General features: G+C 42.3%; 4 protein-coding genes, 1 long non-coding RNA gene and 1 pseudogene across 10 annotated transcripts; 3 read left to right on the top strand and 3 right to left on the bottom strand.

Annotated features, from left to right (window-relative positions):
- The first annotated feature begins 48,018 nt into the window (after positions 1–48,018).
- ppl (periplakin) lies at positions 48,019–117,908 on the top strand. The gene is made up of 23 exons (XM_070901020.1): positions 48,019–48,219; positions 69,402–69,501; positions 71,644–71,798; positions 72,721–72,841; positions 74,753–74,878; positions 75,365–75,406; positions 75,701–75,862; positions 76,886–76,993; positions 78,144–78,239; positions 80,964–81,086; positions 82,685–82,831; positions 84,619–84,773; positions 85,749–85,846; positions 88,756–88,785; positions 95,841–95,998; positions 97,161–97,339; positions 98,089–98,227; positions 98,972–99,165; positions 104,584–104,734; positions 106,919–107,002; positions 108,364–108,474; positions 111,170–111,262; positions 112,920–117,908. The coding sequence occupies exons 1-23, from the start codon at positions 48,182–48,184 to the stop codon at positions 116,283–116,285; spliced, it is 5,976 nt and encodes a 1,991-aa protein (XP_070757121.1). The 5' UTR covers positions 48,019–48,181; the 3' UTR covers positions 116,286–117,908.
- Positions 70,309–70,547, bottom strand: LOC139226014 (U2 spliceosomal RNA; annotated as a pseudogene).
- On the bottom strand, positions 95,462–195,026 carry LOC139281088 (ubinuclein-1-like). 3 transcript variants are annotated; one of them, XM_070901023.1, is made up of 18 exons: positions 194,618–195,026; positions 185,886–185,978; positions 184,355–184,450; positions 179,079–179,222; positions 176,692–176,798; positions 172,307–172,778; positions 167,753–167,823; positions 163,034–163,163; positions 154,488–154,532; positions 153,951–154,069; positions 151,721–151,843; positions 144,987–145,130; positions 142,647–142,697; positions 141,848–141,890; positions 139,330–140,562; positions 131,185–131,455; positions 127,798–127,887; positions 95,462–95,581 (listed from the first exon to the last, which is right to left on the bottom strand). In XM_070901023.1, the coding sequence occupies exons 1-18, from the start codon at positions 194,858–194,860 to the stop codon at positions 95,571–95,573; spliced, it is 3,486 nt and encodes a 1,161-aa protein (XP_070757124.1). In that variant the 5' UTR covers positions 194,861–195,026; the 3' UTR covers positions 95,462–95,570. The 3 variants fall into 3 exon arrangements, with proteins under 3 accessions (XP_070757124.1, XP_070757122.1, XP_070757123.1); XM_070901021.1 differs by lacking the exon at positions 95,462–95,581 and adding an exon at positions 123,027–124,993; XM_070901022.1 differs by lacking the exon at positions 95,462–95,581 and adding an exon at positions 123,027–124,993 and having other exon boundaries at positions 172,307–172,775.
- On the bottom strand, positions 100,528–111,531 carry LOC139281089 (uncharacterized). The gene is made up of 3 exons (XR_011596819.1): positions 111,492–111,531; positions 104,426–104,456; positions 100,528–100,611 (listed from the first exon to the last, which is right to left on the bottom strand). It is a non-coding gene; the product is annotated as an uncharacterized lncRNA (long non-coding RNA).
- A 222-nt stretch (positions 195,027–195,248) lies between the features above and the next one.
- glyr1 (glyoxylate reductase 1 homolog (Arabidopsis)) lies at positions 195,249–253,845 on the top strand. 3 transcript variants are annotated; one of them, XM_070901017.1, is made up of 16 exons: positions 195,249–195,319; positions 195,438–195,474; positions 197,837–197,916; positions 208,428–208,551; positions 219,137–219,268; positions 219,667–219,735; positions 223,027–223,080; positions 226,232–226,282; positions 229,187–229,260; positions 240,929–241,028; positions 242,540–242,650; positions 242,850–242,951; positions 244,405–244,567; positions 245,324–245,503; positions 246,739–246,863; positions 250,576–253,845. In XM_070901017.1, exons 1-16 carry the CDS (start codon positions 195,282–195,284, stop codon positions 250,648–250,650), a joined length of 1,515 nt encoding a protein of 504 aa, XP_070757118.1. In that variant the 5' UTR covers positions 195,249–195,281; the 3' UTR covers positions 250,651–253,845. The 3 variants fall into 3 exon arrangements, with proteins under 3 accessions (XP_070757118.1, XP_070757120.1, XP_070757119.1); XM_070901019.1 differs by lacking the exon at positions 219,137–219,268; XM_070901018.1 differs by lacking the exon at positions 223,027–223,080.
- A 3,977-nt stretch (positions 253,846–257,822) lies between these two features.
- rogdi (rogdi atypical leucine zipper) lies at positions 257,823–287,318 on the top strand. Of its 2 annotated transcripts, XM_070901015.1 has the most exons (11): positions 257,823–257,879; positions 263,064–263,135; positions 264,992–265,071; positions 267,459–267,513; positions 268,977–269,057; positions 271,420–271,515; positions 272,876–272,974; positions 273,569–273,682; positions 279,999–280,048; positions 281,713–281,839; positions 284,524–287,318. In XM_070901015.1, exons 1-11 carry the CDS (start codon positions 257,844–257,846, stop codon positions 284,563–284,565), a joined length of 852 nt encoding a protein of 283 aa, XP_070757116.1. In that variant the 5' UTR covers positions 257,823–257,843; the 3' UTR covers positions 284,566–287,318. The 2 variants fall into 2 exon arrangements, with proteins under 2 accessions (XP_070757116.1, XP_070757117.1); XM_070901016.1 differs by lacking the exon at positions 272,876–272,974.
- The last annotated feature ends 1,040 nt before the right edge of the window (positions 287,319–288,358 follow it).

Raw genomic sequence — 288,358 nt, 5'->3', positions numbered from 1 at the left:
CTCTTTAGTGCTCAAAAAACAGCCACATTTCTAGGCCAACATGTTTACTATTTAACTACTCCATAGCAACCAGAGCAATTCTTCCCGCACTTAAACACAAACTTCAGATAAGCACCCGGGCCATATTCGCATTTCTCACATCTTCTGTGCTTCCTGCTCAAGTGCCAAATTCTGGGTTGAGTTTGATGCAGCTAAAGGGAATGGGATCAAGCGTCTAAAATGTCGCAATAATTATCAGAAAAAGGAGACTTTTCATCCCTCTCTGGACTGGATTCAAAGCCAAAGGTCACCGCCATTTTCCCATTTATCTTTGTTTATCTTTAACAGTACAATTAGCACGTCGCCATGTTTAGTACAAGATTCCTGCAAAACATACTTGTTTACTGTGATGATATAAGGTATAATTTAGTGTGTAGACATATTTATTCATTTAATCCTGTGGTTTTGCAATTTAATTCTGCACAATACACTTATGAAAGAAAGTCTCACAGCTCCTTTATGATGCGCTGTGATCCCACAATCTGGGTGCAGTATTTGAATGTACATGAGTGAATTTAAGTACCTTTGCATTTGTACTGGGAGACCACTTGAAGAGAGTGCTCTGTGTGGGGATAGGAAGACTTATTGGCAGGAGGAGATGCATCTTGGGTTTTCTACTGGCATGGATTTGCATCTGCAAACTAACACTCGATGAGACTTGCCTGGGAGGTGGATCTTGTTCATAGTTGTGTCAATTCAAAACTCGTGGTTTAATTAAATAACTTGGCAAGTAGAGGCCAGATTTCAAGACAAATAATTGGGCTGTTAGATACTATGGACTGCGCCAACACCAACAATACCTTGATATGTGGGTGAGCAGTCAGCTGGATAAGATGAAAGGACAAGCATAATGGACCTGAAGTTCCACAGGGGGTCCACTTGTCTCCTGCCTTGATAGCGGAACCCCCAGAGTACCTTCATGTTGGGTCTATGCCATTTCCAAGAGTTTGCTCGATGTCTAATCATGGACGGAACTTGCGTCCATCCTTTACAAGGTATCGGATGGGCAGGTGGCGGGACTACAGGTAGGTGTTCCCTTGAGCCAGAAGCTATCACTCCCGCTGCTCAGTCAGGATCTGGAAAGTGGCCCGAGGATACTGATCGCACCGTGCCTGCCGCTTGCTGCGATCAATCATTAACGAATATTGTAAAAGGTGCCTCAAATGGTGTTAGGCCCCCTATTTGCATGTACAAAGGGCCTGACGCTTGTTTCAGTAGATTTACCAATATGGCGTGTGGCACACTTCCTGTGCGGAATGAGCACGTGCGCACCGCCCTCCATATAGGATGCTTAAGCATCCCTTTTGCATCCAGAGGTTGGGCTCGGAGCCATCAAATTTCTAGGCCTGGATTCCTATTACCACAAATGAGGTAATTACCATGAATTGTGTCCTATATAAGTGCTGACCTATGGAACTATCTGAGAACAACTTGTCAACTTCCTGCTCCACATCCACACATCCCAACTTCTAGCACACCAACGAAATTACAGCATGAGATTCACCAGCGATATGATGTGCAAGTATACACCTTTAATGATTCTTGATTTATACAATTTTTTTAATAACATTTTATCTACTAGCTTAAGTCGCTGTCAGTAATGTTTATAGTGCCTCATAGCCATACAGAAAATGGCAGTAAGTAAAACAGCACAGAAAATAAAATCTCCAGGATCCTGAAACCCAAGTTTTATATGTGCTTTTGAGGTAGTTCTGCGTTACTCACTCATTTCTTTCAAGTAACTACTAGATATCACCTCTGTACTCCCAAAATCTAGCCTTCATTATTGGTTGCAATCTTCCTTCACTTTAATATTAGGTATTTAAACTATGTATATTAATCCATTATGACCCACACTAATTATAAAATGCCATATTAAATAACACTGGCAAAATTCCACGTTGCACTAATTTTAAAATCATCCACCTTACAACCACATTACTTGAATGCCACAGTAAGAACATATAAAACCCTTCCCAGTCTGTACATGACTGCTTATTGTCTTGTTGGTTTGTCAGTATATTGGATTCATAAGGGTTTCTGCAGGGTAGGGTTTGAACAAAACTATTGTTGGTACAATGCTTGTTTACGTTTGCGGTTATGGACAAGACTCCTGAGGAATAAAGTTAACTTTTAGCGGTGGCTGAAAATGGGCAGTAGTGGATCAGCTGCCCATTATACACCCCGTCTTCTTTCATTGCAAAGAAAAGTCGGACAGGGTGAATAATGATTGGCTAATTCCCTACCGCCCGTTATTCCCCACCACCTAAGGACACAACCGGCCATCTTGATTTCTTTTCCCACCAATCATATCTCCTCTTCTGAAGATATTGAACTCCTGGTTACATAGACCCAGGGAATGTCCAACAGCCATTATTCATGTCTGTCACTCAACAGTGAGGTTTGTGGGGGCCAATCGTGTTCTGAGATCCTTTGTTGTGATCTGGTGTGATAATCAGCAGGCGACACATCAGACTCGGCAGATATCAGTAGCTACAATGCAACTGCAGCCTCAATGAATGACTCAAATCTATATTTAGAGACTATAAGGATGATTATCAGCTCTAGCCCTTACTGGGGCAGGCGGTGGGAAGAGGGATCACATTGCCTGCCCAGCCATTTTGAAATTCTGGCTTCATTTGCATTGTGTCGCCAAGCTTAAACAAATCGGGCGCCAGTTGCAAATCTTCCCCCGTACTGTCTCTAACGAGCACTTGGTGATTCAAGTTTCCGTACGTGCAGAGAGCGGCCTGCTCAGGCAAGCCTGATTATATGCAATGTTGATGTTGCTACCAGTACAATGTATCGGATTGATTCCGTATGGCGTGTGGGCTGGGCTGAGTTGCCTTTGTTTTTTATCTAATTGTGTCTTTCAATCAATTCAATTTGGGCAACAAAAAGTTGAATCAAGAGTATATTGTAACCCACTCTGCTAGCCACTTCCTTGGTCTTTGTCTTTTGAGTAGAATCTGCATGTGTTCATATCAAAACTCAACAAGGGACACCACTAAAATGATAGGGAGGTGCCCTGTTGGCTTTTACTAAGCACCAACTATGTAGAAACAATGTAAAGATTGCTCCATCATAGAGCAGGAGGAATTACATTATAACGCCAAGAAAGTACACTGAGGTGTAAGAGATAGATTTCCCTTTGACTCCTGATTTCTTGTATTGCTGTACAGCCCAGGCAATGCTAGGCCCATTTGAGCTCTCCACACCTCACTCTCAGGGTGTTTATACACGCCTAAGAAGCACTGAAGTAGTAATAAGCACTGGCTAAACTATTATTTACTGTAGAACGATGGGCGTGTAATTTGATTAATTGGAATTGTCGGTTGCATTTATCAGAAGTATTCATCTAGAAGTATCCTTAAAATGAGTCATGAACTGCACCTAGCCGTGTTACCACTGCAAAAGGCACCTTGTTCTGCCCTATGAATAATGCAAAATGAATGGCTTGGAATTTGCAAATGGGGGCCTAACGCCTGTTTCAGGTACAGCCCTGAAGCCTCTATTTCTGCCTTTATCAATATAGCAGGTGGAGCACATCTGGAGTGTAATGAGCACATTCCCTGTCTGCCATATTGGATGATAAGGCAGCAATTCCACGCCTAAAAAATGAGTGCTGTCGAATTTCTATGCCATATTGCTTTGAGTAACAAAATGCACAGTTCCTTTTGTGAAAATTCCGAAGCCTTCTTGCAATGGTGCTTTGATTGTGCTATCTTCCGACACAATACTCTACGGTAACAAAGATTCAGAACAGATTCTGCACAATGTATTGCAGTAGTTCGGCAAGCATCGCCTGTCAAAGTAGAAGATTTGTCTTTTTTTTAAATACATGGCATTCCATATGTGGGCTGAATTTTCGGCTCTTTTGTGCCTCTGTTTGTGCCCCAGCGGGGCGGTAAATGCTGTTTTTGGGCATTACGCCAGGTGTCCAGCTTATAGCGCCCGATCGGTAAATTCGGCTCATGGTTTGTGACGGCGCAAGAACTTCCTGCCCCGCCCTCTAGTTTCACTGAGGTCATGACGTCAACCATCGTGCAATGCTCCGCTAGCACTCCGGATGAAAAATTCGGGCCTAACACCTCATTTAACACCCTCCCCAGGAAACATCTGAAAAACCAGGCATTCCCAGGGTGAATCAGGTGGAATTGGCAGCATTTTTAAATGGAGGGATGAGGATCCTACATCGCAGGTTACATTGACTGCAACGCTGCGTGAAGCTCCGACTTGCAAACGACACTTTTATCTGCAATTACAGTGCCCTTACAAGGTCAGTGAGAGAATTTAATGGGGGCATTGCTAGTTCACCAACATATCATGCCCAATGCTATTACCAGGAGGTGTCAAGCTAGAAGAAGGGCTCTTGGCCATGTCAGCCCACGGCTGATGAGAGGCCGAAGACATCCGGGGAGGAGGGCTTAACCCCTACGGGTTTACAGGCACCAATCCTCATACCTCCAACTCTCTGAGAAGCAATGTGTGAGACGGTTGTGCTTCTGAAAGGAAGTGCTGACAGAGATATGCCATCTCCTACAGGCAGACCAATGCCTGGACCGCTCTGAAGGCAGCCTTCATTACTCCCATCAACAGATATCCAAATTAATTGTGGGTTGTGCTGCATGTTGCACAGCTTGGCCATCATGAGGGGCCAGACATTGCCAGTGGGGATTGCATGCCCACTTCAGGAGGAGAAGGATGATGAAGAGGAGCCTGGCGAGGCCCCCATTGGATAGCCACACCATCCACGGGGGAGGCAGCATGGAGATGCTGTTGGACCAAGAGTCGCACGTCGCCAGCTCATAATGGACCGGTTCTCCGAAATGGAGGAAACCGAGGGATGGAGCTAATACTGGACACTCTATGTGCCCCCATAAAGGCACATCTCCGGTGAACCTTGGAATGAAGCACAAGCCACATTCATAAATTTGACTGCAACATAGTCACAATCGCCCCCCTCCACCAAAATAAAACCATGCAATAACGTTATGTTGCAGGGCACTAAACTTTTTGAATGCCGCGATTTTCAGCTCCGGTGCACAATGTCCGTTGTGTAATCCCTGATTTAACGCCCCTGATCCTGGATCTTCATTTTTTTCCAAATTTCCCAGTCGAGGACGCAAACTTTTTTCAGGCGCTATCATTACTGCCTCGTCGCGATTAACGCCCCGAAATTGGGAAAGTGGAAAATACAGTCCTAAGTCTTTGCATATTGCCACAGCTAAGAACAGGATAGTAAATTCCAGTTATTTAAACACACAGGTAAAACATCTCTTCAGGAGACTGTCTCCATATTGGCAATTAATTAGTTTTGGAAGAACCAATCATTATTCCCATCATTGTGCATTGTGTTGGACTCTCATGGAATAGAATAACAGCTTCATGATGCAAATGATCTCAGTGTTGGGGATAATGTCTTTGCATTGTTTGGGTCGGGATTCAGATTTTGAACACTTTAACTTCCCACATGACCCCCAACCCACCCGTTTTGTTTAGGTTAAAATTCCTCTCATTGACTTCAATGGAACTGACCCAAGCGGGACGTATAACAGGCGGCTGATGCAATACCGCCCATTTGGTGCAAGCACCCAAAGACAATTTCTACTCTGTAGTTTTCCAGCATTGCATGGGGCACATTTACATCGTCATCATTCATCTCCTTGTGCAAAACTCATACATGAAACGGAGTCATTGTCCACAATGTTCTGTAGATGGATTTCTGACTGTGGAAAGATTTGATAGGCTAGACGTTGAGAAAATGTTTCTTTGTAGGGAGTCCAAAACTAGAGTTCATAACCACAAGGAATAGTTGAGGTGAATAGCATTGATGCATTTTAAGGGAAGCTAGATAAGCACATGAGGGAGAAAGGAATAGAGGATATGCTGATAGGGTTAGATGAAGAGGGGTGGGAGGAGGCTCATGAAGAGCATAAATGCCAGCATAGACCAGTTGGAATGAATGGCCTGTTTCTGTGCTATAGACTCTATGTAACTATTTGTATATAACTTTACAGCTGATAGTGGCACAAAATCTGGATGCCAAGGAAAATGGCGATCAAAAATGAAACTGTGTACAAATAACAAACAGCCATTTTGGTGCTCAGGTAATGGCTATCAACTGCCTGAGTTTCAATCTCTCTGCCTCATCAGAACACCTCCAACAACCTTGGAATAACTCCTAGGAACAGGAGTAGGCCTTTCAGCCCCTCACGCCTCTTCCGCCATTCAATTAGATCATGGCTGATCTGTATCTTAACTCCGTTTACCCGCCTTGGTTCCATACCCTTGTATAATAAAAAGCTATCAATCTCAGTTTTGAAATTCTCAATTGACCGCCCCCAACCTAGCCTCAGCAGCTTTTTGGGGAAGGGAGATGCAGATTCCCACTACCCTTGTGTGAAGAAGTGCTTCCTGACATCACCCCTGAACGGCATACTTCTAACTTTAAGAATTTGCCCCCTTGTTCTGGACTCCCTCACCAGAAGAAATAGTTTGTCTCTAATTACCCTTTCAAATCTTTTGACTATCTTAAACACCTCATGAAACAACTCCCAATTAGCCATTCCCTTACATTTAATAATGTTGAACATTTACAGACAGGTTAAGGAAACTTGTGCTACCTTTTCTAAAATGCACTGACTGCTCCCTATTAATCATAACCCAAGCAGCTTTAGCCTGCTCTACTAGTTCTTTTTACAACCTGATACACATACAGCATTAAGGACCGTAGAAAGTGTGGAACTGAATGGGGAAACGCCCAGACTTGATTGTAGCATTGCCGATACTTTGCTTCCAAGTTATCTGGGCCATCTCCACCCACCCAATCCCTTGTACTGCCTATACTAAGATCATAAGATTCAAAAGTTAGGTATGAAAAGAAGGAATTTGCACTTATATAATGTAAGGAGACATGACAATCAATTTGTACACAGCAAAGTTCCACAAAGAATAATGAGCAACGGGTTTAATCTGTTCTCAACTCTCATTCACTATGTTTAGTAGCTTGTTGTCCCTGGACTTATCCAAAAGGACCTAACCAAGTTGAAAAGATTAAATTCAAAAGAGAACAATATTCTGAATGTGGGGCTGACAGCATTTTCCATCTGTTGCTGCCAACATACTCACATTCTATGATAAATTGCTGGACTGTCGTTCTTATGATTCACAGCAATTTCGAACAGAATGAAAAGGGTTCTAATGTCAAAATATTTGAAAGGAGGATGGAGCTTATCAAATACAACTAGCGATAGCCTATTCATTTCTTAGTGATTCGTTTTCTAACTATTTTACCAGCGCTGCATGGACATATTTTCCATCCATCACAAACACACCCAGAGATGTGATTGGATGATGGATGCATTAGTTTTTAACCAAGACAAATCTGTGGCAGTAAACAGGTTTTGTGACACCACCCAAAAACTGCTGTGCGAGTTCTCTCTCCCTTCCTCGCCCACTTTTGGAATGCTGGGACTGGGTGTGCATGTGGTGTACCGATTGCCATATATGGGATTTGAACTTTGTTTCAGTCACATACCTTTGATCAGTAGGACTATTAAGACCTTCACAGCACAGGCTTTACGCCTTCATGTTTAAAGGAAAATTTCTGCTAGAATTTTAAACCTCACTAAATAGCTGTTTACCAGTTGGGCTGCCAACTACTATTAAGGCCTGGATTTTCCTTTAATAAACGCCTTTTCTTTTGGGTAGTCGACAGGCAGCCTGGCAAGTAACTCCGCTTCTACAAATGGCTGCCACGATTTCCCTCCCATGATCCAGCTGTGAATCCCATCTGTCTGCTGCAACACAGCTGCATTTAAGTAGCAATCAGGAGTGGGTTTCTCATTGAAACACAACAACAACAACAACAACAAATACTGCCCTTCATATTAAAAATAAGGCTTCCCCTGTAAGGTGGCAGAACGATCACATGGGTGGGCAGAAGTCCTGCCACCCACACCAGTGCCAATTTACTGATGTGTCAAGAAAATCCAGACCTTTGAGGTCTATTCAGGCAGTTACAGCTCCACTTGCCTGAAGATGGCTCCACTCAGCTAAGGGTACCTTTGGGTTGCCGCTTTCGCAAAGGACCAGGGGTACAGCTCAGGGAAGAATTTTTTTTAATGTAAAAAAAAGAAAGGTAGATTTGCATTTATATAGCGCTTTCGCGACCGCCAGATGACTCAAAGCACTTTACAGCCAATGAAGTACTTTTTGAAGCGTTGTAATGTGAGAAATGCGGCAGCCAATTTACGCACAGCAAGCTCCCACAAACAGCAATGTGATAATGACCAGATCATCTGTTTTTGTTACGTTGATTGAGAGATAAATATTGGCCAGGACACCGGCGATAACTCCCCTGCTCTTCTTCGAAATAGTGGCATGGGATCTTTTACATCTACCTGACAGAGAAGATGGGGCCTCGGTTTAACATCTCATCCAAAAGATGGCACCTCCGACAGTGCAGCAGTCCCTCAGCACTGCATTGGAATGTCAGCCTAGATCTATGTGCTCAAATCCCTAGAGTGGGACTTGTACCCATAACCTTCTGACTCGGCGATGAGGCTGCTACCCACTGAGCCACAGCTGACACTTATGGCAAATTATTTGTCTTCTCCCTGTGGCTGAGGAGCTCCTCCCGGAGTCACAGTGCGGATTCTGCCCACTACAGGGTACAACAGACATGATCTTTACGGCACGACAACTACAAGAGAAGTGCAGGGAACAGAACCAACCCTTGGACATGGCCTTCTTTGACCTTACAAAGGCCTTTGATACTGTTAACTGCGAGGGACAATGGAGGGTTCTCCTCCCTTTCGGCTGCCCACCAAAAGTTTGTCGCCATCATTCGCCTGCTCCACGATGACATGCAAGCCATGATCCTGACCAATGGAACCACCACAGACCCAATCCACGTCTGGACCAGGGCCAAGCAGGACTGTGTCATCGCGCCAACCCTCTTCTCGAACTTCCTCGCTGCAATGCTCCACCTCAACTCAACAAGCTCCCTACTGGAGTGAACTAAACTACAGAACCAATGGGGATCTGTTCAACCTTCGTCACTGTTGTGTATCTGTAAAGCATGCACTCCCATGTTCCGCCACCAGGGAGTGCTTCCCCTGAAGTCCCAAGGGATCCCAGCTTCCCTTGGGAGCACTGTATATTAGCTGGCCCCTAAGGCCTGTTCCTCATTCTGGAGTGTCTTAATAAAGACTGAGGTCACTGTTGCTTTACCCTCCCTGTGTGCACACTCATCTGTGCTAGGAACACAAGAACTGGCGACGAGGACACGAATCCAACGCAAAGATGCAGCAAACTGTGGGCATCCTGGAGATGTTCTCTGAGGGTGAGGACTAGGAAGCCTATGCCGAACGGCTAGACCAGTACTTTGTAGCCAACGAGCTGGACGGAGAAGGAAGCGCTGCAAAAAGGAGAGCGGTCCTCCTCACGATCTGCGGGGCACCGACCTACAGCCTCATGAAGAATCTTCTGGCTCCAGTGAAACCCACAGATACGTCGTATGAGGAGCTGTGTACACTGGTTCGGGAGCATCTTAACCCGAGGGAGAGCGTGCTATGGCGAGGTGTCGGTTCTACATGTACCAGCGATCTGAAGGTCAGGAAGTGGCGAGCTACGTTACCAAGCTAAGGCGACTTGCAGGACAATGTGAGTTTGATGGCTACCTGGAGCAGATGCTCAGAGACTTTTTTGTACTGGGCATTGGCTACAAGACCATCCTACGAAAACGTTTGACTGTAGAGACACCGACCCTCAGTAACGCCATTGCGATAGCACAGGCGTTTATGTCCACCAGTGATAACACCAAACAAATCTCTCGGCACACAAGTGCTAGCAATGTTCATAAATTAACTGGAACTGTGTTTGCGAGCAGAAATGTACAGGGCAGAAACCACGAGTCTGCAAATGCCAGCAGGCCTCAGGTGACCCGGATGACTCTGAGTCCGCAACAAAGGATGAATGCAAGGCAATTCACACCTTGTTGGCATTGTGGAGGCTTCCATTCAGCCTAGTCATGCCGCTTCAAAGGGTATGTTTGCAAGAGCTGTGGAACAATGGGGCACCTCAACGAGCTTGCAGACGAGCTGCAAGCTCTGCAAAACCTGCTAACCACCACATGGCAGAGGAAGATCGGTCCATGGCGGACCAAAGCAATTTCGAGCCTCAGAGAGAGGAGGCAGATGCTGAAGTACACGGGGTGCAGACATTTTCGACGAAATGTCCAACTATAATGCTAAACATAAAAGTGAATAGCTTACCCGTAGCCATGGAACTGGACACTGGCGCTAGCCAATCCATCATGAGTAAAAAGATGTTTGAGAGACTGTGGTGCAACAAGGCGCTCAGACCAGCCCTGAGCCCCATCCACACGAAACTGAGAAGATGTACCAAAGAGCTTATCACTGTCCTGGGCAGCGCCATGGTCAAGGTCACCTACGAGGGCACAGTGCACGAACTGCCACTCTGGATTGACCCGGGCGATGGCCCCACACTGTTTGGAAGGAGCTGGCTGGGCAAAATCTGCTGGAACTGGGATGACATCCGAGCGCTATCACATGTCAATGAGGCCTCATGTACCCAGGTTGTTAACAAATTCCTTCCCTTTTTGAGCCAGGCATTGGAAACTTTTCCGGGGCGAAGGTGCGGATCCACTTGGTCCCAGAGGCACGACCCATTCACCACAAGGCGCGGCGGTACCTCACATGATGAGGGAGAGAGTGGAAATCAAGCTGGACAGGCTGCAATGCAGGGGCATCATCTCCCCAGTGGAATGCAGCAAGTGGGCCAGCCCGGTTGTTCCTGTACTTAAAAGTGATGGCACGGTCAGGATTTACGGCGATTATAAAGTAACTATTAATCGTTTCTCGCTACAGGACCAATACCCGCTACCTAAGGCCTATTTGTGACGCTGGCAGGAGGCAAGACGTTCACCAAGCTCGACCTGACTTCGGCCTACATGACGCAGGAGCTGGAGGAGTCTTCGAAGGGCCTCACCTGCATCAACACGCACATGGGACTGTTCATCTACAGCAGATGCCCGTTTGGAATTCGGTCAGCTGCAGCGATCTTCCAGAGAAACATGGAGAGCCTACTCATGTCATTACCATGCACGGTGGTTTTTCAGGACAACATATTGGTCATGGGTCGGGACACCGTCGAGCACCTACAAAACCCGGAGAAGGTCCTCCAGTGACTGGATCGCATAGGGCTGTGGCTGAAGAGGTCGAAATGCGTCTTCATGGCAACAGAAGTGGAGTTTTTGGCGAGAAAGATCGCGGCGGATGGCATTCGGCCCACAGACGCCAAGACAGAGGCTATCAGGAACGCGCCGAGGCCAGAGAACGTCACGGAGCTGCGGTCATTCCTGGGACTCCTCAACTATTTTGGTAACTTCCTACCGGGGTTAAGCACCCTCTTAGAGCCCCTACATATGTTATTGCATAAAGGTGAGAACTGGGTATGGGGAAAAAAACAAGTAATTGCTTTTGAGAAATCCAGAAACATTTTATTCTCCAACAAGCTGCTTGTATTGTATAACCTGTGTAAAAGACTTGTGCTAGCATGTGATGCGTCGTCATACGGAGTCGGGTATGTATTACAACAAGCTAACGTTGCGGGGAAGTTGCAACCTATAGCTTATGCTTCCAGGAGCTTGTCTAAGGCCGAGAGGGCCTACAGCATGATTGAGAAAGAGACATTAGCGTATGTGTTCGGGGTAAAGAAAATGCATCAGTAACTGTTTGGCCACAAATTTGAGCTGGAAACCAATCACAAGCCCCTCATATCCCTGTTCGCTGAAAACAAGGGGATAAATACTAATGCCTCAGCCCACATACAATGGTGGGCACTCGCATAACTATCAGCGTATAATTATACCATCCGCCACAGGCCAGGCATCGAGAACTGTGCGGATGCTCTCAGTCGGCTACCATTGCCCACCACGGGGGTGGAACTTGTTGATGGTGGTGCAGCCCGCAGACTTGTTGATGGTCATGGAAGCATTCGAAAATGATAAATCACCTGTCACGGCCCGCCAGATTAGGATTTGTTTCAAGGACACCCTCAAAGCCTGCTTGATAAAATGCAACTTCCCTGCCGGCACCTGGGAGTCCCTGGCCAAAGACTGCCCTAAGTGGAGGAAGAGCATCTGGGATGGTGCTGAGCACCTCGAGTCTCGTCGTTGAGTGCATGTAGAAAACAAGCGCAGGCAGCGGAAGGAGCACGCGGCAAACCAGACTCCCTACCCACCCTATAGTGTATGTAGGTACCTTCTGTAATGACTCCACAAGGCAGGGTATGATACTTAAACTGTGTAGACCTGTATCCCTTTATTTGCAGCTCCTGAGTGACGACAACAAGCTGTGAGTTCCCTTTTATACTGGGTTACCTGCCGTGTGCAGGCAACCCCTAGGTCTCCAGCAGCAGCACCCTCTGGTGTACCGGTAAGGAGTGTACAGTATAAGAGTACGTTCAATGTGGCATAACAGTGTTACAGACATCACACAGTAAACAGGCATGCATACACAACAATACTCCCCCCTGAGCATTTTTCATATCCTTATTGCCATGACCAGGGGAGGTGATCAGTGGTGGGCTATGGGAGGTTGTGGTGAGGGTTGTGTGGTTGCCAGGTGTGACCCCTGTGCTTGAGGCTGGCCTCGTACGTTTCCCCTCCCTCACACACAGACCATGTGGGTGTCACTGTTGTGGGATCCCTCGGGGAGGTAGCCACAGCAGCAGTGGGTGGTGTGTATACACTGTGATGTGGGTAGTTGTGGGGTGGTGGGCAGGGCCACAAGACTGGGTGGGCTCCTTGTCCACCAATTGGGATGAGGGTCAGGTCATCCCAGGGTTTGCCAGGGAAGCTGGAGTGTATTGGCCTCATGCTCCTGGTGTTGGCCCTGGTGGCCAGGGGCTGTAGGGCTGGTCTGGTGCAGGTTGCCATTGGTGGTGGCTGAGCTGCTCATTGACCACTGTCCCTGTAGTGGGTCTTCTACCACTGCCTGTGTGTGAGTCCTGCAAGGGGCATCACATTCATTCCAAAGGTCCAGGCCACATGGTCAGGTAGCCTGCTGGACCTGGGGGTCTCCCACAGGGGGATTCCATTGGCATCAGCATGGTCCCTGTAGGACCCAATGTCCTTTGGCAGTGTCCTACCAGTATACATGACACCTTGGCTCTGATCACACATAGTCGAGCCTGCATTATACATTCTAGCATTTGCATGACTTTTGGGTGTCCTGGTTTCAACAGACATGGTTACATTCGGCATTTCACAATCTCTATCATTACTGTTAAGCATAATAAACTTGTTCTTAACCTTACTGACACTGCATTCATATCATTAGTCACATTAGTTAAACCAGCATCACAATTCATTGTTACATTGCATACATTTTCATACTTGCATCCTTTAATCGCATCTTTAGCTTTAAAGTCCGTGTACTCAAATAGTTGAAACTTCCCCTTTAAATTTCTTTGGTTACCGGTCTCCTTTAAGGGAGCCTTCAAATCCGATTGGCCGCTCGGTGTCATGTGATGCTCCTCCATGCTCACTGGTGGCATGGTGGTGGCCATTTTGATTACAAGTGTTTCTCCTTGTGCTGCAGCAATTTTCTGGCTTTCCTGCAGGAGGGCTGTGGTGGTCTTTTCTTCCACAGGGCCACTTCGCCTGATGTGGACCCGGTTCATCCAATTCCTGCCCAGTAGCGTGGGACTGTCGCCGGCTACAATCGTGGGGGGAGTTTGTTCAACACGCCGCCCTGGGAGACCTGGATGTCTACAATGCCAACGATTTGGATTTTACCTTTGGTATAGGTGAGGAGCTTTGCCTGGACAGGAGACAGTTTTGGTCGAGTGGCAGGATTAATCGAAATTTTTTCAAAGGTCATTTGGCTCATCACAGACTGGCTCGCCCCTGTGTCGATCTCCATGGAGACTGGGACCCCATCGATGTCCACTTCCATCATCCACGGAGAACTTTCGGTGGAGCAGGTAAAGATTCCATACTCCTCTCCCAGGGTTTGATCAGCTTCATCTTCATCTGTGTCGGAGTCCTGGTGATCAGCCAACTCATCAGAGACACAGTGAGTACAGCCTTTTCTGCACATTCTCTGAAGGTGCCCTTTCTGTTTGCAGCCTTTGCATGCATAGTCTTTGTAGCGGCACTGGTGGGCCCTGTGGTTTCCTCCACAGCGCCAGCACGGGGCCTTACAGTTTGCCCCATGTGGCAGACTCAGGGTTGCGGGACTCGGGGCAGCATTTCTGCCTTTAGAAGTATCCATGCGGTGCACTGCGCTTGCCGGTTTAGAGTCCTGGGTCAGTATTTACCTGGAGTCGCCGGCCGAAACCATGTAGGCTTGGCTCACTTGAATTGCTTTCTGTAGGGTGATCGTGATGTCAGCCGAGAGCAATTTGTATAGGAGGCCTTTGTGGCTGATTCCGATGACAAATATGTCCCTTCGTGCTTCATTAAGGTGGTAGCCAAACTCACACGGTGCAGCTAGTCTTCTTAAGTGTGCAGCATACTTAGCAATTTCTTGGCCCTCAGGTCGCCGGTAAGTGTAGAACCGGTGCCTGGCTGTGAGGATGCTTTCTTTCGGTTTTAGTTATTCCTGTATGATTGTTACAAGTTGCTCGTAGCTCTTGGTGGTTGCCTTCTCCGGGACTAGTAAGTCCCTGACGAGACCGTAGATGGTGGGCCCACAACTGCTAAGCAGGAGTGTAGTGTAGCCGGTGTGTCCCCGTCCAGGTCGTTGGCTACAAAGAAGTGTTCCAATCTTTCCACAAAAGCATCCCAATCTTCCCCCTCTGTAAATTGCTGAAAGTTGCTGAGGTTAGACATGTTGAGCGTGTAGTTCGTGACCTTGTATTCCCGTCGCTAGTTATAGCGTATATAGGCACCTTCAGTAATGACTCTATGAGACAGGGTATGATACTTAAACTGTGTAGACCTGTAGTCCTTTATTTGCAGCTCCTGAGTGATAACAACAAGCTGTGAGTTCCCTTTTATACTGGGTTACCTGCCGTGTGCAGGCAACCCCTAGGTCTCCAGCAGCAGCACCCTCTGGTGTACCGGTAAGGTGTGTACAGTATAAGGGTACATTCAATGTGGCATAACAGTGTTACAGACATCACACAGTAAACAGGCATGCATACACAATACACCCTTTCCTTCAACGACTGTCTGGAGGGAAATCCTTATTAGTCGGGAAATTGTGTTGGGGAAATTGATGGGATTGAAGGCCGATAAACCCCAGGGCCTGATGGTCTGCATCCCAGAATACTTAAGGAGGTGGCCTTGGAAATAGCGGATGCATTGACAGTCATTTTCCAACATTCCATAGACTCTGGATCAGTTCCTATGGAATGGAGGGTAGCCAATGTAACCCCACTTTTTAAAAAAGGAGGGAGAGAGAAAATAGGGAATTATAGACCGGTCAGCCTGACAACGTTAGTGGGTAAAATGATGGAATCAATTATTAAGGATGTCATAGCAGCGCATTTGGAAAGAGGTGACATGATAGGTCCAAGTCAGCATGGATTTGTGAAAGGGAAATCATGCTCGACAAATTTTCTGGAATTTTTTGAGGATGTTTCCAGTAGAGTGGACAAGCGAGAACCAGTTGATGTGGTGTATTTGGACTTTCAGAAGGCTTTCGACAAGGTCCCACACAAGAGATTAATGTGCAAAGTTAAAGCACAAGGGATTGGGGGTAGTGTGCTGACGTGGATTGAGAAACATAGAAACATAGAAACATAGAAAATAGGTGCAGGAGCAGGCCATTCAGCCCTTCTAGCCTGCACCGCCATTCAATGAGTTCATGGCTGAACATGAAACTTCAGTACCCCCTTCCTGCTTTCTCGCCATAACCCTTGATCCCCCGAGTAGTAAGAACTTCATCTAACTCCCTTTTGAATATATTTAGTGAATTGGCCTCAACTACTTTCTGTGGTAGAGAATTCCACAGGTTCACCACTCTCTGGGTGAAGAAGTTTCTCCTCATCTCGGTCCTAAATGGCTTACCCCTTATCCTCAGACTGTGACCCCTGGTTCTGGACTTCCCCAACATTGGGAACATTCTTTCTGCATCTAACCTGTCTAAACCCGTCAGAATTTTAAACGTTTCTATGAGGTCCCCTCTCATTCTTCTGAACTCCAGTGAATACAAGCCCAGTTGATCCAATCTTTCTTGATAGGTCAGTCCCGCCATCCCGGGAATCAGTCTGGTGAACCTTCGCTGCACTCCCTCAATAGCAAGAATGTCCTTCCTCAAGTTAGGAGACCAAAACTGTACACAATACTCCAGGTGTGGCCTCACCAAGGCCCTGTACAACTGTAGCAACATTGGCAGACAGGAAGCAAAGAGTAGGAGTAAATGGGTACTTTTCAGAATGGCAGGCAGTGACCAGTGGGGTACTGCAAGGTTCTGTGCTGGGGCCCCAGCTGTTTACATTGTACATTAATGATTTAGACGAGGGGATTAAATGTAGTATCTCCAAATTTGCGGATGACACTAAGTCGGGTGGCAGTGTGAGCTGCGAGAAAGATGCTATGAGGCTGCAGAGTGACTTGGATAGGTTAGGTGAGTGGGCAAATGCATGGCAGATGAAGTATAATGTGGATAAATGTGAGGTTATTCACTTTGGTGGTAAAAACAGAGAGAGAGACTATTATCTGAATGGTGACAGATTAGGAAAAGGGGAGGTGCAACAAGATCTGGGTGTCATCGTATATCAGTCATTGAAGGTTGGCATGCAGGTACAGCAGGCGGTTAAGAAAGCAAATGACATGTTGGCCTTCATAGCGAGGGGATTTGAGTACAGGGGCAGGGAGGTGTTACTACAGTTGTACAGGGCCTTGGTGAGGCCACACCTGGAGTATTGTGTACAGTTTTGGTCTCCTAACTTGAGGAAGGACATTCTTGCTATTGAGGGAGTGCAGCGAAGGTTCATCAGACTGATTCCCGGAATGGCGGGACTGATATATGAAGAAAGACTGGATCAACTGTGCTTGTATTCACTGGAGTTCAGAAGAATGAGAGGGGATCTCATAGAAACGTTTACAATTCTGACGGGTTTAGACAGGTTAGATGCAGGAAGAATGTTCCCAATGTTGGGGAAGTCCAGAACCAGGGGTCAAAGTTTAAGGATAAGGGGTAAGCCCTTCTGAACTCCAGTGAATACAAGCCCAGTTGATCCAGTCTTTCTTGATATGTCAGTCCCGCCATCCCGGGAATCAGTCTGATGAACCTTCGCTGCACTCCCTCTATAGCAAGAATGTCCTTCCTCAAGTTAGGAGACCAAATCTGTACACAATACTCCAGGTGTGGCCTCACCAAGGCCCTGTACAACTGTAGTAACACCTCCCTGCCCTGTACTCAAATCCCCTCGCTATCCATTGAGCCACAGCTGACAATTACGGCAAATTATTTGTGTGGTTTCAACATTCAACTGCTTTTCGGAGGTATATTTATTTCAAGGCAGTCTTTTAAGCCCAGATTTTGCTTTGGGTCGCAATTGTCAGCAAAGTGTGGTGTAGTAGGATGCCTGATTGTCCAAGGGCTCAGGCACTGACCCTACTGAAGTTTCAGGGATGAGTTTAATTTAAATATTGTGGCAAACTCTGGGCATTGCCGATGCCTCTGATTTGAAGCTCACCCGTTTGAGGACAGGAAATGTAACGTTGCTGCAGCATTAAAATTCCTGCAGCAGCTTAAAGGGCTCAAGCAGCATCACAAAAGCAGAAGTGAAAATCCCTTTAGCTTGTCGCAGAGATCTGCTGTTGGGCACTCACGTTTTCGGAGACTGCAGTAGAAGTGTTGCTGGCACAAAGAAGAATGATGCCTTGTTTGGGACTGACTACCTCCTTCCTCTGTACCTGGGTGTTAGTCAGGACAGTCAGTGCCCACTATATGGTCCCAAGAATGACAGCTCAGTACTACGATAAATTTAATGACCTTACCACCATGGTCCTTGAGGCCCTCATCAGACTATATTGTAGTGTGCCCCAAACACTTATCCAACCATTTAAAGCAGACCTTCCAAATTCTAATTGTATCCTCTGGTGAAAGAATTATACATGTCAACATACAAAACTCAGTGAGGCTGAGGAACAGCTTCAAAAATATGGCACAACACTCCAAAAAACTGAAAAACTAAAAAAAAATGTATAACTATAAAATAGCCCTAAAAAAAAACCTTATAATCAAGGCCGCTGCTTCAAGGCAACCGAATTAGTTAAAGTACATTTGATTACATTGGATTTGGGGATTTATTTTTAGTGTTTTGGGACCACATTACACAATTCCACTTTTTATTCTGTGAAAACCAAAATTGCCTGACATACCAGTAGAATTAGTTACAATGGGAGCGCAGTGGGTTATGAACCTGTTGTGACTTAAGCTGCAGTTTTATCCAATATTTATTCAACTGATTTATCAGAAAAACATTGAAGTATTCAAAGGTGTAAATTTTGCAGTAGATTTTTGATGGGGAAGATACACTGATACTGAAAAATGTATTCTCAAGGGGGGATCTGGGGCATGCAATCCCAGGACATTTTGATTTTTTGAGGTCACTTTTGGTATATTTTCCAAGTGCACTATGGATCTTTGCAACCTTCCGCACACGTGTGCTTCTCGAGTCCCGTTCTTTCAACCCACGGGTTGTCAGGCTACTTGAAATAGTCCAATTAGAAAATTCAAATCCAAACCAAAATGGGTGTGCCTGAGGTGAAGCAAATTAACACGCAAAATAAGATGTGTTACATTGTGTCAAGAGAATGCTACTACTGGGCAATCTATATTCTGTAATCATTAAGTTAACCATTAACCAAATATGGTTTCCACTATCAAAACAGCTTGAACTCTCCCAGAAAGTAGAGACTTTAGCACAATGAGTATACCTTTGCTGGCACTATTGACCGTGGCAGCTGCTCTCTCCATCTGTGCTTCTGGCACATTTCAAGTCCCTGTAGCTCTTCCTGCAAACCTTAGCCAGTCATCCATATTTGTGTCAGCTGGGTGACAATTGTTTTGATGAGAGTGGTGGGCCACAGTGTCTATTTTCCCCATATACGGGAGCAGAAAGAGTAAACATACAGCGAATATTACATGTAAACAACAGTGAAATCTTTTGAGTCAGACCAGAAACATCAGGACCATCCAACTGCAAAGGACTTCCTTCACTGCTGTTTCTTTGGCAGGTTTTTGGTGGAATTATAGTTTGTTTCCCAACTCCTCAGTATACAGCCCGACTCGAGACTGAAAAGGTGGAGATCTGTGAGTGACCAGGTTTTCTGGAATGCATGCTGCATCCATCACTATGTGTTCTCTAGGATCTGGTGAAAAAGTGTTTATTTTGACCTAGATGTCTTGCACAACAGTCCCATGGCTTCAAAGTAATGCACTGTAATTGGAGCACTTGAGACACTTCCCAACTGTGATAAGGTGCTTAGATAAATGGAAGTCCGTCGTTTGTCAGGCTGCTTGAGACAGGTGACAGCCCGCATGCCTGGCTACTTGTAATTGGCCATCCTCTGGGATGTGAGACAGCTTCCTTGAAAGGAAAACTAAAATATTGCGAATGCTGGAAATCGGAAATAAAAACAGAAAATGCTGGAAATACTCAACAGGTCAGGCAACATCTGTGGAGAGAAAAACAGAGTTAATGTTTCAGGTCGATGACCTTGCGTCCGTTCTGAGGGGTTTTGTCAATGTTTCGTCAACAAAGAAAAACTGCAGTGAGACATAGCAGGCACCAAGCACAGCAAGGCTGATCCTAATTACATACTTGAGCTGTGATTGTCAGAAGCATGTTACAACCTTTAAACGCACATCATACACGGTACAAACCCGCGTTCCCTTTTCTGAGGAGGATCTATGTTCAGTTTATATGTGAAGCTCATTCGTTGAATTGTTCTCTCTTCCTTTATTGCATCAACCTTTATTGCATCAACCTTAATTAGGTACGTCACAGGGTGTGCGGGTGGAGCAGTTCCCACTGTATAAGGCACCTCCCTGGGTGTCTCAGGATTTCCCCTCGCTTGCTCTCTAGTCAGGATATTAAAGGTCATGGATCAAGCGAGACTGTAGTTATTTTCTAACTCTAATTAATTTTATTTGACTTTCAGACACAAATGTTTTTTACCAGAAAGAAAGTAGAGCTTCTTTTTAGCGAGCTTGACTCAAGAAATAAGGGGTTATCAAGTCCTTTTTCTTGGGAGATAAGAAGGTTCCTATCCAATGTCATCTTCTATAAACACCGCACATTGTTTTCCTAAAAATCACTGTGAGCCAGTGTTTTGATATCTGTTGTAGGGTAATCGCAATTGCTGTTGGAGGTCTGATCTGACCATAGTATGGCCACTGCTGAAGACTTCTCCATTTGTGAGCGATTAAAAACTCTCTGGCCCAGGAATGTCTGGGAGTACATCCAATGAGGTGCTACGGTTATGTGGCTGCACCATCTTAGCCAAATAAATGGGACCCTGTTTGAACCCATCTACCAATCTATAAACGTGCAGGGTCCATGGAGAGCAGTTATTCTTAGAAAAGCTCATCATACAAATATTCAAGCATCTCCAATTCATTTGAGTGAGCTTTGACGAGGATCAAAAAAAATTATGTTAATATTAGATTTGTACTAGAAGTTTGCACTAGTGAGATTTGTACTAGCGTGCACAGAGATGCATAAAGTGACTAATTAGGAAGCTTCAGTGTCAACTAATTAGCGTGAGCCTAACCATGTACTGCAGCAATATTTTTATCTATTATATAAGTTGCTATGCATGGTACTCTGCGAATGCCTTCTTAGTCCCTGCCACTCCCTTTCCCCCAAATAGTATTCAAAGCTCCTTTGTTGCTCATCAAGAATGCAACCACTCCAGTTTAAGAGGCTGAAACTATTAAGTCTATCACAATTTATGGTTGTAGGAATCTACAGTCCATAGGGCCGAAGACATAGAATTTTAGAATCGTTGCAGCACAGAAGGAGGCCATTCGGCCTGTCGAGCCCATGCCGACTCTCTGCAGGAGCACTTCAGCGTGTCCCAATCTCCCACCCTTTCTCGGTAGCCCTGCAATTTTTTTTAACATAAGAACATAAGAAATAGGAACAGGAGTAGGCCATACGGCCCCTCGAGCCTGCTCCACCATTCAATAAGATCATGGCTGATCTGATCATGGACTCGGCTCCACTTCCCCGTCCGCTCCCCATAACCTCTTATCCCCTTTTCGTTTAAGAAACTGTCTATTTCTGTCTTAAATTTATTCAATGTCCCAGCTGGAGCTCTCTGAGGCAGCGAATTCCACAGAGTTACAACCCTCTGAGAAAAGAAATTTCTCCTCATCTCTGTTTTAAATGGGCGGCCTCTTATTCTAAGCTCATGCCCTCTAGTTCTAATCTCCCCCATCAGTGGAAACATCCTCTCTGCATCGAAGCCCCCTCATAATCTTATAAGTTTCGATAAGATCACCTCTCATTCTTCTGAATTTGAATGAGTAGAGGCCCAACCTACTCAACCTTTCCTCTTAAGTCAACCCCCTCATCCCCGGAATTAATCTAGTGAACCTTCTCTGAACTGCCTCCAAAGCAAGCATATCCTTTTGTAACTATAGAAACCAAAACTGATCGCAATATTCCAGGTGTGGCCTCACCAATACATTATATAGCTGTAGCAAGACTTTCCTGCTTTTATACTCCATCCCCTTTGCAATAAAGGCCAAGATACCATTGGCCTTCCTGATACTTGCTGTATCTGCATACTATCCTTTTGTGTTTCATGCACAAGTACCCCCAGGTCCCACTGTACTGCGGCACTTTGCAATCTTTCTCCATTTAAATAATAACTTGCTCTTTGAGTTTTTCTGCCAAAGTGCATGACCTCACACTTACCGACATTATACTCCATCTGTCAAATTTTTGCCCACTCACTTAGCCTGTCTATGTCCTTTTGCAGATTTTGTGTGCCCTCCTCACACATTGCTTTTCCTCCCATCTTTGTATTGTCAGCAAACTTGGCTACATTACACTCAGTCCCTTCTTCCAAGTCGTTAATATAGATTGTAAATAACTGGGGTCCCAGCACTGATCCGTGCGGCACCTACTAGTTACTGGTTGCCAACCAGAGAATGAACCATTTATCTCGACTCTCTGTTCTATGTTAGTTAGCCAATCCTCTATCCATGCTAATATATTACCCCCAACCCCGTGAACTTTTATCTTGTGCAGTAACCTTTTATGTGGCACCTTGTCAAATGCCTTCTGGAAGTCCAAATACACCACATCCACTGGTTCCCCTTTATCCACCCTGTTCGTTACATCCTCAAAGAATTCCAGCAAATTTGTCAAACATGACTTCCCCTTTATAAATCCATGCTGACTCTGCCTGACCGAATTTTGCTTTTCCAAATGTTCTGCTACTGCTTCTTTAATAATGGACTCCAACATTTTCCCAACCACAGATGTTAGGCTAACTGGTCTATAGTTTCCTGCTTTTTGTCTGCCTCCTTTTTTAAATAGGGGCATTGCATTTGCAGTTTTCCAATCTGCTGGGACCTCCCCAGAATCCAGGGAATTCTGGTAAATTACAACCAATGCATCCACAATCCTTGCCGCTACTTCTCTTAAGACCCTAGGATGCAAGCCATCAGGTCCAGGGGATTTATCTGCCTTTAATCCCATTATCTTACTGAGTACCACCTCCTTAGTGATTGTGATTGTGTTAAGTTCCTCCCTTCCTATAGCCCCATGACTATCCACTGTCGGAATATTGTTAGTGTCCTCTACCGTAAAGATTGATACAAATTATTTGTTCAGAGTTTCTGCCATCTCCATGTTTCCCATTACTAATTCCCCAGTCTCGTCCTCTAAGGGACCAACATTTACTTTAGCCACTCTTTTCCTTTTTATATACCTATAGAAACTCTTGCTATCTGTTTTTATATTTTGTGCTAGTACTTTCAGGTACTTTTCTAATTCCTTTTTGAAAGCACAATTGAATCTGCATGGTGAGAAGAAGGCATAGAATTATAGAATGGTTACAGCACAGAAGGAGGCTATTCGGCCCGTCGAGTCCGTGCCGGTTCACTGCAAGAGCGCCTCAGCTAGTCCCAATCCCCCGCCCTTCCTCCGTAGCCCTACAATTAGTTTTCTTTCAGGTACTTACCTAATTCCCTTTTGAAAGTCTTGATTGAATCTGCATTGTGAGAATTCCCCCTTCGTTTTACAGAGGCCGGCATAAGATGTTCACAATTCTGACTAACTTGCACACAGGAGCTGAGCCATAACTTTTCCTCCAATCTAAGAGAAAATGATTCAGATTAGATTATCTTGAAGGGGCTGCACATTAGTGTCAATAGGTCCGGCTTCTGTTCATTGTCTGTGGTGTGGTAATGACCTTGAACATGTCCTGACTCCAGTTGCCCTGATGCCCAATATTCTATCATTTGTATTATTGATTAAAAAAATGAAGTACATAAAAATGAAATTTTTGCAGCAGTGGGTTTAGACATGTTTAAGGGGATGATGCAAAATCTGTTTCTGGGGTGGGACATCTGGGATATGCCCTCTGTGACTCAACATGTGGAGCTCAAAATAACGGTTGTGGAATGTATGTGTGCGTATAGATCAGAAAGTAGCTCTCCCAGATGTATGCAGGTGTCATACTGAGTGAGATAAGAATGTAAATAATAATGTTCTGTACATGTAGGTAAATTATTGAAATAGATATAAATAATATAATATTTGTAATGCAAAATGCTTTGAACATAACAACAATTTGTATTTCTCTGGTCCTCATCATAGACAGGAAGACAACTAGTTGCACTTGAAATTAAGGAGGAAACTGTTGATGGGGCCCTGGGTTATCATCCTATTTTCCTTCTTCTCCCCGGGGCAGTAGGTCCTAAATTTTCTAAATAGAAGGAGAGGGCCCACAGGAGGCTCTTGGGTGAGGCCTGAAAATAAATGTTCTCTATTTTCCTTTGGGACTTTTCTGCCCCAATAGTCTCTGGCCACTTCTGCTGATGCTACTGCAGCAATCTGATTGCAACATCGCTGAGACTTTGCGCCTTCTGCAGCCTTTTTGAGGCAGGGATCTTTTTAGGAGCCCGTCCTGCATGGTAAATGACCTCTGAACCATGGCAATAGGTTGAGGTTACGGTGGGGTCAGACGGGCAGGCAGAAATCCTGCCTCATTGCTGCTCCACCCCAAAGAGGCAAAATCACGCAATGTGCAGAACACCCTGTAAAGACTGACAGTCCAGGCCGGGACTTCTCTGTGTGTAATGACACTGAACAGCAGCATCTCTGAGCCTGTGCCCGGCACATGCCACTCATATTCGTTCAACTTTATCTTTGTTCCTTACAAAGGAAAAGGGTGGGACATAACCAACAACAGGGAAATGCAACCGGAGGAAGTACCACTTCAGTCACCTGCCGTTCAACCTCATCTCACTCAGGGAACAGCATTTTTAAGTTTCAGACTAGAATTGCGAAGTAAGTAAGGTAGCTGGCGCAAAAGGGTTATACAGTGTGAAGAAGTAGTTGCAAATAGGGTGAATGGATTATTGGGACTTTTTGGTGCTTGTGGTTTTGCAAAGTAAATATGGCCTGTCCACATAGAATTCTGAGTGTATTTCTGTGTATGCTTGCAACATCTTAGAGTTGGGCAATGGTAGGGGAAATGTAGACTTCTGTCTTACGAAAGAAATAGACTGAAGTCTTTGACAGTGAAGGGCTTTGTGAGGGTGTTGGGAGAACCGGCAGGTGTGAAGTGACTTTATTTGGTGAGTCAACTTTTATCCATTGAAAGGATTGGACTATCAGTTGTGCTCTCCTCCCTCTGGCTGCTGGCTGTGCTGTTCCATATCTTCTTCTTGATGTCCTGAGGTTATGAAAGGCGTTATATAAATGCAAGTCCTTTTTTTCCTTCCTGTGCACCCACCTCATGCTGTGGGGATAGAGGCCCTTCTTCCTCGCCTTTATCATCATGGCTTTCAGCTTATGGAAGCAGGAAGCCTTTCTTCATCGTGACATTATGTAGCACACAGTTGGGGCCTCAACTATTCACCGTATTTATTAATGACTTAGATGATGCAATAGGGAGCCACATATCCAAGTTTACCAATGACGCAAAGATAGGCTATATTGTAAGAAATTTAGATGAAAGCAGAAAATTGCAAAGAGTTATTAATAGATTAAGTGAATGGGCAAAACTGTGGCAAATGGATTTCAATGCAGGCAAATCTGAGGTTATCCATTTTGGGACTAAAAAGGATAGATCAGAATACTTTCTAAATGGCAAAAAGCTAGAAACAGTTGAGGTCCAAAAAAACTTAGGAGTTCATGTAGATAGATCATTAAAATGTCATGAACAGGTACAGAAAATAATCCAATAGGCTAATGGAATGCTTGCCTTTATATCTAGAGGATGAGAATACAAAGGGGTAGAAGTTATGCTGCAGTTATACAGAACCCTGGTTAGACCATAGCTGGAGCACTGTGTTCATCTCTGGGCACAACACCTTAGGAAGGATATATTGGCCTTGAAGGGACTGCAGCGTAGGTTTATCAGAATGATTCCTAGACTCTAAGGTACTTTTTGCATCGATACCGCCCACTTAACGTCCATTTTAACGCTATGAGGTATAACACCCAGATATTGCCCATTTAGCAACAAAATGGAAACTAACACCCATGTATCGTTCACTTATCACCCAGCGTTACTATCGGCATGTAGCTAATGGCAAGAAATAATAATACCACCCGCCCACTTTTTTTCGGTGTAAAGATCAGAATGGGCGAAACTAACGGCCATAATATCGCCGAGTGTTACTTTCAGCACCTCGCCCACATATTGCCGAAAATATCGCTCGCCGAAAAACCCACTGAGAAAACGTTGCTCTCACCTGAACTAAACCCAGTGGTACGGACGCCATTTTGTAAATCAGAGGTCGGTTCATATAAAAGGCTGCTTCAACTTCTGGGGAGTTTTGATGTACTCTGGAGGTCATTTAAGGTGATTTGAACATCTGAACAAACATCTCATCATACTGTGTATGATTTGAATTTATTTTAAGTGTTTTAGTAGGTAAATTTATTGTTTGTGAACAATAGATAAAATATTGATTGTGATTGTAATGGGGCCTGTAATTTCTCAGCCTGTCTTAATGACTATGCACGTGCTGCAGACTAGAGATGGCAGAAGGTATATTCAACAGCATTATGTGCCCAGTCAAAGAGGTGGCAGACTGCTGAGGAGGACGAGACCTTACACCCCTCGCACTTACAGGCAGAAGCGGTCTTATCTGAACTTGTTCAATAACATGTGCCTTAGGAGACTGCGCTTCTGGAAAGTGAGATATGCCAGCTCATCAAGGGAGATGTGCAGCCTGCCAGCACCATCAGGACCGCACTGTCCGTTGAGGTCAAGATCATTGCGGCACTATGCATCGGTTCCTTTCATGCGACATTTGCGCTATATCTCAGCATGCCACACATTGCTGCATTCGACAGGTCAATGAAGCCCTTTACGCACGCAGGATGGACTTTATCAGCTTCCCTATGACCAGTGAGGCATAGACTGAGAGGGCTCTAGGATTCTCCAGAATTGCAAACTTCCCCAAATGCAGGGATCAATAGATTGTACGCACCTTTTCAGGATGCAGAGGTTTTTCGGAACCGAAAGGGATTCCACTCCCTGAATGTGCGACTCATTGTCGACCACGAGCAAATTATAATGGTAGTAAATGCAAAATCTCCGAGCATCCATGATGCTCACATCCTGTGTGAGAGCGCTGTATCTGACATGTCAATGCTGGATGCTTGATGACAAAGCATATGGCCTCACCACCTGGCTGATGACCCCCCTGTGTAACACCCACACAGAAGCCGAGAAGCGATACAACGAGAGCCACAGAGCCAATCGCAATATCGTTGAGAATACCATTGGAATGCTTAAGCAGCGCTTTAGATGCCTGGACCACTCAGGAGGCGAGTTACAATACCACCCTGTGCAGGTAGCTCAATTCGTGATGGTGTGCTGCATGCTGCACAACTTGGCTATCAGGAAGGGACAAGAATTGCCAGAAGGGACTGCTGGTCCACCTCAGGAGAGAGAGGAAGAGGAGGATGAGGAGGTGGACGCTGACCTCGGGCCAGACAATCAGGCTGACGATGAAACCATGCCCCCTCCCACCTTAGACCGCAGGAAAGGGCCCGTGGTGGCTCATTTATGAGCTGCAAGACTCTTACGTCAACAGCTCATAAATGAGCGCTTTGCTTGAAATAACGTTGGTCGTATTTACAAAGCTGCAACACTGCTGTGTCTGCAGCTCATACATGAATGGTGTGCATTAGCTGGGGGACAGTGAAAGTTTAAGTTGATTCAAGTGATGTTGAATTATCCCCTTTATGTTAAAGAATCACCAGTGTGTAATGGTGCAGCTATCTGAGACAATGCGCAACAAGGTTATGATAAATAAAAAACATTTAAGAACATAAGAAATAGGAACAGGAGTAGGCCATATGGCCCCTCAAGCCTGCTCCGCCATTCAATAAGATCATGGTTGATCTGATCATGGACTCAGCTCCACTTCCCCGCCCGCTCTCCATAACCCCTTATCCCCATATCGTTTAAGAAACTGTCTATTTCTGTCTTAAATTTATTCAATGTCCCAGTTTCCACAGTTCTCTGAGGCAGTGAATTCCACAGATTTACAACCCTCTGAGAAAAGAAATTTCTCCTCATCTCTGTTTTAAATGGGCGGCCCCTTATTCGAAGATCATGCCCTCTAGTTCTAGACTCCCCCATCAGTGGAAACATCCTCTCTGCATCCACCTTGTCAAGCCCCCTCATAATCTTATACGTTTCAGTAAGATCACCTCTCATTCTTCTGAATTCCAGTGAGTAGAGGCCCAACCTACTTAACCTTTCCTCATAAGTCAACTCCCTCAACTCCAGAATCAACCTAGTGAACCTTCTCTGAACTGCCTCCAAAGCAGGTATATCCTTTCGTAAATATGGTAACCAAAACTGAGAACATTTGTATAGAATCATAATTATACCTGTAAAAAACACCCCACCCACAACAAATTTATAACATTTATATCATTCATTAAATGTTTAACATTTCCAACAACACTTCATAAACATAGAACACAAATGCAAAAGAACAAGGTACCCCCTCCCCCTTCCCCCAAACCTCCCAACAAAATAACAGCAACAACATAAAAATACTGTGAGCAAGACAACAGCTGTGACCATGTACCTCACTTTCCTTTCCCTCACTTTCCTTCCCCCCCGCCCACCCCCCCCCCACCCCCCGCTTCTCCTCCCCACCTCTACCCCTTCCCCTTCCACTCCTGACTCCAATCTGCCTGGCCGAGGAGCTCCTCAGGCACTGCTTCATTGGGGGGGATGAAGGCAGAACCGCTGGTTGGACAGATACGGGAGAGGATGGCCCCGAGGTGGGAACGTGCTCTAAACCAGAAGCAATATCTTCTTTCTGGCTCTCGTATGTCATTGTCAATGGGGTGCGGCACCTTGGGGTCCAGTACTGCACTCCGGGACCACTGGGAGGCCTCTGCCACCAGTGTTCCTGGCTATCACCTCCAGGGCCTCTGTCATCCATGGCACGTACTCCATCATAGTGGCAGACATGCTGGCCATCTGTTGAGATATGCCCCCCATTGTCTGCAGGTTCTGACCTATGTCAACACTTCTCCTGGACAAGTGTACCATGTCCCCGCTCAGATCTGCTGCTCGTGGAGCAGACCTGCTGCATCGAACCAACCTCCGCATGATTGGCGCCGTCCTGGAGACACCTGGGGTGCCCTGCGGTGAGGTGCTTGGGCCTGGTACCTCCACGGTGGAGGTGGGAAAGACCGCAGGAGCACTAGATTTCATGGGTGTCGACTGCATTATGGAGCTTGGCGATGCAGGCTCTTCGAAGTCCGCACTCTCATCCATGGAGAAGGCACCCTGCAGCTCCACGGGCGAGAATCGGGGCTCCTCAGCACCAAATGCGCGATCGGCTGCCAACTCCGGCCCCGCACCCCCACCTTCTGGGCTCGGTGGTGTTGTATGGGGCCGCGCTGCTGGCTGAGCTACAAAACATAAATGAGGTTATTAGAGGAGAAAGGGCTGCTAAGGTCACAATGTGATTCCAATGCTACACCCAGCATATGCACAACAAAAGCACCACCGCTATCAAAATCATCACAGACATCGCATTTCGTAACCATGACCAAATTCTGCATTGCAATGATTCTCATGACGCCATCATTATTTATAGTATACTTTTATCAATCATCTATCAAATATTAACGGTCGGATATGAGTGGGTGTGGCATCTATTGACTTTACATCATGCAATGGTGTATACTTTACTCACGTGGCATCACATCAGGTCCTGCAGCTGCATGCGTGGCTGACAGAGGGTGGCTCCCCACTAGTGCCAACACCCGCTCCTCGATGTCGGTGAGCTCGATGATGAATGGTGGCCCGCCACCCATTCGCCTCTGCTTGGCCCTACTCTTGGAAAGCTTCTTCTGTAAAAGATAACAACAGCACAATATGGCATGAAATCATTGCGTGATATCATTGCTAGGTACTGTCACAGAGACTGATACAACATATAACCAACAGATATAATCATGATTATTATGATAATTATCATTCTTTACCTAAAGACGTACACCGTAAACGCAGGCTTTAAGTAAAACATTCCCGGTATAAGTGCAAGACATCACATCTGATTTTAATCAATCATTATACTTACAATTCAAATTATATAAATATATAAGTACATGTAAATAAATGTAATACTTACTCTGGCAGATCCGACAAGGTCGTTCCAGCGCTTGCGGCACTGGTTGCCCTCACGCACCTTGGTGGTCACTGACGAGACCACCTTGACTACCTGGATTCTGGGGAGGTACCAGCGGATTGGAAAGCAGCTAACTAACGCCTCTGTTTAAAAAAGGGGCAGACAAAAGGCAGGTAACTATAGGCTGGTTAGTTTAACATCTGTAGTGGGGAAAATGCTTGAAGCTATCATTAAGGAAGAAATAGCGGGACATCTAGATAAGAATAGTGCAATCAAGCAGACACAACATGGATTCATGAAGGGGAAATCATGTTTAACTAATTTACTGGAATTCTTTGAGGATATAACGAGCATGGTGGATAGAGGTGTACCGATGGATGTGGTGTATTTAGATTTCCAAAAGGCATTCGATAAGGTGCCACACAAAAGGTTACTGCAGAAAATAAAGGCATGCGGAGTCAGAGGAAATGTATTAGCATGGATCGAGAATTGGCTGGCTAACAGAAAGCAGAGAGTCGGGATAAATGGGTCCTTTTCGGGTTGGAAACCGGTGGTTAGTGGTGTGCCACAGGGATCGGTGCTGGGACCACAACTGTTTACAATATACATAGATGACCTGGAAGAGGGGACAGAGTATAGTGTAACAAAATTTGCAGATGACACAAAGATTAGTGGGAAAGTGGGTTGTGTAGAGGACACAGAAAGGCTGGAAAGAGATTTAGATAGGTTAAGCGAATGGGCTAAGGTTTGGCAGATGGAATACAATGTCGGAAAGTGTGAGGTCATCCACCTTGGGAAAAAAAACAGTAAAAGGGAATATTATTTGAATGGGGAGAAATTACAACATGCTGCGGTGCAGAGGGACCTGGGAGTCCTTGTGCATGAATCCCACAAAGTTAGTTTGCAGGTGCAGCAGATAATCAGGAAGGCGAATGGAATGTTACATAGAAAATAGGTGCAGGAGCAGGCCATTCAGCCCTTCTAGCCTGCACCGCCATTCAATGAGTCCTTCATTGCGAGAGGGATGGAGTACAAAAGCAGGGAGGTCCTGCTGCAACTGTACAGGGTATTGGTGAGGCCGTACCTGGAGTACTGCGTGCAGTTTTGGTCACCTTACTTAAGGAAGGATATACTAGCTTTGGAGGAGGTACAGAGACGATTCACTAGGCTGATTCCGGAGATGAGGGTATGATGATAGATTGAGTAGACTGGGTCTTTACTCGTTGGAGTTCAGAAGGATGAGGGGTGATCTTATAGAAAAATTCAAAATAATGAAAGGGATAGACAAGATAGAGGCAGAGAGGTTGTTTCCACTGGTCGGGGAGACTAGAACTAGGGGCACAGCCTCAAAATACAGGGGAGCCAATTTAAAACCGAGTTGAGAAGGAATTTCTTCTCCCAGAGGGTTGTGAATCTGTGGAATTCTCTGCCCAAGGAAGCAGTTGAGGCTAGCTCATTGAATGTATTCAAATCACAGATAGATAGATTTTTAACCAATAAGGGAATTAAGGATTATGGGGAGCGGGCGGGTAAGTGGAGCTGAGTCCACGGCCAGATCAGCCATGATCTTTTTGAATGCAGAGCAGGCTTGAGGGGCTAGATGGCCTACTCCTGTTCCTAATTCTTATGTTCTTATGTTCTTTTGTTATGTCGGCCCATATCTTCTGATAGACCTTTGGGGTGGGCTTCCCACGCCCACCCGGGTCAATTGACCCCAGCATGACTCCACTTCCTGCAGGAGGGAGGCATTTGCCTCGTCGGAGAATCTCCTCGCTCGTTTGTGTCCTCCCAATTGTTCCCCTCCCACCTCATTGCTTTCGCCAGCGTCCTCAGTCTCCACAGCGTGCTGTGTCACCTCCTCCATCCCTTCCATTTAAAAAAACTTTTTCGACAAAAACTCGGTGGGAACAACGTTCTTTGTGCTTAACAGTCTTTTTGCTGCTGGTAAATCTCCCTCCTACCTCCCACAACAGCCAAACAAGCACACAACATACCCACAAACGCTTTCAGTTCCTCTCTGCTCCCCCTCTCTCTCTCTCTTCTTCTGCGCATGTATTGATTACCCCTGACCTTCTGAAACGCGGGAAATGACCGTTGCCATGCTGTTGCTATGGACGCCGACACTTTACGTCAGAAGGTCAAAAAGTTTAACTCTAACGGCCATTTCAGATTGCTCGCGGTAACCCCCATTTTATAAAATGGAAAGTTGGGGTTTTGAAAATGGGCGATAATCCGGCGATCTCAAAAGCCATATTTACTGCCAACGCTGGAAATAATGCCCATTTTTTGGCGATCTACACAAAAGTGGAAAGTCTAGCCCCATGGGTTAAATAAAGGAGAGATCATACAAACTAGGGTTGTATTCCCTGGAATTTAGAAGGTTAAGGTTGATTCAATCAATGTTTTCAAGATATTAAGGGGAATTGATAGGGTAGATAGAGAGAAACTATTCCCGCTGGTTGGACACTCTAGGACTAGGGGACAGAGCTAAAACATTAGAGCCAGGCCTTTCAGGAGTGATGTTAGGAAACACGCAAAGGTTGGTAGAAGTTTGGAACTCTTCTGCAAATGGCAGTTAATATTAGGTCAATTGTCAATCTTAAATCTGAGATTGATAGATTTTTGTTAGCCAAAGGTATTAAAAGATATGGGGCAAAGGCCAGTATATTGAGCTAGGTTACAGATCAGCCATGAGCTCCTTGAATGGTGGAACAGGCTCGAGGGGCAAAATGGCCTACTCCAATTCCTATATTCCTACAGCAAGCTACAATGATTCTTCAGATAATTGCTGGACTACATTGCAGGGCTCCATGAGATTTATCCAGGCATCTAAAGCAAGACTTCAGAATGCCTATAGTCTGGTCATTATATCTGCTTTCACCCTCTGTCTGGGAAAGCCTTACTGGAACCAAAGCCATACCTGCAGGGGATAGACCTGATCACCCATCAACCCTCCTGATATATGGCTCCGAGCCATCATGGCTGGTATGGTAGATTGTCAAATGATGAAAGCACCATCGCAGCTTTCCAGCTGCTGGGCATTCACATGCAGGATAAGGTGACTGGCATTGCACACTAGCAGCAGATTAAATGAATGAAAACCTTCCCTGTTCACGAAATTAAGAAGATTGTTATATGGGATTTTGCATGCTATGTGCATTCTGCTAATTGTGTCTTGCACCTGTGGGAACTCAAGCCGGCTGTAGAACTGGACTCCCCCTATTTATTGGGGACTTAGCCTGGAGGGTGGTACACGGAGCAGTCCCGTACAACAAATTTTTAAGCCGGTTCACGTGCTCCCAGGCCGCCTGCAATTTCTGCGGTCTGGAAGAGTCCGTGTTTCACGTTTTTGTTGAATGTACGAGGTTGCAGCCCCTGTTCCATTATTTAAAGGGGTTGCTCCTCAATTTCTGGTTGCACTTCAGTCCCACACTCCTGATCTGTGTGAAGGGGAGCGGGTAGGTCCGAGGGCCTCCTCGTAGGACTGCTCCTGGGCACGGCCAAGGGTGCCATCAGCCGGTCCAGGCAGTGGGCGGTCGAGGGGGTCATTCAGCCTGACTGCCTGCCTCTCTTCCACGCCTACATCCGGGCCAGGGTGTCCTTAGAGATGGAGCACGCGGTGTCCACCGGTACGCTCGCGGCCTTCCGCGAGAGGTGGGCGCCGGAGGGACTGGAGTGCATCATCACCCCCGCCAACCAAATTTTAATTTGATTTTATGTTTTAAAGTTTAATTTGTTTTAATTGTCGGTGTTTTTAGTGTCCCCCTCCCCTTTTATAGGGGGCACTTGTAAAATATGGAATTTTAATGCCCTAAAAAAAAAAACACAAAAAAAAACCTACAACAAATACAAAAAAAACAAACAAAAAACAAAAAGGGCCTTGGGAAATGTTTGGAGTGTCCCCCAGATCGGGGGGCACGTGATTTAATGTTTATGTTTGCCCCAAAAGAGTTGTAGAACTGGACTCCCCCTATTTATCGGGGACTTGGCCTGAAGGGTGGTACACGGAGCAGTCCCGTGCAACAAATTTTTAAGCCGGTTCACGGGCTCCCAGGCCGCCTGCAATTTCTGCGGTCTGGAAGAGTCCGTGTTCCACGTTTTTGTTGAATGTGCGAGGTTGCAGCCCCTGTTCCATTATTTAAAGGGGCTGCTCCTCAATTTCTGGTTGCACTTCAGTCCCACACTCCTGATCTTTGGGCATCCTGTGCGGAGGGGAGCGGGTAGGTCCGAGGGCCTCCTCATAGGACTGCTCCTGGGCACAGCTGGTCCAGGCAGCGGGCGGTCGAGGTAGTCGTTCAGCCTGACTGCCTGCCTCTCTTCCGTGCTTATATCCGGGCCAGGGTGTCCCTGGAGATGGAGCACGCAGTGTCCACCGGTACGCTCGCGGCCTTCCACGAGAGGTGGGCGCCGGAGGGACTGGAGTGCATCGTTACCACCGGCAACCAAATTTTAATTTGATTTTATACGTTTTAAAGTTTAATTTGTTTTAATTGCCGGTTTTAGTGTCACCCTTCCTTTTATAGGGGGCACTTGTAAAATATATGATTTTAATGCCCAGAAAACCCACAAAAAACCCCACAAAAAAAACCCCAAAAAACCCCAAAAATAAAAAAAAGGGCAGTTGAAAAGTGCCTGGAGTGTCGCCCAGATCAGGGGGGCACTTGATTTAATGGTTATTTTTGTCCCCCAAAAGAGTTGTAGAACTGGACTCCCCCTATTTATCGGGGACTTGGCCTGGAGGGTGGTGCACGGAGCAGTCCCGTGCAACAAATTTTTAAGCCGGTTCACGGGCTCCCAGGCCGCCTGCAATTTCTTCGGTCTGGAAGAGTCCGTGTTCCATGTTTTTACTGAATGTGTGAGGTTGCAGCCCCTGTTCCATTATTTAAAGGGGTTGCTCCTCAATTTCTGGCTGCACTTCAGTCCCACACTCCTGATCTTTGGGCACCCTGTGCGGAGGGGAGCGGGTAGGTCCGAGGGCCTCCTTGTAGGACTGCTCCTGGGCACAGCCAAGGGGGCCATCAGCCGGTCCAGGCAGCGGGCGGTCGAGGGGGTCGTTTAGCCTGACTGCCTGCCTCTCTTCCGCGGTTACATCCGAGCCCCAGGGTGTCCCTGGAGATGGAGCACGCGGTGTCCACCGGTACACTCGCGGCCTTCTGCGTGAGGTGGGCGCCGGAGGGACTGGAGTGCATCATCACCCCCGGCAACCAAATTTTAATTTGATTTTATATGTTTTAAAGTTTAATTGGTTTATTATGCCTGGTTTTAGTGTCCCCTCCCTTTCAGCCAGGTGGCACTTGTATAATTTGAGCTTTTCGTGCCCCCCCACCCAAAAAAAAACACGGGGGCACTTGTTTGAAAGTTTTTGGAGTGTCCCCCCCTTTAATCAGGGGGCACTCGATTTAATTGTTTAATTTCTTCAACCCAAAAGAGTTGTACAACTGGACTCCCCTTATTAATTGGGGACTTGGCCTGGAGGGTGGTGCATGGAGCAGTCCCGTGCAATAAGTTTTTAAGTCGGTTCACGGGCTCCCAGGCCGCCTGCAATTTCTGCAGTCTGGAGGAGTCCATGTTCCATGTTTTTATTGAATGTACGAGGTTGCAGCCCCTGTTCCAATATTTGAAGGGGCTGCTCCTCAAATTCTGGTTGCACTTCAGTCCCACACTCCTGACCTTTGGGCACCCTGTGCGGAGGGGAGTGGGCAGGTCGGAAGGCCTCCTCGTAGGACTACTCCTGGGCATGGCCAAGGGGCCATCAGCTGGTCCAGGCAGCGGGCGGTCGAGGGGGTTGTTCAGCCCGACTGCCTGCCTCTCTTCCGCGGTTACATCCGAGCCAGGGTGTCCCTGGAGATGGAGCACACGGTGTCTACCGGTACGCTCGCGGCCTTCCGCGAGAGATGGGCGCCGGAGGGACTGGAGTGCATCATCACCCCCGGCAACCACATTTTAATTTGATGCTTGTCTAAAGTTTAATTTGTTTGTGGTGCCGGTTTTAGTAGCCCCCCCCACCCCCCGCCTTTTAGCCAAGGGGCACTTGAATAATTTGTGTTTCAGTGCCTTAAAAAAAAACAAGGGGGCACTTGTTTGAAAATGTTTGGTGTGTCCCCCCCCTTTAATCAGGGCGCACTTGATTTAATTGATTACAACTAAAATAGTTGTAGAACTGGACTGGATAGCTTGCTTTCTTTGTTCCTCGGGTTCCATTAATGGTGCAGGTGACTCACTGGAGTTATGGAGGTTCTTGGCAATGCTGTGATTCATCGCCCCTCCGCTCCCACCCCTCCCTCAATGGGGATATACCTCAACTCCATCCACTCTCTGTACTAAGTGACTTGGTTGAGATAGAAACTCAACCAACAAACCAACCCATGACCTAAACCAATATATCAATGTACTGCCCTCACTTTAAAAAAAATATGGTGCATGGATAAGATTACATTCCATATCTAGAATGGAATGTTGCTCAATGAGATAAAGTTCCAGAAATTCCATAATCCCATTCCGCCATAACGACAGTGGAGCAGGACTTCCCGTGTGCTGGCCAGTGGTACCCTTGAGCCTGTCGGACTTCCTGGGGTCAGGGCTATTTCTATAGGCCCCACTTCCATCACTTTGAAAGTATTGTATAGCTGGGCCGTACATTACCGTCAAGGCAGTTAAAGTAGAGTTCACCAAATTCGGAAAGGCCAGATCTGCTACCATTCTTCCCCAGTGGCTGGAGAACACTGCAGTTTACAACTCCCCAAGTTAGTGGATGTCCCAGCTATAGCACTACATTGAGGGCACCAGAGACAGGACTGATGCAAATTCTGGCAGGTCCTGCCTCTTTTTCTGACATCATGTTGAAAAGGGATGGATGCAAACAAAATCATTAGAATTAAAACCACGCCGATCTAGAAAGGGCGGGTGACCTGCTCCACCAGATTCATCATAGGCGGTCCCTCGTATCGAGGATGACTTGCTTCCACGCCTAAAGGGGATGAGTTCACAGGTGTTTCAATGAAGGACCTAATATTCCAGGTCCTGAACTACTGCCCAGGCAGTGAGCATGGAAATCTACTTCACTGTTACCCTGAAGGTCTGACAGGTGCAATATAACTTCAAATTCTTTATGCCTAGAAAAAGGGGATGGTTTCCTAAGGCTGGTGAACATCTTAGGCAATGCTAGCACCTTTAGAAAAACTGGCCAAACCTTTAATAATTAATAGAAAACCAGTATCACATTGATAGTGAGCTGTTGGAAGTGAATGTGGCAGAACCAGTTTAGAAACTGCAACAGGAACTTCAGCAAGCTGACACCAGCTTGAGGCTGTTTTATTCCAAGCCCAGGCATTGACCTGCTTCCAAAATTGCTGCTCCGTTTCCCTTTTGTTCTCTACCTCAGTTTCAGCAACATGCAAATACTGCTCTAGCAATGCAAACAATTTCACACAGCTGATTATTGTCTTTGAACAAAATATGTTTCACTGGTAGTGCTGCACTTGTAAGCAAGATTCAACAACACTTTGAATTTATATAGCACCTTTAACGTAGGAAAAAACATCCCAAAAGTGGAGCTGCGGAGGTATTGCGGTGAATGGAAAGCCGAAGGCGAGGCAATTGAAAGTCTGAAAGTGCGAGTTTGGGGCGAATGTTTTCAGAGATGGACCTAAAAGCAAGTGGAGCTCTCCTAGCCAGAATGTATCCCTCAACCAATACCAACATAACAGATTAATTGATCATTTACCTCATTTGCTGCTTGTGGGACCTTGTTGTGAAGAAAATGGCTGCCTCATTTGCCTTGCAAAACAACAGTGACTGCACATTAAAAATATTTAACTGCTGTGAAGCACTTTAGGACATCCTGAGGATATGAAAGGTACTAACTCTATAGAAATGCAAAGCGTTCCTTTTCTCGATACCTTATTAAAACCCCCTCGTCATTTTTGAACACTGCTATCAGATTACCTCTTGACCATCTCTGCTCTGATGAAAAGAAACCCAGTTTCTCGAGTCATAATTAAAATCACACATCCCTGGTATAATTTTAGTGAATCTCCTCTGTGTCCCCTCCATGATCATTCCTAAAATAGGACATCCAAAACTAATACTACATTCTAATCAAGTCCTTCAAATGAATAACAACTTGCATTTATACAGCACCTTTAACGTAGGAAAGTGTTCCAAGGCTTCACAGAAGCATAATCAGACAAACATTGACTGAGCCAAAGAGGAGATATTAGGAGGGGTAGTCAAAGCAATGGGATTTAAGGAGACTTTAAAAGGAGAGAGATGGAGAGGAAGAAAGGGTTAGGGAGGAAATTGTGGAGCTGAGGGCTGGATGCTGAAGGCACGGCTGACAATAATGAGGTGGATGGAGTGGGAATACATAACGTAGGTCAGCTTGTACAGGGATGAGGGGTGAGGGGACTTGTTGTGGGCAGCAGAGTTTTGGGTGAGCTCAAGTTTACGAAGATTGGAAGCTGGGAGATTGGCCACGAGAGCATTGGAATAGTCAAGTCTGGAGGTAACATGAGTCTGGATGAGGTTTCAACAGTAGATGGGCTAAAGCAGGGGTGGAGATGGGCAATCTTACAGCGATGAAAATAGGAGGTCTTTGTGAATGGAAAGAATGTGGGATTGGAAGCTCAGGTTGGGGTGAAATGAGATGTTAAATTGAGATCCATATGCCTGTTCAAGTGGATGTCATGGTACTGTTTGAAGCAGTTAAAAGGCATACGGGATCCTGGCCCTCATAAACAGAGGCAGAGAGTACAAAAGCAAGGAAGTTATAATGAAACTTTATAAAGCACTGGTCCGACCTCAACTGGAATATTGTTTCCAATTCCGGGCACCGCACTTTAGGAAGGTTGTAAAGACCTTAGAGAGGGTGCAGAAAAGATTTACAAGAATGGTTCCAGGGATAAGAACATAAGAAGATAAGAAATAGGGGCAGGAGTAGGCCACCTGGCCCCTCGAGCCTGCTCTGCCATTTAATAAGATCATGGCTGATTTGATCATGGACTCAGCTCCACTTCCCTGCCTGCTTCCCATAACCCTTTATTCCCCTATCGCTCAAAAATCTGTCTATTTCCGCCTTAAATATGTTCAATGACCCAGCCTCCACAGCAATCTGGGACAGAGAATTCCATCGATTTACAACCCTCTGAGAGAAGAAATTGTTCCTCGTCTCAGTTTTAAATGGGCGGCCCCTTATTCTGAGACTATGTCTCCTAGTTTTATTTTCCCTGCATCCACCTTATCGAGCCCGCTCATTATCTTATATGTTTCGATAAGATCACCTCTCATTCTTCTGAACTCTAATGAGCATAGGCCCAACCTACTCAACCTATCTTCATAAATCAATCCCCTCATCTCCGGAATCAACCTAGTGAACCTTCTCTGAATAGCCTCCAATGCAAGTATATCCTTCCTTAAATACGGAGACCAAAACTGTACACAGTACTCTAGGTATGATCTCAGCAATATCCTGTACAGTTGTAGCAGGACTTCTCTGCTTTTATACTCTATCCCCCTTGCAATAAAGGCCAACATTCCATTTGTCTTCCTGATTACTTGCTGTACCTGCATACTAACTTTTTGTGTTTCGTGCACAAGGACCCCCAGGTCCCTCTGTACTGCAGCACTTTGCAATTTTTCTCCATTTAAATTATAATTTGCTTTTCTATTTTTTCTGCCAAAGTGGATAACCTCACATTTTCCCACATTATACTCCATCTGCCAAATGTTTGCCCACTCACTTAGCCTGTCTATATCCCTTTACATATTTTTTGTGTCCTCCTCACAATTTGCTTTCTCACCCATCTTTGTATCATCAGCAAACTTGGCTACATTACACTCGACCCCTTCATCCAAATCATTAATATAGATTGTAAATAGTTGAGGACCCAGCACCGATCCCTGCGGCACCCACTAGGCACTGTTTGCCAACCGGAAAATTACCCATTTATCCCGACGCTCTGTTTTCTGTTAGTTAGCCAATCCTCTATCTATGATAATGTATTACCCCGACCCCGTGAACTTTTACCTTGTGCAGTAACTTTTTATGTGGCACCTTATCGAATGCCTTCTGGAAATCCAAATACACCACATCCACTGGTTCCTCCTTATCCACCCTGCTCATTACATCCTCAAAGAACTCCAACAAATTTGTCAAACATGATTTCCCTTTCATAAAACCATGCTGACTCTGCTTGATTGAATTATGCTTTTCCAAATGTCCCGCTACTGCTTCCTTAATAATGGACTCTAGCATTTTCCCAATGACAGATGTTAGGCTAACTGGTCTATAGTTTCCTGCTTTTTATCTGCTTCCTTTTTCAAATAGGTGTGTTACATTTGTGTTTTTCCAATCCGCTGGGACCGCCCCAGAATCCAGAAAATTTTGGTAGATTACAACCAATGCATCCACTATCTCTGCAGTTACTACTTCTAAGGATGTAAGCCATCAGGTCCAGGGGACTTGTCTGTCTTTAGTCCCATTATTTTACCGAGTACTACTTCATTAGTGATAGTGATTGTATTACGTTCCTCCCTCCCTATAGCCCCTTGATTATCCACTATTGGGATGTTTTTAGTGTCTTCGACCGTGAAGACCGATACAAAATATTTATTCAACGTCTCTGCCATTTCCCTGTTCTCCATTATTAATTCCCCAGTCTCATCCTCTCGGGGACCAACATTTAATTTAGCCACTCTTTTCCTTTTTATGTACCTGTAGAAACTCTTACTATCTGATGCACTTATAATAAAGGATGAAACTGAGTACTGTGAACAATGAGCAAGTGTGACCTTGGCTCCTTTAATAAGACTCCAGAATGCAGGTACCTCATGGGTGGCCTGCTTATATACCATGCTCCCAAGGGATGCTGGGATCCCTTGGAACTCCAACAGGTACGCCCTCTGGTGGTGATGTAATACAGGGTGCAAGGGGTTAAATACATAACATCACTCCCTCATAAAGTTAATAGTACACTTATTTACAGGGTGAGACGATCTGGAGCTTTGCGCTCCCTTGTCGATTGTCTCGGTACAAATGCGGGTGTGGTGAGTTGGTTAGTTCTTCACTGGGCTGCTGGGCAGCCAGCCTTGCTGGGCTGCTGGTGATGGTGAGTTCGGCTTCGTGGTCAACCATGATGTCGATTGCCACTTGTGTGTGTTGTGGAGGGTCAAAGTTGGTGGTGTCTTCTTCGGGTTGTTTGTAGCTGTTGGTGAACCGTAATTTGTTTTGGTCCAAGTGTTTTCTGCATGTTAATCCATTGGCCAATTTGACCTGAAACACCCTACACCCTAATCTTTGGCTATGACTATGCTAGCAAGCCATTTGAGACCATGTCCATAATTGAGTACAAACACAGGGTCATTGACCTCAATATCGTGTGACAAATTTGCGCGGTCATGGTACACACTTTGTTGATGCCACCTGCCCACCACGTGATCATGGAGATCAGGGTGGACAAGAGAGAGCCTTGGTTTTAGCTCCCTTTTCATGAGCAGCTCAGCTGAAGGAACCCCAGTGAGTGAATGGGATCTGGTGCGGTAGCTGAACAGCATTCGGGATAGTCGGGACTGCAGGGAGCCTTCTGACATGCGTTTCAAGCTTTGCTTGATGGTCTGAACTGCCCGTTCTGCCTGGCCATTGGATGCGGGCTTGAATGAGGCAGATGTGATGTGCTTGATCCCATTGCGGGTCATGAATTCCTTGAATTCAGCACTGGTGAAACACAGCCCATTGTCGCTGACTAGGACATCAGGCAGGCTGTGCGTTTCAAACATGGCTCAAAGGCTTTCAATGGTGACCGTGGATGTGCTTGCAGACATTATTGCACATTCAATCCATTTTGCGTAAGCATCCATGATAACCAAGAATATTTTGCCCAGAAATGGGCCCGCATAGTCCACGTGGATCCTCGACCACAGTTTGAAGGGCCATGACCACAAACTTAGCGGTGCCTCTCTGGGTGCATTGCTCAGCTGAGAGCAAGTTTTGCACTGGCGCACGCATGACTCTAAATCTGAATCGATGCCGGGCCACCACACGTGGGATCTGGCTATGGCTTTCATCATTACAATGCCTGGGTGGGTATTGTGCAGTTCACAGATGAACGTATCTCTGCTTTTCTTGGGCAAGACCATGCGATTACCCCACAACAGACAGTCGCCTGCAGGGACATTTTGCCTTTGCGCCTGTGGAACGGCTTGATCGCCTCCTGCATCTCCGCTGGGACGCTGGACTAGCTCCCATGGAGGACACAGTTTTTTTTACCAAGACTGTAAAGGATCCTGGCTGGTCCAGGTCCTGATCTGGCAGGCCATAACGGGTGACTTTTCATTTTCAAATGCATCCATTACCATGAGCAAATCCGCAGGCTGTGCCATTTTCACCCCAGTGGTGGGCAATGGTAGCCGACTGAGAGCATCAGCGCAGTTCTCTGTGCCCAGTCTGTGGCGGATTACATAGTTGCATGCCGACAGCATGAGCGCCCATCTTTGGTTGCAGGCAGAGGCATTGGTGTTAATCCCTTTGCTCTCAGAGAACAGCGATATGAGCAGCTTGTGGTCAGTTTCAAGCTCAAAATTGAGACCAAATAAGTACTGGTGCATTTTTTTAACCCTGTAAGCGCATGCCAGAGCCTCTTTTTCAATCATGCTGTAGGCCCTTTCGGCCTTGGACAAACTCCTGGATGCATAAGCGACCGGTTGCAAAATTCCCGATTGTAATACACACCCAACCCCATACGACGACGCATCGTAAGCTAGCACTAATCGTTTACAAGGGTTATACAGGACAAGCAGTTTGTTTGAACACAACAGATTTCTGGCTTTCTAAAAGGCTGCCTCTTGTGAATTCCCCCATACCCAGTCGTCTCCCTTGCACGAAAACCATGGTGCGAGGAACCGAATTTAGCAGGCTCTCCATGTTCCGTTGGAAGATTGCCACGGCTGACCGAATCCCGAATGGGTATCTGTTGTAGATGAACAGACCTTTGTGCGTGTTGATGCAGGTGAGACTTTCGAAGACTCCTCCAGCTCCTGCGTCATGTAGGCCGAGGTCAGGTCCAGCTTGGTGAACGTCTTCCTTCCAGCCAGGGTCGCAAATAGGTTGTCTGCCTTGGGTAGCGGTGGTGGTCCTGTAGCGAAAAACGGTTAATCGTTACTTTATAGTCCTCACAAATTCTGACGTGCTGTCCTCTTTAAGTACCGGGACAATCAGACTGGCCCACTCGTTGAATTCCACCGGCGCGATGATGCCTTCTTGCTGCAGCCTCTCCAGCTCAATTTCCACTTTCTCATGCATCAAATATGGTACCGCCCATGCCTTGTGGTGGTTGAGTCGAGTACCGGGAAGCAAATGGATCTGCACTTTCACCCCCGAGAAGCTTCCAATGCCTGGCTCGTACAATGATGGAAATCTGCTCAGAACCTGGGCACATGAGGCGTCGTCGACGTACGAAAGTGCTCGGATGTCGTCCCAGTTCCCGTGGATTTTTCCCAGCCAACTTCTGCCAAACAGTGTGGGGCCATCCCCTGGCACAATCCACAGTGGGAGTTCGTGTACTGCTCCATCGTAGGAGACTTTGACTTCTGCACTGCCAATTACAGGGATTAATTCCTTGGTATAAGTCCTTAGTTTGGTGTGAATGGGGCTGAGCTTGGGCCTGTGTGCCTTCTGGCACCACAGCCTGTCGAAGGCCTTTTTGCTCATTATGGACTGACTCGCACCCGTGTCCAGCTCCATAGATACTGGAATTCCATTCAGTTCAACTTTCAACATTATTGGTGGACATTTTGTGGTGAATGTGTGTACCCCGTACACTTCTGCCTCCTCGGTCCGAGTCTCCAATTCAGCCTGATCCACAGTGGATCGATCTTCCTCTGAAACGTGGTGGTTTGCAGGGTTTGCAGCTCACCTGCACATTCGCTGGAGGTGTCCCATTGTTCTGCAACCGTTGCACGCATAGTGCTTGAAGTGGCATTGATGGGGCCGATGATCACCTCCACAACGCCAACAAAGTGTTAACTGCCTCGCATTAACGATTGATGGTGGACTCTGGGTCATCTGAGGTCGTGCAGCAGCAGCCAGTGTGTACATTCTGCCATGTATATTCCTGCTTGAAAACGATGTTACTTTGTGCACAGTACTGGCCAAAACCTCTTTACTCTGCAAAATCTGTTTGGTGTTGTTGCTAGTGGACATAAATGCCTAGGGTATCATTATGGCCTTGCTTAAATTCAGAGTTTCAACAGTCAACAGTTTGCAAAGGATTACCTCATGGCCAATGCCCAATACAAAAAAAGTCTCAAATTCGCAATGTTCTGCGAGGCGCCATAGTTTGCCGAAATAGCTTGCCATTTCCTGGCCCTCCGATTGTTGACACGTGTAGAACCGATATCTTGCCATCAAAACGCTTTCCTTAGGAGTTAAGTGCTCCTGGACCAGCAATTCTTCATAGGATTTAGATGTTGGTTTCACCGGAGCCAGAAGGTTCTTCATGAGACCATAGGTTGTTGCCTCACAGACAGTAAGGAGGATCAGCCTTCGTTTGGCAGCATTCTCATCCCCTTCCACCTCGTTGGCCACAAAGTATTGGTCGAGTCTCTCCACGAAGGCCTCCCAATCGTCCCCTTCTGAGAACTTCTCCAGGATACCAATTGTTCTTTGCATTTTCGCGCGGTTGTTCGTTACCTCGTTGCCAATTGATACATTCATAATAAAGTACTGTAAACAATGAGCAAGTGTGACCTTGGCTCCTTTAATGAGACCCCAGAGTGCAGGAACCTCGTGGCTGGCCTGCTTATATAACATGCTCCCAAGGGATGCTGGGATCCCTTGGGACTCCAACAGGTAGGCCCTCTGGTGGTGATGTAATACAGGGTGCAAGGGGTTAAATACATAACATTATCTGTTTATATATTTCGTGCCAGTTTACTTTCAGAATCTATCTTCCCTCTCCTTATCAATTTTTTAGTCGTTCTTTGCTGGCTTTTAAAAGTTTCTCAATCCTCTGGCCTCCCACTAGTCTCGGCCACATTGAATGCACTTGTTTTCAATTTGATACCATTCCTTATTTCCTTAGTTAGCCACAGATGGTTATCCCTTCTCTTACAGTCTTTCCTTCTCATTGGGATATATTTTTGTTGCGAGTAATGAAATATCTCCTAAATGTCTGCCACTGCTCATCAACCGTCTACTTTAATCTATTTTCCCAGTCCACTTTAGCCAATTCTGCCCTCATACCTTTGTAGTCTCCTTTATTTAAGCTTAGGACACTGGTTTGAGAACCAACTTTCTCACCCTTCAACTGAATTTGAAATTCAACCATGGTCACTCATTCCTAGAGGATCCTTTACCAAGAGATCATTTATTAATCCTGTCTCATTACACAGTACCAGATCTAAGATAGCTTGCTCCCTGGTTGGTTCCGCAATGTACTATTCAAGGAAACTATCCCGGATACACTCTATGAACTCTTCCTCAAGGCTACCCTGGCCAATTTGCTTTGTCCAATCAATATGAAGGTTCAAATTGCCCATGATTATTGCCATTCCTTTATTACAAGCCTCCATTATTTCTTGATTTATACTCCATCCAACAGTGTAGCTGCTGTTAGAGGGCCTATAGATTATGCCCACTAACGACTTTTTCCCATTTATTATTCCTTATCTCCACCCAAACTGATTAAATATCTTGATCTTCTAAGCCAATATCGTTTCTCACTAACACACTGATCTCATCCTTTATTAACAGTGCTACCCCACCTCCTTTTTCTTTCTGTCTGTTCTTCTGAATTGTCAAATATCCATGAATATTTAGTTCCCAGTACTGATCACCTTGCAACCACGTCTCTGTAATGGCTATCAGATCATACCCATTTGTATCTATTTGTGTCGTGGGATGAGGAACTTCAGTTACATGGATAGACTGGTGAAGCTTGGATTGTTCTCCTTCGATCAGAGAAGGTTGAGAGGAGATTTGAGAGAGGTGTTCAAAATCATAAGGCTTCTAGACAGAGTAGAGAGAGAGAAACTGTTCCCATTGGTGGAAGGGTCGAGAACCAGACAACACAAATTTAAGGTGATTGGCAGAAGAACCAAAGATGACATGAGGAAAAATGTTTTTACGCAGCGAGTGGTTAGAATCTGGAATGCACTGCCTGAGAGGGTGGTGGAGGCAGATTCAATCATGGTTTTCAAAAGGGAATTGGATAAGTCAAACAGGGCAGTGTCATTGCCCCAACTCTCTTCTCAATCTTCCTCGCTGCCATGCTCCATCTCACAGTCAACAAGCTCCCCGCTGGAATGGAACTAAACTACAGAACCAGTGGGAACCTGTTCAACCTTTGTCATCTCCAGGCCAGGTCCAAGACCATCCCAACCTCTGTCATCGAGCTACAGTACGCAGACGATGCCTGTGTCTGCGCACATATTGAGACTGAACTCCAGGACATAGTCGACGTATTTACTGAGGTGTACGAAAGCATGGGCCTTACGCTAAACATCCGTAAGACAAAGGTCCTCCACCTGTCTGTCCTTGCTGCACAGCACTGCCCCCCCAGTCATCAAGATCCACGGCGCAGCCCTGGACAACGTGGACCATTTCCCATACCTCGGGAGCCTCTTATCATTAAGAGCAGACATCGACGACGAAATTCAACATCGCCTCCAGTGCGCCAGTGCAGCCTTCGACCGCCTGTGTTTGAAGACCAGGCCCTCAAATCTGCCACCAAGCTCATGGTCTACAGGGCTGTAGTAATATCCGCCCTCCTGTATGGCTCAGAGACATGGATCATGTACAGTAGACACCTCAAGTCGCTGGAGAAATACCACCAATGATGCCTCCACAAGATCCTACAAATCCCCTGGGGGGACAGATGCACCAACATTAGTGTCCTCGACCAGGCCAACATCCCCAGCATTGAAGCACTGATCACACTTGATCAGCTCCGCTGGGCAGGGCACATCGTCCACATACCAAACACGAGACTCCCAAAGCAAGCGCTCTACTCAGAACTCCTTCATGGCAAACGAGCCAAAGGTGGGCAGAGGAAATGTTACAGGGACACCCTCAAAGCCTCCCTGAAAAAGTGCAACATCCCCACTGACACCTGGGAGTCCCTGGCCAAAGATCGCCCTAAGTAGAAGAAGTGGATCCGGGAGGGCTCTGACCTCCTCGAGTCTCATCGCCAAGAGCATGCAGAAATCAAGCGCAGGCAGCAGAAAGAGTGTGCGGCAAACTAGTCCCACCCACCTTTTCCCTCAACGACTGTCTGTCCCACCTGTGACAGGGACTGTGGCTCTCATATTGAACTGTTCAGCCACCTAAGGACTCACTTTATGAGTGGAAGCAAGTCTTCCTCGATTCCGAGGGACTGCCTATGATGATGGGATAAGTACCTGAAGGAAAAAGATTTGCAGGACTACGGGGAGAGGGCGGGGAAGTGGGACTAGCTGAAGTGCTCTTGTAGAGAGCCGGCACGGGCTCGACGGGCCCAATGGCCTCCTTCTGTGCTGTAACCATTCTATGATTCTATGAATAGGGAGTTCTACTAGTGTTGTAGTCATTTATTTCTGCTAATTCAACTCAGTTGTTTGTGAAATATTGCTATTTCAAAATGGCTTCAGCCTTTGTCTACATAACTGAAGTCATTGCACTGGGGAAATAAACTCATTGTGTGAAAGGTTTTGAGAAGTTTTGATTACTAAGCGTGAGATTAAAGTCTTCAGTTTATTGGAATCATACGTGTCATAGGGTGCCAGGACATATTGCAATACGTCAAATATTTGGAGTGAGAATTCCTATTGTCCCAATGAGTCTACACTTTAAAGGGCTGGATCGATGTTGCCTGTGGGATGAGGAACTACTCTCTTGAACACAAGCTGATAGCTGGGATGGGCAGGGCTGCTCCGCCCCGGTCAGTGTGACCAGCCGCGATTGGGAGCGCTCGTCGCACCAATAGAACAAGAGCCGGAATATCGCGGAGCGTCAATCAAGGCAGGTTGCTGCGCAACAATGGAAGCAGACAGAGGGGCGACCAATCGGACGGAGAGGCGGGTCCTGGGCAGCAGCTCCTGTCAATCACTGCGGGCACTGGCCGAGGGGCGGAGGACAAGACAACAGGTGAGATCGCAATTCGCTCACTTGACATACTGTCTGCTGCGCTCCAAACAGGAAAGGGCAGAGAGCTCTCTTTATCAACCCAGGCTAGCCTTCCAAAACACCATCACAGCCACTGTGGAGGATAAGGATTTATATCATCCCCCCCTCAAACCAACGTTCAGGGACAGCCAAGATGTTTAAAAAGAAATCCAAGAACTTAACTCCCACCAAGTAAGTGCTGCACTATTTATTTGTACGTGTGCATTTTAAAGCGCATTTTAGTGATTGATAAGTGTGCATTTAATATTTTATGTATCTTTTTTGAAAAGGTGGCGTTAGATAATAAACTTTCACCAAGTTGGCATTAATTATAGCTTTAAAGGACGATCAATGTGTACAATAGATTGTGATTGTAAATGTGATCGAACTAGCTGCAGTAATGATGCAGCACCTCGCCGATCGCTCCCTGTCCTGTTTGATCGAGGTTACTGATCGGGCCACCCGCCGGCTGATAGGTCCCCCTCTGCTGACATACTCCAAATCGCGTGTCTCCGCCTCTCCCCAATCTGCCTGGTTAAACATTCAGTAAGAGTCTCCTTTTCTCTCCAAGTTTTGAAAATATCTTTGATCTGCAGGTAACGTTCCTAATTAAAAATGTGCTTTCAAAACACCCTTCAAAAAAAAATCAGGAATGAGCAACATGAAAGGCTGCGATCCTCAGAGTTAAAGTGGATGAACATTGCCTAAACTTGCTTTAACCTCGAATATTCATGGTTATAGTACATTCCAAAGTATCCATTTAGAAAGAAGGAGCACTTAGTCTGTCAACCCACTGCCCAGTCGGTGAATATGGAATCCATTTCCGAGGATATGTAGCTTGTTCCCAGATTGCTTATTTTGACCTTTATTAGTAATCATGTTATTACACAAAACATCTCTTACATATCCTAATCAGTATTGCGGAATCCCAGTGCCTTGCTGCACTGACTGTGTCTTCTGGACACCCCGTAGCAGGTGATTCATTCTCAACAAATGGACTGTCAGCGTTTGATTGTAGATTGAAGCCTTCCAGTGCCACAATCACACCTCTATCTCCGTGGCCAGTTCAGTGATCAGATTCCAAATCCCACTTCCACACTCACATTTCACACTGCAGATACTGGAATCAGCGACACTGGTTTGCTCAGTGCCAACACCCTGTGAATTCAGATTCTGATGATAATGAGCCGACCGAGACCTCCCCTCCGCCAATCCCTATTGGTCCGCTGCCGTGTTGTTAAACAAACCACCTTGCAGCCACGGTCCGGATAGATGACCTGCAAACAAGACCTAATATTTAAAATAAAATGTACTCCGCGGGCAAGCAGTCATAGTGCACCTGTTCAATTACCTCATCTTTTAACAAACAATTGTGTTTACAGAAAAAAGGGAAAAATACAAGTGCTGGATATCTGAAATGTAAAACCAAATGCTGCAAATGCATACTTGGTCTATCAGTATCCGAAATAGATATCTCGCTTAATGCTTTGGGCGGGGCCTTTCAGCAGAACCCGAGTGAAGGATCCCATCTAAATGCTGGCAAAAACACTGCACTATTTTCTGTTTTTATTTTGGTCTTTCAATATGAATTCGGCAGCTTTGTGGTTGAAACTATGCAACCTTTTACTGTTCAAAGCAGAAATATTAGTTAATTTGTGATCAAAAACAGTTTTTCTGTGGTACACATTCTTAAATGTGAAATACTGATGGTGTTACTATCCCATTTAGGAGTTAAATTATTATAAATGTGGGAGATGTTATACCCTTGTACAAGAGGTTGGAAGTACAAATATAAATTTGCTAAGTTAATATAATAGGAGACTATATCAAATGCTATGAATCTGCTAATGTCTTGAGAAATGGTATTAGTTTTTGAATTTTAGCACTTTGGGATACTTTACTACATTAAAAGCGTTCTATAAATGCAAGTTGTTGCTGTTCAATGGAGGAAAATGGAAGCACAGTCAGCCTGGGGACATAAGGGGATTGGTTGTATCTAAACATTGTACTGGATTTCCTTGAAGAGGTCAATGGGTAGAAAGCAGCAGATTGAATTCAACACAGATACGTGTAAAGTGATGAAGTTTGGTGTAAAACGTTAAAATGTGATGCAAACATTATATGGTAACTTTCTTGAAGTAATAAAGCAGGAAAGAAGATCTGGGAATTTTGGTGGATTGATAATTGTTAGTGGGAGGTAATTGTTAGAGCTTTCTTTAAGATTTTCAGGGGTATGGAGAAATTAGATCTTTGGTTGGGCTCAGGATCTGAGGACTAAAAGTCACCGTTTTAAAGTCATATTTGTCAAAGGTAAATAGGAATTTTAGGTAACATTTACTTTAGAAAGAAGGTGATAGAATTGTGGAACAGATTACCAGTATGAAGTGGACATATGTTGCCATAGGGCCAAAATCCTGGCACTCCCTGTCTCAGAACTGTGGGAGCACCTTCACCATATTAAAAGCAGCAGTTCAAGAAGGAGGCCCACCACCAGCTTCTCGAGGGCGACTACAGATGGGCAATAAGTGCTCGCCTTATTAGCGACGCCCATATCCCAAGAATGAACTTTTTAAAAAAAGAGTAGGGGTGGAACAGGAAATCATAACCCAATTTATAAAGCGTCTGTATGAATTCCTAATCGAAGAGGAGATGCAGTGGTAGTAATTCTAGATCATAGTAAGAAATCTGATGGGAGATTTGAAAGGGTAATCTAGATGGTCCAATGGCGTTCCCCAGCCCAAAACATCATGTTACTATGTAACTTATTGCAAAAAATTCTCACTAATTGAAATGTTATACGACACCTCAATATGACTTAGCATGCAAACATCTATTAACATGTTTTGTAAACAGTCAATCTGTAAATGTATAGGTTCATAGCAGTTTTAATAACCTTATGGTAGGACCAGTGTGACTGGAAATAATTCTGTTATGATTTCATTGGCTATTTAACTGGTGTTTTGAAGATTGAATTCTATGATTCTTCTGTCAAAACCAAAATCTAGGGACCTTACCCATTTCATAGAAATGGAGTAAGTGCATGGAATATAAAGGCTGCATGCATTGAATATAGGGAATGTTACCAGGCGTTTCCACCTTTGCTCTTCAAGTTGGACAACATTCTAGCTCAACGCCTGAAGCACTGAAACTGATACAAAACCTTTCTCCTTAAACCAAAGCCAATTCCAATTAAGGAAAATAAGGTCACCATGCAAACTCCTGATCTGGTCTTTCCACTCCTGTTGTAGTATACATTGCAGCAGTAAACCACACCCATTATTTGCATAGGCAAGGTGCACCTTGCATGGGATTTCTTCAAAGTTTTAATGGTTGTGTTGAGATTTAATATTTTAACACCAGGTAAAAGTCTTCAAAAGAAACGGAACAGAAAAAAGTTTTCTTTATAAAGAAAATCAACATTGCAACAGTTTTTCAAGCACATTAGTTAGAATATAGTAGTGAGTGATTAGCTTTATTCTATCAGTCTTTAAAGAATTTAGTGTTATCATTAACTGGAATTCCTGCCAGGCAAATTCCATTGAAATGACTGCCTGTTTATGATTAATGGCACAGTAAATGGGATCTTTAGCTGCTTAACAATAAACTTTGGTCAGCTGGGCAGTTGCTTAGGAAAGTGGAACTGATAAACAAGTGGTACGGGTGTGCTGCCCCTGAACCCAACATTCATTGTGAAGGAAAACCTTTCAGATTCCATGTTGTTTTAGGGATTTCTAAAAATCTGTGTCAGAAAATTGGTGAAAGCAATTCATGTCCTAGTACTTGGAAGCACAGTAAGGTCAGATAGGACCTATTAATCAAGTGAAAAGGAATCCAAGCCAGAATCCTTAACATACCTAGTGATGAAGGAATAACGTCACCACACAGATCATCTTTTCCAGCCTGAAAGCTCCACTGAGGAGTTTTGTTCCCCATGAGTAGTGTAGTTTTGGGCAGGATCCACTCTGTAAAATTTGAACTATGGTCGATTATGGGCCCCACAAAGGCACATAGCCATTGAAATTTACATATGAGATTCACAAAATTCTCCCATCTAAATTATACATACTTCTCAGTTGTCTCTTCTTCTGTCACTTTAACTGCATCGATGGATTAAAAGTGTTTCGGATTTTATGAATGGCCTTGCATCCCAATCAATTGTACACTCTGTTTGGAATCACATTTCCTGAAGAGATGCCAAGCTGTGGTTGCACAGCACCGTTAAATTCAAAATGGCATCTTAATCAATGTATTTAAGTATTAGCATACAATGAACATTGACTGCAAGTGTACCTATTGTGAGAGTGTATCCTATTTTCCTGATTTGATTGCTTCTCAACCGTTAAACTGGCTAGTTTTGTGTGATCATTTTGTGTGAAGCCAGAAACTAGGAGCCAGTGTGATCATTGATAAAGATTCAATATAATGCAACTAAACTCCTAAACCTCCATCAGCAAGTCTCGTAGAAATAATCATTTTTCATAAGTAGAACACACCGATTGCATGTGTATTGTTTTTATAGATCACAAATTAGTTGGGTTACCTTGAGCTTTATCTGCATAATGTTCAATTTTAAAATAAAAAGTCTTCTTAGCCACTGGACACAGCTACATAAAGGCATCTTTTTTTCAAAAAAAGTTAGTCTGTTTTTTTTATAGAGATGAGCTGTCCAGAATTTAGACAACATTATGATGGCACCACTATGTGACTAGGAATCTGCACTGCTTGGTTTGACACTCCTGTTGTTTGAACGATATGGTCTCCAGGATTTTATGTCTAAATCATTGGGCTCAATTTTCCCCAAAGCTTTTTTTTGGCGTACTTATAGAGTTAAGCCCATTTTTTGGAGCCCAAGTATGCCAAAAAAAAATGTTCCAAGTTTTCCCGTTTAATTTCTTCATTTTGGCGTAGCCTAGCCTGTCCTTTAGTTTTGGGGGTGGAGCCTTGATTTGCGCCAAAAAGATCGGGTTGCCAAGGTAACCAGGGACACAATGCAGGCTGAGGCTAGAAAGAGAAACATACAACCAGCTTGTAACCTGCACAAGCACCTTAAAATACATTGCAGCAACTTCACAAGCACAAATACATTGCAGCAACTTTCCTCCATTAAATTATTAAAGAAACCCCCCCATGGCGAATCCAACTCCTATCCCAGGCCGAATGGCCTCCAGGTCCGCTCCCCCGCCCCTATCCCAGGCCGAATGGCCTCTTCCCTCCCGGTCCCCGCACCTAACTATTACCCGAAAGGCTTCCCCCACCCTCTCTCTCCCTCTCTCTTACCTTTCCTGTTGCTGCTGTCCGGGCATCTGCTGCACTTACCTGCGCCGATTTCCCTACCTGCACCGATTTCCTTAACTCACCAGAAGGTTTTTCTACAGAGGCCACATACGCTGGCCTAAGAAGTACTGGAGTAATTCTGAGCTGGCCAAACTTGCCTAAATAGCCAAAATTGGCGCTGATGGCAGGTTACGCCCCCTTTGGCTGAAAAAAAAACTTGCCTAAAAAAAATCATAACTAACTGAGTTGCGCTGGTGCAAATTGATCGGGAAAACTTGGGTTTTTTAACTTAGGCCAAAAAAAGCGGCCTGCGCCAAAAAAACGGCGCATTCACTGGGGAAAATTGAGCCCATTGATTGTTGAGGGAGCTGAGGTGTGGCCATCACAGAGTAAATACATCGAACTGGAAAACCTAAAAGCTACTGTAACTGTAATGATTCAGCTGGAACATGCAAAAGGAAGCCTACTATGCATAAATATTGCCTGAACTTAGTTACAAATGTGTTGCTGTGGACCAGATTTGTTGGCCCGATGCCTTTCTGTCTACTTTGACCCCCTCAATCTTAGTAGTGGAATCACTGAACCCATTTAAACATGTGTTTTGTAGTTTTTATCCAATTGCCATACTGGCAACTTCAAGCTTTGCTGTGTACAAGTTATATAATGTGCTTTCATAGCGTCCAAGCTTTATATGAACTGGTTTTTCTTCACCTTGTCATTCTTGTGCTAGATATAAAAATCTTGCACCAACCTAACTCACTAACTTTCTAAAGATTTTGGAGGACGGTCATAGAATACTGAAGTTATTTATGCAGTTTACTATCAGCAAATGCTGGTATTTAACAGTAATGATAATCCCCTGGAAAACTTGAGAAAATAAGCCAATTCTCTGGGTTTATTTTGCTAATAGTCCTTACGGCTGCATCTGGTTTTATATAGTTGCAAGATTGCGGTTTGTCAGGCTAGACTAAGGTGCAAGAACCACAGAATAATTGGTGTAACCCCTACATTGGCTCCCGGTCTAGCAACGCCTCGATTTAAAAATTCTCATCCTTGTTTTCAAATATCTCGCTCCTCATTATCTCCCTAATGTCCTCCATTCCTACAACCCTCCGAAATCTCTGCACTCCTCCAATTCTGGCCTCTTGTGCATCGATGATTTTCATCGCTCCACTATGGAGGCACTCAGCTCTGGAATTCCTTCCCTAAACCTCTCTGCCTCTCTAGCTCGCTCCTTGAAGACGTTCCTTTAAAACCTACATCACCTGTCCTAATATCTCCTTATGTAGCACGGTGTCAAATTTTGATTGATAATTGCTCCTGTGAAGTGCCTTGGGACGTTTTGCCACATTAAAGTTGTTGTTTTTGTTGTTGTCTATTCATGCCAGTGACCATGCTGAACAGAAGGTTGTTGGGCGTGCTCGGTATTTCAGTAATGAACTGCTGCAAGCAACCCGGAGAATAATCATAGGGCTGTAGAGTTTGCAGTTCTCATTCATGGATCGGGCCTGTGTACTTCCTTCTCCTGCTCATAGTAGTATCCCAGTTCTTGGAGCTTCCCGTGGAACAACCTCTAGCACCAAACCCTACTTCCTGCCTCCCCAGCACTCAACCTCAGAGTACAAACACCAGTAAGTTACAGACTGCTGCCAGGGATTGCTGCTGGATAGGAAAGGCTAGGCCAGTAAAGGTACTATTTGCTTATGATTAGCAGGAAAATAAAGGCATTAATCCTAGTTTGTCTATCCGGCTATTAACTCCTGCCTTCTTGGCCTCCTGGTAGTAATGACATGTCGACTGTCATGGATTTTCATGAAATCTCAGAGATTTGAAGGCCCCCAAAGGCCAGCAATGTTTGGAAAGGTTATCTCATTGATTTCCACACTCAAAGATTGAGATTCTATGCAGTAGCTTTGTCGCAGGGACAGACATCAGTTTATGCCAGAGATATTTGTAAAACCACAGCATGCTGGAGGCAGATTTATAATTACTTCTTTTGCACTAGGTTTCTGGGGAAGATTCAATCTCCTACACTTGTTCTCTGTCAACTCTGAAGTTTGACAAAAGAATACATCTTTATCCTTAAGTCTTTTAATAAATTCTCTGGAGGTTTATAGCATAGTTATAATGATGTAATCAGTCCCAAAATGACAGTGCATGAGAGAAAATAAAAGGTCATTTAAAACAATGCCCTTTTTTGAACTTGGATTTAGTCAGAACAATTGCGCAATTAATTTGTTTTGTGCCTTGACAACCAGATTCCAATTTAACAATATTTTTTTAAAAACCTTCAATTTTTGCTGGTTGAGGAGGACGTGACATATCCCTTGCTTCTATGTGACATCCTATAGTGAACTCTAACCTGATGATTCCACGTACTTTAAGGTTCAAATGGAAAAGATAATAATGGCCCTTTTTACGGGAGGAGTCGGGCCTATCAACTATGCAAGGAATGCACTAGGTGTGCCCTCCACAACATACTAAAATGGAGTGTTGAAACCAGTCTAACTTCAGTAAATTGCTTCGCTCTTTGATAACTGGAATTTCAAGAATGCCACTGAAAGGGTCCATTAATAGCGGGGGAAAAAACACCAATGGCTAACTTGGTTATTTGACCAAAAATATTACCACCTGTTAGAATGAAATGACTGCATGCCTGTAGTGAAAGCTGAGTGCAGCTAGTCTTCTATTGTTTTAACAATGAAGGGAGTGGAATGAGCGTCATCAATCAATACAATCACCCCATGCCTCCAGTCATAAAGCATTAAATCACTGCCTATGTGTTGACTGAATCTTTGACCCATATCCGCATATTTAATAAATGTGGCCATTTAAAAGTTATTAATTAATAACACTCAGCTGGTTCCTGACCAACTCCGAATCTCGATTGTAGTTTCAATGGTTTCCTTTATATTTGGAAGTCCAGGCGTAACTAGGTGATCAAAATGGTAACCACCCTGTCCAGTATTGTAAATTTGTTTCACTGTCCATCATCATGAATGTTGATCTGGTTTCACTGATGTCTGCGCAGAGTCCTGGAGTGAAAGTGTAATGTTTAACAGGAAGCAAAATATTTATTTGATTGGCGCTACTTTCAGGTCAGGTTTATTATTAAAGGCGCTTTTGAATGTTTAAATAGGGAACCTGGGAAAGCTATGCGTGAATGTAGACCCTCAAAACCTGTGATCCACTTTCCTTTATCCGTGTTCTCGTCACCACTCCCTAACCAAGACCCAAGCATTTGCAGATAATCCAAGTCCATTGGCAGCTCCTATGACCCACAAAGATGTGCATCTCAAATGCTGTTGGGTCCATCGAGGTCCCAGGCTTCATACAGAGGCAGGAAAATCGTGCATCATGGATGTCAGTTCTAGTTGCCTCGAACCTGTTTCCTAGTTTTGAGCCTGTACAGATTACATGACAGTATAGAAAATTCACATTGATTCCAGATCTCTACTGAATTGGCTGATCTTCGAGAGGGAGCAGTTGGTGAAAAAGTTGAGCCACGATAACTGTGGGCTGGACTCTGGAAGAATAGTAAATGTCTTAGTTCCCTCACCCACTGACAATCCAGTGACCCCAACTGCAAAGTCCTGATGAGTGTTCACATTGAGTAAGACTAGGACTGGGTTTGGGTATGATGGTCTCTACGATCATCAACACTCATTGATCAGGCTGATATAAGAAGAATGGAAACTTGGGCAAGGTCCCGATCATCTACTGGCACCGTATCCTAGCAACAGTTAGTGCATTCAGGAGAAAGGGAGGGACAGGGGTGGGGGAGAAAATTTGGCAACAATAAAATCTACAGTGTGAGTGTGTACATACTGGATTAAAGAAGCATATTAACTACACACTGACTAAAGGCTGATTCAGTCTCATGGTTTGTGTATTGGAGATTTTATGTTCCAGTTATGGTGGAAGTTTTATGTTCCTTAAAGGGCAGAAAGAGTAGTTCATGAGCATTTCAAATATGTTTATATGTACCAATATCTGACCTTGTGTGCTGGAAGCTGTATAGCAATGCACAGACAGCTTTTAGATTGTTCAGAGCAATTAAACCCAGAGTTGGGGAAAGTTTTAAAAAGTTGCTCACTTTAAATAAAAATTCTCTTCTCCATTTCTTCTCCTAATCAGGCCATCTAGTTAAGTTTTCTGGAGAGTTAATCTAATATACTCATTGATCATCACCATCATCATCATAGACAGTCCCTCAAAGCGAGGATGATTTGCTTCCACGCCAAAAAGGGATGAATTCACAGGTGTTTCAATGAAGGACCTAATATTCCAGATCCCAAACTACATCTTGGAGGGTGGAAGATGCCTGTGCGTGGATTTTTTAAATGTGTGGTGGCCGTTGCTCACCAGCCACCACATGGGCTTGACAGAGCTAGGTCTTGGTCCAGTGGCAAGGATTAACCAAGACGACTGGAGACCAGCTCTGCTGCATGGACCGAGCGCGCACACATATCGCAGTGTGGGCTGGCCCGTGCTGCCCCTGGACCCTCACCTCTTCTGGGTGCCAGACTCATGCCTCTCCTGGGCCCCGGTCACTTCCTTCGAGAAACTATTGTCGCTCCTTCGCCCCTTCTGCTGTGCATGCCCGCACTGCAATCAGCGACCGGACTTCATAGCCGTCGCTCTCCTGCAGTGGTATACCGCCGCACGCTACTCCCTCTGATGGCCCCGGCCTGCTGATATGAGCCAATTGACTGGGTAGGAAAAATTGGAGTGGCCACAGAATCAAATGCAATGAGTTGTTTAAAAAAAGCTCAGGGGTGGGGCATTGGTACGAATGGGAAAATTTTAACCTAACCCACCCCTCAGAGAACTGATGAAATTGAGTGCAACGCCTGTTTTGCACCCTACCCGATTTTACCCTCCATTGGAGTCCAAGGAAAGTAATATTGAGCCAGGTATTAAACCGGCGTTCCACCCGATCCCATGGGTTTCTCACCCGGCAAGTTGAGATAAAATTGCTCCCCTCAAGTGTTTGCGAGAACTCGCCTTTTTACCCTCCTGAATGACATCAGTCGGCTTAGTGTTGTGGACTCTCATCCTGAGGAACTTGTGTAAAGTGGGACTCTTACAGTCTGCAGAATGAGGGAAGATGACAGTACATTATAAATTGGGGAGCACTTGGTGGAATTGATGAGGGATATAAACTTCAGGCACATAAGTTAGTAAAAGTTAGCTGACTGGGCTGGCATAGAAAAGTATTACTGCAATTGGGTTTGTAAAGATAGTAAGGGATATGGAGTAAACATTAGGATTAAAACAATGGAGCTGCCATGGCTCACAAGACGGCAGGGTAGGCTTAATGCCTATTCCTGCACCTATATTAATGTAGTTTCACTATGTAATGTACTCACCTGTGAGGATGCTCACAGGTTTGTAGAGCTGCTGGGCGCCGGAGGGACTGAAGTGCACCATTACCCCTGGCAACCAAATTTTAATTTGATTTTATATGTTTTAAAGTTTAATTTGTTTTATTGCTGGGTTTTAGTGTCTCCTTCCCCTTTTAGCCAGGGGGCACTTGTATAATTTGTGGTTTTAGTGCCCAAAAACCCCCCCCCCCAAAAAAAAGAGCACTTGAAAAGTGTTTGGAGTGTTCCCCCCCCCCCCGCCCCGCTTGTAATCAGGGGGCACTTGACTTAATTGATTTTTTGTTTTGCAACAATAGAGTTGTAAAGCTGCTGAGGTGGGCGCCGGAGGGACTGGAATGCATTATCACCCCCGGCAACCAAATTTTAATTTTATAATTTTTGTCTAAAGTTTAATTTGTTTATTGTGCTGGATTTAGTGCCCCCTCCCCCCATAAAGTCCTGTCCCCTCAGTACAGATTCACACGAGGCATGTAGTGAAGTCAAGGTCACTCTGGACCTGCACCTTTATTTCACAGCTCTGGAATACTGCACTTGCCTGAGACCTGTCCTTATATACCTGTCTCTTGCAAGTGCACCCCTGGTGGTAAGGTATGCTGGTGGTTACAGGTCATATCTTATTACAGTCATGTATAGCATGTTAGGATACAGTTATATATAATAATGTAAGATACATGACATCATCCTCCCCCAAGGTCTTATTTTCTTTATAGGTTCAATCTCTCAGGTGGTCTACGCTCTCGCGTGGAGCGTCTGAGTTGTGGTTCAGTTGTTTGCCTTGGTGTCTGTTTTTCTTTGGGTGTGGTTGCTGGTATCTCGCCTGGACTGTCTGTTTCGATTGGTGTGATTGTTGTTGACTCGCCTGGGCTGTCTGTTGGGATTGCCCTTTCCTCAGGTTGTTACCTCTGTCTGTCCACCAGGTGTGGTGTGAGTTCCACATTGTAGTCTGCCTCTGGTTCCGCAGTGTTGTTGGTAAATCTGCTTTTGACATGCCTCCGGCAGGTTTTGCCATTGTCCATTTGTACTACCAGTAGCCTGTTTCCTTCCTTGCCCGTTACTGTCCTTGCAAGCCATTTGGGACCCCTGCCATAGTTTAGTACAAATACTTTGTCCCCTATCTCATTCCATCTCCCCCTCGAATTTCTGTCATGGTACTCAGTCAGCTTACGGCGCTTAGCCTCAACAATTTCGTGCATGTCTGGGAGGATTAATGAGAGCCTTGTTTTTAAAGTCCTTTTCATCAACAGTTGCGCGGGGGGTATCCCAATCAGTGAGTGCGGACGAGATCTGTATGCCAGCAGCAGTCGCGACAGGCGACCCTGCAGCGTGGGACCTTGGATTTTAAGCATGCCTTGTTTAATGACTTGCACTGCTCTCTCCGCCTGGCCGTTGAAGGCCGGTTTGAACGGTGCCGTCTTGACGTGATTTATGCCGTGGTCAATTATAAATTCTTAGAATTCTGCGCTGGTGAAGCACGGACCATTGTCACTGACCAATATGTCAGGGATTCCGTACGTTGCAAACATGATACATGACACCCCCTTTTTAGCCAGGGGGCACTTGTATAATTTGTGTTTCTAGTGCCCTCAAAAAAAAAAACAAGCAAGGAGGCACTTGAAAAGTTTTTGGAGTGTGCCTCCCCCTTTAATCAGGGGCCACTTGATTACTGATTGCAACTTAAAATAGTTGTAGAGCTGCTGCCTTGTGAGTGGTTTAGCCAGCCATGTGATCTACACACGACTCAATAAAACCCCAGTCAGTTGGGTCTGGGCCATGCACATGAGGTATGCAGTTGTGAGCCTAGTGGATGAACTGGTAACGTGTAGTGTGATTGTTAAACCTTTGTTAATAAACCAACTAGTTCTTAATAACAATATGTTGCTATGAATTCTTAAGCAAAAGCCCCATGATGCAAATACATTATATAATAGTCAGCTAAAACAGAATATTTTATTAGATCCGATAAAAGGAAGCACACCACCAGGTCATTTTCATTTCCAAAACACTGGGTGGAAAAATTGTCTAATTGCGTTTAGCTCTAACGATTGTGAGTCACATATTCAAACGTTTGGTTGTCATGGTGATTACCAATTATGCACTGCAGCAAAGTCTGGGATTGACTTCATGAGACTGGCGTCTTCACGACCGATATACTGTTAAGATTACATTGAATAGTCTGTAACCTGATAGGTTTAATGATATTTAAAACTTTGTCAAGCTGGAGTTGTTTTCCTTTAGACTTGTTTTGAACAATAAATTGATTTAGCTACTTTTGCAAAGCAGATAGGATCTGTGAATGCAAATTTGGCTGGTACAGGTTTGTGGCCTAACAGTAGTTTAACCGGAATGTCAGGCCCCTTCGGCAAAAGCAAACTATGCAATACCTCTTCACCATTCCATGGCACCACCTACTACTGGAATCCTCAGATTAGCACAAAGGCAACTTGTTTGTTCACAGAACCCTAAAGTGATTTAATTTGATTTTATTTTAAATGCTGTAAATCTGTCTGAGTGTAGCAGGCATGTGCCAGAACATGTATTCCCAAGGTAGAGGGAGCCTCACTCAAACCTCCCTTCATTGCCAGCACAAAAGGCATTGTATTAAAAGCAGTGGAAAAACCTCTATGCCTTGCTCATTTGCTCCATCATGTAGGATTGGCAACTCTGGTTGGACGTCTTCCTGGAGGTTTAATCACATGACCACCCAGCGCGTTCCCCCACGCCCCCGCCATTGGTCGCCTGACGTCTATCCTTGCGGAGCCCCACCTTCCACTCTGATAATCAATAGACTCGTCAATACCCAATTGGATGATTCCTGACTATCAGCCGGACAGCCTTTTTTCTCTAAACCCAATATTTTTATAATGAAAATGTTAAAAGAAAATCTTAAAAAATACACCATTTTTTTTTTTGAATGGCTCTTTGATTTTTCTCCTGGGTATTGCCCACGGCAGTGTCCAGGAGATTAGTCTTCAATTGCTGGAGACTCCAGGACAATCATTGAGGGTTGGCAACCCTACAGTCAGGTGAAGCGGCGAACGTGGGGACCTATGAGAGGGCAAGAGATAGGTGAGCATTTAGTTTGTGAAATCAACAAATTTGCCATTACCGGACTGCGATCTGATTAGTCAATACGTGTTCTAGACCCCATCACTTGTATTTCTTTATTAAATATTGTGAAATATTGTTACCCAAGATTTGCTCTGAGTTATCTAGAATATAGTTATGAAGAAATTACTTTCACATTTACGCCAGTTTCTGCGCCGATCTTGCTGATGGAAACCTACTCCAAAATTTCCTGTGGAGCTCATTTGCCTCTGCTGAGGTGCAAAAACCGGTATAAAACTAGCAGGAATGCAGTGCAACCAACAGCAAGTGAGCTGCTGTCTTCTGCCATGGCACCTCACTCGCCAATCCTTTGCTGCTCCTCTTCCTCTTCGTATTATTATCCAAAACAGAGGTCTGCCCATTGGGAAGGCCATTCCTCCTGAACTCATGGGGCCAGGGGGGCGGGAGGGAGGGAGTAGGGGAAAGGAGGGTGATAAAAATTTCAGGTGCACTTAGACTCACAGCACTTTGGTTAATTATAGTGCAGTTCTCAATAAGAAAAAATGTTTATAGTAAAGAAACTCTAGAAATTTGTTACTATCAGGTAACTTTGGGCATTGCTGCACATGAATTTTTGGCCTTAAATCTACACCAGTAGATTATTTGCATAAATTCAGGAAATTGGCGTCAGCTGATCGTTTGAGTGGGGCGGAGCTATGTAAACGAGCGGCAGAAGATCGAGGAAATTTGTGCGTAGCAATAGTTCAGTTATACACAAATTTCCTCATAAAAATGGTGCAATACCACTCTTACACTGTAGTTACAAGAACAACTTGTGTTTGTATAGTGCCTTTAAAGTGGTAAAATGTCCCACGGCGTTTCACAGGAATGTTATAAAACAACATTTGACACCGAGGCACATAAGGAGATATTGGGGCAGATGACCAAAAGCTTCCTCTCCACAGATGCTGCCTGGCCCGCTGAGATTTCCGGCATTTTCTGTTTTTACACCCAACGGTTTGTTTGGAATGTGTAATATGATCTTGCCTGCTGTAGCACACTCTGCAAAGTGTAATTTGATCCAGTCTTGTCAGGCAGCCTACAGGATTGGAGCCGTAGTTAGCTTTGTGAAGATCCTCCATTACCTAGTGTTACACAATTGTAATTATGGTTGTCCTTGGCTGGTAAACTAATTAATGGGTTAGTTACTTCTATGGACTTTTATGGATTTTTTTCCCCTTCTGGAAATGATAAATATCCTATAATTCTGAAGAACGGACCAAGGTCAAGGCCCAAACTTTAAGGTAGAAACATCTCATTAAAATAGGAAATTGAAAGCAAGAAGTGCAAATACTCAAAAACCTCCAGATCTCTATCAGGATTTTCCAGTCAATAAACATATGAGGTGGGGTGCAGATGTGTGTGCATGTGTGGGACGCATGTGTGTGTCTGTGGGGGACGTGTGTGTATGTGTGTGGGCGCTTGTTTGTGTGTGTTGTGTGTATGGGGCGCGTGCGTGTTTGTGTGTGTGGGGGGGGGAACGTGTGTATATGTGTGTGGGCGCTTGTTTGTGTGTATGTGTGTGTGTGTGTGTTGTGTGTATGGGGCGCATGTGTGTTTGTGTGTGTGTGTGGGGGGGGACGTGTGTGTATGTGTGTAGGCGCTTGTTTGTGTGTGTGTGTGTGGGGCGCGTGTGTGTTTGTGTGTGTGTGTGGGGGGGGACGTGTGTGTATGTGTGTAGGCGCTTGTTTGTGTGTGTGTGTGTGGGGCGCGTGTGTGTATGTGTGTGTGTGTGGGAGGGACGTGTGTGGGTCGCTTGTTTGTGTGTGAGAGTATGTGGGGTAGGTGTGTGTATGTGGTGGGGGGGGGGGGTGGGGGAGGTGAGTGTATGTGCTGTTTGGGTATGGGTTGTTAAGGGACTTGAGGGAGAGTTTTTTCCAGAGGCGGATATGGGTTCGGAAGGGGAATATGGATAGAGAGTGATATAAGGAAATGGTCGAAGATTGCCTTATCCGTGATGGTTACAGAGGGGATAGCGAGGCCATGTGAGATGATAAAATCGAGGGGTGACCCTGTATGTGGGTGGGGGAGTTTACACGAAGAGAGAGATTGTGGAAGGAAAGGAGGGCTGTGAACTCAGAGGAGAGGGAGCAAGGAGAGTTGAGGTGGAGGTTGAAATCACTGAGGATGAGAAGTTGCTCGGTGCAGAGGTCGAGGGAGGAAAGCAGAGAAGATATCTCGGTGAGGAAATTGGTGTGGTATTTGGTGAGTGGAATAGAACAAGGATTTAAAAGAGAGACATGAGGGATGGAACAAGGTCAGATGCTCGAAGGAGGAGAAGTTGCCGGAGGTGTAGGGAGACAGACCAAGGTGTGGTTTAGATATAAGGGCTGCACCATCATCATGGCAATTTGGGCGTGGAATATGAGGGAAAGTATAGCCAGATGGGGAAGTTTTATCAAGGGGAATGGAGTCATCATCCCGCAACCATGTCTCCGTCGTTGCCATGATGTCAATTTGATCGTCCACAATAGCAAGATCCTATTTACAAGTGAAGGGAAATGCGGAGAGGGGCGATGCCATCTAATAACAGCAGGCAACAAGGCAGCAGCTTGGAATCCCGAATTTACTCACATTTTACAGCGGGTTTGGGGCCGGAGTAAAATGCACCAGCACTTTTTGCAATGTATTTTGGGGTGGGACTTATTTCTGCTGGGTTTCTGTCCTGTAATGGCTGCACTGCTGCCTCTGTTTGGGTCTGGATTCTTTCAGTTTTGTGCTTCCCGCTGCTGTGGGGAGGTCATTGCGGCTCCAGGCTCGGCATCGTGCTTCGGCAGGCCCCACTTTCCATTTCTTCATACCTTGTACTGTGCATGCTCGGACGATCGAGTGTGCATGCGCAGCACCAAAACAGTCTTCAGGCTCCCCAGACGGTCTTCAGGCTCCCCAGGCGGTGGGTGGGGGGGGGGGGTATTCGCAGAAGGACGGATAGACCTCGCAAATAATCACTCCGGATAGATTTTCATTAGGAGTTGACCTTTGTTTATATTACAGATAACAAAGGAGGGTTTAAATGAATTCCCTGTGTGCACTATCCAATTCAAATATTAACTATACAAACATTGTTGATGTTGACATGATAAGGTTGACATGATATTGTCCACAAAGAAGAAACCAAATGGCTAATTGATTTCTGTAGCACCTTACAATGATGAGTGAAACATCAAGAACTCATATAATGACCTTTTAATACTGTACTTAAAGCTAGCTTTTTTAGAGCATCTATCCAGTCTAGAGTTAATAAAACCACCTCACTCAATGGCACTATGGTATGAATTACCATCCTAGAAATAAATTATATAGGAAAGTGGCCTTTTATTCCTTTCCTCCCCTCTAAATTATCACCATCCAATCCATTGCAGTCATGTAGGATAGCTTGGAGCTGCAAGTAGCACAGATTTGGTTTCTCTAAGTTTTTTTTCCTGATACAGAGGTTTCTCCGGCAACCCAAGGGATCTCATCCCACTAACCATGATGTGTTCTGAAGCTTAGACCACTCTCTCATGCTTCAGCTTTCATTTAATTAAAATCAATCTCCACAATAATACAATTATGGCATTATTACTCCCTTTACATTGGTATTTTAATATTTTAACTGACAGAACATTGTCTGAGTTTTGGTGTGTGTGTATGGAGCTCCAATCTTGCCAGACATTTGTATTTAATTTGGACTATCCAGATTTTCTGAATGTACCTAGAATTTTGGGGAGCTGGGGTTTCCAAAAATGTTTAAAAACTGTCGGAACAAGTTTGTTCAAAGGAAGCTCCAGATGAAGGGCCAACGGCAATAGTGCAGGATATCACCAAGGTTATAACAAAATAAATAGAAGGCAAGATAAATCAGAAAGTAGTGATTAGGTGATGCCGAGCATTGGTCTTAAAAGCTTGAAGATTGTTGGAGGAAGACTGAGGGGAATGAGAAGTTCTATAGTTCTGAGGTCACGAGAAAGAATGAATTGGAGTAAAAGATTGTGAGGAGTCTTGATTTCAACACAGTGGGGTTATGGGAAGAAACAAGTCTTTGTAGGATGACATATTGGAACTTAGCAGGACTGAACGAGGAAAGTGCAGAAGACCATAATGGTATCAAAGAGAGAGAGGGGTTAAATGGAAGGGGATATCCCATATCACATAGAATCCTAGCACGAGTTAATGAGCCTCCCAGATAGGAAATGAATATATAAGACTTGGCCAGACTTGTGCTTTATAGAGAGCTCACAAAGATGAGAGTGGCCACCTAGCCCATCTAACTCATCCTTCGACAGAAACCCCCATCATAGCATCTAACTGTCTTTTGAACAACTCTTGGGTTTTTGCCTCCACTATTCTAGGCTATAGCAGATATTAATCATTCTGAAATACTGCTTCCTGATAGCAATCCTTTCACCAATTTATACAACAACAACAACTTGTATTTATATAGCGCCTTTAATGTAGTAAAACATCTTAAAGCTGTTTCACCGAGCCACATAAGGCGATATTAGGGCCGAAGAGAGGTATGTTTTAAGGAGTATCTTAAAGGAAAAAAGAGAGTTAAAAAGGCAGAGAGGTTTAGGGAGGGAATTCCAGAGCATAGGCATCTGAAGACACGGCCACCAATGGTAGAGCAATTAAAATTGGGAATACTCAACAGGCCAGAATTGGAGCAACGCAGATATCTCAGAGGATTGTAGGGGGAGGCTATGAAGGGATTTGAAAACAAAGATGGGAATTTTTTAATCGAGGCGTTACTTAACTGGGAGCCAATATAGGTCAGCGAGCACAGGAATGATAAATGAACGGGACTTGGCACGAGTTAGGACATGGGCAGCAGAGTTTTAGATGGCCTCAAGTTTACGGAAGGTAGAAAGTGGGAGGCCACCCAGGAGTGCATTGGAATAGTCAAGTCTAGAGGTAACAAAGGCATGGATGAGGATTTCAGCAGTAGATGAGCTGAGGCAGGAGCGGAGTCAGGCGGTGTTACAGAGGTGGAAATAGATGGTCTTGTGATGACCTCTGTTCCTATGTACTGCAGTTTAGAGTGTTCAGGATTAACCTTTTCTGTTTCATTTAGTAACTTGTATAAGTCGATAAGGTCTCCTCTCATTTGCTTCCTTTCAAAACTGAAGAGTTAAAGTTCTCTGACACCAGAGATTAGCCTCATTTCTCTGCATTGGTTCCGAGGCTTAGATGTTGCCTTTATGCCTCTGTGAATACAACGTACAAGGTGTGGCTTCACCAGAGCGCTTAATGACAGACTCAGACTTGACAATCAATGTACATTCTGTTTGCTTTAATTGCTGCTCTGCCAGGTTTGGGCAAGGTCAGCGTTGAATCCATCAGCACTGCCAGATCTCTTTCAGCCGTTTAGTTCAACATTATTGATTAAGTACGTCTCCTACTTTTTTTGTTCTAATGTGTAAGATCCCCCCCGCACATTTACTCGTATCATCTGAAACCACTGCCAGGTAAGAACTGTTGTGGGGACATGTAATATTTGGCACAATGGAGTAAACCAAGCTTGTTAGAGGCAGCTTTAAAAATGGAGGAATTTTGGGAGTTCTAGTTAAGGTCAGAGGACATAGTGATGTCAAGAATTTTGATAGATGAGAAAGGACTAAGGCTAGGGGCATCAAAGGTAAGAGGTGATGGCTGTTGATTAGCTTGTGAGAAGCTTGAAGAAACTTTCAAGTATTGAAAGAAATAAAAGGAGCTACTAATAAAATTCAAACAACTGTTTGGTGGTGGAGGGAAGGGTGCAGTCCTCTCAACTCTCCTGAATCAGGAGAGCTGAACACCACGTAGCTTCCCCATTGAAGAACCCTCGACTCTGATTTACTGCCCAGATTTTCGTTCGAATGTTGCCAAGTCTGCGGCTGTAGTTTCCATTTGAGACTGTGCCGTTGATTAGCCATTGCAAAATTTCCAAACCCTCTCTGCAGTTCAGATCCAGTAAACAGACGACTTTGATTTACAGTTTGAACTTCCCCTATCCGGAACACTCGGGACCTGGCCTGTTCTGGATAAGGGATTTTTCCAGACGAGGGGTGGTCACGTTAAATTGAATGGTACAAGTACTGAGCAAGGGGATATCTGGGCTGGCTGGCTTGGGATTGGGAGTGCGGCAGAGAGATCATGGGGGGGGGGGGGCGGTGGCGGGGGGCGATGGATCGCGGGGTCAGGCCAGCGATTGCGGGAGTCAGCAGCAAGGAAGGACTTCAATTTGTTCATGTTCCACCTGGTGGCCGGGAATGGTTCTGAACAAGGGGTGGTTCTGGATAAGGGAGTTCTGGATAAGAGAGGTTCAACCTGTACTGCCAATTTAGTCAGGTATCCTGGACCACTGCTCTGCAGTTGTGCTTCAAAACCAAGAAGCTTGCTGATTCTATCTTTTAAACACCTACAACACTTGCTGCAAGAACTTTCAATGTTGAAAATGTGTGTTTCTATTTCCAGACATATTGGCTGAATTGAGAAGTAATCAGTCAGGGAACCATACATTTGATGCTAAATCAGTCAGGATTTTGATTCCAGGGACTCAGTACATTATGCAGTCCAGTGGCCTATTTCTAGGATTCTAGATGAGCTTGGTAATTTCTGGGGAACACATAGAGGAAGCCACTGTGTTAGTGTCAACCATCAGTACTACTGGGAGTTGGTCACAGAATATACAAGCACATGTGCGCAGTTTAGCGACACAGTGGTTAGGAAGTCTGCTATGTTGGTGTCAACTAATTACTAGTTCAGTACAATTAATTCCCAGTAAGTGCCTACACAAGGTTAATAACTTTTGTGAAGCTGAGAAAATGCAGGAATGGGTTAGAACTTCCAGGTCAGGGTGCCATAGATTGTATAATATTTGTGATCTCCACGTTACTTCCTGTTTGTAGAATATATTTTCCATTTTATTTCCACATACCTTCATTAAAAGAAGTTGCCAGAAATGTCTTTGTTTCCAAGTGTTTTTACTGGAGAATGGGTTTTGATTTTTGAATTTCTTTTTGTGGTGCTTAGGGTCGAGGGGTGGGAATGAGAAAACTCTGCCAATGCCATTCTGAATCTCGCCATCAACAGATTCACAGGAGTAATGGAGTGACTTGCTTCTCTCACTTGTTCCCCCAACCCTCCCACCCCCACGGATAACCATCAATTGAGGATAGTTAGCACAGCGAACTGGGGTAGCAAGATATCACTTTAGTTTGAATTCTATTTTTCGCAGAAAACAACAACAGCTTGCATTAGGTCAAATCTGCTGAGGTTCTTCAGAGGAGCAATTATCAAACAAAATTTGACACTGTGGCACAAACGGAGAAATTAGGACAGATGGGCAAAAGCTCGGTCAAGGAGGTAGGTTTTAAGGAGTGTCTTAAAGGTGGAGACAGAGCCGGAGAGGTTTATTGAGGGAAAGCTACTTGGTGAAACTTTGGAGGAGTGGGTGTGAGAGAAAGAGAACAAAACAGAAGGAATTGGTGCTCTTGTACCTGTATTGGAAGACAATTGGAAAGTGACAATAATACAAATGCACTGTGTGCAAGCGACCTGGAAAGCGACCATATGCCTGGAAAGTAATTGAATGTGTTCAAATTTCTGTTTCCAGTATAATGGAATAGTTCCCTCCTTCTGTTACAGAAAGGTGCCTTCAAAGCTCTCACAGCTGATTGAACGACTGCAACAGAATGCAGATATTGTGGAGAAGAACATCTACAAGACTGAAGAAAGCCTGCTTCAAGTAAGTTTGAATTGGCTGCAAATAGCAGCTGCTTGAATGACTATCTGGCTTCCTTCTTAAATCAAATTCTCCCTGTCTCCAGTTTTTACAGGTTACACCCAGCTTTAAAGGCTCATGTTGGTGTGGGCGTGTCTGTGTTTTCTTTTCTCTCTCATTATCTCGTAAATATTTCCAGGTGAAACTCCACCCTGTATTGTATTGTTTCTAAAAGTGTGAGGTGCTTGGAGAGCACTGGATATATTGATTTAAAGCTTTAGCTTTTTTCCACCCACTTGCTTGTCACTGTCAGGTCAGTTTCATAATTTAAAAATAAGTCAACCAATACTCTGTAAATGGTGCATGTGCTGATTTAAAGTTAGCTCTAATATAATTTCACTAATTCTTTTTCGAGTAGCTGAAGTACAAATTCCAACTATTTCACAATAATGTGATTCTTCAGAATCTGCAAGGGCTTGTTGGTTAATTTTCTTTGGGAGTGCATTTGGGTAAACTTCCTTTGTTGCTATTTTAAAAGCAGTTGTTCGTTCACTTGTTTTAAGCAAGTTGATAAAGGTGTTTAAAAGCAGCGCACAAAGGAATTTAAGGAAATGGCTTAATGTGTGGGCCAAAGAATATTAAACCCATAAAAAAACAAGAATGCTGCAAACACTCAGCAGGTCAGGCAGCATCTGTGGAGAGAACAGATTTTTTTTTTTTTTTTAATTCGTAGCCAATCGTTCCAATTCTTTGTCAAATCACAAACGCCAGAGGTCACCTTGCACACGCCAAGGATCACTCTGCGCCAATGCTCTTAGCCAAAAGGCCTAGAGCCACTGCACCGTTCCTGGAAGTACTGCAATACCAGGTTCGTGCCATGGAGGTGGATGGGTCAGGTCCCCCACACACCTCCGTGGAGGTGGATGGGTCAAGCCACCCCACCCACCTCCTGTTTCCAAAAAAGCAAGCATATACCTTCCTGATCCAGGGAGAACCACCCGGAGATCATGGTGGCTACTCCCCTGTCAGGTCAGTTACGCATGATCTTAGCCAAAAGGCCGAGAAGCGATGAGCTAATAGATCAAGTGTGGATGGACCCTTTGTTAAAACCAGTCAATGAGATTACATCAAATCTACAGCACAGAAACAGGCCACTTGGTCTAACTGGCCTATGCCGGTGTTTATACTCCATACAAGCCTCTTCCCATTCCAATTACTTCTTCAGACCCGACCCTCCATATCCCTCTATTCTCTTCTCTCCCATGTGTGCATCAAGCCTTCCCTTAAATGCATCAATGCTATCTGCTTCAGTGAGTTCCACATTGTCACCACTCTATGTAAAGAAATTCCTCCTAAATACTTTATTCGATCTGTTAGTGGCTATCTGATATTTAAGCTTCCTTGTTCTGGAGCTCACCCGCTCGTAGAACCAGTTTCTCTGCAGCCACCCTATCAAATCCCTTCATAATTTTAATGACCTTTATCCTCTCTCTTCTTGGATTTTTCTTTTCCAAAGAAAAGAACACTAGCCTGCTCAGCCTTTCCTGGTAGTTACATCCTCTCAATTTTGGTAGCATCCTTGTAAATATTTCTCTAGTACTTTAAATCCTTTTTGTAATTTGAAGGCCAGAACTGCACACAAGTACTTTCAATAAATCAAATTTTCAGTAATTGAACTGTATTATTAATTCTAGCAGCTAACCAACAACTGAAGTAAGACGAACTGGTGTATAATTTCCTGGTTTATCCCTGTGGCCTTTTTTGAAGTGGGGCATCACATTTGCCAGCTTCAGTCCTCTAGCACAATTTTCTTTGGTACAGAATATTAGATAATTATAGTCCGAGCTATCACTATTTCTTCCCTAGTTTCCTGCAGGATCCTTGGATGAAACTAGCCTTTACTTGATTGAAGACTGGAATGAGAAATTCCAATAAGGATCACAAAAGAAAAAGTTGATCGCACAAACTGATTTTCTTTGAAGGTTTTTGTTAAAACCTGCCATTTGCTCATTGAAGGAGATTGCAGACTCAAGTATCCTTGTCAAAGGATATTCCGAAAAGTGATTCACTTCTTCCTTGTTGAAGAATTGATGGAAGGGATTTTCAAGGATTTAAAGTCATGTCTTGAATAGATTTATTTTCATGCTCTTTTATTTCTCCTTCTAGGATGTCAAGCGGATAGAGGAAGGGAAAAAATTCATGCACCGTGAGGACACTACCAAGTTGATGGATGATTCAGATAATATACTGTCAGGCCTTACGGATGACGCACAGGTGGCGCTCTCTGAGAAGCATCCGCAGTCAGACATGATTGTAGAAGAGTAAGTGGATTCATTTTTGTAATTGTCATTTCACAAAGATCAGTCATACAAATTCAAGACAAATTGATGTAAGCCATTGTTCCTCGCATTTGTTTCTTCCTCCACCCCAATTATATAGGATTACTGGATTATATAGGATTTTATAGGATTACATAAAATTTACAGCACAGAAGCAGGCCATTCTGCCCAACAGGTCTATGCCGGTGCCACACAAGCCTCCTCTCACCCAGCTTCATCTCGCCCCATCAGCTTATCCTTCTATTCCTTTCTCCCTCATGTACTTATCTAGCTTCCCCTTAAATGTATCTATGCTATTTGCCCCAACCACTCTATGTAATAGCAAATTCCACATTCTAATCACTCTCTGGGTAAAGAAGTTGCTCCTGAATTCCTTATTGGATATACTTTCCTGAGGGGGTCAATTCTTGCTGGGGCATGGATCCACAAATCAGTCTTTCATGACACATAAGCCTAAACAGCAAATGGCAGAACTGGCTGGAGGAACGGGACTCCTCGCTGATGTTCACCTCTTTAGCCTAGCTGCATTGTAGCATCCAACAGGGATACAATCCAGGGACTTCTACATAACCTGGTACTGTACTAAGCCATTAGGCCATTGGGGGAGCTACAACAAACCTTGCTAAAGTAGTTTTAATCGTTGAGGAATGCTGAATTCCATTTGAGTAATAAGGGATTTTTGAGAGATGAGGGAGTCGAGGGTTATGGGGAGAGGGCAGGGAAGTGGAGTTGAGGCCAAGATCAGATCAGCCATGATATTGAATGGCGGAGCAGGCTCGAGGGGCCAAATGGCTCCTATTTCTTATGTTTTTATGTTCTTAATAAAGGTGGGGTACAGAGGGCAATGTATCTCTAGGCTGTTGTTGCCATCATACTTTTAGTAAAAAAGACAGTTTCTTTTCAGTATCAAGCAGTTGAAGGAAAGAATACGTAAGCTGCGAATAGAACACAAGAAAGTCTACAATCTTACCCGAACAGATGGAATTCCTAGTATTGATTGGTCCAAAATGATCGATGAAAAACAAGTAAGCACAAAAGCCATCTTTCTAGACTTCCTTCTGTTAAGACTTCATCATAACAGTTTGTTTAAGAAGTGCTGTGAGCGACATCTGTCATTGTGCCGAACAGGGTAAACATAAGCCCAGAAATTGCGGTTGGAGCTTCCTGATCTGAAAAATTTCTATGAATCTACTTGGCGGTCAGAGAGGTTCGGAGACTTGTGGTCCTGGGCCTCTATGCGAAGACCTGTGTAGAGGCCCACGTATTCCAGGGACATAGGCATTTCGCACACTTGGTCCAACCAATCCAAGTAGGGGTATTCCCATCCATACTTGTGGTGATCTCTGTATGTACGAAATCACCATAAGTATGAATGGAAATACCCCCAAAAACATACAAACACTTAAAATAACTTTTTTTTAAAGATCACATATTTAAAATTAATCAAAATGGAATTGAATAAATTTACATATTTTAAAGGGTCTAAAAATAAACTTACTTTATTTTAGGATTTTAAATGTTTAAATTTTTGAAAAAAATGTATTTTTCTGTTCTTTTATCAGTCATAAAAATTTCAAGGGCATTTGCTGGGCACTCGTTGGGCAAATAGTCCAACTCTCCGCCCGCGGAGGCCCTTTACTTCCGGATGCAAGCGATCTGTGAAGAGGATTACGGGTTTGGGTGCATGCGCTTTGCATGCCTATACCCGGAACATGCAAGGCCCTTACGGGCGCGTGTGCACCTCGTACACGCCTGTAGAGGCCGCGAATTCAGGGCCATAGTTTCCAGAATCTCCATGAATCTAAACTGGTCTATTTTAGAAAGTAGCACCGTGGATCTGACCTGTCATTATCGGGCATTAGATGGGTCATGGATTTCCTAAAGTTAAAGATGAACTTTAATCTCCTCATTCCTCCATTGTGGACCTGTGTACATTTTTTCTGGAAACAATGGAAAATTTTAGCCTAACTTTGTCAGGTCAAGACACATGGGATCAGGTGGAATGCTGATTTTACACTCGTTCTCCACCGAGAGCGGGGTGTAAATCAGCACTGCACTTGACTCCTTCAATTTCCCCATGGGCAGGATAGGTTAAAATTGCTACTAATATCTCACGTCCTACCCATTGTGCGGAACGTAATGGCTACAAGGTAGTAGGGGATATAAAAGTCGATAGTCTCTCATTCTGAAACCACTGGTGTACTGCCACAATATAAACTGAAAGTGTACCTTGTACATACAATGGGTGTTGGAAGTTGTGTCTCTGATGCTGGTCCAGGAGGTTTCCTATGTATGGCAGCATGGAGCAGAGAACATGTGTTGATATTGAAGTCTACTCAATGGAGATAGATTTCATTGGACCTTCTCCTGCTCTGCCGCCGTATCTTCTGTAAAGATGGCGGTGGGGGGTTTACGCCAAAGCCCAGAGGAAATTCATCCATTTGGATCACAGTTGAGCTCTCTCTCTGTCAGAGTTCTGTTGATCACTGTGCTGGTGTCAGTCCACTACAGCAAAGTTAATTTAAGCACAACCCCACATTGTATGTGTCTGCGAGTCAGTGCATTGCTCCTTGAATGGGATGGACCACTTTGTCACTCAGCTGTTTCACAAATGGATTTAATGAACTGAATTTAGTTTTTGAAACACTCAGACTTGACACATCTGGGCATTTAGTTTTAGTGCCTGTTTCTGTGAATAAATACAAATGATAGTGAGAAGGGGAAAAACTCAATTAAATAAAGATACAACATTCATACATCCAGATTGTTAAGCTTTCCAATTCTCTATTGTTAGGACAGGAAAATTCTGCCTTTTAAGAACATAAGAAATAGAAGCAGGAGTAGACCATTTGGCCCCTCGAGCCTGCTCCACCATTCAAGTTCTGCAAGTTCAGATTCCTCCTATGCATCTTATCAATGTCCATTTACTCCTTCAGGCAGAACTGAACAACCAAGGCTTTGGCAATGAGCTACCGTTTGTCGATCAGCAATTGGAACACCACCATCTCTTTGTTAAAGAGGTTGAAACAATTGGGGATCACATCCAGAAGAATGAAGACCAGGTAAAGCTAGCAGTCAGCAGGTGAAGGGCTTCTTTACTGCAGTGGGGGGGACATTCTTACAGGACATCAGGCATGCTATACAATCCTTAATGTCTAACTCCTGCATTATAGAGTAAATATTTATACAGATATTTGTTCCTGGTGCCCTGAAACAGACTAAATCCTTGTAAACACACAGCAGGTCAGGTAGCATCTGTGGAGTGAGAAACAGAGTTAAGGTTTCAGGTCAATTGTTAGGACTCATTTCAATGAAAGTAATCTCACCTCAGTGTTCAGCTGGTGATATATCATGTGAGCTTTACCCCTGCAGTGTCAAACACCCAGATAGGTTCTCCTCCCTTAGATTGTGTAATCACTCGCAATAGAATGTCTCCCCATTTAAAGCTTTTATTGGGGGAGGGGGAAGGGCATATTTTCAAGTGAAATCATCTCCTGCAAAGTACAATTTTTAATCACTTAAAGTGCTCGCCTCTCTTCTTTCAACAGACTTACATCAGTGGCATCCAGGTGAAGTACAACAAACTGTTGGTGAGTATGAGAATAGCAAACTTGTTCTAAGCTGTATGGTCTCTCATACCCCATATGACTTACAATGGCATGATCTTCCAAATCACCAGCATTATCTAAAAGTAAGATGATGATATCTGAGCTGTGATTTTAACAACATTTGAAGACTGGCTCATTCTTCTAATCCTTTCCTAATAATGTAACGAGCCTGTTCTTACAAAATAAAATTGACAGCATATAAAATCACTATAATGCCCATTATTATTAGATACCAGTTGGGAAGAAATTCTGTGCCATTTTGTTTTTATTCTACAGAAAGGGTCGCAGCAGCGGCAGAAAGACTTGGGAAGCCTCCGTGAGTACATGCAGAACTGCACCAACGAGCTATACTGGATGGACACCCAGGAGGAAGACCGCTTGCGTTATGACTGGAGTGACCAGAACCTAGACTACAAAAATCGCCATCGCCAGTATGAGGTAACCACGACTACAGAGCTAGGCTTGTAATCCTGGGATTTGGGCATCGCTGGCAAGGCCAGCATTTGTTGCCCATCCCTAATTGCCCTTGAGAAGAAATAGGAGGTGGGTGGGGTGGCTTGACCCATCCACCTCCACGGAGGCGGGTGGGGGGCATACACCCACCTCCATGGCACGAACCTGGTATTGCAGTACTTCCAGGAACGGTGCAGTGGCTCTAGGCCTTTTGGCTAAGAGCATTGGCGCAGAGTGATCCTTGACAGGTGCAGGGTGACCTCTGGCGTTTGTGATTTGACAAAGAATTGGAAAGATTGGCAACGAATAAAAAAAAAAAAAAAAATTGCCCTTGAGAAGATGGTAGTGAGCCGCCTTCTTGAACCGCGGCAGTCCGTGTAGTGAAGATATCTCAGGCTACTCTCACTCCCACAGTGTTGTTAGAGTGAGAGTGGCCTGAGATATTCCGTTTTAAAATTTTCCTCCCACCATGTGGAAACCACTGACCATAGGTTTGTGCCTCTGCACAGTAAGGCAGGTAACTCACTGCATGAATTGTGGTACAATTGCTAATAATTGTGATTTAACCACCACTTGAAGAGGAGAACATAAAAATACAAAACTGGCAGCAAGAAATTTCTAATCCAGATAAACATTTGGCCTCAGGATCCCTGGGCTGGGAGAAAGTTGGCCAAAGTTTTCACTTCTGATCTATCAGTATGTGTTCATGTGAAAATAGGCTCAGCTCTCTGCTGTAATGTTCTTCACTGTTAGCCTGATAACACTCGCAGTCTAAGGTAACACGTGAAGAATGGGCAATTGGAAGGAGGTAGCAGAGCACTTCTGGCACACATGGAACTGTACCTTCGCTAGAGTGGAATTATACCACCGCAAGTCTGGAATTGTATCTGTAAGAGACAAACTGTATCTTTTGGAAGAGTGGAACTGCAAGAGTCAGCGCTGTAAGGAGGATTAGGAGAACATTTGCATAAAAGATAATCTGCCTGAGACCTTGCTTGTGTGTTACAGAGCTTTGTGAACCGACATCTGGAGGCTAAGGAAGCTTCCGTTACAAAACTTCATGATGACGGTAACAAACTGTTACAAGCGAACCACCCAGGAAAGAACGCTATTGAGGTAATTGGGAGAACTTCAGTGATACTCTTAAAACCAGGCTAGTGACTGCATCAGCAGCCCAGTTTTGTAAAGTCAATAGAGCAGCCCTAATATTATCTTGTATAACAGATCAGAAACGTGTGCCTCCTTTCACACCCAACCCAAGACCAGTTTAGTTGGTCAAGTTTTCTTTCTAACTCAGCTGACTTTTCACTTGCATGAATACTAATAAGTAGAATATAAATTCCCTGATAAGTAGAAAACAAATTATATCCCAAGCGCTTGCTGAAATTTATTGTTACACATTCTCAGAATGTTTTCAGTTTGTGGCTTTGTATTTTAGTTTGAACATTTTTTTCTGGCAAAGTTCATTATCAAAGAAAGAACTTGACTTTATGAAGCACCTTCCACGTCCCCGGGATGTCCCAAAGTGCACTACAACCAATAAATAACTTTCTAAGTACTGTCACTGTTATTTTACAGGTAAATGCAGCAGCCAAGGCCTGCCCTGCTCATCGGTCACTAATTTATGAGAAGTGTCTCTAACAGGCGTTAGGTCCCTAGCTTACATATTGAAGCGGCCTTGCACTTGTTTTAGGGCTCGCCAGATAAGGCTAAAAAGTGGGCCTCATGAATTTGGCCATGGACCAACGCTTGTGCAGATTGGATGCAGGCCATCCCACTGCTAAATTGCCATGCTTTGCACCCATTTACAACCAAAAGACAATTATAAACATATCAATTTCTAGTGCATTTAAAATTCTCCTGCCCTCTTCTCACTCATTTCTCTAATGAGAGGACTGCATTAAGTTTGTTGTGCGGATGATTTGAAGTGTTTTTAAATGAACCAGTATCATAGTTTCTGAAATAATTACACTCTTAAGATATGATTGCTACACAGTGAGTCGTTTAATGTCACTGAGAACAAACTTTTACAATCTTTAGCATCAAATTATTTTTTTCCGATGGGTTCAATGAAACAATGTTTTTATTATAGTGATGCATTTTATTCCTTTATTTTAAAAATTGTTATGTTAAAATTTCTTGTGAACTTGTGTTGCCTCTGATGTAAATAATTCCACAAATGTATCACAAAAATAGGACTGAACGTTGAGGTCTTGCTCATCAATAATACAAGTGCTGATTACATTATTGTAACTCTCTCCCTCAGGCTCACATGGAAGCTGTACATGCTGACTGGAAAGAATATCTCAACCTGCTGATCTGTGAGGAGAATCATCTCAAAAATATGGATGACTACCACAAGGTAAAGGGGATCTGCAGTTGCGGGGGAGGGGGCGGGGGAGGGGCGGGGGGGGACACCCCACAAAAGCTAAACCCAATAAGCTTTATCCCAATTGGGAAGTAAATAAATTGATTTTGAATTTTTCATTTGCTAAGGTCTGTGATAATTGGAGTGCAGCTTTTTGAGCATTGCAAGCACCTGTTGTGCTATTAGTTAACTTTGCACGATAATACATATGTCTGTTCCTTTCAACAATATCAAAGTGCTCCCAGAACAGTGCACCCCTTTGTGCTGTATCTGGTACCAGCAATTCTTAATGGGCTGGTAGCTGCATTTAATGATTATATCAATTAAATTGTTAGTTTGACTTTTTTTTCATGGTTGTTTTTCAGCAACTTGCACACTTTCTGAAAAATTAGTAAGATTAAATTTTTTTTTAAATGCATTCTGTGTCTATGCCCATCACCCTTCTTCTGTTGGCCGCCCCATTGAAGTCCTCACCTGAGTTCTCTGCAGCAGAACTTGTGAACGACCTCGCCCTCTGGGGAGCTGGCACCTGCACTACCCTTTCCCCCTGCCCTGCCTGCAGTCCACTCATACCCGGTGACTCACCATGTGCAGATCCTGCCTCTATACTACCCTCTAACGTACGTGCAGTGCCAATTTCTGAGCTGGTGCATGTGAGTGTGAGATCGAGTGATGGTGTATCTTCTTCTCCATCAGTCTCCTCTTACTCTTCCTGCACTATGTGTAGCTTGAAGTTCTTCCTTATCTGAAAGGAGAAAGGCATAAGGGTCAGGTTGTGGTGAGGTGAGGTGAGGTGCTTACTCCAGCTGCAGTTTATAAGTGAGAAGAAATTGTTGGATGAGGAGGAAGTGGGATGTGAGAAGGAAGGTTAGGTATGAGCATACTGTCATCATCAATGGTTCCAACCTCGACAATCACCATGGTCTCAGTGACAGCCCCTCCAATGATGTCGAGCCCTGTCTCCTCCAGCTGGGTCAGGATATGCAGGCTTGCCCGACCCATGCCTGTTAGGTGCTGCTGCCTGTAGTTATGAGCCACCTTGTCCTGCAAAAGGGAAGGAAGTGTGTCATTGAATGTGGTGCAATGTGTTTGGGTGATGTGCCTGATTGAATAGTTGAATAGCTGACAGTGTGTGCAAGGTGTGAGATGTGGGTGTGACGCTTGAAGCAGTGACAAATGTGTGAGGGTGAGATGAAGCTATGAATGTGAGGTATGAGTTGTTGGTAGGTGAGTGATGGGGGTGTGGTGCATTGAGCAATGTCTGAGGCCAATGGTGCAGTTGGTGGGAGACAGCTTTTGAAGATGCATTCAATGACCTTGACCACTCATGTGATGTCATTGAACTTCTTTTGACAATGGATCCAGGTCCTCAGGGTAAGACTGCTGCCTCCTGGCCCTCTACAGGTAGAGGACCTGTCTTCTCATTTCTACCCCCTGCACTAAGGCCTCTAGTCCTGCATCAGAGCTTGTGCACTTTCTCTGCCCTGTTGAGCCATTACTCACTCACAGTTGCCTTGACAACCAATTGCAGCCGCTGCTGAATGCAGAATGCACCTCACCTTTACGAGGTGCAGGCTGCCTTTAAAAGTGGAGGCGAGCTTTAAATAGAGCAAGCCTTGTACAAACATTGGCCGCCTGCTGAGCGCTCAGCCACTCAGCACTGGGCTGCACGCATCAATCATGGTAATTAGCAGGCAGCATGAAGATCGCGTACTGCCTGCATTACTTTCAACGGGCGTGGGCCGTTCGTGCATCCAGATCATCGCACTCGTTTTCAGGCCAAATTGAATTTTAGCCCATAGTACTGTATTCAGTGAGCAAGTTGTACGTGAGGTTGTGTGGCTTTGTACCTTGAACCCGTACCCATTAGGGTTTAAACAATGTGCAAACTTATTTTAAATTAGAAGTGTTCTACCTATCAAAGAGAAGAGTCTTAGTGTGATTTGCCTGGGCTGGATTCCAGCTCGGGTCCCAGAGGTAAAAACCACTACACTAACCAGACTCCACCCACTATCTGATTAAGTAACTAGGCATAAACAGGGAATGCAAAGAATCCTGAGCCAGCAGTTAATACAATTATAAAACGCACAGCTCCCCCGTTGCCAGGATTGTGTCACAATCTATCAACTCTCCAATTGACATTGCTGTGGTGTCAAGTTAGAGAGATGACTGGAAAGCCAGACCAGGTATTGGCAATCAGAAAGTAATTGTTCTCCTTTGATCTTTCAGCACAGTTTTATACTTGCCAGTTTCACTTCTTTTGATTCCTTCTGAATAGTTTTATAGGATGGCACAATGGTTCAGCATCCTTGTGAAGGAACACTTGCAAAACAGCGTAATGCGATAGGTGCCCACACTGTGAAGAGCCCATGCTGATAGCCACAATCTGTTGGTGCTCCGACAATCGCCATTAAAGAATATAATACCTCTGGGGAAGTAGAGCCTAAAACCTCCTAGATATTCAGTAAAGTCAGTTCTAAAACTACCAATGCACATCTCGCTCCCTGTACTGTCCACAGATTAAGCTCCCACCTCTCCTTTTCTTTTTACCTTGAACATGTTCAGGGCTGACTATTTAATTCACTCTATATTATTAACTACCAAAATCTCTAGCTTCCTCGCCAACAAAATGGGGTAAAGCTAGTCCATTATCATAATCTAGCCAATTCAACTATGTGAACTAACATCTTTTATCCGTATTTATTTTTAATCCTTTAGTTTTACAAAGATGCGAAGGACATGCAGGATCTTCTCAAGAAAGTTGACACTGATCTGGATCAGAAGTACAATCCAGAATTCAAGGACGACATCCAGCTTCAATCTGTGCTCCGCGACCTCGATGTAAGTAGAACCGGCATCATTGCAGCAAAGTGTCTGGAGCTGAGAATGAGTGATCCACATTTTATCAACTACATGTCCAGCCAGTGTCGAATTGGAACCGTTAAACACTGGCTCGGAATTTGCGGTGGGTATTACCCCTTTGAAATTGACCGCAACTTCTTCAGGATTTAGCGCATGTGCATCCGAACGCGGAAATCCTGAAGTTGCGGTCAGTCATTCCCTGCTCTGACACTGGCTGCACTGTGTCACCCCCCCCCCCCCCCCCCCCCCCACAGCCGGCAATCCGTGTAATGTGTGAAATCAGAGAAACTGACAAAAACGTTGGTTCTGCTGTGGTAATACCAGTGTTAAATACCCCATTAAAAGTTAGACCCTTTTGGATTAGATGTAACTGGGGTTTTAACAGTCTATTGACTGCTATGCAAAGGTTATGGCCCTGAAAAACTAATTTTAATTTTGTGGAGTGTCAAATTTATCCATTGTAATAAAATAATTTTTTTTTTAAGAAACTTAAAAAAAATGATTTAAAAAAAAAGTTGGTTCAGCTTTATTTCAGGTTTGCCTTTTCCCCATGTGAAAGCCCCAATATTTGTTTTGCTCTCTCTTACTTTTTAAAAAGTTAAATTCAAAGGAGCTTACTCACTTCCTGGTTTGCCATCTGTGAGAATTCTGTATTTTGATTGGTTGCTTAGACGGCTTGTTGATATCACAGTAGCTCATGTTAGGGATTCCCCTTTAAGTGTTGATTTCAATTGCACATCGGAAAAGCCGAACTTCTCCCACAGAGTTTGCGAGATCGTTGTGGGAAGCTCCCTTTGGCGGCAGTGCCGAACACTTTTGCTTCACCGCTGACCGCAAATTACCCACGATTATGATTTTTACTCTGAGAAACACGAGGAATCTGCAACAGAACTTCAGTTGTTCTGCGGTGAGTCCTGCAGACTTGTTGTAGTGCCACAATATAGTCAGCCCTGTAGGCATCAGGAACGTAGGGTGACTTGTGCCGGTAACTGATTCAGGCAACAGTCAAAAGTGTGCACTTATTTTAGGTTTCAGCACTGCAGTAAAGGGTGTAAAGCCAATTTTTTCTGATTCCTTTGGTGGTGACATTGTGACATCATGATGCATGCACAACAAAAATTTCAGTTCATTTTATTTTGTTTAGAACTGTTACTTTATCCCCAGGAGGGCAAACAATCGGGTGGTTCTTTTTTGTTTTGGCAATTACATTTTTGTTTTCTTCTTGGGCCTGATAAAATGGACCATGTAGGACCTGAGCTACAGTAGACCATCTCCACACTGAGGTCCGTGACCTGCAATGTGAGTCTGGATCCAGCGGAGGGTCTGAGCATTAAAAAGGCCGGTCTGGCGATCAATTCCATTTTCCAGACACCCTGTTTACACAACATCCTTCACGTCAACATGAAGCGGAAGCCACTTCCCAGCGATGCTAAGGGCAGTGTGTGTGTGTGTGTGTGAGTGCGTGTGTGTGTGTGTGTGTGTGTGTGTGTGTGTGCGTGCACGCGTGTGTGTGTGCATGTGTGCGCGAACACCCAAAGTATTAATGTTAATGATGGTTTCTGCTTCCCCCTGTGAAGGACCAGGACCGAGCTCTGGACAAGTATGACGATGCGGTGAAAACCCTGAAGAAACGCAGCCAGCAAGTGCTGCCTCTCAAGTATCGCCGTGCCAATCCTCCCAAACCTGTCCCAGTGGAGGCACTTTGTGACTTCGAGTCAGAAGAGGTAAGAATTTCTCGGTTTAGTTTGTGTGGAGCTAACCTCCTTGCTCACTGTGTGTTTTTACTCTGACTCACTTGGTGAAGAAAAGAACATACAGCCATGCTAATTGATAGTTGAGCTCACACCTATTCAATCCGCAGTGTGTTTTTTCTTTTAAATCAGACATTTAATAATTTCCAACCAAACGTTATTTATTGCCATCTTGGTAAATAATTTGGCTTTGTTGCTTGATTTGCATATTTTGGACTAGAAATATATAAATTGATTTGGGTACAGCACAAATCCAGAAGGGAGTACCCAATGCTACAACTTATCAAAATAATGTAGAAAATATTGTAATATTCGCTCAACTACAGATGTGCAAAGTATGATTTGTGCACGTCTGTAAGTCAGTGTTGCTCTTGTATTCAAAACTTTATCTGACTGAGGATAATAGATTTACATAGCTATCATTTTGAATACACTCTCCCCAATGGTGCTTTTATCTTAATGTACAGTTAACAAATGGAAACGTTAACATTCTTTATAGATTTTCAAATATAAGCTTATCTATGTTCCGCTGAGAACTATAGACACTTGAATTAAGGTAGAAAAGTAACTGCATAAAAGTATACTTTTCCCTGTGATCAGCTAATGGGGAGTGTTTCTGTGTGGGTGCTTCTGTTGTGCATCCTGACAAAGAACGATTGCAATTTCACTCTCTGCCCACATTAAGAACTGAATACAAGTGGTAATCAAGACCAAGATTCAAGGCAATCCTCCTAAATGAACCTAATTGTAGAGTTCTCCATAGATGGCCTTTGCTATTCCCCAGTTTTGCTTCTAATGGGTGACAATTACTGCTTCTTTGATGTGACCTTCAACTGCCAGACTGGGAGCTGACAATGGTGTTCTCAACAAATGAGGTTACGTGACCATCTGTCGGGAAGTGTTACTGCAACCAGACAAGACTGTTTACATCTGCTCTCCTCGGCTGAGCTCATTACTATCAAAAGCTGCATCACGTAGTACAAATATAGTCACAAAATGCCATCCAGCTGCCATTATCCAAATTCTTTTACAGGCAGGAATTTGAATACCAAATTGTTCATTTTGTTTGTTAGGCTGAGTGAAGCGGAGTGTGGAATAATCCACTCAGTTGGCTATTGGGGTGAATTGTGTGGCCCTTTTATAGTACAAGAACATTTACATTGGAAACGGTTCCTAAAATTAAGTCGGTTTTCATCGGTGTCGAATCTGTCCCACTTAAACAGTGGCATGGATTTGGCAGTAATGGACAATCAGGAAATTTGCAAAATGCGAAAAGTGCACGGTGTGGGCAGGTTGAGAGATCAGTCTGTTCATGAGCCCAACCGAGTTGTAAAGGACGGCAATGCCACTGGAAAGAGCCACTTAGCTTTGCCATCAGAGGCATCCAGTGTGACTACCGTCTTGGAAGGAGGGTTTTAGGAACATAGGAAGGGGAGCAGACCATTCAGCCCCTCGAATCTGTTCTGCCATTCAATGAGATTATATCTGTACCTTAACTCCATCCACCTGCCTTGGTCTCATAGCCTTGTCTACCGACTTCGAGCAAAAATCTATCGATCTCAGATTTAAAGCTCTAAGGTTTGGTGACATATTTGCCATTGGAAGCAACAGATTGTCTACCAGCAAATTGATTCGTGAATTCCATGTAATATGGAGAGCAGGAAGACAAAAGTATTACCCGTGAAATGTTAGCTGTTTTACACTGATTTGGGAAATGAGTACTTGTTAGCAAATCGTTCTTTGTTCTCCCTTTCTGACAGACACATATCCAGCGTGGGGAGAGATACACACTGAATAAAAACATCAATGGAACCCACTGGGAGGTGTCTGATACTGCCGGCCAGAAGCAGAAGGCTCCTGCTGTTTGTTTCATCGTCCCTCCAACTGACCCTGAAGCAATAGCAATTGGAGATGAGTAAGTCCTAAAACCAAACTCCTAGAGCATAGCCAAGAGGCTTGGAAAGGCAACATCCTTTATCAGCAATATGTGTTTGAATTTCAGTGGCCACAGTGTACCACAGCAATGGCCAATGGATGTCAGCTTTCGAAGAAGGCTGTGAAAGGAGCTATTCTATTAAGTCCAGTGGAATTAGTGTTGTGAATTTATTACACACATCAAAAAATCAGCCAGTTTTATAAATAATTTGGCTTTCATGACATTTTAGAATTTTTTTCAAATCATTTCGCCACAGAAAGGATTTGGAAATAAATGTCATCATTACTCCAAAATGTATTTTTGTGCAAACCTGCACACCCTCATGCTCCCTTAAAGTGGTCACAAACACCCTATTGCAGCACATTCAATGAGTGAGTGGTACAATTAGAGTTGACCAGTCAAGATTTTTTTAAACAAACTGTTACTTTATTGGTAGCCACGTAGTGCCATTCTTAACACAAATCTATAACAAAATATATAGTTGTTCAGTATTTATGTACTTTAGCTCCATTTCCTTTTCCCGTACCTTCCCATAGCCAAAAGCTAGGCTTTGCCTAGGAGAGCTGACCTCTTCAGTACTCCATTAACAATGGCGGGCCAGTATTGAATGATGCTGGTGCTGAAATGGGCCTCCATGTGGCGATCTCAGCTACTTTTCTCTTTCCAGTTGGTTGGACACCTTGTGCTCAGTTCTGTAGCCTGTCTGTGAGATGATGCATCGCCTGAGACAAACCAATAAGGAAGAGAGAAATATTAACAAAAATAATGGGGGCAAGGTCTCAAGTTATTTAATTGCTCTCACTTGCGGGATCAATTAAATACTCAACAATCTGCCATCAATCTTCGCATCAAAATTTATGGTAAATAGTTGGTATTTCCATAGTTTGATATTTACCAATTTCCTTACCCAGCAATCAGTGGTTCATATACTTCTCAATGTTACCTTTCCCCCAGCATCACGAATCAGTACAATGGTGTCAAGCAGAAGAGCAGCAGTGCCAAGAATGTTCTCCAGAAGCATTGCAATCAGCTGAAACAAGTTAACAAACCAGGTTTGTGTTTTAACAATCTGTGAGGGTACAAGAAGCAGTTTTCAAAGGGTACTGGGCAATTGGACAATTGTTCCTTTTTGCATCAAGCGGTCTTGAGTTAGATGGGCAGTAAAGCTCTCTCTACTCAGAATAGTTTCTCGAAATGTATGAAGTTTCTTTCCAAAACTAGTGGGCCCTTCTCCATAATATACTTTTACTTTTTAAAAAAAAAAGCTTTTATCCCTTTTTTTGGAAAATGTGATTCTGATTTTGTAACGGTTTTACTGTACCTTAAAACAAGGATTGGGATTTCATCTGGGTTTGGTGAGGAATTCTAACCTCCTAAAGTGGTGGATACTCTACTGACTTTCTTTATCTCCACCACCATAAGGAGATAAGGGAGGGTGTGTGTAGTGTGTCCAACACTGTAGGAGACAAGGGAGGGGGTATGTAGAGTATCCAACACTGGGAGACAAGGGAGGGGGTCTGTAGAATGTCCAACACTGTGGGAGACAAGGGAGGGTGTGTGTAGAGTAACCAGCATTGTGTGAGACAAGGGAGTTTGTGTGTGGAGTAACCAGCACCATGGGAAACAAGGGCGGGGTTCTGTAGAGTAACCAGCATTGTGAGAGGTAAGGGAGGGGTGTGTAGAGTGTCCAACACTGTGGGAGACAAGGGAGGGGGAGTGTAGAGTAACCAGCACTGTGGGAGACAAGGGAGGGGTTGTGTAGAGTGCCAACACTGTGGGAGACAAGGGAGAGTGCGTGTAGAGTAACCAACACTATGGAGAACAAGGAAGGGGGTCTGTAGAGTAACCAGCATTGTGGGAGACAAGGGAGGGGGAGTGCAGAGTAACCAGCATTGTGGGAGACAAGGGAGGGGTTGTGCAGAGGAACCAGCATTGTGGGAGACAAGGGAGGGGGTGTGCAGAGGAACCAGCATTGTGGGAGACAAGGGAGGGTGTGTGTAGAATAACCAGCATTGTGGGAGACAAGGGAGGGGGTCTGTAGAGTAACCAACACTGTGGGAGACAAGGGAGGGTGTGCAGAGTAACCAGCATTGTGGGAGACAAGGGAGGGTGTGTGCAGAGTAACCAGCATTGTGGGAGACAAGGGAGGGTGTGTGCAGAGTAACCAGCATTGTGGGAAACAAGGGAGAGGGTGTGTAGTGTGTCCAACACAGTGGGAGACAAGGGAGGTGGTCTGCAGTGTGTTCAGAGACAAAAATACTTGTGAATGTTCAATGTTGAGTGTTAAATTAAAACTGAATATCAGAATGTTTATAAAGAAATTATGAATGTTGGAATCCTGAAATAAAGAGAGATCATGCTGGACTCTGAATGATTACACCTGGATTATTAATCTGTCTTTCTTGAATGCTGATTGGCCTGCTGTGCACTTTGCAGCCTTTTCTATTTTTATTGCAGCAATTGACTGTCGATCTTGCAGCTGAAGAAATATAACTTGTATGGCAATTGTGTTTAAGCATTCACTAACACTGAGACTCAAGCACTGACCGTGGCTGTATAGAACATATGGGAAATTCACCATTATCATATCAAATTACAATATTATTAAAATGGTTAGTTACTCATTGGTGAGTGTCAGTGTTTGCTCAAACACACTGAGTAAGAACATAAGAAATAGGAGCAGGTGTAGACCACACAGCCCACCGAGCCCCCTCTGCCATTCAATAAGATTATGGCTTAACTTCTACATCAACTCCACGTTCTCACCCTATGCCCATATCCCTTAGTGCCCAAAAATCTATTGATCTTAGTTTTGATTATACTCATCAACTGAGCAGCCAAAGCTCTCTGGGGTAGAGAACTCCAAAGATTCATAACCCTCTGAGTGAATACATTTCTCTTCATTTCTCCTGGGGCATGAGGCATCCACTGGCTCACTGGCGATGGACTCTAAATTGTCCCCAGTGCCCTCCAGCGAGTCGCTGTTCTCCTCTCGGAGATCGTCGCCAGTGGTGGACCCGTGCACCGCACAGGGTGCAGCGAACAGCTTGTCACGATCCCATCCTCAGGATCGACAGCAGAGGAGTCCTCCTTGAGCTCCTCCAATGGGCTTGGCTCGGAGGGTGGCAACAATTTGCCCTCCTGCCCTCTGCCTCAGGCACTGGGCTGTACGGCGAAACTGGGGGGAAACCATCACAGGTTCCTCCAACACACCTGCCACAGATGGAAAATGCAGGGGTGGGGGGGGGGGGTGTGTGGCGATTATCACATTGCTGTTTGTGGGAGTTTGCTGTGCGCAATTTGGCTGCCACGTTTCCCACATTACAACAGTGACCACACTCCAAAAAGTACTTCATTGGCTGTAAAGCACTTTGAGACATCCGGTGGTCATGAAAGGCGCTATATAAATCTAAGTCGTCGTCTTCTTCATCTCAGTCCGAAATGGCCGACCCCTTATCCTGAGACTATGAACCCTGGTTCTAGACTCTCCAGCCAAGGGAAACCGCATATCTGCATCTACCTTGTCAAGCCCTCTAAGAATGTTATACGTTTCAATTAGATCACCTCTCATTCTTCTAAACTCAAGAGTATAGGCCCATTCTACTCATTCGCTCCTCATAGGACAACCCTCTCATCCCAGGAATCAATCGAGTGAACCTTTGTTGCACCGCTCCAAGGCAAGTATATCCTTCCTTGGGTCAGGAAGGAAAATAGTATTGCCTTTATTGCAAGCCCTATATATTTGCAGCAAGACTTCCTTCCCCTTATATTCCAACCTCATTACATGTTAATTCTCTGTATTTCGTGCAGAAGGAAATCCTTCAGAATACCAACATTTACTAGTCTCGGGTAGGGTCCAGAGTATTTCAGATCATTAGAAGATCTTTATTGTAGATGGCACTGGCTTGGCACACTCATTTATTCAAACGATTTGTAACTTTTTTTTCTTGTTTCTTCACAGGGTTGAAGACCCCTGTGGTGCCCTTATCAAGTATGTAACATTTTTTTATTACATAAGTGGATTGTTTACAATATAATTTTTGACTTTTGTACTTTAGTTTTATATCAATAACAACAGCTTGCAATTATGTAGTGCCTTTAACAGAGAAAACCATCGCAAGGTGCTTCACAGGAGAACATCAACACTGAGCCAAAGAAGGAAATATTAGGATACTTGGATGGGTGACTAAAAGCTTGGTTAAAGAGATTGGTTGTAAGGAGGGTCTTTAAGGAGGAGAGAGGTGGAGAGGTGGAGCGATGGAGAGATTTATGGAGGAAATTTGAGAGCTTAGTGTTATATATGTGGACTCCATACAGCCACCAGAGGGCTCATTCCCCGGAGTCGCAAGGGATCCCTTGGGAGCACAGGTATTTAAGAAGGCTTCACAGGTTGGAGAGGCACTCTGGAGATCTGCAATAAAAGACTAAGATCACATTTTACTTTGAGCTCAGTGTTCAGTCTGACTCTTTCTCTATACACTACAACTGGCGACGAGATACAGATAGCGAACCCAAAGGTGCAGAGAACAGTGGGCATCCTGGAGAAATTCTGAGAGGGAGATGATTGGGAAACTTTTGTGGAGCGACTCGATCTATACTTCGTGGCCAACGAGCTCGATGGGGAAGAGAGCGCTGCCAAACATAGAGCGATCCTCCTCACCGTCTGTGGGGCACCAACGTATGGCCTCATGAAATATCTGCTCATCCAGCGAAACCCACGGAGAAATCGTATGCCGTTTTGTGCACACTGGTCTGAGAGCATTTGAACCCGAAGGAAAGCGTTCTGATGGCGAGGTACCGGTTCTACACCTACAAAAGGTCTGAAGGCCAGGAAGTGGCGAGTTATGTCGCCGAGCTGAGACGCCTTGCAGGACATTGTGAATTTGAAGGACATTTGGAGTATATGCTCAAAGACTTTTTCGTACTTGGCATTAGCCACGAAACCATACTTCGCAAGCTTTTGACTGTAGAGATCCCAACCTTAAGTAAGGCCATAGCGATAGCCCAAGCGTTCATTGCCACCAGTGACAATACGAAGCAAATCTCTCAGCACACAAGTGCTGCTACAAGTACTGTGAACAAAGTGATGTTGTTTTTGAATCATAACCTACAGGGTGGTTATACATACTTGCAGCTACACGTCCGCAGATGTCTCAGAGTCCACCATCAAGGGTGATGAATGCAAGGCCATTAACACCTTGTTAGTGCTGCGGGGATGATCATTGTTTCCATTCATGCCGAGTCAAAGAGTACGTTTGCAAGGGCTGTGGAACAATGGGACACCTCCAACGAGTGTGCAGGCGAGCTGCTAAGTCTGTTAAACCTGCAAACCACCACGTTGCAGAGGAGGACAGATTCACGGAGGATCACTACGAACCAGAGCCTCAGATAGAGAGGCAGAGGTACATGAGCTGCACACATTCACCATGAATTGTCCCCCGATAATACTGAATGTTGAACTAAATGGACTCCCGGTGTCAATGGAGCTGGACACGGGCGCGAGCCAGTCCATCATGGGCAAAAAGACTTTCGAAAGGTTCTGGTGCAACAAGGCCTCAAGGCCAGTCTTAACTCCAATTCGCACGAGACTAAGAACTTACACTAAAGAACTGATTCCTGCAATCGGCAGTGCTACCGTAAAGGTCTCCTACAATGGAGCGATGCACAAGCTACCACTCTGGGTGGTACCGGGCGATGGTCCCACACTGCTCGGCAGGAGCTGGCTGGGAAAGATACGCTGGAACTGGGACGATGTCCGAGTGCTATCGCTCACTGATGACACTTCATGTGCCCAGGTCTTAAACAAATTTCCTTCGCTGTTCAAACCAGGCATCAGAAAATTCCAAGGAGCAAAAGTGCAGAAACACCTAATACCATGGGCGCAACCCATCCATCACAAGGCGAGAGCAGTACCGTACATGTTGAGAGAAAGGGTAAAGATCGAGCTAGACCGGCTGCAATGAGAGGGCATCATTTCCCCAATCGAGTTCAGTGAGTGGGCCAGTCCTATTGTCCCAGTCCTCAAGGGAGACGACACCGTCAGAATCTGTGACGATTACAAAGTAACTATCAATCGTTTCTCCCTGCGGGACCAATTCCCACTACCAAAAGCCGACGACCTCTTTGCAACGCTGGTGGGAGGAAAGACGTTCATGAAGCTGGATCGGACTTCATTCCTACAGGAACTGGAGGAATCATCGAAGACCCTCACCTGCATCAATACACACAAAGGTCTTTTTGTTTATAACAGATACCCGTTTGGAATCCGATCAGCGGCGGCGATATTCCAGAAAAACATGGAAAGTTTACTGAAGTCGGTCCCGCACACCGTGGTCTTCTAGGACGGCATCTTGTTCACAGGTCGGAACACAGCCGAGCACCTGCAGAACCTGGAGGAGGTTTTTAGTCGACTCAACCACGTGGGGCTCAGGTTGAAGTGCACTTTCCTGGCGCCTGAAGTGGAGTTCCTGGGAAGGAGGATTGCGGCGGACAGCATCAGGCCCACCAACGTGAAGATGGAGGCAATCGAGAACGCATCGAGACCACAGAACGTGACGGAGCTGCGGTCGTTTCTGGGACTCTTGAACTACTTTGGTAACTTCTTACCGGGTCTTAGCACCCTGCTAGAACCACTACTTGTCTTACTACGAAAAGTGGGTGAATGGGTTTGAGGCAAAAGCCAAGAAAATACCTTTGTAAAAGCGAGAAAATTGCTATGCTCAAACAAATTGCTTGTGTTGTATGATCCATGTAAGCGTTTGGTACTAGCATGTGATGCGTCGTCATAAGGCATCGGGTGTGTATTGCAACAAGCTAATGATTTTGGGAAACTGCAACCGGTTGCTTATGCATCCAGGAGTCTATCTAAGGCCGAGAGAGCCTACAGCATGATTGAAAAAGAAGCGTTAGTGTGTGTCTGTGGGGTAAAGAAAATGCATCAATACCTGTTTGGGTTAAAATTCAAATTGGAAACTGACCATAAGCCACTTATATCCGTTTTCCGAGAGTAAAGGGATAAATACCAACGCATCGGCCCGCATCCAGAGATAGGTGCTCACGTTGTCCGCGTACAATTATGCCATCTGCCATAGGCAGAAAACTGCGCCTATGCTCTCAGTAGGCTGCCATTGCCCACCACGGGGGTGGAAATGGCGCAGCCCGCAGATGGTTATGGAAGCATTTGAGAGTGAACAATAACCCGTCACTGCCCGGCAGATCAAAACCTGGACAAGCCAGGACCCCTTATTATCTCTAGTCAAAAGCTGTGTGCTTCACGGGAGCTGGTCCAGTGTCCCAGTGGAAATGCAGGAAGAGATAAAGCCGTTCCAGCGGCGCAAAGATGAAATGTCTATTCAGGCAGACTGCCTTCTGTGGGGCAATCGAGTAGTGGTCCCCAAGAAGGGCAGAGACACCTTCATCAATGACCTCCACAGTACCCACCCAGGCATCGTAATGATGAAAGCGATAGCCAGATCCCACGTGTGGTGGCCTGGTATCGATGCGGACTCAGAGTCCTGCGTTCACAGATGTAGTACATGCTCGCAGTTAAGCAAGGTACCGCTAAGTTGATGGTCTTGGCCCTCCAAACCGTGGTCTAGGGCACACATCGACTATGCAGGCCGGTTCTTGGGTAAAATGTTCCTTGTGGTTGTAGCCGCGTACTCCAAGTGGATTGAATATGAGATAATGTCGGTTAGCACGTCCGCTGCCACCACTGAAAGCCTGCGGGCCATGTTTGCCCCACAAGGTTTACCCGATGTCCTGGTGAGCGACAACGGGCCATGTTTTACCATTGCTGAGTTCAAAGAATTCATGACCCATAACGGGATCAAACATGTCACAGCTGTCCCGTTTAAACCAGCGTCCAATGGTCAGGCAGAGAGAGCAAGTGTAAACCATCAAGCAAGGCTTGAAGAGGGTAACTGAAGGCTCACTGCAGACTCGCCTATCCCGAGTCCTGCTTAGCTACCGCACGAGACCACACTCACTCACTGGGATCCCACCTACTGAACTGTTCATGAAAAGAGCACTTAAGACAAGGCTCTCATTAGTTCACCCTGATCTACATGAACAGGTAGAGAGCAGGCGGCTTCAACAAAGTGCATACCATGATAGCGCAAATGTGTCACGCAAGATTGAGGTCAATGATCCTATATTTGTATTAAATTATGGACAAGGTCCCAAGTGGCTTCCGGCACTGCCGTGGCCAAAGAGGGGAGCAGGGTGTTTCGGGTCAAACTTTCAAATGGACTCATTCACCAGAAACAGACCAAATCAAACTCAGATTCACGGACTACCCTGAGCAACCCACCTTGGACCCTACCTTTTTTGATCCCCCAACACACACACCAGTGACAACCAACACCATGGTTGACCACGAAGCAGAACCCATCATCCACAGCAGCCCTGCAGGGCCCAACACACCAGACAGTCTAGCAAGGCCAGCTGCACAGCAGCCCAGCGAGGGCCCAACACCAGCTTTCACACCGAGACGATCAACCAGGGCAAGAAGGGCCCCAGATCGACTCACAGGGAGTGGGGAGGGGGTGGGAGGGAAATGTTGTTATATATGTGGAGGTTGGAGAGGCACTCTGGAGACCTGCAATAAAAGACTAAGGTCACACTTTACTTTGAGCTCACAGTGTTCAGTCTGACTATTTCTCCATACACTATACTTAGGACCCAGATGATTGAAGGCACGGCCGTCAATGAGGTGAAGGGAATGGGGGATGCACAAGAGGCCCGATTTAGAGGAACACAGAGTTCTTGAAGAGTTGTAGGGCTGGAGGGGTGAGGCCATGGAGGGATTTGAACATGAGGATGAGAGTTTTAAAATTGAGATGTTAATGGACCGGGAGCAGATGTAGGTTAGCACGCCATCATCATCATCATAGGCAGTCCCTCGAAACGAGGATGACTTGCTTCCACGCCAAAAATTGATGAGTTCACAGGTGTTTCAATGAAGGACCTAATATTCCAGGTCCTGAACTACATCCTGAAGGGTGTAAGATGCCTGTGTGTGGATTTTTTTAACGTGTGGTGGCCGTTGCACACCAGCCACCACATGGGCTTGACAGAGCTTGGTCTTGGTCCAGTGGCAAGGGTTATCCAAGACGACTGGAGACCAGCTCTGCTGCATGGACCTAGTGCGCACACATATCGCAGTGTGGGCTGACCCGTGCTGCCCCTGGGCTCTGGCCCCGAACAAACACCTCTCCTGGGCCCCAATCACGTCCCGCCACAGTCTCTCGCTGCTCCTGCTGTATCTGCCCAAGCTCCAATCACTGACCTGGACCTTGATGATGTCACTCTTCACTGCCGTCGCCCTTCTGCACCAGCTCGCGCTGCTCCCCGAAGTGGTATGCCTCCACGCTGCTCCCGGGCTGTCGCACCTCCGCTCCTTTTATGGCCCTGACCTGCCGCTGGTGTTCTCACGCAGGTTGGGGCCTCCACGTACAGGGATGATGGGTAACTGTGATTGGCACGAGTTAGGACATGGGCAGCAGAGTTTTGGATAAGCTCAAGTTTATGGAGGTTGAAAGATGGGAAGCTGACTAGAAGAGTATTGGAACAGTCTAATCTGGAGGTAAAAGCATGGATGACGGATTTAACAACAGATGGGCTGAGGAAGGGGCAGAGATAGGTGAGGTTATTGAGCTGGAAGTAGACAGTCTTTGTGATGGAGAGGATTTGGGGGGTCAGAAGCTCAGCTCAGGGTCAAATAGGCGCCAAGGTTGCAAACATTTTGGTTCGGCCTGAAACAGTGATCAGAGAAGGGAATAAAATCGGTGATGACGGAACAGAGTTCATGCCGGGGCCGAAGACATTGGCTTTGGTCTTCCCAATGTTTAATTGGAGGAAATGATGATTGACATTTTCTTCGATGCTTACCTGTTTGTTTGGGGAAAGCAGTATCTTAATTTATTTATGTGCTGGTAGCCATCTTGTCACTAACTGTAGACACGGTGATTTCTGGCTCACATCTTGAAATGATTGGCTTTTGATGAACATGGTTGATGGATGAAAAGAAATTTATCTCAACGCAGTTGAGCTTAGCCTTTTGCCATCTTTTCTGGGTGTCACCGATGTTGTGACCCAGAATACACTGCTCTACGGGTTGAAGTAGGACTTGTGGTTGTGAATGATTCACAATGAGGGAGCAAAGCCTTAAAAGTGAGTGAATTAATTCACTCGTCATCTCTGATAAAACTAAAGCATGATCAATATAAGCTGCCACTAAAATATAACCCATAACTCGTTGAGTCTTTTCTAAATTAAACAATTGAATTATTGTTAAATTCAAGTGTAAGTTTAACAAAAGTAAGCCTTTAGAGTAAATCATTTCCCTTTTGCACAAGTTGCAAACCAAATGCAAAAGCCACCAGACTAACAGAATCTTTATTATAATCCTTTTGAGGTATTGTGGACTAACAATGCTTTAGTGAGTTTTGCGTAACTATCAGCGTAATTTGATACTAAACGTACTGATTGCAAGTGAAATATGATTCTGCAATCGCTTGGGATTTTTTTCCTTTGGCCTTATGCAAAAAGATTGGGAAGTGATTTGAATCCCCCTTTATATAACAGCCAATAGCACCTGTACTAACTTTGGATTCAGGGTGATCTGAGCTCAATAGAGTCATCCAAGATTTTCATTTTCTTTATCTTCACTTTAGTTCCTGTAATGGTTGGGATGAAATGCCCACAGTGATGTATGCTGCAAGGTCCCTTCCTCTCCGATGAAAACATTGAAATCCCTTCAGTTATAATGGTTTGCTACAAGTTGCCTGTTGAGATCGAAGACAGTATGAAGTAGCTGAAATCTTAATGGACTAGATTATTTAGAAGAAACGTTTTTATCAATGAGCAATACTGCAAGAAATGAACTAGCACTAACCAAATGGGGTGAGATTATAAAAAGTGATTTTATTCCAGCTGGTTTGAAGTGGGCTGCGTCATATTTAGAAAGTGGGGAAGTAACAGGGAGACACCGTGAGGCTCCATGTAAGTTCAACTTCGTAACTGTATTTCATTATGTGTGCTTAGACTCCCAGGACAATCAATGTCTGAAACTGCTATCTGACTTGGATAAAATTCAGAACAATGTGACCAACCAGGAGAAGGCAATCCAGTCCTGTACACGCCCACCACTGGAACAGAAAAAGCCTATCCAGGACAGCAAGGAGCGAATTCAGGACTTGAAGGTAAACTCAGTTGCTAGGGTTAATGATAAAGAAAGAACGTGCATTTATATAGTGCCTTTCACAACCTTAGGACGTCTCAAAGCGCTTCAAGCTAATGAAGTACAGTAGTTTAAAACTGTAATATTGTAGGAAACACAGCAGCCAATTTACACAAAGGTCCCACAAATGGAATTGAGATAATTAATGATCTGTTTTGGTGGTGTTGGTTGAGGGATAACTGTTGGCCAGGACACCAGGAGCACTCAAATAGTGCAATATGATCTTGTACATCCACTGGAGAGGGCAGACATATTATTCAAAAGACAGCACCTCCAACAGTGTAGCACCGATGTATCTACCTAGATTATGCACTTAAATCCCGGAGTAAAGCTTGAACCCATAATCTTCTGACTCGGAGGCAAGACGGCTACCACTGAGCCAAGGCTGATTCACATAAACGACATGTTCTTTTGAGATGTTTGAATCTGGGTGTAAATCGATGACTGTTTTTGCATGTCAATATGAATTGTCAAAGATGGTCAGTGTTGTGATACTCCTCGCTTTCAATGTTCAGATGCCAGTACCATAATGCTAATATTTAAAATGGGGGAGGGTCAGAAGGAGTTTAGTAATGATGATCACTGGTTCAGTCAGAATGTTTGAACTCAAATTATGAGGGCAACAATTGCCTTTTACAATTATAAAACCCAATTTTAGTAATCTGTTGTAAAAATCTTGTAGATGTTTTATGATGATCTTGTTTCTGGTCATATTACTGAACTTGTGTTATCCATCATGTTAAATTTGATGGTTCAGTAGAAGGATCACTTCTTGACCAAATGCTGTACTAGTTCTCCTGCTACTGGGAGTTGTCCTTGTCGCTGAGCTCTCTCACAATGCTCCCTGTTGATTGAACAATTTGCTCACTGAACTGTCTTCACATATCCTTCAGCATATTGCAGTTTTGATGGCTGTCAGTAAACCGTCTTTGATCCAAATCTATGTGCTTCCCTGCTTTTAAAGAAAAACCTGCCTTGTACTAAGTAGTTTGTATGAGAGCTAGATGGGTTTTAGTAGGTTGACCTTTTGGTGTTGTTGGAGGGAGTAGGTCATTAAGTGGATGAACACTTCTGAAATGCGAATGGTATTGAATCTGCTTTTTAAAAAATCTTCTTCTTGCTAGAACATCAGCGGTTCCGTTGGCCAAATTGAAATAGCAAAGATGTCGAAAGAAAGAGAATGTCAGGGTTTTCTTGCACAGTACCCACAAGTAGCTGGTGCACCTCAGCTTCGCACCAAACTGGATGACACAAACACCAAGTTTGACCAGGTCAGCCTCCTGCTCAACTGCTCCGAAGAGAAGTAAGTAACACTGTTGTTTTTCACCGAGTATGGGACAAACCCTGAAGGACGATCTCTGAGAGTTAGAGCCCATAGTTATTCCAGAGAGATTGATGTGGGTAGGAATGATCTTATAGGTGGAAATTTTGGGGTACCGTGGATATTGTGGTTTCTAGGTCAATCATTAAATGGATTCTGTCTTCATAAAAAAAGGTCAAGCTATCCTTTTTTTTAATTTGTTTACAAACACACACTGGGTGTAAAACAGGCAATATCAAATTGGCAGCCCATTTTACACTCTGCCCAATTATCTTTTCCATTGAAGTCACGACGAAAATTGCAGAGTACCACCCAGCCTCTTCCCTCCCCCCCAAAAATTGTATGTTACTTTATTATACACTGGATGAAAGTAACCCTCTATGAATTTGATATAATCAGACATGTTCATTTAATATGTACACCTAGTTATATGTGAATCAATATTATCATTCACATTACAGGGTGAATTCACCGATACCTTGCTTGTTGCAAGGAGGTGTGCTTGGAAGGATCATGGGTTGCAGAATTGGGGCTACAGTGCTGTAGCCCTGTCTCCAATCCATGATCCCACCAAGCGATGCTCGTGCTGGGAGATTGGTGAATTCATTCAGATATGTACTGCATACTTAGCTTTTCCCTTACTTTTGTACTTGATGCTGCTTTACTTTTGTTATGTGAGCCTTTGTCGAAAATACAACATACCAGGCACACTAACGTGGAATTTTTCGCAGGGCTCAGGCTGCTAACAAGCTGGAGAACACCCTACAGAAAGGCAGAAACACCTTGTCGGAATACGAAAACAAATTGGCAAAGGATCAAACCGTTCCAGATAGTATCTGGGGACTGGATACTAAGAAGAAGGAGCTTGACGTGAGTACTACAACCCAAGATACATACTCAAATACTGTGTAGCCCTGATGGCCTACTCCGGGAAGGAGTTCAAATCTAAGAAATAGCCTTTCTAATCTCCCTTTTTGTCACCAGCAATATGACTAATCCCTCGCCATTCCTCAATTCAATCCAATAAGATTCTGTTTGGAGCACAATCCTATTTAAACCCTTGTGCTCGAGTGCTGTGATATTGCCTCTAATTAATACCATTGCCTTTCCTCCCGTCTTCCTTCCCTATCCCTCCCGAGAGTTTTATAACGCAGAAAGTGTCATTGTCAATCCTGACCTAGCAGCAGCACGTTTCAATTACTGCTATTGTGTCATGGTTATCTATTTTCATCAGTTCCTCCATTTTATTTCTCTGTGCACTGAGATAAATACAGTCGCATTTGAATTCCCTTGGTTTGCAGTTTTTCCTTCTTATTGCCTTCCCACATCCTAATTTTATTTTATTTTCATTCCCACCATCTTGTCCTGTGTAACTTTCAGTCTTTCTATCTCCTTAGTGTCTATGCACCAAAGTATACTTTGCTGTCCAAGTTTAATCCACACTAATTGCTGATTTCTGCTACATAAGAGTTAATGCTCCACAGTTATGCGAACGGCTCGGATTAGGATTGCGGTTAGGGAGTAGGAGTGGTGTTGCAGGTAGTTAAAAGCACTTCTTGATCTTTTGCTGGGTTTTAATTGTTTATATAATGCAGTGTTTTACTTTTCTAATAGGTCATGCGCTCAGAGCTCAAGTCCAAGAAACCAATCCTGCAGGAGGCTGAGCAGAATTTGAATTCGGTGAAGAGAACCTGCAATGTGCTGACCGACAACTTTCGGGAGCACTGCCCAGATGTCGAGCGACAGGAAGCCGAGGTCAAAAAACTCAACAAACGCTATGACAATCTCAACAAGCAACTGGAGAGCCGGTTGGTTTCTATTTTACCCTGAGAACAATTCTATCTCGATAATCAGGTTTGCTGACAATTGCTCTGCCGATTAAAGAAAAAACTTGCATTGATGTAGCACCTGTCACGACCTCAAGACCTCCCAAAGTGCTTTACAGCCAATGAAGTACTTTTGAAGTGTGGCCACTGTGGTAATGTAGGACATGCAGCAGCCAACTTGTGCACAGCAAACTCCCACAAACAGCAATGAGATAAAGGCCAGATAATCTGTTTTAGTGATTTTGGCTGAGGGATAAATATTGGCCAGGCCACCAGGGAGAACTCCTCTGCTCTTCTTAGTAATAGTGCCATGGGATCTTTTATGTCCAACTGAGAGAGTAGATGGGGCTTCGGTTTAACGTCTCATCCAAAAGACGGCATCTCCGACAGTGCAGCACTCCATCAGTACTGCACTGGAGTGTCAGCCAAGATTACGTGCTCAAGTTTAGAAACTACTGAATAAATGGATATTTAATATTCCTGGCCATTAGAAGCAGCCCATACCAGGCAATGAACAACCCATTAATTGGCAATGTGTGTTTAAAAAAAAATACTTTAGCAAACCTGGTTACGTTCCTATACTTCAGTTTATTTTAATAGGGATAATTGGACATAAGTGGACACTTTGATTCCATTTTTCTCATGAGCTGCTATATGGTTATGGTTAAGTGCCAGTTCACAGCTGAAGGAGACTGTTCTCATTTTGTTGTCTCCTCCACCTCTTCATTTTAATCTTCAAAAGGAAGTTGCATGCAACACCCAGTTAGATTGACAGGCCTATAATTGCCAATTACTTTTGTGGCAATACAACTAACATTTGTGTTATGTTCAGAATAACTCCACAAGACTGTATGCTGTAAGCTCAAACTGATGTGACCTTGGTCTCTTTAATCAAACTCTAGAGTGAAGAAGCAGCATGGCAGACAACCTTTTATACTTGCTTTATACGAGGTGTGCAGGTGACCCTTGAGTCTCCAACAGGTGTGCCCCCCTGGTGGCAAGTCTTACACTATTATAAAGTTTACATACATAACATCACTCTCCCTCCCCCCAAGTCTTAGATACAAGTTATTTACAGGTTGAGGCGATCACGGGCTCTTCATTCCGGGGTTGATCGCCTGAGTTGAAGTCCTGGCATGGGTGAGTTGGTCGGATCATTGCTGCACTGCGGTGTGGCTGGTCTGATCGGACTGTCGGGCATGGTGGGTTCATCCTCGTGATTGACAGCGAGGTCGATTGCTGGTTGGGTGTGTGTGGGTGGATCAATGACGGTAATGTCCTTTTCAAACTGTTCTTTGTTGTCAGTGAATGGCAGTTTGGTCTGATCCAAATACTTTCTGCACGTTTGTCCAATCGGAAGTTTGACAACAAACACTCTATTCCCCTCCTTGGCTAAACAGTGCCAGCAATCCATTTTGGACCATGACCCTAATTAAGAACAAATACAGGGTCATTAACCTCAATGTCACGTGACACAGCCGCGCGATCGTGGTACACGTTATGCCGGTGTCGCCGGGTTTCTACATGATCCTTGAGATCTGGGTGGACTAAGGAGAGCCTGGTTTTGAGTGCTCTCTTCATTAACAATTCTGCAGGGGGAACCCCGGTAAGCGAGCGGGGTCACGTCCGATAGCCGAGCAGAACCCGAGATAACCAGGTCTGCAGGGAACCATCTATTACGCGTTTCAAGCTCTATTTGATAATCTGGACTGCCCGTTCTGCCTGACCGTTGGATGCGGGCTTAAACGGGCAGACCTGACATGTTTGATGTCATGAACTCGTTGAATTCCGAGCTGGTGAAACATGGTCCATTTTCATTAACAAGGACATTGGGCAAACCATGGGTGGCGAACATGGCCCGAAGGCTTTCAATGGTGGCAGTGGATGTACATGATGACATTATTACACATTCAATCCATTTAGAGTAAGCATCCACTACTATTAGGAACATCTTTCCTAGAAAGGGGCCAGCAAAATCAACATGGACCCTGGACCACGGTTTGGAGAGCCATGACCACAGACTCAGTGGGGCCTCCCTTGGTGCATTGCTCAACTGTGAGAGCAAGTTTTACATTGGTATACGCATGACTCCAATTCCAAGTCAATGCTGGGCCACCAAATGTACGACCTAGCGATAGCCTTCATCATGACTATGCCTGGGTGGGTACTGTGTAGGTCGCGTATAAATGTTTCCCTGCCTTTTTTTGGCAAAACCACGCCATTCCCCCATAGGAGACAATCCGATTGGATGGACATTTCATCCTTGCATCGGTAAAACGGCTTAATTTCATCTTGCATTTCCCCGGGAACAGTCGACCAGCTCCCATTAAGAACACAGCTTTTTACTAGTGATAGCACCGGGTCCTGGTCCTGATCTGGCGAGCCTTGATGGGCGACCCCTCGCTCTCAAAAGCATCCATTACAAGAAACAAGTCTGTGGGTTGTGCCATTTCCACCCTGGTGGTGGGCAATGGTAGCCGACTGAGGGCATCAGCACAGTTCTCAGTGCCTGGTCTGTGGAGGATTATATAATCATACGCAGATAATGTTAGTGCCCAGCTTTGGATGCGGGACGAAGCATTGGTGTTAATACCTTTGTTTTCTGAAAAGAGTGAAATGAGCGGTTTGTGGTCGGTTTCGAGCTCGAACCGGAGTCCAAATAGGTATTGGTGCATTTTCTTAACCCCGTATACGCATGCTAATGCTTCTTTCTCAACCATTCTTTCAGCCTTAGGTAAACTTCTGGATGCATATGCAACCGGTTGCAGTTTGCCTGATACATTGGATTGCTGTAACACAGAACCGACCCCATACAAAGATGCATCACAAGCTAGTACTAAACGTTTGCACGGGTCATAGAATACAAGTAACTTGTTAGAACATAGTAGGTTTCTGGCCTTATCGAAGACTGTCTCTTGAGATTTACCCCAAACCTAGTCGTCACCCTTACGTAGCAATAAATGCAAAGGTTCCAGCAAAGTGCTCAATCCGGGTAGAAAGTTACCAAAACAGTTAGGGAGTCCCAGGAACGAACGCAGCTCCGTCACATTCTTTGGTCTGTGTGCATTCTTGGTGGCCTCCGTCTTGGAGTCCGTGGGTCTGATGCCGTCTGCAGCGATCTTCCTCCCCAGAAATTCGACCTCTGGTGCCAGGAAAACACACTTGGAGCATTTCAGCCTGAGTCCCACTCTGTCCAGTCGCTTTAGAACCTCTTCCAAGTTGTGCAAGTGTTCGGTGGTGTCACGACCAGTGATCAGGATGTCGTCTTGGAACACAATGGTGCGCGGAACCGATTTCAGCAGACTCTCCATGTTCCTCTGGAAGATGGCAGCAGCCGAGCGAATCCGAAAAGGGCATCTGTGGTATATGAACCGTCCTTTGTGCGTGTTGATGCACGTCAATCTTTTCAAAGGTTTAGCCAGCTCCTGTGTCATGTAAGCAGAGGTTAGATCCAGCTTGGTGAACGACTTCCTCCCTGCTAGCGTTGTGAACAGATCATCTGCTTTGGGTAGTGGGTACTGGTCCTGTAACGAGACTCGGTTGATCGTTACCTTGTAGTCCCCGCAGATTCTGACCGTCCCATCGCTTTTCAACACTGGAACAATTGGACTGGCCCACTCGTTGAACTCGACTAGTGATATAATTCCTTCTCGTTGAAGTCTGTCCAGTTCGATCTCGACTTTCTCCTGCATCATATATGGAACCGCTCGGGCCTTGTGATGAATGGGCCGTGCATCAGGGACTAGATGGATCTGCACTTTGGCACCTGTGAAGTTGCCAATGCCTGGCTCAAATAGCGATGGAAATTTGTTTCGCACTTGAGCGCACGAGGCGTTATCCACCGAAGGCAATGTTTCGATGTCGTCCCAGTTCCATCGGATCTTTCCTAGCCAGCTTCCGCCTGGTACAATCCATAGTGATAAATCATGCACAGCTCCATCGTATGATACCTTCACTGCCGCACTGCCAATGACTGGTATGAGCTCTTTGGTGTAGGTGTGCAGCTTTGTATGAATCGGACTTAGTTTTGGCCTTTGTGCCTTGTTGCCCCACAGTTTCTCAAAAGCCTTCTGGCTCATAATTGATTGACTCGCCCCAGTGTCCAATTCCATGGAAACTGGAATGCCGTTTAATTTGACTTTCAACATTATTGGAGGTCTTTTGGTGGTGAAGATGTGTACCCCATACACTTCCTCTTCAGCCTTGGGTTGAGTTGCCTCTCTTACTCGTTCAGCGTGATCCACGCTGGATCGGTCATCTTCTGCCAATTCTGCCACATGGTGAGTCACAGCATGTCTGCACATTTGCTGGAGGTGCCCCATTGTTCCGCAGCCACGTAGTACTTGAATCGACATTGATGGGCTCTATGATTACCCCCGCAGTGCTAACATGGTGTTAATGAATTCGCATTCACGTCCCACGGCGGACTCTGAGTCATCCTAGGTCTGGCCTCTGCAGGCGTGTCGGCCCTGCCATGTACAATTCTGCCTGCTGAAGGCATTATTTTATGCACAGTACTTGCCGGTGAGCTTCAATGCCGAGAAGATATCTGCTTAGTGTTATCGTTCATGGACAAATTCGCACAGTCCTGCATGGCGTCTTAGGTCGGCGAGATAGCTCGCCACGTCCTGGCCCTCAAAGCGATGGTGCGTATAAAAGCGATACCTGGCCATTAAGATGCTCTCCTTCAGCTTGAGGTGTTCCCGAACCAGCGTACACAACTCTGCATATGTCTTGTCCGTTGGTTTCATCGGTGCTAGCAGATTTTTGATGAGGCCATATATCATAGACCCACAAACAGTGAGGAGAATCGCCCTGCACTTGACCGCATTACTGTCCGTATCCAGCTCGTTGTCCACTAAGTACTGGTCAAGACACTCAACGAAGGCTTCCCAATCATCACCCTCAACAAATCTCTCAAGAATACCAATGGCAGCCATAACCGCATGAAAGTTCGTGATCTGTTACTTGTCATCAATTGTTATGTTCAGAATAACTCCACAAGACTGTATGCTGTAAGCTCAAACTGATGTGACCTTAGTCTCTTTAATCAAACTCCAGAGTGAAGAAGCAACATGGCAGACAACCTTTTATACTTGCTTGCACGAGGTGTGCAGGTGACTCTTGGGTCTCCAACAGGTGCGCCCCCTGGTGGCAAGTCTTACACTATTATAAAGTTTACATACATAACAATTTGTGTTGACTAATTTGTTTCAAAAGTAGTTTTAATTGAATGACTAACCTTCAACATGTATGTGGACTGGTTGGCAGATCTAGGTTTAAAACAGGTTTTTTTAAGTGTCATTTTCTTATCACCTCTTTAATGAGTTAATTTAGAGGGAATTGAAACAGCATGTGCAGTATTGTGATCCTTTCACTTTCTTGTCCTCTGTTAAACAGGTCTGAAAATCTACAAAAGGCCAAGATTGCATACTCCAATTTCCGGACGAGTAGTGATAGTTTGGACAGTTGGCTCTCCAACATACCTAACTACGAACCACGGGAAACAGATAGTGCCAAAACTATTGATAATAAACTGAAGAATCAAAGGGTAAAAAGTTTCATCAGTGTGGAACTACACATATACGTGACAATTGATTGATTAATATCCAACTAATATCAACGTGGGATCTTAAAAATATTTCAAGATCTTTTTTCATTTCAGTTTCTGTTTCAATTGTAAGAGAAACAAAAAACAAATTGGCTTGATGGCACAGGTACAGTCTCTGTAGTTGTCCATTCATGTATTTGCTCCATTCTGAAGGAGGAATTCGTAAAGGTTTGTGCCACGATGGTAGGACATTTTTGCAGCGAGACTCGAGGCCAAACTTCAGCCCTACCTGCTTGATGGCACCTGCGTGCTTCTCACTGCGTTCTCCACGCAATCCTGCCTGCCCACTGCCATTTGAACTGCACAATTTTTGAATCCGGGAAAGGCGGCTGTCACAGGACTGCTCCCTCAGGTGCCCAGCAGAAGCCCACTGCTGCTCAAAATTCCACTCCTGCCCACCGGCCAGATAGCGATTCCCACCGGGTTGAGATTGAAGTCCGATATCCAACATTGGAATGAGGCCCAGGAGTTAAAATCTCCCCGGGATTCCCATGGCGCTATAATGCCAGCTTGCCGCTTGCCCCAGTCCCCACATGCCAAACCCATCCCCTGAGTTAAAATCTGGGCTTTAGTTCTCAGAATGTCCTATTCTCTATGGCAGATAGTCAAGGGTTCTTCCAAAAGATAAATCATTGGCTCAGTTTGATTTTTGGAATTACAAAATATTTCTGCAACTATATACTTCGTCTGTGTCAATCAAGAACCCTTTATAAACCATACGAGTCACTGTGTGTGTGAAAGGATCACACTTGTTTTGAAAGCTCCACTTGCACAATCTCAGTGAATTTTATACTTCAGGAAGTGACTAAATTACCCCATTGTATCTTGCATATTTATAAATGGGGCAGATTGTTTTATGAGATTGCATTGAATCTGCCAGGCAGAATATAGAAATGATATTCCATTGATCTTATTTACCTGAATGTGCCAAAGCCACTTGTCTAAGTTGTTTTTCGTTTGGCCTGACATGTGTAGAAACCCACTGTCGTGCTTAAAGCTGCTTTTATATAGATGCATTTTTAATTGGGATTCAGGTAGACCAGTGTTTGATCTTGTAGTCCCAATTTTTTTTGTGACAGAATAAAAGGGAGCTGAATTTAAGTAGCAGGAGTTGGCTCATGACTGCTGATCTCCTGGACTCCAAATTCCAACGATACAATGGTGTCAACAATTGGAGATGCAACAGCTTTTTGTCTCTCTTGCAACCCAATTATAGTAGGTGAAGAATCCTGGTTATATAAAGCACTTTTTCTCCTAACAGTCCTCTGAGTAACACCTTCCAGAAAATGTCAACACCAAACCTCTGTGTGTTTGTCAGCTATACCTTCAGCATGGTGGAAGGACTTACCCCAGGCAGTTTGCAACAAACCAGCCACCTTACGTCCGAGATTATAACTGCTCAACCATCGGTGGCCATGCCTTCAGCTGCTTGAGCCCTAAGCATTGGAACTCCCTCCATAAACCTCACCGCCTCTCTACCTCTCTCTCCTCCTTTAAGACGCTCCTTAAAACCTACCTCTTTAACCTCATCTGCCGTAATTTCTTGTGTGGCTTGGTGTCAAATTTATCTGTTTTGTCTTATAATACTGTTGTGAAAGGCTTGAGACGTTTTACTATGTTAAAGGCGCTATATAAATAAAAGTTGGAGTTGGTGTTGTAGACGCCCACATCCAGTGCAGCATACCTGGCTCTCTCGTTACCAATTGCCTGATTCAGGTCCTCATGTGAGGAGCTTGGCAAAGGGTCGTAAGGTTGCCTATCTCTCCAGTGCCAAGTCAATGTAGACCAGAGCTGTCGTTCCCTGCAACTGCTTCCAGTAATGTATCCAAACTTAAAGGGATTGCTTATTCCCCATGAAGCATTTAAGACCTGGAAATAGTTGCATGGAATTGGATTCATAATGATTTCACAACATATGTTTATTTTTGAGGAGCTTATTTTGAACATTTAATCAGTAGAGGTTTAATGTAGCAGGAGGATATAACACTGATTTTAGAAATTAATCCTTGCATACAGCCGATTCAGTCTTTTTATGAACAAAGACAATCGTTTATAATTGACCTCCAGTGAATTAGTTATATTAGTCTCAGTGTTAACCTTCATTTTATTTACCTTTTCAAACAGCGTGTTTTAATAGATATTACCAACGAGGAGCCCGATCTTGTGAAAGCAACCAGTAATGCACAGCAATATCAACAGGCAGCCAAGGTAAGAACATGAGTTGTAAACTGATATACTGAGGAGAAGACTGTCAGCTAGATAAGAATGGTGGGTCCACTGTATTGAAATATTCGTTTCTTCTTATAGTCTGTAGATTATTCACAAGTAGAGTTATCTTTTTCCAAGTTCTGAACTAAACAAATGGCAGGATATGGGTGGGATCATGGGTTTAATCTAGATTTTCTGTTTGATGTTTCCAGAATTCCAGAACATAAGACACAGAAGTAGGTGGGAGAAAGAATTTATAGGTCGAGAAATGTAGCTGTTTTTTTGGGCACTAAATGGCCCCAAGCCTCCAATATGGCGGGCAGGAAGTGCAGACATTTTGCGAGCCAGAAATGCGACAGCCGCCATACTGCATCACTCAGGCACGTAGAGTGATCCAATAAGGGGTACCCCTGATTTTCTAAGCCACAGACATTGGGGGGTACAAATTTCCCCCCACCCCGTTTCGGTGGTTTTCACCGCAGTTGTGGTTCAGGTCGACTCTTTCGCGGAATTGCGCTCTTTGTTTTTTTTTAAATTTTGATCCAAAAGTCGGTTATAATGCGGCGGGGGGGGGGGGGGGGGTGACTACATCTGAAGGGCAAAGACGCAGCGGTGACAGCAACTGAGGGGCGGTGCAGAATTGCCACCGCGATGACATCATCGCGGCGCTGCGTCACCAACGCTCTTCCCTTCACTTACAGGGGAGAGCCTCTGTACTTTTAAAACTTCGGTCCACTGGGCCACCAGGAAGGGTTTAGGCCGGGCCAGAGGCCAGGCACTGCTTGTTGGTAGCCCGGCTAAACCCAGGGGCATATTGGTCGGGCCAACCTGGCATTCGGTCGACAAAAAAAAACATGGCGGCAGCAGCAGTAGGCCCTCCTCTTTAAGGGAAGCCGTACCGCTGCTGTAGGAGGCCACAGCCTCACTGGACCACCGGGTGAAAGCTTGTTTTGGCACCGCCGGGTGGGCCGAAGATTTTCAGAGGGGAATGTTGCCGTCGGGGGGTTAGATCGGCGGTGTGCACAGTGGTGACGCGCTTACCGCGGATCAGCAACGGGGTGGTCAGGGGGGGATCGGGGCACCGCTGGGAAATCTCAGGAGGGCAATTGGGTTATCAGCAACCATTCCACCAAAAATCAGCGGCCACTCCACTCCACTCCACAGCGGGGCCGCCGATTTGCGGTGGTAACAGGCCTTAAGGAAAGGGGCAATTTTGACCCCTTGGTATCTGATTTTATAAGTTTCTGGGCAGGTTATTCAACTCTTCAGAATTTATAAATGCAAGAAAGAATATAATTCACATTTTTTTCCCTCTTTTTGTTTCTGTCTCCATCTCTGTGCCTCTCATGGCCTAATCACAGGATTACGAAGTTGAGGCTGAGATGTTTAAATCACTGATCAGCCCAGACAATGCACAAACAGCCTCCAAGAAAACAAAATTCACATCCCCAGCTGACAAAATTAAAGATGAGGTAATAATTTTATGATATTGTCTGTGCAACAAAAATGTACACTGTGTTGAAACCCTGATGCAAACGTCAGTTGATTTAATTGCTTAAATTGTATGTTTTGACACTTGGAGATAGAAAAAGGACGGACAGTTTACTCTCAGACATGGCAACTGAAAGTATTTTAAAGTTATCACATAACGGTTTGGTTACACTTTGCAATACTAAGCACAGATTAAAAAAATAGATTTCAGAAATGTACGATTTTTCAAAGAAGTTTCATAAATTGAATTTTTTTCAACCCAGTCATATACATAGCCTTTTGAAAAAAAATGGAATATTTAAAAAGCTGAATATAGTCACAAAAATTGGTTAGTGCTTATGCATAATCTTCTCCTTAGCTATTTACAGAGTGCATGTCTTGTCCATTTATCCCTGCAGAGTGTATAACTTTACACTTGCCCTGCAATAATTTAATCTGCCATTATTCAGCCCTCATGTTTTTTTTTAAACTCATTCTATAAATTCTAGGTTGCCTCCTTTGATTCCAATGCTCACCAAATTTGGTGTCATCTGCAAACATGACCAGTTTGTACTGAGTTTCTGGATCCAAGGCATTGATTGATACTGAGCCCTTGGGAACCCCACTCCATACTTCTCTCAACTCCATCTTGACATTCCCCCTCTAACCAGTATTCGTTGTTACAAATCTGATCACTGCAGTATTAATAGGATAGTTGAACAATAGGGCCCTGAAAATCTTTTTAAAGAGGGGCAATAAAGTCCATTTGTTCATTGGTGGTGTCACATTTTAACTGAAGCAATTGCTTTGTTATTTCAATAACAATTATGTCTCTATAAATTTATGGAACATGAGAAACTAGCCTCACATCAAACGTAAGCACATAAGGACATAAGAAATTATTCTAAGATCAAAGATCACGCCCTCTAGTTCTAGTTTCCCCCATCAGTGGAAACATCCTCTCTGCATCCACCCTGTCAAGCCCCCTCATAATTTTATACGTTTAGATAAGATCATCGCTCATTCTTCTGAATTCCAATGAGTAGAGGCCCAACCTACTCAACCTTTCCTCATAAGTCAACGCCCACACCCCCCCATCCCCATCTCCGGAATCAATCTAGTGAACCTTCTCTGAACTGCCTCCAAAGCCTCCTTTCGTAAAAATGGAAACCAAAACTGCATGCAGTACTTCAGGTGCGGCCTCACCAATACCCTGAAGAGCTGTAGCAAGACTTCCCTGCTTTTATACTCCATCCCCTTTGCAATAAAGGCCAAGATTCCATTGGCCCTCCTGATCACTTGCTGTACCTGCATACTATCCTTTTGTGTTTCATGCACAAGCACCCCCAGGTCCCGCTGTATTGCAGCACTTTGCAATCTTTCTCCATTTAAATGATAACTTGCTCTTTGATTTTTTTTCTGCCAAAGTGCATGACCTCACACTTTCCGACATTATACTCCATCTGCCAAATGTTTGCCTACTCACTTAGCCTGTCTGTCCTTTTGCAGATATTTTATGTCCTCCTCACACATTGCTTTTCCTCCCATCTTTGTATCATCAGCAAACTTGGCTACATTACACTCAGCTCTTCCAAGTCATTAATATAGATTGTAAATAGTTGGGGTCCCAGCACTGATCCCTGCGGCACCCCACTAGTAACTGGTTGCCAACCAGAGAATGAACCATTTATCCCAACTCTCTGTTTTCTATTAGTTAGCCAATCCTCTATCCATTCTAATATATTACACCCAACCCCGTGAACTTTTATCCTGTGCAGTAACCTTTTATGTGGCACCTTGTCAAAGGCCTTCTGGAAGTCCAAATACACCACGTCCACTGGTTCCCCTTTATCCACGCTGTTTGTTACATCCTCAAAGAATTCTAGCAAATTTGTCAAACATGACTTCCCCTTCATAAATCCATGCTGACTCTGCCTGACCGAATTTTGCTTTTCCAACTGTCCTGCTACTGCTTCTTTAATAATGGACTCCAACATTTTCCCAACCACAGATGGGAAACCTATTGCCTTTCCTGGTGTGATTCCCATCACTGCAACTTGTGCAATTCTATTAAAGTCTTTACTATGTGCCAAGTTTCAATCCCATTGTTGTGCGTTGCCAGATATCTGTTTGAAGAAACACAAGTTCTTGGGCTTAGATCATTGAGAAACCGTCCTCTGAAGCAGCAGAGTTAGCAATTATCATATAATTTTGTTTAAGCTAGTGGATCTCTCATAGTGTTGGTCATGGTAAATTGTAATGCTATAACCATGTACTAATGACAAGAGTGTTGTACTGTGTAATGCACAATGTATTATTTTGCTGCTAAGATGTAGCTGTGTTTATCTTGACCTGTCCCTTAAAGCCATAAATTGCTGTAAATAGGCCAATTAGAGATTATAATGAACGAGGCAATTCTGCAGACTGGAAAGAGCTTGTGAATTCCCAGCTCCAGGTCTGAAGAAACCAACATGAAGTAACTTATTTTTAAATATAGTTGACGTTGTATTGTAATGGACTCATTGTTTATAAATATACATTCTATATAACATTTAAAAGTTAGCATTTTAGCCAGCCTTCTTCTAGAATGCAATCTGCATTATATCATTATATATTATACTTACTGAGTAAGTATCTGAAACAGACATTACTTTCTATATCGGACTACTGAGAAAATATTGTGTTGTCACTCCACAGGAAACCGCCTTAGCCACCAAATTTGCAGCAGTGAATGCTGTGAACAATCAGCGTATGCGGAACTTAGAGTTTGCACAAGGCTTGTTGAAACAGGTAACAGTTTCTTGTGATACATACTTGTTAAAATCAAAATATGAAAGCAAAAAAAACATTGGATGGTGCCAAAATCCACAATCTCCTATCATACATTGATTACCGAAGTTGATCTTAGGCTGAAGATTAATCAAAAATGTCCTCAAAATCGTCATCCAGCAAAAAAGGCACCAGTGCCTAATATTTAACCAAATACATAATTGGAGTAATTGGCCGGAATTTTCCTTACCTTGGCGGGTCCGGTGCAGTCAGTGTCTGTGGCAGGTCCTGACCCCGCTGCTGGCTCCATCCCGCTGTACAAAATGAACTTACCTTAATGGGGCCTATTAAGCCCGCCCAGCACGTTACCCAGCCCAATGAGATGGAACGGGTCTGGTGACGTCATTCATGACGCGTTTTAAGCTGGGATGCTTAAAGGGACCCTGGCTACATTAGATTTTAAGTTTAATTTAATATAGTGAATGTTGAATCTTTACCGTACAATAATATAATAAAACTTATATATGAGTGACAAAGAAATATTTAAATATTATCATTAAGTAATATGACACCATCTACAAATACGACCAAGAACATCAGTAAAAAGTACATTAATTGTGAAGTTACTGGTGCTTTAGTCACAAATCTATAGACTTTTGTGTCAGTAACTGGTACAAATAAAAGATGTGCGTGATTGTGTTAGTAAGACATAAAATTAAGCAGATTTTAAATGTAATTGTAAAGGGGTGGATTTACAATCTTTTGCAAGTTCAGTGGAAGAGCTGTGGAAACCCTGACAAACAGTGTAAGTGGTGCTTACAATGTGTTTCTGGGATTTCTGCAGCTCTTCTGTTGAAGTTAACAATGGACAAGTGAGAGAACCGCCACAGAAATTCACCCCAAAGTCTCAGACTGAAAAATCAAATTTGTTATATTCAGGGACTGAAAGCAAATTGAACCAGTGGAATGAATGATGAGAATGAAATTGTTGTGGTTGATGACTTCATTTAATGTGTAACTGGACAATCACAGTATACTGTAAAAAAAACCTGACCAGAAACAACACAAAAATGTATTTAAATCGTGTATGTCATATTTTATAGCGCAGATCAATTTACTGCAATTACTGTTCAGTTTGAAGGCAACAGCCGAGAATGGCCAGTGGAAAATGTATTTCCCTCATCATTTACTTCAGGAATTTCTGAATTAACAGTTACCAGTAGCTTTTCAAATAGTACAGAATCTCCATCAATCTGTCAGCTGATGTAATCAACATGTTTTTATTTGGGTTTGTTTCCCATGCTGACAAGTAATCAGCTGGAGCAATGGCCATGGAACACAAGCCTCAGGTTGACTGACGTGGTTCCCGACCTGTGTGAATCCCGTGGCCATGCAGGGAAATTTAAAAAGTACGGATAAAAAGGCTCTTAAGTGCCTGTAAAGTACCTCATACTGATTTCATTTGGGTCCCCTCCCGCTGCAAGTCGGGTCAGCTCCACACTGACTGACACGCCTGTGGGAAAGGCGTGTGACAGCAGGTTCCCGACCCGCTGTTAAAAAAAAACAACATTCCCACCCGACCTGCCGTTGATCATGCCCGCTACCACCACGGAAAAGTCGGCCCATTGTAATATATGCCTTGAGTTTATTATATTAAGTTACTTTCTTTTTATTTTAGCAACCAGAAATGGATCAGATCCAGCAACAGGTTCAATCCAGAAACTACGCAGCAGGACCTAATGCATCCTACCAACCGGAAAAACAACTGAAAGATGAGCTGCAACGCAAGCAAGAGGTGGAGAATGAAATAAATAAAGTACAGCAAGAAATTTCAAACCTTGAGAGTCAAACACTCAAAGGGTCATTGGTCAAGAAAGAGGTTGTCAAAAAGCTTGCTGACCCTCAGCTAGATGAGGAGATGAGCAGGGTTCAGGTAGCACTAGCAGATGAGCAGATGCAAAGCAAAACCTTGGAGAATGAGCTGGAGGCCATGCGCCGCAAGCTACTTTCCCTGGAACAATTAAAGAAAGACCCTGCAAAGCAATATGTTGTCAAGGAGGTTCTTCGAATTGAACAGGACAAGGATCAGGAAAATGAGATACTGAGACTCAAGGAAGAGCTTGAAGAGATCAAAAGGCAAAAATCGGCGAAGGAAAGTGACATTTTGCTGCTTCAGAAACGTCTGCGCATTTTGACTGAAGAGAAAAACAAGGAGCATGAAAAAATCACAGAGAAAGAGGTGTTCAAAGTAAAAAATGACCCGCAGCTAGAGGTAGAGTTTCACCGTCTCCAGGACAATAAGCAACATGAAAGTCTCTTACGTCAGCAGAAAGAGGAGGAGCTAAGAGTGCTTCAGGAAAAGCTGATGCGACTAGAAAGAGAAAAAGCCAAGGAGGAGGAGAAAGTGACGGTGAAGGAAGTACTGAAGATGGAAAAAGATGTCAATTTGGGGAAGGAGGTAAATAATCTCCGACGCCAACATGAGGATGAAATGGCCAAAAAACGTTCCCATGATCGAGAGATTAATGATCTCGTGAAAAGGATCAAGATTCTTGAGGAAGAAAAGTCAAAACCTGTTGTTCAAGAAAAGGTGCGTGAGATTGTCAGACCTGATCCAAATGCTGAAACTCAGGTGGCTAACCTTAGGAATGATCTGATTGAGCAGCAGAGAAGATACAATGATGCTGAGCTGCAGCTGAGGACTATCCAAGATGAAATTACACTTTTAAAAGATAAAGGTCCAAAAATTCAGATAAAAGACAACATAAAAGAAGTCATAAAATACAAACCAGATCCTGAAACAGAGCGAGAATTGGAGAGCTTAAGGGACGAGGTAGTGGACAAATCACGACAAGTGCAAAGAGCTGATGTAGAAATAAGTCAGCTAGAAAAAGAGATTGAGATGTTGAAGAAGAGTAAGCCTCAAATTCAAACAAAAGAAGTTGTCAATGAGGTCCTTCAGTACCGTGAAAATCCAAAGACCAAAGAAGAGGTGACGTTCCTTCGAGCCAAACTAGCAGAAGAACAGAAAAAACAATTGGAGCAAGAGAGTGAGAGAGCAATTCATGAAGAAAACATCCAACTGAAAAAGAAGGATCTCGCACAAGTAAGAGAGAAAGTGGTGCAACAAGAAGTCGTGAAGCTTGAACAAGATCCGCGTTTGAAGGCAGAATGTGGCACATTGGCAAGCGAAATTGAGCAAGAAAGAAGGCAGAAGGAAAATTTGAAAGCCCAGATCCAAACATTACAACGTCGAAAATCTGACTTGGAAGAACAGCTGCAAGAACTTGAGGCAGAGAAGCAGGCCCGGCGGAATGCCGAGCTGGAGGTCAAGAGATTAAGAATAAAGCTGGATGACCTTGAGGAGAAACAAAAGGAGGTCAGGGATAAAGTAACAGTCCAACAAAAGGTGGTGCTTCAGCAGGATCCTCTGCAAGAAAAAGAAGTTTCACTGCTTAAACTGCACGTGGAAGATGAAAAAATAAATCGGACAAAGCTTGAAAATAACCTTCAGAGCCTGAAACTTAAACAGATCGAACTTGAAACAATGAAAGTCAAGGAGAAAAATATTTTTACAGAGAAAGTTCAAGTAGAGAGAGATCCTGAGACAGAATTGGAAGTTCAACGTCTTCAGAAAAACTTGGAGGAAGAGGGAAAACTAAAGCGTGACCTGCAAAATGAACTTGATCACCTGAACACTCGACTGTCAGACTCTGAATTTAAGGATACAAAGGCACTGAAGGAATTGGAACATTTGAAAGAGGAGATTGCCAATCTGCAGAAGGAAAACCAAAATCTGGTGAATGAACGCAGAAAACTACATTCTGACATCCAGGTAACCGTTCAACAAACCCAAGAAGTCAAATCAGAAAAGACAATGTCGGGTGCTGGTAACACAGATCTTATGGAGTCTCGATTTGCATCCCTACAAAGAGAACTGGATGATCTAAGGCGGTCAACATCATCCAAAGAAAATGAAATTGCAGATTTGGAGAAGCAATTGGCCGCAATGAAAATAAAGAGAGAACAGCGGGAGAACAGTTTAAAACGTCACATTGTAGTAATAGATCCAGATACTGGCAAAGAAATGTCTCCAAAGGAGGCCTATAAACTTGGTCTTATCAACTATGAAATGTATACCAACCTTCAAAGTCAGGAATGTGACTGGGAGGAGATAACAGTAAAAGGTCCTTCCGGCACTTCCTCAGTCCTCCATGACCGAAAATCTGGAGAGAAGTATTCCATTGACGAGGCTTTACAGAGGGGCAAGATTACCGAGAAACAGTATAAACAGTACTTGAATAAGGAAATTTCAATCCAAGATTTTGCAGAGCTGCTGTCAGGACAAACTGAATATGCAACTACCTTCAACAACATGAATAAAGCAGATCCGTATCAGTCAATCACTCCCACAAGTTCTAGCCAACAGCAGTCTTTCCCTTCGACCAAGGCAAAACCGCAGGCTATCGGAGGCATATTTGATGTAGACACAAACAGTAAAATGTCAGTCACCAATGCAGCTAATCGAAATCTTATTAACTTCAACACTGCTCAGAAGCTTCTGGAAGCCCAAGCTGCAACTGGTGGAATTGTCCATGTGAACGATGGCAGTAAGTACAGTGTGAAGAAGGCAGCAGAGCTTGGCCTGATTGATAATGTACACGTACAAAAGCTGGCCAGTGCGGAGAGTGCCTACACAGGTATTGAAGATCCTAAAACCAGGATACTGCTTTCGGCTGCCAAGGCTGCAGAACGTGGCTGGCTTTACCCTGAGGCTGCAGAACGCTATCTCGAAGCACAATACTTAACCGGAGGTCTGGTTGACCCTGTCATGTCTGATAAAACCTCGCTAACAAAAGCAAAATCATCTGGTCTAATAGATGATGATATGGCCCAAAAACTCAAAGATGTCGCCTCTTACCCTAAAGATCTGGTGGACCCTATTAGCAAACGTCTCATTAATTACAAGGAAGCTTTGGATATATCCATTACTGACCAGGAAACTGGGCTGCTGCTGTTACCTGTCTCCTCCAAGTTGTCCTAATGCCTTAATCTTCATGCAAAGATCATAGCACAATCGTCTAAAGCTATCAACTTACAGACCATCTTGAAAACAAAGGAATGCCATTTTGGAACTATTGGATGAAACTAGTTGAATTTATTCGGGATGGGGGGGAAGCTACCTGAATTAAAGCCAATATTAATGTAAACTACTATTACTGCTACTTCAGGATTGTTTTTTCTGAAAGCTTTTGTATCTTAAAAGCAATTTCTTTCTGATCTCCATTGTATGCGCTTTAAATGCACACCCATGTAAAAGTAAAATAAACCAACGTAGATTTTCCATGTCGCAGTTGAACCTTGTGTGTAATATCTACCAATAATTTGGAACCCAAAATTACCGGGGTAGCCCACTCTGCAGGTGAGCTCGGAGGTGCGGTACCACTGCCCACCTGAGCCCTAGGCCAGAGACCCCATCCCAACTCCTGAGAACAGGATTGTTTACATGGCTGGGGTGGGCCTCCGACACCTGCAAGTGCGAATCAGCTGCACTGCCCTGGCCCAACTCGGCCTCGGCTGATCCACCCTGGAGGTCCCCCGAGGCTCAATGCAACCGAAGAAGAAATGACTTGTCTACAGTATTCAGCTCCAAAAGGAGCTACTTGGCTTCCAGACAGGGTAACTGGATCTTTCTGAGATCAGTTACTTTAATATAGTAAAGATTTGGGGCCTTTCAGAAGGCCTTCATGGGTGTGAGTTCACTGAGGCCTTTCAAGGATGGAAAGAGAAGAATTTCCTGAGGAAGCTCTTGATGTAGTGGGGACTAAGCAGAAGATTCACCCGTGGCCCTACCTTACCAGAATTTACATGGCTGGGGCAGAATCTCATCATAGACAGATTCCACCTCAAATTCTGTCTCCCTACCTCGGGCTGATGCCAAGCTTTCCATCCTTTCCTGTTCCAGAAATTTTGGGGCTTTTGACTTTTGCAATACACATATTAAGAAAGTTAAAGCAGGTCAATAAATGGAGCTTTAATACATGATGCTCAGCAGCAAAGGACCATTTAAAAAAAAATCGGTCTTTGTTGTATTGGATACCTAAAAAGAAACACCCTGCATTTTCAGAATAGATTTATTTTTGTCCACAAGCAATTCAAGAATTTCGCAATAATGGACTGAGTCTCCAAGACGCAAAAGCCAAATGGAAAAAACTTAAGCAAATTTATTCATTCTGTTTTAGGAATCAAAGATGTTTTCATATGAGGGAATGGGCAGAACAAAAATATACTAAAAGCACCAAGTTTGACTGGAAGGCCCCCAACCCTAATTTCATATTCCAGGAGAGGGAATACTGTGGACTAACTACATTAAAAAAAAAACCCTCTTTTACAGCGAGTGGAAGTGTCGAGCAATTTTTGTAGTCCTTTTTGTAAGATCAAGTTTGGGTGATAACCTTTTTAAAAAAAAATGAACCATTTAAAAAAATATATATATATATTGCATAAACTTGCTACATTTAGTTATATATATATATATATATATATATATTCCATAGCTTTGACTATAACTTGCATTTATGGTATCTTTCCTTTCAGGGAATAGAATAATTGAGGGATCTGTTTATTTATATTCGAGAAATAAAAAAATTCTGTTATGGTTACAAAATGGAGTCCTTCATTTTTATATTCAATCAAAAGTGATAGTTACTGAATGAACAAGGCCTATTATTATGTGCATTATTTTCCCACTCAACAATACAACAATACATACATCCCGAGAAAAATGTTTGAGTTATCAATCTAACAGCTTTCTTTGGATTCAATTTTGTTTTACTTTTAAATTTAAAACAATTAAAAAAAAAAGTTCATAGCAAGCTAAGGCAATCAGAATTTCGCTTCAAACTAAAATAATAAGTGCTGTGAAATTCTGAAGTAGAAAAAGTTATAAGAACAGATTGGAGTAAATGGCTTACTGCCCGAGCTGATGAAGGCTGAGCAAATAGAGCGAAACTGATCCCATTGGTGGAAAGTCGAGAACCAGAGGGGACAGATTTAAGTTGATTGGCAAAAGAACCCTCCAACTAAGTAAGAAGTAGCCTCAATTTGAGGCCTGCCACAGCAAAACTTAGAAGTGTAGTGAACAGTGATAGACTTCAAGAGGACATAGACAGGCTGTTGGAATAGGCTGACACGTGGCAGATTAAATTTAATGCAGAAAAGTGCGAAGTGATACATTTTGGTAAGATCGAGGAGAGGCAATATAAACTATAGGGTACAATCCTAAAGGGGGTGCATGAACAGAGAGACCTGGGGGGGTATATGTGCACAAATCATTGAAGGTGGCAGGGCAGATTGAGAAAGCGGTTTAAAAAAAGCAGACAGGATCCTGGGCTTCATAAATAGAGGCATAGAGTACAAAAGCAAGGAAGCTATGATGAACCTTTATAAAACACTGAGCCCGCCTCAACTGGAGTATTGGGGCACCACACTTTAGGAAGGATGTGAAGGCCTTAGAGAGGGTGTAGAAAAGATTTACGAGATGGTTCCAGGGATGAGGGACTTCAGATATGTGGACAGACTAGAGAAGTTGGGGTGTTCTCCTTAGAGCAGAGAAAGTTGAGAGGAGATTTGATTGAGGTATTCAAAATCATGAGGGGGCTAGATAGAGCCAATAGAGCGAAACTGATCCCATTGGTGGAAAGTCGAGAACCAGAGGGGACAGATTTAAGTTGATTGGCAAAAGAACCAGAGGTGATGTGAGGAAAAGCTTTTTTATGCAGCGAGTGGTTAGGATCTGGAATGCATTGCCTGAAAGGGTGGCGGAGGCAGACTCAATCGTGGCTTTCAAAAGGGAATTGGATGAGTACCCAAAGGAAAAAAAATTGCAGGGCTAAGAGAAAAGGGTGGGGAGTGGGACTGGCTGAAGTGCTCTTGCAGAAAGCCGGCACCGGCTGGATGGGCCAAATGGCCTTCTCAGTGCTGTAACCATTCGATGATTCTATTACAGCAGGGATGCTGCTTCCAATATTTAAATATGCCTGATACCAGATGATTGGCTAGGGGTCAAGGTTGAATCTCTATGGTGGGCAGAAATCCTGCTCCCTTAACCCAGAGATGCATCCCAGTAACAGAAAGATAGAAAATCTATACTCTGGTATATAGCAGCAGTGGGGAGGGGGAGTGGGCTTCAGCTACACTGGGAGTGTACACCTGGGCTTTTGCGACATTGGGGATTGGCAATGCGGAGGTGAGAATCTTGAGTTTGGCAGTACTAATGCCAGGATTGCTGGGGCTTGACAGCATGAGGTAGCTGGAGTCTAGCATCACTGAAGGAGGAGCATAGGATTTAGTAGAACTAGGGAGAGGAAATCTGAAATTTGGCAAAAATAGTGGTGGAATTTGGGATTTAGCTCACTGGTGGATTACTGGTACTTGCTAGGAGCAGGAGGAGCGAGAGGACATGGGCCTGGGAAACTGTTTATTCTACCTATACTCAGACTGCAGAATCTGCCTCCAACTTCAAAAAGCATAGTTCTGAGCAAAAATATCAAGTTCAAGCCCAGGTTGCTGGAAGAGGCCAGTCTTCAAGAAAAAAACATTACTGAAAGAAATAACATATTTATGTAGAATCTTTTATGAACTCAGGATGTGCCAAAGTGCTTCACAGCCATTGAAGTAATTTGAAATGTAGTCACGGTTGTAATGTAGAGAAACACAGCAACTAATTTACACAGAGCAAGGCGCCTACAAAGAGCATCAAGATAAATGATCAGATAATCTGCTTTAGTAATGTTGGTCGAGGGATAAATGCTGGCCAGGTCACCAGGCAAACTCCAATGCTCGTCTTCAAATAGTGCCATGGGATCTTTTTTGTCCATTTGCGAGGGCAGAATCTCAATTTAACATCTCACCCGAAAGATAGCACACCTCTGGCAATGCAGCAACCCTTCAATACTGCACTGAAGCAGCCGCCTAGATTGCGCTCACGTTTCTGGAGCGAGGCTTGAAGGTAGAACCTTCTTACTCAAAAGGTGAGAATGCTATCACTGACTGAAGAACATAAGAACACAATAAATTGGAGCATGAGTAGGCCATTTGACCCCTCAAGCTTGTTCCACTATATAATATCATGGCTGATCTGATCATGGACTCAGTTCCACTTCCCTGCCCGCTCCCCATGACCCTTTATTCCCATATCGCTCAAAAATCTGTGTATCTCCGCCTTAAATATATTCAATTACCCAGCCTCCACAGCACTGAGGCAGAGAATTCTACAGTTACCACCCTCAGAAGAAATTCCTCCCCTCAGTTTTAAATGGGCAGCCCTTTATTCTGAGACTATGTCCCCTAGTTTTAGTTTTCCCAATGAGTGGAAATATCCTCTCTACATCCACCTTGTCAAACCCCCTCATAATCTTATATATTTTAATAAGATCACCTCCCATTCTTCTGAACTCCAAGGTATATAGGCCCAAGCTACTCAACCTATCTTCATAAATCAACCCCCTCATCTTCGGAATCAACCTAGTGAACTTTCTCTGAACAGCCTCCAATGCAAGTATATCCTTCCTTAAATACGGAGACCAAAACTGTATGCAGTACTCTAGGTGTGGCCTCATAATATGCTGTACAGTTGTAGCAGGACTTCTGTTTTTATACTCTATCCCCCTTGCAATAAAGGCCAACATTCCATTTGCCTTCCTGATTACTTGCTGTACCTGCATACTAACTTTGTGTTTTATGCACAAGGACCCCCAGGTCCCTCTGTACTGCAATTTTTCTCTCCATTTAAATTATAATTTGCTTTTCTATTTTTTCTGCCAAAGTGAATAACCTCAGTTTCCCACATCATATTCCATCTGTCAAATTTTTGCTCACTCACTCATTTAGCCTGTCTATATCCCTTTGCAGATTTTGTGTGTCCTCCTCAGAATTTGCTTTCTCACCCATCTTTGTATCAGCAAACTTGGCTACATTACACTCAGTCCCTTCATCCAAGTCATTAACATAGATTGTAAATAGTTGAGGCCACGGCACTGATCCCTGCAGCACCCCACTAGTTACTGTTTGCCAACAGCAAAATGACCAGTTTATCCCAACTCGCTGTTTTCTGTTAGTTAGCCAATCCTCTATCCGTGCTAATATATTACCCCCAACCACGTGAGCTTTTATCTTGTGCAGTAACCTTTTATGTGGCACCTTATCGAATGTCTTCTGGAAATCCAAATACACCACATCTACTGGTTCCTTTATCCACCCTGCTTGCTACATCCTCAAAATACTCTAGCAAATTTATCAAACATGTTATCTTGTTATTTGACCAAAGTGGGATTCGAAACCACGCCTCCAGAGCAGACTGCGACCTGAACGGAGCGCCATCCTGACTTAGTGAGACCTGATTCAGTGTAGCCGGATGTTATCTCCCTTTCATAAAACCATGCCGACTCTGCTTGATAGTACTATGATTTTCTAAATGTCCCGCTACTACTTCCTTTATAACGGACTCCAGCATTTTACCAATGACAGATGTTAGGCTAACTAGTCTATAATTTCATGCTTTTTGTCTCCTTCCTTTCTTGAATAGGGGCGTGATAGTGATTGTTTTAAGTTCCCCCCTCTATATAGCTGCTTGATAATTATTATTGGGATGCTTTCACTGTCTTCCACCGTGAAGACCGATACAAAATATTTGTTCAATGTCTCTGCCATTTCCGTTACCCAATATTAATTCTCCAGTCTCATCCTCTAAGGGACCAACGTTTACTTTAGCTACTCTCTTCCTTTTTATATATCTGTAGAAGCTCTTACTGTCTGTTTTTATATTTCTTGCTAGTTTACTCCCTTAATCTACTCTCTTATTTTTTTCAGTCGTCCTTTGCTGGTTTCTAAAAATTTCCCAATCCTCTGGCCTACCACTTATCTTTGAAAACAAAAGCATACAATGTTGCAATTTGATACCATCCTTAACTTCCTTAGTTAGCCACGGATAGTTCATCCTTCTCTTAAGACTCTTTCTTTCTCACTGGAATATAATTTTGGTGAAAGTTATGAAATATCTCCTTAAAAGTCTGCCACTGCTTTTCTACTGTCTTCCCCTTTAATCTATTTTTCCAGTCCACTTTAGCCAACTCTGTCTTCATATCTTTGCAATTGCCTTTAAGTTCAGGACACTAGTTTGAGACCCAAGTTTCTCACACACAAACTGAATTTGAAATTCAAACATTCTATGATCATTCGTCCCCAGAGGATCCTTTACTATATCATTAATTAATCCTATCTCATTACACATCCTCTTGCTCTTAATGTATTTATAAGACATCTTTGGGTTTTCCTTGATTTTACCTGCCAAAATCTTTTCATGCTCTCTCTTTGCTTTCCTAATTTCCTTTTTAATTTCACCCTTATACTTTCTATACTCCTTTAGGCTTTCTGCAGTAAATCATTGTTTAACCTAGAATATTCCAACTATCTTCAGGGAAAAGAGATGAACATTTGGTTACAAACCAAATTGGTGCTCATCTATGAAAGGAATTATGCACGTTTAAATATCAATAATTATTTTACACGTCAGCTTCAACATAAATATGCCTTAAGTGGCCAACTGTGTGAAAATGATAATTCTATATCTGTGGGCCAATACGTGGAAATGACTGGAACAAATAAATCAATGCACTCTTGAAGACTGCTGAAATAAACTATTTCCAACAGTACCAATGATAAATGTTTTTTGTGAAAGAAAGACATAAGCATTGACCACCATTTTCTCCAAAATTTTCTAGTTTATTGACATATCCGTGTGCAACAGAAACAACCAACTTCTTGTCCTGCAGCAAATACATACACAAATCTCAAATAAAACAATATACAATGAAGCACCATCATTCAAAGTAATGTCTATTTCAATTAAAACAAATTGAACTTGCTAGTACATCACAATTTACAGAGTTTGAGAATGATTACACAATTTCAAGTAGAGCTAAACTTCATTAACACAAAAATCAGATCCAGCAATTTTCAAGTCCTGAGTTTCTGTAGAACATTTATCATGCCTGTGAGTCACCCATAGTATCAAATATGACTGGAGCACTCCAGAAATGAAATGTCATTTTATTTAAAAACCTTGCGAAAAATGTCAAAAACTCTTTCAAACCATCTGTCCATGACCATGTTCCACAAGCTTGCGTCATCTTGCATGAAAAAAATCTTTGGCTTCTCTGCCGACATGGTTCTCATTAATCAACTAGATTGTGCCAAATTATGAACCGCAGGTGATTTTTTTTTAAAAAAACAATCACTTCCAAAATCCTGTAGGTTTACTTTACTTTTTAAAAAATAATAGTTAGTGTTGTACAGGGATTAAGAATACATGAAATCTCAGCACACACTTTCCATCTTCTGCACTACAAGGAAAGGCACTGCAATTGTATTACTCTTACGGCCAGTATCTGTTACAATACTGTATATAGTTATCATTACGATCAACTAAATGACGTGGTCAGGGGCCAAACCCAAAGGCCATGAGCCCGTCCTCATTCCTGGGTTCAGAATAACATGAGGAGTTGTAAGAGTACATGACTGAGATTAATGGCTTTCTTTTTACTGCGAGACACCAGGCCAAGCTGATCAGTACTAGTCACTACCAAGTTGCAACTGAGGTGGTTAATATAGGTACCTAAAGCAAATTATTTCCCCTTGAATCACTAATTAACTTGTCACAATTCTGATTTATTATATTCGATTTTTTTCTTGTGCTAGGTACACATCTTTTCAACCAGGACATGAGAAGTTCACAATAGTGCTTCAGGAGTCTTGGCCCTGTTCACAGGGCACCAATAGAACAGAACACTACACTGTATAAATGTTCCTTGAAAACAATTCACCATTACAGGCAATAAATAGCAATTTAACTTAATTTTTTTTCTTTTTAATTGATCCAATGCATAGTGCTCTGAAGAAATCTACACCAACAAACTTGGACACCTGTAAAACAGAAAACTCTAGCAAGTGGTGGTTGAGTCAAACAGAGCTGCACCATTTCTATCTAGCTTATCCTGAAACCAGTATTGGTTTGAATTTACCTCACCTCCGCAAAAAAAGTGTCAGAGTGCCCACTATGTAGGTCCACCCACTCCCCACCATCATGTGCCTATGTTTCAAATACTGCTGTTCTGTCTGTACATATTCCAAGTTGTTGCCTGAAGAAAATATAGCTTTAATTAAGCCTGCTGAACACAGGATTACTTTTTTAATGGATAGAACAGAATACTGAAACAAACCTAAACTCTCTAGCTGCCTTAAATCTCTGGAATGCACCGCATTAAAAATTTTTTCTAATGACCATCATTACCGTGTCAATACTAAAAGTATTCTTGCAAAGGCATTCAGTGGAAGATACTTTTCTATGCACTTTGAATCTAAGCATACACCAGACCAACTTGAAGTCCTGCAGCTATCCACTTGGCCCCGGTACTGCTGCCGCTGAAACAAGCCCTTTCCATTTGTCAGTCTCAAAGGTACGTAGCAGATTTCAACCAGTCTCCTTGCCCCAAAATAATAGGGTGCAAGTAATCCTTAAACAAGAGCAAATGCTGAGTTGGCCATCCAGCCTAGCAGCTTCTACAGCATGGCTGTTCCCTCTAATGTTTACTGCAGCACCACCGCAGCATTAGCTTCATTCAACTGTGCTTTGTAGCAGAGCTCACTGCAATTTGCGCTGCATGCTGGAAGTCTCACCATGGATTTTGTTGCTATCTGTATTTGAAGAAAAAAAATATTCAGTAATCATCAATATTAAGGATGGCTTTTTGGGAGGGGAAAAAAGGGTTGAGAGTGGATTTTGAGCTCATCGAGGTGCTGAAAAAACAGAACAGTTTTCCACCCAATGTTAGTCCTGAGCAAGCCAAACAAACACAGCTCCTTCCAACTGACCAAAGGTATCCTGAACTAAATTTCAGAAGCACATCCACCCCTATAAAATGGGGCATTTATATTTCTTACACCAGTCATCCTTCCTAGAACCTCAATTAATAGGCAGTTACATGCTGTGGATTGTTGTTCAGATGGAGCAAGACCAAGAGTACCCACGCTAATCACGCAGGACCTTACAGCCAGCAGAGACGGAGGTGCTCATTCCTTCATTCTTTGATAACCAGCATTTAAATCTTGTGTTCAAGGAAAGCTTCATTCAAATTGAATTAAATTTCAAGGTTCTATTATTCCTGTCAGTTGACACTGCACAAAAACAAATCATCTTGAGCAAGTCAGTATTGGTGCGTACTTCTAAATGTAAATAGAGACAAATAATTAACATTGACAGATTTTCTTCGAGGGGTTAATTTAAAAGTATGAATTTTTGTTAAAGCTAATCAATCACACCGCCAGTCCAATTCATATCACACCTTCCACATCAGCTACACTATCTGATGCCACAATGAATCTATTTTTACTGCAATGTTTTCTCTCACTTTCTCCTGTCCTGAAGCCACTATCGCCTTGCTGGAGGTACAGTTCCACGGGCAGTAGTTGCCCTTGTAGTTCTTCGGCTAAGTGTCATTATTACATGTGAGCCTGGACATTAGCAAGCTATTTGATCATGCAGGGCCATCATAATTGACCACAGGCCTATCTTCACCCAACATCTGCAGGATGGATTGGACAGGGATCAGAGTGAGAATGCTGGCCAACCTTCCCTTCCCTCATCCAGGATTTCACCTGCATTCCAGCCAAGAATCAGCACATCTCTTGCTCCTCGTGAATAATGAAATTGGTTTGGACTGGAAGGGAGAGTGTGCAGAATGTGTAGTCTGCTCACATCAAAAATGATGAACCAGACTGATTAAGAAAGAGTGTTGCTTGGTTTTAAATTTTAACACAACCCTCCCTTCCTCTCCACCGCCCTCCCCCCCCCACATTTCTTCACCCCAAAATAATGTAGGCAGATTGCGATAGTATGGAACATTAAGTATTGCATTGCAACATTACCAAATAAAGAATACTGCAACTTCCTTGTGTCTTTCTTGAATATTTTTTATTTGAAGATGGAATGCTGGACAATATGTAACCCAACAGTGTGAGGGAGATGAATTAACATGTATAGTGGGAATAATAACCTTAATGGGCTTTTAATTATGTTAAATTAACTTCTCACAAATTTGGGATCAGTAACGCCTGCAAGTCGGTTCCAATAACGATATTCATTTAAAGGTATTCAATACACCCAAAAAATCCTAAGAATATTGAAGCTAATCTTTCATTTTCAAAAGCAGTATTGATCGTATTTTAAAACTTTACCTGAAATATGCAAAAAACAATTTGTTTTGAATTATAAAAGACCAGACTTTAAATACATATGTACCAGCTCCTGTCAACCCATGGCAATATCTTTACAAATGTACAAGTACTAATTTAGAGGGGGAAAAAAAGTAATGTGTTGCTGCTAGAACAGTGGTTTTTAAACCCTTTTAACACATCCCTCAAACAACCTTTATAGTTGTGGCTCACCAATGAGAAGCATTGGGAATGAGAAGCAGGAATGTTGCTCTGTTTTAGATTTTAACACAACCTTCCCTTCCTATCCACTACCACAAAATAATGTAGGCAGATTGCGATAGTATGGAACATTAAGCACATTACCACAGTGATTACACTCCAACAGTACTTCATTGGCTGTAATGCGCTTTGAGATGTTCAGTGGCCGTGAAAGGCGCTATATAAGTCTTTTTTATTCCTCTAAAATATTTTGTTTCTCAGTGGTTCAATCCAAGCATTCTATTTAAAAATAGACATGTTAACAAGACCTTTGACATTAGATTTGGGTTAAACAGTACAGTACTTGCAACAGTTCTTTTCCAGCCGTATCATTATATTCAAGATTCCTGCTGATTTACTTACAGAAATGCAACTTGCATTGTGTGAAACTTCAATGCAAATGACCCCCAGGTCAAGTACAGTGACAGACACAATCGTGCTCCCATTATATTCATCCTGAACCGCACATTCCCCGAGATATGGCTCAGCTAACAGGTTAAACACAAACATGCCACAGTTCTCTCAACCAGACTTTTATCAAAATGGAGGTTCTAGTGTGCTAGCAGGAGCACCATTTCAAATTTTTAAAAAAATGATTAAATTATCAGTGTTGGTGGTACAAATTTAATATTGTAATTTTAATGCGAGTATTAGCAAAATAAGCAATACAGTTCCTTTTCTGGAAGCTGACTGTCACTCATAACTAATGGAATATAATTTAAAGAGCAAGACAAGATAACAAACCAGATCTCAAAGCTATAATTGTTATCTCTCAATAGCCAGACTTTGCCTCTTAAAATTCTCTGCACATTGACACATAACTTCCAAAGTCAGACTGTTGGTAAAATAAGAAAAAATACAAGCATTTAAAAAGAAAACGTGACACAAAGAAATGAAATATGTTACTTTTGTACACAAACTGAGTGTCAGTAAAATTAAAGTTAAACTTGACGATATCACATTTAGCTATCTGGTATCCTGGTGGGATACATACAGTGGGAAGACACACAAGTCACACGCTGTATTACCTTGGAGAGACTGCTGTATGTGGGTGGGCAAAACTGCATGTGGAAGCTGCACTGTATGATGAGGGGTTGTGTGTAAGCCAGCAAAAATACCTAGAGGAAGGGAGAGAGAGAAAAGAGCCGATCGGTGAGAGTGGACAGCCACATCTTTGACCGCTACAGCATGCAGTTTAACGACTAGTTATTTCAGCACAGCCATCTGCAATAATAAGCACACTCACTGGCTTAAAAGTGATTTGATGCCATTGACACTGCACAGCACATCAGTGACTGGTCAATATCAAAAATGTTACAATAGACAAACTCCATGATCAATTTACTATGTTTTAAGCACATAATGTGGAGATGCAGCTGAGAAAAAGTTCAAAATGAGATGACAGCGGAAAGCATTAAAGGACAATCAACGCATCAACCACCAAATAAAATATATATTAAGGATGTTATTTTAAAACTATTTTCCCCATTGTTCTCCACTGCATTTCCACATTACTTGCTTAAAACATAGTAAATTGATCATGGAGTTTGTCTATTGTAACATTTTGGACAATATATAAAGAAATACAATTTCAGCTTCTTACTCCCCATACACGTCAAACACGTTGATAAGAGGATTTTTCCCCCAGACTCTAACTGCTAGTCATGTTTGCTTAGGCTATCAAGTGTCACTATTGTAAATATTAACAAATTACAAAATGTACAAGATGATGCTTAAGCTTACTCACACAATAGCATTTTCTATGTTTAATATTATTCATCAGAGACCTGTTAGTCTCTGAGGAGCTCTGGATTTAAGTTCAATAGGGATTCTCTGAACCATCACCATCAGCTAAAGAGACAAGTTAGCAGACTACAATTCCTAGCATCCATTGCTACCTATAACTGCCAGAAATGTTATCTATGATTGACAGAATGACTGGTCAGTCACAGAGCATGGCAGGCTATGCTGTTTGTAAATCCCAACCCCTCCTTTAGGTCTACCAGGAAAGTACATTTTGGAAGTATTTATAGTATGTATAAAATCATCAAAAAAGATAAGAACTTTGGAATCTTATCTCAAGTAATGAACAGGAACTTGATGCAACTTGCTGTATTAAAGTCGTCGTTTATTTTGTAAATGTAAATGTTGTATGCGCCATAAGTGAAACTCTGCACGTAGAAATTAGTACTTGTGAATTATTTTTATAAATTTTAAATGGTTACAACAAAATGTCTCATTTGTTTGAGAATTTAAAAATAGCAGAAATAATGGTAAACATTGAAAGCACATTTCATTCACATTTGGAAGGAGCTTTTAAATGGAAGTTATTAATTTAAACACATTTATTTAAGGAAAACTGTTCCGTAACACTAAATGTTATGCCACTATGTTTCTTAAATTGGGAATGTGCAATGTCGATGGCATCAAATCACTTTTCTTCAGTCAAATTGCAGCAGAGCCATTGCAAGAACACCTGACTTCGACACTCAAAGATGAGGGATGGAATTTAATTTTAAAAATGTTACAAGTAGCCCCTGACCCAGGGAGCAGCCTCTTTCCCTTTCTGGGTTGGGAGGGGCCAGGTCCCCTTCCCAAAGCCATCAAACTTCGGTGAGATTTTCCAGGCATTCCAGCATGGGAGCACCTTTAATGCAACTCCAACTTGCCAAAGGCCCACTACCCATGGCCTCTCCCCTAATCTCATGAACTTTGGCACATCACTTATGTCAGGATGTGCCTCCACCGTCATGGATTTTCAGATCCAAGAACTGTTCAGGATATTGACAGTCTCTTAACTGATCTCTGTACTTATTCACTCAGTGGTTGCTTAACAGTCGAAGCCTCTTAATTGACCTCTACATTACTCGAAAGTTTACTTAACAGCAATGAAACTCAGTAACCAGACTCCGTAACATTAAAGGAACATTCACCTGTGCTTTAGCAGAAGAATAATACACTGTATTTTACACGGTATAATGCTCCTGTCCTTAAAACAGCACATTCTCTGACTTACTGTAAGCAATGCCAAGACAAATTTGCTCGAAATACATTAAAATTATACGTCAAAATGCCTTAACATCACACTTCAAAGTGTGACACTTTGTTGCAGATACAAAACAATCTTTTCTAAATACAGGAAGCCAGTCATTTTGTGATTGGGTCTTCTGACCTGGCGCCAAAATCTACAAGCAGTTATGATTTCCGTCTGATTGACCTGCAATTTACAAGCTGCTAGTTACCTAGTTTTGTCTATAAGAATGACTTAAATAGTGGCCTTCTAGGGACAGCCCAGGTTAGTGGCCCAACAACACAGCCATACCCTGGGCCATAGCCTGTGAGCAACATTACAAGAGATCCATTAGTTTATATATTAAAACCACTGAAAAAAAAAAATCAGAATTGTAAATTACTTTGAGATAACTGATGATGAAATACCCTATTCGCGGTTCTGAGATTTTTGATCAAAGATAATGTATGGTATTTTCTTGGTCAGATGCATAACAAAATGTGGGGGAATCTAACTGTTCAATACTGGTCAGTCATTGGCAATGAAGAAATGGCCATCATTGGAATCAAAGATCCTGAAAGACAGGAGTCTGGTGCAGTTAGTTGAAACCAATCAACTGGCTCAAACCAGCTCCATTACTTTCAGTAGAAGACTAAACACTCCCTTCTAGTAGGCCACAATAAGATATTTAATCACATTTAAGTCATTGCTAACTATTTTGTTTGAATATTGAAATTGTGTTTCACCACTAAAAGTAATGGCTCCAATCCAAGTCTTACATGTGAAGTGTGCAATCAAGTGTTTTATCTATAATGCTGAAAAGATGCTTTAGTGTGTCTGGTGGAGCAAACATTTTTGGAATTGGGTGGAAAGATCAATTTACAATATCTTTGCTTACATGATTGTCCAAATCTGAGTATTTCTGTGCATTAGTTTTATCACAATAAGTCTACTGTAACATCTCCAGCAAGGTATCTTCAATAGGAAATGCTATAACTACAAAGAATTTGGTCTAACATTCCTTTGCCATTAAGTATGTGATATCATTGGGGAGAAATGGCTGGGAATTACTGATTCTAACAGTTTGCAGGAGATTAATCAACAATGATATCATCACAAAAGCACACTTGATTTTATCAAACTTCTGGTTCAACTAAATCAATTTGTTCAATTAAGTCATCAGCACTTGCCTTCAATACTATAATATCCTCCAAACAAAAAACAACAAATTTTAAACAAAATAATTTTTATTATTTCTTGACACACTCACTAAATTTTTGAAGTGAACAATATTTCTGAGCTCTCACTTTTGTAAATGCTGTCAAAGAATTGTGTTGCATCAGATTTCAACCAACCAGGTGGATGCCTGATTCACCCTACACAATTTCCAGAATGTACGACTTACTATGTGCAAGGCCATGGTGGAATGTCCCTGGGGCAGGTCCCGTAACTATTGCATCTGTCGATACAGCCGATTTTGGAGTAGAGTCTGAGCTTAATGTTAAAACCGTAGGGAATGTAAAGTGCATAGGAACAATGCTTGGCATCATCCCGAGTGAGGCTTGGCTCAGCGTGGCTGAAGTTATTTTCTGGTTTGCTGTATTAAAGGAAGGTGATAGAAGACTCAACGATGGAGAGCTGGCAAGTAACGCTGCTCCCGTGGTAGCCTGTAGAGACTAAGACATAAAATATCAACATAAATGCCCATTTTAGGTCAGTATTTAAAATCTTAATTCACTTAAAGCAGCATTTTAACCTGAATTACATACCATTTATTTTCGAAATGTGAAAACCCCTGCAGCACAAGCATACTTTATTTTGTATAATTGCTGAGACAGTGCAATAAATGTTAATACTTCTGATTAAGCAATGTAGAGAACAAAATTATTAAACAATTAGGTCTATATTTTAAATAGTTCAATAAGTAAATGCTATTTCCTTTCATTAATGAAAACGTTTTACGAGTGTAGCCATTTTACATATTATTTCATTTCAGATAGCACAGATCCACATTAGAGCTGCAGACCTGCATCAACTCCAGAATGAGTTTAGATTAGGCACTTGCAATTGTTGGATCCAAATTTATCCCAGAATGTATTTGTTAATTCAGATTGGGATTTAATTCCTTCAAGCAAAATAATTATGGTTGGTTTCCCATAGGATCATAACAATAGATGCCTAGCAACAACCCGAGATCAAGGGATATGAGGATAGGGTGGAAGAGTGGAGTTGAGGTTGAAGATCAGCCATAATCTTATTAAATGGTGGAGCAGGCTCGACGGGCCACATGGCCTGCTCCTGCTTTTCTAAGCATTCACTAGTGTGCACAAGGAGCAAGTATCCTGTTCCTGAAGGCACCACTTTATACAATGTCTCAGCCACAGAAGGGCAATCTTTCTTTAAATACATTTCCCACAGGTATGATAGCAAAGCAACCTGTCAAGAGTTTGGTGGGCATTACTCCTATTGTTTTGCAGAATCGGATAGGATAAGGTTTTCACCTATTTTGCCATTGATGCTTAAAGTTAATGAAACTTTCTCACAGCACCATGAATTTAAGTCATATATGGAGAACAGTGCGGGGTGAGGAAAGACTGCCCAGCTGAGTTAATTCAACAGTGTTGCTGTGAACCAGACAAGAGAAATTAAGCTTTTTTAAGTAGGGAAAAAAGGCTGAGTAGGAGAGCTGAGCTTGAGGAACCTGAAGTTTTACAAACAGGATTTCCAAAGGCTCAGGTATCCCCCAAGGCCAATTACATGGTCTTTTGTTTAAATTTCTCAATGGCAAGTTGTGAAGCTGAGGTCAATAAATCAGGTAATTTGTAGCTTGGACAACATAACCATGAAAGCTGATTGTTTGTTGTACAAACCCAACTAGGTCACTAACGTCCTTCAGGGAAGGAACCCTGCAAGCCCATCACATGAGTCTGGTCCACACTCCATGGTTGAATGCTCTCTGAAGTGACCTTACAAGCCCCTCAGTTGTACAAACAATTGCTATTCAAGATGAAAGTCCAACACCACCTTCTCAGGGCAATAAATGTGACTTTGCCATTGTTGTCCACATCATGAAAAAAAGGTTTAAAAATATGTCTGAAAATCAGCTCACCGAAGCACAGTATTTAGACTAAACCTCTATCGTGCCACAGTAACCCTTTACCAATGCATAGCTTAGCGAATACTTGTCTGAAGTGTTGAGTCCAGCATTATTAAATTGTTATGTATGCAACCCTGTGTAACCAGTATTATACAGCCACCAGAGGGCGTACCTGTTGGAGTCCCAGGGGATCCCAGCATCCCTTGGGAGCACTGTATATAAGCAGGCCTCCCATGCTGTACGGGCACTCTGGAGTTAGAATAAAGGAACTAAGGTCACACTTACTCACGTCCACAGTACTCAGTTACATTACTTTATGATGACTGGCGACGAGATAATGAACCATCATGCGAAAATGCAGAGAACTGTTGGTATCCTGGAGAAATTCTCAGAAGGGGACGATTGGGAGGCCTTCGTGGAGAGACTCGACCAATACTTCGTGGCCAACGAGCTGGAAAGGGACGAGAACGCTGCCAAACGAAGAGCGATCCTCCTCACTGTCTGTGGGGCAACAACTTATGGCCTCATGAAGAATCTTCTCGCTCCGGTGAAACCAACAGCCAAATCATAAGAAGAACTGTGCACGCTGGTCCGGGAGCACCTAAATCTGAAGGAGAGCGTTCTGATGGCAAGGAATCGATTTTACACACGTCAACGGTCTGAAGGCCAGGAAGTGGCGAGCTACGTCACCGAACTAAGGCGCCTTGCAGGACATTTGCGAATTTGATGGATGCCTGGAGCAAATGCTTAGAGTCTTTTTCGTGCTTGGCATTGGTCATGAGGTTATCTTTTGCAAACTATTGACTGTTGAAACACCGAACCTGAGCAAAGCCATAACGATAGCCCAGGCATTTACGTCCACCAGCGATAACACCAAACAAATTTCGCAGCATAGAGGTTTTGGAAAGTACTGTACACAAAGTAACATCATTTTCAGGCAGGAATGCATATGGCAGAACGTAGATGCCTGCAGCTGCACGACCTTAGATGACCCAGAGTCGGCCATCAAGTGTTAATGCGAGGCAATTGACACCTTGTTGGCGCTTTGGAGGCGATTACTGAATCCATCAATGCCGCTTCAAACACAATGCGTGCAAAGGCTGTGGAATAATGGGATACCTCCAGCGAGTGTGCAGACGAGCTGCAAACCCTGCAAACCACCATGTTGCAGAGGAAGTCTGATCCATGGCAGATCAAACTGAACTGGAGTCTCAAACCGAGGAGGCAGAAGTGTACGGGGTACACATCTTCACCACGAAATGTCCACTGATCATGTTAAAAGTCGAATTGAACGGAATTCCAGTATCCATGGAACTGGACACGGGTGCGAATCAGTCTATCATGAGCAAAAAGGCCTTCGACAGACTGTGGCGCAACAAGGCACCCAGGCCCAAGCTGAGCCCTATTCATACCAAGCTGAGAACTTACACTAAAGAACTTGGCAGCGCAGCAGTAAAAGTCTCCTATGATGGAGCAGTGCACAAACTCCCACTATGGATTGTACCAGGAGATGGCCCCACACTGTTCGGCAGAAGCTGGCTGGGAAAAATCTGCTGGAACTGGGATGACATCCGAGCGCTCTCGTCTATCGATGACGCCTCATGCACCCAGGTTCTGAGCAAGTCTCCGTCGTTATTTGAGCCAGACATCGGATGTTTCTCGGGGACAAAGGTGCATCCACCTGGTTCCCGGTACACGACCTATCCACCACAAGGCACAGGCGGTGTCATATATGATGCGAGAGAAAGTGGAGATCGGGCTGCAACGTGAAGGCATCATCGCGCCGGTGGAGTTCAACGAGTGGGCCAGTCCGATTGTTCTGGTCCTCAAGGACGATGTGCGGATTATAAAGTAACGATTAACCATTTTTTGCTGCAGGACCAGTACCCGCTACCCAAGGCAGACAACCAATTTGCGACGCTGGCAGGAGAGAAGACGTTCACCAAGTTGGACCTGACCTCGGCCTACATGACGCAGGAGTTGGTGGAATCTTCGAAAGGCCTCACCTGCATCAACATGCAAAAGGTCTGTTCATCCACAATAGATGCCCGTTTGGGATTCGATCGGTTGCGGCTATTTCTCAAAGGAACACGGAGAGCCTGCTAAAGTCGGTTCCGCGCATCGTCGTTTTCCAGGACGACATATTGATCACAGGTCGGGACACCATCGAACACTTGCAGAACCTGGAAGAGATTCTAAGTCGGCGAGATCATGTGGGACTCTGGTTGAAACACTCTGTGTTTTCCTGGCGCCAGAGGTCGAGTTCTTAGGGAGAAGAATCGCGGCAGACGGCATCAGACCCAACGACGCCGGGCAAAACCACGCGATTACCCCATAAAAGACAGTCTGCCTGTATGGACATTTCGTGTTTGCACCCCTGGAAAGACTTGATCTCTTCATGCATCTCCGCTGGGGTGCTGGACCAGCTCCCATGGAGGACACAGTTTTTTTTTTACAAGGGACAGTAAAGGGTCCTGGTTGGTCCAGGTCCTGATCTGGCGGGCCGTAACAGGTGACTTTTCGTTTTCAAATGCATCCATCACCAAGAGCAAGTCTGCAGGCCATCAAGAACTCGCCGAGACCACAGAACGTGATGGAGCTGCGGTCGTTTCTGGGACTCCTCAATTATTTTCTACCTGGGTTAAGCACCTTGCTAGAACCTCTACATGTGTTGCTACGCAAGGAAGATGACTGATATGGGGGAAATCACAAGAGGCTGCTTTTGAGAAAGCCAGAAAACTGTTATGTTCCAACAAACTACTTGTTCTGTATGACCCATGTAAACGTTTAGTGCTAGCTTGCGATGCGTCTTCGTACAGGGTCGGGTGTGTGTTACAACAAGCAAACGAATCGGGAACATTACAACCAGTCGCCTATGCGTCCAGGAGTTTGTCCAAGGCCAAAAGAGCCTACAGCATGATTGAAAAAGAAGCTCTGCCGTGCGTTTACGGAGTAAAAAAAAAAATGCACCAGTATCAGTTTGGTCTCAAGTTTGAGTTAGAAACTGACCATAAGCTGCTCATCGCTATTCTCAGAGAGCAAAGGAATTAATACCAATGCCTCTGCTCGCGTCCAAAGATGGGCGCTCACGCTATCTATGTAATAACTATGTAATCCGCCACAGACCAGGCACAGAGAACTGCGCTGATGCTCTCAGTTGGCTACCATTGCCCACCACCGGGGTGGAAATGGCACAGCCTGCAGACTTGCTCTTGGTGATGGATGCATTTGAAAACGGAAAGTCACCCGTTACGGCCCGCCAGATCAGGACCTGGACCAACCAGGACCCTTTACTGTCTCTTGTAAAAAAAACTGTGTCCTCCATGGGAGCTGGTCCAGCACCCCAGCGGAGATGCATGAAGAGATCAAGCCTTTCCAGGGGTGCAAACACGAAATGTCCATACAGGCAGACTGTCTTTCATGGGGTAATTGCGTGGTTTTGCCCAAGAAGGGCTGGGAAATATTCATACGCGACCTACACAGTACCCACCCAGGCATAGTAATGATGAAAGCTATAGCCAGATCCTATGCGTGGAGGCCTGGCATCGACTCAGATTTGGAGTCTTGCGTGCGCCAATGCAAAACTTGCTCTCAACTGAGCAATGCCCCCAGGGAGGCACTGCTAAGTTTGTGGTTATGGCCCTCCAAACCGTGGTCAAGGATCCACGTTGACTTTGCTGGCCCGTTTCTAGGCAAAATGTTTTTGGTTGTTGTGGATATTTATTCAAAATGGATTGAGTGTGTAATAATGTCTGTAAGCATGTCCACTGCTACCATAGAAAGCTTATGAGCCATGTTTACCACGCACGGCCTGCCTGATGTCCTTGACAGCGACAATGGGCCGTGCTTCACTAGTGCTGAATTCAAGGAATTCATGACCCGCAATGGGATCAAGCACGTCACATCGGCCCCGTTCAAGCCCGCATCTAACGACCAGGCAGAACGGGCAGTCCAAACCATCAAGCAAAGCTTGAAACGTGTGTCGGAAGGATCCCTGCAGCCCCGCCTGCCCAGTGTCCTGCTCAGCTACCGTACCAGACCCCACTCGCTCAGCGGGGCTCCCCAGCTGAGCTGCTCATGAAAAGGGCGCTTAAAACAAGGCTCTCTCTTGTCCACCCTGATCACGTCGAGGACAGGCGGCATCAACAAAGCATGTACCATGATCGTGCAAATTTGTCACGCAATATTGAAGTCAGTGACCCTGTATTTGTACTCAACTATGGACATGGTCCCAAATGGCTTGTTGGCACTGTCATAGCCAAAGAAGGGAGTAGGGTGTTTCAGGTCAAACTCACAAATGGACTAACTTGCAGAAAGCATTGGACCAACCAAACTGCAATTCACAGTCAGCCACGAGCAACCCGAAGAGGACACCACCAACTTCGACCCTCCGACACACACACACACGTGGCAACCGACATCACGGTTGACCACGAAGCTGAACTCACCATCCCCAGCAGCCCAGCAAGTCCAGCTGCACAGCAGCCCAGCGAAGAACCAACCAACTCACCTACATCTGCATTTGTACTGAGACGATCGACTAGGGAGCAAAAATCTCCAGATTGTCTCACCCTGTAAATAAGTGTACTATTACTTTGGGAGGGAGAGATGTTATGTATGCAATCCTATGTAACCAGTATTATACAGCCACCAAAGGGCGTACCTGTTGGGAGTCCCAAGGGATCCCAGCATCCCTTGGGAGCACTGTATATAAAGCAGGCCTTGCATGCTGTACAGGCACTCTGGAGTTAGAATAAAGGAACTAAGATCACACTTACTCACGTCTACAGTACTCAGTTACATTACTTTATTATGAACATAATAAAAATAAAATAGAATGGAGCTTGGTAGGGTAATCCCTTGCAACAATGTCCTTGGTGTCTTTGCATTGGTTTCAGCACAAAAACTGGCTGGTGTGACAGCTTGATTACATTTGATTTTTCATTGGGAAATGCAAGGGAAAGGAGAAAAATGACTGCCTTACCCTTTAGTATTCTTAAAAAGATTTTCCAGTGAGAACATTGCTGCTAACCAACATTTTTTGCATCTTTTAGGTTAATTGGGTTACACGATTCAACAACATTTTGAAAGGCAAAGCTAACTTTACTTGTATGTGACAAAAATCCTAAACATGTATCTGCGCCTCATTCAGGTAGAACAGCAGCAACAACTTGCCTTTATATAATGTAGTAAAACGTCCCAAGATGTTTCACAGGAGCGAATTATCAAACAAAATTTGACACCGAGCCACAGATATTAAAACAGATGACCAAAAGCTTGGTCAAAGGGGTAGAGTTTAAGGAGCGTCTTAAAAAGAGAGAGGTAGAGAGACAGAGAGGTAACGGGAAGGAATTCCAGAGTTTAGGCCCTCGGCAGCTGAAGGCACGGCCATCAATGGTGGAACGATTAAAATCGGGGATGCGCAAGAGGCCAGAATTGGAGGAGCGCAGATATACCGGAGGGTAAGAAACATAGAAAATAGGAGCAGTAGTAGGCCATTCGGCCCTTCGAGTCTGCACTGCCATTCAATATGATCATGGCTGATCCTCTATCTCAACACCATATTCCCGCTTTTTCCCCATACCCCTTGATGTCTTTTGTGTCTAGGATGTAGGGCTGGAGAAGGTTACAGAGATAAGGTGAGTCAAGACCATGGAGGAATTTGAAAACAAAGATGAGAATTTTAAAATCAAATTGAAACACTACAACCAAAGTCCATGCCACAAAGTACCAAGAGTGTTTTACTTTGCCTCAAGTTAAAATATCATGTTTTGAGATGAATACATCAGTGCATTCATATAGTGACAACTGAGTGGTGATTCAAAGTGGTTATCTCAATTCAGCTTGATAATTAAAATGACTGGAAACATCAGCCCATTAGAATTAAATAGCAAAACTGCACAAAATATTAGCAAGTAGAAGCAGAAAACTTTTACAGGCCAATTTCATCCAACCACTGAATACAGTCTTATAGAAAGGAAGCGTAACTGTATACTGGGCAAATGATGGATCCTTTCAGGGTAGAGAAAATACCTTAATTAAAGAAGAATACCAGCAAAATAGGACTTGTATGTGAGAATAAAACAATGAACAAGTATTTCCCATTCGCTAGTTTCTGAAAATACACTTAGGCTTCAGAAAAATAAACTCTTGACCACAGATCTGTATGATCTAATGCACAAAATAACCAAATGTGACCAAAAAACACAACTTAATTCGAATAAGCAGTAACTAGTTTTACAAGAAATTGCTTGCTTTGATCAGCATTACTGCTGGCCAAACCTACAATTTTGGAAAAGTAGCATATAACTGAATATTCAAATACATAAGTAGCAAGGGATACCAGGGTACAATTAATATCAGAATCAATATATTAAATTAGTCTTTTAATCCCTCCTTTCCAACAGTTATTAAATCTATGTTGTATGTCCACACATTCCTATTTACACTCACCAGCATTGCTCCTGTAGCCGTGGAACTATTAACTGAAGGTTTAAGAGAAGTAGTTAGCAGTTTAGCTACACCCTGTGTCCCACTACTTGAATCTCCATTACTACCACCTGGTGGGGCCACTAGAGTAAGTTTCTGAGAAATGGAGGGCTTCTTTACATTTGTATTAGGCGATTGCCGATTTAATGCTTGTCCTGGAGATGGAGACTGTCTGTTTAGATGAGTATTACTAGACACAGAACTTTGAACACTGGATATGTTCTGAATAGGATTACTGGAAGGGGTAGAATGTTTAGTTGCCGTGACAACAGTCATTGGAGACTTGAAGGTCTGATTTGCAGAGCTCTGTGAGTTGGTATGTTTTGCTGTACAACTGACAGAACTAATTGCAGTACTAAGCGTTCTTTGAGGACTGGGAGAAGTCTGTAAAGATGAGGAGACAGAATGGAAATTCTGAGTCTTTGTTGAGGTTTTTAGGTGCTGAATTAATGGCCGTTGTTGCAACTGACTGGAGGTTTTAGTCTGAGAACTGCTTTGCAGTTTGCTTATACTAAAAGATGGTGACGACATGTAGCTTTTCTGGTGTGAGGTGGTCTGATGGTACTGTTTGGCAGTCTGTGTCGACACCTGGCTTTGAAGTTGGGGCTGCGATGTACGTTGCAAACCAAGATGCTTCGATTTGTTTTGGAGAGTCTCCGTGAAACCTTTGCTGTTTGCTGCAGAATGGTTTTTAAAGGCAGTGATAAGACTAGTGGTACTTTCTGAAGTCCTTTCCTGAGACAGCTGTCCCAAAGCTAATGCCTGCTCAGCTAAAAGATTGAGAGGTGAATGTGACTGAGCAGCAGGTGATGGAGCAGAAGAGGAAGTCGGAACTTTCTGAACATGTTTCTTTTCTTCTGATGACACCGCCACTGTTAATTTGTCACTCAATGAGTTTGATACTAAAGAACTGAAGTTCTTGGTACCTCCTGCAGCATCATTGAGAGCAGCTAATGCTTCTGACACATCTTCCAGAGAAGGCTGGTTATTCGACAGATCCTCATCAAGGGAATCATCTAAACTGAAGGACTGAGGGGTTGTCGTATTGCTGGAACTCTGAGCAGCATTGGAGGAAACGGACACATTTATTGGGGTCAAAGGTGGGGTGCATTGTCCTTGCACGATGGACGCAGCGTTACCGCAATGAAGTGGGGTACTTGCTGGATGCAATTTCCGTTCAGTCTTTAGTATCTGATCCTGAAAAAGCAAAAATGTATTAATGTTGAACCCTTTTAAAGTCAGATTTATACTGCATTGTATTCCTGATTCTGTAAATGATTTTTTGACAAGCTATTTTTCTTTTAACTACTCCCTTCAATTGTATTTATTTCCAAAATGGGGTGGAATATTTTAAACATGCATACAAGAAACCGGTACTTTATTCACCATTTGCTACAGAGATTGGACATTTCACTATGTGAAAATAGGTTTGCCTGTGCAGGAGCTTGGTTTAGCTCAAGTGACTCTTGTGGTAGTCGATTAGTAGACTAATATTTAATATCTTTGCAAAATTGCTGTACAATTACTTATTGCGATTACAAAATCATTGCATTTTAGAACTCGGCCATTAAACAAACTATAACTCAGTACTTTTGTCAATGCTATGTGTGAACAACAAAGTAATCCCTTGCAGTACAAATGGTACTTTGTATTTCCATTTCCTGCTCCCCCATTTGAGCTGTTCATGGCACCAAAGTTTATGGTTCTATATGGCTGTTTTATAATTCTTATACAATGACAGTTTCTATTTAGAATTCTCCTACCCCAAGAATATCCATAGGAAAAAGGGGATTGTTATTTTAACTAATATCATGCCAATCTCACAGCCTGGATATCCATTCTGCATTCTCTGCAACCAACCATCTACAGTCAGCTGAGATCTTCACCGTTGATTTACTTTTTTCTCTTGCTGAGCATCAAAAGGTAATTGTTAGCAGAACTTTCAGATGTCCAGCAATAACTAGCCTTTTGTTTGGAAATGCCTTTTTGTATTGCGTACTGAAGAGTTCACAAAGCTAAGATGGATGACTAAGTGGGTGCACCAAAAGGCCAATTTCACCATTATAATGGTTACTGAAGCCATATAACCCCACAGCTACTTTTATTTAGTAATTCTGAAGTACTACCTAAATAACATTTGTTCTTATTAGGATTTTTTGTGTTTGCCAAAGTAAAGCATGTTATGTTGAGGAATACATTTCCGTATTTAGAGCCAAGGTAAAGTTGTCCCAGGTCAGATTCAGAATGGAACAGGTCCAGAGTTAAGTGGTTTCTCTCATTAGTAAAACATATACATTTTTAAATTTGTCCTATTTTTAATTTGCTCTTTCACTTTTAACCAACTTTAATCTCAGGAACTATTATTATAAAAAATTCACAGACATTTTGGATAAAAAGGATCAAATGCCTGAGGATTTGTATTCCAATAAATATACTTTTCAAAAGTTGAGCTCATGTCCCCAATACACTTAACAGCACTTACCTTCATTTTAGTCTTTGGGGCAGCAATGACTTTCTTCTTAGTTCTAAAACAAAATGTAATGAATGTTAGTATGCAGCTACAGTTAACTGTATATCATTATCTCAACAATGCAATTCGAAATAAAATTAGCAATTTCATGTGACCTTGTTCAAAGTGAAAAATAAATGGTCCGTGGAACATGGGAGAGAGAGAGAGAGAGAGAGAGAGAGAGAGAGAGAGAGGGAGAGAGAGAGCGAATGCACAGCAGATTAGAGGCCAGGCAGAGTAGGTAAAATGCCCACGTTGGAGGTTTAACAAAGGAGGGAGGTGCAGGGGAAGAGAAGAAATAGAATACTATCATTGCAGCTGAAAATGTTTGAATTCTCTTTCCCAAATGATCCATGTTGCTATGTCGCGTGTGCTGACCAATATTGGGATCAGATTGGTCATGGTGTCAAATGGGTGAGCATGGATGTTTTCAATAATAATGTGATACTGCAATATTAGACACAAAAGAGTAGTATTTTTGTCTTCACTGTCTTGGTGGTAATCTGGCGAAGTAAACATCAATGGAATGAAATTCAGGCGGGTCTATAAAGGGCTGGTAACTCACTCCAGCAGATTACTGCCCAGGCAATGAATATAAAAACCTACCTCAAATTATCTTCACAAAATACTAAAGTCTTAACTTTAATTTTCTGCACGTTGGGCTAGTTACCTGAATGAGGTTCACACAGTTAGTTAACACATTACAAAAGCTGTTTGTATTGGAAAAAAAGTACAGTAAATGCATAAGAGTACTGAAGATGCAAATACTCACAGTATTGAGGTGACATGAGCATGTACCTTCCTGCTTTCTTTGAACAAGGTTCTGTTGAGGAAAAACAATCAAAATATGTTGTGTTTTTCATCTTACTTTTTAATACCACACGGACCAGGTAACTCATTCTATAAACAACCTGACCGCAATCTAGTACAAAGTCTATGCCATGCCGCAATCACCATCAGAAATCATGTTTCAAGTAATTTCTAGCTGTGATTGTCCACACTGAAGATATTGGGTGAGCACCAGTAGATGACAGGGCAGAAATCCAATTGTGAGATTCAGCCGATGAACAAACTGACGAATCATTATTAATCTCGAGGGTTATAATGTCACCAACATAATTTGGAGCCTGGGCTTCGATCTGCAATCCCTTGACAGGTGCTCATATTGTTACGAAACATGAATTCATGAAAATGCTTATACAGTGGCTGCTTCTCTTGATTTTATTGGTTGGCAGCTAGTGTCATAGAACCTCAAAAGGAGATTGGACTATTTGAGAAATATATTGAGAAAACATGCCAGGGCTTGGTGCTCTACACAAAGTAACTCACTGCATGTCACAAACTGCAAAACTCATGAGACTGCAGGCACGACGCAGTTATGATGACCACAATATGCTTGTTAATTTTGCTTGATTGTATTTATACATGACATTTGATTTGCAAGTTTTTTAAGCTCAATTTCTATTTTGCTTTTTGCATTTTAGGCAGACTTACAATTGCAGAGTAGGCAAGAAACTGCAGAACACAACAGACGGTGACATCATGTATAAAAACTGCTCATCAAATAAGATTTATTTAAAGTTTTGAAAATTTCTTCTCTGCTGTAACACCACCAAAATCAGTTAAACACATTTAATGCAACTTCCACTTTTGTTTTCCTTTTAGTTCTTTGCAGGTTTTATTTAAAAACCCATTATAGAATGGCAAGGAGAGAATGGAATTCGATACCTTTGTTAAAAATGCACTGTGGTGAATAGCAACTAGAAAGTTTAGGAACGAAAGAGACATTTAATTTTAGTAGAGATAATTTTAAATAAGTAGCAATGTAGGTACCTCAGGACCACTGTACACATAACTAATGTGTTCTGAACACAGATGAGTCTGCACACAGGGAGGTTAAAGTAACAGTGACCTCAGTCTTTAATAAGACACACCAGAGTGAGGAACATGCCTTAGGGGCCGGCTTATATACAGTGCCCCCAAGGGATGCTGGGATCCCTTGGGACTTCAAGGGATGAGCTCCCTGGTGGCGGAACATGGGAGTACATGCTTTACAGATACACAACAATAACCACCGAAAACTAGATGATCCTTTCGTTGCACTGCCAAAGGGCCTCTTGATTCTCCGACGCTGCATTGAAGGTGTTGGTGCAGGAGGAAGTAGCAGCTATTTCCTTCTGATGGCAGAAGGGTGCCTAGCCAAGTCGCACGGCAACAATGGTCAAAAGTAGCGGAGTAGGTGAATTCCAGCAGCACTGCATCCAGGATCTGGCTGTAATGCCACAAATAATTCAATGATCTCAGTAGAGCTGCTACAGTAAGAGTCCTACTTGCAGCTCTCTCACTCTCTCCTCAACCACTTGTAGTTCCAGCTCCCAATCACTGTTCTCCAATCACAGCAGCACACTTTAACCTCCTTCTACCAGACTGTGCACCTGCTACTATCCTATCACTCACTTCACTTCTTCAAACCTGTTCCAACTTTCATGCATCATCAACACTATTCAACCATAGCCGCATCTTTACAATCTCTCAACAACCCATTAACACGTATCCTTTTCTTCTTGCAAGACAAACTGGAACACAACAACAGAGATCAGGAACTGACAGGAGGACGGAGACCATTCATTCATGTCCGCTCCCCATTGGAAGGGTCTGCCATGGATATTGTGGGAAGGTTGTGTCAGAAATGTTACGATGGGCGGGGCTATAAGACAAGTTCCACAAGGTGTTTGGCTACCCTAACCTCTTTTTCTCTTCTCGCTGGCATCTCTCCCTATACGCACTCTGGAACGGTTGTCCCGCTTTGAGCTCACACTTCTCTCTCTCGGCTTACCTTTGCCACTAACTGCTAACCCTTGTCCCTCTCTTCCCCTTCCAGGTCCAGTAGATATAGAGGACCCTCTTGGATCAGAGGAAGAGAAGGATAGCTTTCCAGAGCACACAGCATCACTAAACCATATTCTTGCAAGCACCAGCTTGCAGAGAAGCTGCAGTCCTTATTAATGTTCATTCTCACTCTGTACAGAATCTCTGTTAAACAACTCTTTGTTTGGTAATCTTAGTTAAAACATTACCCATATTATATTTGTTACACTCCTTTGCCACGTACCTCGCTTGCATCCATCCTTTAGGCCAGAGTGGTTTGACCTCAGATTCAAGAAAAGTCTTTAGGTAGTCCTCTGCAGCCTGGGACTTGTTTCTCTCCTGCTCATAGCAAGCCATCTTTGTCCTCACCACACTGCACAGCAAGTCTCTGTACCACAACATAATAAAGAAGTGTAAACCAACAGTGAGGTGGTGGTACAGAATATTGATGTTCCAAGAAGAACATTCATGAGAAAATCTATCATGGTCCATTCTCTCCTATTGTTCAGGATTTGTGGTCCAAGCATAACTTAAATACAGATCCTGATCCATGCACACAACTGTCCCGAATTTGATTTGTACACTTAACACACTAAATATAGTTAGTTTGTTGCCAAATTTCATCTAAAAGCAGTAGTATATTTTAAACATGTGACACTGACTGATTCCTTCCCCCCTCATACCCATTGCACACTATTTGGAGCGGTTGCCTTAGAATGGACAGTAATCTAAATCTCACCTCTAAACTTACAACATGAAGGTGACTAATTCTACACCTCTAAATTATTGAATTGTCGTAACAACCCATCTGGTTCACTAATGTCCTTTAGGGAAGGAAATCAACTGTCCTTACCTGGTCTGGCCTATATGTGACTCCAGACCCACAGCAACGTCGTTGACTCTTAACTGCCCTCTGAAATGGCCTAGCAAGTCACTCAACCAACTTGATCGAGTTTTTTTTAAAGAGGTAACAGAGAGGGTTGATGAGGGTAATGCAGTTGACGTAGTGCACATGGATTTCCAAAAGACATTTGACGAAGTGCCACATAATAGGCTTGCCAGCAAAGTTGAAGCCCATAGAATAAAATGGACAGTGGCAGCCTGGATGCAAAATTGGTTAAGTGACAGGGAACAGAGTAGTGTTGAATGGTTGTTTTTCGGAGTGGAGGACAGTATACAATGGTGTTTCCCAGGGGTCGGTACTAGGATCACTGATTTTCTTGATATATATTAATGACTTGGATGTGGGTGTACAGGGCACAATTTTAAAATTTGCAGATGACACAAAACTTGGAAGTATAGTGAACAGTGAGGAGGAGTGATAAAGACTTCAGTAAGACGCAAGTGAAATGGGCGGACACGTGGCAAATGAAATTTAATGCAGAAAAGTGTGAAATGATGCATTTTGGTAGAAAGAATGAGGAGTGGACATATAAACGAAATGGTACAATACTAAAAGGGTGCACGAACAGATCGACCTCGGTATTTGTGCATAAAACGTTGAAGGTGGCAGGGCAGGTTGAGAAAGTAGTTAAAAAGGCTTACGGGATCCTTAGAGGTATAAGAGTACAAAAGTGTGGAAATTATGATGAACCTGTACAAAACACTGGTTTAGCCCCATCTGGAGTATTGTGTCCAATTCTGAGCACCACACTTTAGGAAGGATGTGAAGGCCTTAGAGAGCGTGCAGAACAAATTTACGAGAACATAAGAATTAGGAACAGGAGTAGGCCATCTAGCCCCTCGAGCCTGCTCTGCCACTCAACAAGATCATGGCTGATCTGGCCATGGACTCAGCTCCACTTACCCGCCCGCTCCCCGTAACCCTTATTGGTTAAAAATCTATCTATCTGTGATTTGAATACATTCAATGAGCTAGACTCAACTGCTTCCTTGGGCAGAGAATTCCACAGATTCACAACCCTCTGGGAGAATAAATTCCTTCTCAACTCGGTTTTAAATTGGCTCCCCCGTATTTTGAGGCTGTGCCCCCTAGTTCTAGTCTCCCCGACCAGTGGAAACAACCTCTCTGCCTCTATCTTGTCTATCCCTTTCATTATTTTAAATGTTTCTATAAGGTCCCCCCTCATCCTTCTGAACTCCAACGAGTAAAGACCCAGTCTACTCAATCTATCATCATAAGGTAACCCCCTCATCTCCGGAATCAGCCTAGTGAATCGTGTCTGTACCCCCTACAAAGCTAGTATATCCTTCCTTAAGTAAGGTGACCAAAACTGCACGCAGTACTCCAGGTGCGGCCTCACCAATACCCTATACAGTTGCATCCAGGAATGAGGGACTTCAGTTACGTTGCTAGACTGGAGAAGCTGGGGTTGTTCTCCTTGAAGCAGAGAAGACTGAGGGGAGATTTGATAGAGGTGTTCAAAATCACGAGGGGTCTGGACAGAGTAGATAGAGAGAAACTGTTCCCATTGGCAGAAGGGTCAAGAACCAGAGAACACAGATTTAAGGTGGTTGGCAAAAGAACCAAAGGCGACATAAGAAAAAACTTTTTTACGCAGCGAGTGGTGAAGATCTGGAATGCACTGCCTGAAAGGGTGGTGGAGACAAATTCAATTTTATCTTTCAAAAGGGAGTTGGATAAGTTTCTGAAGGAAAATAAATTGCAGGACTATAGGGAAAGGGCAGGGGAATGGGACTAGCCGAGAGTCGGTGCGGGCTCGATGGGCCAAAAGGCCTTCTTCCGTGCTGTAACTATTCTATGATTCTACGATTCTATAGCCTTGGTCCAAACATGGACAAAAGAGCTGAATTCAAGAGATGCGGCAAGAGTGACTGCCTTTGACATCGACAGTATTTGACAGTGTGGCATCAAGGAGCTCCAGTAAAATTGAAGTCAATGGGAATCAGGGGGAAAATGCTCCACTAATCATACCTAGCACAAAAGAAGATGGTTGTGATGGTTGGACGACAACCATCCCAGCCCCAGGTTGTCGCTGCAGGAGTTCCTCAGGGCAGTGTCTGAGGCCCAACTATCTTCAGCTGCTTCATTAATGACCTTCCCTCCATCATAAGGTCATAAGTGGGGATGTTCGCTGATGATTGCAGTGTTCAGTGCCATTCGCAATTCCTCAGAAAGTGAAGCAGTCCATGCCCGCATGTAGCAAGACTTGGAAGACATTCAGGCTTGGGCTGGTAAGTGGCAAGTAACAATCGCGCCACACAAATGCCAGGCAATGACTATCTCCAACAAGCGAGAGTCTAACCATCTCCCCATGATATTCAATGGCATTACCATCGCCGATTCCCCCATCATCAACATCTTGCAGTCACCATTGACCAGAAACTTAACTGGACCAGCCACATAAATACTGTGGCAACAAGAGCAGGTCAGAAGCTGGGTATTCTACGGCGAGTCTCTCACCTCCTGACTCCCCAAAGCCTTTCCACCATCTACAAGGCACGTCAGGAATATGATGGAATACTCTCCACTTGCCTGGATGAGTGCAGCTCCAACAACACTCAAGAAGCTTGACACCATGCAGGACAAAGCAGCCCACTTGATTGGCACCCCATCCACTACCTTCAACATTCACTCCCTCCACCACTGACGCACCGTGGCTGCAGTGTGCACCATCTAGAAGATGCATTACAGCAACGCGCCATGGCTTGTTCAGCAGCGCCTCCCAAACCCACGACATCTACCGCCTAAAAGGACAAGGGCAGCAGGCACATGGGAGCACCATCACCTGCAAGTTCCCCTCCAAGTTACACACCATCCTGATTTTGAAATCTATCGCATTCATTCATCGTAGCTGGGTCAAAATCCTGGAACTCCTTCCCTAACAGTACTATAGGAGCACCTTCACCACACGGATTGCAGCGGTTCAAGGCGGTGGCTCTTTTCAAGGGCAATTAGGGATGGGCAATAAATAACCATCAGTGATACCCACATCCAAGGAACGAATAAAATAAAAAACATTATTTTACAGATACATCACCATATTCTGCTTGCTGAATACACTTAAAGAACATGAAACAAGCACAACATAATGGGTCTGAAATTGCGGTCGGAGTTTTCCTGCAAGCGGATGCCTCCGATCTGCAAAAAATCCACGCACTTACCTGATGGTCCCGGAGGTTCAGACACTTGCGTTCCCGGGCTTCCATGCGTAAGTCTGCGTGGAGACCCACATATCCCAGGGACGCATGTGGTTCGCAAGCGTCCCTAGGATCACATGGGCCGGCCCAACCAATGAAAGAAGGGGGATCTCCATTCATATATGTGGGGATTCCGTATGTACAGAATCTCCATAAGTATAAATGGGATTACCCCCAAAAATACACGTACACTTAAAATAAATTTAACAAAATCATCACACAGCCGAAAATTGCGGTCGGAGTCTTACTTCGTACGAACGCCTTTGATACGAAAAAAATCTATGAAACTACCTATTGGTCCTGGAGGAACGTAGGATTCCGGTCGGAGGCCTTCATTCACTGCGCAGCGCACGGGAACATGTCTTGCATGTACGTACGCATTTGCTGAAATCACGTGAGCCTGGACCAGCAATCACTATGCAGTATTCTCATTGATAAACATGGGAGCTCTGTTTATACGGGCTCCCATTACTATCAATGAGAATAACCCCTTAAAACACAGCACAATAAATAAATAAATAAAACACCTCACATATTTAAAATTAATTGAAATTAAATACAATTAAATGTTTTAGAAAAAAAATATTTTTTGGAATTTAAAAAAAAATGTGTTTTAATTGGGTTAAAAATAAACTTACCTTAATGGACGAGCTTTTGATATATAAAAATGAAAAATTAAAGTTAATTTTTCTATGTTTTAAAAGTGTTACGCTGGTAAAAGTAAGCTATGCGCCTACTTTTACCAGGCATAAAAGTTTGAAGGACATTTGTTGGGCATGAGTTGGGCAAATAGCCCAATCTCTCCCACGTGGATGTCCTTCCCCCGGGGATACGTAGAATATCTCGAAATAAATTTTGACAGATCGGAAAAGCCAGTCCTTGGCGCATGCACGTTTTGTGAGGCCGTGCCGGGGGTGAGCACACTTCGTATGCACCCAGCGAGGCTGCAATTTTCGACCCCACATATTTAAAATGAATCAAAATGGCATTTAATTAAATATTTAAAACAAAAATTTTATTTTGAAAAATAAATTTACATATTTTAAAGGGTCTACAAATAAACAACTTATTTCACAGGTTTTTAAATGTATAAATTATTGAAAAACATTTATTTTTCTGTCCTTTAAAAGTTTTACGCTGGTAAAAGCAGGCCAAACGCCTACTTTTACCAGACGCAAAAATTTCACGGGCATTCGCTGGACAGACGTTGGGCAAATAGCCCAACTCTCCGCCCACAGAGGCCTTTTCCCGGGAATGCATGCGATCGGTCAAGATGATTCTTCACAGATCGCAGATTCTGGGTTTTAGCGCATGCATGGCTAAACCCGGAACTTTCTCGGCCTGATGCGCACGTGCACAACTTGTACGCACTCATAGGGGCCCGCAAATTCCAGCCCCCTATATTTTTCCTTAAATGTGACATGGGTTTTTGGCTGTTTCAAATCCGAGATCTGGTCTGGTTTCAACTTCCAGTCCAGACCAGATTGAAATGTCTCTTCTAGCTGTAAAGGTCCATTGCAAAATGAGTTTATACAGCTTCAATCATATTTCTAATTTATGAATTCACCACACAAAATTGCCGATAATTCAGCACTGTTCAGCAATAACATGCAAAGAAACCACAAAATACAATACATGGTGCTATTTTGAGACTAGTCAAGCCACACTTCGGCAAATTTTCATCTTCACCGCAAGGGTGATAATCTGATGAAGCTCAGAATAATAAGATAAGAATTCTATAACTGACGGGTGATCACTCCACCAGATTAACAACTCATGCAGTGAAAACAAACATTTACCCATTGTTTCTGCATACAGGATGGCTTAAACGCAATGAATCCATGATATACATAACCCGAGAGCACTTAATATAGACAATGAATGCAAAACTTGAAAAATGTTTCCATCTCTATAAGCACAGTACTTATCTTTATGAAAAAACACGACTCATTGGCTTAATATTGTACATTCAAATCTAAACTTGCTGATCTCACAAAAGCATCTCCCTCCATTGTTCCATTCTGTCCTGCCATTATGACCAATATCAAGTTTTATCTCCACCAGGACCATCAAATTCTGCTTATTGGCGTGGCGCATCTCTTCTATCTTAAGATGCGTGTCTCCACATTTATTTCTACACTGTCTCTTATCTCTGTTACCCCCCAGTCCACCTTTCCTGCTCTTTAGAATTTTGTTTGTATGTATTTACCATACTACTAAGAAAGGTGATCCTTCTTACCTTTCCAATAACTGTCTCATTGCCCTTGCATTCTCTCCTTCGTTATCTTGTAAAATTGAAGAGGTTGCTATTAATTCTCCATTTACTTAAAAGTTCTGGACTAATCCACCATCTCTAATATGGTTTTCACCTTGGCTGTTCCACATCTCTGAAACTTGACCCTTTCACACTTTGATGAACTGTCTTGGATATCATGTCAACCTCTTAAAGTCCAACACTCCTAAACAACATAAGTTCTCCCACCAAAACTATGCCCATGGCATTTAGTTTCCTCTCAAATTGCTCTATCCGTACTGTATTCGAATATATATTCTCTGACCTATATTCCATTAAAACAGAGGCCCTGCAGGGCTCTCCTCTTCCATCTTGATATTAATGACCTATTCCTCTAACCACCAGCGCTATTCACTCTTTTCTTGATGACTCCAGCTACAATGAATTGATAAGTTTAGTCATTTGAATGATTTGACGTGCAGTCTTATCATTCAATGAGCCCATACTCAGTTACCAAGTACAGCACAGATATAATCCACCACTAATTGCAATTGGCTGAACTTAAAAGGCATACTGTCAATACAAATGTCTTGTGGTTTGACACAACAATCAAAATATCAAACCTGATCTCGTCATTCCAATGAAACTTTTTACGAGGTCCCACAATTCTTCTTCCCATCTTGTCTTCATCATCATCATCATCGGAGAACATTCTCTCCTTTTGGTCCTTATCTTCTCCCATCATCCTGAAGATCAGAATTGTGAAATAAACTGAAAATTCACCAACTGATCGATAAGAATCAGCAATTGATCAGGATTAGTAGAATCCAATACTTGGTTGACAATGCTTATTGGTACCTTAATGCTACCAATGCTCCCTACAAACATATGAATGAAAAGCCATGTAACTATATAAGTTTTATAATTACCTGAAAAGGGGTTTATTAACCTATTCTGAGTTAAACTATTTATGTCACAGAAATATGTTGGTAGGAACAGATTAGAAACAAAGTTTTAATTACTTGCAGGATTACAAGGACATTAACAAAATGCAAACATTGAAATGTCCAATGTTATGTTAAAACAAGTGCTTTTTATGTTAAATTTAGTTCTTTAGTAAAGAACAAAAATATGTTCATAATTTAAGCATAGTTTGTAAGTCAATCATTGATTTCTCTGTTTTACTATTGCTCAACATTTTCTATTTCTTTTATTTCTTCAATTCATCATTAAGAGATTGATATAAATTCTCTCAACTACATAGTTGGCAAGTAAATGACCAAAAGTATTTGCTTGATTTAGCCCAAGAACATACTGGATGCATGAAAGACAAAATTCTAGTTGCAGGACAATTAAAACAATTACATTTATTTTAAGTATATTTTCTTCCCTTTTCCTCATCTTCTCCATGTCAGTTACTGTCCCAGCAGAGAAGGCTTTCTGCTAATGATGCTTTGTTGCTGGAAGGTACACAAGAGGGTCTGGAGTGACTAATCTTCTCACTATGGGGAACCACCCGACATCTGCTCACTGCCTTCCAAGGGTTAAACTGGTTGGTCATCATGTGGAATGTCATTATCATGAACACACATTTTAGTATTCCATGGGACTATGATATAATACATCACTGCACTGCCTTTCCAAATTTTCTTACATTAAAATGTGCAGATCATTTCTGCAATTTTCTACTTTATTTTGAACATACATTGTGTTGTTATCCTTGTAATGTTACATATCCAATGTTCTTCAATGCTAACAAATATCAAATCTGTGCAGCCACTTCACTTGAAGCATCACTGGATTTTTTTCCACAAAGACAGTATGTTTTATAGATTGAACTGGCTAAGTGAGAGGCAGGGAATATTACAAACTGATCTGGTTTACTGCTACATTATTGGTTTTGGGTTTGCATGTTTACTCTTGATAGCACCTTAAACCAATCCCGTTATCACATATACAATTGTGTTTCAATGCACACCATTGTTTATTGTACATAGTAAAATGGTTGACAATTTCAGCTGTGGATAGTGTGTGGTACAAGGAGAGCCAATAGAAGAAAGGAAGAGGAAAAAAAAAAGTCATTTTAGCCTCAGCATAAAAGGCATCAGACTATATAAAATGAGATTTATTGTCAATCAATCCCTAAAAGCTAGTGGACAGGTATAACAAATAATTAGAAAGGTTAATGGAATGTTAGCCTGTGTCCCAAGGGGGCTGAAATGCAAAGGGGTGGAAGTTATATATGCTCTGGTTGGACCCCATTTAGATTACTACAAGCAGTTCTGGGCACTGCACATTGGCAAGGATATACTGGCCTTGGAGAGGGCGCAGAGCAGATTCACCAGAATTATACCTGGGTTAAAATATGAGGGCAGATTGCACAGACTAGGCTTGTATTCTCTTGAGTATAGAGGATTAAGGAGTGATCTAATTGAGGTGTTTAAGATGATCAAAGGAGTTGATAGGGTAGACAGAAATAAACTATTTCCTCTAGTGGGGGGAGTCCAGTACAAGAGGGTATAACCTTAAAATTAGAGCTAGGCTGTTTAGGGTGATGTCAAGAAGTACTTCTTCACACAAAGGGTAGTGGAAATCTGGAACTCTCCCTGCTCCCCAAAAAAGCCGTTGAGGCTAGGTCAACTGAAAATTTCAAACACGAAATTGATATTGTTGGGCAAGAATATTAAGGAGTATGGAGCCAAGGCAGATAGAAGGAGTTAAGATATCGATCAGCCATGATCTCATTGAATGGTGGAACAGGCTTGAGAGGCTGAATGGTCTGCTCTTGTTCCTATGTTTAAGAATTGGCTTTGAACGCAAGTGCAATCCACTGTCTTGCTATATGGCACATACTTGGCAATTTTGGCTTGGCTATGAGCCTGGCAGTCATCCTGATACTTTGCCATCTGATTTGGCATTGCTCTCCCAATTGCTTCTTTTAATTTCTGGAAAGGTTCCTTCAGCTGGCCATCCTATGAGAAAACAAATTGAAACAAAATATAAATTTCTTCTTTACTAAATTCCAGCACTCATCAATAACTCATCAATAAGGCCTGAGCAATAGAACGGATTTAGGAAGAAAATATCGCAATCCAAAATACAATTTCTGATGAAACTTGTCAATTAACTAGGTTCGACCGAGGCTAAGCTATCTGAATGGCTCCAACTGGAATAATAAACATAAGATTTTAAATATTATTTACAGTGATGTAATTAGACACTGGATTCTGTTGCAGCTTATTTATAGAATAAATGTTTCATGATTATGTAACATAAGGAAACATTTATAAAACAATGCAAACATGACTTATTTTTAAAATAGTTTCACGTAGAATCATTAAAATTCATGAGATATTTATTATACACACTGAAACCTACATAAATGCTCACCTGCAATAAGCATTCACCTGTCTTTACCAGCCATTTCGCCCCAGTCTGTAATAATGTTTTAAGAGGACATAAAATAATTAGTTGCTTAACAGAACTCCCACTTCAGAATTAGGGGAGTATAGCAATCGTCCTCCCAATTCTTTCACCTCGTCCAAAAAATACTTTATAAAGAAGCAATATAGGAGCTAAAGCAGGATATATGCTGGTCATGTACATAGAACCAGATCTTACATCATGTTAAGTCAATTACACTACTTGAAATTATACATTTGTCAATTTGACATGGTTTTATGCTGGCAGAACGTGTTTCATCAATTCAAGAGTTTACTCAATTCAAAACTGTTTAATTCAAATTATATAATTCAAAACATTAAAGCACTAAAATCCTACTTTCCAGTTACTCACATTGCTTAATTCAAATTCCTGAATAATTCAATTTTTTAAGCATAAAATACACCTTTGAATTATCAGAAGACGTAAAAATGAAATGCGCCTGATCTTATCTCCCTGTGATCTTATCTCCCTGTGATCAATTTCTAAGGGTGGCACAATTAAACAAACCTAACATGAATACAATACTTTTACAAATCAAACAATAGCCAAAATTGTTACACTAATAACTTAACCAAATTCAAAATCAAATATTTAGGATGAATTTTGTGTTACTTTGTAGAAACAATTTTGAAGAATATACAAAAATAAGTATTAATATGTAAACATATAAACAGTAAAATACTTTAATATTTGAAGTTACATGACGACTTCATTGTTTTCCTGTAAAACATTTGTTATAGAACATTTATTTTCTCAAAATAAACCAAAACTGGTCACTTATCTCATTGCTGTTTGGGAACCTTCCTGTGTGCTTTGGCTGCCGCGGTCGCCTACGTAACAACAGTGACTACACTTCAAAAGTAATTCATTGGTTGGGATGCGCTTTGGGATGTTTTGAGGTTGTGAAAGTCGCTATGTAAATGCAAATTCCTTCTCACTAGTTTTTTCCCCAAATGCTTCATACACAATCATTTTTTTTTTTTTGAGTACAGTATCTAGTATATAGGGAAATGTGGCTGCAATTCTGTGCACAGCAAGATTCCACAAAAAGCAATTAAATGGATGACCAGTCTTTTTTGTCAGTTGAGGAGGAATGTTGGCCAGGAAATCGGCCCGAGTCCCTGGTCTTTAACATACATCTAAATAAATAGGCAAGGCCTCTGTTTAACCTCTTATTGAAGGAAGGCTCTCCCATCAACCTAACGATCCCTCGATACTCACTGGAGTAGTAGCCCAGCTTAGAGCCTCATGTGGGGCTTGAACCCGAAATCTTTTGATTCAGAGGCAAGAGTTGTAATAAATGTGCAAAGCTGACACTTGGTGTTACTTAACCACGAATGCTCAGTTTGTCTGGTTTTCTTTCCTACTCTTTTCAACTTTGATAATGTCCCGAACTGTATAGCCCTTCATCTAGGTTTCTCAATACAACATGAAAGTAGTTTCACGTAGGCTTCAATCAACAGCCTTTTAGCTCTAATTCGAATTATGATTAGCAATGGTTCCATTGCAATGAGGATACAGCATAACAACTATAAAACAAAGTCGAGAGTGAGTGGCAGGCTGTAATTTAATCTTAGGATATGGAGCTTTTCGCTGATGGATATATATGGTGTTGTCTAAAGGTCAAAGAATAATACAGTCTTATAATACTACCTGCTCTGAAGCATCCATAATTTTCACATGTATACTGCTGAAAAAACAGATGTGACTTATGTATTGTCGTGTATAGCGATGTGGTATTGAGATAGCCAAAAGTGAAAGTTATAGCTAGGAGAAGAACTGAAACAGCAAAATAAGATTTAGCTCACTGGTAGCTTTCCAAAAGGTACGAAAAGCACTTTGCATCAGGATTACCCTTGGGTGAGAAGAGATTAGCATTTTAAAAAATGTATAAAAGAGACCATTGTGTTGATGTAATTTGTTACATCTTTTACTTTTACAGAGAAATCTGACTGGAAATAAAATAATATCGCTGATAAAGTATTGCAAACTGATTTGATTACATACATATAAAAAAACTGTCTATTAATATATTCCTATTAAAAAAATATTTTCATTCAAACCTTACTACAAAAATTATAAACAGAATGTGGTCATCCACAGCTGATTGATACAATAAATATCTCCAATATATGACTGATTATTGCTGACCCATGATTTGATCCTTCAGTGGTATCAAGAATCTTGATGGATTAATTTAAAGCCTTATCTGTTCTGCAATGTAAAACACTGAACTTTCGCTGAGACAGAACAAAAGTTCCACTACCATCATGCTGACCACTCTCCCAATAGTATGCAATTAGCAGTTACTTGGCTCATGGTAGTTTACCATACATACATAGGTAAACCTGGACAGTCTTGTGTTTACACAATCCATAGCTGTATCTTTAATCTTTAACAATGGCCAAATAAACAGTTAAATGTTGCTCACTACTAAAAGGTAATCAAATAATTAGTACTATGCATTTTGAAAAACAAATGCTTGATATGCAAATTGTGTCAATTGGTTCTATAAAAATAAAACTGAATCATGCTGTAAAAGGTGGTGCATCAGTTGCTTGCTCCTGCACATAAACTGGGCAGCAACTTGAATACTGCATTTTAAGTTAAAGCCAAGATTCAACATGAAAGATCTAAATGTTTCACAATACGACATTGGGGCTCACCTAAATTGTGGTAAAATGTGTAACCTGCAATTAACGATTTTTGAAAAAATTTAATTCGGATAATTACATTTTGACAAGGAAGCAAATTGTTGGCCCGGAATATGCAATGAGAATAATGATGAGGCTATCAGTGTTCACCGTTATAATGGAATCCGGCAGCAACTTCTGGAGTATGCGCATGTGCAGTTAAACGCAGAAATCTAGAAGTTGCCATCAGAGATACCCTGCTCCCCCACAGGGTGCACTGTTGCAGTCCTCACTGATAGACTGTTTTGAAATGACTGCAACGCCGTGAACTTGCTGTGCTTGTCCAATTGTTCCATGTTAAAAACGTCGGAAAATGTTAGGTCTGGTGCATTCACGAGTGAGTTTTTAATGGCGCAATAAAATGATAATTACTGCTGAACAACCTCTCTGGCCCTGAAAGATTAATTTTAAAATTGTGGAGTACCATTCCCTCAGAAAAAAATTAGTGATGGGATTTTTGAAAAGAAATTAAAGTATATATATTTTTTAAACATTTTCTGTCTTAATCCCATTTGTATTTTCCTATCTTTATTTTGCTTTCCATACATTATTTAAATCTAATTTATATTTCCTGCTTTGGTCTCCATGTATCTCAATGAAGATGCTTCAATCTGATTGAAGAGCTTCGGTATTGCTTGTCCTGTTCACAGATGCCGTAGATCCCCTATAGAGGGTGCAGTGCTAGAACAGGTGCCGGATTAGGGGAAATTTTCGCTGACAAGTCCGAGAAAAGTCCGTGGGCAGCTGTCAGCGAGGTTAAGGCTGAGCGCCGTTCCATCGTTGCTGAGAGCAACTTCCGGGACACTATCTTACAATCTTTAGCCAAAAATATACAATTTTATGCTGTGCTTAAAAAAAAATCCAAGATCTCCCCTCCCCCTCTAATTTCTGTCATTTCCCCTCGCAGAACATTCATACCATATATTTATTCTCAGAATAGTAGTAACTTATAGCTACAAAAGCTGTGTTTGTGTTTCTAGTTTACAGTTACTGTTGATCAGTCAGTTGTAAATTTAAATATGTTTTCCCAATATAGGGCCCAAGTTTCGAGCCGCGCCTAGAACGGCGCAGTCCCGACCTGGACGCCCGTTTTTCGCGCCACAAAGTGCGCCTAAAAAAACCCTCCGTATTCTCCACCTCCCTGCAGGTCCTCTGGCCCTCGGCGCGGCGCAGCGCAGCAAGAGCTGTAGGGGGCGGAGCCAGGTCCCTGCGCTGAAAACAGTGCCGGGACCTCTGCACATGCGCGATACAGTGGGCACGCAAGTGCAGTAGCTCCAAGCGCCCGAAACTGTGTGGGAGGGGCCCGAAGCACGCAGCCCCTAGCCCTGGCCGAATGGCCTCACTGGGGCTGCGTGAATAAGGCTCCTCCCACGGCCAGCTCCTGCTTCCTCCCGACCCGACTCCCGCTTCCCGCCTCCGACCGGACCCGACACCCGCTTCCCCGCTTCCCGCCCCCGGACCGGACCAGACACCCGCTCCCCCCCGCCCCCGGACCGGACCCGACACCCGCTCCCCCCGGACCGGTTCCGGCCCCCGCTCCCCCCGGACTGGTTCCGACCCCCGCTCCCCCCCCGCCCCCACCTCCGGACTGGATCCGACCTGACCTCCCTCCCCCCGACCTGACCTCCCTCTCCCTCCCTCCCCCCGACCCGAACCGAACTGACCTCCCTCCCACCACCCCCCCGACCCGTCCCAACGCCACCTACCTGTAAATCTGGTGCTGGGGACGGGCCCTGCCCGAAGTCTCGGGCCCGGCCCGTTCAGCCTCCCTCCCCCTTCTCCTTCCCCCCCCCCTCCCAATCTCCTCCCCCCCCCCCCAATCTCCTTCCCCCACCCCCCCAATCTCCTTTCTCCCCAATCTCCTCCCCTTCCCCCCCCCTCCCCCTTCCCCCTTCCCTCCCTCTGCCCCCCCTCCTCCCCCTCCCCTCGCTGTCAGAAACACAGACACTGACAGACAGAGAATGAGAGACACACAGACAGACAGAGAGATAGAGACACTGACAGAGACACACTGAGGGGGGCATCCCAGCACGCTGTTGGAGGGCTCCCGGTGCTGCAGTAGGTAAGTAGAAAATGTTTTATTTATTGATTTAAAAAAATGATTTCTTATTAATTTTTTTTGATTGATTTATTGGTTGATTTATTGATGTATTTATCATTTATTATTGATGATGGCTCTTTATTTGTAAAACTGAAGTGTTTAATGTTTGTAAACTTCCCTTTAAACACCCCCCCCACCATTCCCTACGCCTGATTTGTAACCTACGCCTGATTTTCTAAAGTGTAGACAAGGTTTTTTCGAGCGTACAAAAATCTTCACTTACTCCATTCTAAGTTAGTTTGGAGTAAGTTTTCACTCACGAAACTTTGAAATCAGGCGTAAGTGGCCGGACACGCCCCCTTTTGAAAAAAAAATTCTGTTCCAAAGTGAAACTGTTCTAACTGACTAGAACTGGAGCAAACTAAATGACGAGAATTCCGATTTCTAAGATACTCCGTTCTACACCAGTTGCTCCTAAAAATCAGGAGCAAATCATGTGGAAACTTGGGGCCATAGAGTGCACTCTCTCTCCCTGTAGCAGCACACTCCACATAACGAAGCCCAGACAGCTTAGGTGCAAGGTTGGCAACATCAAAGGATTAAGCACCAAATGTGTGCAACGACATCTCTGGAGTTTAGCCAGCTAAAACCATAGAGGCTATTGCACAGCACACTGGTAAATTTCTTGATGTTTGCTTAGCCAGGATTGTCCTATCCATTATTGCACTAGCTTGCAGTATTATGTGAAGCAGAGTTGGAAGAATCCCAGACCCAGCAACCAGTTAATGAGCCAGCCTGGCAGTATCATCAACAGTGCCCTGAATTGCTAAAGTGAAGCCTGGCTCAGATATCCAAGTATTGAATTTGTCACGAGAGTTGACTTGGTTTGAATCTTCCACCCTGGTCGGTCATCATGAAGCCAATACTAACCCAAAGGGGCTCCGCTTCCACTCTCCCCAGGATAGTTTGTGTACCTCTAATCTTTATTCCACAAATAATGATGCTGATGTAAAATACCAGTAACAAAGCTATAGTGTTGAAATAGTTTACCATAAAATCTATGTTATATTTATATAAGAACATAAGAAATAGGAGCAGGAGTAGGCCATTCGGCCCCTCGAGCCTGCTCCGCCATTCAATAAGATCATGGCTGATATGATCATGGACTCAACTCCACTTCTCTACCAACTCCCCATAACTTTTACTTCCTTATCGCTCAAAAATCTGTCTATCTCCACCTTAAATATATTCAATGACCCAGCCTCCACAGCTCTCTGAGGCAGAGAATTCCATAGATTTACAACCCTCAAGAAATTTCTCCTCATCTCAGTTTTAAATGGGTGGCCCCTTATTCTAAGACTATGTCCCCTATGAATGGAAATAGCCTCTCTGCATCCACCTTGTCGAGCCCCCTCATTATCTTATATCTTTCGATAAGATCGCCTCTCATTCTTCTGAACGTCAATGTATATAGGCCCAACCTATCTTCATAAGTCAACCCCCTCATCTCCGGAATCAACGTAGTGAACCCTTCTCTGAACAGCCTGTAATGCAAGTATATCGTTCCTTAAATACGGAGACCAAAACTGTACGCAGTACTCCAGGTGTGTCCTCACCAATACCCTGTAAAGTTGTAGCAGGACTTCTCTGCTTTTATACTCTATCCCGCTTGCAATAAAGGCCAACATTCCATTTGCCTTTCTGATTACTTGCTGTACGTCCATACTCAGTGTTTCATGCACAAGGACCCCCAGGTCTCTTTGTAGTGTAGCACTTTGCAATTTTTCTCCATTTAAGCTATAATTTGCTTTTCTATTATTTCTGCCAAAGTGGATAACCTCACATTTTCCCACATTATACTCTATCTGCCACATTTTTGCCCACTCACTTAGCCTGTCCATATCCATTTGCAGACTTTTTGTGTCCTCCCCACAATTTGCTTTCCCACCTATCTTTGTATCATCAGCAAACTTGGCTACATTACACTCGGTCCCTTCATCCAAGTCATTAATATAGATTGTAAATAGTTGAGGACCCAACACCGATCCCTGCGGCACCCCACTAGTCACTGTTTGCCAACTGGAAAATGACCTATTTATCCCGACTCCGTTTTCTGTTAATTAGCCAATCCTCTATCCATGCTAATATATTACCCCCAATCCCATGAGCTTTTATTTTGTGCAGTAACCTCTGATGTGGCACCTTATTGAATGCCTTCTGGAAATCCAAATACACCACATTCACTGGTTTCCCCTTATCCAACCTGCTAGTAAACATCCTCAAAGAACTCCGGCAAATTTGTCAAACATGATTTCCCTTTCATAAAACCATGCTGATTCTGCTTGATTGAGTCATGCTTTTCCAAATGCCCCGCTACTGCATATCACATCAAAGTGCTTCAATCAATAAATTATTCTGTGAAATGTAGGGAATGTAGGGAAACATACTAGCAATTCTGTACCAACAGCATCCCACCAACAGCATTGAGATAATTGACCCGTCAATCCTTTTTTAAAAAAAGGCAGTATTGGTAGAGAGAACATTATAAAAGTCAGAATACTAGGAGAATTCTACTCTTCAAGAGGATCTTTAACACCCACATGAACCACCAAATTAATAGTCCAGGCTTTGCTTTAATCTTTCATACAACAAAGTGACTGCTGCCAATGAACTGGAAACTGGTCAGAAGCATTCTGTGCCTAAATGTTAACGTTAACCAATTCAACTTTGAATTTTTATTTTCTTCAGTTCGGCAGCAGTGATCTCTTTTCCCCACCCCTCCCCTCCTTTCTCTCTCACAAATCTGTATGAAGTACCAAAGAAAACCACTGGAACTGCACACATGCAACTACTTTATTTCGTTGGCAGCAGTCACGTCCTTCATACAATGTAGCACTGGAGTGTCAGCCTTGATGATGAGCTTATATAAGGCACAAACAATCAACCTTCCATTGCACAATTAACTTGAATGCAAGTTTCCCAGCAAGTCTTCGGAGATGGTTAATTTGATAACTAAGGAGCACAGCAGTAGCATTTATTAGATTACAAACTAGTCTTGCCCTGATAATTATGGCAGTAAACTGTGCCATCCTTACACGTGATTATGAAATAATGAAGACACAGGAATATGCATCCAGGATTGGCAAGAAATCATGTTGCATGGCATATGCTGGTGAAGACTGTACCCTGTGCTATGTTGGGGAAAGATGAAATGCATGGTCGTATGCTAACTGTACAACTTTTGCTCATTGCTTTAAATATAGAACTAGCAAATGTTTTAATCAAAACATTATTAAATTACCGAGCATTAGTACATTTTTCAAAATTTAAAGATCCGCTTCTGAACCTCAATGAAAAAGACACTTAATTCATAAAGAATTGAAATGTTAGATGAAATATAAATCCTTCTAAGCTTTAGTCTTAAAAATAAAATACTCCATATGCAAATTAGTTTTTCAGCAAAACAAACAGATTGACTCTTGGAAACAACACCCTTGAACTAGTATAATAGTAAATTGTACAATCAAATTTACAGCCAATTTAACTAAAACTAGTAATAGAAAATTCTTGTATATAAGAAAATATAGTTCTTAGACATGGTTATATAGTGAACTTGGTTGTAATTATACATCTTTAGACTGTCACAGCTTCTAAAAATATGCAGCAACAACCTTTCTATAAACACAATTTCTTGAGGTTAGAAAAACCAGTTATAGTTGCACAAATATATATCTTGAACACTAACTCCTGTCAGTTACCTGCTCATTCATGTGCAGTTTCTTTGCCCTTTTGACCAGTGTGTCCTTACTGCATGGTAAGAAGGATGCCAGGTGTGCATAAACCCCAGAGCGGGCCTGACTATTCAATTCACGGGATTGTAGCTCAATACTGAAAGCACAAACACATCACAAATAGATTCAGAGTGCACAGTGAAAGTCTTCCAGATGCAGCATCTCATGATTGAAACCCAATACACCCAAATTCCTTCTGTAATAAAACCTCCCATTTATGCTACCACACTACATATAACCATTCTGAGATTATTTAATTTTAAGCACGGTAGTTCAAACAGCACCAAGATAGAGACTGTGAAAACTTAGCTGCTTATTTCTGGATTTCAAACTATTATTTCTCTCCACTAAGTACTCAGATGACAAGAAACTAATTTTGCCATCCCATCAATCTTGTTATTTATATCATGAAACCCGTGAAGTAATAATATGGATGACACATTATTGTGCTTTGTTGACACCATTTCTTTAAGTAGCATAAGGAATACGGCATGACAGCAGAAACACAAAGGTAAATTGTACAAATTAGCACTCCTGGCACAGAGCTTCACATGATGACAGTGGGAATCGAGAATTCAGGTGGAGAGAGTAGCTGGCCCTGCACAACTCCCCAACCACTAAAATGAATTAGAACATAAGAACATAAGAAATAGGAGCAGCAGTAGACCATACAGCCCCTCAAGCCTGCGCCGCCATTCAATAAGATCATGGCTGATTATCGACCTCAACTCCATTTTCCTGCCTGATTTCCATATCTGTGTAATGAGACAGGATTAATAAATGTAGAGGATCCTTTAGGAATGAGTGACCATAACATAGTTGAATTTCAAATTCAGTTGGAGGGCGAGAAAGTTGGCTCTCAAACCAGGATCCTAAGCTTAAATAAAGGAGACTACAAAGGTATGAGGGCAGAATTGGCTAAAGTGAACTGGGAAAATAGATTAAAGTATGGGACAGTTGATGAGCAGTGGCAGACATTTAAGGAGATATTTCATAACGCGCAACAAAGATATACCCCAATGAGAAGGAAAGACTGTAAGAGAAGGGATAACTAACTGTGGCTAACTAAGGAAATAAGGGATGGTATCAAATTGAAAACAAGGGCATGCAATGTGGCCAAGACTAGTGGGAGGCCAGAGGATTGGGAAACTTTTAAAAGCCAGCAAAGAACGACTGAAAAAGGGAAGATAGATTATGAAAGTAAACTAGCATAAAATATAAAAACAGATAGCAAAAGTTTCTACAGGTACATAAAAAGAAAAAAAGAGTGGCTAAAGTAAATGTTGGTTCCTGAGAGGATGAGACTGGAGAATTAATAATGGAGAACAGGGAAATGGCAGAGATTTTGAACAAATATTTTGTATCGATCTTCATGGTTGAAGACACTAAAAACATCCCAATAATGGATAATCAAGGGGCTATAGGGAGGGAGGAACTTAATACAATCACTAATAAACCAGTACTCGTAAAATAATGGGACTAAAGGTGGACACGTCCCCTGGACCTGATGGCTTACATCCTCGGGTCTTAAAAGTAATGGCTGCAGAGATAGTGGAAGCATTGGCTGTAATCTACCAAAATTCCTTGGATTCATTCTGGGGCGGTCCCAGCGGATTGCAAAACTGAAAATGTAATGCCCCTATTTAAAAGAGGAGGCAGACAGAAAGCAGGAAACTATAGACTAGTTAGCCTAACATCTGTCGTTGAGAAAATGCTGGAGTCCATTATTAAGGAAGCAGTAGCGGGACATTTTGAAAAGCATAATTCAATCAAACAGAGTCAACATGGTTTTAATGAAAGAGAAATCATGTTTGACAAATTTGCTTGAGTTCTTTGAAGATGTAATGAGCAGGATGGATAAGAGGAAACCAGTGGATGTGGTGTATTTGGATTTCTGGAAGGCATTCGATAAGGTGCCACATAAAAAGTTACTGCACAAGACAAAAGTTCATGGGGTTGGGGGTAATATATTAGCATGGATAGAGGATTGGCTAACTAATAGAAAACAGAGAGTCAGGATATATGGGTCATTTTCCGGTTGGCAAACAGTGACTAGTGGGGTGCCGCAGGGATCGGTGTTGGGTCCTCAACTATTTACAATCTATATTAATGACTTGGATGAAGGGACAGAGTGTAATGTAGCCAAGTTTGCTGGTGATACAAAGATGGGTGGAAAGCAAATTGTGAGGAGGACACAGAAAATCTGCAAAGGGATATAGACAGGCTAAGTGAGTGGGCAAAAATGTGGCAGATCGAGTATAATGTGGGAAAATGTAAGGTTATCCACTTTGGCAGAAAAAATAGAAAAGCAAATTATTTTTTTAAATGGAGAAAAATTACAAAGTGCTTCAGTACAGAGGGACCTGGGGGTCCTTGTGCATGAAACCCAAAAAGTGAATATGCAGGTACAGCAAGTAATCAGGAAGAAAAATGGAATGTTAGCCTTTATTGCAAGAGGGATAGAGTATAAAAGCAGAGAAGTCCTGCTACAACTGTTCAGGGTATTGTCCACACCTGGAGTACTGCGTACAGTTTTGGTCTCTGTATTCAAGGAAGGATATACTTGCATTGGAGGCTTTTCAGAGAAGGTTCACTAGGTTGCTTCTGGAGATGAGGGGGTTGACGTATGGTGATAGGTTGAGTAGGTTGGGCCTATACACATTAGAGTTCAGAAGAATGAGAGGTGATCTTATCAAAACATAAAAGATAATGAGGGGGCTCGACAATGTGTATGCAGAGAGGATATTTCCACATAGGGGAAACTAAAACTAGGGGACATAGTCTCAGAATAAGGGGCCGCCCATTTAAAACTGAGATGAGGAGGAATTTCATCTCTCTGAGGGTTGTAAATCTATGGAATTTTCTGCTCCAGAGAGCTGTGGAGGCTGGGTCATTGAATATATTCAAGGCTGAGATAGATTGATTTTTGTTCTAGGGGAATCAAGAGATAAGAGCATAAGAAATAGGAACAAGAGTAGGCCACCTGGCTCATCGAACCACTCAGCATCCACAGCCCTCTGGGGCAGAGAATTCCAAAAATTCACAGCCCTCAGTGACGAAATTCCTCATCTCTATCCTAAATGGCCTATCCCTTATCCTGATACTGTGCCCCCTAGTTCTAGATACACCAGCCAGGGAAAACAACCTCTCAGCATGTACCCTGTCAATTCCCTTCAGAATTTTGTATGTTTCAATGAGATCACCTCTCATTCTTCTAAACTCCAGAGAGTACAGGTCCATTCTACACAATCTCTCATCATAAGACAGCCCTCTCATCCCAGGAATCAATCTAATGAACCTCCGTTGTACTTCCTCCAAGGCAAGTATATCCTTCCTTAGATAAGGAGACCAAAACTATGCACAGTATTCCAGGGGTGGTCTCACCAAGGCCCTGTACAATTGTAGCAAGACTTCCTTACTCTTATACTCCAACCCCCTTGCAACAAAGGACAACATGCCATTTGCCTTCCTTATTGCTTGCTGTACCTGCATGCTAGCTTTCTCTGTTTCTTGCACAAGCACACACAAATCTCTGAACAACAACATTTAAAAGTTTCTCACCATTTAAAACATATTCAATTTTTCTATTCTTCCTACCAAAATGAATAACCTCACATTTCCCTACATTATACTCTACATTATGTGAATTGACAGAAAATCGTACGGAGCACGCTGACCTTCACACCTATTCCTGATATGCACTCCTGGTGCACGCAGCTCTGTGCTAATTCACAACATTTATCTCATGGTATAATAAGTAGGGCTATTTTGAAATTTTTTTTTTGAAAATAAATTGTATACATCTAAATAACTTAGCCTGGTAGTAGAGATATAAAATTATTGGCTAGTTTTGGTTTGTGCATCTAATCAAACAGTAAAAAAGAGTCTAACTGTTTGGTTGGAAACTTTGAGTACTTAAAGATATTTTGACATGTCATCCTTTATTCAGTAGTCATTCTGACTGGTCTCACCATACACATATTCCAACTCAATATATGACAAACAGATCTTCTAAACTGGGCACAATATAAACACTTGCCGTTTATTATTTAAAGTTAAAACCGTGTTTTCTTTTTACAAAATGCTAATTTCTAAACTTTTACAATGATTAGTTCAGAACTCTCATGAGGCTCAATACTTCTAAATAATTCAAATCTTCAAATTGTCCATTCTGTTTAGCTTTTTTGCCCAACTAAATTCAATTTGCACAATAATTTTTTTGCTTCATTTCTACAGATGGGAAACTTAATTACATAGAATTTACAGCACAGAAACAGGCCATTCAGCCCAACTGGTCCAAGCCGGTGCTTATACTACACATAAGCCTCCTCCCACTCTACTTTGTGAATCCTATTAGCATATCCTTCTATTCCTTTTGCCCTCATTTATCTAGCTTCCCCTTAAATACATCTGTGCTATTCACATCAACTACTCCATAATGAAGTTTCTCCTGAATTCTTTACTGGATTTATTAGTGACTATCTTATATTTATGTCTCCTAGTTTGGACTCCCCACAATTGGAAACATCTTTTCTACATCTGCCCTATCAAACCCCTTCATAATTTTAAAGACCTTTGTTAGGTTATCCCCTCAGCCCTTTTCTTTTCTAGAGAATAGAGCCTCATATTTTTAAAATACAGCAAATGTTCATTGCTTTACAAAAAGAGAGATTGTATCATACTTACTTTAGCAGAATATTATTGACATCTTGTGTGAAGAATTTCTGCTTCCCCTCTCCTTCTGAGGCTTTGGCAGCCTACAAGACAAGAATATCATCAGCTTTTTTTCGTAACTTCAGGTCCCTTCTAAAGCCTATTTTAACTGGATTAAAGAGCTGCAGTTTCTGATGATCTTCAGCACCAGTTTTTCATATACAAAACTGAATGGCAACCAAGTACTACAGAAGAAAAAAAACAGTTCAATTCAGTAGCCTTCTGGCCACTTCGCTTTTAAAAATAATCTTAAAAAGATATCAACCAAGTTTGAAAAATATATCTATAAAGATCAATACTAATAAGAGTTCACGTCTTGTTACGAATGTAAATTTTTAAGAGTCACTCAGCTCATCCACTTTCCTAACACACTCTGGATTAATTATTTAAACTTTAGAGCCAATCAATGTTTTATAAATTCAGAAAATATCAATGAGCAAAGTCATGAAAGCACACCTCAAGCATTCCTGCACAGTTGGATTCATCAGTGAACCAGCTAAAAATGTTAATCCACTGGATTCCTGACATTGCCCATTTCAATTTACCGGCCATAAACTCGTCACACATAAATAAAGGAATTCTTTCACTCCAATGCAAAGCTATTTTGCTCAGATAAATAAATCAAAGCAAAGCATTTGCCAGACAGTTTTTCAGTGACAACTACAACTCTCTACAAACTTTAAGTGACATGTCCTTCCACTTTAGGCACTCTGAATACAAACATGGTCTCAGATGCTGTATCTTGACTTTGGTTTCCCGCCCATAGTGCACATTTTACCTCATCGCTCTGCAGTTTAGTCACCATTCCCCAAGCTTGCTTTCTCCGAGAAAAAAAAAGCACCTGTTTAAGAAGTTCATTCTCAGAATTCTGGGTCTTCTTTGTTCTGAAACTTTTTTCTATTTTCTTTCCTTTCCTTCCCTGCCACCCCACCCCACCGGTCCTTTTCCTGCATTATCAGCATTTTAGTGTTTATTGGGTCATTGTTTGATTACAAAATACATTTGTAAAAGAAAATGTTGATCAATTATGTCTTGACAAAATAAGTTAATTGTTATGGTCAAACAGAGTTAGAAAGTGGAGGATAATGGAACCAGTGAGGGGATATGGAGGGCAGTATTCATTTCAAGAGTGTGAAGGGGTAACTGGGCCAAAGTGGAGGGACAAATAGATGGAGATTAGAAGGAAGGGAAGGAGGGAGGTGGAGGAGAAAGGATAGAGAGCAAGGCAAGGTCAAATAATTGTTGGTAGGTAGGGGGTGGGAAGGGAACACCACTGATGAGTTACTGAGGGCCCAAGTTTCCACATGATTTGCGCCTGATTTTTTAGGAGCAACTGGTGGAGAACGGACTATCTTAGAAATCGCAATTCTCCACATTTTTTTTTCTGCAGTTCTAGTCAGGTAGAACAGTTCTACTTTGGAACAGAATTTTTTCTTCAAAAGGGGGCGTGTCCGGCCACTGACGCCTGATTTCAAAGTTTCCACAGTGAAAACATACTCCAAACTAAGTTAGAATGGAGCAAGTAAAGATTTTTGTCGAACTGAAAAAACCTGTTCTACACATTAAAAAATCAGGCCCAGGTTACAAATTAGGCGTCCAGAACGAGGTGGGGGGGGGGGGAGGGGGGAAGGGAACTCATTAAATTCTACAATAAATCCTTATTTATACTTCTACAAATATTATAAATAAATCCAACCTGAATAAACATTTATAAGCAAAGAAAAGATTAAATAAACCATCTTCCTACCTGTGTGAAAGTGCATCAGGCACGGAGAATGCTGCAGGCGTTCGTTCCCGCGGGGGGGGGGGGGGAATTAAACAGCCGTTTTGTTCCCGTGGAGGGGAGGGAAGGGAACAGCCATTTCGTTCCCGTGGGGGAGGGGGGAAGGAGACAGTGAGAAGGCTGCAAGTGCTGATGTGCTGATGGCAATGTGCTTTTATTAAAAAATGTTCAAAAATTAAACAGCTACAAAGAACTACAAAAATGGCTGAGTGCCAATGTTTTTTTCACACTGCGCGTGCGCGAACACTCCAATGCGCACGCGCAGCGTTGCCGGCAGGAAAAAAACTAATTTAAATAGTACCCGCCCCCTCCCACTTACAAAATCAGCGCGAGTGTAGGCTCCGACCCCCTGGGCGCCACGCCAGGCAGACATGGAGCTGCAGAACGCTCCAGAATCGGGAGGTTTTTTTTAGGCGCCGTTTTAGGCGCGAAAAACGGGCGCCCAGCTCGGAGGGGCGCCCGTTTTTTATCATGTGGAAACTTGGGCCCTGAGTGTTAGTTTAGTTGTTTGGCTTGCACGACCATGGTGCTTCAGTTCATTTATGATACTAGTACATTATCTTTGGAATCCGAAGAGCACTCGCTGTTATGTAATGGTTTCAGTATCGACTACACAAGAGGAATCATCAAGAATAATCTTGGTGTCTCCAGCCTCATTAACTTTGGTAAAACTATATTAGCCCAAGCCCAGACTCCAACTTACCACAGTAAATTTGTCCTTTAAGTTGATCCTGGCATAAAAGTAAAACTTGAGTGTGGGATAGACGTCATATTGAAATGATTTGGAGTCGGTTCATTAGAAATTATACCCAGATGTTCTGTAACATGTGCCCCATTCTACTCACCACTTTCATTTTCTTCTAGCCACTATATCAATATACAACATTGTACATGCCACAAAATGACTCCTTTCAATGACACAATTGCCTTGTTGAGAACCATTAGCGTAAACAGACCTATTCCACGCAATGCATCAATGTAGATTCACATATTGAGCACTAATGAAGCATTACTAACACAAGAATTGTACCTTAAAGATTGGACCACATGCTCATGAGGTCTTTTGAAAATGATGAATACAGATTGAATGAGGTATATAGTCCTGCAGGTGGGGGTCAAAAAGTTATAGGGTGGCATCAAAGATTATACAGGATGGAGAGGAAGGGGAAAAAGGAATGCGAGTGTAGCCTTTCAAATAAATTCCGCTTTAACCACTGGGTAAGGGCATCACATGAAAGTGCCCTTCTCAGCAGTAGCAGTACAGACATGTTCAGTCTCTAGAGAGATCAATCATGGGATCATTTTACACATTTAGTGCCTAAACAATCATAGGGACATAAAAAAGGAACTAAAGTTCTATGATCAGATTCTGAAATGAATGAATACCCTGATGCCTTTAACAATACACAGATGTGTTATACGAGTTTCCCATGTCGTTTACCACCCTTGTGCGCCTACTTTGACATGTGAATAATTATTTGCCAATAATGGTGTGAAACCATAGAGTTGTTACATTCGCCCTTAAGGCTTACGCATTTAGTCCATACAAAAGAATGGCAAATATAGCTAATCTCATTCAAATGCTACAACTGATTCCAGATGATATTTAGACACATTTGATGGGTATGCTTTACTTGTGTTTAGCTTTCCCTATTCCTATTTGTAAAGTGTTATAAAATATTCTTTATGTTAAAAGGTGCTAAATAAATGCAAGTTGCTATACATGAAAAGATTGATTACTTTACAAAAGTGATAAAAGCAGGTTGGAAATGACAATGGCTTATGGTATCAAAGCTACAGAATACTCAGTGGTACTTGAGTAGACAATGGTTGGTACAGTTAGAGCTGATGGTGAGAGCAATCACACAGTTCTTCCCACCCAGTAGCTGCAAGTGACACACAAAAAAATAGCTTCCATTGGATTGTTACCTCATATATATGGAATGAACTCTGCATGTAACCTTTATAATAAAAACACATCACATTCTTACTGGTCTCCTATGCTTTATGAACAACAGGTATGAGTGGAGAGCTCTACACCCATCCTGCAATTTGGTGCAACCTTGTAACACAGATCCAGGCCCTCAACAGATACCAATTCACCGTCTCCCCACCATAACCAAAAGGTGAAAGTCTTGCTTCAGCAGATAATATGTGTAGAGAAACACAGTTTTCTGGCTAGAGGCTCATATTTTAATTTTTTGGGGGAGGGGGGGAATGTGCCTTATATGGAATATGAAAAAATATTAAACCGTCTTTTAAAAAAACATCTATATTGTTTTATTCGGTATTACTCTTTGGGAGTAAAACCTGATGGCCAACCTCCAGGAAGAATACAGCATAGCACCCTTAATACAGTCCATTAAAGCTGCTGGCCTGTGCATCACATTTGACCTTTGAGCCCTGTCAATCCAGCCCTCAAATCCTAAGCAACTCAATCTTATTTCTTACTAGTTGGTTTGTCCTGTATAAATTTTGTGGGCCTGGAGGTTTGTGCTGTTGCCTCATTGGTGGATAAATCCTAATCGAATCACCAAGATCTGTTAGTATCAGCAGCTTGGAGAGGGGCAGAATTAATGGCATTTAATTTTTTAATTTAAGTATTGTATGTGTCCCTGCGGGTCCACGGTACGTACCCATATCGCTTTTGAAGACAAAAGCTCAGACACTTTTCTGTATTAGAATATCTTATGCCATTTTGATTTCTTTATCTTCCTGGGTTAATTGTTTCTCCTGCGTCTTACCTGTGTCAGTTCGTTAATACGTTTTTCTAGTAGTGCTGGAAGTCCTTCGGGCAATGTGGGGATCTGCTTTGGTATTTGCCCCACTGTTGAGTACTGTAATACAGGCAGAGGATCGCTGCCATCATCAAAATCGTTAAGGGGGCTCCCTGGGGGAGAGGAGTCATTCAGAAGACGTTCGAGATCTATTTCTAGGTCTACAGTGCTGGCCACTTGCAGAAGATCACTGTCATTAGCTGATCCAATAAGTGAAAGCAGAGGGTCCGAAACATTCATGTTTATAGAGCTGGTGTCTGTTTCGTGAGGGGTGCCAACCACAGTTTGCGGGATAGGCAAGCTCTTCTGGTCCTCTCGTTTCTTCAAGGCTTCTTTCTCCATCTCAAATTTTTTTAACATCTCTCTCACACCTAAGGCCCCCATGTATTTTTTCTTTTTCTTTTTTTCTTCTTTATGGACATTCAGTGGCATAAACCTACTGATTACAAAAACATCATACATCAGTGATGGGAAAAAATAAAGGACGCCCAGAACGAGATCAGTGTTTCAACTCAAATTCATCAAAGGAGGATCGGAGTACTCTCATCAATTAAAATACTCATCAGTTAAGGGTCCATAAATGTATACAATACAAACATAATTTTACCTGAAGCTTTTAAACAGAAGAAGTGTGCATCATTAGGACAATCAATAGAAAGGCTACATTTGCAACACTTGTAATAGAAGCCTGTGTGAGACAGACTTATATTTTTATTCAAGTAGCCTGAAATTTTAAGGGGGGGGGGGGGGTTCCTCAGTCTCCTGCCATAACATTCTGCCAGTCTACCAATGTTATGGCAGGAGACTGAGGAACCCTCCCACTTAAATTCTGCGGGGGGGTTCCTCAGTCTCGGCCACAACATTGGTAGACTGGCAGAAACATCAGATAACATGTTTCTCTGGAGGTTCCGCCAGTCTCCCGCTGAAGTGACGGCTGGAAATCGGGAAAATCCCTATGGAATTTCAGGGCCTCGTCTCTTGAAATCTGGAGAAGTAACAATTCCTAAAGTATAAAAATAAGATTCAGTATTTGCTTATATCATGATTTCATGAACATTTCAAACTCTAACTCATATAAAATGTGGCCACTATTTCCCCTGAACTCAGTTCTTTTAAGATACCGTTTGGTGTACTGGGTGACACGAGGGTTTTCTTGAACACTCTCCTTTCACCTCTGGGGCCTGGCTCAAACACACCCTACACTGATGGAATTAAAGCTTTTGTGTTTTTTTTTAAACTCAAAACTGTACAAAATATTAGATGGGTACTCAGAACATAGTATCTAATCAAATGTCACACTTTACAGATTAAGATCACAGACTGAATTCACTATTTTTTTTCTAGTATCAGCTTTGATGTCACGGAGTGGTTTAGAATTGTGACCATTAAGTTGGAACTGGAGATGGTGCAATGGCAAGGAAAGGAGCAGTTTTCTGATCAAGGTGCCACCTTAATGTGTCCAATTTATATTTCAAATACATTTATAGGGTTCAATTTTGACCAGGAGTTGCTCAGTTTTTTTTGGGAGTAACTTGGTTTTTCTGGCGTAACTTAAAAATCCCCATTTTCTCCAATCAATTTGCACCAGTGTAACTGAATTAGTCACGATTTTTTTTTAAGTTTAGTTTTTTTTCTCAAAAGGAGGCGTTACCAGCCACCTACACCAGTTCTGCCCATTTAGGCAACTTTGGCCAGCTAATAGTTACTCCAAATCTACCTAGGCCAGCGTATGTGGCCACTTCAGAAAACCCTTGCGGAGAGTTAAAGAAATCGGCGCAGGTAGGTACATCGGAGGCCATTCAGCCTGGGATAGGGGAGGAAAGCGGAGAGGACCTGCCTGCACCTAAACCACCAAGCCTTACAAACCACCAAATCTTGTAAACAAAAAGTAATAAGAATTCAGTAAGAAATAAAAAATTGAAGTAAGTCCCACCTTCATCTTCAAACTCAGCCCGGGATGGCAGTGAGCCAGCTGGTGCGGGAGGCCACTCAGCCAGGGCTAGGGGCGGGCAGGAGAACTGATAGTGCTCATCAGTTCTCCTGCCCGCCCGCCCCTAGTCCTGGTTGAGTGGCCTCCCGCTGCGATTTCTAAGAGATCGATTGCACCGGGAGGCCACTCGGCCAGGGCGGGCAGGAGAACTAATAGAAATCATCGGCAAGCAGGAGCACTATCAGTTCTCCTGCCCGCCCGCCCCTAGCCCTGGCCAAGTGGCCTCCCGGTGTGATTTCTAACATTAAAGTGATTAAAGCTTCAAATCGATGCATTTACCAAAGTAGGGTTAAGCCTTTTCACTGTGGGTAGCTAAAGAAACATGCTACTTAAACGGAGTGCATCATGTGTTCATGCACACACAGCTCCCCAATTAGCAATGTATTTTCCAATTTAAGTCCATAAATTAGCATTTTCCAACCAAATTATTAAAACTTCACAATGTTTCTCCTCTACCCTCTTCCGCCATACATTCACAGGTTATCAAACACACTGCCACCCGCCAACCTCTTCAGCGAGCAATTTGACAGTCTGGCTCATATGCTTCAGGCAGCACTGTTTCACATAGATCAATGGAACTAAGCAGTCCGTGCAATTGCCACTCCATACCCCTACTCATATTTGGCCGGCATCGGGTCCCACACAGCAGCTGCAGCAAGCACACGGAGAGGATGGGGGCAGGGAGCTACTGCGCATGCGTGGACACTTCACTGCGCGTGTGCAGACACCCCAGCACTATTTTCGGCGCAGGACGCTGGCTCCACCCCCGACTCGATTGGCCACACTACGCGACCACAGGGAAGAGGCCGGACAGCGGCCAAAGATGGAAGGAAATTTTTCGGTGCACTTCTGAATGGAGAAAAGCGCCGCATCTCCGGTAAGTGCGCCGAAAAGCGGGCTGGGCCAAAATTGAGCCCATGGAAACTACTGGTTAATTAAGGTTGAGCGACAGCTTTCTCAGCAACCATATTAACTCTAAGAACAGCCAAGAAGCCACACCCAGAGAGTGACTTAGAAGGAGCAGGACAATATTCTATAGCAGAATTTTTATGGTCCGATAACACAAACTATTTTACACTGAAAAATTGGCCCAACAATTATATAGGACTCCACAAGATGCAAGAAAAATCTTTGCCAGGAAAAAGAATTGATTTTGTGGGTGTATATTACACGCTAAAAGTGCTTATAATGCTAACACTACTCTAATTTCTAAAAAAAAATACATACTTGTTCCAAGAAGTGCTGTTCCAAAAGCAAGTTTATTTTTGAGAGCAAAAGTCCTTTTTAAAAGAAATTCTACCCACACTATGCACCAACCCTGGGTAAAACAAGGCAAGCAACCTTCGGAGAGCTGCACAAAAGTGTATTGGTGGGTATACTGTGTCATCTTTTGTGTTTATATTTGAACAATTATGGGCTTAAACTATAACAGAGTCAATCCTGCTTTCCTTCATTCTGTCCCCAGGTTTGGGAGGGTGACAGAAAACAACCACAACACAGTGGCCCAGAAATTCCGGCCTCCCCGGGTCCATACGGAGTGTCTACGGACTCGAGAAGGCATCAGAAAAGCCAGTTTTCAGCAAACTGTGCATGCGCTTAAAACCGGCTTTTTTCCGATCTGTCAAGCTCCAGCTTGACAGATCATCTGCATCTCGGGTGCGAGGACATTTGCAAGGGCAAGATTGCGGTATTTACCCATATATTGCCCAGCATATGTCCTCAAAACTCTTGCACCTGATAAAAGCAGGTGCATAGCCTACGTTTACAGGCGTAAGAGTCTTAAAAAACACTTAAAACATAAAAAGTAAAATTAAAAATACCCACCCTGACCATTACATTAAATTTATTTTAAGACATCATTAAAAAAACATTGTAAAAACTCGGAAATGTTTTTTTTCGCCAAGATATTTATTAACTTTAATTTCAATTAATTTTAATTATGTGAGGTGTGTTTTTTATTTTTTTTAATTGGTGTTAGTGTTTGTTTTTTTATCAATTAATAGCAATGAGAACTCGTAGATACGGAGTTCCCATTGCTATTAATTGAGAATACTGTACCTGATTGGTTGAGCAGTCACACGTGACTGCATCTTCTGCGTGGGAACCTCAAGGACGGGAGCATGCTTCGCAGCGTGGGAAGAGAAGGCCTCTCCACCGGAATCACAGGCTCCTCCCGGACCACCAGGTACTTTCGGAAAAATTCTCCAGTCGGAGGCAATTGCCCGTGGGAAGCCTCCAACCAGAATTTCAGGGCTAATAACTCTCAAATTAAAAAGGTTGGCACTTCCAGTAACAATACTGAATCACCATTAGTACTATGTTGTTTCTCTGGAGTAGATGCTTAAAACTCCACATGACTTACCCAGCCGGTTTAGAAAGTTTCGATTTTTGAGATTTCTTTTCTTTCTCATGTCCATCTTCTTTTCTCCTTTTCTTCATCTTTTCATTTCCTTCTTTTAACTTCCGTTTCTTTAAAAAACAAAAGGAATATTAGAGAGAACCTAAAGCAACAGCTCAGAGATACTAAACTTCACCTAATTTGCATTATATAATTGAAAGCCACTTGAATTGTTCTTTATAATGCATGCACATGGCAGTTGTGGAAGTGATTTATAGTTCTCAACTAGGTTTTTAAAAAAAGCATCAGTGCAAGGTATTCATCCGATTCAGATGAAAATGATTTTAGATTATAAACCTCCTACAGATATTGCACATTCTGTATATAAAATATTAATTCATATATAGATTTTACTTGGAACCTTTATACCAGTGACAGGTCCAATCTTTGGGCAAATTGGTGTTGTAAGTTTTCCGCTGGTGTACCAAGATGGTGAAAGAAACAAGCTGTATTACAGAAACAAAGTTCCTAAATCCTGTTGTGATATAATCATCCCAAAATAATAAAAACACAATTTCACACAACGAAAAATAAATGATCCAATATATAAAAAGTTCCCACTCTTGTTTATTTCCCTGTCCGTTCTGTCTTATTAATACAAATTTAAAACTTTGTTACTTTTGCCTACCTAATCTGATCTATGCTATAAATTCTAAACATTTTCCCCTAAATGTTTCCTCTAATTCTGCCCTCTTGAGTATCCCTGATTATAATCGCTCAACCATTGGTGGCTGTGCCTTCTGTTGCCTAGGCCCTCAGCTCTGGAATTCGCTGCCTAAACCTCTCTGCCTCTCTAAATCTCTTTCCTCCTTCAAGATGTTCCTTAAATCCTACCTCTTTGACCAAGCTTTTGGTCACCTGCCCTAATTTCTCCTTATGGAGCTCGGTGCCAAATTGTTTTATCTCATAATACTCCTGTGAAGTGCCTTGGGACGTTTCACTATGTTAAAGGCGCTATATAAGTACAAGTTGTTGTTGTTAAATAAGTTAAAACCATCAAATAAATGTTCTCTTTTTTTCTTCCTATATTGGGAAATGAGAACAAATTTGGGGAAAAAAAAACAACTACTGGCTGAAAACTAGCAGGAAATTCACAAGCAATTAAAAGATTTACTCATTATAAATAATTTAATGTCGGACATTTTAAATTTACTTGCAGTAAACAGGGGAAAACACGAGGATCATGTGGACGTTTTCCCCTCCAGAAGGGTGCGAGTTATTGGCACGGAGTGCATGACTCAAAGCTGCCGTTATCAATGTAATTACTCTAATTCTGTTTGACTTCTCGGAAAATTAGATTCATGTTTAATAGAGAACAGTTGCTAAAAGATATGGAAAGAGATGGAGTTTCAGACAAGGTAAAAAACAAAACAAAAATCCACATTACAGAAACAAGACACAGAAGGGAAAGCAACAGAGAAAATCATCAAGTGGGTGAGATCAAAAGGGCAGAAAGAAAAAGAAAAAGAAAAATTCAAAAACTTTTCTTCAATTAACAAAATAGAACTGCAGCCACGGCTCGTCATCAGTCACACTGCAAACTGGAAATTGAGATTTTGGATAGCCCAACACAATAATTTTGGAACTATGGCCTAGGCCATACTTATAGTTCTGTATGCAGTCTTGGGAGGGCAGGGGATGTGCGGGTACTCGTTATAAAAAGGCCATTAAAGCTATACAAAGCATATGGTGTAGATTCACCAGCACGAATGGGAAACTATAATGAGGTGTCACGCCTCATCTGAAAGACGGCACCTTCGACAGTGCAACACTCCCTCAATACTGCACTGAAGTGTCAGCCTGGATTAGTGCTCAAGTTTCTGGAGTGCGACTTGAGCACATGACCATCTGATTCAGAGGCAAATGTGCTACCACTGAATACAGGCTGAATCTTGATATATATAAAATATACTTAAATATTTGAAACAGAAAAACATAAAGGACCCCAAGAAGGGTATGGGCAGTGGGATTATTTTCGGATTGCTCTAGCAAAGAACAATACAGATAAATGGTCAAAATGACCTCCATCTGTGCTCTAAACTTCTACAGTTCTATTTAAACAATCACCTTTTAAAAAGAGTATCAAAGGATATAGGGAGAGAGTCGAAAAATGTGTTTAGAGTAATTGGCAGAAGATAAAGCATAGCCATGGTAGGCCAAACATCCTCCTTCTGTGCAGTAATTTATATGGTTCTATGATCATATGTCAACATTGATCAAATACAATTCAGTTGGAAATCCTGGCAGTTTTTCTCTCAACAAATGTCAGATTGGACCTAATAGGATCTGAAATCCAAAGGTGCTGAAATATTACAAAACAACGGTAGCACTTAGCAATTTTCTTTTCTCACCTTTGGAGACTTTGTCTTTTTCTTGTCCTTTATAAAGTCTTCATCTCCATCTGATTCAGATGCTTGACGGAACTGCAATGTTCCACTATTGATGTAAAAACCACCCAGCTTAGTGGTCAAAGAGGCTGGAACAAGTTCATCATACTAGAACACCACAAAGAAGGAAGACATTAGGTGGGACCATGAACTGACAAGACACACTATTGAAAGGTGTACTAATTATCTGTTCCTTTGGGAAAAGACATGACTTATCTTATAATGGATTGACCAGGCTGATCACAGAAACATTACTTGCTGTCACTAACTTTACTTGTTGTAAATAGTGCAGTAGACCGAGTCTGTCATAAACTGCAGTACTACTGAGAAACTCTTATGAAATCACACACCACGACAATGAAACTATAGCTCATGAAAACGCTGAAATTCAGAGAGATTGTTCTGCAGCAAGCAACATACTTTCAGCAAACTGTTTTATAATATATATAGGACTGGATTGACTGTCTTATCCACTCACATCTTCTACTTAAGGGTTTTGCTATTTGTTTCCATTCCTGTAACTTTATTTCCCATCGCCTTTTGCCAACTGTTATCATTGTGACTGGAGATGGTGATATATGCACTGTCATGGAAATCCTTCACATTTGTATTGCAATCAGGTGACAGCGAGAGTCAGTGATATAAGGAAATTTGTTTTGTAGCAAGGTACAAGGATAATTCCCATTTTAGAATATATCTATAATGCCAAAACTAGTGTCAAAAGATATACTAGCACTTTCAATCAGGAATGTTATGGCATTTTTGGCAGGATTGGAGTTTAAAAAATATATAAAATCTTCAGCTTTTAAGTATTACAGTAAAGTAATGCGGGAAAAAAGCTCCTTCCTTCTAAGAAAATTCAGATGTTTAATTTCTGCCTAACAGAGATCAGACATTTAGTTAAACAAGTAGATACACGTTTTTCTTATCTGGATAGTGATGCCAAGCAGACAATGATTTTGAAATTTAATCCTGATGGCACTGCTCTGTACTTTGCCAGCAGTGAATGTGAAAATCCCTCTCCTCTTGTCAGACTGGCATCCAGAGCAAGATACCAATCCCTGTTGATTTTTTTGGAGCAATGTTTCACAAATGAAGCATTTTATCTGAAAAATGAACTCAGTATTGGCTTTTCCAATTCTGTCACAGTAGACAAGGGATTCAAACCCAGCTTTATTCATAAAGAGTACTTCAGCTAATTTTCTTGAAAAATAGGAGGGAGCCAAGCCATTCAATTCAAATACAAACATTGTGTGATTAGTTCAATGAGTGGCAGCTCTTTTTGAATTTAACAGTTATTTGAATTATGGTATAGGTAACTAAGTCAGAAACCTCCAAAGAGTGTTAGATAGGCCAGATAACTTCTGTAGTTTGTTAGAAGTTGTGAATATTTATTACATTCTATTACAACAATTAAATAGTTAAGTTTAACAATTGTTGCAAAAAGTGTTATACTACTATTCACTTGTTCTATTACTGTTTAATAATTGTTTGGCAGTTAAAGCTAAACTCTAATGAAGTATTATTTTGCTTCCTTCCAAAGACAAGGTGGATCCTGTGAAGGCACGGAGTAATTAATACCTTAAATGGCAAGATTTTAAATTGAGTAGACAAGCAGTGGGACTTTGATGTGCACATACACAGGTCATTAAAAAAAAAGTTGGCAGCCAAAGTAGATATCGCCAAAAAAAAGGCAATCAGAATGGTTTTCTATCTAAGAAAGAAAGACTTGGATTTATATAGGCCTTTCATGACCACCAGACATCTCAAAGCGTTTTACAGCAAATGAAATACTTTTGGAGTGTAGTCGCAGTTGTAATGTAATCGAGAGAGATAGAATGCAAAAGCAAGGCATTATTAGACTTACACGACCTTAGTTAGACTGCAGTTGGAATATTGTGTATCCCACCACAAGGGGTAGAAAAGCAATGGAAAAGGTGCAGGATAGATTCACTACAATGTTGCGATGGTTGAGCAGTTACAATTCTGAAGAGAGACTGAAGAAGTTAGGGAGGGGTCTGATCTCTGGAACTGATGAGGTTAAGGGGTGACCTGATAGAGGTCTCCAAGATTATGAATAGTCATGATAAGGTAAATAATAATATTGTTTCCACTGCTCAGTGAGATGGTAATAAGAAAATACAAATTTAAGATAACAAGAATTAAAGGAAAGTTAGAAAAACATTATTTACACTGAGGGTGGTTAGAATGTGGAATTCTCTGCCACAAACTGTTGTTGAAGCAAAGCCCAGCAACCCTTTAGAAAGGGAATTAGAAACAAAGGATTATTAAGTGATACAGCTATTGAGCAAGAGATAGGATGAGATTAGGTGGCTCATGAGGAGAAAAACACTGGCAAAGACGATGGGCCAAAAGTACTGCATCTCTACTGTAACATTTTCATCAAAATCACAACTATTCCCTATTTTAGCCAAAAGGTTAGAGAGGTGTCATGAAAACTATATATGCTTGAATGATGTGTTTGAAGACTTTGTTTAATTATTTTTCCTCCCCATTATTATCCTATGATGCAATTCCTTTTCTAATGATCAATTTTCATTTACAACACTCAAATCAACATTTGTCAACATTATAGACTCGGGGATTATAATTTATTTATTGCTTTTTCCCCACACAAGAACGTATTACCGTATTCCAAATACCTCTTGCTCTACAATAGGATGTTGACTGCATGACACAAGCATTAATAATGCACTCTATCAATCAGTGTTATTCAGTTGAGGTTGTGGGCTGAGCTCTGTTAACAACAAGCCCCAAAAGCTCATTGCTCCTTCGGCGACAGGTTTATATTTTTAATGTACAACGAGCATAGACCTGTACAACAAATGACCACAGAAATGTACCAAAGAAGAAACAATTAGATGCACTTTGGTAACAGAAGGGAGAGTGCCGGTGGGATGCAGCTATCAAAAAGGGATAAGCTTGTTGGGTTTTATCTTGTTCTAAAAATTTTTATATTATGATTTCTAAGCTCCTGTCTTACAGCCAGTCTTAGAGAAATAGAAAGAATTCCCAGTGAGGTTCTGAATATTCTGCTCATCACATTCAAAGCTTTCCTCCCCCTCCAGATGGGACCATTAAAAAAAAACTGAACATGAAAAACAGCTAGTGCAAACTGTTACATAATATCACCACGCACTGTAGTGTGGCAACTATATAAATATCTCTACATTAAAGATCCCACTGCTGAAAATGGGCGCGTTCGTGCGAATGTGATTTTCCAGCTATGTGTGACGGCTGCTATAATGTGGTAGCATTAATAAAATTAAGTGTCATTTTGATTCCCGATAGTTGGCCTTGAGTGGTTGCTGAGCATACGTTATACTTTAAGTAGTGGGGAATGTACCAGCAAACTTTCAGAAGGCTTTCGACAAGGTCCCACACAAGAGATTAATGTGCAAAGTTAAAGCACATGGGATTGGGGGTAGTGTGCTGACGTGGATTGAGAACTGGTTGTCAGACAGGAAGCAAAGAGTAGGAGTAAATGGGTACTTTTCAGAATGGCAGGCAGTGACTAGTGGGGTACCGCAAGGTTCTGTGCTGGGGCCCCAGCTGTTTACATTGTACATTAATGATTTAGACGAGGGGATTAAATGTAGTATCTCCAAATTTGCGGATGACACTAAGTTGGGTGGCAGTGTGAGCTGCGAGGAGGATGCTATGAGGCTGCAGAGTGACTTGGATAGGTTAGGTGAGTGGGCAAATGCATGGCAGATGAAGTATAATGTGGATAAATGTGAGGTTATCCACTTTGATGGTAAAAACAGAGAGACAGACTATTATCTGAATGGTGACAGATTAGGAAAAGGGGAGGTGCAACGAGACCTGGGTGTCATGGTACATCAGTCATTGAAGGTTGGCATGCAGGTACAGCAGGCGGTTAAGAAAGCAAATGGCATGTTGGCCTTCATAGCGAGGGGATTTGAGTACAGGGGCAGGGAGGTGTTGCTACAGTTGTACAGGGCCTTGGTGACGCCACACCTTGAGTATTGTGTACAGTTTTGGTCTCCTAACTTGAGGAAGGACATTCTTGCTATTGAGGGAGTGCAGCGAAGGTTCACCAGACTGATTCCCGGGATGGTGGGACTGACCTATCAAGAAAGACTGGATCAACTGGGCTTGTATTCACTGGAGTTCAGAAGAATGAGAGGGGACCTCATAGAAACGTTTAAAATTCTGACGGGTTTAGATGCAGGAAGAATGTTCCCAATGTTGGGGAAGTCCAGAACCAGGGGTCACAGTCTAAGGATAAGGGGTAAGCCATTTAGGACCGAGATGAGGAGAAACTTCTTCACCCAGAAAGTAGTTGAGGCCAATTCACTAAATATATTCAAAAGGGAGTTAGATGAAGTCCTTACTACTCGGGGGATCAAGGGGTATGGCGAGAAAGCAGGAAGGGGGTACTGAAGTGCATGTTCAGCCATGAACTCATTGAATGACGGTGCAGGCTGGAGGGGCTGAATGGCCTACTCCTGCACCTATTTTCTATGTTTCTATGTAAACACAACAATGACAAACTGATAACACCACCCAAGCTTTCTTGACAGAACCATGTATTCTCTTTTGCCATCTGTACCTTATAACATTAAAATACATCAATGTTCTTCCTCACCTCAGTAACTGGCATCATACAACACCATGATTTTTTCACATCCAATTTCAATCCATCTAGGTTCAACAAACTGGAATATCTCGGGCTCTTTCCATAATAATGAGCAATGTAATTTACTGCACCATACACAGAAAATGCCCAACTACCTACATGGGAAGACTGCTAAAGGTCTCACACAGGTAAGTACCTTGATGACACAAAGACTGAGAACTCCTCCAGGCATATTGCTTCTCAATATATTTCACCCTAACTTCATACACAAAACAGAAGGAAATATCAAAGATTGTTCCGATTTTGTAGCAAGAACTACACACTATGACACATTATTAGAAGCATTTCTTTTAAAATAGAGCAGGGAAAAAAGATTCAACTGTTTTCTGTGCATAAAATTGAGCATCTTCTATGAATTCTTACTGATTTCTAAATAGAAGGATTTATCTCTTGAGGGAAAGAAAGGAGGAAAAGAAAGAAAGGAGAGAAGAACTTGCATTTATATAGTGCTTTTTATTTACTCAGGGCATCCTAAAGTACGCCACAGCCAATGAATTACTTTTGAAGAGTTGTCACTGTTGCTTATAGACAGCACTAGCTAATTGGTTTTACTTACAGCTTCGGAGTTATCAATAAATGGGTCAGTTTCATCATATCCATAACCCATGTCGATAAGATCTTGGATACGATCCTTTCTCCGTTTCTTTGCACCCTAAAATGTAAAAACTATACATGAACAGACATCATTAATTGTAATGGTGTTACTTAGTAATTCAATCAGTCTCTACTCCAGTTCCATGCAGCTAAGGAAAGTCAACCTTTCTTCAAGTTCTGAATGATGTTCTGCTTCACCAAGTTCAATCTCTTCACTCACTAGATGAAGTGAGCCTTTGGCTTAGTGGGAGCATTCCCGCCTGAGTCAGAGGTGGAGGGTTCGAACCACGCTCCAGTCCTGGTGAGTGGAGCTCTGGCTCCAAATTGCAGTTTGACATCCAGCAGGATACTGATGGGTATGGGTGTGGGTGCCCCCCCCCCCCAACACACACAATGTATGGGTCGTGGGAGCCCATAAAATCCTCCTGCTGTAGAAGACTAACCATCATATTGACTGGTATAAAATGGTAGTGGCCATGGAAGAAGCATTCACATCACAGTTTGTTAACCAGCCAGTGACTCCTTCCACTACTTCATGGTATTCTCAAGGGAAGAATGTGAAGCTATGAAAACAATTCAAGATTTGAATAACTGGTCGGAAGGTACAAGTTTAGAATTAACCTTGGAACTGAACTGCCTCCAGCAACAGATCATGAATTCTGATAAAATTTGATTGCTGCTATGTTCATGTCAGAAATACTTGGAAATTATATTTCTAACAGCTAACTCCTAAATAACAATTAATGGTTGGGATTTGCTGCACTTTTGGTTATTTGCTTTCAGATAGTGATTAAAGAGTAAATGCCTGAAAATGTGGGGCTTTTCCGTGGTAATATCGCGGTTAAATACATTAAATGTTAAGCCTTGTTGGAATAGGTGTAGCTGGGGTTTTAATAGTATATCAACTCCTAAACAAACATTCTGGCCCTGAAAAACTATTTTTTTTATAATTGAGTGTCAAATTTATCCATTGTAAAAAAAATTACAATTTAAAAAAAACTTTTTTTAAAAAAGTTTGTTCGTGATATTTCAGCTTCTACCGTATCCCCATGCGAGAGTCCCAATCTTTATTTCACTCTCTAACATTTTTTAAAAGTCCAGATAAAAGCAGCTTCTCATACAGTCCGATGTGGGGAAGAAACTTATGAAGACACCTTATAATACAGTAACTTGATTTTAAATATGGATCTCCACATCAATTGAGGCATCTGTTAGGGTGAAGAGGGATTCTGAATCCAATACTAAGAACTTTGCAAACTGGTCTGGTTGTACAGCATTAACCATTAGATTGTAGATTTAACCATTATTTTTATTAATTTTTGTAACTGGTAGTTTAGAGTACAAAAGATTGCCTGGATGGAAATTATCTTACAAAATAAATGAGCAGCAAAACAACTTTTTGTACTAAGTGGTTTCTTCATCTGTTTGATAATGTAGATATAAAAGAGATGTGAGCTTTATTTATGTGAAAAAAGAGAGTAAGCAGGACTCACATATTTTTCTTCAAATTTCTTCGCCAAAGTCTCAATTTCTTCTTCCCTTTTGCCATCATTAAAAGGAGCATCCAAATGTTTAGCTGCATCTTTCTACAATTAAAAAAAAATCAAAATCAGCACCACTATCTAGAACACGAAAATAAGAGTTGTGAGATTATCTCATAGGATAAGGATTTTTCAGTTTCTGTTCTCCTCAGCAGTGAGAGGATGTGTTTGCCCATTACTGCTCTAGAACCTGCCACTAGGAGGTGCATGTAGAAAACCAAATAGCTGTCTTTTGCCATTGTTGGGCCTAACCTGCCAGTAAAAGCAAGATGCAACAAAGAGCATCATGTTATTCACTCCAGCTGATTGCAAGACTTTCTCTGAAACTTGGAGCACCTTGTACATGCACTGCATTGTGTGCCATATACACACCAGTGCATGGAGGGGCTTTAAGTTTCAAAGCAAGGTAGAGCATGCAGAGGTGTTTAACTGGGATAATCCGATTGCAACACACTATGCCTACCTACCAGCACACTGTCGTACTTATGGCAGTCAATAGCACAAAAGGCCGTTGGGAACTGGATTATGAAGCAATGTGTTGGCTCTTCCTGTCAAACAGAAACAAACATTGCTTTGTCAGCAGACCACCTGGGTAGGTTTCCATGGAAGCAACACGGAGATGAGACTGGATTTGGTCATATTTTCACTCCACCTTTACACCATTATTCTCATAAGCCTGGCATAAAAATCCTAGTATCACACACAAGTGTCTAGACAAATTAATTGTACAATACACATACGCAGACACCAAGATTCACAGTATTTCCACCTTTAAAAAAAACCTGCGGCATGGAGTGTCAGATATTTGCTCAGTAGAGCAATATAATATTAACATGAACTATCTGCTGTCTGCACAAAAGGTCTTTCTTCTGCTATGCATGCACGAGCTTCCTTCCAGAATTAGATTGGATTCCTTCCAAAAGAAACCAGTTACAACGTTATCCTCACTATGCAATAAGAAAAATAACCATCCTGAGCCTGTCAATGTGAGGAAAGATTCTAGATACAATAAAAAGTGACCAGGGAGAAGAGAACACAATGTATTCTTTTCTTCCCTGTTATTTTAAGTCTATCTGTGCCAATCTGGTCCTCTGAAATTGCACACAATGGTGAATGAAATGGAGATAAACAGCTTTCTTAAAGATTTCATAATAAGAAACAAGTTGCATTCAAAAATACATAAACCCCGCAAAAGAAAATTCAGTCATGGTTACAAGTATATTAAAGATTAAACGTTTTACTTTAAATACTTTGTCATATAAACAAGCTGATATTACAGAATAGCAACACTAAAACAGTTTGCAGGAATGTACAGTATTCAGATACCACATGAATCACTGTTTACCTATTCCTTTATGGTATCTAGAACCAAATGGCAAGAACCAGAGGAACTGTGCACAGGAGAAACAACCACCCAAACTGGGACTACTTCCAAAATGTTTTTAAGGCGCAATATTAAAGGTCTGGAGATCAGTCAGCAGCTTGCAGGAATCACTGATCCGATATAGACCTTTGTGTGAAGAGGGAGTACAGCTGTAAAATGTTCTTAACTGTAGAACACAATGAGCCGTGTCAATGTTAACAGTTGAGATCAATATGGCTTTATTTACAGGGTTTCATCTAATGGACTAGCATTCAGTTCAAGCCCCAAATGCTGCCAATCTTTCACTCAGGATGTCAAAACAACCAGATATTTATGTACATAGATTATATTTATAATACAAAATATATATCTTAAATCAAACAGAGGGGAATATCAGCTTGTTCCTTTTTTTATGCATTCCCAGTTTTTATGCATTTACAATTTTAACATCCTATGTATCAAGTGCTATTAACAATTCAAAGTCAAATCCTTCGTCAGATTTCAGTACTTTTTCTGAAGATTTTATACATTTATTATTTTAGCCCTTTCATTTACTGATTCTTTCTGTAGCTTCCAAAACACTCATACTTTTCATCAGATTGTTGCTTAAAAAATATCTGTAATGCAGAATAAATTTAACACACGAATGTATGGAACCAGACAATATTCCCAGAATATACAAACGATAATTAAGTTTCCCACAAACTTGGTAATGCGAACCGGTCCTATCAAGTAATACAATAGGTCTTTCAGGTCCTACATCATTAAATGTATATACCCTCTTCTACATCAAGCAATATTAATTTCACTGTCAAAAATGGCAGCACAAAATATTCATTATATATAACCTGGATAATATCAGAATGTGAATCCAAGGCAGCAATGCAATGCCAGATTTCAAATGCCAAACAGAAACAGAGAGCTTCTTGCAATGTGACATCATCTGAGCCCCTCAACTGGGTTAATGTCCTGTAATTCACTTACAAGTTACCCATCATTTTCCATCTATACCCCATCACTATTACTTACTGGACAAAAGTTTTCAGCACACGCATAACTCTCCAGAGTTAGAATTCATATTAAACACCCAACAAATCACAAACCAAACAAACAATCAGAAAGAAAGCTAGTTATTTCCTGCTGTTTTTTCTGACCTTGAAATAACCTTGATGAACTGGTGAGATAATGGGAGAAGCCAAGCAACAGAATTCCAGAGAACCTTTCAACAACAATCTCTAATTAATCACAAGACTTATTTAGATCACCCCTCCATAGAGAATACCTAATCAGTGTTCTTAAAGGATAGGCACAGGTTAACAGCCAACAACAACTAACATTTACATAATGGCTCGAATGTAGAAACCTGCTGCAAGGTGCTTCACAGAGGAATTCTAAAAAGACGGATGCCAAGCCAGAGAAGGAGAAATTAGGAGGAATGATCAAAAGGAGGGTCTTAAAAGGAGAGGAATGGGAAGAGGCAAAGGCGCCTGAGAGAGAATTCCAGAGCATGGAGTCTAGGTAACTGAAGACATGACTACCAATGGTATTATGAAGGGAAGGGTGGAAGCACGGGAGGTCTGAATCAGAGTAACAGAGAGCTGGAGGAAATTACAGAGATGGGAGGGATGTGGCCATGAAAGAATTTAAACACAGGGATGAGAATTTTAAATATGAAGTGTTGGCAGATTAAATGCCAATGTAGGTCAGGGGTGATGGGTGAACAGGATTTGGTGCGGCTAGCATACATGCAGCAGAGTTTTGGATAAGCTGAAGTTTACAAAGCGTGGAACATAGGAGGAGAGCAGTGACCTAATCAAACCTGGGAGGTGACAAACGCATGGATGAGGTTTTCAACTGTAGTTGGGATGAACAAAACAACTGTGCATCCCGTGACCAACACCACAGAGATCAGCTAGTTAAAACAAAATATTTGTAAGATTGCTTTATTTCTAGATCAGTGCATGAATACTAGCATAATTATCAAAGGACTAAAATGCAATTCAACAGTATTTAAACCACAGTCGTTACTACTGTTCAGGGTCAATGTAGGTTACCATATAGGGCTTATTCAATTTTGTTTTGAATATCAATTACAAGTCTTAGAATAGATTCACAGACCATTAATTTGTATAACACATATTCTTCAGGTCTGTGAAAACTGCTAATTATAGCAGCTTGCTGTCAGTTAGAGGTCCAAAACATCAAGGTTGTTAATACTGCTGAAGAATGCATTTGGCGATATCTAGTCAGTATTTTCTGACTTTGAGGGGTAACAATGTCCACACTGGACCTTCATCAGAAATTGTGCAAATTAGCTTTGACAACCTTGCACACTGAAGTGCAGGATGCTTTTTGGGAATTTGAATACAAACCCATACGTTTACTCAGTTCTGAAGACAGCAATACTGGCTTAGTTAGATAATCCTAAAGAATAATCATATGATCTTGTATCTTGAACAGATGCTCTATTACTATCAACCGTTTACACAAATACACCAATGCTTTCACTGCACAAATGTAAAAAGTTTTAACAAAATGTACTAAAGAAATAGAGTCTTAGAAAAACAAAACACTGGTAGACATAAATGTAGATTAACGTCACCTGGATTTTGTTTATTTGATATAGCTTCCTATGAAATGGTTATAATTATATTGAACTGAAATACTAATTACTGTACCAGTCAGTCCATTTTATTTCCTGCATATTGAAATTAATTTGCGTATGTGCACAGCACTTAACATTATAAATATGGAATTATAGTGAAAACATAATATGCTAACCAACCATAATTCTCAGTTGCAAACAATGGGAAAAAGACCAGAAAGGATGTTCTGAGGGTGAGGGGAGAGCAAAAGAGAGAGAGACAGACAGACAGAAGGGTGAGAAAGAGAGGGGGGGGCGGGGGGGGAGAGGAGAAGGGAGGAGAGAGAGAGAGAGAGAGAGAGAGAGAGAGAGAGAGAGAGAGAGAGAGAGAGAGAGAGAGAGAGAGCAAGAGATTATCCTCCAATTCAAGTAATAGCATCCGTACAATTTCACTTTCAAAGTCATAATTCTGAGATTACTGTTTTCATATAGAACTAGTTTACATGTAGGAAACCCTGGGGTTTCAAACATCCTTATACCACTACTAATGGAACAGAAGGACAGGATATGTCTCGCCACTATTGTGAAAGATACAACATTCTGCCATGTAGAGGAATAATGGGAGCAAACATATAGAAAACTAATCCCTTGACAGCTTGCTGAACCAGTATTTGACATTAAAAAGCAAAAAAAGATTACTTGAGCTCATAATGTTACATTGCAAATGATGGAAAATTGAATTTGTATTAAGTCAAGCACAGATCACATTCTTGATTCCTTTGGTCAGCAAGAACAAGAATAAAAGTGAACTATGTTCCAAGTGGTGAAAAATGTTCCCCTTCAAATGAATTTCTTAATATTATTTTGGGCTATTTTTGAATGTTTCAAATGTTCACTTCAACATGTTGATCCTAATCAAAATGAGATGCGAGACCATACAGCATCAAATGTCTAAGCACCAACTTTGCATTCTCCACATAATTCCCAGTTTGTTGTAATGCATCAGAAAATCAAAAATGTACCTGGGCATTTGTCTAAAAAGAAAGTAAAGTATTTGGCACTGCAGACAAGTTGCATCTCCACCAAACACACTGATCACAGAGTTCAACTTATTAACAAATGCCTGTGAATTAAGTGTCAGGGAGGTGCACTTTAACAAGATCCAGCTACTTATCTGCAGCAGGGAAGCTCGCATGGAAAAACTGATTCATTCTAAGGACAATCCACCATGTGACCTTATGCATGAGACAACTGCTGTTAACACGTTTGGATCTGGTACTACAGTAAATGACCTTGCAATAGGAATTTGATGTCAACTGCACTGAATGTGCAGTACTGGCCACTTCAGTGTATGCCAGGGTGATATTGATGAGTCTGTGATCAATAGGTTCAACCCTCTTCCCTCCCAACTATTCAAAAGACTATTTGCCATTATTTTTCTGTCAAATGTATCTCCAAAATGAAAACAGATTTGAATTCTGTGAAGGAACAAGAGCCGTCAGATGTCAGCCCTTCAATTAAAACAATCTTGCCTGGCAGATCAACTACATCCACAAAATGATTTCATTTGAAGACTGAATACTTCAGTACATTAACAAAACATTTTTGTTCTGCATCAGGTAGTTGATATAAAATTACATTTTTGGAGTTGCATTCAAGGATCTTCCAGTCAAATCCGTCAATTGTACAATTCTTTTCCTCAGCAGTGAGCATTACCTTTTACAGAGAATTACTTGTAGAATGTATTTGTATCAGTAAATGTGAGCAGATGTATTTTCCTTAAAAGAATAACAGTAATTATACTCTGGATAGAAGTGCTGTGGAAGTTTAGAGGGTCTTTTTTTTGTTAGAACGCAGATTCTGACATGATAGGAGTGTGTAAAATGATGAAAGGATGGGAGAGTGTAGTTAGGAGTATAATGTCTCCAGCACTTGAAGGATCAAGAATGAGGGGCAAGCAATAGAAGATTCAATGCAAAAGATTTAGAAAAGGGAGGAGAAAGTTCTTCACACAAAGAGTTGTGACGCTATGGAATTCAATTTCTGGGTCTGTGGTTGAGGCAGAAACGCGTCAACATTTAGATTGGATAGGTGAATGAAGGAAAAGGGGTTGAAGGGATACGAGAACTATTTACTTACGTGGAGGATCACCACATTGATCACGTTGGGCCGAGCAATCTATTTCTGTGTTGTAACTTTTATGTACTTCTGAAAGACCAGTAACTTTTAACTACTTCCCCACTTGAAAAGCAGACAACCACTCTAACTGACAGCTATTTTATATGTGGCAACTCAAGTGAGCCGAAGCTAATTGAGGTCACCACTGTAGTCATGATTTGTGATCTAACCTTAGAAAGTTCCCTTTTTGCAATGAAAAAGAAAATAAGCATTTGGAGTACATGGAAGAGTTGCCTGAAATAATGGTGTGCCCTGTTTATTTTTTAACATTCAGCCTGAAGAGGTTTTTGGGGAGATTTATAGATCCGCAACGGACGCGGATTCACAGATTGTTGTCAGCAAAAAAATTGCAATTATTTGGCTGGAGGCATTGATACTAAAGGAGTGAAACATGGCTTAAAATTGACCTGCATCACATACACTTTTTAAATTGCATGCTAAAAAAGACCTTTGACCACAAATGTACAGCAGCTATTGTAAATCCAAACTGCATTTGCACTACTAGAGGTGGATGAAGAAAATTAAATTAGACTTAACAAGAAAGGAAATCCTAACAGAAGGAATGAAATCTTGCACTACTGATTATACTTCCAATTATTGATAAGATACTGAGTATTGATTTCTAAAATAGATGACATTATATCATGCCCCAAGTATTTCTATTTTTACTCACAAAATTCATAATTGAGAAACTGTGAAAGGAAAAAAAGACAAAAAAATTTTAATTATTATGTCAATCCAGCTGATTAGGTCTATTAGATTTTCCTTTCTTTTTAAATTGCAATACAACCAGGTATTCCATGGGCAGAAATGTCTTCACCATTGTGGAAATCTTGCATTTACCTTATTTTCTCAACATCTGTTTGGTTTTAAGAATTTGTAACCGCAGTATGCTGAGCAAGAATCAAAACTACAGATGCCCTAACATTTCTTCATCCCCAACCATTGCAACCAATTCTGAGCCTTTATAGGTTAAATATCAACTTCAACTAGACTTTAACATCTTTTTACAGGCAAAATGTTGTATTTCGGGTTGAATGCTTTACACTGCGGACAGCATTAGCCTATACTATTGTTTGCACTGCTTCTCCACTTACAGCATGTCACGTGCACAGGAAAGTTCACTCTACTCGAGCCAAATGAGATGGCTGGGCACCAAACTCAGGTTGCATGTACATTACAAATATAGCATTGGTGTGAAGCTCTGCAAGACTCACAGGATGACATCTCTAATTAAGTCAAGAGGAAGGTCTCACTTTGCTTTGCTCCAGTCTGATCAAGCTTGATTCTAGATTTCCACTACAATTTTACTGTTGTTGCAAAACAAAATTGTATAAATGTCATCTCCAAAGCACATCCTTCGCCTCAATGTGATACCTTTTGTTCCCTCGGATACTTTGGTTATACCGCACACTGGGAACGTAGACAAAACTTATTTCATTTTTTAATTCCTTCAGCCAGATCAGAGCTAACTTTCATCTTATCAATTTAGACAGGATTTGTACACAGGGCAGCGTTGTAGTTGCCCAGACGCCACCATTCAAACTATATTTTGTTATGTTTAAGCAAAAGTATGACATGCATATTGTTTTGAATTGAAGCAGTACACCAACAGTTTCAGTAAAATTTTAAAAAGTAATTAGCAAAACCACAACAGTCAGAAATAATTTCAGAACATCCAAACCTTAGTGGTCCAGGGAGCATCCAATTGCCCACTCAGAACGGAGTGAAACAGCAGCTAAAGTTGTTACTAAAAATGTAATAATACATTTTTGTTGAATATAACCAGGGCTAAATAGATAGTACTAACCAGTTGCCAGCTATCAAACTTTCCCCTTTTGCATATGGACGTTAAGTTAAAAAAAAAGGCATGCATGGCTATCTTAAAGCTGTAACCTCCTTTTCCCATATTATTTAGCTATAGTTGCTTGTCAATAATTTGAAAGTACTTATTTATATATTGAAAATCAAACAGCAATATTTTAATTGCTCATGATAACTCAAAACATTACGTGAGCAAGACAAGTAACGATGTCGTTTTATGATATTGGGCCTACCGAAGATCGAGGAGAACACAGCATTAGAAATAACGCATAGTTAAAGCGGAATATTAGTTATCACCTAATCTATTTAAACAGTACTCCCCAGGCCGATCTCCAGCTGTTTGAAACACAAACTTCCAGTCGCAAAATCAAGAATTAATGGGGAGCTCAAAAAACTCAAACGGTACCACTGCTGAATTATGGTTTCTCATCTGAGTCACATGCCAGCCAGATCGGTGTGCGCATTACCATCTGTCCCTCGCTCTAAGAGAGAACACTGGCTGAGCAGGATTAACATGTCGATGCAAACTCACAACAACTAAGTAGAAAAAAGCAGAGCCAATTTCATGTACCGATCGGAGAAGTCGTGAGAGTGTCCGCCTCTCTAAGTAACTTAAAATACATAGATATGGTCTCCATAATAGCAATTGCTGGGCGGGTGGGGTGACTCCAGGTTGAGCCCATCTCCGTTACTTTTCACCCCAACTCTAAGCCTCAAACGTCAAGGCTGGCTTACCTTCCGCAATCTCATTAACTCGGGGTAAAAAAACTCGGGACAACTCTTCTCGCTCGACTCAAAGAGAGCCAGCGTGTGGCGCGATGTGACGGCCGACAATTCCCCCTTCAACACCACCACCGCCACCGCCACCTTCTCTTCTTCCTCTTCCTCCTCCTCCTCCCCTCCGTCTTCTTTCTTTTTCTTTAGCGAAGGAGCCGAGACGGGAAGCGTAGTCAGGGAGACTCGCCGCGGCTCGGCCATGTTCCGAGTTGTGCAGGCTTATTCGCTTTCGTCACCACTTCTCGCCCGGCTCTCTTGCTGGCCTACCGGTGGTGGTGGTGGCGGACGTGTCTGGAACAATCACAATCCTCTTCAACAGCAACAAAAACAAACCCCACAAACTTCGGCCGCCGCCATCTTCCCGACCTGCGCGCCGCCGTGCGCACGCGCACGCACAACGCCTCACATCATTTTTTGGACTTCAAGAATTTCTCTTCTTGCGATAGCTGTTGAGCTAAGGGCGAGGCAGCTTGTAATAGGCATTTGGAAATCGTTTATAAAATACATCTGAAGGAATTCAGGACGTTGACCTTTAACCTGTGCCAGGGTCACGTGGGAGGGAGGGTGTGGGTTGTGGTTGTGGGCTTGGGGCGGGCGATGGACGAGTCGCAGTGCGAGTAAGATGGCGACAGTGAGTTTACGGGTGGGAGATCTGGTCTGGTAAGAGACGACACAGCTTTTCGGTGCACTGGTTTTATGCGATCACTGTTCAGTGTTTTTTTAAGCAATGTCACTGAGTATCTTTTAAATCTGGTTTTCTTTTTGTGTTTTTTTCCAGGGGGAAGCTGGGGGGGTATCCGCCCTGGCCCGGAAAGGTGAGTCAGTCACACAAAATAAGCAGCGTATAAGCGTGTTGAAATGTATTAAAAACTGTAACCTGTTGCCTAACGTCAGGAAACAGCGGGTTTATGGAAGAAGGCCACTCAAATAAAATGGAGGGGGGAAGGGCAGTATGGTGGTTTGGCTGAGACTAATACAAAAGATCCCATGACTGACCCCTTCTTTACTTTCTGAGAATGAGGAAATCATAATGTTTATTGTACAAATCGTGGGACTACTTCATTTTGTGTGCATTTTATCGAACACCAAACCTCGCGTGTTATTTTACAGGAACTGTTAGTGGAGCTTGACTGCTCGCTGTGATTGCTATCCATTACAACGACAGCTTGTATTTATAGAGTGCCTTTAACATAGTAAGGAGCTTCACATGAGTATTATAAAACAAAATTTGCATCTAGCTGTCTAAGGAGAAATTAGGGCAGAAAAGAAGTAGGTTTTAAAGGAGTAGGAGTAGAGGTAGGGAATTCCATAGCTTTGGGTCAAGGCAACAGAAGGCACTTAGTAACTAGTTTAAACAGTCCATCAAAATTTATCAGTTTTGTAAAATTTGTTTAGTTTAAGGAACAATTAACGTTTGAGATTTGGATGTGCTTCCATGTTTTGAATGTATTTTTACACAAAAGTTAGACCTTTCGGTCTGCAATCTAGTGTTGACACCAGTCCTTTTTTGGCTGGACAATGCATTTCTGTAAGTTGTCTTTCATTTGTGTAAACCAGGCTGTAAACTTTAATTTTTATTCCTTGTTTTCAGTAAATTTTTGCTGCTGTGTTTTTAGTAAAGTATTAAAACCAGATCTCTGACCAGAAAACCACTATGGTCTTGAAATGAAGATTAATGCCAGCAGTAAGGAGAGGAACAGCTGGTCCTGGGAGTTGATGGAAAAATATGAAGAGCTGCAGAGTGAGCAGTTTTTGATGAGCTGCAACATTAACTGCCTAAAATAGGGTTAGTGGGAGGCATTCAAGCAATTGCAATGTGGCTTCAAAGAGAAATATAAATTTGCTAAAACTGGGACCATGCTCAGTAATGCAAGTTGTTCTGGAACATAATGCTGTTGGTTTGGCTTCTGCTCCAAATCAGAAATCTACTTATAGACTGAGGGAGTTCTTCCGACTCATATGAGTGGCAGCAGAGCTGGGACAAGGCGTGAGCTGGAGAGACAGTATAAAAATAAACATAAAATATAACGTCTCAAAAACATAATGTTTCTAATTAACTAGTCAAAATTACTAACCGATAGCCCAGCAGAATAAATAGAAACTAGTTTTTAAAAAACTGGAAAGCAAAGGATTGCCTCAATAGAAACTGATACAAAAACTGGGTACAAAAATGAATGCAAAATATATAATAGAAATATTGATCATGAGTCAGTCACAGAGAAACTGGAAAATAGATGCATTAAATCCTGCAATAGGGAGAAATGCAACCACATAGTAATTAAAAAAAATTGTTCCAATAGAATTTTTAAGACATTTTTCTGAGCTGTACCTAAACCTTGCCTTGTCTTGTTTTGGACCTGATTAAAGATGGCAACCATATTTATCTCTTTATCCAGTGTAAAAGTCTTGGTGTTAGGCTAGGATTTTGTCAGTGAATTAATGAAACTCGGTTGTGAAGTTTTAAAAATGTTTTCCCCCCCCAAAAAACTTTTAGGGAGATCAGTGTTTTACTCAGTAAAACTGTAGGATCAAATTCTCCATAGGTTATGCCATGCAGGTCAATATGGTGTGTGTGAGCAGGTGACTAAGTCAGTTACTGGGTAGTTAATAGGTATAACTGAGCAAGTAGTGCAAAAATATGTAATCTTGAAATTGGTTAGTTGGCTATTGTCGTGTTTTTGACTTGCACAATGTCTGATGTCCTATTCTGATGGGTTAATTACATTCTTCTAAGAAATTGCACTTTCTGCAGGACGTGAAAATACCACTTCGTGGATTTATCAAATCAGTTGATTAGTAAAAATTTTAGCGTACAGGCGGTACTGTATCTATAAAAGGAATAAAGCTGGATTTGAACATGTCGGCAATTTAAGACTCTTGCTTTCAAACTAGTATATTAATATAATGCACAGTTCTGTTGCAGTGAACGCTGTATTTGTGACATTTAGTGGAATGTAATAATGGTCATACAGTAAATTATCTTCAAATTGTTGTCAGCAGTATCACCAATGGGCATAGGACATTTACTGCTGTGCTGATCGGTAGCAACCATTGTAATGACCACCGTAACTTAAATAATTCTAACTTTTTTTCTCTTGGGGAACATTGGTTCGTATTTGTGTCTGTATAACCAATTTACAATGAATTATCAGTATTTGAACTTTTTTCTTTTTTAAGATTGTTAATCCGCCCAAAGACCTAAAGAAACCACGGGGGAAAAAGTGCTTCTTTGTAAAATTCTTTGGAACGGAAGACCAGTAAGTAGTTACTTTATTTTTTTTACATACACTTGAAAAGGCATAGTTCAATATTCTTTATTAAGATTGTCTACTGGGTAAGCCATGGGCCAAATTGGAGGATGTGTAGTAAAGATGAGATGGAGCACCCTATTTTCCTCAAAGATTAGCAAGAAGAAAGAAATGAAAAAAAATTGATGTTTTAAAAAAAAATCCATCTATTGATAATTAATTATTTCAACATCAAGTGAATAGACAATATTCAACCTGACACCTGCATTTTAGTTTTTAATTTTTCAACACGAGCTCAAACAGCTTTTTGAATCATAGAATCATAGAAATTTACAGCACAGAAGGCGGCCATTTTGGCCCATCGTGTCTGCGCCGGCCGACAGAGCTATCCAGCCTAGTCCCACTTTTCAGCTCTTGGTCAGTAGCCTTGTAGGTTACGGCACTTCCAAGTGCATATCTAAGTATTTTTTAAATGTGGTGAGGGTTTCTGCCTCTCGGACAGTGAATTCGAGACCCCCACCACCCTCCTGGGTGAAAAAAATTCCCCTCAAACCCCCTCTAAACCACCGACCAATTACTTTAAATCTATGCCCCCTGGTTGTTGACTCCTCTGCTATGGGAAATAGGTCCTTCCTATCCACTCTATCCAGGCCCCTCATAATGTTATGCACCTCAATAAGGTCTCCCCTCAGCCTCCTCTGTTTCAAAGAAAACAAACCCAGCCTATCCAATCTTTCCTCATAGCTTAAAATTCCACAGTCCAGGCAACATCCTCGTAAAACCCCTCCAGATTTGCACTATTTTTGTGTGAAGAAGTGCTTCCTGACTCCATCCCGAACGGTCAACTCTAATTTTAAGGTTATACCCCCTAGTTCTGAACTCTCTCCTCTTTCCCCCCTCCCCACCAGAGGAAATAGTTCCTCTATCTACCCTGTCAAATCCTTGAATCACTTTAAACACCTGAACAGTTCACTTTCCTCGAGCACTGTCACTATCCCTTTCAAAACTCCTGCTTACACCCCCAATCCAAAGAAAATCCTCAAACTATCCATCTTATCTAATAAACCCATTTCTAAACCCCCGCCCCTCAAGATCCTTGAAAGTGGTGTTGCCTCCTAAATATATCCTGAAACTCTCTTTTTGAACCTTTCCAGTCGAGCTTCTGTCATGTGTCACCACTGAGATCACTATGGCTACAATCATAGATGACATTCAAAATGACTGACTATGATGTCTTATATCTCCTTGTCTTCCTCGATCTTTTCCTAGCATTTGACATGGTTTATTATGATGCTCTCCTTCACTGCCACTTAATTTTCCAACTCTGTGGATGGTGGGTCTCTGCTCTTGACTATTGGATCACAGCCAGTATATCTCCAACAATCGCCTTGCTTCCCTTCCCATGCCTTCACCTCTAGAGCCCCTCTAAAGGACCTATCCTTGGCCCATCCTTCCTCATTTTCCATTTCTCCACCACATTTCTGATGTCAGACATCAAGTCATGGACAAGTCACAAATTCCTTCATCCGAATTTCAGGAAGATCCAAACCATTTCTTTGTCAGCTGCCTTAAACTCCCTGCTTGCTTTAATGCTGATTCCATATCTATCCCTGGCTTTTCACTTAGGCAGAGCAAGAGCATACTGGATATGCTGTTTAATGCTGAGCTGAGTTTCAAATCTCGTATCCTCTCCATCATAGAAACTGCTTGTTTTCATCTGCGTACGTTGCTACTATGCCACTGAACCCGATCTCCACCTTTTTGCAATCTCTAGGCTATTATTCAATGTTCTTAGTTTTGCTCTGTAAAGTGCCTCATGTTTTATACAACCTCTCTGCCTCAATCTTGTCTATCCCTTTCATTATTTTAAATGTTTCTATAAGATCCCCCCTCATCCTTCTGAACTCCAACGAGTAAAGACCCAGTCTACTCAATCTATCATGATAAGGTAACCCCCTCATCTCCGGAATCAGCCTCGTGAATCGTCTCTGTACCCCCTCCAAAGCTAGTATATCCTTCCTTAAGTAAGGTGACCAAAACTGCACGCAGTACTTCAGGTGTGGCCTCACCAATACCCTATACAGTTGCAGCAGGACCTCCCTGCTTTTGTACTCCATCCCTCTCGCAATGAAGGACAACATTCCATTTGCTTTCCTGATTACCTGCTGCACCTGCAAACTAACTTTTTGCGGGCGGCCAGAGTCGGGCGCCTAGAAAAAGAGGTGTTCGACCTGGAAGCCCGTCTCGGTCAAGTCGTCCAGGACCCGGCCCTGCGGACGGTGTACGAAGCGAAGAAGGCCGCGCTGAAGGACCTGCAGCTCGTCGGGTCCCGAGGCGCGTTCGTGAGGTCGCGGATCCGGTTCCTGCGGGATCTGGACCGCGGCTCCCCCTTCTACTCGCTGGAAAAAAGGCAGAGTGTCCGTAAGCAGCTCTTGACGCTGCTGGCCGACGACGGCTCTCTCGTCTCGGATCCGGAGGGCGTCAACAACAGGGCCCGTGAATATTACGGGGCTCTGTTCTCTCCGGATCCGTCCAGCGAGGAAGCGCGTAGAGTTTTGTGGGAGGACCTGCCGAAGGTCAGCCCGGAGGGCGCCGAAAATCTGGAAGCTCCGCTAAGCCTGGCGGAGCTGACCGGTGCCCTCGACCGGCTCTCGAGGGGAAAATCCCCGGGGCTGGACGGGCTGACCGTGGAGTTCCACAGGGCGTTTTGGGACGTCCTGGGGAGCGACTACGCGCGGGTCCTGGGGGAAAGTCTGGTGACCGGGGAGATACCCCTCTCTTGGCGCAGGGCAGTCATCGTCCTGCTGCCTAAGAAGGGCGATCTCCGCCTCCTTAAGAACTGGCGCCCGGTCTCCCTCCTCAGTACGGACTACAAAATCTTCGCCAGGGCGATGTCTGCTCGCCTTGGTGCCGTGCTGGACCACATGATCCACCCCGACCAGTCCTACACGGTCCCGGGCCGGACAATCCACGATAACATCCATCTGGTCCGGGACCTCATCCATTGTTCCCAGGAGGCTGGTCTGTCGGTCGCCTTCCTATCCCTCGACCAAGAGAAGGCGTTTGACAGGGTGGATCACGACTATCTGCTCGGAACTCTGCGTGCTTTCGGGTTCGGGACGCATTTCGTCGCCCGGATCCGACTTTTGTACGCCGCCGCAGAGTGTCTGATTAAGGTTAACGGGTCCCTGACGGCGCCCCTTCGCTTTAGGAGAGGGGTGCGCCAGGGATGCCCCATGTCCGGCCAGTTATACGCCGTTTGCGTGGAGCCTTTCCTGCGCCTCTTGCGGACGAGGTTGACGGGACTGGCTCTGCAAGGGCCGGGCGTGGAGGTCGTCCTCTCGGCTTACGCCGATGACGTGCTCCTCGCGGTAGAGGATCCCGCTGACCTGCGGAGGATGCGAGAGTGCCAGGAGATTTACTCGGCCGCGTCCTCCGCCAGGATCAACTGGGAGAAATGTTCCGGACTTCTGGTGGGTCAGTGGCGGGTGGACTCCCTGCCGGAGGAGCTCGGGCCTTTTGCCTGGAGCACGACCCATCTCCTCTATCTGGGAGTCTACCTTAGCCCCGACGAGGGAGCCTGGCCGGCGAACTGGCAGGAGCTGGAGGCCAAGGTCGCCGCTCGCCTAGGGCGCTGGACAGGACTGCTCCGAGTGCTATCCTACAGGGGTCGAGCGCTAGTCATAAACCAGCTGGTGGCCGCAATGCTGTGGTACCGGCTGGTCACTTTGACCCCTCCCCCTGCGTTTGTCGCCAAGATACAGAAGAAGCTGGTGGACTTCTTCTGGAACAACAGGAAGCACTGGGCCTCTGCCGCGGTCTTGAGTCTCCCGCTTGAGGAGGGCGGTCAGTCGTTGGTGTGCGTCAGCGCCCAGCTCGCGACTTTCCGTCTTGGCATATCGTCTTGCCGTCCGGAGGAGGCGGGGGTCCCCGATGGAGGGCACTCTACGCAGGGGTCCTCCCACTATTCATCGGGGACTTGGCCTGGAGGGTGGTGCACGGAGCAGTGCCGTGCAACAAATTTTTAAGCCGGTTCACGGACTCCCAGGCCGCCTGCAATTTCTGCGGTCTGGAAGAGTCCGTGTTCCATGTTTTTATGGAATGCACAAGGTTGCAGCCCCTGTTTTATTATTTGAAGGGGCTGCTCCTGAAATTCTGGCTGCACTTCAGTCCCACTCTCCTGATCTTTGGGCACCCTGTGCGGAGGGGAGCGGGTAGGTCCGAAGGCCTCCTCGTAGGACTGCTCCTGGGCACGGCCAAGGGTGCCATCAGCCGGTCCAGGCAGCGGGCGGTCGAGGGGGTCGTTCAACCTGACTGCCTGCCTCTCGTCCGCTCTTACATCCGGTCCAGGGTGTCCTTGGAGATGGAGCACGCGGTGTCCACCGGTACGCTCGCGGCCTTCCGCGAGAGGTGGGCACCGGAGGGACTGGAGTGCATCATCACGCCCGGCAACCAAATTTTAATTTGATTTTACGTTTTAAAGTTTAATTTGTTTTAAATGCCGGTGCTTTTAGTGTCCCCTTCCCTTTTATAGGGGGCACTGGAAAATTGTGATTTTAGTGCCCAAAAAAAAAGAAAGAAAAACTAAAAAAAAAACAAAAAAAAGGAAAAAAAAGGGCCTTGTAAATGTCTGGTGTGTCACCCAGGTCGGGTGTCACGATTTAATGTTTTATGTTTTGCAGGTAGACTCTAAAAGAGTTTCATGCACAAGGACCCCCAGGTCCCCCTCTGCACCGCAACATGTTGTAATTTCTCTCCATTCAAATAATATTCCCTTTTACTGTTTTTTTTCCCAAGGTGGATGACCTCACACTTTCCGACATTGTATTCCATCTGCCAAACCTTAGCCCATTCGCTTAACCTATCTAAATCTCTTTCCAGCCTTTCTGTGTCCTCTACACAACCCACTTTCCCACTAATCTTTGTGTCATCTGCAAATTTTGTTACACTATACTCTGTCCCCTCTTCCAGGTCATCTATGTATATTGTAAACAGTTGTGGTCCCAGCACCGATCCCTGTGGCACACCACTAACCACCGGTTTCCAACCCGAAAAGGACCCATTTATCCCGACTCTGCTTTCTGTTCGCCAGCCAATTCTCTATCCATGCTAATACATTTCCTCTGACTCCGCGTACCCTTATCTTCTGCAGTAACCTTTTGTGTGGCACCTTATCGAATGCCTTTTGAAAATCTAAATACATCACATCCATCGGTACACCTCTATCCACCATGCTCGTTATATCCACAAAGAATTCCAGTAAATTAGTTAAACATGATTTCCCCTTCATGGATCCATGCTGCGTCTGCTTGATTGCACTATTCCTATCTAGATGTCCCACTATTTCTTCCTTAATGATAGTTTCAAGCATTTTCCCCACTACAGACGCTAAACTAACCGGCCTATAGTTACCTGCCTTTTGTCTGCCCCCTTTTTTAAACAGATGTGTTACATTAGCTGTTTTCCAATCCGCTGGTACCTCCCCAGAGTCCAGAGACTTTTGGTAGATTATAACGAATGCATCTGCTATAACTTCTGCCATCTCTTTAATACCCTGGGATGCATTTCATCAGGACCAGGGGACTTGTCTACCTTCAGTCCCATTAGCCTGTCCAGCACTACCCCCCTAGTGATAGTGATTGTCTCAAGGTCCTCCCTTCCCACATTCCTGTGACCAGCAATTTTTGGCATGGTTTTTGTGTCTTCCACTGTGAAGACTGAAGCAAAATAATTGTTTAAGGTCTCAGCCATTTCCACATTTCCCATTATTAAATCCCCCATCTCATCTTCTAAGGGACCAACATTTACTTTAGTCACTCTTTTCCGTTTTATATATCTGTAAAAGCTTTTACTATCCGTTTTTATGTTTTGCGCAAGTTTACCTTCGTAATCTATCTTTCCTTTCTTTATTGCTTTCTTAGTCATTCTTTGCTGTCGTTTAAAATTTTCACAATCTTCTATTTTCCCACTAACCTTGGCCACCTTATACGCATTGGTTTTGAATTTGATACTCTCCTTTATTTCCGTGGTTATCCACGGCTGGTTATCCCTTCTCTTACTGCCATTTTTCACTGGAATATATTTTTGTTGAGCACTATGAAAGAGCTCCTTTAAAGTTCTCCACTGTTCCTCAATTGTGTCACCGTTTAGTCTGTGTTTCCAGTCTACTTCAGCCAACTCTTCCCTCATCCCACTGTAGTCCCCTTTGTTTAAGCATAGTGCACTCATTTGAGACACAACTTTCTCATCCTCAATCTGTATTACAAATTCAACCATACTGTGATCACTCATTCCGAGAGGATCTTTTACTGGGAGATTGTTTATTATTCCTGCCTCATTACACAGGACCAGATCTAAGATAGCTTGCTCCCTTGTAGGTTCTGTAACATACTGTTCTAAGAAACAATCCCGTATGCATTCTATGAATTCCTCCTCCAGGCTACCCCGTGCGATTTGATTTGACCAATCGATATGTAGGTTAAAATCCCCCATGATTACTGCTGTTCCTTTTTCACATGCCTCCATTATTCCCTTGATTATTGTCCGCCCCACCGTGAAGTTATTATTTGGGGGCCTATAAACTACGCCCACCAGTGACTTTTTCCCCTTACTATCGCTAATCTCCACCCACAATGATTCAACATTTTGTTCATTAGAGCCAATATCGTCTCTCACAACTGCCCTGATATCATCCTTTATTAACAGAGCTACCCCACCTCCTTTCCCCCCTTGTCTATCTTTCCGAATCGTCAGATACCCCTGTATGTTTAATTCCCAGTCTTGGCCACCCTGCAACCACGTTTCTGTAATGGCCACCAAATCATACCCATTTGTAATGATTTGTGCCTTCAACTCATTTACTTTATTTCGAATGCTGCGTGCGTTTAGGTAGAGTGTTTTAATACTAGTTTTTAACCATGATTTTTAGTTTTGACCCTTCCTGCAGCCCCTTTATATTCAGTGGCCCTTTTTGTTTTTTGCCTTGGAAAAGAGTGACTAAAGTAAATGTTGGTCCCTTAGAAGTTGAAAAGGGGGATTTAATAATGGGAAATGTGGAAATGGCTGAGACCTTAAACAATTATTTTGCTTCCGTCTTCACAGTGGAAGACACAAAAACCATGCCAAAAATTGCTGGTTATAGGAATGTGGGAAGGGAGGACCTTGAGATGATCACTATCACTAGGGAGGTAGTGCTGGACAGACTAATGGGATTGAAGGTAGACAAGTCCCCTGGACCTGATGAAATGCATCCCAGGGTATTAAAAGAGATGGCGGAAGTTATAGCAGATGCATTTGTTATAATCTACCAAAATTCTCTGGACTCTGGAGAGCTAATGTAACGCCTCTGTTTAAAAAAGGGGGCAGGCAAAAGGCAGGTAACTATAGGCCGGTTAGTTTAACATCTGTAGTGGGGAAAATGCTTGAAACTATCATTAAGGAAGAAATAGCGGGACATCTGGATAGGAATAGTGCAATCAAGCAGACGCAACATGGATTCATGAAAGGGAAATCAAGTTTAACTAACTTACTGGAATTCTTTGAGGATATAACGAGCATGGTGGATAGAGGTGTACCGATGGATGTGGTGTATTTAGATTTCCAAAAGGCATTCGATAAGGTGCCACACAAAAGGTTACTGCAGAAGATAAAGGTACGCGGAGTCAGAGGAAATGTATTAGCATGGATAGAGAATTGGCTGGCGAACAGAAAGCAGAGAGTCGGGATAAATGGGTCCTTTTCCGGTTGGAAATCAGTGGTTAGTGGTGTGCCACAGGGATCGGTGCTGGGACCACAACTGTTTACAATATACATAGATGACCTAGAGGAGGGGACAGAGTGTAGTGCAACAAAATTTGCAGATGACACTAAGATTAGTGGGAAAGCGGGTTGTGTAGAGAACTCAGAGAGGCTACAAGGAGATTTGGATAGGTTAAGCGAATGGGCTAAGGTTTGGCAGATGGAATACAATGTCGGAAAGTGTGAGGTCATCCACCTTGGGGGAAAAAAAACAGTAAAAGGGAATATTATTTGAATAGGGAGAAATTACAACATGCTGTGGTGCAGAGGGACCTGGGGGTCCTTGTGCATGAATCCCAAAAGGTTAGTTTGTAGGTGCAGCAGGTAATCAGGAAGGCAAATGGAATGTTGGCCTTCATTGCGAAAGGGATGGAGTACAAAAGCAGGGAGGTGTTGCTGCAACTGTATAAGGTATTGGTAAGGCCGCACCTGGAGTACTGCGTGCAGTTTTGGTCACCTTACTTAAGGAAGGATATACTAGCTTTGGAAGGGGTGCAGAGACGATTCACTAGGCTGATTCGAGAAATGAGGGGGTTAACTTATGATGATAGATTGAGTAGACTAGGTCTTTACTCCTTGGAGTTCAGAAGGATGAGGGGTGATCTTATAGAAACATTTAAAATCATGAAAGGGATAGACAAGATAGAGGCAGAGAGGTTGTTTCCATTGGTGGGGGAGACTAGAACTAGGGCTGAGTCCACGACCAGATCAGCCATGATCTTATTGAATGGCGGAGCAGGCTCGAGGGGCTAGATGGCCTACTCCTGTTCCTAATTCTTATGTTCTTATGTTCTTATTATGTTTCTCTGCCCTCCACTTTTACTCATCTCCTTTCTGTCTTTTGCTTTTGTCTCCTTTTTGTTTCCCTCTGTCTCCCTGCATTGGTTCCCATCCCCCTGCCATATTCGTTTAACTCCTCCCCAACAGCACTAGCAAACACTCCCCCTAGGACATTGGTTCCGGTCCTGCCCAGGTGCAGACCGTCAGGTTTGTACTGGTCCCATCTCTCCCAGAACCGGTTCCAATGCCCCAGGAATTTGAATCCCTCCCTGCTGCACCACTGCTCAAGCCACGTATTCATCTGAGCTATCCTGCGATTCCTACTCTGACTAGCACGTGGCACTGGTAGCAATCCTGAGATTACTACTTTTGAGGTCCTACATTTTAATTTAGCTCCTAGCTCCTTAAATTCGTCTTGTAGGACCTCATCCCTTTTTTTTACCTATATCGTTGGTACCAATGTGCACCACGACAACTGGCTGTTCACCCTCCCTTTTCAGAATGTCCTGCACCCGTTGCGAGACATCCTTGACCCTTGCACCAGGGAGGCAACATACCATCCTGGAGTCTCGGTTGCGGCCGCAGAAACGCCTATCTATTCTCCTTACAATTGAATTCCCTATCACTCGCTCTCCCACTCTTTTTCCTGTCCTCCTGTGCATCAGAGCCATCCACGGTGCCATGAACTTGGCTGCTGCTGCCCTCCCCTGATGAGTCATTTCCCCTCAACAGTACTCAAAACGGTGTATCTGTTTTGCAGGGGGATGACCGCAGGGGACCCCTGCACTACCTTCCTTGCACTGCTCTTCCTGCTGGTCTTCCATTTCCTAGCTGGCTGTGGACCCTTCACCTGTGGTAAGACCAGCTCGCTACATGTGCTACTCACATCATTCTCAGCATCGTGGATGCTCCAGAGTGAATCCACCCTCAGCTCCAATTCCGCAACGCGGACCATCAGGAGCTGGAGGCGGACACACTTTCTGCACACGTAGTCGTCAGGGACACCGGAAGTGTCCCTGAGTTCCCACATGGTACAGGAGGAACATATCACGTGACCGAGCTCTCCTGCCATGATTTAACCCTTAGATACACTTAAATTGGCAACAGCAATGTTAAAGTTTACTCACTGTTATAGAAGAGAAAAAAGAAAAACTACTCGCCAATCACTTACCCCCTTGGCTGTGACGTCATCTTTCTGTTTCTTTCTACTTTTTTGCCTTCTCCCTGTAGTCTCCAGAAGTTGGAGATTAAATGTGAAGCTTCTGCTAACTGATACGAGAAATATAACAAAGGGGAAAGATAGAGAATGTTCTCTCTCATCCTTCAAACTGTGTACACTATTTCACTTATACTGTTAATCCAATGTTGTTAACTTTTACAATAATAACCACATAGAACTAAGATATGGTGTTGAAATTGCTCTGCAATATTAATAGCAAATGTGTTTGTAGTAAAGAGAATCCGGTAAAGGGTGAGAAAGCAATTGGCCAGAAATGAACCAATTTAATTGTGCAGTTACTACAAATACTTCTGACATTTGAGTAGCTTTGTAACTCCGTGCAGTCGAAGCTGTTTAATTAGGACCCCTTTTTTTGGTGGAAACCAATTTTCCTAAATTAGCTGATCATGCGTGTTACAATTCAGGTGCCTTCCTGAAACTTTCTACTTGTGCTTGACACAAAAGTCATCTTCAATAGGTATATTCCCAGTGCAGTAACAAAAGTGATGAGGCACAGAATAGTTTATTGTTGGATATGCCATGAAAACAGTTGGATACTGTAACAAGACACAACATATATTGGGTATGTATTGCTTGATTTTAATGGCAAAAACCAACGAGCGGTAGCCATTTTAGAGGCTTTATAAATGTCACCCGTTGAAGACATAGAAGTTCAATTCAAGGGAGGTGAGTCTAAAAATTGACTGATTTTGTTTTGTTGCAGTGCGTGGATCAAAGTTGACCAACTTAAATCATATCAGCTTCACAAGGAGGAAATGGTAAAAATTACCAAAGGGAAACGTTTTCAACAGGCAGTGGATGCAGTTGAGGAATTTATTAAATCCAAGGTAATGTGTACCATTGTTTAGCTAGTGGATCAAAAATGATCACTGGATTTTGTTTGAGAGAATAGTTCAGAGTTTCACATTAGTGTGCAATTAAACTGAAACTCTAGCATCAAACTGGTTTCAATATAAAGCTCTCTTGCATTCCAGGATCAGGGAATGGTACTTTAAATATGTGGAGATCCTTCGAGCTTCCTGATAACATTTTAAACCTACCTGGAGTGTGCTGATGCTCTTGGTTACGTGTTCTAAATATTTAAATCTCATTTGCTGTGAGTGGAGCTCAGAGCATGTATTTAAGCACGTATGCAGAGAGTTCTCTCCATGGGTGATGGAATTGCAGTTTGAGCTAGACGGCATGAACGTGTTACTAAAATAAAAACAGAAAATGCTGGAAATACTCAGCAGGTCAAGCAGCATCTGAGGAGGGAAAGCCGGTTTTAATATTTCGGGTCCTGAAACAATGGGCTAGAAATTGCGGTCGGAGGCGTATCTCCGGGGTACGCCTCCGACCTGTGAAACCTTTGCGAGCCTACCTCCAGGTGACCAGGCTGCGAAAACTTGCGGTCTCAGGCTTCCAGGCACACGGCTGCGTAAAGGCCCATAGATCCCAGAGACGCAGCTGGTTCGGAAGCGTCACTGGGCTCACATGGGCCCGGTCCTCCAATCACAAAGGAGAATTACATTACAATCATTTACGAAGGGAATCCCCTAATAACATAAGAAATAGGAGAAGGAGTAAGCCATACGGCCACTCGAGCCTGCTCTGCCATTTAATACGATTATGGCTGATCCGTTCATGGACTCCGATCCACTTCCCTGCCCGCTGTCCGTAACCCCTTATCCCCCTATTCAAGAAACTCCAATTCTGTCTTAAATTTCACAGCTCTCTGAGGCAGTGAATTCCACAGATGCATAACCCTCTGAGAGAAGAAATTTCACCTCATCTCAGTTTTAAATGGGCGGCTCCTTATTCTAAGATTATGCCCTCGAGTTCTAGTCTCCCCCATCAGTGGAAACATCCTCTCTGCATTCACCTTGTCAAGCCCCCGCATAATCTTCTACGTCTCGATAAGATCACCTCTCATTCTTCTGAATTCCAACGAGTAGAGGCCCAACCTACTCAACCTTTCCTCACAAGTCAACCCTCTCATCTCTAGAATCAGTTTTGTGAACTTTCTCTGAACTGCCTCCAAAGCAAGCATATCCTTTCGTAAATATGGAAACCAATACTGCACGCAGTATTCCAGGTATGGCCTCACCAATACCCTGTACAACTGTAGCAAGACTTCCCTGCTTTTTTACTCCATCCCCATTGCAATAAAGGCCACGATTCCATTGGCTTACCTGATCACTTGCTGTACCTGCATACTAACCTTTTGTGTTTCATGCACAAGTACCTCCAGGTCCCGCTGCACTGCAGCACCTTGCAATCTTTCTCCATTTATATAATAACTTGCTCTTTGATTTTTTTTTTCTGCTAAAGTGCATGATCTCACATTTTCTAACATACTCTATCTGCTAAATTTTTGCCCACTCACTTAGTCTGTCTATGTCCTTTTGCAGATTTTGTGTGTCCTCCTCACATTCTGCTTTTCCTCCCATCTTAGTATCGTCGGTAAACTTGGCTATGTTACGCTCAGTCCCTTCCTCAAAGTCAATAATCTAGATTGTAAATAGTTGGGGTCCCAGCACTGATCCCTGCGGCACCCCACGGATGACAAGTTTCGCGCATGTGGAAACCAGGAAGTTTCAAATGGATAACGCCGGCATAGAATCATAGAAGTTTACAGCACAGAAGGGGGCCAATATGCAATGGAATCTCCAAATAATTAAACAATTTACATAATTCTAATAAATATAAATATACTGAATTTCAATTTTCTTCATGTCCCTTCAGTGCATCAACCTCAATTTAAAAAAAAAAAAATTACATTTTTGATGAATAATTTAAAATTTTTTAATCCTGGCTAATAGTTGCATAAACTAATTTAAAGTGTATGAGAATCATTTTTGATTTTTAAATGTTTAATTTAATGCCTATTTATACCCTTGCGCTGATGAAAGCAGGCCCTATGCCTGCTTTTACCATCATAAGAGTTTTGGGGAAATTGCAGGGCAAGTTGCTCAACTCTGCACCAGCAATACCGATTTTTCATGCCGTTTGGATGATCTGTCAAGGCGTATCTTGATGGATGGCAAATTCCGGATTTCGCGCATAGAAACATAGACATAGAAACATAGAAAATAGGTGCAGGAGTAGGCCATCGGCCCTTTGAGCCTGCACTGCCATTCAATGAGTTCATGGCTGAACATGCAACTTCAGTACCCCATTCCTGCTTTCTCGTCATACCCCTTGATCCCCCGAGTAGTAAGGACTACATCTAACTCCTTTTTGAATATACTTAGTGAATTGGCCTCAACAACTTTCTATAGTAGAGAATTCCACAGGTTTACCACTCTCTGTGTTTCTCCTCATCTCGGTCCTAAATGGCTTACCCCTTATCCTCAGACTGCGACCCCTGGTTCTGGACTTCCCCAACATTGGGAACATTCTTCCTGCATTTAACCTGTCTTAAACCCGTCAGAATTTGAAACGTTTCTATGAGATCCCCTCTCATTTTTCTGAACTCCAATGAATACAAGCCCAGTTGATCCAGCCTTTCTTGATATGTCAGTCCTGCCATCCCGGGAATCAGTCTGGTGAACCTTCGCTGCACTCCCTCAATAGCAAGAATGTCCTTCCTCAAGTTAGGAGACCAAAACTGTACACAATACTCCAGGTGTGGCCTCACCAAGGCCCTGTACAACTGTAGTAACACCTCCCTGCCCCTGTACTCAAATCCCCTCGCTATGAAGGCCAACATGCCATCTGCTTTCTTAACCGCCTGCTGTACCTGCATGCCAACCTTCAATGACTGATGTACCATGACACCCAGGTCTTGTTGCACCTCCCCTTTTCCTAATCTGTCACCATTTAGATAATAGTCTGTCTCTCTGTTTTTACCACCAAAGTGGATAACCTCACATTTATCCATATTATACTTCATCTGCCATGCATTTGCCCACTCTCCTAACCTATCCAAGTCACTCTGCAGCCTCATAGCATCCTCCTCACACTGCCACCCAACTTGGTGTCATCCGCAAATTTGGAGATACTACATTTAATCCCCTCGTCTAAATCATTAATGTACAGTGTAAACAGCTGGGGCCCCAGCACAGAACCTTGCGGTACCCCACTAATCACTGCCTGCCATTCTGAAAAATACCCAATTACTCCTACTCTTTGCTTCCTGTCTGACAACCAGTTCTCAATCCACGTCAGCACACTACCCCCAATCCCATGTGCTTTAACTTTGCACATTAATCTCTTGTGTGGGACCTTGTTGAAAGCCTTCTGAAAGTCCAAATACACCACATCAACTGGTTCTCCCTTGTCTACTCTACTGGAAACATCCTCACAAAATTCCAGAAGATTTGTCAAGCATGATTTCCCTTTCACAAATCCATGCTGACTTGGACCTATCATGTCACCTCTTTCCAAATGTGCTGCTATGACATCCTTAATAATTGATTCCATCATTTTACCCAGTACCAATGTCAGACTAACCGGTCCATAATTCCCTGTTTTCTCTCTCCCTCCTTTTTTAAAAAGTGGGGTTATATTGGCTACCCTCCACTCCATAGGAACTGATCCAGAGTCTATGGAATCAGTTATGGAATGTTGGAAAATGACTGTCAATGCATCCGCTATTTCCAAGGCCACCTCCTTAAGTACTTTGGGATGCAGACCATCAGTCCCTGGGGATTTATCGGCCTTCAATCCCATCAATTTCCCCAACATAATTTCCTGACCAATAAGGATTGCCCTCAGTTCCTCCTTCTTACTTAGACCCTCTGACCCTTTTATATCCGGAAGGTTGTTTGTGTCCTCCTTAGTGAATACCGAACCAAAGTACTTGTTCAATTGGTCTGCCATTTCTTTGTTCCCAGTTATGACTTCCCCTGATTCTGACTGCAGGGGACCTACGTTTGCCTTTACTAACCTTTTTCTCTTTACATATCTACAGAAGCTTTTGCAGTCAATTTTAATGTTCCCTGCAAGCTTCCTCTCGTACTCTCTTTTCGCTGCCCTAATCAAATCCTTTGACCTCCTCTACTGAGTTCTAAATTTCTCCCAGTCCCTGGGTTCGCTGCTATTTCTGGCTAATTTGTATGCTACTTCCTTGGCTTTAATACTATAGCTGATTTCCCTTGATAGCCACGGTTGAGCCATCTTCCCTTTTTTATTTTTACGCCAGACAGGGCTGTACAATTGTTTTGGTTCATCCATGCGGTCTCTAAATTTCTGCCATTGCCCATCCACTGTCAACCCCTTAAGTATCATTCGCCAATCTATCCTCGCCAATTCACGCCTCATACCTTCAAAGTTACCCTTCTTTAAGTTCTGGACCATAGTCTCTGAATTAACTGTTTCATTCTCCACCCTAATGTAGAATTCCACCATATTATGGTCACTCTGCCCCAAGGGGCCTCGCACAACGAGATTGCTAATTAATCCTCTCTCATTACACAATACCCAGTCTAATTTGGCCTCCCCCCTAGTTGGTTCCTCGACATATTGGTCTAGAAAACCATCCCTTATGCACTCCAGGAAATCCTCCTCCACCGTATTGTTTCCAGTTTGGTTAGCCCAATTTATATGCATATTAAAGTCACCCATGATAACTGCTGCACCTTTATTGCATGCACCCCTAATTTCCTGTTTGATGCCCTCCCCAACATCACTACTACTGTTTGGAGGTCTGTACACAACTCCCACTAACGTTTTCTGCCCTTTGGTATTCCGTAGCTCCACCCATACCGATTCCACATCATCCAAGCTAATGTCTTTCCTTACAATTGCATTAATTTCCTCCTTAACCAGCAACGCCACCCTGCCTCCTTTTCCTTTCTGTCTATCCTTCCTAAATGTTGAATACCCTTGGATGTTGAGTTCCCAGCCTTGGTCACCCTGGAGCCATGTCTCCCTGATACCAACAACATCGTATCTGTTAACTGCTTTCTGCACAGTTAATTCCTCCACCTTATTCCGAATACTCCTCGCATTGAGGCACAGAGCCTTCAGGCTTGCCTTTTTAACACACTTTGACCCTTTAGAATTTTGCTGAAAAGTTGCCCTTTTTGTTTTATGCCTTGGGTTTCTTTGCCCTCCACTTTTACTCATCTCCTTTCTATCTTTTGCTTCTGTCTCCATTTTGTTTCCCTCTGTCTCCCTGCATTGGTTTCCATCCCCCTGCCATATTAGTTTAACTCCTCCCCAACAGCACGAGCAAACACTCCTCCTAGGACATTGGTTCCGGTCCTGCCTGGGTGCAGACCATCTGGTTTGTACTGGTCCCACCTCCCCCAGAACCGGTTCCAATGCCCCAGGAATTTAAATCCCTCCCTGCTGCACCACTGCTCAAGCCACGTATTCATCTGAGCTATCCTGCGATTCCTACTCTGACTAGCACGTGGCACTGGTAGCAATCTCGAGATTACTACTTTTGAGGTCCTACTTTTTAATTTAGCTGCTAGCTCCTTAAATTCGTCTCATAGGACCTCATCCTGTTTTTTTTACCTATATCGTTGATACCAATGTGCACCACGACAACTGGCTGTTCACCCTCCCTTTTCAGAATGTCCTGCACCCGCTGCGAGACATCCTTGACCCTTGCACCAGGGAGGCAACATACCATCCTGGAGTCTCGGTTGCGGCCGCAGAAACGCCTATCTATTCCCCTTACAATTGAATCCCCTATCACTATCGCTCTCCCACTCTTTTTCCTGCCCTCCTGTGCAGCAGAGCCAGCCACGGTGCCATGAACTTGGCGGTTGCTGCTGCTCCCCCCTGATGAGTCATCCCCCTCAACAGTACTCAAAGTGGTGTATCTGTTTTGCAGGGGGATGACCGCAGGGAACCCCTGCACTACCTTCCTTGCACTGCTCTTCCTGTTGGTCTTCCATTCCCTATCTGGCTGTGGGCCCTTTACCTGTGGTAAGACCAACTCACTAAACGTGCTATTCACGTCATTCTCAGCATTATGGATGCTCCAGAGTGAATCCACATGCGGAAACCAGGAAGTTGCGGGGCCTTTCAAATGGATAACGCCAGCATAGAATCATAGAAGTTTACAGCATGGAAGGAGTCCATTTCGGCCCATCGTGTCCACGTCGGCCAACAAGAGGCTATTCAACCTAATCCCACTTTCCAGCTCTAGGTCCGTAACCCTGCAGGATTTCTGCCTCTACCACCCTTTCAGGCAGTGAGTTCCAGGCCCCCACAGCCCTCTGCGTGAAGAAATTTCCCCTCAAATCCCCTCTAAACCTTCTACCAATTACTTTAAATTTATGTCCCCTGGCTGTTGACCCCTCTGCTACGGGAAATAGGCCCTATATCTAGGCCCCTCAATTTTATACACCTCAATGAGGTCTCCCTTCAGCCTCCTCTGTTCCAAGGAAAACAAACCCAGCCTATCCAAGCTGTCCTCCTCATAGCTAAGATTCTCCACTCCCGGCAACATCCTCGTAAATCTCCTCTGTACCCTCTCCAGTGCAATTTCTGTAATGCGGTGACCAGAACTGTTTGCAGTATTCTAGCTGTGGCCTAACCAGTGTTTTATACAGTTCAAGCATAACCCACCTGCTCTTATATTCTATGCCTCGGCTAATAAAGGCAAGCATTCCGTATGCCACCTTAACCACCTTATCCACCTGGCCTGCTACCTTCAGGGATATGTGGACATGCACTCAAAGGTCCCTTTGTCCCTCTACACTGCTCGCTGTCCTACCATTTAATGTGTATTCCCTTTCCTTGTTAGCCTTCCCCAAATGCATTACCTCACACTTCTCCAGATTAAATTCCATTTGCCACTGTTTTACCCACCTGACCAGTTGATTAATATCTTCCTGCAATCCGCAGCTTTCTTCTTACTGAGTATACCTTCGGAGGCTGCAATTTCAGGGCCGCTAACTCTGTTTCTCCACAAATGCTGCTTGACCTGCTGAGTATTTCTAGCATTTTCTGATTTCCAGCACCTGCAGTATTCTGCTTTTGTATGAATGTTACTGCCTGGCTGGAATTGATACAGCAGTAAATGGTCTTGGGCTGTTGGGTCTGTAATTATTCTGTGTTCTAGCAATGCTATAATAGCTTAAAGAACTTCATTCCGCAATGGAAATAATGAAGAATCAGTCGGAACATTTCCTAAGGCTGGAAGCTGTGTAAACCAAATGTGCAAATAAATAGAAAGTGTGAAAATTAAACCCATCAATATGAATTGAGATGTTTTGGTTGCTGTTGAAAACTTTAGAAGTGTTGAGGGAAGACCTGATCTGTGGGATTGTCATGAGGGAAGCCGCAAATGAGTTATGGCCAGTACCACGAGTGAAATATAAATCACAGTCCTGCAGATCTTTAGAATGTATTCTCTCCGTATTATACAGTAGCATCTATAAACTGTTTTTGAAATGGGTAATGATGTCAAAATAGGTACTGAGATCAAAATGGGTTTAATGATGTACTTTGTTCCCAGTAAACTAGTGCCAATACAGTTGGGAGTATTAATTTGAGGGATGATTGTGTGGTATGTGGTTGGAATGTTTGTGCTTTGAACATTTGTTCTTTAAAATTTGAAGAGGTACAATTATTAAAATGTAATATCTGGAAAAATAAAGGCTTTGCTGATCGACGCTTTAACATTTTACCAAAACTGATCTTGAATAAATGCTGTAGATTGGTCATGTATGAGAACTCTGGGTATAGTCTTAAAAGACAGGGAATCAGTCAATCGGTCCTGAAGGCTTTTGGAGACCAGATTCAATGCAATTGATTTTTCTGTGGGGATGGAGTGTAATTACATGACCAGTTTATATAGGCAGTTTCCACAAAAAATGTGGGCACAGATATTTATATTGGAAAGTTGATGGGAAGTGCGTGCAGATGCAAAATTTTGAAGATATTCATACTAAATCGATATTTTTTTGCGTTACACATGCAGAATCATCACCAGGTATAGCCTTTGGATGAAGTGGGGATAGAGCGCAGGGGGATCATGTCTGGGTGCACAGATGTAATTCAGTTCAAATTTTAAAATCATTATGTCCTTGAGTCTATATTTCCATTATAAATTCCTATGTCTATATTTGTAATGGAAACTGTAAATTTGTCACGCAGTAATTATACCCTCCTGCCAGTGGTAGTGCTGATGTGCTAGCACTAGATGGAGTGTGCAGTTATTGAATGATAAGTTTACATGGGCAGTTTCCATGATCAATGAGGATGTGAGAATTTATAATGTAAAAAATTGACCAGAGTTATGCACAGATGCAAGATTTTAATACTAATTGCACATGGTAAGTCAGAGAATATCCTTATTCTCTTGTCGTCTCTGTTTTTGTTGCTGTTTCTCACCTCTTCTCTCTTTCTCTCAAACTCTCTTCCCCTCTCTAGCTTCTCTCCCCTTTACACTCTCTTTTCTCGTGTCTGTATATGTTCTTTTCTTTTAGGATGGTATGATTTGTTGTGGCATGCAAAGGAGTCGCTAATGGCTATAGGCTGCATTTGGGGTTGGGGCGGCAGGGAAAATGTGACCCTCAACAATTCCCTTCTCCCAATCACTTGTGCTTCACCCACTCCTTCTAACCTCCCATTCATCACTATCGATCTCTTTCCATTGACTCAGCCCTGGTGTTATCCGATCCCTCTTGCTTCACTGCTACTCTAATCACCAGCTTCCCTTTTCCCTTCCTGTTTCCCTCAGAGGCTTTGTTTGCTCTTAAAATTCAACTTTATTTTTAAAAATGAACACAAGGAAATTGTTTTTCCAACTCTGTCTCATAGGTATTAGAAGTCAGAAGCTCTGTTTCACAGCTGTACGTGATCAGCATTGTTCTATCAAAATAACACCGGTGAGATAATCAGTGGGCTGCAAAATTGCTGTCCGATAACACGTGTGTGTGTGTGTGTGTGTGTGTGTGTGCTGACTTGTTTGTGTCAGATCACATGGTTTTGGCAGATTCTGATGCACATCTTCCTGTAATTTTGAATATCCAACATGTTTTATCTATTAACTATTTTAACTTCAACTGCCTATTTACTCTGTTTTTAAATAAAATGCAATGTACTTTTTAAAAACTGCAGGTGGATGGCTTTAGCTTTTCACCTCTGTAATCATGTGCAGGCCTTAACAATGGGATAAAAGTTCTGGCTCCCTTTTTTCTTTACTTTTCAGTTACAAATAATTACTTTTCCTGCTCTGCTTAGCCATTTTCAGTTGGGTTCTTACAGCTGAGGTTTTTCTGTTTCCTTAGTACAGGTGTTTGGATTTATTTTCTTCCTTCTCTTAGTATCAATATTAGAGATGAGAGGTGGAAGTTCTTTTCTTATTAAGGTTTTACCAGATATTTCCCTTGTGCCCAGCACCACAGAGCATAAGCAAGCCCTTGCACCGCTATGGATCAGATTGTGTGACTTTATATACACAATATCTGATGTTGTGTTGCCAAGGCATTGAATTGAATCACGTCACCTATAATTTGATAGTTTCACATGAGTCTTGGTTGGAGAAGAATAAATGCTCTATACATACTACAACTTGGGCTATAACCTATTAATCAAGTTTTTTATAGTGCAGTAAGAAGTAGCAGGACATCAATGCAGCAGATTTCACTTGACAATAGATCATTTAATTTCCATCAACTAGAATATACAAAAAAAGTGAACTCTTACTAATACTAAGCTCCATATCCTAAAACATAAGATTTCATCTAACTCTTAGAACGTCAGCCTTTAACTCTAAAGAGCTAGAAACACACTGCCTGATGTATACCTCGTACCTTTTTGAATTTCAAAACTTGAGATACAGGAAAGATGTCTTTCATTATGAAACAAAGCTGATCAAATTGGGGTGATGATTTCCTGAACTATATACTGGACACACATTTATTTACACGTGTTAACAAGCCTGTTACTTTAAATTGACTGTTAACAGGACAAAGCATGCAGTCGGTATTTAATGGCTTCTACTTGCTTCGTAATCAAAACCTACTTCCATGCTGCCTCCTGAGGGAGCATGAAAGACCATGGATATCATCTGCTACATTCAGCTCAACTGCCTACTTTGCTCAACAAAATTTAAAGTAACCAGCCACCCCTCTCAAATAGATAATAAGAATATAAGAGACTTAGAATGTGGTTGATCTTATTTACTGGTGGTCTCCACTTTATCAATGTTGAAGGTTCCACTGCACTGAGAATCTGAATCAAGAGTTTCAAACTGTTGTGACCAATACTAACACTTGTGCGGTAGAACAATACTGCAGTAATTCGAAGTTGAGCTTTGGATTAATTTTTAAAACATCCTGCACATTGAGGTATCTTCAAGTTAGATTGTAATATGGATTAGGCCTAAATTGGTTAAGAATAGAATCATTGAAATAACATTTAACAATTGTCACGTCACTTCACTTAAAGGAACAGGTAACACATTTCTGGATTATTGGGAGAGAGCATACCAGTGTCTTTACTTTTGACATTCTTTTTTAGGTATCTGTACTCACCTCATTAGACGATAAAAACAGACACATTTCATCTGAAGATAAAAGACAAAATTCCTCCACAGCAGAAATTTCAGAGCACAATACAAGGAAAAGGGGTCGACCACCAAAGGAAGAAAAGGTTGGTTTTAGGTAGAATACTGAAACAGTCCAAACACAATAGTGTATTTTTATTTTGGGGTAAACTTTCAATTTCCTCCCTGTGCTGTGCAAGATCTGTGATTGACCTGCTCCCGGTCACCTCCAGTGCATCTATAAACTAGTCGCTAGCATGTGTGCAAGAATAGCCTAAGAACAATGTGTGCTTTTCTCCTCCCTGCAGGGAAATGTTTAGGGTTCACATAACTCCCACTATATCACAATGACCCAGTCGAGATTAGAGCTTCTACCATGGAGGAATTAAACCTTCTGATCACTTAGATGAAATGATAAATGCACAGTAATGCTCTGCATAGAAGGTAATATATAGCTTGTTTAGAAGATGTAAAGATTTTTGTATTTTTTTTGCTCCCACTTCAGGACGCGTTCCCTGAGCCGTCCACAGTGAAGCGGTTGATTACAGGTCCAGTCGCGGAATACAAATGGAAGGTGAGTCACAAGTTTCTTTAATTCCTAAAATCACAGGCGTGCCATTTTGGGTCTTTACTGACATACTGGTCAGCTCTAGTTGGGTGTACTGGAGGACTGCCAAAATCCTGTGCAATCGTGTTGGAGACAGCTGGAGTTATAGCAATAAATCTAGGGAACATTGGAGTTGGATGTCTGTGTTTCTGTTTCTGAAAGTTTGAGATTGACATAGAACACTCAACTGGTAACCGTGGAATACCATTACTATCCACTTGTGATTTGTTATTTGATCTCAATCAGGAGAAAAAATTGTATAGTAACTCTGTACTTTTACGCAGTAGATAGTATGTACGCAATGTTTATGACTCCCTCTAGAAAGTTGCACTTGCATTATCTATGTATGGCTCCCAAAGACTAGTATTCCTGGCACACTCTGCTGAATTGGTCTTCAAAGGTTTACAATAAGTATTTCTACATGTGTAGAGAAAAATATGTACATCGTTTTACACCTATTTTTCTTTTGTCCACTAATATGGCTATTCTGCATTTCCCCGATTCACTGGCAATATAAAAGAATAGGTTTAAAAATGAAACGTGCCACAAGGTTTGCTTTCTGACATTAGCAGCTTCAATTCCCTGCTGTTTTTGTTTGAGCTTTGATATGTAAGATTAGAGCAGCTTTACAGTTTAGGTTAAAAAAGATTACCGTAATCAAGAATGGTTTTAAATCTGCATTCCTTGCAATCTCTAATTATAAAACAGTCTCTCCTGTTGGGAGTTGAAAGCAATCACAATGCTAATCTGTAGTATAACTCATTTGGCTTTTTATTTTGAGGGCCAGTCATTTTGTAACAGCACTAAACCACGGTGTGTTTCTAAAAGGGCGCGTATATTCAACAGTAAATGTTATTTTGATAAACTTCCACTCTGACTTTAATTACTTGTCTTGTATTTCATATTATAATTTTCTACTACTTTCAATAGCCTTGAGTTTGAAAAGAGTGCACCAGCTTTTATATTAAAATAGAGAATTTAAAAGGAGAATTAAACAGATCAAGTAGAGTACAAAATAGGGCTGATCTGGAAGCTGGAAAGGTCAGGAAAAGAAAGAAAAAACGTACTCCAATCTTTCAAGAGTTGAAAAACCATTTTAATTTCCAAGAAAACAATGGTTGAATTTACAGCACTATTGAAGAGACAACTTGGAAAAGTATAGTATTTTTTTATACTCGGGCAATTTGGCTTTCCAAGTTGCACCTACTTAACCAATTTCATCTTCTGTTTGATGCTGAAGCCTGTAGTGTTAGCTTAAATAATTTATAAACTATTATAGTGTAATAAGTATGGTACCAATTGGAACATGCATAGAATGTTAAATTCAGCCAAGGGTTTTTTTTACTCCTAACCTCTGGGTGGGATGAACACTTGTTGCAGTGTTTGAGTCACTACTGCAACAAATGAACACGTCAGCTGCATTACTCAAGTTAGAAATGGTGCTTTGTGTGCCTTTGTGAAGAGAAGCAATGTAATGAAAAGAGAATTCAGCTTTAACAATGGCTGTGTCGATGCAAGGTGCTGCAGAGTGGCAAGATATTAGTTTTTGCCCAAAATTCCTTACATATGCAATTCCTCGTATGTGTACAAAATTGCTTGCATAGTAATTTCAAATCTTGTATACAAAGTGCTTCAAATTTAGAATCTTGCCTTGGATATTCTCTCTGACAGTAGCGCTAGTCACTCCCGTAAGCAGTCTAAGCATCTTGTATTTAGGGGTGTATACAATACTGTACTCTAGAGGTGTAACAATAGTATCCCCGTGTAATTTGAACTGGATGTTTTTTTTGCACATGTGCTTCTTTAATCTCTTTTGAAAGCAGATCCAGAAAACACTTGGTGAGCCAAAGCCAGAAACAGATCATTAGCTGTTTTATTTCTCAGTAAGTGAACTTGCACAGCAACAACTGTGATTGGACTCAATTAATTCAATCGGTTCAATTCGACTTTGCGTAATAATACAATATAATGAACATGCTTCTCTACTCCACATCAGCAGGTCACCGTACTTGATTTAAACATTCAATTCTAAATATTCTCCATTTTAACTTTCTGAACTTAGAGAGAGCTTGCCCTCGCAGATTTCTGTTTAAAAATCTGACTAACTCTGTCTCTCTTTTTTTTTAATCTCTGTTCGCAACCTAAGAGACAAAATTGTTGGTCCCAGTTGATTATAATAGTGTTGGCAGAGGCTGAAAAGTAGGTCATCTGTCCTATGCTCTTGTTGGGGAATAGTGTATAGCTTGGATTTGAAAAGTCAGCTGAAGTGATTTTTACTGAGTAATGAGGGACATTTGTTTTGGGAAATTACTTTGACTAGAGAACATGGATGAGTTGAGGTTTGTTGAGTTGGTGTATTACGCAATCTGATTCACTGGGAGATTAGTGACCATAACAATTTGCGCTGTTTAAAGTAGAACGTCCGCGACCCCACTGGCCCATGATGCCATGCTCACTGCAAATTTAACGGGTGACAGCGTAGATTTAATGGGGGGGAAGGGGGAACCATGTGCAAATTCAAGTACTGAAGCAACACAAGTTTTGAAATTCTAAAGTGGAGAAATTATAACAACAACTTGTATTTATATAGTATCTTTAACATAGTAAAACATCCCAAGGCACTTCACAGGAGTGTTACAATACAAAATTTGACACTGAGTCACAAGGAGATATTCGGGCAGATGATCAAAAACTTAGTCAAAGAGGTAGGTTTTGAGGAGTGTCTTGAAGGAGGAAAGAGGGGTTTAGGTAGGGAGTTACAGAGCTTAGGGCCTTGGCAGCTGAAGGCACAGCCACCAATGGTGGTAATTTTTGGTGCATTTTCCCCTTGGATATGTGTCACTTGGTAAGTGACACTTCCAATTGTGGTTTTGTGCAGCTTTACAGTAATTGTGTTACCCATAACACACACAATGCATAATTTATGTGCATGGGAAAATGGTGGGCACTATTATTGATTGGCGAGCCCTGGTTATGGCAGTGGAAACTGGTGATCTGCTGGAATCATTCTGCACAAAAGATGGGACTGATGAATGATGCAGAAAGTGCTGAATTTCTTTTCTCCCTTTCCAAAATGCCAAATCTCTGCAAAGCTACTGTTTTCTGTCGACTAGATTTCAATTGATAAACCTCTAGATCATTAGGGAGGGAATGGCTGGTGCTATTCTCACTCAAATCACAAATGGAAATCTTCAGTTACAGGATCCGAGTATGATTACTATTACTCACTGTGCTCAGATTTGGTTTTTCTAATTGCAGCAAGTAAAGGACGACCCTCACTTCCATCACTTTCTGCTCAGTCAGTCTGAGAAGGTAAGATAGTGCATTTAGTGTGCAGTCTAGTAGTGTAGTTTTTTTCCAGTAATAAGCTGAACGCTAGATAGCGGAAAGCTTTGGTCTCCTTTCTTATTTATTTATGCTGCTTTACCTTTCCATGTTGCTTCTGTGTGTTTTCCCTCTTTGGTGATTGCCAGTGTGTGCAGCCAACTGAGGGTGCAATTTCTGCATGGGCAAGTTGGTCTACAAATGTGTTTCCTCAATTTAGGATACACTACCATGAAGCATCTTACTTAACTGCATATAGCTAAGGTCAAGTAACAATAGGAACTGAATCTACTGTCCCACTGTGGCAGGAAGTGACTAGATTGACCTATTATTGGACCATAAAATATTGGTCAATTAATTCCTGCTTCTCTCTCATTTAAATATCCTGATATTTGAATAAAGTATCGACACTAATTAAAAAAAAAAATAAGTGTACGAATACCTGGTTTAAAAAGTTCACTTACATTTAAAAAAAATATTGCACTCTCTTTAAAATGTGTTAAAATAGACTCCCTTTTGAAGTGGGCTTTAACCTCCGAATTTGATACTTGCTACTGTTCTAACATTGCTTAAAGTAACTAGTAAGTTAAAATTGTAAAAATTTAAGTGGCTACTTTAGTAGGACTAGGGAAAATTAAATAAGAACGAAGACTCGAATTTTTGATGCAGACTGCACTTGAATTTTTTCAGGTATTTTTCTGCTAAAAGTGAAATCTGAATAAACCAAAACAAAAAAAATCACCTAAAGCAGATGCTGCTGAAGGTTTGTTAAAAATCTCTCGTAACTTTTTATATGTGGGTTTGAGAAATTTGTATTACAAAAATGTGTATCGATCAGTCTCTTTGACTTCATCCTCCAATTACTTGGTGACAATAGTTGTGATAACTGTGTATTGCAAGAATCATGCTGGCCTTGTAACTCAAAACACTACTGTAATGTATTTGTTTCATGGGTTCTTTGCTTAAGAATTCATAGCAACACATTGCTATTAAGAACTAGTTGGTTTATTAGCAAAGGTTTAACAATCACATTACACATTACCAGTTCATCCACCAGGCTCTCAGCCGCATGCCTCATCGTGGATCCCCTGAACCCAACTGGCTGGGGTTTTATGAGTCTTGTGGACATCACATGACTGGCTAAGCCACTCCCAACTCAACAGCTCTACAACTATTTTAGTACCTGCGAGCCTACTCTCAGGTGCGTACATTACAACTACCACATTAGTTACTCAGTTTGCCTAACTTTTTTTTAAAGGTTGAGACTCCTCCCGTTATTTTTTCCCTTTTGTTCCTGGTTTCCTTACACCACCACCTTTGGTGGAGAACTCGAGTAAGCAGCCTGCTCTCTGGCTCTAAATCTGAAGTGCACAGTAGTTGTCAACAGATGTCTGCTCAATGTGTGTGTGTTTTTACACATTTGCTGTGGGGAAGTACTGCCCATAAAACAAAGCAACAGCTCAATCTGTGTGTGGGGACAAAAGTCAGTATTGGGCATAGCGCGCACATGCTTAAATTACAATGACAGTTCAATATATTAAATATTCTCCCCTTCCCAATCTTTATATTCAAAGATATAAATATTGGTTGCAAAAATTATTTTTAAAAAAGCCAAATCTTCAACTGGAGAGGCCCATCTGGACTGTATTTTTGAATATAGAATGGGGGTCTACTTTGTAGTCTGCAAAAACAATTTTGCTTAAAGGTAAGGAAAGTGCTTAAAGTGTTTTTGTATTTAAAGAACTGAAACCTCCTTGTGTGTCCACCTCACCAACTGCCAAATCAAATTATTAGGAAGAACAAGTGGAATGGCATGAATATGTTACCACTGACATTCGATAAAATAACTCGGTGAGAATTAGCAATAATTTAAATAGTCTGTGACTTGGAAAAATGCAATATTTTTAATATTGCGGCTTGTGCAACATTCATACGGGTATATTTTTCCAATCGGTGAAGTTCACATGCGAATGCTGAACACATTTGTGCTATATTTTTTTGCGTATGACTTTGAAACTGGCATAGCCCATTTAAGATAAATATATTAACATTTGATTTATAAACACACTGAAGAATGTAGTGAAATAGTTTTAAACATTTATATGTTAACTTCACTAATTGTAAAATAAATGTCAGTCACCTAGTGGAATTCAGTGAATATTTTATTTTGTTTTTTGCATTAAAACTGGGACTGCTGTAGACTTCAAAAATTCAAAGCAATTCTTAACACGCAAGTTCATAGAATGGTTACAGCACGGAAGGAGGCCATTCGGCCTGTCGAGGCCTTCTTAAATTAATGATCACAACATTTAAGTTGTGATCATTAATTTAAGCAGATGTAAATCTGAGTGTTGAATGAAGTTCATCAAATTTTGTTGGGGGACAATTGTTTAAAAGCCCCATTTTAAGCTGTAGTTGTTAGTTTGTCCCAATTCTCTATTTTGAGGTCGGAACCCTCGCCTATATGTATATTAGCCTTAACGGTGCTCCCTTTTTTTTAATATTGAGGCTAATATAAGTGACTTTAGTTTGAATTCCTACTGTTTTTAATGTTGTGCTATTTCACTGCAATCAGTCACATGAGAATTCCTCCAGAGCAACTATGTAATCTTAACGTGGATGAGATTAAATTGACGGGGGTTGTGTGATCCAAGCTATTGGGTCCTCTCTACTTAGTGTAAACATCAGAGTGGCTGGGCAACAAAGAATCTTGAACTTTGTAAATCTGCAATTAGAATACATTTCATTTGGGGGGGAGGAGTGTATGAGATAGTGGTGGTAAAATATATTTTCATTGTTTCTAATGGTTACAAGTAGCTGTTGTCCTGTAATACATGCGTATGTTTATGTTCAGATATTATTCCCACTAGTTTTACCGGGATTAAAATCTATTTTCTACAGAAATGTTCACCTTAACAATCTAATACATCTTTACTAACTCCTAAACAATTGGGTTATCAACATAACATACGGAGACATGAAATATTACCCAGATGAAGCTGTATGTTTTAATCATTCTGTATCTACTAAATGCCTGTTGAATTTTAAAGTACTTAGCACCAAATGAGGTCACTTTCTTTCTGTAGACTTACTTTCCAAGGTGCAAAAAGTAATTGGCTCCATTTTTATTCATTAACAGTCGGGGTCGTGTTCTGCCATTATTCAAAAACTAAAGACTACAGCAGAAGAGGTGGGTAATATGCAATTTATTTTCCATTTCTAATTGTCCTTTGGGATAAAAGGCTAGAATGAACTCTTGTTCACTCTTCCAAATGGAATCACAGAAACGGACCATTTGCTGGTGTTTTTTTCCACATGAGCTACCTAGTTTAATCTCATTCTCCTGCTCGCTTCCATACCCTTTAATAATCCTTTTCAAGCAGCTATTTGCCCTTCAGAAGAAATGATGGATTTTAACAGTTTGGGAATTCCACATTGTGTAAAGAACTTTTTCTAAGTTTCCCATAAATTCTTATGATAAAAGTTATGCCTTAAACCTGCTCAGCTCAAGTGAAAATAGCCTTAATTCCTCAAATCTCTGCATAAGTATAAACCTCTCGGAACATTCTAGCGAATCTACACTGAACATTTCTCCTTGTTCTTTCCTTCCTATAATGTGGTACCCAAGATTCCACACAATGCTCCAATGTGCCCTAACTAAGGTCTTGTACAAGTTCTATATAACCTCTTTATTCTTGTATTCTGTTCCTCTGGATACAAAACCAAAGATTCTGTTTGCTTTATTTATGGCCTTATCTACTTGGCTGTCAACTTTTAATGTATTACCAAAGTGCTTTGCTCCTTTACTCCATTTAAAATCTTACATTTAAGGCGTATTTACTTCCCTATTCTTCCACAATTATTTAATATTTTTCTACATTTGAACTGCATCTGTCAGTACTGTCCCTTTTTTCAACGCAATAATCTTCACAATTTGGTGTCATCAATAAATTTGACACTGTTGCCTCATTTCCTGAATCCATATCAATTTATGTGTATACAATAAATAAGAGTGACCCAAAATAGATCCCTGTGAAACACCACTTGCAAATCTTTCCAGTCTGAGAAACCTCCTTTTGCTATTGTGCAATGCATTTTCTCCTCCAGCAATCTCTTTCCATGTGGCCACATTCCCCATAATATGCCATTCTCTTTGCCGTAAGTGTGGTGCCTTACCAAACAATTTTTGAAAGTACATATAAAGTACATCCACTGCATTTCTTTCATCATCTGTTATTTCTTCAAAATGCTTTTGGATTAATCAAGTACAGCCTGCCTTCTGAAATCCAGCTTGTCTGGCTTTAATCTAGCTCCTGTTTCTCCAAGTGCTTAGTAATTTCATCCCATATTTATAAACAAGTCGTTTATCACCGACCAAAGTAAGACTAACTGGCCTATAATTTCCAGACACATCCCCATCTTTTCTGAAGAGGGATGTCACATTTGCCATCTTGCAGTCTTCTGGTACTATTTTCCTTTCCATTAGAATTTTTGGAAAAATCTTAGCCTAGCCTCTGCTACTTAATTTGGATCTTTCACGATCTTTGGATCTAGCAATTTGCATCATAGTGATTTATCTACCTAAGTTTGAGCAATTTCTTCAGTGCAAAGTGAAACATACAGCTAGCTCCCAATACATTAAAACGCGTTGCATCAACTTAAAAACACATTAAAATATGTTGCAGCAACTTACCTCCAATTATTAAAGCCGGTCCCGCTACCCCGCTTCCTGAGCCCCTTGCCAGTGCTGGTCCAGGTCCAGCCCCCTGCCCCCGAGTGCCTTGCCAGTCCAGGTCCCCTAACTAACCCTGGCCGAAGAGCTTGGTGGTCTGCTCCCCCGCCCGACGCTGGCCCCGAGTGCCTTGCCAGACCGCTCGCCTGCCCCTAGCCCTGGCCGAAGGGCTTACCGGGTCCGCTCTCCTGCCCCTAGCCCAGACAGAGTGGCCTCCCGGTCCGGTCCGCTCCCCCACCCCTATCCAACGCCGAACGGCCTCCTCCCTCCCGGTCCCTGCACCTAACTACACCTGAAAGGACCCCCCCCACCCCATCTCTCTCTCTCTCTCTCTCTCTCTCTCTCTCTCTCTCTCTCTCTCTCTCTCTCTCTCTCTCTCTCTCTCTCTCTCTCTCTCACCTTTCCTGTTGTTTCTGTCTGGGCATCGGCTGCACGAAAACAAAATGTCTGTTGCTATGGTAAATGCTTCTCACTTGTGCTATTTTATGGGAATACATCCAGTAGAATTCAAACGCTTCTACATAGTGCAATCTTTGTGCTTTCTAGCAGCCAACTCAAAATGGCCGTGACAGAGGTCTGGGAATCGGATGTCCTACCTGAACCTCTAGACTGGGGAATGGAGCAGTGACTCCATTTATATGAGAAAAAATACAAATAACAAATGGACCTTGTAACAGTAATAGAGACATTTTTATATATACAGTGGATTTTATTTGAATTTCTATTGATTCTTGGAATAAACCAGGTCTACAACTTGCTTTATTAATTTGACTAGCAATTATGCTGTAATACAAGAGGATGAATCATTACTGTTAGCGAGCACAATGTACTTTTATAGAAGAATTAATTGTTGACTTTTTTTAAAGTGGGAAGCTAGGCACTAGTTTCAAACTGCAATAATCCTTTTGGCACTGGAACTAATGTATACACTATCAAAAATCATGCTGTAATAGCAGTCAATGCACATACATTTTGTTCTGGATTTTGTGTACTTGTGAGAAGGTGGTTTCACAGAAAGGTTAGCCTGCAATACATTATTTAGTGATTGACCAGAACAGGCACAAAAACCTATTGAATTCTGATCCAGCATATCTTCGTGATCTGTCTGCTCTTTTCCCATCCCCTTTACTTAGGATATAGTTTTGTTCCAAAATTGTTAAACTCAGAGTGGGAAAGTTGGAGCATGCAAGTCTTGCAGCCGCCTTGTGTAGCAACTCTGGTCGTTACAGGAGCTGGCAAATGTCACAGCTTCTGGGCTAGTATTTATAATCAGTCTATCACTGGTTTTGAATCTCTAACTCGATGTAAAATTTTGTGTGTGTGAATCTGATTAATGAGTAAACTTACTGTTTTATCTCGCAGGAAGCAGAGTCCACATCCATCCAGGCAGCTGACAGTACAGCAACTAATGGCACTGTGACTCCCACAGACAAACGGTAAGGGCCTGAAAATAAATACTAGAAAATGCAAAATGTTGTCGTCTGTTTGATAAAATGATTAGGGTCAGGCATCAATCCGAGGATCAAACCTTTCTTGACATAAGAGTGAAATCGCAAATGACTTTGCTATAGTCGTTGAAAGTTTGTTTTTGAAGAGGTGTGCAGATACTAGTCTGGCAGGCTGTGACGTGTATAACTGCCTCATGCTTCAAATTCGTGGGGCATTGGAACAGGTTCTGGGGGAGGTGGGACCAGTACAAACCTGACGGTCTGCACCTGGGCAGGACCGGAACCAATGTCCGAGGGGGAGTGTTTGCTAGTGCTGTTGGTGAGGAGTTAAACTAATATGGCAGGGGGATGGGAACCAATACAGGGAGACAGAGGGAAACAAAAAGGAGACAAAAACAAAAGACAGAAAAGAGATGAGTAAAAGTGGAGGGCGGAGAAACCAAAGGCAAGAAACAAAAAGGGCCACTGAATATAAAAGGGCTGCAGGAGGGGTCAAAACTAAAAATCATGGTTTAAAAACTAGGATGAAAACACTCTACCTTAATGCACGCAGCATTCGAATTAAAGTAAATGAGTTGACGGCACAAATCATTACAAATGGGTATGATTTGGTGGACATTACAGAAACATGGTTGCAAGGTGGCCAAGACTGGGAATTAAACATACAGGGGTATCTGACGATTCAGAAAGATAGGCAAGAAGGGAAAGGAGGTGGGGTAGCTCTGTTAATAAAAGATGATATCAGGGCAGTTGTGAGGGATGATATTGGCTCCAATGAACAAAATGTTGAATCCTTGTGGGTGGAGATTAGAGATAGTAAGGGGAAAAAGTCACTGGTCGGCGTAGTTTATCGGCCCCCAAATAATAACTTCACGGTGGGGCGGGCAATAATCAAGGGAATAATGGAGGCATGTGAAAAAGGAACGGCAGTAATCATGGGGGATTTTAACCTAAATATCGATTGGTCAAATCAAATCGCACGGGGTAGCCTGGAGGAGGAATTCATAGAATGTATACGAGATTGTTTCTTAGAACAGTATGTAACAGAACCTACAAGGGAGCAAGCCATCTTAGATCTGGTCCTGTGTAATGAGACAGGAAACATAAACGATCTCCTCGTAAAAGATCCTCTCGGAATGAGTGATCACAATATGGTTGAATTTGTAATACAGATTGAGGATGAGGAAGTTGTGTCAGAAACGAGCGTACTATGCTTAAACAAAAGGGACTACAGTGGGATGAGGGCAGAGTTGGCTAAAGTAGACTGGAAACAAGGACTAAATGGTGGCACAATTGAGGAACAGTGGAGGACTTTTAAGGAGCTCTTTCATAGTGCGCAACAAAAATATATTCCAGTGAAAAAGAAGGGCGGCAAGAGAAGGGATAACCAGCCATGGATAACCAAGGAAATAAAGGAAAGTATCAAATCAAAGACCAATGTGTATAAGGTGGCCAAGGTTAGTGGGAAACTAGAGGATTGGGAAAATTTTAAGCAACAGCAAAGAATGACTAAAAAAGCAATAAAGAAAGGGAAGATAGATTACGAAGGTAAACTTGCGCAAAACATAAAAACAGATAGTAAAAGCTTTTACAGATATATAAAACGGAAAAGAGTGACTAAAGTAAATGTTGGTCCCTTAGAAGATGAAAAGGGGGATTTAATAATGGAAAATGTGGAAATGGCTGAGACCTTAAACAATTATTTTGCTTCCGTCTTCACAGTGGAAGACACAAAAACCATGCCAAAATTTGAAGGTCACAGGAATGTGGGAAGGGAGGACCTTGAGACAATTACTATCACTAGGGGGGTAATGCTGGACAGGCTAATGGGACTGAAGGTAGACAAGTCCCCTGGTCCTGATGAAATGCATCCCAGGGTATTAAGAGATGGCGGAAGTTATAGCAGATGCATTTTGTTATAATCTACCAAAATTCTCTGGACTCTGGGGAGGTACCAGCGGATTGGAAAGCAGCTAATGTAACGCCTCTGTTTAAAAAAGGGGGCAGGCCTAAGGCAGGTAACTATAGGCTGGTTAGTTTAACATCTGTAGTGGGGAAAATGCTTGAAACTATCATTAAGGAAGAAATAGCGGGACATCTAGATAGGAATAGTGCAATCAAGCAGACGCAGCATGGATTCATGAAAGGGAAATCATGTTTAACTAACTTACTGGAATTCTTTGAGGATATAACGAGCATGGTGGATAGAGGTGTACCGATGGATGTGGTGTATTTTTAGATTTCCAAAAGGCATTCGATAAGGTGCCACACAAAAGGTTACTGCAGAAGATAAAAGGTACGCAGAGTCAGAGGAAATATATTAGCATGGATAGAGAATTGGCTGGCGAACAGAAAGCAAAGAGACGGGATAAATGGGTCCTTTTCCAGTTGGAAATCAGTGGTTAGTGGTGTGCCACAGGGATCGGTGCTGGGACCACAACTGTTTACAATATACATAGATGACCTAGAAGAGGGGACAGAGTGTAGTGCAACAAAATTTGCAGATGACACTAAGATTATTGGGAAAGCAGGTTGTGTAGAGGACTCAGAGGCTGCAAGGAGATTTGGATAGGTTAAGCGAATGGGCTAAGGTTTGGCAGATGGAATACAATGTCGGAAAGTATGAGGTCATCCACCTTGGCGGGGGGGGGGGGGGGGGGAACAGTAAAAGGGAATATTATTTGAATGGGGAGAAATTACAACATGCTGTGGTGCAGAGGGACCTGGGGATCCTTGTACATGAATCCCAAAAGGTTAGTTTGCAGGTGTAGCAGGTAATCAGGAAGGCAAATGGAATATTGGCCTTCATTGCGAAAGGGATGGAGTACAAAAGCAGGGAGGTGTTGCTGCAACTGTATAAGGTATTGGTAAGGCTGCACCTGGAGTACTGCGTGCAGTTTTGGTCACCTTACTTAAGGAAGGATATACTAGCTTTAGAAGGGGTACAGAGACGTTTCACTAGGCTGATTCCAGAAATGAGGGGGTTAACTTATGATAGATTGAGTCGACTGGGTCTTTACTCCTTGGAGTTCAGAAGGATGAGGGGTGATCTTATAGAAACATTTAAAATCATGAAAGGGATGGACAGGATAGAGGCAGAGAGGTTGTTTCCATTGGTAGGGGAGACTCGAACTAGGGGGCACAGCCTCAAAATACGGAGGAGCCAATTTAAAACCGAGTTGAGAAAGAATTTCTTCTCCCAGAGGGTTATGAATCTGTGGAATTCTCTGCCCAAGGAAGCAGTTGAGGCTAGCTCATTGAATGTTTTCAAGTCAAAGATAGATATATTTTTAAGCAATAAGGGAATTAAGGGTTACAGAGAGAGGGCGGGTAAGTGGAGCTGAGTCCATGACCAGATCAGCCATGATCTTATTGAATGGCGGAGCAGGCTCGAGGGGCTAGATGGCCTACTCCTGTTCCTAATTCTTATGTTCTTATATTCTTATGTTCCAACCGTGACTAGAGAGCGTTATTAATCTACATAACTAAATGAAGAGAACATTCTCTGTCTTCTCATTGCAATTGATTTTGCAATAAAATTAGTACAGATAGTAATTACTATTGAGTTATGCTGCATGGATCAGAGCCAAGCATCTAGTAATGTAACCATTTCTGTACAAAATGATCATATAACTAAAATCTTGACACCAGAAGGTTTTCTAGGTTTATGCATTTATCTGTAGGACTTTCATTACAATTCAAAATGTTAAACTGTATGTCAAAACCACAGGACTTCCTTCCTTGCAATTGCTGGGTATAGTTTAATGTGTTTGGCTTTGCTACTGATAATCTGGTGGCTCATTCAGTCTGGTATTTGACTGACTTTCCATTTTTGCAATAATTGAGGTCAACCCACTTGCACCATTCAGACTTTGGTCTGAAGCGGGTAGATGGTACTGAATCGTTGCTCAAAGTTAACAGAATCCCAAGATTTAAAAGCAGCAGCTCCTTTCTGATTTCCTCTGTGTTTCCCTTCCTAAAATATATTTTCTGTAACTGACTGGAGAGATTAGCAAATTGCTCCCAATTTTCAATGAAAAGAAGTTGTCACTGCCTGCGCGAATGAGCATTAGAAGATCCCATGTTGAATTTTGTATTGGAGAAGGCAGAAACTAAAGAGTAGGGTCAACTTGATCTAGAAACTCGCCAGATCCACTTGGAGAGCAGACGCACAAACCCTCCGTACGGCAGCATTTGCCCTGGTGTACTCTACAGCGGAGTACTGCTCTTCGGCATGGCAATCAAGTCCACATGTCAAATCCGTTGATGTCCAGCTAAATTGTATTATGAGAATTATCACCAGAATGTTTTGATCAACACCAACACTTTAGCTGCCGTACTTGCAAACATCGCACCAACACACCTGCGCCATGAATATGCAGTCTCCAAAGAATACAACCGCTATACCAGCAAAGACATGCCAATCCATGCCGATTTGAACAACCTACCACCAACCCTTCTCAAATTTAGAAGGACATTTTGGACCGTCGCCGAAGCCCTTCATCAATCTCCTCAGCTTTGATGACCAATGGCGAAATGCTTGGAAAAACTGTGACATACGGAATGGATTCCTTTTAAGAGGACCCCACAGTACAACCTGAAGGATCAAACCTTCCTTCCAAACAGTGGACAACCATCACCTGCCTCAGAACTGGTCATGGTAGATGCTGCCACCTTCTTCATAGATGGAAAATTAAAGCATCCCCATCCAGTGACTGTGGAGCTCCTAATCAAACCTTGAAGCACATCATTGAGCACTGCCCTCAGGAAATCTGCAGACTGCCTACAAGATATCCACGCTGTTTCACCAGAAGCTTTGGCCTGGATATCCAACTTGGATACTGACATTTGATTTGCTACTACCATACGAAAGAGGAGGAGGCAGTGATGGGGACTTGCCATGTGTCCACAGTATCTTGTATCAAGGCACTATACCACATCTTTTTAAATGATCATCAATACCAAAAGAAACACATCTGCATTATAAATACCATGCGTTTGCATATTGACATGGTCACTCCAGTCTTCGGCGTATACTACAAATGTTGTACCAGTTAAGTTGTCACTGGCGCTGCTTAACTCACCTCTGAGCTGCATAATCACTGGACTTTTAACATAAGCATAAAAACAGTGATATCATGAAGTGTTTTGTTTTACAAATAAACGACTCAATATTCAACCACTTGGGCTGATAACCAGCTATTCAACCATTAATCAAACAACCTTTTGAGTACTGGGAGATGCAGCAGATTAGCAATTTTTGGGTTTGAATTCAGCCCAGAGTAATAGGTTGGGATGAATGTATCCCTTTCTCCTGGTTGTAAGGATTCTGTACTAAAATGTGTTTGGACTGTTGTGGCTTAAGCCATGTTTTGAGCAGTTAACTTGTACCTTGGAGAAGTCATTGATATCTTTACCATGGAATAAGTGGGGAATTCGTGAATCATTAAATTCATGGGTACTGTGCACATTGCTTGGAAACTATGCATTGGAATGCATAATGAAGTAGTGGTTACAGACTATTTGGACTTTATTTGTTCAACGCCATGATCTGTCGCTCAGGTACTTGAAAGGTCATACATACTGAGTGGTAGATTTTTTTAATAGTCTGTCAAACTCTCATGATGCTACTGCATGCCAGGATTGATTTTAATATATTCACAGCATGTCAAAAAAAAAAGGGAAGCTTATGACTGATACTGAGGGCTCAATACTACATAAACCCTAGAGGAGTATAGAAAGTGCAGGGGCGAAATGAAAAAGGAAATTAGGAAAGCAAAGAAAGGGCATGAAAAAATATTGGCAAGTAAAAAATCAAGGAAAACCCAAAGATGTTCTATAAATACATTAAGAGCAAGAGGATAACTAAAGAAAAGTAGGGCCTATTAAAGACCAAAAAGATGTATGGAGGCAGAAGACGTGGGTATGGTTCTTAATGAATACTTTGTGTCTGTTTTCACGAGACGGACGATGCAGACATTGCATTCGGAGGAGCAGTGTGAAATAGGAGGTGAAATAAACATAGTGAGGGAGGAAGTAATAAGGGGTTTAGAAGCTTTGAAAGTGGATTAAATCCCTAGGCTGTTCTCGAGAGGAAATAGCAGAGGCTCTGACCATCATTTTTCAATCCTCTCTGGCTACAGGTGTGGTGCCGGAGGATTGCTAATGTTGTACCATTGTTTAAAAAGGAAGGAAGGGATAGACCAAGTACTTACAGCCAGTCAGCCTGACCTCGGTGGTGGGAAAATTATTGGAAAAAATTCTGAGGGACAGGATAAATCTTAATTTAGAAAGACATGGATTAATTAAGGACAGTCAGCATGGATTTGTTAAGGGAAGGTCATGTCTGACTAACTTGATTGAATTGTTTCAGGAGATAACCAGTAGGGTCGATGAGAGTAGTGCATTTGATGTAGTCTATATGGATTTTAGCAAGGCTTTTGCTAAGGTCCCACGTGGAAGACTGATCAAGAAAGTAAAAGCCCATGGGAAAGTGCTAAGTTGGATCCAAAATTGGCGCAGAGGCAGGAAGCAAAGGGTAATGGTTGATGTGTGTTTTTGTGACTGGAAGGTTATTTCCAGTGGGATTCTACAGGGCTCAGTACTAGAACCCTTGCATTTTGTGGTATATATCAATGATTTGGACTTGACCTCCGACCTGCAGTCATTTTGTAGATGATACAAAAATTAACTGTGTGGTTGATAATGAAGAAAGCTGTAGAATGCAGAAAGATATCAATGGACTGGTCAGATGGGCAGAACATTGGCAAATGGAATTCAATCCGGAGAAGTGTGAGGTAATTCATTTGGGGAGGGCTAACGAGGCAAGGGAATTCACAATAAATGACAGGACACTGAAGTGTAGAGGAACAAAAAGGACCTTGGAGTGCAGGTCCACAGATCCCTGAAGGTAGCAGGACAGATCGATCAGGTGGTTAAGAAGGCTTATGGGATACATGCCTTTATTAGCCAAGGCATAGAATGCAAGAGCAGGGAGGTTATGCTTGAACTGATTAAAACACTAGTTATGGCCACAGCTAGAGTACTGCATGCAGTTCTGGTCACCACATTACAGGAAAGATGTGATTGCACAAGAGAGGGTACAGAAGAGATTTACAGGATGTTGCCCGGACTGGAGAATTTTAGCTATGAGGAAAGATTGGATAAGCTGGGGTTGTTTTCTTTGCAACAGAGGAAACTGAGGGGAGACCTAATTGAGGTGTGTAAAATTATGAGTGGTACGGACCAAGAGCTGGAAAGTGGGATTAGGCTGGATAGCTCATTGTCAGCTGGCACGGACACGATTGGCCGAATAGTGGCCTCCTGTGCTGTAAATTTCTATGATTTCAAAACAGGAAATCTGACCCGGGTAATGCAATGGTGAACTTGCAAATATATCTTTGGTAATTGCAGGATGCTTGCCAATGTTTCAAAAAGAAAAGTGAAGTGCCATTGTCATGTTTAAAAATACTGGCAGTACAGTATTGATGTTGCATCTTGATTCCAGGTGATTGACTCAATTCATCCATGGCTTCCCTTAATGAGGTTGAAATAGTTCTGTTGGGCAGTAGGGGTGGTTAGTAACAGTGGATGGGGAAGAGTCTATGGATGTTGACTATATGGACCTCCAGAATGCATTTCATCAGATTCCACACGAGATTATTAGCAAAAATGAAAGTGCACTGAATTGGAGGTAACCTTGTGGCATGGGGTGGTACTTGCTTGGGAGGTAGGAAACAGAGATTGGGGATACAGGAAATGTTCTCTTATTGACAGGATGTGACCAGTAGTGTCCCCCAGGCATTTGTACTGGGGCCTCTGCTTTTCACCAACCATGTGTCAATGACTTGTGTGAAGAAGTATATAGTTGGATATTGGTAAGTTCTCAGATGATACTAAGTTAGGAGGCATAGTAGGTTGTGGGGATGGGGGATGGGAGAAGGGAGTTACAAAGGGACATCGACAAATTAAGTGGGCAAAACTATGGCACGTGGACTTCAACTTGGATCTACGGTGAGAGACTAGGAGCTCTGGTGGAGCTATGGGATTTAGGTTCAGATATTGCCTAAAAGGTACAAGAAGTAATCAAGAAAGCTAATAGAATGTTGTGGGTTGAACTCGGGAGATGTGGAGGGAATGTTTCCACTTGTGGCAGAAACCAAGACTGGGGACAAAAATATGGGATAGTTAATAAATCCAAGGGAGAGACTTCTTTGCTCAGAGTGGTTGGGATGTGGAGCTCGCTACCATGGGAAGTGGTTGAGGCGAATGGCTTGGATGCCTTCAAGGGAGAGTTAGACGAATACATGAGCGAAGGGAATAGAAAGATTTGCTGAAAGGCTGAGATGAGGTAGATGGAATGGGAGGAGCCTCGTGTGGAGTAAAACACCAACACCCGACTAGTTGGGCCGATTGGCCTGTTTCTATGCTGTATATTCTATGTTATGTTGGCTTTATCTCCAGGGGATTGGAATATAAAAGTGAGGAATTGATGATTCAGATGATCAGACACCATCTTTTTAAAAATTCGTTCACTGGATGTGGGTGTCACTGACAAGGCCAGCATTTATTGCCCATCCCTAATTGCCCTTGAGAAGATGGTGGTGAGTCACCTTGAATCGCTGCAGTCCGTGTGGTGATGGTACTCCCACAGTGCTGTTAGGGAGGGAGTTCAAGGATTTTAATCCAGTGGCGATTTGCTTCCAAATCAGGATGGTGTGTGACTTGGAGGGGAACATGGAGGTGATGATGTTCCCATGTGCTTGCTGCCCTCGTCCTTCTAGGTGGTAGAGGTCGTGGGTTTGGAAGGTGCTGCTGAAGAAGCCTTGGTGAGTTGCTGCAGTGCATCTTGTAGATGGTACACACTGCAGCCACGGTATGCCGGTGGTGGGAAGAATGACTGTTTGTTTAAGGTGTTGGATGTGGTGCCAATCAAGTGGGCTGCCTTGTCCTGGATGGTGTCGAGCTTCTTGAGTGTTGTTGGAGCTGCACTCATCCAGGTAAGTGGAAGGTATTCCATCACACTCCTGACTTGTGCCTTGTAGATGGTGGCAAGGCTTTGGCGAGTCGGCAGGTGAGACACTCACCGCAGAATACCCAGCCCCTGACTTGCTTTTGTTGCCACACTATTTATGTGACTGGTCCAGTTAAGTTTCTGGTCAATGGTGACCCCCAGGATGTTGATGGCAGGGGGTTCAGCGATGGTAATGCCATTGAATGTTATGGGGCAGTGGTTAGATTCTCGCTTATTGGAGATAATCATTGCCTGGCACTTGTGTGGCACGAATGTCACTTGCCACTTAGCAGCCCAAGCCTGAATGTTGTCCAGGTCTTGCTGTATGCGGGCATGGAGTGCTCTATTATGAGGAGTTGCGAATGGAACTGAACACACTGCAGTCATCAGCAAACATCCCCATTTCTGACCTTATGATGGAAGGAAGGTCATTGATGAAGCAGCTGAAGATGGTTGGGCCTCGGACACTTCCCTGAGGAATTCCTGCAGCCATATTGTGGGGCTGTGATGATTGACCTCCAACCACCACAACCATCTTCCTTTGTGTTAGATATGTCTCCAGCCAGTGGAGAGTTTTCCCCCTGATTCCCATTGACTTCAGTTTTACAAGGGCTACTTGATGCCACACTCGGTCAAATACTGCCTTGATGTCGAGGGCAGTCAATCTCACCTCACCTGGAATTCAGCTCTCTTGTCCAAGGCTGTAATGAGATCTGGATCTGAGTGGTCCTGGCGGAACCCAAATTGGGCATCAGTGAGCAGGTTATTGGTGAATAAGTGTTGCTTGATAGCACTGTTGATGACACCTTCCATCACTCTGATGATGATTAAGAGTAGACTGATGAGGCGGTAATTGGCCAGATTGGATTTGTCCTGCTTTATGTGGACAGGACATACCTGGGCAGTTTTCCACATTGTCGGATAGCTGCCAGTGTTGGAGCTGTACTGGAACAGCTTGGCTAGAGGTACAGCTGGTTCTGGAGCACATCTTCAGCACAACAGCCAGGATGTTGTTGAGGCCCATTGCCATTGCTGTATCCAGTGTGTTCAGCCATTTCTTGATATCACGTGGAGTGAATCGAATTGGCTGAAGACTGGCTTCTGTGATGGTGGGGACCTTGGGAAGAGGCCGATACGGATCATCCACTTGACACTTCTGGCTGAAGGTGGTTGTAAACACTTCAGTACTGAGTTCAGTTTTGAGCACCAACCCTTAGGAAATGTATAATTGGCCTTGAAGGGGGTGGAGCAAAGAATTTACCAGAATGATACTGGGGCTTAAAGGGTTAAATTGAGGGTCAAGTTGCATAAACTTAATTTGTATTCCCTTGAGCTTAGATGGTTGAATGATCTAATCAAAGCATTTAAAATGATTAGGAGATTTATTTGATTGGATAGATGCAAAAAAACTATTTCCTCTTGTGTGGGAATTCAGGACAAAGGGCATAATGTAAAGATAAGACCTATGCCACTTTGGAGGGAAATCGAGAACGACTTTTCCACACAAAGGATAGTGGGAATCTGGCACACTTCCAAAAGACGGATACCGGATCAACTGAAATTTTAAGACTGAGATAGTTAGTCTTTTGTTGGGTAACTATATCAAGGGATATGAGCAAAGGCGGGTAAATGGAGTTGGGGTACAGACTCAGACATGATCTAATTATGTGGCCGATTAGAAGGCTCAAGGGACTGAATGGCCTACTCCTGTTCCTAGGTTTCTACAGTACAAGCATGAGTAAATTTGCAAGTTCACTTTTAATTGGTGTTTAACAAGCCAATAAGCTGAAAAGACTCAACACCAACGCTCTCAACCTGCTTTGGTCCCAGGAGTGATTTTTGGAGGTGTGGGTGAAAATACACACATGGTTAGTTAGTGCTAATGAATGAATTTATTGCACAACGTACACTCAGCATATATATATTGGCTGTAATGCAGAGAGTAACATCACTCTTTAGTGGATATTCAGGGGATTTATATGGAACCCTGTATTTTGAGTTTTCTGTGTAATCCAGTAATCAATCTAATTAAGCAATATTATTGAAATTATGAAACTAGTAAATATTGAACAAAACACAAAGCTTTACGAAGAAGCTTCATCAATGTTCTGCTATCAATCAAATTATAATGACGCATTAATTAACTTCAATCTTTTGTCGGTTTATCTGAATTTTTGTGTGAACTGATCTGATACTCGGGGAACTGGAAAGAGGTACTGAATTAGCATTCGGCTGAAATGATTTGAACATTTAAACATCCTGGGTTCATGATTGATGGCTTATATTGGACTCCGTAACCAAGGCAGTTACTTCCTTCTTTTCTCATTCTCTTCCCCCCCCCCCCCCCCCAAAAAAAAATAATTGCATTCATTTAAATCAAAATGGTTTCCAAATTAACAGAGAATGTTGCTCAAGTTAATGATTCTGCCATTTTAACTAATGACATTTCTATCTATTTACATTTTCAACACCTTTGGTTAATAATAGTTGCCAGCTCTCAGAACTACCTCTGTGAAATAGGTTTACATTGCATTTCCACTACAATTGCTAGATACGCATTGGATTTTAAATAGAAGATGTCTGTGTAACCTGGAAGGATATTAATTTTTGAGGAATAAAACAATTTTTATTGCCATTTTACAGGATAGGCTTCCTTGGCCTAGGCTTAATGGGAAGTGGAATTGTTGCAAATCTTTTGAAAATGGGGCACACTGTTACAGTGTGGAATCGAACAGGAGAAAAGGTATGCTTCTTTCAAACTTCTGATGTGTGTTGCCTCTTGGGCCCACTTGCTCAGTTTTTTTTTATTGTCCACCTTGGCTCAATGGTAGCACTCTCTTGCCTCTGGAGTGGGGTTTGAACCCACAACATTTTGACTCCGACTTGAGCATGTAATCCAGGCCTGACACTTGAGCTGTTGTCCTTTGGATCTCGGGTAAATATTAAAGATCCCATGGCACTATTTGAGGACAAACAGGTTCTGTGTCCTAGCCAATACTTATCCCTCAACAAACATCACTGAAAAACAGATTATCCGGTCGTGTATCTCATTTGTGGGAGCCTGTTGTGTAAATTGGTTGCTGCGTTTCCCTGCATTACAACAGTGACTACACTTCAAAAGTATTCCATTGGCTGTAAAGCGCTTTAGGACATCCTGAGCAATGTTCCTGTTTAGCTGCAGCACCCGCGCAGGCCGTTCAATGCCGTTCTACAGCAAAGGCTATGGGCCCCGACAACATCCTGGCTGTCGTGTGAAGACTTGTGCTCCAGAACTAGCTGTGCCTCTGGCCAAGCTATTTCAGTACAGCTCCAACACTGGCATCTATCCGACAATGTGGAAAACTGCCCAGCTATTGTCTGTCCACAAAAAGCAGGACAAATCCAATCCGTCCAATTACCATCCCAACAGTCTACTCTCAATAATCAGCAAAGCGATGAGAGCACTGTCGATGACCCCTTCCAAGTGGCACTTGTTCCCCAATAACCTGCTCACTGATGCTCAGTTTTGGTTCCGCCAGGACTTCTCTGCTCCAGACCTCATTACAGCCTTGATCCAAACATGGACAAAAGAGCTAAATTCCAGAGGTGAGAGTGACTGCCTTTGACACCATCTACATGCATGCCAGGAGTGTGATGGAATACTCTCCACTTGTTTGGATGGGTGCAGCTCCAAGGCTCAACACCATCCAGGACAAAGCAGCCCATTTGATTGGCACCTCATCCATCACCTTAAACATTCACTCCCTCCACCACTGGTGCATCATGGCTGCAGTATTACCATCTACAAGATGCACTGCAGCAACTCGCAAGACTTCTATGGCAGTATCTCCCAAACCCACGACCTCTCCCACCTAGAAGGACAAGGACAACAGCTGCATGGGAATACCATCACCTGCAACTTCCCCTCCAAGTCACACACTATCCTGACTTGGAAATATATTGCCATTCCTTCATCGTTGCTGGATCAAAATCCTGGAACTCCCTCCCTAACAGCACTGTGGGAGTACCTTCACCACACGGACTGCAGCGGTTCAAGAACGTGGCTCACCTCCGCTTTCTCGAGGGCAATTGGGGATGGGCAATAAATACTGGCCTTGCCAGCGAGGCCCACATCCCATGAATGAATAACAAAAAAGCTCTGTGGCACAGGACGTTGGGTTACGAGTGTGCTGTGAAGGGGCCCTTTTGAAATGAATGTGAATTATTTGCTTTTTGAAGTGAACATTTATCAAATGCCTCTTCATTTTATGGCAGTGCGACCCTTTTCTCCAGGAAGGGGCACGTTTAGGACGAACACCAGCAGAGGTGGTTTCTACATGTGATATCACACTTTCTTGTATTTCTGACCCAAAGTCTGCTAAAGATGTAAGTAAATCTAGTGTTTCTTAACCTGATGGGCTAAGCAGCAAAGAACCATAATGATAGCTACTTTGAAGAATTATTTTAACACTGTTTAATTTTATGAACAGGAATGTTAATATTAATATCTCAACATGATGCCTTCAGTTTAACCCATGTTTTTTTTTTATTTATCAATTGCAGTAAGTTTTATTTGTGCTTTCAGTTGGTTCTGGGTCCCAGTGGGGTGCTGCAAGGGATCCGACCAGGCAAATGCTACGTTGACATGTCTACAGTGGATCCTGAGACAGCCACAGAAATCTCACAGGTAATAAAAGGAGCTGATTTTCACAGATAAGATTTACTAATACTTATCTTTTATGGATTGGTCTTGTAGCATTTTTCATTTCAGCTGTTGTGAACTGTATATATCTGCATATTTCAGATATTTCATGCAAAGCAGACCAACTGGATAGATTGTACAAGCACTAATGAAAATATAGCTATTCTACAGTTTTGAAGAAAACAAATTAGTATGTAATTCAAAGCAACTTCTAGAAATGAGGACCTTTCTGATGTTTGTGCAGCTGTATTGAAAATTATTTAGTCCACTAGTCTAAATTTCTTGGTAAATGTGGTGGCTTGATTGAATTAAATGGCAAGCCCTATAGAACATAGTTAACCTCATTCTGAAATGTAGATTCTTGCTGCAGCTTTATTTCAATGATCTGTCCTATGCCTCGCCTCGCTTCTCTAACATTTTGCTTCAGTTATCGGTCTGAAGTCATTTCTGTACTTTCCTTGTCTTTGGTTTCCAGTTTGCCCTTTGACAACTTTCAGTTCCTCCTATTTACTTCACTGGTATCGCTATGTTTTTTTTCAGTATTCTTTGGTCACTCCTGAATTTCTTTTGTCTTTCTAGCTTCTCAGACAAGCCTTGTGCTCTTGTTCCTTACTTCTGGCCTGGTCTGAATGCTTTTTTATTAGTGTTAGTTCTGTCTCTCTTATTACAAGCATTGTATAGAAAATGCTTCCCCAATGGCTCAATTGGCAAATGTATCGTGTGGTGATGGGGAATGTTCCAGGTTTGATCCTGTTACGTGCTGAATTAGATGAGCACAGTTGGAGCAGCAGTGCAAATGGGACAATAGGCCTCTGCCTCCCTGTGCTCAGGAGGAGAAACGTTAGCTACGATTGCCACTCCTGGTCATTGTTGGTGACCCTTCCTAGACAGTGCATGGTATGGGCATTGCTTGAAGACAGGATTGACAGCAATGCTTCCCAAATCAAATAGCCCTTTGATGTTTACATGTGAAACATGTAGATTTACATGAGAGACGCAGCTGGCATCCATATCCTTTGAAGATTCTGTGACTTGACACAAGGGAGAATATGCATGAATTTTTAACCACAATTTTTAAAGTAGTTAATGCTAAGTTGGTATGATTGGCATGTTGGAGGATTACCACACTGGGGATTGTTTTGGCACAGTGAAGTGGATGCTAGAACAATTGAGTGTGGCTTTAAAAATCTCATTGTACAAGTGCCTTAGACCTCATTGGTGATGGTTACAAAGTTTTCCTGGCCCAATTTTCAGAGCAGGGATCGAATGCTCCAACTGGTGCTTCATTGAGTGTCATGTCCCAATTCTCTGATTCCAGTGCTGTTCCTGGTGTTTCGTTAGGATCGAAGGTTGGTGGGCCTTATCTGGGGTACTCTTTGCAAACTAACAGACTCCATAGTAGCCAAGACTGATCTGTAATGGTTACTCTGTTGCATAGGTGATCACTTCCAGAGGGGGGCGCTTTCTAGAAGCACCAGTCTCAGGGAATCGGCAGCTATCGGAAAATGGAATGCTGGTGGTCCTTGCAGCTGGAGATAAGGCTTTATTTGATGATTGTAGCAGCTGTTTTCAGGCCATGGGAAAGAAGTCTTTCTATTTGGGTAGGTCTGTACTTATAGAATCCTCAAACTATTTCTCCTCATATTTTTGAATTGTTTTGATCGAATTGTTTATGGTTCTGTAAAGCTCAACATCTTCAAGAGATTTTCTTTTCGGGAGGAAATCACACTTTGTGGTAAATTAATTAAACACTGTACCAAAGTAACAGTTTATGAATCAATGAAATGTACTTAAACTTATTTGCAACCAAATGGAGTCAGTTACTCCACTTAATTTTTTTTGAACAAATTAAAAAAAAATATAAACAACTTGGTCTTTTTGATTTTTGCTATCTCCATGAAATTTTTTACCTGTGTATGCTGCTAAACTAACTAATGGAACTGGCCATAAAAAGCTACTGAGCATGATGTTTACCCCAGAGAAGATGACTTGCACAAATGAAATGACCTGATCAGTGAAGCATGTCTACTGATGTTCAGCCCTATCACCTTGTCAAGCTTGGTAACTTTTTCCATGCACTACCAAATAATACCAGCATTCTGGGGTCATTGAAAAATATGTAAAAATCAACCTGAAGAAAAAGAATTAAGTTTTGTCATTTTTATGACAATCCTAATGGAGAGACTTATTTTCTAAAATGACACATCTGCTAGTGCCTAATTTGCGTAACTAATTTGCCTAATTAAGGCGTCGCTTGGGCTGCCTGACAATCTCAGCGTGTATAAAATTAATCTATATGCAAGTACTGCTTTCAGTAATAAGTGGAGCACATGTGTAAACTATGGTTTCCTTTTCAGGTGAGGTGGGCAATGCCTCGAAGATGATGCTGATTGTAAATATGATCCTTGGCAGTTTCATGGCTTCTGTAGCAGAAGGATTCACATTGGCTAAAATAGCCAGCCAATCGCAAGAAGTTTTGCTTTACATCCTGAGTCAGGGACCTTTGGCAAGTGCTTTTTTGGACCAGAAGTGCCAAAGTAATTAACACTTCTAATTTTGGGGGTGGAGGTGATTGGTTAAGAGGCAGGGGATTCTCATTGTCTCGATCCAGACTTGTATAAAGAAAGTAATTTCCAGTTAAAAATTCGGATGCAAATGTTGCTTTTGGAAACAAACTGGGATTTCGTATCAGTTTAAATACAAGTCCGATTGTAAGCAATATCTTTAGCGTGACCTATTTCATGAGCAAGCTATAGAAGTTATGGTATTGGACAATAATGTTTCAAGAGGATCTGTAATATTTGAGTTAATAGACCCCCATCATTGATAATGTGTATTCATTATTTTATGGAGTTATATATTGTTTCTGGCCATTTAACAAAATTATTTTGTTTGCTTTACTTGGGTTGGTAATTAGCACAGCAAGTAGAGTGATCCCCATTGTGCTACAGTGCAGACTGAGACCCTCCTTTGATGCTGTAGAACTGAATAAGGTTTGAAGAGTGTTGTTTGGCTGAGAATCTACAAGTGCATGTTCTTTTGAAAACGGAAAATGTTAGTGCAGTGCACAAATGATTTCTGTTGAGATATATATTTAATAGCATGATTTTTTTTTTTCACCTGTGATGGTGATAAATGACTTTAAAGTTTAAAACATCTATAACTCAAGTGAATGAGAGATTGGCTCATCAGTGAAGCTTGTGGGACAGTTACTCTGTAGAATTTTGTGAACAGGTTTAAGTTAAGTTTGAAACACTACATTAGATCCATATGAACCATGGAAAACTAGTGCGCAAGTTGATGCTGCAACTTTTGCAATCTGCAAAGGATTGCTTGCACCATTGCATAAACACAGGCTTGAAGGTGACTTTTGTACTTGATTTTGGTTAGAAAAAGTCAACATGCCCATAGAGTGGAATTGGATTTTACTATATGGTGGACTGGTATGTTACATGGCTGTGCCACAAGCCAAGCAAGAATCAGCTTTTTGCTTGGTTGTGAAAATGAAGAGGAGGCTGGAAGTTAGTTGCTCAGATGAACATATGCAGTGTTAAACTAGACATTTCCACTCAAAACTGGCCTGTATATTTACAGATAATTCTAACTTTTTGTTTAATCTTGCTCATCCTAAAGCTGTAATTTTTCTTAAAATTTAAGGCCACCTTTTATCTTTTTACACCCATAATAGCTATGTCCCAACATTTATTATATGTAACAATAAATAACCTCCAATATCATTAACTGTATCCACTAGTGATTCTCTCTCTCTCAGGTATTTTACAGGGAAACTTCAAGCCTGACTTCTTGTTGAAACACATACAAAAGGACCTCAGGTTAGCCATTGCTATGGGTGATGCTGTCAATCATTCAACTCCAATGGCTGCTGCAGCCAATGAAGTAAGTTCTGGACATGTTATGCCTCTGATGTTTTTTTGCAAATCAAATTTTAAAATAAAAAGTGTTGGAACTAACTCCCTTTTTTCAAAGTGGAACGACATGGGTACCTGTAACGTCCCCACACTGTGGTCATAAGAACATAAGAAATAGGAGCAGGAGTAGGCCATTTGGCCCCTTGAGCCTGTTCCGGCATTTAATAATATCATGGCTGATCTGATCATGGACTCTGCTCCACTTCCCTGTCCGCTCCCCATAACTCTTTATTCCCTTATCACTCAAAAATCTGTCTATCTCTGCCTTAAATATATTCAATGACCCAGCCTCCACAACTCTCTGGGGAAGATAATTCTACAGATTTACAATTCTGAGAGAAGAAATTCCTCCTCATCTCAGTTTTAAATGGGTGGCCCCTTATTCTGAGACTATGCCTCCTAGTTTTAGTTTCCTCTATAAGTGGGAATATCCTCTCTGCATCCACCTTGTCGAGCCCCCTCATTACCTTATATGTTTCGATAAGATCACCTCTCATTCTTCTGAACTCCAACCTACTCAACCTATCTTCATAAGTCAAACCTCTCATCTCCGGAATCAACCTATTGATTCTTCTCTGAACAGCCTCCAATGCAAGTATATCCTTCCTTAAATACGGAGACCAAAACTGTACGTAGTACTCTAGGTGTGGCCTCATCAATACCCTGTACAGTTGTAGCAGGAATTCTCTGCTTTTATACTCTATCCCCCTTGCAATAAAGGCCGACATTCAATTTGCCTTCCTGGTTACTTGCTGTACCTACATACTAACTTTTTGTGTTTCATGTACTGAAGCACTTTGCAATTTTTCTCCATTTAAATTATAATTTGCTTTTCTATTTTTTTTGCCAAATTGGATAACCTCACATTTTCCCACATTACACTCCATCTGCCACATTTTTGCCCACTCATTTAGCCTGTCTATAATCCCCTTGCAGATTTCTTGTGCCTTCCTCACTATTTGCTCTCCCACCCATCTTTGTATCATCAGTAAACTTGGCTATATTATACTCTGTCCCTTCATCCAAGTCATTAATATAGATTGTAAATAGTTGAGGCCCCAGCATCGATCCCTGCGGCACCCAACTAGTTTCTGTTTGCCAACTGGAAAATGACCCATTTATCCCGACTCTCTGTTTTCTGTTAGTTAGCCAATCCTCTATCCATGCTCATATATTATCCCAACCCTGTGAACTTTTATCGTGTGCAGTAACCTTTTATGTGGCACCTTATCGAATGCCTTCTGGAAATCCAAATATACCACATCCACTGGTTCCCCCTTATCCCACCCTGCTTGTTACATCCTCGAAGAACTCCAGCAAATTTGTCAAACATGATTTCCCTTTCATAAAACCATGTTGACTCTGCTTGATTGAATCATGTTTTTTCAAATGTCTTGCCACTGCTTCCTTAATAACGGACTCCAGCATTTTTCTAACTGTTAGGCTAACTGGTTTATAGATTCCTGCTTTCTGTCTGCCTCCTTTTCTAATAGGGGCATTACATTTGCGGTTTTCCAATCTGCTGGGACCTCCCCAGAATCCAGGGAACAACCAATGCATCCACTATCTCTGCAGCCACTTCTTTTAAGACCCTAGGGGACTTGTCCGCTTTTAGTCTCATTATTTTACCGAATGCTGCTACTTTAGTGATAGTGATGGTCCTGATCTGTTGAATTGTTCAGAGTTGCAATTTAATAAAGAAAAACATTCCCAGAGGACTGGGGAATTGTGTGTAGACTGGAAGGGTATATATGGTTGGGTGTAAAGCCTTTATGTGAATGAAATAGTGAAAACTGCATATAATGTCAGTCGGCAGTGGGACTTACTATTACTTATTGTTGCCCCTCATCATTGCATCTAGAAAGTTGTGGAAACTGTATGTATACTATCCTATCGGCTCAGAATTTCTCTCACCTACTCAGTGCTGCTGTTTAGTCTCTCTCCTTGTTGGTATTTGTTTACTGCTGTATCTTGCACATTTTAATCCAAAAGAGTATAATTGACCAGTTACCAAGTAGCGTGATAAACTAGTATATTGTATGTCAAAACTAACCCTTATTTCTTTGTGATTATTAGATCACTAGTTTATTTCTGTTTGTCTTCTGCAGTCAATGTTTGTGTTTTAATCAATCATATTAAAGGAATACTGTTGCAGGATTTGGAGACATGTCAATTCTGACTACATAGTTAAAGCTTAATTGTGCTGTTTGTCTGTTTGAGTAAAAGTTCTCCAAGGCTTTCTTCACTCTTTCCCTTTGATTTATTGGTAATTTAGTATTTGAAGGATTAAGAGTCCAAATCTACCACATTCTGGCACAGCTGGTAGTGCTGCGCTGTGTTGTACCCACAATACCGTTCAATTTTTTGTTGACTGAGAGATACCCTGAGCATAACCAAAACTGCATTAGTGGTGAAAAGATAATAACATTGTAAGTGACAATGTAGATGGCAGTATTGTCCACTGCAAACATCACATTGTGATATGGCATTTTGAATTTTGTTTAAGAGTTTTATCAATAATTAGGAAATAATTTGTTTTGGAACTATATTCCTGTTACCTTTTCCAAGTTTTGCAGTGGAGATACTGCAAAAGGAAGTACCTTTTACTCAAGGGAAGCTGCTTGATGACATAGTTCTGTAATGGGCACCTTTTTGCTTAAGTGTAAGTTAACCTTTAGAGGCTGTTATAGTTCTCCAAAGTACTTGTGCTCTAAACAAGTGGCACATCTTCAGTTGAATTATTTGATTTGCTTTAATTCTCTGTCTTTGAGTGATTGTAATTCTAAGCATTCTGGGAAACCGGGCAGGCAGTTTAAAAAGTATTTTTACTTTTTTTTGGCTTTTCTTGCAGGCCCAGGAAGAGTGGGAAAGTTCAGGATTCGCATGCTCTGGACTTTACAAGTTGCAAGGCCCTCCTAAAATCCCCTCCCCACAACTTGCCTAAATGCAAGGGACCGTTCCTTCGGGCAGGAAACTGACCGGGAGTTGCAGATGAGGCCCAGGAGTTAAGAATCTCCTGAGCCTCAAGCTGCTGTGGTTTGCTGTCCGCCTTGGTCCCCACATGCACAGAGTTAAAATAGGGGATTCTGAAATTATTTAATTCCATTGGAGATGTTAGAATTTATTAATATAGTTTCCGTCCCAGGGTAAGGTGTGTTTTCAAAATTATTTTTACCTTTCTGCCCATCTGCAGGCATCTGAGTGCTGATATTCTGTCAAGGCATTACGACATTAGTGCCCTTGCTCTGATAAACATCAGTATTACAGATCTGAGCCAAGGTGCTTCATAAACTTGAGTTTATTTAATCTGTCTGTTCTTTACTATACTTAACAATAAACAGCAGACACATTACCATCTCTACATGATTAAAAATTAATGGAGCTAATGTGAATTTTGGATTCTCCTTGTGTTTGTCCATCTTGTGTAAACTGAAAACACATATTTTAAAATGAGGTGGATCTATTTTTTTCATACCTGGGAGCCGTGCAGTTTTGTAACTGGCTAGTAGAATGTTTGAAAGCAGGGTGATTCCTCTTTTGATTTTCCCTTTGGTCTCTTAGCACCTTTCCCAGCTAGTCTGCCAGTGTTTTGCAAAATTATTTGTGGGAATTTGTGGGTTACTGTTCTGTTTAGTTTTAACATTAATATCAATCTTTTCCATCTGTTATTTTCCCTGTAGGTGTTTAAGAAAGCGAAGGCCTTGGACCAGTCTGAAAACGATATGTCTGCAGTATACCTGGCCTGCAACCAGTGACCCTACAATATTTTAATTTTCTTTTTAAATTCGGGGCCATTTGTTTTGGTTTTTATGTTTTCATTATCAGTAACTGCTCTAATCTGCCACACTGGCCATTGTGCATTTTGTCCTCTGGTGTCTGAGGATGATTAATGGTCCATACCCAGCCAAATCTCATTAATGCACTAACATGTGGTACCTCTGAGATTGTGAAATGAACATGTGCCGACCATCTGCTGCTTTTCTTATTTTTTAAGGATAGTATAAGAAGTTTACTTATTGAAAGATGGGTTGTTGACAAAGGTGTATGCTAGTGTAACACTTTACAATTGTTTTTACCGGTTTGGTTAAATACCTCCTGATGTGGTAACTGCTGATACAAGCTCAGTGCTGGTACTGCCAGTCACCAGATCAACACTTATTATATCACCAAGTTATAAGTGACAAACGTACAAGATCCATGAAGCCATATCTTGAGCACTGGGGAGAATCGTGGGATACACATGGTTTCAGGCCTGTACTGTGGTGATACTGCAGTGAATTGGGCACTCTGGTTATCTTGGTGATGCCAGTGTGGGTTGATGTGTCATATGTATATGTACATCAAAATGTCTGGTATTGCTGTTCTGTAGAAAATGAAATTTACTGTACTGGTGTCCTGCTTAATGTTTCTCATGTGGTTTGTACTCTAAGAAAGGATTTGCTCAGGCAGGTGGTGGAAAAACACAAAATGCCATTGGAAGAAAGTCTGCACAGCTTCTGAACCAGACTGTTAGTCCAGTTGCTACTAACACTTATCTTGCATGCAAATGGTTTTTGTTTTTGTTTTGAGAGTTTAAAAACCTGCACATAATATTTTTGTGACTTTGAATACTTTTTCCAAAAGGAAAATTTATGTTGCTGCCTTGTAAACTGTTGCCCCTGCGTATAATACTCAACTGGGTTTTTAATGGTTTTTGTGATCAGATTGACCTCACTTTTTTTTTTCTTGATTCCAAATGTTTAGGAATCCTATAAGATGTTGCCGTATTAAAACAGCAGTATATGTTGGAAAGGTTTCTGAGTAAATTCCTTTTTCTGTGCATAACTTGCTCATTTTTAATACAACCCCATCCTATACATTACACCATTATGCAATTTCTGTATCCAGTGCATGATCCTACTCAACCTAAAGTTATAGGTTTTTTAAAAAAAAATCTTGTATTTATTTACTTTCCTTGGTTTGAAAGTAATATTTTTCTCTTGCCCACAAACTTATTTAAAAATAATTATGCAAACCTGTGTTTTAGGTCCTTAATCCTTGTGGGCCTTTCTGCTGATTATATGCGGATGTAGATGCTACTTGGGAATGTAAATTGGATGTGACACCAGTTACTTTTAATTGCTTTTACGTTAACAACACTATATTGTTGCATGGAGTAGGTGTGGAATGTAATTTTGGTCACTTTACTTTGTACGGCATGTGATCACTTTGGCTACACCAAAGCATGATGGTCAAGTGTTTAACATGACAATGTCTAATCTATTGGACCTAGAGATGAGTCAAATTCCATTAAGCAGCTTTTAATATGTATGTAGAGTGTCCAAATTTGATTGGGATTGAACCTTGGATTTCCAATTGGAACAAGGGACACTAAAATTAGAAATAAAGTCCATCATCTAAAATGCATGCACACCCCTGATTGTCAGCAGCTCATTGAGGCTGTTGTTATTACTATGGTTTGCTATTCCTGCCCAGGAAACCATTTACAGAAAATACCAGTTGCCATCAAACAAGGAAGAATTTTTGCCTTTTGTGAACTCCGTATCTTGCATGCTCTGAAGTAAGAGTCTGCCCTCACATACAATGAGAATGGAATCTTTTTGATAGCTTTGTTGTGGCTCTATTCACAAGTAGAATTTTTAAATAAAATGTACAAATGGACTGGTCTCCATCCCAAGGTTCAGACTTCTAACACTTTATCAAACTTGGAAACTCTCAAGATAAATGTGTTGTGCACGAAAGTTGGGCAGATGGTGGTGCACCTGAAGAAGTATGTTTACCTCAATAATTGTGGGTTTGAGTTTCAGTGGATGCTGCTAATCAGTCCAACCAAATATATAAACTGCAGAAACGTCTTCAGCTTGCTTGTTCTTGTGAGATCAGTATGGCACCTCCATTTTATATTAAAAAAAAGAAACTGGATGATAGCACAGTTCTCTATTTGGAAGGCTGTACCAGGCTAACGAGAGCCATGAGACTACTGTACATCACTGCATTAAAGATTGTTGTGAATAGAATCACTTTTTTGTGAATTCTAATTGAAACTTTGAAGTTATTCCTGTATTTGGTATTTCAGAAACTAAAGAACCTAATTTCAAGATGCATCAAAATGTAGGCTTACAATCACTAACTGCCTTTTACATCTTATTTCTAAGTGTTATAACTTAACTTTTGGATTGAGAATTTATTTAATTGTGATGTAGTTAATGATTTCTGAATATCGTTGTTCATCTTGCACGAAACCATTATTGTGCTTTCTTTGCATTAAAGGTTTGTTTTGAGTTATTAAACCATTGCCGTGCAATGCACAGTGACCTGTATCTGTGATAGAGAACGATGCATATCTAGTGCTATAGTTTCACAAAAATAACCTGTAAACTACAAGTGTACGAATTGTTTAAAAAAAAAAAAAATACTAACTGGAAATACACTCCACAGCTAAATGACACCTCAAATACAGTAATGCCATCCATGTTCACCCGTTAATGTTCACTTGACATCTGTTATGTAGGACTGGGATAAAGATTCTCACATACAGATCTACAGCATTTCACCCTCAAGAAAAATACCGGTTAATTAGTAATTTTATCACTGGCTAGTCTTCTGCAAAGGTCTTGAGTAAATGGCTATAGATATAACCTGAATCCAGTGAAGAACATTTGTATACACAAACTACTGTGGTATTTTTGTGAATTTATCGTGCCCTTTTTCTTGCTCTATGTAGCCTGAATTTAAGGTTGCATCAAACCTACACACTATCCTGTCATTGCATTTTATATAGCTTATGGTATTTCATTTTAAGATCGATATTGCAGAAATTGGCTACTATTTTTATGGATCCATAACTATATTTTGTTATGTACAAAATTGTATACAATTTGTCAAATGAGTATTTGAAAGTGGATATTTTTTTTTTAATGTATTAAGTTTCAGTCCCGCTCGGTCAATAAATGCTGTTATTGTTCAGGAAACTGATTTGTAATTCTCTCTGCATTTTCTTTGTGTGCAAGTTGAGATTTTTTTTTTAAATCTTGGTTTCTCGCATAGTGATTCCAATTGTGAGCAAAAGAATCTAAATTTATTTACTGAACCGTTTAATACAAAGTGCACCCTGTACCAATTGATTTTTTAAATGAGTACTGTTAACTTTACCTTTTTTTGTAAAAGTCAATGTGGCCTGAGTGATTTGATCTTGAATGCCTCCAAGGTCATTGTGAACATGGGACTTTGGCATGGAATCTGTTGTTAGATCAGAGTTCATTCCATGTATCCCATACAAGGTAAAAGGCATGTATGAGATTGATTTCTCTAACTGAGCAAGAACAGAAGTGTTGCTTAATGTCTAATGTGTTCAAAAAATTCTGTATTTTGCTATCATTAACTTTATTTTAATGAAGGAACTATTGACGACGACAAATTTGGGGAACTAATCTCGAGCTTTGCTCATGGGTACAGGTCGGTACAGCTAAAGTCACTAACTTCAAACATCAGCTACCAACAAACTCGATAAATGATGTGATATCTGCTGGTCAGCATGGATAATATTCAAGCGAGTACAAAATGGAACTGTGGGATAAGAAAATCTACTAGAAAGATATTGGAATATACCTGGAAGAGATAAGAGATTGAAACAAAACAAGAAATTCAAAACCTGACCCAGCATTTAAGTATTGCATCATAAATTAGAAAATGGTTTTGCATTTATTGTGCTCATATATTTAGGTCTAAGTCTTGAGATTTTTTGGAGGAGGTCTTGAGTAAAGGCAAGGTGTTTGCTTGGGGTCGGGGGAGGGCAAGAAAGAAAGGAATAGAAACCGAATCACAGCTTTTGTACACCATTTTTCCAGTCACAAGATTTGGCAGGGGCTGAATGCTGGAAGTACAAGGTGTTTATTTTGGAAGCTGACTTAAGAATCTGGAAAATGGAGAAATAATACAACAGATGCGAGATTACATTTAGGAATCCAAGGTGAGACTAAACAGTCTTGACTCGTTCCAAACTCCATTATTTACAAATATTCCTGGCATTACTAACCCAAGTGTGACTCATTTTACATGCACAAAAATACCTGCAATGTAAACACTTAAACTATATTTTAGTTCCTATGCTACCTTGCTAGGACATGTTTACCATTACATTTTTCTTGCTTTCAATTAATTTCTCATCAGGAAGTGATGTGGCATACTATGCTTCAAAGATGCTTTATTTAGTACAGTACTTGGGGTATGTGCAGTGGCACTAGATAACCACTAGGTTTGATATGGACATGAAGACATGCAGATGTCAGTAAGTAGATCTGAACTGCTACTTACAATTTTCTTCAATTTACTCACGGGTCTGTTACATTTCTATTTTTTATTCTGCTGCATTCTTTGTTTTTTCTGTTTACTAGTGCAACCAAAATAGCCTTCATTTCCCTTTTTTATGTGCCCAAATTTTTGAAAACCTTATGGTTTAATGGCTGTAGCAGGCTCTTCATTTTAATGGGTGAGCACACTAACTTAATTTTTCTGGTGTGTTGTAAAAAAAAAAAAAACTTTTATCTAGGGTACAGTTAATTTAATAGCTTGTAACTCCTCGCACACCAGAGTTGAGTAGAGTGAAGGACTTAGCATATGACCAGGTCAAACTGCAAGTGGACAGATTCAGTTGTGTTCCCTCAACTTATGTAGATATTCTGCTGCTAGGAAAGCTGCTTAACTTAGCATTATTTGAAATATGTTTTAGGTATTGGATCAATTTCTACTCCCAACAATTCAACTGAAGAATAACCAGAGGAGGACCACCATTGTCCCATTCTCATTCATGCCTTTGTCACCGCCAGACTCTCTTCATTTGTTCCTGGGATGTCGCTGACATGGTCAGCATTTATTGCCCTTGAGAAGGTGGTAGTGACCCATGTGGTGAAGGTACTCCCATAATGCTACAAGGGAGGGAGTTCCAGGATTTTGACCCAGCAACAATGAAGGAATGGTGATGTATTTCCAAGTTGGGATGATGTGAGTCTAATGACAATACTCTCCTGCCCAATTTCATGCTCATCCAAAACTTTGCTCCCAGTATGCTCTCTTACCCACCCATCACTTTTGTTCTTGCTGACCTGCATTGGCTCCAATTTAAAATGTTCATCCTCATATTTAAATCTCTGCATGGTCTTGACCTGACCCTATAATCTGCAACCTCCTCCAGCCCTGGAACCCTCCCAAAACATTCCATTGACATTGGCCTCTCATACATCCCCCATGCCTTTATTGTGCAATTGGCTGTGCCTTCAGCTCTCGGCCCCATTTCCCTCTCTAAAATTCTCCTTAAAATGCATTTATTTGACCAAAGTTTTGGTCAACTTGCCTAATACCTTGGTGTCTATTTTTGTACAATTACACTTGTTAAGCTAAAAAAAATTCTGCATTAAAGGGACTATACAATTGTTCTGCTATAACACCTCTTGTCCTCTAATAATTCCAATTTAAACTTCACAGCCTTGTGTCTTATTTCTTCAGTGACCTTGACCTGCCCTATTTCTGGGTTGTCCCCTCAGGTTGGATGTAGAACTGGAAATTTGATCCCCCCCCCACCCCCCCCCCAAGTCATCAAGATCCACGGCGCAGCCCTGGATACCATGGACCACTTTCCATATCTTGGGAGGCTCCTATCAACAAGAACAGGCATCGACGACGCGATCCAACAACCCCTCCAATCCAGTCTTTGGCTGCCTGCCGAAAAGAGTGTTTGAAGACCAGGCCCCCAACTGCCACCAAGCTCATGGTCTACAGGGCTGTAGTAATACCTGCCCTCCTGTATGGCTCAGAGACCTGGGCCATGTACAGCAGACACTGCAAGTCGCTGGAGAAATATTACCAACAATGTCCCAACAAGATCCTACAAATCCCCTGCACTGAAGCACTGACCACACTCGATTAGCTCCGCTGGGCAGGCCACATAGTTGGCATGCCAGACACGAGACTCCCAAAGCTCTACTCAGAACTCCTTTACGGCAAATGAGCCAAAGGTGGGCAGAGGAAACATTTCAAGGATACCCTCAAAGCCTCCCTGATAAAGTGCGACATTCCCACTGACAGGGCGGTCTTGGGCCAGGCACTCCTAGCTAAGTGGAGGAAGTGCATCTGAGGGGGCGCTGAGTACCTCGAGTCTCATCGCCGAGAGTATGCCGAAATCAAGCAGGGTCAGCGGAAAGAGCGTGTGGCAAACCAGTCCCACCTACACCTTCCCTCAACGACTATTGGTCCTACTTGTGACAAGAGTCTGTGGTTCTCGTATCGGACTGCTCAGCCACCAAAGAACTCACTTCAGGAGTGGAAGCAAGTCTTTCTTGATTCCAAGGGACTGCCTATGATGATCTTGTTTTTCTCCTGGGTTGCTTGCAGCATTGTCCTGGATATTAATCTTCAATTCTTGGAGACTCCAGGACAATCCAGGAGGGTTAGCACCCCGACATACACAAATAAATCCCCCTTCCAAACCCAAATTCTCCATTCCTTTGACTGTGGTCGTGTTCATTTCCCCCTTCCCTTTGTGCTGGTAGTGGGGGCTGCTGCTGCTTAGGGCCCACAAACTAGAATTTCCTCCCTAAACCTCCGGTTTCCCTTAAAATCTGCCTCTTTGACCGAGCGTTTGGGTACCTCTCCAAATATCTCGTTCCATAGTTGCGGTCATTATTTTTAGGCTTCTGTGGAGTGTCTTAAGATATTTTGTTTTTGGGGGGCGGAAATTAATATTTTTAAGTAACTCAATCGCTCGTGTGTGTGGCGGAGCAGAGCCTCGCCGACACCGAGTGTCCCCCCTCCCATCCACTGCCACCGTGTTGAGAGTAGGTGTGCGGCTCTGCATTTGATGCAGTGGGGAAATCGCCCCATCCTGGAGCGGGGGAGGGGCCGGAGCGATTGTGCCGCGGACACCGGAAGTGCAGCTTGTCCTTCAATAACCAGGATGGCGGCGGCGAGCGAGGCGGAGAGAGCGGTGCTGGTGAGTTCGGCACCGCCTGGGCTGTCACTCCCCGTCCCCCACAACCCAACCTCAGGAGCCGGGGAGGGAGAGAATGAAGGCCCCACCGCCGGAAGGGCTTAGCGGCTGGAGAATGGGAAATGTGGCAATAAACACACCGACTGGGGAGCGAAGTCCTTGGGGGTGAGGGGAACAGGGAGCCTGGTCCTTGGGGGTGAAGGAGGACGGGGAGCGGGGTCCTTGGGGGTGAGGGGGAGCGGGGTCCTTGGGGGTGGGGGAGAAGCGGGGTCCTTGGGGGTGGGGGAGAAGCGGGGTCCTTGGGGGTGGGGGAGAAGCGGGGTCCTTGGGGGTGAGGTGATGGGGAGCGGGGTCCTTGGGGGTGAGGTGAGGGGGGGATGGGGAGCGGGGTCCTTGGGAGTGAGGTGAGGTGAGGGGGGGATGGGGAGCGGGGTCCTTGGGGGTGAGGTGAGGGGGGTATGGGGAGCGGGGTCCTTGGGGGTATGGGGAGCGGGGTCCTTGGGGGTGAGGTGAGGGGGGAGCGGGGTCCTTGGGGGTGAGGTGAGGGGGGGAGCGGGGTCCTTGGGGGTGAGGTGAGGGGGGGAGCGGGGTCCTTGGAGGTGAGGTGAGGGGGGGAGCGGGGTCCTTGGAGGTGAGGTGAGGGGGGGAGCGGGGTCCTTGGGGGTGAGGTGACGGGGGGAGCGGGGTCCTTGGGGGTGAGGTGAGGTCCTTGGGGGTGGGGTGAGGTGAGGGGGGGAGCGGGGTCCTTGGGGGTGGGGTGAGGTGAGGGGGGGAGCGGGGTCCTTGGGGGTGGGGTGAGGTGAGGGGGGGAGCGGGGTCCTTGGGGGTGGGGTGAGGTGAGGGGGGGAGCGGGGTCCTTGGGGGGGAGCGGGGTCCTTGGGGGTGAGGTGAGGGGGGGAGCGGGGTCCTTGGGGGTGAGGTGAGGGGGGAGCGGGGTCCTTGGGGCTGAGGGGGGGAGCGGGGTCCTTGGGGCTGAGGGGGGGAGCGGGGTCCTTGGGGGTGAGGGGGGGGACGGGGAGCGGGGTCCTTGGGGGTGAGGGGGGGACGGGGAGCAGGGTCCTTGGGGTGAGGGGGGGACGGGGAGTGGGGTCCTTGGGGGTGAGGGGGGGCCAGCGGAGTCCTTGGGGGTGAGGGGGGACAGGGAACGGGATCCTTGGGGGTGATGGGGGACAGGGAGCCAGGTCCTAGGGGATGGATACAGGGAGCCTGGTCCTGGGTGGACGGGTGTAGGGCTGGGTACAGGGGGACCAGGGTCTCTAATGGGTTCATGGCCGTTACAAGAGCAGCTGCACCTTCGGTCTCCAAACAGCAAAGTCCATGCTCAACTGATCGTTATAAAAGGAGACTAGAGATAAATATATTAACATTTGCTGAGGGTTCTCCAATATGAAGAAGAATGGACACCTAAAGCGTTTTGTTTAGTCATGTTCCCGATAACAGCCTTGATGTATATACTTATTAGTGCATTGTAGCGTATTTTTACAGGACATGAATACATTTATGTATATACAATAACTTAGCAAAGCAATGGTAACGGTATGGAAGGTACAAACTGAATCTTCAACAAGCACCTCTAAAAGTAAAAGCAAACATCATCACACGATATAACTTAAAAAATATATATATTCCCCCACATTGCTGTGATAAGTTGAAGGACACGAGTTTTATAATGGAGATTATACTTGATTTAAAACATTTGTTTCTTCCTGCAGTCATGTCTCTTGATCTTTTCTTTCTCTTCTTTCCTGCTCAATATATTTCTGTTTTATCTATCTATCTCTGTTTGTGTATTTACAGTATTAAGGGGATATATGGCACGGTTATACCAATTGTGAAATTATCAAACATACTGTGTGAACATTTCGGTTGTTGAATTGGTTTTGTTTTGGAGCTGTCCACATTTTCTAAAACAAACTGATCTGGAGAGAATCTTTTTCAGTTCCATTTATTGTACAGGTATTACAGCATGCAAATCCAATCTGTATACATGAGTGAGGAATCTTTTATTTTAATAACTTGCCAAGTCCTTCTCGATCTTCACATGAATGTTTGAGCTCAGATGGAAGAGCTTGATTGCAGTGCTGATGAATATTTTGATTAATATTTTACCTCTACAAAGAATCCCTTTTTTTTCTAATTTGATATATAAATGAGCTGCTTTCTCTCGCTCATTCTTCCCAAGCTTTTTAATGTCTTTAGGAAAACCATGTGATTCCTTTCAATCAGGAAGATAAATTGTAAATGGACGACTGGGTTGAATTAGCAAATGTATCTGAGGAATAAAAAAAAACGTACAAGTAGTAAATACAGCTGGTGTTATCTTTCCATCACTGCGGGTTACAGCATTTTGGGTTTTATTAATAGAGACATAGAGAACAAGAGTAAAGTAGTAATACATTTTACAAATATTCTAGAAAGGACATTAAAGCCATACCGAGCGTATAACGTAGATTCGCCAGGTTAAAGCTGGGTTTGGAAACTATCGTTATGAGCAGAGACTTGAGGTACCAAGACTCTTTCGACTGGAACAGGGAAGACTGAAAAGAGATTTCAGTTTTTGAAAATTAAGGGTTTTGAAAAATTGAATAGGGAAATAATATTTTCTTTCGGGCCTCTTTTTTTTTTTATTCGTTCCTGGGATGTGGGCATTGCTGGCAAGGCCAGCATTTAATGCTCATCCCTAATTTCCCTTGAGAAGGTGGTGGTGAGCCGCCATCTTGAACCACTGCAATCCTTGTGGTGAAGGTACTCCCACAGTGCTGTTAGAGAAGGAGTTCCAGGATGTTGACCCAGCGACGATGAAGGAATGGCGATATATTTCCAAGTCAGGATGAAGTGTGACTTGGAGGCGATGGTACACTCATGCACCTGCTGCCCTGAGTTTGGGAGGGGTTGTCTAAGAAGCCATGGCAATTTGCTGCGTGCATCTTGTAGAATTGATTGATTGATTTGAAATAGCCACTGAGTAGTTAGGAGACATTTCTTTATACAGGGTTGTTGGCGCATGAGCTGATTTACCACAGGGAATTGTTCAGGCACAAAATTGGATAAATATTTGAAGTAGAAGAATATACTAGGCTATGGAGAGGGAGCAGGGCAGTGAGATTAATCTTGGATTTCTCGAGCAAAGAGCTGGCACAGTTAAGATAGCCCGAATAGCTTCCTTCTGTGGTTCCAATTCTGTGCAAGTTCAGTCTGACTTTGGTGCAAGATGGAAAAAAATGGGAACAGCACATCACCTTCTATATGAAATGTTAATTGGTAGTAATAAAAATACTCTTACTTTTGAATAAAAAGAAATGCAGTGGGTAATAATGAAATACACAATTTACTGCACACACAAGGACTTTTATAATTCTCTGGCAGTGCTGTACAGTTTGGCAAATAAACCTCCTGATTCCATGTTAGCAGTCACATGAAGCCTCATAAACTTGTCAATCTGCACTTAATTACATTGTCACACAACCTGCATTACTCTTAGTGCTTTGTTGCATGGAGGTAAGAAAAGGTGAAAATAAATTATTCAGTATTTATTGTTCAGAATAATAGCTAGCAATGAGTTTAAGGCTGTAATTTAGATACTGAATTCTGTTGAGCTTCTCTCTTGAAGTTTGAAGGTTTATTCGATTGACACCATTCAAGAGTTAAGAGATTCCTTGGTGAAATTAAGTAACTGCAGCATTCCATTCATCTGCCATCCATTTATTTGGGTACCGATAAAGGTGTGTGGTTTTAAGATTATTTGCATATGGTATACTTAGGCACTGTGCAAAGACAGGTTATTGGTACATGGAAATCTGCTCATTCAGCTTCTGAAAGGTGTTCAAGTTTAGCTCATTCACTATAGATCAAAATTGAAGAGAGAGATACGGATTTCACTCACGGATAGCAACAGTCAGTTTGTTCAAGTGACAAGTTTCAAGATCTTGGGATTCCTGCCAATAGGCTGTTTAACAAGGACATGCAAAAGGATATTGATAAACGAATGTCGATACACGAAAAATGTAAACTTGTGTGCATAGGACTTGGTTGAAGGATGATGCATTGACTGGAGACTACCATATAACACAATGCCAGTTCGGGTTTGACAGAGAGCAGTGTATTTTTTTTTAAAGTTGTATTAAGTTTGAAGAGGGAGAAATCTACAAGAATTGAGTGGATGCCTACATTCAAAACTTTTTCTAAATTGTGTTATACTCCTGAAGAAATGATACCCCGCTTTTAGATTGTTTTTAATGTAAAAGTAGAAAAAATAAAATGATTCTAGCCATAAGACTGAATTCTTTACGACTAAACTGAACAACAGAAGGTTGTTTAAAACAGCACAGGTCCTGCCAACTTTCCAATGCTGCAAGATCTGTGCTAGCACTGCTGGTTCTTGACACACACATCTTGCACAACTGACTGCAAATTAAAGGTAAACCTGCGAAGATCTGCTCGGCTCAGCGGCCGGGAAGATCTTTTGTTTTAACTGGATTCTCTTGGCAGCTGTCCATAGCAAATCTGGTAGATTCACCTCAAGTCCATGTGCACGGAGCCCTTTTCTACTAACTCCTCCTGTTACATTTTTTGCTGTTTAGTTGTAAATTACAGGAGGGGAAAGCTAGCACATAGAGAGAGAGAAGAGAGCAAGCAAGCAGAACCTGACATTCAGTGGGAGAGATCTAGTTGCTTTAATCGCTGAAAAGAGTGGGACTGAAAGTGAGGTTGGACTGGAGCCAGCTGAGAGTCACCGTGGGTTGGATTTGGCCAATGGGTATTGTAATGAGGGAGGCGTCAATTCTCCGTGTGTAATGGGACCAAGTTCATGGGGTTTTTATATTGTTGGAAAAGAGGATGTTGTACGAAATTGGTTAGATTGGCTGGATATATTTAATTATTTGAGAACACTGCTAGGTCCATGTCATTGTACCAAGAATAAAATTAAGGTGTGGAAAGTCTCTCGTTTCAGATCATAATCTCCTATTATAATCGCAGCAATTGCAGTGCTGAATTATAATTAGCTTGGGTAATATAGCTATTTTATGATTTAATGCTAAATTTAATGCCATTATTGTCCGTCTTCCCCCATCTTGAAACTAAAGCACTCGTTCTTCCAACTCACACCAGCATTCTGCCCTTGAAATTGCTGCCAAATTGCATTATGTTGGTGAAAAGGGTTACATTGTCTTTTTTGAAATATTTCAGGAGGAGGAATTTAAATGGTTATTGCGGGAAGAAGTTCACGCTGTCCTTAAACAGCTGAAGGATATTCTGAAGGTAATTTACATCTCTATTTGGATTAATGCACAAGAGACTCTGAATCACAAACTCGGTATACAAATAAACATTCAGTTACTACTTAACGCTGCAGTGTCCTGTAACAAAACACATAATTTTAATTGTTTACCTTTTTGTGTAAGTTGGGAGCTTTTTTTTCTCCATTTGTTCTGTGTTCAAAATATTTACTTTTTGCAGTGGTATCTATTATTGTAGTTAAAGGTGAAAAAAGAGAGGCCATCAACCACGTATGCACATTGTATACTTAACAATGCCAGGCTCCAGTCCAAAAATGGCTTAAAATGTTGATTAAAATGTTCTTGTTTTGGAGATGCTCTTTATTTTTCAAACTTAATAAACAAAGGCATTCGGGAATCTAACCATAATAGTATTGTGGAAGAGTTCAAATTCTCCTTACCCCGTGTTGAGTTCTCTTTTAATTTACGTCATTACAGTGACATCGCCAGGCATCGATATAAACATTTCAGGATTATTTAACTTTCCTGCTGTCTCCATGTCAAATCGTTGGCCCACTAAAATTATTGGATTATCTGCAATTTAACAGCTAAAATTTTTTCACTCCTGATTAATGGAAGATTCTATTCTGTGTTTATTTTTTGAGTGCAGAAGAGATGGATCTTAAAATCATCATGGTGATGCTGAAGAGTTAATCAAATTTAGTGGTAGAATTAATCATCATTAGTATAAAATAATACCCCCTTCTAAGTTATATAAAGCAGTCCAGCACTTTCTGTCAGTGTATTGATGAATGAAGTCCATTACAGTACTGCGGAACTAATATATTCATGTTTATTCGAACATCACCAGTACTTTTGAGATATTCGATGACTAAGGATCACTAAAGTCGCTCTGTATCACCTGTTTGAAAACCCAAGTCTCTTTGAATGTTTTTAGACCCTATTTTTGAGGTGAAAAACTGGGAGAAATGCAGAGGAAAAATTTGGGGAAAAAATACCAAATAGTAAACTTGGGAAAAGGAAGCCAAAATCAGTTTTAATTTGGAACATGACTAGAATTCAATTTAAACAAAAAACACAGTTAAGCAAAATGACAATTCAGTTCTGCATTCTTTATATGGACACCACTTTTCTGGGTCTCAATGGCAGTTCTAGAAATCAGTACACAGTATACCATCCAGATTAAAATATGTTTTTCACTTTATTGGAAATAGCATTTGTTTTAACAAAGTAATCTTGCTATAAGAGTATTCCCCGTCCTCTCCAAATTTTGTATGCAGTCCAGTGGCACTAGCTTGATTGTTGTTGGCCAGGCACTGTGACTCTTCATATTTGTAGATAAATGCATTTCTGCAGCCGAGGTATGCTTCAGAGACAATGATGCCCTGTCTGATCAGAACCATCATCTCATTAATTCATCACTGAAACTGCCCAAGAGAACAGTCTCAATTTTCAGAACTCATCTCAATTCTCTTGAATTTTGTGCTGAAGATCGGGTTCCAAAATGTGTCTGTCATATTAGTGTTGTAATCATGCACTTTGAACAATGTGCGTAAGCACATCCAATACAGCACGTACAGTGCGCAATGCGCTCAACACCATCAGTTATGTGACATGAACATCTTGGGACCTGATTTTCAGTGCAAAAATCGAGGAGACTTCTGGCATTTTAATGCCATAATCTGGAGATAATTAGTTTTAACCAATTCACCAAATCACAAAATCTGGGAATTTGTGGGTGGAAATCAGTAAAAATGGACTTTAATGATTATCAACAGAAAAAGCATATGTGGGCAATCTGTAGATACTGTAATGTTGCTAACAAAGCACTTGGCTTGCTTTTTCCGTTCTCACTAACAATGGATTCCTCTTGTACAGGAGGCCTCTCGACGCTTTACTCTGACAGCTGGGCCTGAATGTCAAACTCGACAGGAGAACTTCAAATTGGGAAGCTCAGTGTAAGCAGTTGACATTAGTTTGTGCTGTACTCAATAGGAGATGATGATTTTCACTGGCAAGCCTGCACTGAAGATAGCAAATTTCCTTTATCTGCCAACATACATCCCTAAAGTGCTCCATTGAGGAAGAATCAAGTTGATGGAAAAGATCATTTTATTTAATCAAAGAAATTGCGAAGGGGAGGGCTGCTTTGGAAGATCTTTCACATTTACATGTTTTGTAAACCCTTCAGCATCTTGTTTATTTTTGAATGTGTCCCAGGTATCTGAAAATTAAGGGCTAGAAATTCGGTTGGTTGGCGCTAACGGGACACTAAGCACTTCCCACCCGTGGCGCCGCGCTCACTGCCTGCCACAAACTTCAGTGAAGGTTTAGTGGCAGCGCTGACCGTTTGCGCTGTGGTCGCTAGCGCTGCCCACTCGGTGACATCACCAAGTGTGCAACGCCCCTGTAGCGCCACGTTTGGAAATTTCAGTCTTTTGCCTGCCGTAGTGCCTGGCGCTGAGACTGGCAGAGGAAAGCAGTCAGTCCAACGACGATCCCAAGGCGATATCGTCCAGAGTGCAAGGTAAGTGCTGAAATTTCACCTTTTCAACTTTTATTTATTTGATGCAGCAGTGGGGAAGTGTGCGTGAGGTTTATTGAATTTTTCAACAGGATTTTTTTCTATCTTTAGGCGCAGGATGCCAGCAAAAATTTGAGTAGGCCTCCTGCGCTATTGCTCCATTAGCGCCGAAGAGGAGTGTGGAATACTTCTCTTAGCACTCCACTCTTTTCTTGGGGCGATACAATTGAATATCGCACTTTGAGGCGGTAGACATCGCCCGGCGCTAAAGGTGGCGATACTGAATTTCTAGTCTAAATGTTCTTCCGCTAATCACGTTCAGAAAGCATTGAATGTTGTGTACAATACTGATAACTTGTGTCAAGTGGCTGTTATTTTTTTAATCTATTTTGGCCTGTTTTGAAACAGTAACCTCGGTGTGTCTTTAATCTTTTGTTTGCTTTGTGTGTTTTTCTCCCTAAATCTCCAATTCTCTCTGTATTCCCCTCTCTTTTTAGGATCCCTGTGCCACATATTTCTGGGCCAAGCAAACTGCTCCCATTCACTGGGCCATGCAAACTGCTCCTATTCCCTGGGCCAAGCAACCTGCTCCCAGCCATCTTCCAGTGCTTCTCTCTCCCTAACTGCTTTAGGATGCTTGAGAGTGTTCTGTAGTATTCACTTTCACTTCGATACCTTCTCTCTATGTAAGGAAGTGACTTGCCTTAGTTCTCAAACTCCTTCAGGTGGTCTGACATGGGTATCTACCTTTATAAAAAGCTACCTGTCTTGATACTAGTATTACACACCTGAACTACAAAGGGAGACTGCAGAGAAGATAAGACTGAGTGGGGATCTTATTGAGATTTTTAAGGACATCAACAAGTTAAATCCTAAGAAACTTGTTACCGTGATCTCCAGAATGATGGATGAAGCCGCGAAGAGGGAAATGAATGGACAGCATAGATCTTAACTGTTTCATGCAGAGAGTGCTTGAAATATTTGAAATGAGCTGTCCAGGGAGATGGTTGAGACTGATGAATAATTTTAAGAGGGAAGTTGTCTAGAAAATACATTGGGAGATAACAGTTGTGAACTGTGTATTCTGTTGTTAGAATATGGGGCTGGCCTGATGGAGCAAAATGGTCTTGTCTAATCCTGAACATTCCTAGTTTACATGCTTAAATTTGAATAACATTTAGGTGTGAATCCCTTGATCTTTTGCGCTTCAATTATTTCTTAGTGGAAGTGCATGGGTGAATCTTAGTGGAAGTGTGCTAATCAGAACGGCAAGTCATGAGAAGGCTATTCTTAGTGACTTAATATGAAGATATGTAAAATTGTATTCGAAGTTGACCATTGTCCGGAAATGAAGCAATAACCATTTTAATGTCCTTCGGCTGAACTCCACTTTTTATGAGAGAGTACCATGCTCGATGTTAATATTGAGAATTAGGGTGCAGCACTAACTACAGACATTCCTGCACTCTGTCCTGTTCTGGGTGAGACAACAGTTGAATTAAATTTTTCATCCCCAGCAAAAGATGATTGCCAAAGATGACTTTGAAATAGAAAAGGAGGAAATGTAATTTACTGTTTGAAGTAATTGTGCAATGTTTTCCTATTGAGAAATTGGAAAGAGTGAGGTGACATGATTAAATATCAGTCTGTTCGTCACAATCTTCTCTGGATAATCATGACATTATTTTTTATTCTGTGTATATAGACCATATGTACAAATAGTATTGTTTTTTTCTCAGAATAAACATAAATATAAATCCAACCTTCTTTGAGTTATACACCATGGTGTGAATGTTTTCTCAGATTTGATTTTTTTTCTAGCACAGACCAGGTGAAAGGTGTCCTTACCTTGCAGGGAGATGCGCTGACTCAGGCTGTGAGTACACACAAAATAGGAACGAATATGGGTATCATAGACTTCAATAATATGATTTACGACTGAATATGAATGAATACATTTTCAGTTTAAAATGAATAAATCATTCGACCTGAATTTAATGTGTGTATATAGCAAACCAGACCTTTGAAAGTGAACTCCATGTTTAGCTTTCCTGGTTGTGAAAACCTTGCCATGTTTGAATTTTTTCTCGAATGGTGATCAGGCAAAGCTGACACCGTGTTACACAGACATACATACAATCATGAAACGATTCGGAGAGTATAAGCCTTATTTTCATCAGGGACCAAGCAGAAACCTGTTGCCCCCATTCACAAGGATGGGAAAATTTAAGAATTGTCCTCAACATACTCATGGACAACACCCAGAGGCAGGTTCACAATTAAAGGAACCATTTAGCCCATTTACCATTGCTAATTATTGTGCAGTATTGACATTTGGATGTTGAAAATAAAGCTTTTCCATTCTGAAGTCTTTGGTAATGAATTCAAGGCAGAGAAGTGCAGATCCCCACGTTTAAACACGTACAATATTAAACCATTCAGAATTCTTTATTTTCAGATGTGTTTACACACTGAATTCTCTTTGACTTTTAAAAGTATTATGGTGCTAACCACTTTCACTTGAACCCAGAGTAAATTCCAAAGTACTGTGGGAGATTTAAACTCACAATTTCCAGAATAACGTGCATTTTAGAGAGAGAATTGATGCAGTAGTGCAGTGTGTTAGAGCACCAATGTTAAGCACCGTGGATGCCTAAGCACCCGAGCAGTTGACTTCACACGGGGAGGGACTTAGCAAAAATCAGTTGCCTCCATACGCAAGAAAGGAGAGAAAATTTGAAAAGAATTGTCCTCTGCCAATTCGCGCACAGCTCCCAGAGGCAAGTTCAGATAGCATCAACGAATCCAGCCAGCAATTGGTCTCAGTTTGGGGAGGTGGGAGGGGAGGAAGAGAAGAGCAACAGAGTGGAATCATAAGAGTAATTTTCCTGTTTCTTAAATATCCTTGTGACCACAGTGATGTGTTTTTGCTCAAACAAACAAACAGTGATTGATGGAATGGCTAATTGCTTTTATTTGTGGCCCTGTGACATGGAGTTAAATTAATAATAGTTAACGGAAAATGCAGTCTCTAAACAATGGGAATATTTTCCTTTTATTCTGTGGAATATGTAACAAAACAAGTTAATAACTCTGAAAGTGCAACAGTGTTATTTAACTACTTAACTTCACAATAAATATTTTCATGGGACGACCACATTTGTTTTACCATGAATAATGTATATGGCCAGAGGATAGAGTGCATTTTACCTTAGCTGCAATATACGCACGCCAAAATCTTTCATTGCGTAAATATAAAGAGTTCTTCCATCTCTTGGCAACTGCTTTGTCCAAGCGGCCACACGTGAAGTTTAATTGAAATTCTGTTCTCTAAAATAGGACATTAACCTTAGGCTGCCTAAACACAACCAGGTTCTGCATTGTACCTTCAGGGAGGACAAACAGTGGAAAATGCAGCAGGTAAAAACATTGATCATAACAGTTTCTTCCTTAATTGCATGTGGGTGTGCATTCTTTAGTATGGTTGTTTAGCTTATTTTAACATAATAAACCTATTTGCATAATGATCATGGTTGGGCTGCAATTTTGTTACCATTTGTGTCATTGACTAATCTGTTAAACAATAGATTTTGATTATTTTTCCACTTGCTGCTTACTTTATTCTACCCATACAGCCCTCCCCCCCCCCCCCCCCCCCCATTAAAAAAAAACATGGAAAAAAAATTCTGTAGCAATGTAGAATGTACAGATTAGGTATCAATCCTGATCCAGCTTTTTCAGCAGTTATATTCAGTTAGCTGGAGAAACTGTACTTAACTGGGACAAAAGCGAAATACTATGGATGCTGGAAATTTGAAATAAAAACTAAATGCTGGAAACGGTCAGCAGGTCAGACATCTGTGGGGAGAGACACAGAGTTAACGTTTCAGGTTGATGACCCTGCATCATGAGTTCTGATGAAAAGTCATTGACCTGAAACATTAACTTTGTTTCTCTCTCCGCAGATACTGCCTGACCTACTGCGCGGCCATGCAGCGCTCTGGAAGTCCCGTGCAGCCGGCTCCACTGACTTTTAAAGGGAAAAACCGCGCATGAGCGGAATATTGAAGGGGCCTCTCAAAAATTAGAGGGAACAGTGCTACTGAATGTTTTTCTTATACTTAACTGGGAATGGAGATGGAGGTATAATGTGGGCCCAATTATTAGAAACTTTTATCGAGATTTGCCCGAGTAAGGGCTCAGTAAACTGTTTCATGTCTCATTATATGCTCTTCATGCTTTAATTCATTTTCATTACTTCAAATCAGTTATCTCCCATTGCTAGAAACAAGAAATAAGAATAAATCAGATACTTAACAGGCAGTAGTGTTTGAATCCTGGTATTTCATTCATAACGGGCAGACAGTAGATAAGTTAACGCAGCATTTGGGAACTCTGAAGTTGCTAAACCTTGGATTATGACTGAGATTTGAGTTTGGGTTTTTCTTTCTCAACCCACCATCCCCAAGAACGGTGGTTCTGTGGAACAGATTCCTGAATAAAGGAATTCGTACTGTGCTGACTCAAGCCTTTTAAAAATAAATAACTTGAATGATGTCTTGGGGACAGGATTGAGGTTGTAAGAACATGTGCAGATAAAAATAGTCACATGTTTTATGTAAATGTTTCTGAACTGCTTGGACCATAGAAAAGTAATATCGAGAGGTACGTGATCAGTGATTAATATGGGATGTATAGCTATAGGAGTTTTTCTTGCTTATCTTTGGGGAACAGGGGGAAACCATGCAAAACCTTTGCTTAGCAGACGAACTGGGTTGGAACAGTGTTGTCCAATATATTTGCCACTAGCCACATGTGGCTAATTGGGAATCCAGATGTGGCTAATTTCATTTCTGATTAGTAAACAAAAAAAAGGAGTAATAGACATTGTAGTTGAGCATGTGATCTCTATACTTGTATTTGCATGGTGTATTCATATGAACTTTAACCTTTTTGTGTGTCAGTTGGTAAAATGGTAAGACGAAAAGCAGTGCGAGTGTTTTTTGGTCTATGAGCGCTTTCCCTCCTTGGTTATTGAATGGTGTTAGATGTTATTCTAAGGGGAAGCTAGATAAGTTCATGAGGGAGAAAGGAGCAGAAGGATGTGTTGATAGAGTAAGATGGGAGGAGGCTTGTGTGGAACATAAACACCGGCATAGACCTGTTTCCGTGCTGTACAATTTTATGTTAATTAAGTATATATCATCATCCTCATAGGCAGTCCCTCGGGGTCAAGGATGACCTGCTTCCACACCAAAAATGAGTACCCAGGTGACTGATGAACTCATTTTAAATGGTGGAAGAGGACTGTGCGTGAATTCTTAACATGGGGTAGTCTTTACACACCAGCCACCACACGGGTTTGATGGAGCAAGGTCTTGCTCCAGTGGCAAGGAGATCCAAGACGACTGGAGACCAGGCTCCGCCACATGTGCCAATACTACACACAAACTCAAACATACTTCTACTGTCCTCCTTTCTTCCTCCTTCCCACAGAACCTCTCTACGTGGAATTGTATATATACACATGTGGCGTAAATCTGCGAAAACTGTTGCATGTGGTTACAGCAGTGTCACCATAGCCACATCTGTGGCTAGTCAGCAATTTCTATTGGACAACACTGGGTTGCAACTTAAATTCTTTCTTTATTCTTGTGTGCTTCACTTCTTGTTGTATGTTAACGTTCCTTCCACTTGGTTTTGACCTCTTCTTTTCCCGCCCCGCACCAGTGACTTTCAATTCTTCAGTCTTTGTATTAACAGTTTCTTTCTATCCTGCCAGATTCAAGATGCCAGGAATCATGTTGGTCAGGCCCTGTACCTACTAAACAGCAGAGATCAGACTTACCAGTTTAAAAGTGGGGCAGAGGTCAACAAGGTCAGTCAGATTTCAGTACTTATGATGCAATTATTAATATCTAAATCAATTGTTAAATTAAGTCCTTTTAAAAGCTAAGTATATCTTTTGAATGTTTAATAGCCATGGATTCTTTTACTAATAATGACTTCTGTCTACAGGTAGTCTGTTTACAGATAAAAGTTAACTTTCAAGCAATGATGGGAGAAAAGATAGGGACTGCTTCACCCCCTGCCACACACAACGGCAACTGACACGTTCCACAGAATTGGAATGGGGGTGTATCAAATTATATTTTAATACCTGCCATGCAGTGTTTTAGCACTTGTTTCCAATACATGGGCTCTGGTCCAGCTTCCAGGCAAACCTCTTAGTGTTACAATGGTAAAGAAAACTGTAGACTCCCATAATGATTCAGCAAGTTTATCCAGTCAATATCTAGGCCACACAGGCCAAGTTCAGTCCCTGGGTGTGTGCTGTGATCTCTGCCAGATTGGCGGTAGGAGTGCTACAGTTTGGTGGAGGTTCCTTCCCCTGGTCACATGCCAGCAGCCTATGCTAGACAGTACACATTAGATGAGGACAGGAGTTTGATGTAATCCTCCCAATTATCAAATATCCGACTGACACTTTCTAGCCTTAAGTGTGAAGCATAGCCTCCTGAGTGAGACTGGAGGCTGTCTGATGGCTTTGGATCTCACACTCCAGCGTGAGTCAGTGCTTTTGGAAGGGCAGGGAGAAATAGAATGTATCTTCTACAGGAAAGTCTCTTGAATTGTCTACTGCCCTGGTTACAGGTTAGCTGGTGGGAGCAAAGTAAAGATTTCTTTGTAAAATTGCACCATCAAACTATATTCTAGTGAGAAATATAAACACTCATTGAGAAGTATCTGTGCAATGGCTTAGATAATCACAGATGAATCAAAATGATACAGTAGCATCAGAGAGTCTTTGGCTGCAAAAGATTAAAATTCATATTTTTTTCAGTTGAAAATTGCTTCACTTCTGGTGAGGCAATCCTGACTAGCGTAAGAGTTATCTGTCTGCCTTTCTTGTGAAGATATTTATCCTTTCATATGACTGATTGTGACACATGCTCTCGATTCTGAGGGACTGCCTATGATGATGATGATGACATTCTTCCCCTGTATAGAAAAAATACAAAACGATACTTGGTCTGAAACTCTGCCCCAAGGAACAAAACAGTCAGTTTAGCAACCACATTGAAGATAAAGGACAGTTTTTCCCCCTCCCCTGTTGTTATTAGCATGAAGCTAATATTGTATTTACAAGTAATTAATCCGCAAGATTATCCGAATGAACATTAACCAGTCCTAAAACCTGCCTGTACCTGACAAAACGTAGACATTTTCTTTTTAAGCTCATGGATGCAGTAATGTTGCAGCTAACCCGTGCTCGCAATAGACTCACCACTCCTGCAGCCATGACACTCCCGGAAGTAGCCTCGAGCAGTTTGATGGTGAGCACATATCCTACTGTATGATTGACCAGTGTCTTTAGTTTTGCTGGTTTATTTCCCTTTTATCTCCTCTCTCCCTTCATCCCCTTCAGTCTCTCCACCCGTCCCCCATCCTCTCTCTTCACCCGTCAACCATTCCAGTTTTACTTGTAGCTGTAGTGTCAGTGGAAAGTAAATAGCTTCACACCAGTGCTATAATTATAGTGTGACTGCAGCCTAAACATCTGGTAGCAAAATTCATGTCAAAGATTTTAACTGTTTGTCATTAAGCTGGCTTTGAGGAAGGGTTGTGGACATAATTTCGCCATCTGAAATTAATACTGGACTCTTCACCAAATGCAAGACTTAATTCATGTTCACAATAAGCCAATCACCTGATGTGCACTGACTTTGTGTAGCACTCCACAAATAGATATTTGTGTTACCATGTTCCTATGTCACTTTAATCAGTAGGTTAGAATGTTGTGCTAATGATGAATAAAGATACTGTAACTTAATTAAGTTCTTCAGGAATTTCAACTTTCATTTCATTAGCTTCAGCTGATGTTTATTTGTGTATAGTTGTAATAACTAAATATCTTCATTCTCTCTTAGAAAATGTTCACACCATCTCTTCCTGGTGACATCTTTGCGAACTTCTACATTAATCTGAGTAAACTTTGTTTGATTGTCTACCAGCTCCATCTTCTGCAGCCCAATTTGAATAAGGTAATATACAGCAGCAGCATTTTCACTGCATTATGTTGTCATTAATATAGCTAGTAATTAGGTGTTTACTCCAAAAATGTTTCCCTTTTAATCAGTATAAACTGGTTCGTTTGTACAGTTGTTCAGTACTTAGTTTAATAACATGACTTTTTGAATGTCATCTGATGCAGGTATAATTCAGATTGATATTGGGACTGTTGTTCATAATTTTATCAGTGACTTGGAGGATGAAATATTGTCCAAGAGTTTTGTTCAGAAGTGGCATGCAGTGGCCATTGGTGCTATTCAATGAGTGACAATGCAAAGGAATTTTGTCACGATTACTCAGTGGGGAGGCAGATGGAGTTCAACATAAGTATATAGCAATGAGATATGATAGAAGGGAAAATGTGCCTGCGGTAACAGTGGGAAAGAAATCTCAGGCTATTTGATGGATAATGCACTTAGCTCAGAGTTCGCAGGTGGTGAAGAAACCAAATAAAACATTGGGAGGTATAACTAAGATTGTGATTTATAAGTCCAAAGGTAACCGGATCAGTCTGGTCAGTTTTGGTCTCTTTACAGGAAAGACCTAGCGTTATTGGAGGGAGTTCAGAGAGGGCTGTGAGGCTGAGGGTTGAGTTGAGAAACCATTATCGCCACTAAAACTTGACTCCCTTGATTAAGTGTAGGACAAGAAGCACTTGATAGAGGTCTTTAAGATTAGCACTGGAATGGAGAATTTAGATCTAGAAAGTTCTTCTGTCAGGCACGGGATTCAAGACTGGGGAAGACAGCTTTAAAGTTAAAGGCGAATAGGAACGTTTGGCTACTTTTATTTAATTTTTCATTCATTCTTGGGATGTGAGCATCACTGGAAAGGCCAGCATTCATTGACTATCTCTAATTTCCCTGAGAAGGTGATGGTAAACCGCCTTGAAACGCTGTAGCAGTTTGATACTATTGAGTGGCTTGTAGATCCGGCTACAGAAGGCAGTTAAGAGTCAACCACATTAGTGAGGGACTGGAGTCACATATAGACCAGACCGGATAAACACAGCTGATTTCCATCCCTAGGAATCATAGAATGGTTACAGCACAGAAGGAGGCCAAATGACCTGTCGAGCCCATGCCAGAACCAATTGGGTTTTTAGGCCAATCTAACAGCTTCATGGTCACTTTTACTGATATCAGCTTTTTATAGCTAGAATTTTTTTTAAACTGAATTCGAATTCTCAAGCTGCTATGATGGAATTTAAACTCAGGTTCTCTGGATTAACAGTCCAGTCCTCTGGATTTACTAAGCCACTACAGACTGTACCTGATTTTGTAGGAGGATGATAGATTGCCAGAGGAGATGATTGAACAGAAAGGTTTGTAAGGGTATATGGACCTATGACAACCTGTCCAAAACATTGCTACTGAGAATTACTATGATAAATGTTTAAAAATAAATCAGTAAATCAACATAGATTTCAAATTAGGTTAATAATTTATATCAATCCATGCTTTCTTTATGCATTAATTTCTGAAAACCCATATCCACAGGTGCATGAAATTTTGGTTTTGTCAGAATGTAACTTTAATGATCATGTTTGAGTTGAATAGTTTCATGTGGCTTCAGGGCTCCCTGAAAGGGAGTGAAAGTTAGTTTCTAAGTTTTGACTGATCTATATTAGAGCTTCATTTGTGGGCAAGTTTGCCTGCCTGGTTGGGGAAAGTGAAAAGAAATCTGGTTTTGGACTCCTTCCACACAATTCATGTGTCTTCAGGATTCTGTCAATATTGAGACAGTCAAAGCTGTCCACAGCCTGGTCAGCTCACTCTCGACATCTGGGTTTCGCATGAATCTGAGTAGTCATCACCTGCAGTTATACTATGGGTTCCTTAAGGGAAAGGAGAGTTTTCCAATCGTGTTCCAAGGGAAAACAAACTAGGAGAATAATCTCCTATGCTTTAGGGAACTTCCTGGTGTGTTTCCTGTGGATTGGACGGCCTTTTCCTCTTCTCCAGCAGAATTTCGTGATTGTAAAAGGTCAAAGAACCACAGAAACAAAAAACTTACTGAATGTACTGCATGACCTTTTATGTGAGTAGATGAGTGATCACACCAGCATCTGTTCTACCTGATGTTGCCATGTCTATCTAATCTGTTTGAATTTGTTGAGGATATTACTAGCATGGTGGATAGGGAAGTATCTATGCATGTTGTCTATTTGGACTTCCAGAATTTAATAAGGTTCCACATATTAGCAAAAATGATGGCGCATGGAATTGAAGGTAATTTTGTGACATGGTTTGTAATTGGTTAAGAGGTATGAGATATAGTATGGATAAAGGGAATGTTCTCTGATTATCAGGATGTGACAAGTGGCCTCAGCTTTTCACCATATATATCAAAGGCTTGGATGAAAGAATAGAGTTGTATGTCTAAGTTTGCAGATGACATTGGCCTGGAATTTGCAGTGGGTAATGACTGCGAAGTGTCTGTGTTCGCCATCTTTACCCCTCTGAAACTGACCGCAACTTCAGGATTTGGTGCATGCACATTTAAACGTGAAAATCCTGAAGTTGTGGTCAGTCATTCACTGCTTCGCCACAGGCTGCACTCCCCACCCCCACCCCCCCCAAAAAAAATTTTGCAATAAATTAAATCAGTGGAACTGATGAAAGCTTGGGCTTTTCTGCGCTAATATCGCTGTTAAAGACCGCATTAAATGTTGAGCCTTGTTGAAATAGGTGTACCTGCTGAACAACTTTTCTGGCCCTGAAAAACGAATTTTGTATTTGTGGAATGTCACATTTCTCCATTATGATAACAATTACTAAATTAAAAAAATATATATACCCTGTATAAAGTTAGTTCCTGATATTTAGCTTTGACCTTAACCCCATGTGTATGTCCTAATCTTTATTTTGCTCTCTAATATTTTTTTAAAGTGCAGATAATCAGTCCTTTTCATTTTTTGGTTTCTTCAACGTGATTGCCTGCTTAGACAGCTTGATGACATCACTGCTGCTGTTTGCTGGAGTTCCCTTATTGACAGCGCTACAATCAATTTCACGTTGAGGAAGCTAAAGTTCTCACCACAGAGATTGTGAGAGCTCTGTGGACAGCTTTCTTCGAGATCAGCCGCTGACCGCCAATTACGAGCCATTAAGTTAGGTGGTACAGTAACTTGTGTAGATGGGAGGAGGAAGTTACATGGGGATGTTGTCAGGCTAAGTGAGTGGGCAAATCTATGGCAGATGCGGTTTAATGTGAGGGAGTGTGAGGTCAACCACTTTGGGTGAAGGAATAGAGTTCAGTGTCCAAGTTTGCAGATGACATTGAGCTAGGAGTCACAGTAAGTTGTATAGATGGGAGCAGGAAGTTACATAGACCAGGGATAGTAGGCAAAACTACCGCCAATGGAGTTCTTTGTGAGATTATCCACTTTCGATGTGAGAAAGACAAATCGCAATATTTCCTTAATGGTGGGAGACTAGGAGTTGTGGAGGAAAATGGGATTTAGGTGTCCATACACACACCAGTAAAAAGCCATAGCACCGGTACAGCAAGTAATCAAAAAGGCTAATGGAATGATGGCCTTCATCTCGAGGGAAGGTTGGAATACAAAGGGGAGGAAATGATGCTTCAGTTGTACAGAGCTTTGGCCAGACCCCAACTGGAGTACTGCGTTCAGTTTTTTGGCCTTGGAGAGGGCGCAGCGCAGATGCACCAGAATTATACCAAAGCTGAAAGGGTTAAAATAAGAACAGATTGCATAAACTTGGCTTGTGTTCCTTAGTGATTAGAAGGTTGTGGGGTGATCTAATAGAGTTATTTAAAACTGTAAAGGAATTCGATAGGCTCGATACAGTGAAACTATTTCCTCTGGTACAGGTATTCAGAACAAGGGGGCATAATAATATTAGAGCTAGGCCACTTTGGAATGAAATCAGGAAGCATCTTTTCCACAGAGAGGCTACTGGGAATAAAAAATAAGAAATAGGAACAAGAGTAGGTCATTTGGCCCCTCGAGCCTGCTCCGCCATTGAATAAGATCATGGCTGATCTGATCATGATTCAGCTCCCTGCCTGCCTGCTCTCCATAACCCTTTATTCCCTTATCACTTAAAAATCTGTCTATGTCCTCCTTAAATATATTCAATGACCCAGCCTCCACAGCTCTCTGGGCAGAGAATTCCACAGATTTACAACCCTCTGAGAGAAGAAATTCCTCCTCATCTCAGTTTTAAATTGACAGCTCCTTATTCTGAGACTATACCTCCTAGTTCCAGTTCCCCCTATGAGTGGAAATATACTCTCTGCATCCACCTTGTCGAGCCCCCTCATTATCTTCTATGTTTCGATAAGATCACCTCTCATTCTTCTGAACTCCAATGAGTATAGGCCCAACCTACTCAACCTATCTTCATAAGTCAAGCTCCTCATTCTGGAATCAACCGAGTGAACCTTCTCTGAACAACCTCCAATGCAACTATATCCTTAAATACAGAGACCAAAATTGTATGCAGTACTCTAGGTGTGGCCTCACCAACACCCTGTACAGTTGTAGCAGGACTTCTCTGCTTTTATACTCCATCCCCCTGGCAATAAAGGCTAGCATTTAATTTGCCTTCCTGATTATTTGCTGTACCTGCATACTAATTTTTTGTGTTTAATGCACAAGGACCCCCAGGTCCCTTTGTACTGCAGCACTTGCAATTTTTCTCCATTTAAAAAATAATTTCCTTTTCTATTTTTTCTGCCAAAGTGGATAACCTCACATTTTCCCACATCATACTCCATCTGCCAAATTTTTGCCCACTCACTTAGTCTGTCTATATCCCTTTGCAGATTTTTTGTGTCCTCCTCACAATTTGTTTTCCCACCCATCTTTGAATCATCAGCAAACTTGGTTACATTACACTGGGTCCCTTCATCCAAGTCATTAATGTCAATTGTAAATAGTTGAGGATCCAGCACCGATCCTTGCGGCACCCTACTAGCTCATGTTTGCCAACCGGGAAATGACCCATTTATCCCGACTCTTTGTTCTCTGTTAGTTAGCCAATCCTCTATCCATGCTAATATATTACCCCCAACCCCGTGAACTTTTATCTTGTGCAGTAAACTTTTATGTGGCACCTTATCGAATGCCTTCTGGAAATCCAAATACACCACATCCACTGGTTTCCCTTTATCCACCCTACTTGTTACATTCTCAAAAGAATTCCAGCAAATTTGTCAAACATGATTTCCCTTTCATAAAACCATGCTGACTCTACTTGATGGAACTATGCTTATCCAAATGTCCTGCTACTGCTTCCTTAATAATGGACTCCAGCATTTTCCCAACAACAGATGTTAGGCTAACTGGTCTATAGTTTCCTGCTTTCTGTCTGCCTCCTTTTTTAAATAGGGGCATTACATTCGCTGTTTTCCAATCCGCTGGGACCGCCACAGAGTCCAAGGAATTTTGGTAAATTACAACCAATGCATCCACTATCTCTGCAGCCACTTCTTTTAAGACCCTAGAATGCAAACCATCAGGTCCAGGGGACTTGTCCACCTTTAGACCCATTATTCTGCCAAGTACGACTTCTTTGGTGATTCTTTTAAGTTCCTCCCTCCCTATAGCCCCTTGATTATCCACTATTGGGATGTTTTTAGTGTATTCTACTGTGAAGACCATTACAAAATATTTGTTAAAAGTTTCTGCCATTTCCCTGTTCCCCATTATTAATTGCCCCATCTCATCCTCTAAGGGACCAACATTTACTTTAGCCACTCTTAAGTAAATGTTCCTTAAAAAGGAATCTGGAACTCGCACTCCCAAAAGGCTGTGGATGCAGGGTTAATTGAAATTTTCAAGACGGAGATGGATTTTTTTTGTCAAGTAAAGGATCTGGGGATATGGAGCAAAGGCAGGTAAATGGAGTGGAGGTACAGATGAGCCACGATCTAATTAAATGGGGGTACAAGCTCGAGGGACTGAATGGCTGCCTCCTGTTCCTATGTTTTTATTACTGCAGGTATATTCCATGCTGTTTATACAAGATGACACAAATTCACACTGGCCCAGTAGGAGATTAAGGATAGAAAAGTGACTAACTTAAATGTCCAAACTATTTGATCACGTGAGGCACTGAGCTCCATCGCTGTTATCCTGGCACTCAATATCATTCTACACTTCCTGTTCATTTCTCTCTCTTCTATGCCATGTTGCATTTAAACTATGGCTTTCAAAACGGGTAAAAAGTCCAAGTCTTGCCAGCCAGTACTTGATGTATAAAGTTTGTATTTTATTTTTGCATCGTCTTCTCATCAGCTTTTCCCTTCACCTTGCAGAACTTCAAACCCGCAGGAAGCTCTGTGTTACACAATCCAGGGTCCATGTTGTAAGTGCCTTCTGAGTTTCTTCACATGGGAAATAGATGCATTAGTTCTATTATACCTGAAAAACTGGTTTAGTAAAATAATTTCCTAGATGAGGGTTGGATGGCAGGGAGTATCTAATAACCAGTAGGCCTATTTAACCTGCTTTATGTTTTAAATTGGGTTTTGACGCAGACAGCATCTGCAAAAGTGATGCTGTGCATATTTTGAATGTGGAACATATATATTTCCGTGAAAGGATCAGTAGATGCCAGAGAGTTTGTGTATATTTTTTGTATATGTGTTACATTTGCAATTGTTGCCTTATTCCCAAGGCATGTTTATTGCTTTTTGAATGATTTCCATATTTTTTATCTATCCTTCCCCAGTTATTTTGCAATGATTTGAGGAATAGATGTTTGCTAGGTTTTTTTTCAATCCAGCTTACGAATATTAAAAAAAATTTATATTTGAAAAGTTTATATTGAAATTTGGGCAGAGGACAAAAATAAATTGTCATTTGAAATGGTGGCAGATCCAAACATATTGCTACTCATCAAACAAATGGCAAATGCTTGATGTTTTAAAAGACATTTTTTTAAATAATGGATGTTATTCTGTAGGTTTATTAGATCGATATTAGTATTCCCACATGCCTTCACAGCAATTTCATAGCAGCAAAACCAAAATTACAATGCTATTTTGAATAAATGTGAAAATATCACACTGCCTAATTAACTGTAGTTGATTTGCAACTTCATATTTCTAATTGATCTTTGCAAATACAAAAAAATGTTGATTCAGATTTTTTTTTAAAGATGTACATATAATAGACAAGGCCACCAATTTGTATTTTCTACAGTAAAATGAATGGAATTGCAGAATGCAGTTTCCAAAATGATCACAAAATCCCAGATCCATGTGGTGAAAAGATTAGAGCACTGTAATCCCTGATGGAAGACTACTGTTGGACCCATTGGGCAATGGTGACTGAATAAGTCAAATTACATTATTACATGACCCTCCTGGATTTTCCCCGAAATCAAATTCCACAATTCTATCCATTTTTTTCTGTGAATATTCTGTACTAGCATTGCATTAGAGGTTGCATTATTGAAATGACTTAGTACAGCAAGAGTGTGTGTTTTGACTGTTGCCCTCATGAAACTAATTCAGTGATGCATCACTGCTATTAATGCACTATCCTCTCTTGTGGGAACATCACCATCTAAACTAAAATTCCTCTATTTAAAAAGTAGCAGAGTTTGCAATCTCATTTGTTTACATGCTGTACTGCCAAGGTGGGCTTTTGGAGGCTAGATGCCCCTTTGCAGTGGGGATGTGTGAAGCATCACTTATCCTTTTGGCTGTGGATGCCATGCAGCCCATTGAGATCCAGGGAAAGGGGAGGGAAATACTGTCAAAAGGCAGAAATCTTCTTGTATTCAACAACTCTCCCCTTAGTTCAAGTAGTTCATTCCTATCTAAACTCTGAGTTGAAATTCCAGGGTAGATTACCAATCCAATATAAAACAAGAGAGTCATCACATCAAATTTAATAGGAAAACCTAATAAATGTCATTGTGCTTCCTTGACAGTAAGCAGCTTCTTGCTTTATTGCCTATAAAGAAAATGTAATGTGAGCAAGAAATAATTCAAAGTGTGTTTTCTTCATTCTGCATCACAGTGAGCTTAATAACCAGAAATTCGAAGTTAGCCACGTGCACAAAGTGGAATGTGTAGTCCCCTGGCTAAATGACACGCTTGTTTTCTTTACCATCGCACTGCAGCTTTGTCAGCAGCTGAAGGATAAGGTTTGGCCTATTTCTTTTAATCTGTTAATCAGAAGTATTTTTACATTGTGTGATATCCTTTTCACAGTTGGCTACTTTGTGGTCATAACAAACCGGTAATATAACTGACTTGGCAGAACTATAACTAAGTTATTGTAATAAAGTGCTGTTACTTGTCTCTGATTACAATGCCACCAGCAGTGGGTAAATTTCACCGGACCATGTCTGTGCTGCTGGGGATGGTGGAATCCAATACATGCAGATGTATACAACCTTTCTCCTCCCTCACCCCCATTTTTGCTTCTCCTTTGGAGTTCTCCATTATGTGATGCTCCCTGTCAGGCATAGAAACATAGAACCTTAGAAAATTGGTGCAGGTGTAGGCCATTCGGCCCTTCGAGCCTACACCGCCATTCAATATGATCATGGCTGATCATTCACCTCGGTACCCCTTTCCTGCTTTCTCTCCATACCCCTTGATCCCTTTAGCAGTAAGGGCCACATCTAACTCCCTCTTGAATATATCCAATGAACTGGCATTAACGATTCTCTGCGGCAGGGAATTCCACAGGTTAACAACTCTGAGTGAAGAAGTTTCTCCTCATCTCAGTCCTAAATGGCCTACCCCTTATTCTAAGACTGTGTCCCCTGGTTCTGGACTTCCACAACATCGGGAACATTCTTCCCGCATCTAACCTGTCCCGTCCCGTCAGAATCTTATACGTTTCTATGAGATCCCCTCTCATCCTTCAAAACTCCAGTGTATAAACGCCCAGTTGATCCAGTCTCTCCTCATATGTCAGTGCAGCCATCCCTGGAATCAGTCTGGTGAACCTTCGCTGCACTCCCTCAATAGCAAGAACGTCCTTCCTCAGAGTAGGAGACCAAAACTGAACACAATATTCCAGGTGAAGCCTCACTAAGGCCCTGTACAACTGCAGTAAGACCTCCCTGCTCCTATACTCCAATCCCCTAGCTATGAAGGCCAACATGCCATTTGCCTTCTTCACTGCCTGCTGTACCTGCATGCCAACTTTCAATGACTGATGAACTTATGACACCCAGGTCTCGTTGCACCTCCCCTTTTCCTAATCTGCCGCCATTCAGATAATATTCTGCCTTCGTGTTTTTGCCACCAAAGTGGATAACCTCACATTTATCCACATTATACTGCATCTGCCATTCATTTGCCCACTCACCTAACCTGTCCAAATCACCCTGCAGCCTCTTAGCATCCTCCTCACAGCTCACACTGCCACCCAGTTTAGTGTCATCTGCAAACTTGGAGATATTACCCTCAATTTCTTCATCCAAATCATTAATGTATATTGTGAAGAGCTGCGGCACTCCACTAGTTACTGCCTCCCATTCTGAAAAGGACCCATTTATCCCGACTCTCTGCTTCCTGCCTGCCAACCAATTCTCTATCCACGCCAGTATATTACCCCCATACACCATGTGCCTTGATCTTGTACACCAATCTCTTATGTGGTACCTTGTCAAAGGCCTTTTGAAAGTCCAAATACACCACATCCACAGAATTCCAGAAGATTGGTCAAGCATGATTTCCCTTTCATAAATCCATGCTGACTTGGACCGATCCTGTCACTGCTTTCCAAATGCGCTGCTATTTCATCCTTAATAATTGATTCCAACATTTTCCCCACTACTGATGTCAGGCTAACCGGTCTATAATTACCCGTTTTCTGTCTCCCTCCTTTTTTAAAAAGTGGTGTTAGATTAGCTACCTTCCAGTCCATAGGAACTGATCCAGAGTCGATAGACTGTTGGAAAATGACCACCAATGCATCCACTATTTCTAGGGCCACCTCCTTAAGTACTCTGGGATGCAGACTATCAGGCCCTGGGGATTTATCGGCCTTCAATCCCATCAATTTCCCCAACACAATTTCCCGCCTAATAAGGATATCCTTCAGTTCCTCCTTCTCACTAGACCCTCGGTCCCCTAGTACATCCGGAAGGTCATTTGTGTCTTCCTTCGTGAAGACAGAACCAAAGTATTTGTTCAATTGGTCTGCCATTTCTTTGTTCCCATTATAAATTCACCTGAGTCCGACTGCAAGGGACCTACGTTTGTTTTCACCAATCTTTTGCAGGGAGCCAACAGCTGACATACTCTCCAGCTTTTCCTAATTCTGCTCTGGAACGAACTTCACGTGTCGAGTTACTACTCTGTCTGCAATAAATCCTTAAAAATGACTACGCGGGTGTAACAGATTTAATTAGAAACTTCCTCAGATATCCAAGTGTCCAGTCCATCCGGGGTGGGCACCTTGTCATTTTCAGCCTATTTGAAATTGAGCTTGAAACTTTTTGTTCAAATTGAAAGCATTAACATTTTTAAGAAATTCCGGTTTGAAAAGCTAATCACAATTGCTGCACTAAATAATTAAAGAAGTCAACACATATTGCCTTAAATAAAACATGGAACTGTAGTTAGAGTTTAGTTGGAGCCTGTGGCATATTGTGCTATTTTCACTGTTTTAATATTTCATTCATCACAATGAAATGCTATAGTTAATTTTATGTATTTAAAAAAGAACCTGACGCGTATCGTTAATGAAAAATCTAAATTGTGGTTTCAGTTCCAATGATAAAATGTGCATGTTTGAGAATTTGGAAAAAGTACTCTATTGTATTAGACTTTTTTCTATTGGCTGATGCATTTTTTTTTGTCTTTACAGATCTCTGTGTTTTCCAGTTACTGGAACTTCAAGCCCTACTGATCCTGATCAACAGACTAAGTGAAGATCAGTCTGCACTTTGTACCCACCTCCTACCACAACTCCCAGTCCATCTACTGTAAATGCTGTCTCTGAATATTTTGGCAGTAGCCACTTTACTGAGTTTAGAAAGTGATCAATAAGTTTCACATGGTGCACTTTGCTCACCTACCCTTGATATTTGCCATATGTTTTAATAAGTTGGATCCCTTGTGGGGCCCGGTCTGGCGATATTTGGAAACAAGTTACAAATCAAATGTAGTCTAAATTTTTAAACCTACAGTTGGCTTCTTGCAGATGTTTGTGTCAAAATGTTAGCATTGAATGGATGAAGGTGTGGTTTACAGCTGCTGAAAGAACGATAGTGGCAAATGTATTTAAGTAGAAGCAGTGATTTGTGTGGAATTACACAGATTTTGCTTTGCGCATTTTTGATCATTGTCAAGTTGCAGGCTGTGCAGAATAGAGTAGGGAAAGTTACCTCTTCAGAGAGCTTAATGTTCAAGCACTGAAGCTAATATTTTTAACCTGTTTACCAAGGCGCTAAAAGAACAAAAACTATACATTATACCTCTTACTGGACCAGCCAAACGTTCTTGAATTACAATATATTTTTGGGACCTCAGAAATTCCTTAAGATTGAAGTGTAGTTATGTTTAAGTTTAAACGGATCATGCTTGTAGAGTTTGTATATTAAATTACTGTGGCATCGAATTAGTTTTGCATTTGTGCTGGTCACGAATTAGTCTAATCCTGAAGTTCGTGATTGCTTCACCAAGAAATCTTGTGCCTGAATCCAGATTATTCTTCCATCAGGATTTCTGTAAACTGGAGATTATGTATTTGTCTTTTTTTAATGATTCAGCAACTTGGAATGAACGAAAATGAAAAACACTGAACACAACTAGTAGACTTCTGAGGTGCGCTATGTATTGGTGAAATTTTGTGGGTTATTGACTAGATATGTAGTGCTAAAAATCTAATTGGGAGCTTTTTAAATAGGAGTATCTAACACGCATTTTGCTCAATTATTTTCAGTATGTGTTTATCCGGAGTCTTGTAGATATTAACACTTTAACCAATCGACACTAAAATATCTGAATTTAAAGAACAGGGGAAATGTATTTAACATGCACTTTGCTGGAAATGTAATCTGTTCCATTGGTCCAAAAGGACATCGTTTCATGATGTAGGGAAAGTTTCACAGTGGAGTACACTTGAGAGGATCTTGGAACAGTCAGATGAACCTCCCCTGATGCTGATGTAAAGTGCATTTGTGTATCTCTGGATAAATTGTGGATAGAGTGTGTGTGTTAATGCTGACGGTGTGTATTTCAACATTAACAAATTTTCATATTTCACTTGTATGTTTGTAAAATATTTGGTCATTTGTCATAATTCTGTGTGTGTTCACATTGGCAAAGTAAGAGAACAGTTTTTTTCAGTTTGCAAATGTGGGTATTGGAACTGGTATTCATTTTGAATGCCATTCACAATGGAGCTATTTTTAGGACCCAAATATTGTATTTCAACAGATCATAGTATCCAGAAGGGCTTTGAAACTTCTAATTATGCAGCCCCTGCCTCCCAGTCCCTATAACAGAATCCAGTACAAAGCAGGCATAAGAATTGTCACTTTTTAGTTGAGGACTGAGAATATTCAAAAATCAATCCTGTTTGTTCTAAATGAAGTATGAAATAGTGTGGAGTAGTACTGTTTAGACTCTATTTTGTAAATATTTAAATTAATTTCTAAGTGATATTTGTGTATGGGACACAATTTGTGTGATTATTGTGATTATATTTAGCTGCAACACTGATCAAGTTGAGCATTGTTCAGACTGTCTTAACTTTCCCACTAACTAAGGTGATCCTTCTCAAACTACTGTATTTTTAATATCTGGTAACTGTTGAGCTTGTTCTAAAATGTTGAAACCTACACTAGTTTGTATCATTGCCTTCTCAAAGTTTCTTTAGAAATAAAAAGCAACAGTTGAGAATCTTGTTCTACTTGCATTGCTGCAAACTTTAGCGAATGTATTTGCACAGCATTCAACACAAGCACGTAAGGATAACACTTTCGAATGCTTTCCTATTTTAAAGATAACGGATTTCAGTAGATAACTAATCAGCGCAAACTCTCGCCCTTTTGCAGCATGTTGCCTTGGTCTGTGGAAATTCTGCATGCAACTTGCAATTCTTCACTGGAGAAGACATGGTAGTCCTTCACTTTCCTGCAAGATTTAGTAATGCAAAAGGGGGCATGTTTTCTAGTTTATAAAGAAACATAGCCCAGCTGGAATTCAGAGAGTCTTGTGGCGACATAGTTTTCTGTAAAAGATGTTCGGTCTGGAATTTTGGTACCTGTAAAGCTTGTTCACTGTTGCACCTACTGAAGTTACAAGTTGCACTTTTGAACAAAGCAACACACACAGGAATAGGCGAGAGGATTACGTAGGTCAGTTAACTTTTATTTAAAGCTGTCAGACGGATGGGTGAAGTAAGGCAGAATAAATAAGCATATACCACATAAGCTATTAATTTAAAGAGTTGTCTTCCAGTATCATGTAATATGGCTATAGTATGTTTAATGTATTTTATTGTTACTATTCCTGCGATCAAATTCTTAAAGATAATGTACAGATATTTTGATGTCTGCTATATATGTAATGATGTGACTAAGACCAATTATATGTAACATGGATTGTTTAAATTATTCAGAATGTAATGTGGACCAAGCAAATAATTCCGATTGTATCTGCAATAAAGTATTGATCTTGTAAAGAACTATCTAGTTCGAAGTTTCATTCTTTACATTTACATACACTCAGCAATTAGTTCTTCAAAATATAATTATGGCAATGGAAGAGCGCTCTGCTTTTTTTGTGATGGAGAGTAACTTTTGCCACCCTCGATCCAGATCCCAGTCCATACAGCACAAAACAAAAGAATGGAAATTGCTGTGTGAATTGCTACAAGAGTAGCTGATGTGGCAATTGAGAACATACCACTAATGCAGGGTGTGTTAAGGCTAGAATTAATGCCTATATAATTGGTGTTTGAAACCTTATTTCAAAATCACAATCTAAAGTTGGGATTTTCTGGGTTGGGATAACGACCTGCTTGGAATATTCAACAGTTGATTTAATGGCCTGTAATTTGTAGTCAGCAGCGAAGCAAAGGCATTTGCCGCTGGCCCCGAAGTTTGCCACAAAGATTTTGTGATTGGTTCCTGTAAGTGTTCATTTTAAGACCTAAAAAAATCCTAACATTGTGCAGCCTAGTCAGTTTGATCTTTGTAATAGAGTAAAAAAAAAAGTATGTGATATCTGAATACAAATATTACTTGTGCCCCTTTGTGTTCTTCTGAATAATGACCTTGACTAAGGTCCAGGTGTAGGTCACCCCTGCCACTGAGCATAAAATTGAAAGGGGAGAAATAACTTCTGATTGAATAAAAGAAAATGTAAGGCTAATTTTTCCTCACTTTGTGGTCCCAGAATCCTGATCTCAAGTTAAACACATTTCTTCTGCAATTGTTCTAGTTGATTATTGTAGGAACTGACTAAACAGTGAGCTTTGATTGTCTACTTCCATGCAATCCTTGGAAGCATTGTACAGTACTCACATTTTGAAATGGTATTCAAGGGTTACATGTGTACAGTTAACAAAATGGCTGACAAATCAGCCTATTTTGCTTTGCACTGCACGGTACAGATCTCCACCCACCTGAAGAAAGCAGAAGCTGCAATTACTTTGAGCCCAAATGTGTTACCAAAGGAAGTTCTAGGATCTC

Source organism: Pristiophorus japonicus, chromosome 15 (assembly GCF_044704955.1).
Source record: "Pristiophorus japonicus isolate sPriJap1 chromosome 15, sPriJap1.hap1, whole genome shotgun sequence".
Lineage (NCBI taxonomy): Eukaryota > Metazoa > Chordata > Chondrichthyes > Pristiophoridae > Pristiophorus > Pristiophorus japonicus.
The sequence above is the reverse complement of the archived record's forward strand: the minus strand, read 5'-3'. Positions and strand labels throughout refer to the sequence as shown.

Coding starts and splice junctions, on each gene's coding strand:
- glyr1 (XM_070901017.1), top strand. CDS start 195,282: ATGGCGACAGTGAGTTTACGGGTGGGAGATCTGGTCTG. Junction 242,952..244,404: donor CAGCCACAGAAATCTCACAG/GTAATAAAAGGA, acceptor TCTGTTGCATAG/GTGATCACTTCCAGAGGGGG. Junction 245,504..246,738: donor TTTGGACCAGAAGTGCCAAA/GTAATTAACACT, acceptor TCTCTCTCTCAG/GTATTTTACAGGGAAACTTC.
- rogdi (XM_070901015.1), top strand. CDS start 257,844: ATGGCGGCGGCGAGCGAGGCGGAGAGAGCGGTGCTG. Junction 267,514..268,976: donor GAGATGCGCTGACTCAGGCT/GTGAGTACACAC, acceptor TCTCTAAAATAG/GACATTAACCTTAGGCTGCC. Junction 273,683..279,998: donor TGCAGCCCAATTTGAATAAG/GTAATATACAGC, acceptor TTCACCTTGCAG/AACTTCAAACCCGCAGGAAG.
- LOC139281088 (XM_070901021.1), bottom strand. CDS start 194,860: ATGGCCGAGCCGCGGCGAGTCTCCCTGACTACGCTTCCCGTCTCGGCT. Junction 145,131..151,720: donor CATTGGAATGACGAGATCAG/GTTTGATATTTT, acceptor GTTGTGGTACAG/AGACTTGCTGTGCAGTGTGG. Junction 142,698..144,986: donor AAAGGATGGATGCAAGCGAG/GTACGTGGCAAA, acceptor TTTCCTCAACAG/AACCTTGTTCAAAGAAAGCA.
- ppl (XM_070901020.1), top strand. CDS start 48,182: ATGTTTAAAAAGAAATCCAAGAACTTAACTCCCACCAA. Junction 71,799..72,720: donor TCAGACATGATTGTAGAAGA/GTAAGTGGATTC, acceptor GTTTCTTTTCAG/TATCAAGCAGTTGAAGGAAA. Junction 107,003..108,363: donor AATATCAACAGGCAGCCAAG/GTAAGAACATGA, acceptor GCCTAATCACAG/GATTACGAAGTTGAGGCTGA.